The sequence below is a fragment of the Bos javanicus genome, chromosome 4 (assembly GCF_032452875.1).
Source record: "Bos javanicus breed banteng chromosome 4, ARS-OSU_banteng_1.0, whole genome shotgun sequence".
In the NCBI taxonomy this organism is placed as follows: Eukaryota; Metazoa; Chordata; class Mammalia; order Artiodactyla; family Bovidae; genus Bos; species Bos javanicus.
In genome coordinates, this window is record NC_083871.1 from 76,731,487 (window position 1) to 77,019,844 (window position 288,358).

General features: G+C 47.5%; 4 protein-coding genes across 4 annotated transcripts; 2 read left to right on the top strand and 2 right to left on the bottom strand.

The window, feature by feature from the left end:
• Positions 1 to 22,699: 22,699 nt before the first annotated feature.
• On the top strand, positions 22,700 to 31,153 carry IGFBP3 (insulin like growth factor binding protein 3). Its single transcript, XM_061414402.1, has 5 exons — positions 22,700 to 23,233; positions 26,186 to 26,412; positions 26,887 to 27,006; positions 28,054 to 28,190; positions 29,741 to 31,153. Exons 1-4 carry the CDS (start codon positions 22,831 to 22,833, stop codon positions 28,177 to 28,179), a joined length of 876 nt encoding a protein of 291 aa, XP_061270386.1. The 5' UTR covers positions 22,700 to 22,830; the 3' UTR covers positions 28,180 to 28,190; positions 29,741 to 31,153.
• Positions 31,154 to 37,553: 6,400 nt separating this feature from the next.
• On the bottom strand, positions 37,554 to 42,550 carry IGFBP1 (insulin like growth factor binding protein 1). Its single transcript, XM_061414403.1, has 4 exons — positions 42,082 to 42,550; positions 40,373 to 40,557; positions 39,126 to 39,254; positions 37,554 to 38,265 (listed from the first exon to the last, which is right to left on the bottom strand). Exons 1-4 carry the CDS (start codon positions 42,425 to 42,427, stop codon positions 38,134 to 38,136), a joined length of 792 nt encoding a protein of 263 aa, XP_061270387.1. The 5' UTR covers positions 42,428 to 42,550; the 3' UTR covers positions 37,554 to 38,133.
• Positions 42,551 to 54,491: 11,941 nt separating this feature from the next.
• Positions 54,492 to 64,616, top strand: CCDC201 (coiled-coil domain containing 201). Its single transcript, XM_061414404.1, has 3 exons — positions 54,492 to 55,353; positions 61,202 to 61,675; positions 62,704 to 64,616. Exons 1-3 carry the CDS (start codon positions 55,078 to 55,080, stop codon positions 62,788 to 62,790), a joined length of 837 nt encoding a protein of 278 aa, XP_061270388.1. The 5' UTR covers positions 54,492 to 55,077; the 3' UTR covers positions 62,791 to 64,616.
• An 8,543-nt stretch (positions 64,617 to 73,159) lies between these two features.
• On the bottom strand, positions 73,160 to 179,912 carry ADCY1 (adenylate cyclase 1). Its single transcript, XM_061414405.1, has 21 exons — positions 179,268 to 179,912; positions 165,076 to 165,225; positions 151,874 to 151,992; positions 145,767 to 145,878; positions 134,368 to 134,495; positions 125,847 to 126,005; positions 122,854 to 122,995; positions 121,056 to 121,211; positions 114,327 to 114,521; positions 114,073 to 114,170; positions 113,036 to 113,120; positions 109,446 to 109,535; positions 108,708 to 108,964; positions 108,302 to 108,428; positions 93,236 to 93,352; positions 92,276 to 92,422; positions 91,560 to 91,658; positions 85,243 to 85,357; positions 83,313 to 83,437; positions 75,045 to 81,365; positions 73,160 to 74,954 (listed from the first exon to the last, which is right to left on the bottom strand). The coding sequence occupies exons 1-20, from the start codon at positions 179,910 to 179,912 to the stop codon at positions 81,027 to 81,029; spliced, it is 3,405 nt and encodes a 1,134-aa protein (XP_061270389.1). The 3' UTR covers positions 73,160 to 74,954; positions 75,045 to 81,026.
• Between the last annotated feature and the right edge of the window lie 108,446 nt (positions 179,913 to 288,358).

The window sequence follows — 288,358 nt, forward strand, 5'->3', positions numbered from 1 at the left end:
TAACTGTATTTATTACCTTTTCCTAAATTTTCTTAAAGGTAAATCAGCATTTTAATTTCTTTGAGGTGATTACATAGTACTTAGTATTTCCAAATAACTGAGTTTCCACATCCTGTAGGATCATAGTAAAGTACTCATTTTTAAAAAAAGAATAGAAAAAAATCTTGTTCTGTTTAAGCCTGTCAATGCATCTGTACAGACCTTCACAATTCTTATTCTTCATTTCAAACTGGCAGCCATCAATGAAAATGGACAAAGAACTCCATTCATTCACCCGACGTTTTAAGAACCTCAGATCACAACCAAACACTTAACCAGTTTAGTTGGCCAGGCTGCAGCAGGCAGACTCCACTTAAGATATTTCTGTGGTTTCCTGCTCCAGATGAAGCTGAAAATCCCCTCACAGTGGATTTTCTGGTGGGTTTCTACCCAATGCTAATAGCACTCCTTGGAAACAGTTACTGCAGAAAACAAAGTTGTAACCACTCACTGGGAATTTAGTGGCATCTGGTCTGTGAGCAGAACTGTTTTCCAAGAGCCACAAACAGTCAAGACCACTGTAAGGGATCTCACAAAGGAATCAGGGGCCAAAAAGTGTGTCTCCAACCACTCCCCAGGGCAGAGAGAACCTGCTAGGTTCACATGATATTCTAAAACGGGCTGTATCATCAGCTTTTTTATGGATTTGATTAATATGTTAACATATTGGGCTAGTGTATTTTATTATAAAATATACATAATTTGATCTTCATCCCCTTTCTGGCACAGAGGTACTAAAACCCTTGGAATTTCTTGTGATATGAGTTATAAAGGTATCTCATTATGTTAATGAGGTGGTTTTGGAAAGTACCTAAGGATGGAGCCTGGTTGCCAGGAGAACAAACCACGTGATTAGAGGGTTAGAACTTTCTCCATCACTGACCTCCATTAAGGGAGAGGGGCTGAAGGTGAAATCAATCACCAATGGCCAATAATTTAATCAAATGTTCTTACGTAATAAAGCCTCCATAAAATCCCAAAGGACAGGGTTCAAAGGCTTTCTGGTTGGTGAACACACCAACCAGATTTTGGGAAGTGGTGCTCCTAGAGAGGACACAGAAGCTCCACACCCTTCCCCCTAGCTTGCCCTGTGTATCTCTTCCATCTGGCTGTGAAATAAAATTCATATCTTATGGCAAGACAAGAAAAATTTTAACATAAAAATTTTCTCTGCCCTTTGGCCTCCTTTCTCTCCCCACTGTGCATTGTGCATGGACTTAACCTCCCCATCCATATGAATACCTGCTCAACCATAAATGGCAACATTCTCCTAGCATCAACAAGACAACTCCTTAAAAGGTAGCCTTCCTTCTTGATCTTGTAAGGGGTCATAATGTTCTTGAACCAAACTTGGGTCCATTCTCCAACACACAGTGAAGCCAAGCTACTAAACACCCAGTTGTGGTTAAGGAAAGTGCAGCGTTTGTCATAAGGCACCACAGGAAGAGAATGGGTGGCTCAAAAACCCTGAACTCCCAGAAGGGCTTCTGAAAGGCATTTTTAAAGGCCAGGTTGGAGGGGAGGAGGGTGAGATTGGTAATCAGCCTGTGCACAATTCTCTGGTTGGCTGATGGCAAGATAACAGGGCAGTGTCACATGGGTCAACATTATTGACCCTTAGGCTCCGGTAAGCCTGGAGGGCTACATGCTCATGGTCATCAAGTGGTTAATTCTTCCATTTGGTGGAAGGTTTAGCATCTGTAAAACAACTCAGGAAAGGCACATCATATGCTATTATCTAGGTACTTCAGAGAGGAGCTACAGCAGAGGATATGGGGAAGGAGTCTGTCCCAGGAAGGCCCCATAGTATCCTGCTCCCTTACAATGATGATCCACCACTTTGTACTCGCAGATCTGGATTTTGTAAACTGTCAATAATACGTCATTTAACATACAGCCCTCAAAAAACTTATATAACCGTGCTTTGACTTCTAATGAGCTGAACAGTTCTTGGGGCTTTCTGAGATGCTCTTCCAGGGTTATAATCCTCAATTTGGCTTGAATAAAATTTTCCATTTCTTTCCTAGATCAACTGATTAATTCTTCATCAACAATGCCCTTTCACCATACCTAGCCATATGAATCTCTTCCATCTGGCTATTTCTGAGTTATATGCTTTTATAATAAACTGTTGCTCTCGTGAGTAAAATGTTTCTCTGAGTTCTAAGAGCCACTCCAGCAAATTAATTGAACCCACAGAGGGGGTCATTAGAACGTCCCATCTATAGCCAGTTGATCAGAAGCACAGATGACAACAGGAAACTGGTAACTGCCCTCTGAAGTTGGGGCTCCCAACTTCCTGGGGTATAGTCTTGTAGGAAAGAGCCCTTAACCTGTGAGGTCTGATATTCCTGAGGGTAGACAGTCAGAATTGAGCTGAATTGCAGGCTACTCAGTTTGGCGTCACAGAATTGCCTTTTTATGGGAAAAACTCTCAACATGGTAATTGGTGATCTGATACATAGCTGGTGTCAGAAGAGCACATACTGACTAAACATTAATTTGCATTAATGTATTAATTAACAAACTAATGACTTTTTGACTAAAAAAAAGATTTCAACAACCTGAGTTACCAATGATAGAATAACTTTTCCTTAGAGTACTATTTTCTTCAAACTGGTTAGCTGGATAAGTAACCAGTAGGGCTTCCAAGGTAAAGAATCTGCCTGCCAAACAGGATACACAAGAGACATGGGTTCCATCCCTGGGCTGGGAAAATCCCTGGAGGAGGAAATGGCAACACACTCCAGTATTCTTGCCTGGGAAATCCCATGGACAGAGGAGCCTGGCAGGCTACAGTCCATGGGGTTGCAAAGAGTCAGACATGACTTAGTGACTAAACCACCACCACAGGGTCACCATAGCATCCTTCATGATAATGTAAGTCTGAATCCATGGAAATCCAAAGGTTGTGAGCTGATAAGGGCTCTACCTGTCAGAACAGATCAGGATACAGACAGACAGGTCTGTTCTAAGGATCAGTCTGTGAAACGAAATCTTCCCGTAAGTGCTGTATGTGCCTGCGTGCTCAGTCATACCCAAGAGATGTCAACAAGGCCCACCGAGGCACACTCAGTCAGTTGATAAATTATGTCTGACTCTTTGTGACCTCATGGACTCTAGCCAGCCAGGCTCCTCTGTCCATGGAATTTTCCAGGCAAGAATACTGGGGTGGGTTGCCATTTCCTACTCCAGGGGATCTTCCTGACCCAGGAATCAAATCCACATCTCTTGCATCTCCTGCATTGGCAGGCAAATTTTTTACCACTGTGTCACCTGGGAAGCCTCTCAGGGCTATACGGACCATGATAAGAAAGAGAGTCAGTCCCAGGACTTGCAGGGGAACAATCTCCCCAAAGTCCTAAAGATTGGCGTCACTTCATAGCTCGAGGGAAAAGTCTTCCTCAGGAAAGAAACCACATCAGATCTTTCAGTATGAAAATGTCGACTGAAAAAATGCACAGCCTCAAAGTTGAGAATTATGTTTCATTCAAGGTCCTTGCTGAGGACTATAGTCCAGAAGAGAATCTCTCAGATAGCTCTGAGAAAACTATTCCAAAGAGGTAAGAGAGGAGCCAGGATATAAAGGAGTTTTTGCTGAAAAAAATACACTAGTGAAAAGGATCACCACTAAACATAAAAAACAGACAACTCAAGTTAATGACTTTAGTCATTAACCTTTAGTCATAAGCCTTTCTATGTATGGGGAACAGCAGGAGTCTGGACTTACTGAAGTTATTCCTTTGATATGTATCATAACTATGGTATTCAGTCACTCAGTTGTGTCCGACTCTTTGGGACCCCATGGACTATAGCCCACCAGGCTCCTTTGTCCATCAGATTTCCCAGGCAGGAATACTGGAGTGCGTTGCCATTTCATTCTCCACCTTAACTATATCCAGGGCCAGTTTCCTACTTTTCTCATCCTGAATTTCCTCAGGGCACATCGTGGTTGGGAAGAGGAGTGCAGTGGCCGATGGCCTGACAGCAGGCAACATTTGTTGCTCACCAAAATAAACCTGTGGGTGGTGTGATCTCACTGTGATGAGTTGTGCATGTTTATAACCCCGCCAAGTGGAGAAGGCTGTCATACCAGAGGCTCATGCAGAGGCTGTGTGAACTCAGCTACCCCAGAAATCAGATCCCATCAGACACTTTAAACAGGTCTGGACTCCTAATTACTCAACCTCCTCTAGGGGTTTTCCAAATAAGAATAACCCTCAGATAAGTGTGGCGATGGGTTTCCCTGGTGGCTCAGTGGTAAAGAATCTCCCTTCCTGTCTGCCTGTAGGAGACACAGTTTGATCCCTGGGTTGGGAAGATCCCCTGGAGGAGGGCATGGCAACCCAGTTCAGTATTCTTGCCTGGAGAATCCCCACAGACAGAGGAGCCTGGCGAGCTACAGTCCAGGGGACTGCAGAGTTGGACATGACTTAGCAACTAAACAAACAAAAACAAAGTGTGATAACGCATGAAGATGGTGTGATCATTTGAATGGGGACTCCCTTTGCCAAGAGAGCTCTATAGGAGGCTTTGGAGGTTTCTTGCTGGGAGCAACTTGCCTTGCTCCTTGAGACTAGGTGGGTCCAGGGTCATAGGTTGGGGTCTCATAAGCCAATCTCATGAGGCCTTCGTGACTGCCCTGCCTGTGCTAGGCCTGGACCCTGGAAGGGAAACTCCATAAGGGGAAACCCCTCCCCAGGAGGGAGCCCACCACTTTCTCCCAGGAGAGGCCATGTTCTGGGTCTAGCATAGACATTCAACCATTCATCTGAGAACACAACTTTGAGCTTCAAGACAGTAGGCATTTGGATTTGCCTCACTGCCTTTCCCTCATCACACAAAGTAGAACCCAATATGCTCTCAAGTTTAGGATTTAGGCAAGGTTTGGGAGCTTCTCCAAAGCCCTACCACTTCACTCTAATCAGGCAACATTCTGTAAATTTCACATAGAATATAGACCACAGGACCGCAGGAGTGGCCACAAGACTGGAAAAGGTCAGTTTTCACTCCAATCCCAAAGAAAGGCAATGCCAAAGAATGCTCAAACTATTGCACAATTGCACTCATCTCACACACTAGTAAAGTAATACTCTAAATTCTCCAAGCCAGGCTTCAGCAATACATGAACAGTTAACTTCCAGATGTTCAAGCTGGTTTTAGAAAAGGCAGAGGAACCAGAGATCAAATTGCCAATATCTAATGGATCATTGAAAAAGCAAGAGAGTTCCAGAAAAACATCTACTTCTGCTTTATTGACTATCTCAAAGTGTTTGACTGTGTGGATCACAACAAACTATGGAAAATTCTGAAAGAGATGGGAATACCAGACCACCTGACCTGCCTCCTGAGAAATCTGTATGTACGTCAAGAAGCAACAGTTAGAACTGGACATTTGGAACAACAGACTGGTTCCAAATAGGGAGAGGAGTACGTCAAGGCTGTATATTGTCACCCTGCTTATTTAACTTATATGCAGAGTACATCATGAGAAACGCTGGGCTGGATGGAACACAAGCTGGAATCAAGATTGCCAGAGAAATATCAATAACCTCAGATATGCAGATGATACCACTCTTATGGCAGAAAGTGAAGAAGAACTAAAGAGCCTCTTGATGAAAGTGAAAGAGGAGAGTGAAAAAGTTGGCTTAAAGCTCAACATTCAGAAAACTAAGATCATGGCATTCGGTCCCATCACTTCATGGCAAATAGATGGGGAAACAGTGGCTGACTTTATTTTGGGGGCTTCAAAATCACTGCAAATGGTGACTGCAGCCATGAAATTAAAAGACGCTTACTCCTTGGAAGGAAAGTTATGACCAACCTAGATAGCATATTATAAAGCAGAGACATTACTTTGTCAACAAAGGTCTGTCTAGTCAAGGCTATGGTTTTCCCAGTAGTCATGTATGGATGTAAGAGTTGGACTATAAAGAAAGCTGAGCACCAAAGAATTGATGCTTTTGAACTGTGGTGTTGGAGAAGACTCTTGAGAGTCCCTTGGACTGCAAGGAGGCCCAACCAGTTCATCCTAAAGGAGATCAGTCCTGAGTGTTCATTGGAAGGACTGATGTTGAAGCTAAAACTCTAATACTTTGGCCACCTGATGTGAAGAGCTGATTCATTTGAAAAGACCCTGATGCTGGGAAAGATTGAAGGCAGGAGGAGAAGGGGACAACAGAGGATGAGATGGTTGGATGGCATCACCAACTCAATGGACACGCGTTTGGGTAAACTCCAGGAGTTGGTGATAGACAGGGGGGCCTGGCATGCTGCGGTCCATGGGGTATCAGAGGTGGACATGACTGAGCGACTGAACTGACTGATAGACCACTACCTGGGGTTCACTTCTATCTGGTCTGCCTCTGTTGGGCTGCGAATTTGCCTATTTGTTTGTAGCTTGTTAGAGAAGATACTCTTATTCTTAATTTATTTCATATATCTCAATGTGTGTTTTTTGAGTGCTTAGTTGCTAATGAATTTTTGACCCTTACAAAGACCATATTTTAAATAAATCTCACATTATCCCAGGATTTTAGCAAAAGATGGAGGAGTAATCAGAAGACTTTACACGGGTTTTATTTTTTAACTCCCTCAACCTAAAATTAATGAAAATTACTCACTGCACTTCAACAAAATACAACCTATTTTGGCCATTAAAATTGTTTTCAACTTGATGCTTGCACTTTTGCCAATCTTGATAATTATTGCTTCATTATGGCTTCAGCTAATACTCTGTTAAACTAAAAACAAGTGATAAAATCAGAAAATGTGGATTTGTGTCCGCATTGCACAGGCACACACACAAAAACACACCCATAAACTCCCAATCACACACACTCGCACACTCATGTGTCTATCCACACACTCAAATGTGTGTATGCACAAACACACCCTTACAAGTTCACACACACATATAAAATCCTCAAGAAGGCTGTTTCACGTGGAAGGAGGAAAACATCTGAGATCAAAAATCTTTTCCATTGCCTCACTGAGAAATAGAATCTTGTCCAACAATAAATATTCCAGCAACTCTTTAAAAGCAGCTGATGTACCCATGCAACAGGGGAAGTTTTTAATTTTTTTTAAGTCCCTGGGATATTTAACCACGAAAGCCTCCTCTTATTCTCTTAGGCTTTCTCTAAACTCCAGGTTCTGGGTTCAGCCCAGGACTCCACACTTAGGAGGCTGTCTTTGCAGAACCCAGAATGACTAGATCCTCCCAACCGCACATGGCTGTAACCCCCAGTGCATTTCCTGTGGGGCATGGCACTCGAGAGAACCCTCTCATTGTTCTGCACGTGTACTTAGCTGAAAAACCTTCCAGATTAATACAAATTACTGAAATAATAATCAAGATAAAACAAATGAAAGACTTGCCACCATGTTGGGCACCTGTACATTTGCTCTCACTGTGCTGCTGGCTCCAGGTACCCACAGAATCTAGGCCAATGGCTCTGAGGTCTGGAACTGCTGCATCCCAGCTACCCTGTGCCCAGGCTGCAAGCAGGACCATAGGCCATTCCCACACAGGAAGTACTGGCAGGAAGAAACCACAAGGGTGGCACACAGTGGACTCAGGGGAGAACTCCTCCTCCACCCAGGGTCAGTCTGGCCATAAAGGGGCCCCTCCGCCTGCCCTGTCAGGGGCAGGCTGTGCAATTAAGAGACATATCACATTTTTTTAAATGGAGTGCAAAAAGCAGAACATGTACCTTCCTAAATAACCTACAAGGGGTAAAATCCCACCCATGCCATTGTATTGGTGGTGTCCCACTGCCTCAACCACTTGACTTCCAACACCTTCCTGGGTTTCACTCTGTGGATAACCGGCTTCTTTTTTTATCCTATGTCCTCAAATTCAAAAAGTAAGAACAAAGTTCATCTATTTGGTGAATAACAATGGCCTCTGCATAGAGAAGTCCTACTAGAAACTGCACTGGAAGACAATCATAAATGAAGGCATGATTCTACGGCTGAGAATGGCATGTACTTCAAGGTAGGAAAAAACAATGCACCCTTAGGGTCACCACTACCCACTTTAATGGCCTCTTCAGAGAGACTCTCTGAGTCTGATTCCTGGTCTGAAGAATTCTTACAAAATAATTACTGCAAGGATTGAACATTATAAACTGAGTGGTCTAGTACAGAGAATACCACAAACAGATGTCCAAGGAATGACTGATCTTGCCTTTATGTTCCATATCTGCACCTTCCTCTCCACCATGATTCAGCTGCAAGATTACCACAGCAGCAGCCCATCGTGATCCTGATCCCAAATCAAGGTTCCTGCCTTTCCTATAGTTACCTCTGACTTTTAAACACTCCTACCCCTGCTTCTAGTCACTGAGATACCTGATACTACTGTCATGGGTTAAAACCCCTGATATCCCAACTGCCCTGGAGACAGAGCCAAATGACAAGTCTTTTCCCCCCTCTTTAAAACATCCATCAAGCACCTCAGTGCAGAACCTGAGATTTGATTCAAGATATGAGTAAGAACTGGTCCCTGCCCTGAAGAAGAGAAACAGACATGTAGTCAGTACTCTGAAAGGCAGAATACAGGAATGATGGGAGCACAAGAGAATCACGAGGGCAGTAGTAAAAAATATCTAGAGGTGGTAACTACCCAGCCTTGTTTTGAAGCTCTCAGAAGGAAGGGAAAGCATTGAGGGCTTACCCAAAAGACAGGAAACAGCATGGTGTGTTCAAGGCATATTTAGTGTGGCCAAACAAATAAAGGGGATTACTGGAAGATAAAGCCGTGCCAAAGAAAATCATCTAGGATCCTGCATTAAGTCTGGAATTTACCTTATACATACCTTATAAGTAGAAAAAAGAAAAAAACTGATAAGTACAATTGTGTCCAAAGTGACTATTCATGTCTTCAAGAATCAGATTCTAGATAGATCTTCAAAAGTCTACACAGAACATTAAAAGAATAGGAAAAAAAATTAAAAGGTAAAATATTTGTAACCTATATTACAAGTGATATAAAAATATTAAGTTCCTTACTATAGAAAAGAGAGAAGAAAAAGAACAAGAAATCTATAGAAAAAAATGATTTAAGAGATATGAACAGACAGTTCACAAAAAAGAATTGAAAATGACCTTTAAAGTTTATGAAAACATGCTCAACTCACTCAGAATAAGAGGAAAGCAAATTCCAAATATACTGAGTTAACTGTTTCTCACCGGTCAGGTTGGCAAAAATTCAAAAGACTGACCACCTATAATGAGGCAAGACTAAAGAAATACACTCATATACCCAGGGGGAATGCCAAGGGCACATGCCTTGAGGCGGAAAATTTAGCTAACTCATACATGTATTTACCCTTTAACCCATCAACGTCATTTCTAGGAAAGCACAGGCAAGAATTTTAAAAGATATACGCATAGGGTTACTCACTGTAGCACTATTTTACAAAAAAGATAAAAAAAGAAACAAAAAAGGCTGTAAACAATAGGTCTTTAAAGGCACTGTGGCTCCTATCCAGTTGCTCTCTGTCTCAGACGACTTGATCTGGGAAAGCCAACTGCATGTCATGAGCAGCTTGATGACCCAGGTGGTAAGGAATTGAAGCCTCTGGCCAACAGCCATGTCACTAGCCATCTTGGAAGTGGGTCCCCATCCCCAAGAGGCACATGATTGAGAAGGACCCAAAGCAGCATCACAATGTTCTCAGAACTGAACTGAGATTTAGACCAGAGCTCATAGGGTGCTTCCTTGGTGGCTCAGATGGTAGATGGCTCAGATGCAGGCAGATGGCTGCCTGCAATACAGGAGACTCAGGTTCAATCCCTGGGTTGGGAAGATCCCCTGGAGAAGAGAATGCCTACCTACTCCTGTATTCTTGCCAAGAGAATTCCATGGACAACGGAGACTAGCAGGCTACAGTCCATGGGGTCACAAAGAGTTGGACACAAAGAGACTAACACACACACATCACATCACAGAATAACCCCTATATGATTCAGCCCTGACGCAGATCCAAAAGAGTATCAAAAATCTTTAAAGCAGAACTGAGATTAAAACCACTGGCCACAGACAGTGAAACAGAATTTATGGTTGAACCTAACCAAGGTGATACCCTGCTAAAGCAAGAAACGGATAAACAAAGCATCAACATTTAAGAGGACCCTGCAACTAGAGAGTCTAGAGAATATACATTCCTCATGTGCAAGACACAGCTATAAAGCCAGGAGAGTATGAATAACTCTTAAGAGAAAAAACAGTCGACAAAGGCCAACCTCCAGGCAACTCAGATGTAGAAATGATCAAAGACATAAAGTAGCTACTAGAACCATGCTCCATGAGGTGAAAGAAAATAAAATCTAAGGGAAAGAAAAGTGTTCAACGGAGAAAGGAAATGTAAAAATTACCCAACAAAAATTTTAAAAGACAGAAATGTAGTATGCAAAATAAAAACTCACCGGATCAGCTCAATAACAAAATGAATATCAGGAAGTAAAGAGTAAATGGACTTGAAAATAGATTAATAGAAATCCAATCTAAAACAATAGAGAGAAAAAAGATCAAAAAAAAAAAAAAAAGAAAATGTGATGTGAACAGAGAACCAGAGATGTATATAAGAATCTCAAGGTAACACAAAAGAAAACAGGAAAAGATTGGCATAGAAAAAAGAATTTGAAAAAATAATAGCTGAACACTACCCCCTCACAATGCAAATTTACAGATTCAAGAAGTGAGAAAAGGGGGAGGATAAACTCCAAGAAAACCACACCCAAATACTTCATGATCAAACTGCAGAGAGAAAAAGATAAAAACAAAAATTAAAAAGCCAGAGAATGTGATGTGTGTTTGTGCTCACTTGTTAAGTTGTTTCTGATTCTTTGTGACCCAATGGACTGTAGCCCACCAGGTTAATCTGTCCATGGGATTCTCCAGGCAAGAAGACTGGAGTGGGTTGCCATTTCCTCCTCCAGGGGATCTTCCCCACCCAGGGATCAAACCCACATCTCCTGCATCTCCTGCATTGTCAGGTTGAGTCTTTACCACTAAGCCACCTGGGAAGCCAAGAATCTGATGCATTACGTAAAAGAGAACGGAGATGTTCTCTAAGGATTTTCCTTCAGAAATAGGAAGCCAAAAACAGGTTAGGAAGATGGCCACGGATTAAAAGTAAAGGGAGGTTTGTCAAGTAACCACTTGGTTGTCCAGATGTTCCCATGAAGACTTGGAGACCTGTGGTTGGCTACTAGTTGGGAAAAGTGGAATATTAAGGTTCATCCTACCCTGAATGTGAGCACACAGACTTCTGATCACCACCAAGGTCTCTATCAGAGCTGAGAAACCAGTGTTTAAACAATGTTTGGAGAAGCTGCTTCTCCATCTGCTGACTCTAGATTTCCAGGGTGGGGATCTGCAGCCTAACTACAGCTCAAGGCTAAAAGCCACAGATAAATGCTCCTGACTTTTTATTATGAGGCAGTCATCCCAGCAGATCTCCTGCTTATGTCACTTTCTACCTGCTTTCAAGAAAGCCTGGGGCTTCCCTCGTGACTCAGTGGCAACTACTGAGCCCTCTCATGCAACTGCTGAGGCCTATGCACCTTAGAGCCGATGCTCAACAGGAGAAGCCACCAAAATGAGAAGCCCATGCGCTGCAGCAAAGAGTAGCCCCTGCTCACCGCAACTAGAGAAAAGCCCTCCCAGCAATGAAGACCCAGCCAAGCCAAAAAATTAATAAAATTATTTTTTTTAAAAGAAAACCTGTTGATTCTGCCCCAGTGGAAACAGGGAGCTCTGTCTATAGTATAAATGTTTATACTGTGTTTCTAAGACATTTTTTGAGGCAAATTATCTGTGAATATGTAGGTTCTCTTTTTAATAACTCTTCAGCACAAACTGCATATTCTTATTAAATGGACACAAATATTCAGGACAGTTTATACTTCATACAGAATTGAAAATCTTCCGGTGAACACTAAGTCATGATTTTAAAAGTTTGGTTGCTGATGGTAGAAACTACTTGACTGAATTAAGTATCTGGGATTAATCCTTGAAAAACAGATATCTCCACACTTTTTAAAAAAGAATGACTTCATTTTCTAATTCTCAAATTCTTCTAAAAACAACTGTCTAATTCTTAAGTGGGTCAATTTAAAAAAGAAGAATGGGGAAAGATACAGCATGCAGGCAATAATCAAAAGAAACTGGAGTGTCTAGATTAGCATCAAATAGGCAGACTTCAGAGCAAACAAAGACAAGAAGGAACACTGCGTGATGGAGAAGCATCAATTCACAGAAATCCTAAATGTATATGCAAAACTCAGAACCTCAAAATACTTGAGGCAAAAGCTGATCAAACTGAAAGAACTGATTTTTGAGCTTAAATTCTGTAGCCACTCACAGCCTGCCTGTCTCGATTTCTGTTCCACCTCCCCCCAGCTCAACCTCTTGGGAAAACCACTCCCAGTTAAATCCAACTGTCTGACAGCTCTTTGCACCTGTTGCTGAATGGAGCTGGAGAACAGGACACAGTCATGCTAATTAGGCTTACTTTAAATTCATGACATTCCAGTGGATCCTTAATGTTACCATTTTCCCAAGCCATTCCTCTATCCCCCTACCCCCTGCAATGAGATCTCTATTTTCCCTCCTCTCCTCCCACCTGTGTTGGTTTTTCTCTTTTCCCCACTGATAACTCAGCCTTTTTTTTTTTCTTTTTTAGTTTCTCATGACCTCACTCACCACTTCGGTAATTTCATCCAATCTCATTGTTTCAAATACAAAATATATTCCTTTCTTAAGGCTGTATTACCACAAATGAGGTGGCTTAAAATAACAGAAATTCATTATGTCTGAGTTCTGGGGGGCAGAAGTCTGAAAGAAGGGGTCAGCTGGGCCAGTTTCCTCCAAGACACTAAGTAGACTCCTTCCCCCTGCCCGCTAGCACACCGTGGTGCCAACAATCTTTAGTGTTCCTTGGCTTCCAACTACCTTTCTCCCATGTCTGCCTCTCTTGAGAGGCATTCTCCTCTCTGTTTGTATCTGTGTCTTTTCCCGTCCATGGACACCCCTCTCTGGATTTAAGACCTCCTCTCATCCTGTGTAAGCTCATTATATCTAATTACATCTGCTGCTGCTGCTAAGTTGCTTCAGTCGTATCCGACTCTGTGTGACCCCATAGACGGCAGCCCACCAGGCTCCCCCGTCCCTGGGATTCTCCAGGCAAGAACACTGGAGTGGGTTGCCATTTCCTTCTCCAATGCATGAAAGTGAAAAGTGAAAGTGAAGTCGCTCAGTCGTATCCGACTCTTCGCAACCCCATGGACTGCAGCCTACCAGACTCCTCTGCCCATGGGATTTTCAAGGCAAGAGTACTGGAGTGGGATGCCATTGCCTTCTCCGAATTACATCTGCAAAGATATTTAAAACTAAGTTCACCTGCCATGTGTACCTGAATTTTGAGGTATCACTATTTAATTCAGTATACTTCACTCTCTGTCCTCCAAAAGTTGACATCTGCCATGCATACAAAATACATTCACCTCATCTTAAAATCCTCCATTCCAGAATTAACTCAAAATTTCATCTAAATATGATCAACTCAAAAAGTTCCCAGTCCCATCATCTACTTACCTAAATGGCCCAGATGGTTGATACTGAGGGTGTGACCCATCCTGGGGCAAAATCCCTCTTCATGGGTAGACCTTTTAAACTAGAAAGAATGTTATCTGCTTCTGAAATGCAATGGTGAGACAGGCATAGGATAGGCATTTCCATTTCAAAAGGGAGAAACTGGAAGGAATGAAAGGGTCATGGGTCCCAAGCAAGTCCAAAACTCAGCAGGGAAAATTCCACCAGGTTTCAGGACCTGACAATAATCCACTGTTATTTGATTCTCTACCCTCTGGGCCTGCAGAGAAGAAAATCAAAACAATTAAAAAACTTCCTATAAAGAGAACTTCAGGCCCAGATGGTTTCACTGATAAACACTACCAAATATATAAAGTAATATCAAGATTCTATACAAACTCTCCCAGAAATAAGATATTACCAGGGAAAAAACTATAGATTAATAACATTCATGAACACAGATGCAAAAATTCTGAAAAAATATGTTAGTAAACCAGGTTCATAAATACATAAAATAATACACCATGACCAAAGGGCCGGGGGAAGAGATGGGGGGCAGGGGTGGTTGCTATCTCAGGAATGCAAGGCTGGTTTAACATTTGAAAATAATTCTATGTAATTTACCAGACTAATAAACTAAAAAAGAAAAGCTACAGATCACTTTAATAGATTCAGTAAGGCATTGGACAAAAGTCAATATCTATTCCTAAAAATTGCTCTCTGTGCAAAATAGGAAGAGAGAAGAACTTTGTCATCCTGCTAACTGTCATCCATGCAAAACCTATAGCTAATATCAAACTTGATTATGAAAGTCTGAATGTTTTTCCCCCAAAATCAGAAACAAAACAAGGAGGTCCTCTTTTACCATTCCAAATCAAGCATCATACTAGAAGTTCCAGCCAAGGTAACGAGGCAAGAGAAAGTAAAAGCATCAAAATTGGAAAAAAAAAAAAGAAAAGAAGTAAAACTTTTTTATTCACAGATGATATAATAAATAATAGAACTACTAGAACTAATAAGTAAGTTTTACATAGTTGCAGGATATAAAATCAATATACCCATATTAATTGTATACTAGCAATAAAAACTTAGAAATTTAAACTTTAAAAATATACCATTTACAACCACATCCAAAAAATATGATATAGTTAGGAATATGTCTGAAAAAACATATGAAAGACTTAAACACTGAAAAATACAAAGTATTGCTAAGAGAAAATAAAGAATTCCTAAATAAGTCTATACATATATACTGTGTTTATGAGTCTGAAGACTCAGTACTGTTAAGGGGTCAATTCTTCTCAAATTGATCTCTAGACTCAGAGAAGTCCTAACCAAAATTCTGGTAGCCATATTTATAAAGAGAAAAATTGAAAATTTGGTTCTAAAATGTATGTGAAAATTACAAGACTTGAAAAGCCAAAACAATTTTTTAATAAAAAAAAGACAAATTTGGAGGATTAGTACTATATGATTTTAAGATTATTATAGAGCTACAGTAAGTAAAAACAGTATGATACTGACATAAAGATAGACATATAGAGATGGCATAATGAACTGATAAATGGAACAGAACAAAGAATCTAAAAATACACTCATACATATACAGACAACTAATTTTCATCAAAGGCACAAAAGCAAGTCAGTGGAGAAGAATAGTCTTTTCAGAAAACGATGCTGGAAATAAAGATATACATATAACTTCAATTCAAACCTCACACCATATTTGAAGATTAACTCAAGTGGACCATAGGCCTAAACGTAAAAGCTAAAATTGTAAAACTTTTAGAAGAAAACAAGATAAACCCTTTGTGTGTGACCTTAAGTTGGCCAAAGATTTCTTAAATGCAACACTAAAAGCATAATTTATAAGAGAAAAAAGACAAACTGCACTTTATAAAATTAAAATCTTCACTCTCCATAAGACCTTGTTAAAACCTTGAATGACCAGCCACAGACTGGGAGAAAACAGTTGTTAATCATATATTCAGTAGAGAAGGAATTGTATCCAAAAATATATAAAGAAATCTCAAACTTCAATAAGAAAACAATCAGCCCAATTTTTTTAAATGGGTAACAATTTGAACAGACACTTCACAAGTGAGAAGATACACAGACAACAGATTAGCACAAAGCAAATGCTCAACATCCTTAGTCATTAAGGCAATGCAAATTAAAACCAAAACGAGATACCATTATTTAACTAATAGAATGGCTAAGATTAAAAAGACTGCCCATCCCAACTGTTGGCAACTGGAACTCCCACGCACTACCGGTGGGAATGAACATGATATAGTCATTCTGGAAAACAGTTTGACAGTTTGTTCACTTCACAAACATCAAAAATATATATATGTATATTCTATATATGAATATATATGAGTGGACATATATGACTATATATGTTACATATATATGATTATATATAATATAATCCAGGTATTTCATTACCAGTATTTACCTAGGAGAACTTAAAACTTGCATCCATACAAATATTTGTCCATGAATCTTCACAGCAGTTTCATGTTTAATAGCCAAAGAATGAAAACAACACAAATATACACCAACAGGTTAACAGACTTAAAAAACCAGGATTGTACCTATACAATGGGATTCAACTCCACAACAACAAAAATGAACTACTTATTTATCCCTGACTCAACAGGGATAAATCTCAAAATATTAATAATTATGCTGAGTAAAAGAAGCCAGACTAAAAACAGTCTATAATGTATAATTCCATTCACTGAAAATTCCAGAAAATGCCAACTAATCCAGAGTGACAGAAAGGAGATCACTGGCTGGGAGGTGACAGGATGTATGTTGGTGCCAACTGAATGAAAAATGCCCGCCAAATCTTCCTTGCTCCCTATTTGCCAGGGAAAGACTTTGTTATGTCCATGGACAATTTGAAGACTGCATACTATCCCCAAAGAGAGCAGAAACTAAAAACATGCAAACATTTGAACTAAGGAATCAGGCATCTGAGGGGAGCAGGTGCTCTGTGCTGCCATTCATTTGAGAATAAAACTTCTAATATAAGGTTTGTTCAGGTGGCTATGAGAATACAGGAATAAACTCTTAACTTCCCACAGAGTGGGCATGACTGTTTCCAAGAGTTAACCCTTCCATAGATGCCATGAGATCCACAGCAGCACCCTTTCAGAAACCTGTTCCAGGTCAGAAGCCAGTAAGGGGAGGAAAGAGTCAGCAGGTGGGCAAACATTCAGATTTCCTGTGATCAAGGTCCCAATCTCCTTTTTTGTTCCCGAAGTTTCAGCTTGAACAAAAGCTGGATTTGAAACACACATAGGAATTGCCCTACTGTGAATAACCAGAACAGAGAAACAGCCCTTGCCCTGTAAATGACTGTGTGGACATGGGTACTGGGCCCATGGGGAGAACAATGCTCTTGGGAGAGAAAAGGCTGTGGCACAGAATCACTGTGCTGGACAGAAACCTGCCTTTCCACCCCTAACCCCTGGAGAGCAGGGGTTGGGGGGCGGGGCAGTCCCAGAAGGCTTGTCTTCTGCTCAGAACATGCCCAAGCCCTTTCTCTGGAGGCCTTCCATTCATCTCCAAATTGTCAGCAAAGCAGGATGGCACTAACTTTGAAGTGCCCACTCTAATGCCACCAGTGCCACCTTCTCAATTCAGTTTATTGAACTTTTCTCTCTTCTCTTCCACACCTCAGAGGTCCACTTCCTCTGACACATGCCAACACCAGTGCTGTCCATTCCGAAGCCTCCCTCATCCCTCCAGGTACACAGAGCTGAGGTCCTTGCATGCTCATCAGTTCAGTTCAGTTCAGTCGCTCAGTTGTATCCGACTCTTTGCAACCCCATGAGTCGCAGCATGCCAGGCCTCCCTGTCCATCACCAACTCCCGGAGTTCACTCAGACTCACGTCCATCGAGTCAGTGATGCCATCCAGCCATCTCATCCTCTGTCGTCCCCTTTTCCTCCTGCCCCCAATCCCTCCCAGCATCAGAGTCTTTTCCAATGAGTCAACTCTTCCCATGAGGTGGCCAAAGTACTGGAGTTTCAGCTTTAGCATCATTCCTTCCAAAGAAATTCCAGGGCTGATCTCCTTCAGAATGGACTGGTTGGATCTCCTTGCAGTCCAAGGGACTCTCAAGAGTCTTCTCCAACACCACAGTTCAAAAGTATCAATTCTTCAGCACTTAGCTTTCTTCACAGTCCAACTCTCACATCCATACATGACCACTGGAAAAACCATAGCCTTGACTAGACAGACCTTTGTTGGCAAAGTAACGTCTCTGCTTTTGAATATGCTATCTAGGTTGGTCATAACTTTCCTTCCAAGGAGTAAGCGTCCTTTAATTTCATGGCTGCAGTCACCATCTGCAGTGATTTTGGAGCCCCCCAAAATAAAGTCTGACACTGTTTCCACTGTTTCTCCATCTATTTCCCATGAAGTGATGGGACCAGATGCCATGATCTTCATTTTCTGAATGTTGAGTTTTAAGCCAACTTTTTCACTCTCCGCTTTCACTTTCATCAAGAGGCTCTTTAGTTCCTCTTCACTTTCTGCCATAAGGGTGGTGTCATCTGCGTATCTGAGGTTATTGATATTTCTCCTGGCAATCTTGATTCCAGCTTGTGCTTCTTCCAGCCCAGCATTTCTCACGATGTACTCTGCATATAAGTTAAATAAGCAGGGTGACAATATACAGCCTTGACGTAGTCCTTTTCCTATTTGGAACCAGTCTGTTGTTCCATGTCCAGTTCTAACTGTTGCTTCCTGACCTGCATACAAATTTCTCAAGAGGCAGGTCAGGTGGTCTGGTATTCCCGTCTCTTTCAGAATTTTCCACAGTTTATTGTGATCCACACAGTCAAAGGCTTTGGCATGGTCAATAAAGCAGAAATAGATGTTTTTCTGGAACTCTCTTGCTTTTTCCATGATCCAGCAGATGTTGACAATTTGGTCTCTGGTTCCTCTGCCTTTTCTAAAACCAGCTTGAACAACTGGAAGTTCACGGTTCACATATTGCTGAAGCCTGGCTTGGAGAATTTTGAGCATTACTTTACTAGCGTGTGAGATGAGTGCAATTGTGCGGTAGTTTGAGCATTCTTTGGCATTGCCTTTCTTTGGGATTGGAATAAAAACTGACCTTTTCCAGTCTTGTGGCCACTGCTGAGTTTTCATGGGCATGCTCATACCCCTCTTTAAATTCAACTCCAATGCCACCACTTCTTGAAGCTCCTTCCATAGGAAAGTCTGTACCCCTCGTCCTCGGAGTCACAAATAGACTTAGTAAACTCTGCTGTATTTCCCAGGTCATACTGCCCACCACTGTCTGGTCCCCATCAGTCTTTCCAGCAGCCTGTGAGACCCTGTGGCCAGCACATGGAGGTGCTCAGTTCGAGGACAGATAAACTCTTAATGGTGTCATTTGTAGGTTATGGTGATTTCTAGTGTTCTTCCCAGCAGTAGTGTCCTCCATGCATGCGTGATCAGATAGCTTCAGTCATGTCCGACTCTTTGCCACCCTATGGACTGAACCCGCCAGGCTCCTCTGTCCATGGGATTCTAAAGCCAAGAAGACTGGAGTGGGTTTCCATGCCCTCCTCCAGTGGAATCTTCCCGACCCAGGGATCAAACCCACATCTCCTGTGTCTCCTGAATTGCAGGCAGATTCTGTACCTCGGAGCCACTGGGGAAGCCCAGTGCATCCCCAAATTCAGGGATGCATCCACAAATTCAGGAGGCTTACCTAGCAGACCATCTGATAGAGGAGAAATTAGGTTCCCTTTCCCTACCCCCACATCTCCTAGTGGGAAATGGCAAAGCTTTAGGCAGAATGGCACCCATCCCTGAAACAGGTCTGTAACATCACTCCCCTCTAGGAGTTAGAACGTTTCTGTTCAAAGCCTACTCTGGCAGGTAAACCTGACAGCTACACCTCTGGGATGTGGAAGAGAGAGCTCGCTGCTAGAGGCAGGGAGAGAGACGGTAGGGTGGCATGTCCAGCTAGGGCAGAAGAGAAGCAAGGGAGGCAGATGTCATATGGAGACAAGGTGTCTGTGAGCTGAGCAGTGGGCTCCAAGAAATGAGCAGCTTCTGTCATGAGGTGAAGATAATCAGGCTGACCCCAGCAATCACCAATCATAACCAGGCCAGCTGAACTCTGTTAGTGAAAAGGAAATGTCCCATCCTGTCTCCTGTCCTTCATGCCAATGGTTGTCTGCTACAATTCAGCAATATGCCAAGTACCTTCCCCAGGGGGAAAAGCCATCTTTCCTACTAACTGCTATAGTTTATGTTATAACCATAAACTCCAGATTAATTAAAGTTGAACAAAATTAGTATGCCATAAAATTAAGTTTTATCCCATTCAAGATCCCAAGTTTACCCTGCAACAATTACATTGGAGGGGGGGAAGGGGGGCCATGGGGAGGGGTGTGGTTCCCTGCAGTTGTGTCAAATAAAAATGACTAAAATTGAAATACAATCTTTCCCACATCACTGCCACAGATTTACTTACTTCCTGTTGCAAGATTTCAGAAAAAAAGGCCATGACAGTCTATAAAACGTGGTTGTGGAATGTTATTGAAAGTTAAAATATAACCTTTAGTTTTCTTGGTCTTTGGTTTGTTGGAGGACATCCTGGCGCTTAGGCGCCCCCTAGGGACTCCCTCGCAGAACACTCACCTTTTTTCCAAATGCAAGGCCAGGGTGACTTAGACATTCTCCCTGGGCGTCCCTTGTCCACTACTCAGATGATAATGCTGGTAAAAAGTGTCATACTGACCAAAGACCAGCTCATCCCATGTATAGCACAGTACTAAACAGAGGTGGACTTGCCACTCCAAGATTCTTTTGATGTAGAAACCATCTAAAATATCAGTCAAGTTATCCATGGTTAATTATTAAGGAGCAAGTTTTGTTTCCTTTAACTTTCCAATGAAATTGAAGACTCTGTTCTTGTTCTTGGCTGTCAAAGCAGATGACATACGGATGCAGAAGTAGTACAGGAGAAAGGGAATAAAGAGTAATGGTTATGGCACAGTTCACAATAAAGAGGGCAATCTAGTCTGAGTTCTGGGTGGGGTACGGTGGGTAACAGAAATGAGGGGCTGTGGCTTTGTGGACTGGGGGAGGCAAAATCCTCTGTTTGCCTTTGATCTCCTCTCCTTTGTAGAACCTCAATAATTGCGTGTGTGTGTGTGTGTGTGTGCGTGTTAGTCACTCAGGTGTCCAACTCTGTGCGATCCCATGGACTTTAGTCAGCCAGGCTTCTCTGTCCATGGAATTCTCCAGGCAAGAATACAAGCATGGGTTGCCAGCCCTTCTCCAGGGGATCTTCCTGACCCAGGGATCAAACCTGGGTCTCCTGCATTGCAGGCAGATTCTTTAACATATGAGCCACCAGGGAAGACTCTCAATTATTACTATTATTATTTATTTGGTATGAGTAAATTGGCCTTGCCAATTTCTAAAAGGAGGCTAGCTATGGTGATACACACACACACACACACACACACACACACACACTCAAAGAGGAGAGCTCTGGCCAGGGTGGAGGAAGAATATGGGAGGTTTCTGTCATGAGGTGAAGATAACCAGGCTGACCCCAGCTATCACCAATCATAATCAGGCCAACTGAATTCTGTTAGTGAAAAGGGATATGTCCCATCCTGTTTCCTGTCCTTTATGGACAAGAGGGAACGCAAGGAGGTCCTCATTTGATGTTTCTACTGCAAACTGAAAAAGGCTCCTCCTAGATGCCTATCCTCCTCCTAGCCGGGGAGTATCCGTTTTCCGCAGCGTCCAGGAGACTTCGCTCCCGTGGTGTTATCGCGGGTTGCCACTGCTGATCCACAGGCTCTTTTTAAGAACCTTGAAAGTGTATTGATAATTCCCAATTCAATCCTGGACCACTGGCGTCCTCTGTTGGTCACCTAAGGAAGGGGAGGGCAGACACCCTTGAAAAGACTCGCACGGAGCTGGCCCACTGGATTCGCGGAGACTTCGGGGAGCAATTGTGCCCTCCGGCTCACCACCCCCCGCCCCCCACCCTGCATAATGCGAAGTGTTCAGATTACACAGACGAGCGAGACTCCCCGAGTCTCCATTTAAACGCACCGCTGGGAACTTGAAAAAAAACTAGCCTGAAAAAAAAGTGAATATCACCAATTTTAAGGACTGTTCAGTTATTAATTACGCTTCAGCAATGCTCGTTTTATTGTTTTTTTTTTTTTATTCTTTTGTTGTGAATATAAGCTCTATTTGAAAACCTCATCAGGGAAAATACCTAAAACAAAGACAAGCGTGATGTCAAATCTCTGACAAACCCATTTGCCGCCGGTCCACTTTAGTAACCAGGGACTTGCAGACACCCGTAAAGTGCGAACCCTCATGGCATTGAGAAGTCTATCTGGAAAGAGGGAAGACAACGTGCGCACCTGCAGACGCGCATTTGTGGGGGGCGAGGTGCTTGTGGTAAAGCCCCAAGTCCTTGGCTCCCTGAGACCTAAATTCGAATCGGGCATCCTCATTCAGAAATGCATCCTCCACCCCCCGACCAGAGGAATTAAATTTTTCAAAGTTTTGCAAAGTACACACGGTGAGAAGCTGCGCTCACCAGTTTCCTTGACACCATTTCGACGCGGAGCGACCTCAGCCTGGGCCACAGAGAGAGAAGGGCGGTTGCAAGGGAGTGGCCCAGGTCAGGGTCGCTGGCGTGGCCTGGGGCGCAGGAGACCCCGGGACGACCAAGACGCCTGTGTGGCCGGAGGCACCTGGGACTGCAGACTGGTGGGGCTGCCAGGTTTCCGGGAATGGGGGGGGGGGGCGGCGGTGGTGGGGGCGCCGGGCTTGCAGTAGCGAAACAGGTGCCTGCCGGGGCGGCCGCGGGCTATGCGCCCCCGCACTCGACCCTGCAACACAGGGCTAGGCGCGGGTCGGCGGAGCCGGGTCTGCGCCGGCCCGCCCCCGCCCCCCGCCCCGCAGCCGGCGCGCCGTTCCGGGGCGTGTCCTCGGCCGCCCGGCTTCTATATAGCGGCCGGCTCGCCCCGGACCGCCCAGATGCGAGCGCAGCAGCTATTCCAAGCTGAGTGTCAGCCCTTGCCGGCCCCGCTCGTACAGCCTCGCTCAGCTCGCTGCCGCCCAGTCCCCGCGCCCCCCGGCAGGACGAGCATCCGGCCCCCGCGGCGGGCGCCATGCTGCGGGCACGCCCCGCGCTCTGGGCTGCGGCTTTGACCGCACTGACGTTGCTCCGCGGACCGCCGGCGGCACGAGCTGGGGCGGGCACGATGGGCGCCGGCCCAGTGGTGCGCTGCGAGCCGTGCGACGCGCGTGCCGTTGCCCAGTGCGCGCCGCCGCCCCCCTCGCCCCCGTGCGCCGAGCTGGTGCGCGAGCCGGGCTGCGGTTGCTGTCTCACGTGCGCGCTGCGCGAGGGTCAGCCTTGCGGCGTCTACACCGAGCGCTGTGGCTCCGGCCTCCGCTGCCAGCCGCCGTCTGGCGATCCGCGCCCGCTACAAGCGTTGTTGGACGGCCGCGGGCTCTGCGCCAACGCCAGCGCCGTCGGCCGCCTGCGCCCTTACCTGCTACCGTCCGCGTCAGGTGAGCTGCCCGCGCCATATGCGCTGCCGAAGCGCAGCCCTGGGCTAAGGTCAGAGGTGGTGCCACTTCGTAGCTCTTCCCGCCCCAAGGGTTGTACATGGGAAAGCTGAATCCTCAAGACTCGAGGGCGCTTGCCGGAGGTACCTTTCCGACCGGCCTTCTACTCTCTTCGTTCTTTGAGTTGCGAGTTCTTGTAAATTGTAAACCTCTTTCGGCGAAAACGGATTATAGATTCCCTGGGGAGGGAGGGAGCAGATTTGGAGGTTAGTGGTCAATGGGGAGGTCATGGACGGAGGAGACTCTCCGGCCATTCATGCAGGCGCCGCGCGGAAATGTGGGCGTGTACTGTGTGGCCCAATTCCGATTTGGGTTTCCCACGAGCTAAGAACGAATGTGTCCGCGCGGACGATTCTTGCGGACCTAGAGGCGCAGAGGACGGGACCGGGTGCATTTGGACCGGGAATGTGGGCAGGCACGTTGTAGAAAATGGTACCTGGCTTTAACAGTACTGATATATGCACAGATCACAGTTTGCAAAGCAGTGTCCCGTCCAGGGGTGTCCCAAAACCAGGGAGGTGGGAACCGGGTATATCTTCTGCAGTCGGACAACCTGACGTTCAGAAAAAAGTGACTCTGGAGGTGGCAGGTGTTCCTCTAACTTTGAAGCATGCTTAGCCAGCCTCAGTCCTGTGAGTGAAGAAGTTTCCACATCGCTGAAGGCGAGGAGAAAAAGCCCCCACCTCCAACCTCCAGCTGTACAGAGCACAGTAGGCTAGCCTCCACCCGCCCCAACATCCGTGGCTAGAAGGATGGAAGTCCCCTTCTAATTTCCCTCCGTGCAGGTTTCCTCTCCCAGGTGAGGCTATTTCCTCTCCAAGACTAGTGGAAAAGGTAAAATTACAACTGCCTAAAACTTACACTGGGTATAGTAGACTGTTAGAATTCCTGGGTGTGTTTGACACTCAGGGCAGTTGGGTCATTTGCTGTGTGTGTACTTCACTGCTACTGTGCATTTTTGGAAATTCAAAAGGTGATCTTAGAAGTTGTTACAGATATTATCATTTGGGCCCAGACTTTCATAGGCATTATGATTACTGTCATAGGATCTCTATAGTATAGGTTGATGTAGTTTATTATAAAATTACAAAAAGATCTAAGTGACTTCTCAAATTCGCTTGAGGGGGGAGAAGTAAATTTAAGTCAGTCAAAAGTTTAAGACCATTATCTGTGGCTTAAATGGAAGGGGTTGCTCTTTGTGCTTGTCAGCAGGCATTAGAAAGAAACCAAAAGAAATTACTCAAGAGTTCTTGAAAAAGAAATGCAAATACATTCATTTACATATTCTTAGCATTCCCCTTTGGCCCAGTACTTCCCTGAAAAGAGAAAACTAAGATGAAAGGAAATTGAAACCAAATTAAAAACTTACTGTATCAGATCTGAGCTGGTTGAATTTGTGCTTTCCCAGACACCAGACCCTTTGGGAACTTTGCCACTTCTCTTCAAGGAACTGTTTCTTTTCCTGGGTGAGGAAATCAGAACCAGAGGGAATGGGGACTTCTCCAAACTCCCCGGTGAGCACACCTGTCCAAAGAGCCTCCTGAAGAGAGAACAGTTTCTGCAACAGAGCAGAGTATCTTTCAACCTTACTCAACCCTCCAGAAGCATTCTCCAAGCTAAAGCGAGGCATTTGCTCCTCAGAGCCCGGAGCCAGAAGCCTTGGCGGGCTTCCAGGAGGGTGGGCAGGCTGCCATCTCGAGAGATGGATGTGTTCTCGGGAGGGTAGAGAACTGGTCAGCTGCAGCAGTACACTCGGCACCTCAGGTGTAGTAGACACGGGATCAGACAGTGAACTGAGCCCCACCTGGGAGGATGGCCTCAGGGCACTGCTTGTCAGAGTGAAGCCATCCTGTGACAGATACGTGGCTACACAGAACCAGGCAAAAGGAAGGGGCTCTCTACTGGCCCTTCTCCCTTAACATCCCAGGTTCATCCAGGAAAAGAAATGGGCAGAGCATCCTGGCTCCACATCAGCTGTACATTTAGTCAGAGTCCTTGACATTCCAGTGGCATTGTGGACATTCCAATGCCCATAGCAAGTGTGTCTGCATTAGATCTACAGTCAGAGATCTGCAGGAAGTGGCTTCCTTCCCAGAGTGAAGCTCTTTGGCACAGAGGATTGTAAGCCTTGAGAGATGGAGATGTCCTTGTCCCCTCTGCTCCTGTGCAAAGGGGGTAGGAAGGACTTATCCAGGACAGTGCCCCAGGATGCACGGGGTCTGTGTAGCTCTCCTGAGTGTTCCAGACCCTACCTGGACAGTGAGTAAGAGATGCAACAGTGAACACCATATAGAACACTACCAGACAGGCCTCCTGAGTCCAGGTGCCTGAGGTAAAGCTGCTTTGCAGAGAATTCAGTTTCTCCATCTGAGCCCTTTACCTGGTAGCACTTAGGACAGGCTGGAATCAGAATCCCTGGGGCTTGCTGACTCCCAGATGCTGCCATCACCCAAGTGCTTCTGATGCAGCAAGTCCAGGTGGGGCGAAGATATGCTTGTCCACAAGTCCCACACCCCCAGGAGGCCTGCTCTAAAGTAGCCCTACCAGAGTTCTGAATGGGCCTGAGCCTTCACTGACTCAGGTCTGGCCCCTCCTGGTGGAGGGTGAGAGATACGGAAAAGCTGAGAGCATGAAAAGCATTTTCTTCAGCAGCACATATGTTGTAGAAGCACACCACATTTAATTTTTAAAAGATGACTTCTTGAGGCCAAGGGAGTACCATTCACCACTAATATTATGGAATAATACTTTACCGCGGTGTTTTTTCTAAACTTATTTGGAATTGTTGAGTCACGTTTCTGTATGGATCAGACTTGATCAAAATGGTAAGATTTTGAAAAGACGGTCATTAAATATCAATGACCGTCAAGTCTGTGCCTCCTTGTGTCCTCCAAGGAAATGGCAGTGAGTCGGAAGAAGACCACAGCATGGGGAGCACAGAGAACCAGGCTGGCCCCAGCACACACCGGGTGCCCGTCTCCAAATTCCACCCCGTCCACACCAAGATGGATGTCATCAAGAAAGGTCATGCCAAGGACAGCCAGCGCTACAAGGTTGACTACGAGTCTCAGAGCACAGACACCCAGAACTTCTCCTCTGAGTCCAAGCGTGAGACAGAATACGTGAGAGCTTTTCCTCTTGCTGATGTGGGGGTGGGGCCACCTGGCCTGGGTATCCAGAGATCACAGGGTCACCATTACTCAAGAGCCCAGCAGTTACTCCAGTGGTCCTGCTGAGGCACCAAGCAGCTGCAAGCCCCTCCCTACAGAAGGGATATTGGCCCTCCCCTATGGCAGAGATCCCAGGAGAATCAGTGCAGTGCTGTCCAGGCCTCGGCTGGGCAGAGCAGTGTTCTCACAAAGCTGGCCTCTTTTTGTCACTTGGCCTCTGAGTGTCCTGGCCTGTGTGTCCCTGTCCCAGTCCTGTAGCTTGCCCTGGGGAATCACAAGAGAGACGGGGCTGTGGTTGGCATCTGCACAGGAACGGTGACAACTAAATCAGACAAAAGATACTCGAGGAGCACGTGGTCAGTTCCCTGGGCGTCACAGGGTTTTATCAGACACAGAGTTCCCAGGTAACCCGTGCCTCCTCCCCAGGGGCCCTGCCGCCGGGAAATGGAAGACACGCTGAACCACCTCAAGTTCCTGAACATGCTCAGCCCCAGGGGCATCCACATTCCCAACTGCGACAAGAAGGGCTTCTACAAGAAAAAGCAGGTGAGCACCATCCAAGCAACTTGCTCCTATCCCTCCTCCACTGACATGGACGAGGGAACAGGCTTCCACCTGAGTCGTCTGGATGCAGCCCCTGCTCCCGCTCCTATCCCCCCCCCCCACCACACCCAAGACCTGAGGAGCTTCACATGAGTGTCTTCTCACCGTCCATGACTCCTTCCCAACCCACAGAACAGTGTAAGGCCTCCTGGGACCCCTGTACTAGCCGTGGAGGGACCAGGACATGTTAGCATTGCACCATGGAGGGACATTTTTTATCAGCAATTGTAGAGAATTCCCAAGAAGCCTGATGTGATGTCCTATGGCAGGAAGCTTCTTCTGAGGTCCCATGTCGGACCCTTATACACCCGTGCCTTCCTGATGGTGCCCAGCTGTACAGGATCAGACACATGGGAGATGTGTTCATTTGAAGGCACAGGGAGTGCACCTGTGTAGATTTCAGATCATGTTCTAACAGCATCTCAACTGACGTTTTAGTGGGACAACTCCTACCACAGTACCTGCAGAATTAATCACAGAACAGCACAGCCATGTTCAAAGTGTTGGTAGTAGTGACCTCAATCAGAGGGCCCCATCCTGTTCAGTGATCACTGAACAGATCTCGTTGGCCTCTTTGTATATTTCTATTAATCACTTATTTAGCAGACTTACCCTGAGAAGGTAGCACGTACACAGCTCGGGGCGTACGCTGAAAGACCCAGATGTGACAAGCACAGGGAAGATGGGGCATTGTCATGCCTCCCCCATTCAGCAGATAGACTTTGCAGGGCCAACAGGGTCCAGTGTCCACCCCTGTGAGACCCTGAGGGACACAAAACCACCAGGTCCCCTCGTTTTGGGGGGCACTCACATCCACCCATCACAGCCCCAGACACATGCTGTGCACACAAGGCCTTAATCAGTTGTGCTTTCTGAGGGTAGCAGAGACCACACTGGGAAGCCATCCTGGGTGCTGACCACCTGCCCCATTGATAGGACCCTCAAGGCAGGGCCTCCTCAGGGCTCATTTAATCTGTGCTCTGCCTGCAGTGCCGCCCTTCCAAGGGCAGGAAGCGGGGTTTCTGCTGGTGTGTGGATAAGTACGGGCAGCCCCTCCCGGGCTTCGACGTGAAGGGGAAAGGGGACGTGCACTGCTACAGCATGGAGAGCAAGTAGACTGTGGCCACGTAAGTGCTGGGGACTGGCAGATCCACAGGGGCACAGGACCCGGCCCTGGTGGGAGGGGACACCTGTAGATCCCAGGGGGTGGTGGCCTACACACAAGACAGAGCTCTCAATCTGCCCGGATGAGAGCAGGAGGGAGGGTCTGTGGCCAGGTTGTCTGAGAGACACCTCACATGCATGCTCCCACTGGGCTCTTCTGTCCATGGAATTTTCCAGGCAAGAATACTGGAATGGGTTGCCATTTCCTTCTCCAGGGAATCTTCCTAACCCAGGGATCGAACCCACATCTCTTGCATTTCCTGCATTGCAGGTGGATTCTTTACCACTGCACTACCTGGGAAGAGACACTTTGCTTCATTTTATTTTATTTTTTTTTTTTTTCACTTTGCTTCATTTTAAAGAACTTACAACACTTAAACATTCTTACACATGCAGTGTAAGATTTCCAAAGTTAAGCTTTTCCCCCACGAGCCTCATGGTTCATTTAATTTCACATGTAAATTGTTTTCATTGTTGAAAGAATGAGTTTCTAAAAGATGGTAGCATTTTTTTTTCTGGTAAAATACATTACAGGTCTCCTGAGTCAATGACTAGTATCATTTTAATATAAAGTTTACTTAAATCTAATATGAATGGAGACGGGAATGGCAACCCACTCCAGTATTCTTGCCTGAGAAATCCCATGGATGGAAGAGCCTGGCGGGCTATACTCCACGGGGTCGCAAGAGTTGGACATGATTTAGTGACCAAACCACCAGCACCACCAAACATAAAATTGGCCTTGTCCTAATTATACTTTGTTTGGTGACACTCTTAAGAGCCACAGAAAAATCAGATCAGTAAGATGAAAGTGTATCTGATTGTAGTATAAAATACCGCTTTTAATGAAAGATCTTATCAAAAATTAGTATCACTTAAAGCCCATCAGTCATACTTAACACTGCACTATCGTAGAACAAAACTCCTCAAGCAACAGGTACCAGCCCCAGGTTTTAGCAATGATGGGAACAATGAACATGTTTTTGGTTGAACTTTTTGTTGAACTTTTGTTTTCAGGCTTTATGAAAGGTATTTCCTTTGCAAACTAGTGACTGGTTTTGACTTGTGATTTCCTTGATTTTTGAGCAAGCTCATTAATAAATGAATCATTTGCTAAAAAAAATAATATGAAAATGAAATTTCAAACCATCGTGTGAAAGAATAAAATCATATTTCATTTTGTTTTCTTTTCATAACTGAGAGTCATTGGGAGAAAAAAAGAAATATATTTCATGGTCTCAAGACAAATTTAAGTAAACAGAAGAAAATGTCATTTTTAGTGATCAGTTCTGTTTCCTTGCAAGTTAAAAAAAAATAATTGAATTTTAGGGTGACTATGTTAGTGGACATTGTGGGCATCTCATGGAGTCCTCTGCTTCATTAAAAAGTGCAGGGTGAGCCTCTGCCCTGCCAAATGTGTGGGTGTCATGCCTGTTATTCCCAGGGTGGGCGTTGAGCCCTTTTGATTTTGGGGAGATTTATTTCAACACATTCCTTTTTCTTTCTGTTTTAGTTAATGTGGAGCTCAAATATGCCTTATTTTGCACAAAAGACTGCCAAGGACATGATCAGCAGCTGGCTACAGCCTCAACTTCTATTTCTTTTTGTGGTGAATTGATTTTTTTTTTTTAAACCAAAGTTTAGAAAGAGATGTTTGAAATGCCTAGTTTTCTTCCACATGGTGAACCTGGCATCTTTCCACTTTCCAGTAGTCAGTGAAACGCAGTTTGATTTTTCTCGTTGCTTCCTATAAAAATACTTGTAAGCTCAAGCACGGTGCAACCGTAAGCTCATGCTGCCCTGGGACCCTCCCCACCCATTCACCGCAGCCAACCCTCCACTTCATGCCTTAGCAACGCGTGTGGCTCATGTAGACGCGCTTCGTCTGCACTTGTAAGACGAGACAAGGCCTCATCAAGAAGAGGAACGCCCTGTCCTTTAATGCCTGCACATCCCGACACACCCACCCGGGGCTACTGGGGCCAGGGTCCCTGGACCAAGAAGATATTTTGTATCTTCAAGGGGCCTGCACTGCTTGGAAACAAGTGGAGAGAATCAAGTGGAATCTTGTTTGGGAAAAAAAAAAAATGACAAGAATGTTCTAGGGAACTCTGGAAACCGACAAAGGCGGGGATTTCTGACCCTTCTTTGTCAGGCAGCTTTCTGAAGACACGGGCTTTGCTGAAGCCCCATAGGGCAAGGGGGCAGGGCGACTTGCCAGAGGCATCACAAGTAATAGCCTGGCTCTCCAGATGACTGCGGAAAACAGTGTTTTCCCACTCAGCCATTCAAGAGCAAGTTTATTCTTGAAGATAAGCTCCTTGAAGGCAAAAAAGGTTTCTTTTCATTTCTCCCCTTTTGTCCTCCTTGGCACAGTATAAAAAATAATCATCCTGTATAACCTGGAAGACGAGTGGCTTGTTGGGGAGCCGGTCAGGGACGCTGGGAGCACAGAAAATCGCCCTTGCTTGGTGCACTTGGACTTCCTCCTTTTCTTTCTAAGTCACAAGTACACACAGAGTACCCTCTTCCTGACTGTTCACAGTGTATACGTCATCGTCCAAATATGATAGCACCTATACTAGATAATCCTAGATGAGTTGTAAGCATTGCTAGAGAATATAAACACAGCCACGACCGAGGGAGGGGGCTTGTGCACGGGGCTCGGCCACTCTCCTGGCGGCGCCCTCCCAAGTCTGCAGGAGAGCAGGGAGGGGTCCCTGGCCACCCCCCTGCAGCCTCTGGTTGGATCCATGCTGCACACAGCCCTCCTGGAGAACACAAAGGGATCTCAAAGATGTTCCGCCTACCTATTAGCTTTCCTTTATTTTTTTAATTAAGTTTTTGAGAAAAAAAAAAGTATTTTTGAAAAGTTTGTCTTGCAATGTATTTATAAATAGTAAATAAAATTTTTACCATAAAGAAATCCCCCTTCCTCCAGTTTTTGTGTTACTAACTAACCAGAGGGCAGTGGGGTTCCGGCTGTAGTTGGAACTTTCCAGCTTTCCCTGCTTGCATCTCTGGCAAGAGAACCCAAGGAGCCACCCCAGGGCTTTGCTGCTTACCCGTGGGGGCACTGGGTATGTCTGCAGTGAGCTGCTGGTTCTAGGAGGCCAGATTGCTGACCTGAGTGACCACCTGGCCCTCGTGGCCTTATCCTGTTGTCCTGTCTGTCACCACTCCGGGCAGCCTTCCTGGCTGAGCAGAAGGCAGGGAACACTCTGGAGCGTTCAGCCACACATCCTGTCCTGTGATCCACTCAGCCAACCCCTCTCTAGTCTGCAGAAGGGAGGGGATGCAGCCAGAAAGGGATAGAAACCCCAGGAGACAGTGGGCGGGGTTCCAGGATCTCTGTCCCCTCTCTGCAGCCTTGGAACAGTTGCCCCTTGTCACAGTGCCTCTTCAGGCAAAGTTCTGAGCCTGTGACTTCAAGCAATCTCCTGACCTGTTAGTAGAACATCTAAGGTGGGCCCTTTATCGCAGAGCTGTATGTGCTGAGCAGAGAGCTCTGTGGGTGCTCTGGGAACTGGGGGTGTGGGAGGTGGTCCTGGGGACCTGGGCAGGAACCTGGCAGGCCCTTTGGAGCCACTATGAGCTGTGAGCTGCTCAGGATGCTGAGTCTATAAGCCCTCTGGGCTTGTCTTCCTGGAAGCCCCCAAATCACATGCCCTTTCTTATCCTCATTCTCCACCTCCTTCCACACCTGTGGTCACCTTTTCTTCCAAATGCTCTCCTGCCACGTCCAGTAAGCATGCGAATTGCACCCACCTGGTTCTTCCCCATACCTTCCCTTCCTCAGTCACCTAGGTAGACCTTCCACCCTTAGGCTTCAGCTTTTACCAGCCCTGAGTGCAGGTCCCCAGCCACCACCCCCAAGGGCACAAGGAAATGAGTGAGGGGGCTCTCTACTCACCGAGGCCAAGGCCAGGTGGTTGCTATGACAACACGTCACCATGTTTCAACCAGAAAATCAACACACTAGGAAAATCTCAATCACTGATGCTGACGTGGGTGTCGTGAAACGGGGCTTCTCTGATGAGGCAACTTGTCCAGAGTCATTTTCTCATGTGGTCGAAACTTGAACCAACCATACTTGTACAGAAACTTAGCAGAAAGGCCTAATTGGAATGTGCCCAGAGACCACAAGGACATTTTAAACTGAAATAACCTCTGTAGAAAGGAATATTATGCCACTACTAAAATGTTTTTTATGTTAACAAGACATAAAAATGCTCATGGTGAAGTAAAGAAAAAGCAGAATGCAATTATGTATACACACGCACACACACACACACAACTGAATGGAAATACACCCAGATGGTAACCTGGTTATTCTTTGAATGTAGATAACATCCTTATTTTATTTCTGCTGCTGCTGCTGCTAAGTCGCTTCAGTCGTGTCCGACTCTGTGCAACCCCATAGACAGCAGCCCACCAGGCTCCCCCGTCCTTGGGATTCTCCAGGCAAGAACACTGGAGTGGATTGCCATTTCCTTCTCCAATGCATGAAAGTGAAAAGTGAAAGTGAAGTCGCTCAATCATGTCCGATTCTTAGCAACCCCATGGACTGCAGCCTACCGGCTCCTCCATCCATGGGATTTTCCAGGCAAGAGTACTGGAGTGGGGTGCCAATTGCCTTCTCCTATTTTATTTCTATTTCATTACAATTTCAACAACTTCCATAGTGAACATGAATGAATTCCTTTTATTTACCGTAGTATCCTGCTGGGGTGTGGGGGAGGGGTGGCCCACTGCCCAAGAAGGCATCTGCTCCCAAAGTTGGGGGTGGGGTGTCTGCCCTGTGGCCATCTCAGGCTCCCACTCCCACAACTCCAGCCCAGCCATACCCCCAGCACTGAGAATGGCCTGGCCTCCTCTCCCAGCCCCACATTCCACCAGTAATGTTGTCCACGTTTTCTATCCTAGAACCGTCTGTATGCAGAGAACAAAACCCAGGATCACTGCTCTTGTAGAGAAACAGTAAACAAGACAAAGCAAGTGGGCCGTGCAGCTGGTGGGGAGTGAGTGCAGGGGGACACAGGGGGATGAATAAGGTCCAAGGCATCATTGATGCTGTTTTCCCTTCCCTTTGTTACAAGCTTGGGTCCTTGGACTCCTTAATCAAGAGAAATTGATGAGAGGCCTGATGAGAAATTCAGGCTGGGGCTCCTGCTGCAGCACCAGGGTGTGAGAACAAGTAACAAGTGTCCTTGCTGCCTTCCTGAGATGGGTCAGGAGAGTGGGGTGAGCCTGTCCCTTAAATGGAATAAGGTTAGGGGCCGATAGGTGGGCTGGAGGGGTGGCTTAGGTGGTCCGGCCACCCCCTTGGTGTGCAGGGATCATGCACAGTCCCCCACTTTTGCTCCCAGAACCTCAGAAATGGCAGCTGGGTTTTGGCCTTTTTGTATCTTGTTCAATCACTCAGTCATTTCTGACTCTTTGTGACCTCATGGACTGCAACACGCCAGGCTTACCTGTCCTTCACCATCTCCCGGAGCTTGCTCAAACTCATGTCCACTGAGTTGATGATGACATCCAACCATCTCATCCTCTGTCGTCCCCTTCTCCTCCTGCCTTCATGCTTTCTCAGCTTCAGGGTCTTTCCCAATGAGTCAGCTCTTCGCATTAGGTGGCCTAAGTATTGAAGCTTCGCTTCAGCATCGGTCCTTCCAATTCAGGATTGATCTCCTTTAGTATTGACTGGTTTGATCTCTTTGCAGTCCAAGGGACCCTCCAGTCTTCTCCAACACCACAGTTCAAAGGCATCAATTCTTCAACGCTCAGCCTTCTTTATGGTCCAACTCTCACACCCATACATGATTACTGGAAAAACCGTATCTTTGACTAGACAAGCCTTTGTTTTCAAAGTGATGTCTCTGCTTTTTAATACGCTAAGTTTGTCATAGCTTTTCTTCCACAGAGCAAGTGTCTTTTAATGTCATGGCTGCAGTCACCGTCCGCAGTGATTTGGAGCCCAGGAAAATAAAGTCTGTCCCTGTTTCCGTTTTTTTCCATCTATTTGCCATGGGGTGATGGAACTGGATGCCATGATCTTATTTTTTTGAAATGTTGAAATTTAAGCCAGCTTTTTCACTCTCCTCTTTCACCTTCATCAAGAGGCTCTTTCATTGCTCTTTGCTTTCTGCCCTTAGTGTGATATCATCTTCATATCTGAGGTTGTTGATATTTCCCTTGGCAATCTCGGTTCCAGCTTGTGATTCATCTTTAATTTCTTTCAAAGCTATTTTGTAGTTTTCAGAATACAAATTTTGTATTTCTCTTGTTAAATATACTACTAAGTATTTCATTCTTTTTGACACTATTGTGAGTGAAATTTTCTTAATTTCATTTTTTGATTGTTGCAAGCAATTAATTTTTATATATTGACTCTGTATCATTTATTAGTTCTAATAATCTTTTAGTGGATTTCTTAGAATTTTTTATGTATAAGATCATGTCATCTTCAAACAGATATAGCTCTACTTCTTCCTGTATCTAGATGCCTTATATTTCTTTCTCTTGCCTAACTGACCTGACTAGCACCTCCCACACAATGTAAGCAAAGTCATGAGAGCAGACATGCTTGTCTTGTTTCTGATTTTAGGGGAAAAGCATATAGACTTTCACCATTAAACATGATGTCAGCTGTGGTGTTTTCCAAGATGCCTTTTGTCTGCTTGAAGAAGTTTCCTTCTGTTCCTGGTTTGTCAGGTGTTTTTATCATGAAAGGATGTTGGATAGTATCAAATACTTTTTCTGAGCCTATTGAGATGATCTGTGGGGTTTTTTTTATTTTATTTGTATGGTTTATTATGTTAGTTGATTTTAGGATATTAAAACAACCATGCCTTCCTGAGGTAAATCCCACGTGATTACAGTGAATGATTATTCTAACACGTTGCTGGACTTAGTTTGCTAGTATTTTGTTGAGAATTTTTGTGCCCATAGTCACAGGAGGTTTGGGGCTGTAGTTTTCTTTTCTCATGATGTCTTTTGTCTAGTATGGAATCAAGGTAAAACTTTTATGCATGTAGGCTTTAAAATGAATTGAGAAGTGTTCTCCCATCTTCTAAATTTTGGAAGAGTTTGTAAAGAATTTGTAGTCTTTAAATGTTTGGTAGAATTCTTCAAAGAAGCCATCTGGGTCTGGGCTTTTATTAATGGGCAGTTTTTTCTTTTCCTAATTCAATCATTTCACTGGTTACAGGTCTAATCAGATAGTCTATTTCTTCTTGTGTCCATTTTGGTAGTTCATGTGGCTCTAAAATGTTTCCATTTCATCTCAGTAATCCAATTTGTTCGTGTACAGTTGTTCATAGTATTCCTTTATAATCCTTTTTATTTTTGTAAAATCAGGGGTAAGGCCACCTCTTTCATTTCTGATTCTACTTACTGGAGTCTTTTTTCTTGGTCAGAAGAGCTAAAGATTTGCCAATCATGTAGATCTTTTCAAAGAATAAGTTTTGATTTCACTGATTTTTCTCAATTGATTTTCTATTCTCTATTTATTCATTTATTTCCCTCTAATCTTTCTTATTTCCTTGCTTCTGCTAGATTTAGATTTGGTTTCACCTTCCTTTTCCAGTGTCCTAAAGTTTTTTGAGATTTTTTTTCTTAATAGGGGCATGTCCAGCTGTAAATTTCCTTCTAAGCACTGCTCTAGCTGCCTCAGATTTGAGGGAGTCCCAGGCTCAGGAAGTAGGGACATGTTATCCCACTTTAGACCCATAGAGTCAAAAGCATGAAAACCAGGGAGAGTTTCCATTGGTACCTTCTTCCTCTGCTGGCTGTGAGGACTAAGAGCAGCAGCGCTCCAGAACTGACGCAGCCACAGAAACCATCCTGTTAATAATGCTTATGGCCTGGATCAGACATGGAAGAGTTTCCAAACACATCTGGGGCAGAGGTCCTTCTGTCCCGCCAAGGAGCTGTCCCCAGAGCCAATGCCCCCAGACACCTGTGTGCACCCATGGGACTTGCTGTTGTGACTACGTTCTCCACACGTAGGTGCACAACTTCTACCAGTGAACAGAGAGAGCTGCCCTGTATATCAATAGGACTGACCCAAGGGAGCTGCTGAGAGGTTGCTGGAGAATCAGGTGGACACAACAAGAAAAGATGCGGTAGGGGCACTGAAATCGCGAAGGACCCTTAACTCAGATGCCCTCACAAATGCCCATCAGCTCCTGATTCGTTTGAGAGAAACTGGAGCTAGAAATATAAGACACGGTGGCCAGTTATGCCTGATCCATGAGAGCATGTTCAAAAGCCTTGGGACTGGACAGGGCTGGGCCCCGCATCTAAGACAATATTGATACTTCTATAGTTCAACTGATACTTTCAATTAAACACCTAAGCAAGGCGGATGAAAGCCCCCAACTTTGGCTGAGATGAGGACCTCTATAGGCCCTGCTGTGATGGTGCCTTCAAGTTTAGAGTTGAGTCCTTTCAGTTTTGCCCAGAAGATACCTCCCACACGTCATGGGAAGGGAAGTCCACCTTCCCCCAGCTCTGCTCCCAAGTCAGGCCCTCAAGCTGGGTCCTACAGGGGTTTCATGAGGGCTCAAGTGCTGAGAATGCTTCCACTGCCATCGTGGGATAATGGGGACCACGATGCTGTACACTTTTACCAGGGTGGGATGAGGCTATCTATGGTTGACTCACATCAGACTGACTGGTACAATTTAAATGATGAGTCTGAGAGCTGAGTTCACAGGGAGCCCTGGGGACCGGGCAGAGGGAGGGTAGCAGACATGGGGTCAGAGAGTGAAGGGGCAGACCCAAGATGGGGAGCCCAGACCAGGTAGGGACCTGGTGGGATCCACTAGGAGCGATGAGATGCCCATCCAGAGGAGACAAGGAAGGAGCAGTCAGCAGGGCAGGCAGGAATGAGGAAGGGGCGGTGTCAGGAAAAGCAAGCAGAGAATAGTTAAAGAAAGAAAGAAATCCACAAAACAGAGGACTCACGCTGTGAGCTCAGGGCTTAGTCAGGCAGACAGAGGGGCAAACGGTGCCATCATGGAGGACACCACTGGAGCCTGCAGGGGACAGGGTCTGGGCAGAGTCAGGGAACAGACAGGTGAGGGGGAGGTTAAGGAAGTGATTCTATCTTGCACCGAAGATGGGAGAAACCCTGGGCTGTTTTCAAGAGGAAGGGGAAGAGCTAGTGGAGAGGTTAGGGCTTGCAAAGGGAAGGGTGCCCGGGGTAGCGGGGTGGGCAGAGCAGACCTGCCAGCTGTGGGAGCAAGAAGCCTGCAGACTGTAATCACCAATGCTGCACAAGGAAGGGGCAGGCTGGAGGACGGAAGGGATTCAGGAAGGAAGAATTATGTTCAACCAAGGTCCACCACGGTAGCAATGTTCCAGGATGGGACATTTATTCCAATGTTTACACTGTGTTCCCATGTTTGACAATATACCCAATGCATATTTTAACATTTAATGACATCATCACATGTAACTTTGACTACATAATCAACATTTAAGTTTCCCTGCCAATTTACGCTAGACATGGTAAATAAAGTAAATCATTCTTACATGCAGCTTAAACATCCTCCATTGAACCACTTGAAAAAAAATCATTGCTACTTGCTAGGCAGTATTTTCCTATGCTCTTTAAGACAGAAGCATGAACCCCTGAAGAGCTAAAATACAAGTATTTACATACAACATGATGGGAAGTGTTTCATGATATATAAATTAATATAACACAAGTTACTGTGTAGAAAAAATAAATTTATGGTGAATAAATAAACTACAAGTAGTATGTGGAGTATAAAAAAGTAATTCCTACATATATATACATATACATCTCTCTATATAAAAGTGTGTGTGTATTTCAGAGTATAAATATACTATGTACTTAAATATTTCACGTGCCAGAATTCGATCATATTGCATCTGTTTTCAGTTCTGTAAGTTAAAATACTGTTGGCATTTGGGGTCCCCTCTGACGGCCACAGACCCCAAGATCCTCTTCCCACTCCAAGGGTAGACACACCAACAGAGCCCAGGCTCTCCCTCCAGCGACGTCTCACACTGCAAAGAGAAGGAGCAAGGTCAAGAGCAGGCCCAGGGAAGCTGAGGGGAGGGGGAGTTCCGTGCTGCCCAGCTGAGAACCAACCGTGAGCAACCCCGCCCCCACCAAACTGGCTGTGAGCATGACTGAGGGCAAATCCGACATCACAATGGAAGCAAAGATCAAGCGGCCAGTGCAATAAGGACGTCAGGTGTGTGTTGAATGGTATAGCACGTGTGCAGCTGTCTGCTTCACAGCCCATACGTCAGAGCTGCTGAGCCCAGAGGGAGCCCGTCCGTGCACGGCAGACCTTCCCTGACAAATTCCTCATCTGTTACAAAGCACTTCCTGGTCCTCAGTTTCCTCCAGAAATATTCACAGAATCTGGGCTTCACTGAGTCTGAAACTGCTCTTCAAAATTAGGTCTTGGTTTGTTAATCTCATTTATTATCCAAGAAACAATGCTATTGTATTGAATTAGAAAGTTCATTTATTTTCCTTTGTAGGGAGAAAAATGTGAGAGATGTCAAAGCAGATAATCATTTTCCTAAGTAGAATTGTCCCCTTCCTCTCTATTATGGTGAGAAACTGAGATCCTGAGGGGCCTGTGAAGGTCCCCACCTGCTCATACTTGCTGGATGACGGAATAATGCTCAGCCCAGGACCCCTGAGTCTCGTGTCCCCCACTGACTGTAAGCACCAAGCTGATCTTCAGGCTCCCAGGGGCTAGTGGCTCCTAGTCCCAGAGAAATCAGTCTTACATGATATGATCAGTTATGGGGCTTCACGGTGCTTACTTGGAGCTGGACACCCTGTTCACTGAAAGACTGGCTTAGCAGATGTGTGAGTAGCAGGGCCCATCCTATGAGGATGCACATACCTGTTTGCTGTGATAGAATCCATTCTTGTTGCAGTTTGGCAGATAAAATTTGTAAAGTTTGTCTCCTGCCTTCTGCTGCTCCCTGGCTAATCTGTCCAGCACTTTGTAGAGTTCTCGCTGGCAGGGCTCCTAAAAGGATAAATTGACATTGGGATAAAGGACAGTGTACTGTCAGCCTCAAGTGGAGGTGAGGAGTGAATGCAGAAGGTTTTGTGTGGGCTCTGAGCACAGGCCTGGACTCGCCTTCCCTGGACCTCACTCTCTCACCTGTAGAAGGAAGGTGGCTAATCTCTGTCCTGAATTGTTAACATAAAAGATGGGAACCCCATGCCCTCCCTCCTGAACATTTGCTAAGCACCTAAAGGAGTCAAGAGCATCACTAACCCCATGAGCTCTCCGACTCTCCTGCCTCCCCTCCCCACCATGGATAATTCTGCCACCAGTCATCTGGGCACAACTTTGTGAATGGAGAACTTAGTAGCAGAGGCTTCTAAATTTTGTACAACTTTCCTCTACCAGGTTAGTTCACGTAAGCCAAATTCATTGAGGATTAAGGTATTCATTTGAACAATCTGAAATAAGGATGAACTTTTCCCTATTGTTATCATTTCCAGATGAAACTCTGAAGTGCCTAGAAAACAGTTCAATCCTCACTTCTCTGAGGATGCCTGTTTACAGAAGAGATTTTTGGTTTCACAAATGAACCCTCACTCCAACTCTGATTCTTTGTCGCCCTCAAGTGGTAGAACTGAAAACAGACACCAATTAAGATGCCACCCGGAGTTTGTGTTTAATGGGGACAGAGTTTTCATTTGGGAAGATGAAAAGGTTCTCAAGATGGACAGTGGAGACAGTGGAAGAATAATGTGAATGTACTTAAAGCCAGTAGACTTTATACTTTAAGATGGTTAAAGGCCTAACTTTTGTGTTATGAATATTTTAACACAATTTCTTAAAAGTGGGGAAGAAGATGCGACCGGAGCGGAAGATAAGAACAGCTTAGTGCTCTTTAGACACTGCTAGTCTGACATCCTTATTTTAGAGATGACCTCAGAGACATGAAGTAATGCATCGAAAGTTGCACAGCATGGACTGCATTTTCTTTCTATCCAGAAGGTTCCTTTGTTGAAACTGAGAAATGTCTGCTAGGCTTTGGGGAAGTATGTGCTTCTCGCCAGGGCTCAGGACCAAACTGGCAGGGCCCAGCAGGTTCAAGCTAGAGGTTCCACCTGCTTCAAGGGTCTCACCTTCCACTTCTTGACGTCACTGATCTCAAGAGCCCTCAAGCTCTCATAATTACTGATGGCATTCCAGAGGATGGGCAGGTCCTCACTGGACTCGGCCATCAAGTGGAAATTGTCCAGAAGCTGCTCCTGAGTTATCTCTGAGCTCTCTGGGGACACATTCTCTGGGCTGGTGGTGTCTTTTGTATCTGAAAATGGAAAAACAAAAGCCCATGAGCCCCCCTCACCGAAGCATCTGCATTTGTGACCCCCTGAAGTTGCTTCCCTTTCCACAAAACCAAATGGGGACAGGATGGGCATACTGACCCAGAGTTTTGCCTACTTCATCTTTAAAGGAACTTTTAGTGGTTTTGGGGTAGAGGGGTAACCCAACAGTAATACCAAAGGCAAGAGTGCCCTGTGATTCTGCTTCTAATGTGGCCAAATGCACATTTGTCAAAGCCTGGGAAGAGCCCTGAGAAAGCCATGGGTTACAGTTCAAATAGAGAAGGAAATGGCAACCCACTCCAATACTGCCTGGACAATCCCATGGACAGAGGAGCCTGGTGGGCTACAGCCCATGGGGTTGCAAGAGTTGGACATGACTAGCGACTAAACCACAATTCAAAGCCTCACCCCATCCTCTTCTTTCCCATCCATAAAATGGACATTTTAGTAATTCCCTATGAACAGGTGGTAGGGTTCATTCAGAGGTGGGGTCTAGACTGCAGTTCTACCCTCTTCTTTTCCAGGGACTCTGCCTTCCCACAGTCAAAGTGACTTCTTTGCAACCCTGGAAAGAGGAGAGAGGGTCACCAGATTTCACACAGAGAGTCCTAAGGTTTGGGTTTGGTACATGGACAGAATGATGGAGAACTGGCTCTCCTGTGGGACTCCCCTGGAGTGGGGGTGCCCTATCCTTTGAGGGCCACGGAGATGACTCTATTTCATTGACTCTGAAGGCAGAGAACCAGAAGAAAAACCATCTCCCCTCCAGCAGATCCCCATCAGGACAAAGAGCCATAGAATGGCTCCAAGAATCACAGAACCACACTGGACACGCAGCTGCCGGGACAGGGAGGTAGGGAGAGAGGGTAGAGAAGGGGGTATTTCCTCTGCTTCCCACTACAAATAAATCACTGCTAAATTCAGGAAAGCTCTAACTGTCAAGTTCTGAGCAGGCGGCACACATATCAAACACCGTTTTTCTATGGCAATGAATGCAAGTGATGTTTTTAACCTAAACTTTCGCATTATGTTCTGTAAACATCTGGTAAGCACATAACGGTCTGCACAGGACGTATATTACAAAGGACATTCCAAACACTTCCCCGGAGGTCAGCAGGATGGGCTCCCACTGCACGCCTTCTGGAAAATGGCAAAGAGGAGAGCCAGGGGCACCTGGAGTGGCACCCACTGCCTGGGCATCCCCATGACCTCCCTCCTTTCTCCTGTCCAGGTTTCTATAGATCAGTGGGCTGCCAAGGGGGGTCTGGGCTCCCTCCCCACTCTCTCACCAAGCTGTGTGTGTCCTCCTAATCCTGAGCGCCCCTGCAGGACCACACAACAATAGAGTTCATCTGGGCGACTTAAAACCCTTTCCCCTTCCATGCTTTGGCTGTAAGCTCTGAGCTTGGCCGGGTTTGCTCTCTACTGGCTTTGGTGGAGCACCCTTCCCTGCCTTGCCCGAGCCTCCTACCCCATCTGTCCCAGGGGAGGAACCCAGGTAGTACCTGTAGCCTCATCGCTGGGCGTGGTCATGCAGGCGCCCTGGCCTCGGGTGAGGGCGTGCAGGGGCCTGGGCTCCCCCGGGAGGGCGCGGCAGCTGAGCCCGCGAGCGCAGCGAGCAGTGGCCACACCGCATGCGGCTCCGAGAGGCAGGGCGCACATCGGGCAGCAGCCGCAGCCCGCGGACCGGGTGAGTTCCGGGCAGGAGGCGGGCACGGGAGGGCAGAGCGCCATCCTCTCGGCGGAGCAGGGCGCACAGCGCCAGGGTTGGGGAGCTCCGACCGTCGCGCCGAGCTGAACGGCCAGCGATAGCAGCAGCGGCCAGGCTCGGACAGCAAGGACTTCGGGCATCGCCAGCGGTGGGTGGCAGACAGGAACCGGCGCTCACTGGGCGGTAGGGGCGGCTCGGTTGGCGGATGCTGCCTGAGTGGTGGCGGTGGCGCAGGAGCGGTGGCCGATGCTCGCTGAGCACCGCGTGCGCCTTTTGAAGGGCGCGGGCTGGGCCGCCTCAACCAGCGGTTAATGATTGGCAGCGCCGCGTGCTCTAGGGCAGTGTTCAAAACAAGTTTGTTTGTTTGTACGTGCACAGCCCTGCGCAAACCGTGGGTGGAAGGAGGGCAAACGGTGCACGTTTCAGACTGTTTGTCCTGTTGTTAAGGTTCAGACCCGGAGCCAAAGTGCAATTCCAGCCAGGAGCGCACAGCCACGTGATGGATGGCGCTTGCTTGTTTTGTTCAAGGGATGTCTTCAGATTGAGCCTGCCAGTGCTCCCTGGACGACCTAAGGAAAGCAGGAGAGATGAGTTGGACAAGGCCAGCCCACTGGCCAGTTTTCAAGTGGGGAAATCAAGGCCCGGGAATAGGAAGGAGCGCTTTGAACCTAAGTCTTTGAAAGCCTTGTTTCTCAGTAGCAAAGCCGGAACTGTTTCTGCTTCTGCAGGAAAAAGACGAACAGGCCCCTCAATTGCTGTCTTTAGAGCCTTTCTCAGGAGGAAAGAAGGAAGGAAAGGGACAGTACCTCCCAGGACTGATGCCAAGCTCCGCAGTCTCACCATAGCCCCCAAAGCCCAGTTAACAGAGCTTCCAGAGAGTAGGACTCAGAGCCATTAAGAGAAGGGCTGAGGACTCCCCTGGTGGTCCAGTGGTTAAGACTCTGCACTTCCATTGCAGAGGGCACCTGTTCTGTCCCTGTTTGGGGAACTAAATTCCCACACACCGCATGGTGTGGCCAAAAAAAGAAAATTAAGTTAAAAAAAAAAAAAGAGAGAGAGAGAGACAGGGCCGAGGCTAAGTAACTGAGCGCAGACCCCAGTTTCCTCTGCCTTTCAGCCTCAGATCAGATTTTTATCAGGAGTCGATGTTCATGGCTTTCTCTCTCGTTAAAATTCCTGTCTCTAGATATCCTTTTAGATGGAAAGAAAAATGTCACTGTAGCTTCCGAGACAGTGAGAAATGGCCCTGCTCCCATCCAGACACCAGGCACTCTCTCTGGCACCCAGTCCTTGGAAACCAGGTAGCTATTGAGAAGAAAAAGGCAGTTCTATATTTACTGAGAGAGAAAAATCTCCAAGGTCTGTAAGATTAGGCAAGTAAAATTTCCAAGGCAAGTAAAAATAGGAAGGCACAGAATATGCTATTGTTTGTGCACAAACAAGTAAAGTGAATGTGTGTGCCATTGTGATTTTAAATGTATGGACTATTTTAAGAAGAATGTGTAAGAAATTGGCCCGCCTTGCAGGGGAAGGTGCGAAATTAGGCGACTGAGGAAGAGACTGGTCTTCCCTTCACACTCTTTTTTTAGCCCTCTGGATTCACATTATCTAGTAAATACTACATTATTTGGTATAATCAGGTCCTTACATTATCAGTTATATTATCTATCTCAGGAATCTTGCGTGCTAAGACACTCCAGTCCTTGTTGGGGGCCAGCGTGAGGCACTCCGCCCGTGGCAAAGGTCATGAGGAAGGAGGCTCGACATATGCAAAGGTGGGATCGAGTCTCAGGAGTCCCCCTGGAAATCCTCGAGCATCTACCCCCATAACCAGAGCCTGCCTACTTTACTACTTTGTGCTCTCACCTACACCTCTGACTTTACGGGGGGGCTGTCCCCCACCACCTCTTTCAGAGAAGGAGTTAACTTAGAGCTCCAGTTAATAAAAACTCCTGGGCGTGACAAGAGTGTTTTAACCTACAAACTCCTCTGAAGGTTCTCTAGCCTGCCTGACAGGCTTGTCTGGCCACATGTGATTGCTCACAGCCTCCCAACCATGAGAGGCATAAGATGCTTTAAACCTTCTAAAAACAGGTTCCTTAGAAAAGTTAGAAAACCATTAGTATAAGTATAGTGGGCTGATTAGAAATTGTATTGGTGAAGGGTTTTTCATTTGTTGAGCCAATGTTTGTTGCTAAGTCTCCACATCCCCTGCCCTTATACACATTAATGAATATATAGAAGAAATAAGTATTAACCTTTGATATTAATCACGTTAGATCTTAGGCTAAGTAAATTCTTTCCTTAACTAAAACCCACTACACCCTCACCCTATAGGAATGTAACTTTATTTGGGTGGCGTCTGTTTTAAGAATAATCACCCCTGGAGAAATAAGTGTCCTGGTTGACTGACCGCTGTCACAAGGAGAGGGTCATAAATTGTCAGCAGGCCCCCCTGGCCAGAAGATGATGTAACACCCCTAAGACTTCTGTATACATTTGTATGAAGCACCTGACTTTGATAAGTCAGGACTGCTGACCCCGTGTGACTTTTGCATAACATCTCAGTGTATAAAAGTAGACCATGGAAAATAAAGAATTGGGATCAATTTCTGGAAATACTGGTCTCCCCATGTCGCTCTCTCTCTCAAACTCTGGTTGAGTCTCCATCTGGAGCACGGAACCCACCAAACTTACTAATTTTGCCTGGGCTTCTAAGACCCGACCGGGGAGGCCTCAGGGTCTCCTCTCCTTCGGGAGAACAGAAGGACGCCTGCGGCCTACATAAGTGGTGCAAACTTCTTGTCTTGAAGTTTTATTGGTCTCCTGCATAAACCAAGCTACTCAGCCTCTTTTCTCCACTGAATTTTCCTACTAAGCTATCCTCATTCTATTACTCTTTACCACTCTAATTAATATCTAATTGAAGCTATTGTATCCTGATCCTCGCTGACGCCATCCCCGCTTCTAACTCCCTGGATCAGCCGGGGCTGGACCCCGGCAAGTCCTGTCCAAATCTATGCAACCCCATGAACTATAGCCTGCCAGGCTCCTCTTTCCATTGGATTCTCCAGGCAAGAATACTTGAGTGGTTTGCTGTTTCCTTCTCTAAGGGAATCGTCCCGACCCAGGGATCGAATTCATACCTCTTATATATACCTGCATTGGCAAGCAGGTTCTTTACCACTAGTGCCACCAGGGAAGCCCCACCTCAAGAAGAACCAAGTTAAAATTAACTCACTAGATCTTTTTCCAGCCATTTCACTGGCTCTGTGGCCCTCACCAAGGTACTTGCCTTGTGTCTGCCACTACTGTATCAGGAAATTGTCACACACACACTTATCCTTGCCCCCAGCATCTCCTCAACAACAATAAAATTAAGGTTTGTGGGGAAAAAAATATTGCAATCGGAAGTTCACGGTCATTTTGGTCATATTTTTACAGTTTCTGGTTCAGGAGCTGACAACAGTTCTGAGTTTTATAACATTATTTTTGAGGTGAGTTCCTAAAGGATTTTATTTCCCCCAAAGAATCTGTGCTCTGAAGTTTCTCTCTGACCTCCTCAATGTAGAATTAGAGTACCCACTTGAAACCTATTTCCAAAGCAGGATTAGAAACACAGACATTGAGAATGGACATGTGGACACAGTGGGGAAGGTGGGATGAATTGGGAGGCTGGGATAATAGGACCCTGCTATAAAGCACAGGAAGCTCAGCTTGGGGCTCTGTGATGCCTAGAGGGGTAGGATGCTGGTAGGGTGGGAGGGAGGTCCAAAAGGGAGGGGATATATGTATGCATATGGCTGATTCACTTCATTGTACAACAGAAACTAACACAACATTGTAAAGCAATTATATTCCTTCTTTTTTAAAAGAAATGTCTTCTTAATGACACACATGAAAGAGAGAATCATACAGTAAATATCTGGGGCCTGCCTCCTGTGTGCCTGGCAGTTTGCCAGCCCTGGACAGTTCACCCAGTTGTGCGTTTGCCCAGTGAGATCCCTCCCTCCCTCTCTGAGGTCTCAGTCACCCTGCACGTAGTGGAAATTCACGGAAATTCCTCTCCTGGCTGATCGATTTCCCAAACATTTCCCCAGCTTGCCTCATAGCAGCAGTAAACCAAATGGCCATCAACCCAGAGAGAGAGGTCTCCCTGCTCCCGACCACATCAACACAAATGGACAGGGCCCTTCCTCGAGGCCTGTGCAGACCACTTGTCCCTCTGTCCTGTGAGGATGAGCTGCCCTCCCCTGGCAGGTCGAGAGGTGGCTGCTCCTGTGCTCATTTCTGGGTGCATCCTGGATGCCAGGTCCCGCTGCCCACTGGCCGACATCCACAGCCAGGACAGGCCTTCCATGCCCCCTGTGGTCTGACTCCCAGGGTCTGGCCTCTGTTAGCATGAGGAGGCACTCCTGACAGAGGCCCTGAGGTATAGAGTGGGCCAGAGAGGGAACCCCTCCTTAAGTGTTGTAGCCTTGGAACCTCAACCCACCTCCCGTCTTCTCAGCCCTGCAAACCCCTGCTCATTTTCCAGGCTTAAGATCTCCCCTCCCCACACCCATGGAAAAAAAAGAAAATTACTGTCATATCTTCATGACTTTCTTCTTGCTGTTCTCCGTGCTCAAATTTTCCTCATGCCCCCACCCACATCTCCCTATCACCCTAATCTTCATGGTATTAGTCCTGCTCTTCCTGACACCCAGAACTCCTTCCTGCTCCTTTTCCATCCTCCAGGGCCCACCTGAAGCTCCTCTCCCCTGAGACGCTTTCTGCCCCCCTCTGCACTTCCAAAGAGTGTGATAGTGGGTTACAGGGATACCAAAGAGCTACATAAACCTACATTTACCCGTGTGCCTCCTGACAGGCTGGGTGGGCAAGGGACAGGCTCCCAGAGGCCCCTGCCCCATCCATACCTGGGACACTAACAGATGGCCCAGCCCATCCTCCCAAGGACTGTAGAATCCAACAGCCAGGCTCAACTGGAGGCAGGGCATGGAGAGCAGAGAGTGGTGGGGGAATGGAGAGCTGTGACTTCCTATACGTGCACGGTGTGTACCTGGCACCAGGCTGTGCTTGCCAGAGTTGGCAGGGGTCCTCCCCAGGAGCCCTAGAAGTAGGGCTTATCACACCAGCAGGAGGGAAGCCCCCTTTGCCCAAATCAAAGCTGGCACCCTTCATGCCAAATCACATAGAGACATTTGATGTAAGGAAGGGTCAATACTGTCTGTGCCTACAAGGGCAACTGGGAGTGTATCTGGGGGCGGGGGACAGGGGTGAAAAGCAGCTTTAGGGATATATGTGGGAAGTTTTCAGAGCTGGCTGTGGAATTTGTATTTTATCAATTAGGCAAAATGCCAAAGATGCCTTGCAGTCCACTTCCCTACCCGCCATTGTAAATTTTCTGCCTGCAGAGGAAAGGAAACCACTGTTTCCATTGCAGAAAAGCAAAGGAGCCCACATAACCCGGGCAGTCTTTCCAAGTGGCCCCAGGAGATAGGACCTGAATGGGGCTGCACACAGCATCTTTGCTGATCATTTCATAACAATTTACAGCACACCATCTCTGGTTGCAGCTCCAAGAACCCATCTCTGAGAGTTTCATCAGCCCCTAACAGGCAGGCATGGGAGCCCCCCAGCAAGCCCACCTGTGCTGACACCTTGAATTTCATGTCCAGCATATTGTGTAACCTCCCTGGGCCTCAGTTTCCTTGTCTGCAAAATGGGGATAATGCAGAGGCTGGCAGAGTCAGCCCTAAACAAATGTAAGCTGTCACCACCATTCTCGGCCGCAGCGTGTATTCACAGAGCAGAGGTACTCCCTGGATGATGAAACTGTGTGGGGCCTTCCGTCACCCACTGTTTCCAATTCTGCCTTCACACCGCATGCTGCTTACTCACCAGCAGCCGGAAAATTGGGCAATCCCTGCTTTGAAAAACAATGCAAAGATCAAGGGCAAAACCAGGCTTTCAAAGGGAGAGTGCTGCAATCCAGGGGATCCTCGAAGGGAAGTTGTTTTTAACCTGGGGGAAAAAAAACAAAAAGATGTTCTGTTGTGTTCCCAATCGATCGACACACTGAATGATGTAAATCTTGCAAAGGCCTGGCCTGCTGGCCAGCTCCTAAGCAATGAAGGACACCGCTCCACAGACTGAGGACGAGTCTACTCCCCCAGCTAGTCAAAGTGGAAAAGTAAACCTTACTCTTGTCACGTCAACACAGCCCAGATCCCAAACACAGGAGCTCAAACAGAATGCCCAGGCAGGGCCAGTGCCCAAGGGCCCCAACGGAAAGACCAGGGTTTACTCTGCTTTGGCAGGCCACCCATCCTGCATTCCCATTTGGAGTGACATGGGGGCTTCAATACAAGTGCCAAGCACACGGGCGGTGTTCAAGGGTGATCATTCCCCACCCTCCTCCTGCACCAGGAGCCTCAGTCGTGGTCTAGACTAGTCTCACATCACCTGAGTCTGGATAAAAATGCTTATCCTCAGGCCTCACCCAGACACTAACTCAGAACCTCTGTGGTGGGGGCTGGTCCTGTTTTCACAAGCTCTCCAGAGGACCCTGAGGCTCACTAAAGTTTGATGGCACAGGTTTAGAAAACTCCCTGCATCCCACTCCCATTCAAAACCACCCCATGAGAAGCTGGGAATGGAAAGTTCTGGGGAAGAGGCAAAGGATAGAACGTTGCTGGAAGTGGGTGGGGTGGGCTGCATGGGGCTATGGAGAGATCTTGGAAGGACCCAAGAGACCTGGGCCCTCTGGTCTCAGTTCTACTGCTCAGCGCAGACAAGCTGTGTGAGTCATTTCCAGCAAGACTTCACTGCCCCGTGTACAAAGGAAGAGTCTTCCCCAGACCCCTGCATGAGCTGTGGGAAATCAGTAGCCTCTCTGCTACATTAGGCATCATACTGTGGGGTTAAGCGTTGATGGTCATTTCTTGGCAATGAGGCCTGTGGTTACATAGATGGATAAAGTGTCCATGACTTCTATGAGTAGGACAGACTGCTGCACCAGACTGGCCCCATGACATCCCTCAGTAGGTCTACCTCCCCACTTATCCACACAAAGACCTTATATGTCTATGGGCCCATCATATGGGCCCATCATATGGGCCCAAGACCTTATATACTTATCCACACAAAGACCTTAATATGTCTATGGGCCCATCAGTCAACCTCAAACATTCAGGATCCCCCTCACCAAACCCCATCCAACCAGCCCAACGGCAGCAGGACCTCTCCCACACACACAATGTGGCAACAATGTGCTGTTTTACTCACGCCTACCAGGCATGAGGTTGCTCAACTCTGCTAATTCTCTGACCTGGGCAAAGGGCAGGGACCCTGGGCACAAAAGTAGGCAACGGCCTCCTACATTACAATCTCTAGCAGTTACCCACATCAAGTGTGTACATCACAGGGGGAAGGGTCTCAGCCACATTAGAGAGTGAACATCTGTGGATGCCCTTACTAGGAGTAAACAAGCGTTCTTTTGCTCCACACATCTTCATCAGTTGGTATTGTCGATATGTGGATTTGGGTCATTCTAATAGTTGTGTGGTTGTATCTCTCTGTCGTTATTTTCATTTCCCAGATGAAATATGAAGTGTAGCATTTTTTCCATGTGCTCAGTTACCATCTGTTTATCCTCTTTGTGGATGTGTCTCGTAAGGCCTTTGACCGTTATTAATTAAGTTGTTTTCTTATTTTTAAGTTTTAAGGGTTCTTTTAGCATTTTATCTAACAGTCCTTTATTAGATTTGTCTTTTGCAAATATTTTCTCCCAGTCTGTGGGTTTTCTCCTCATTCTCTTGACATTTACTTTCTCAGATCCAAAGTTTTTAATTTTATTGAAGTAAAGCTTACGGATTTTTGTTTTCATGTATCATGTGTTTAGTGTTGTATCTGAAAAAGCCATCACCATATCCAAGGTCATCCAGGTTTTCTCCTAGATCATCTTCTAAGAATTTATAGTTTTGCATTTTACATTTAGTTCTGTGATCTATTTTGAGTTAATTTCTGCAAAGAATGTAAACCTGTGTCTAGATTTTTTATTTTTATTTTTTTGCTTGTAGATGTGTAGTTGTTCCAGCACCATGTGTTGAAAAAATTATCTTACTATATTGTATTAGCCTTGGTCTTTTGTACAAGACCAGTTGATGGTATTAATGGGGCTCTATTTTGGACTCCCTAAACTTCTGCATTGCCTTGTTTGTCTATTAATTCAAATACATTATAATCTATTTACTGTAGATTTATAATAAATCTTGAAGTCCTGTAATGTCAGTCTTCCAACTTTGTTCTTCATCAATATTGTGTTAGCTATTCTGAGTCTTTTTCCTGTCCATATAAAATTTAGAATCAGTTTGTCGACATCTACAAAGTAACTTAGTGATTTTATTGGTATTGTCTTGAGTCCATAGTTGAAGTAGGGAAGAACTGACATCTTGACAATATTGAGTCTTCCTATCCATGATTAAATTCCATTATTAATTTTATTAAATTATTTATTAAATTTTTCTTTAATCTCGTTCATCAGAGTTTTATCAGATCAGATCAGATCAGTCGCTCAGTCATGTCTGACTCTTTGCGACCCCATGAATCACAGCACACCAGGCCTCCCTGTCCCTCAGCAACTCCCGGAGTTCACTCAGACTCACGTCCATTGAGTCAGTGATGCCATCCAGCCATCTCATCCTCTGTCGTCCCCTTCTCCTCCTGCCTCCAATCCCTCCCAGCATCAGGGTCTTTTCCAATGAGTCAACTCTTCGCATGAGGTGGCCAAAGTACTGGAGTTTCAGCTTTAGCATCATTCTTTCCAAAGAAATCCCAGGGCTGATCTCCTTCAGAATGGACTGGTTGGCTCTCCTTGCAGTCCAAGGGACTCTCAAGAGTCTTCTCCAACACCACAGTTCAAAAGCATCAATTCTTCGGCTCTCAGTCTTCTTCACAGTCCAACTCTCACATCCATACATGACCACAGGAAAAACCATAGCCTTGACTAGACGGACCTTTGTTGGCAAAGTAATGTCTCTGCTTTTCAATATGCTATCTAGGTTGGTCATAACTTTCCTTCCAATGAGTAAGCATCTTTTAATTTCATGGCTGCAGTCACCATCTGCAGTGATTTTGGAGCCCAGAAAAATAAAGTCTGACACTGTTTCCACTGTTTCCCCATCTATTTCCCATGAAGTGGTGGGACCGGATGCCATGATCTTCATTTTCTGAATGTTGAGCTTTAAGCCAACTTTTTCACTCTCCTCTTTCACTTTCATCAAAAGGCTTTTGAGTTCCTCTTCACTTTCTGCCATAAGAGTGATGTCATCTGCATATCTGAGGTTATGGATATTTCTCCCGGCAATCTTGATTCCAGCTTGTGTTTCTTCCAGTCCAGCATTTCTCATGATGTACTCTGCATATAGGTTAAATAAGCAGGGTGACAATATACAGCCTTGACGAACTCCTTTTCCTATTTGGAACCAGTCTGTTGTTCCATGTCTAGTTCTAACTGTTGCTTCCTGACCTGCATACAAATTTCTCAAGAGGCAGGTCAGGTGGTCTGGTATTCCCATCTCTTTCAGAATTTTCCAGTTTATTGTGATCCACACAGTCAAAGGCTTTGGCATAGTCAATAAAGCAGAAATAGATGTTTTTCTGGAACTCTCTTGCTTTTTCTATGATCCAGCGGATGTTGGCAATTTGGTCTCTGGTTCCTCTTCCTTTTCTAAAACCAGCTTGAACGTCAGGAAGTTCACGGTTCACATATTGCTGAAGCCTGGCTTGGAGAATTTTGAGCGTTACTTTACTAGCATGTGAGATGAGTGCAATTGTGCGGTAGTTTGAGCATTCTTTGGCATTGCCTTTCTTTGGGATTGGAATGAAAACTGACCTTTTCCAGTCCTGTGGCCACTGCTGAGTTTTCCAAATTCGCTGGCATATTGAGTGCAGCACTTTCACAGCATCATTTTTCAGGATTTGAAATAGCTCAACTGGAATTCCATCACCTCCACTAGCTTTGTTCGTAGTGATGCTTTCTAAGGCCCACTTGACTTCACATTCCAGGATGTCTGGCTCTAGGTCAGTGATCACACCATCGTGATTATCTGGGTCGTGAAGATCTTTTTTGTACAGTTCTTCTGTGTATTCTTGCCATCTCTTCTTAATATCTTCTGCTTCTGTTAGGTCCATACCATTTCTGTCCTTTATCGAGGTCATCTTTGCATGAAATGTTCCTTTGGTATCTTTGATTTTCTTGAAGAAATCCCTAGTCTTTCAGTTTTCCTCATATAGATCTCATACATATCTTGTTAGATTTATACACAAGTATTTCATTTTGGGGGAATGCTAATGTTAATGGGTGTTGTTTTTAATTTCAAATTCCATTAATTTAATGCTGTTATTTTCAAAAGGGACTGACTTTTGTATGTTAACCTGTATACTTTTGTATATTAACCTGTATACAACTTTTGTATATTAACCTGTATACAACCTTGCTAAAATGACTAATTAGTTGCAGGAATCTTTTTGCTGATTCTTCCAGATTTCTTTTTTTCCTAGACGGCCATGTCAGTCTGCAAATAAACCCAATTTGAATTCTTCCTCCCCAATCTGTATGCTTTTATTTCCTTCTCCTGTCTTACTGCATTGTCTAGGACTTCGAGTACAATGTTGTCATGTAATGGTGAAAGAGGTCATCCTTTCCTGTGCCTACTGCTATTGAGAAAGCTTTGAGCTTCTCACTATTAAGCATGACTTAGCTGTAGTTTTCTTGTAGATAATCATCAACAAGTTGAGAAAGTTCCCTTCTATTTTTAGTCTACTGAGTTTTTATCATGAATTGGTGTTGAATTTGTCAAATGCTTTTTCTGTGTCTATTGGTATTATTGTGTGGTACTTCCTTAGCCTATTATGTGATAGAGTACATTAATTTTAGTGTTGTTTTTTTTGTTTTTTTTTTTTTAGTTCTACCAGTTTATTGCTACCAACCCGTGACCCTCCACCCTCATGCACACACACATGCTCAGTCATGTAACCCCATGGACTGCAGCCTGCCAGGCTCCTCTGTCCATGGACTTTTCCAGGCAAGAATACTGGAGTGGGTTGCCATTTCCTTCTCCATAATTTTAGTGTTGATCCAGCCTGTAAACCTGGGATAAATCCTATTTGGTCAAGTCATGTGATTCTTTTTAGTACACTATTGGATTCAATTTTCTAATATTTTGTTGAGAATTTTTGTTTCTATGTTAATGAGAGACATTGGTCTGTAGTCTTCTTTTATTGTAATGTCTTCATCCATTTTTGGTGTAATGGTAATACTGGTCTCATAGAATGGACTAGGAATTATCCCCTCTGCTTCAATATTCTGCAAGATTATTATAGAGAATTGGTATAACTTCTTCCTTAAATGTTCAGTAGGATTCTATGTGGGCCTGGTGCTTTCTGTTTTGAAGAAAATTCTGGCATTTTCTCTTTGAAAATTTGAATTATATTAAAGCAATATTTGTACTTATTTATTAACTTTATGGATGTTATTCTCCTCCTATTATTGTAAAGTGGTACCAACTATTAGCCTCTTATTTGTAACCTGGAGTCAAAGGCAACCCTGAGCATATTGGTTGTGTAGAAACAGTACTAAGATGTTATGTTTTGGGTATGGAATTTTAAAATTGATGGACCACAGGAGTAGATCTGAATAAATAAAATATGTATTTCGCTCCCAGGTCCTGGACACAGGAGGTCCAGTATGCCATGCAGAGCCACAGGAGAAGCACCAGAGTGGCCAAGAGAGAGAGAACAAGAGCAAGGGAGAGATCAAAGCCATGGCCTTTCCTGAGGTCTCCATGGGAAAGGCAGGGCAGAGCAGGGTGAACAGCTTAGGACTGGCTAGTTTGGATAATGCTAGTGGCTTTAAGGCATAGGGGTGGCCTCTGGTTGTCTGGTATCTAGCCCTGGGGTGACTAACACAGAAGAATTTTGCTTACAGGGAAGCACAGCCTAGATAGAATAGGCCTGGCTCTGGACTGATTGGTTCTTATATCAAAAACATGCTCCTGGATGAGCCCTTTTCTACCTAAGGAGAGCCAATATCTCCCCAGCCAGAAAGTTTCTAAGATGCCAAAACATCATCTGATGCAGAAAATAAAAATATATATTATACAATACAGAAACAAGAGGTAATTCATCATGCTGGAGTTCAGAAGAGGCAGCAATGTGAGGTGCAAATGGAAACCACCAATGGAGGATGACAATCGTAACAGCATGGGCAAGAGTCACACTGACTCATGCCCATCGCTGAGGACTTACCACACGCCAAGCGCTGTACTGAGGCTTTCCTACACATGACCAGAACACACCATGGCGTGACTCTCATCCTGGGCCCACACCTTCAAAATGCCCAGACCCAAGCTCTGAACGAGCTCTTCTACACCTAGAGCAGTATTTGTACCTATAATGCAGGTTTCTGTGTGGCAGACTAGCAGGCATGTGCATGCCTGAAACTTGTACTTGAATCACACTCGAGTTTAGCCTCTCCAGGTCCTCGCCTGCACAGTGAGGGGAATCCGGGTTCTGGGCTACTGAACCTCCGAGGGTCAACACAAGGAATGTACTGGGCTGTGGGCAAAGATGAGGACCTTGGAGACTGCGGGTCAGCTGCTGCCATGGGCCAGGCTTGGAGCCCCTGTGGGGCCTTTGCACATACCCACACCCCCATGTTTCTCCCCAGAGGGCTGCCCCATGTCATAGTGAAAGGCACCGCTCACAGGTGACCCTGTGTGCTAGACTAATGCGACTCTGGACACACACTGCAGATTTCACAATGTTTTTATTCACAAACACAAACAAAAGAGGCTTACATTATGCTCAAAGCAGTGTGCCTAAGTGCCATGAGGTCAGGAGGACCGTAGGGGTGTACCGATGCAGCAGCAAAACATTGACCCAGACCTCAGGACACTGGAGTGGTGTCCAGGAAGCCCCCACCTTATTCATCCAGGACTTTGGGCAAACCCTTCCCCTCTGCAGCCCTCAGTTTCCCCATCTGGAAAATGATCCACTGTACCAGGTGAGCTTTATTTTTTTAATTATTGTTTACTAATTTACATGTTCTTTTTAGAAAAATATAAAATGGATTTAAATGATATTAAAATTTACCTATTATGCTGACACCTAGATGTTACCAATGTTCCCATCTCCACGAATCTCTTTTTGGGTGTGTGTGTTTGTGTCTGTGTGTGTGTGTATGGCATGTACTGTGTAATTTTAAAATGGGATCATGTCGTACTATCTGTTCTACAGCATTTTTTCATTTCATATATTACGAACATTTTGTCTACAGTGTGTATTTACATCCACAGCATATGTGTGTGTACATACATGCACATGGACGCACATATGTTGAAACACAGACTTCTGGCTGCAGGGCATTCCGTGTCCTTGGATGTGTGTGCACTTCTGTCGGGGTTCTTAAAGACAGCACTCCACAGATATAACACAAAACGAGTGACTACTTGGTCTGATTGCTTCCTGGTGCTCCTATAAGGGCCTTCCCCTGTGGCTCAATGGTAAAGAATCCGCCTGCAATGAAGATGACTCAGGTTCGATCCCTGGGTCAGGAAGATCTCCTGGAGGAGGAGTGGCAACCCACTCCAGTATTCTTGCCTGGAGAACTGAGCCTGGCGGGCTACAGTCCATAGGGTTGCAAAGAGTCGGACACGACTGAGCAACTGAGGACACGGGTGTGCGTGCTCCTGTAAATGGAACTGCTCTGTCAAAGGCTGAGCACGCTCTCAAGCCTTGCACCTAGCTGACCTGCCCTCCAGAAGGGCTGTGTCCACTAAGAGCCCCAGCAGCGTGGTGAAGAGGGCTCCCTTCCACTGCCCAGCAGCACTTGAATCTGAAGCGCTTTCTCAGTTGTGATGGTCTCTGCTAACGTGTGGGGAAGGGTTCCCTGGAGAAGCCTCGTCTCTGACAATCGCCTTCAGTACTCTAGGGTGCCTCCAGGATTCAAAGATCTCAGAACATTAGGAAAACTATGACCTCAGACATTGCCTAAATTTATAGACAAAGGAAAAAACAGTGACGACATCCATCCACCCAAAATCACACAGTGACTTATGGGCAAAGCTCAGATGGATAACACTTTTTAAAAATAGAAGATTAGTAGCAAGGGCAAGAGGGTTGCCATGTCCTTGGTCTCAGCGCCTTAGGGGACTAAGTTGGAATGATGATCCCCACTCCTTTGAGGATGTTGATAAACCATTTGGCACGTGGTGAGAGTGCTATGCTTGGCCCATTGTTGGAGGCCGTCCCCAGGCACCCATGGGCCCTGACTCCCTGAGTTAGTACTCACAACCCAGGGACACAAAGGCAGTGAGCCAGGTGAAGACCCTCAAGGCTCGGTGCCCGGCCTCCACTCCTCCCCCGCTCCCCCCCTCCCCCTCCGCCCCAGCTGCCCTGCGCCTGCGCAGTCATCAACGGAAGACTGCGCACAGGTGGGCTCCTGCACACCTGCGTGGGCCTGCAGCACCGACACCGCAGGTACTTCAGGGCGCAGGGGCTCTCGGAGAGCGCTGCCGGCATCTGGTCCCCGCTGGGAGGCAGGATGGAGCATGGGGCGAAGGTAGGCCAGAGCATGATGTGGACCAGTTTGGAGTGAGGACTGGAAAGGGGCGGGGGAGGCGGGTGCCGGGAGGTAGGGTCAAGGTGGGGCAGTGGGGAGGGAGGCTTCCGAATGTGTCCAGGGGCAGGTAGGCCGGGACAGGATGGGGCTGGGGATGGGGGAGTGGAGGGATGCTTCAGGGGGCCGAGATAGAAATCCCCGGCTCCTGCCGCGCTGGAAACAGCCGCAGAGTCCTGCCTGAGCTCCAGGTTAGTCAGACAGGCCCTGAGCTAATAATATCAAGGGGCCTCCTGCTCCTTGTCCGAGGCGCTACACGACTTCCCTGGTCCAGAGACCCCTGTCCGCTTTTCTCCCCCCGCCAGCGACCTGTGCTCAGAACCCCGACTTGCCTGGGTACCACACCCAGGGCGCCATCCCAGAGACATCAGAGGGGATTCCCCTGTTCTGCCACACAGCCCCTTCTGCTGCCCCCTCCCCACTCCTGCGGGGGAGTCCAGGTGGCTCACTAGTGGTGAAGAATCCACCTGCCAATGCAGGAGAGGTGAAAGATGTGGGTTCCATCCCTGGGTTGGGAAGTTCCCCTGGAGAAGGAAATGACAACCCACTCCAATATTCTTGCCTGGAAATTTTCATGGACGGAGGAGCCTGGCGGGCTACAGTCCACAGGGCTGCAAAGAGTCGGACATGACCGAACGACTCCACCTCTCTGGGGAAAGCCTGGAGGCCAAGGGAATCGATGGGAGACAGAGGGGAACCCAGACGTTGCCTTGTCCCAGATGCAAAATGGAAAGCAGGGCTGCAGAATTAGGTAACAGGCCCCAGGTGAAGTTCAAAACCTGACCTTCATAACCTGTATTTTGGCTCCAGTGGCACCAGCTGACTAAGGAGCCCTCAATCACCGCACACCCCCTCCCCAAACCAGGGATTTTCTTGGGATTTCTTGAGTTTCTGTGTCTCCTCACCAGACAAGTAGGGGCTTCTTTTTCCTTTTTCATTTGTAAATAGGTAACACATGCCCCTGGTTTCAAAATAAAAAAAAAAACATAGACAAGTACACAGTGACTCCCATCACCCTCTGTCCACCTTTATGTTTATACTTTAAGTAAACATGTTTTTAGCCTCTTCTAGAACTTTCTTTAGATTCTTTTTTCCTCAGTTTGTACAAAAGAATTCTACCTAAAACAAAGAGATCTTTCCTTGTCAGTATATTTAAAACACTGTATATAAAACACTGTTAAAGGTCCTAGCATATTTATCCTTTAGTTTGTCAGCTTTCTCCTAGGTATTAGAAAGATTAAGCCCTTATTTATCTCTTCTGAAATGTGTGGTTTACCTATCCTACTTAGTGTATCATCTTTTTAAAAATTATATTTAGTTTAATTTTTTCTTTTTTATGGCTTCTGTATTATGAGATAGTTAGAAAACCTTACTTCTGACAAATTTACAGAGAAATTCACCACTATTTCCTTCCAATACTTTTATAGCTTTGTTTTTTTATATTTAAATCTTATATCCATTTGGAATTTATCATGATGAATGATGTGAATAAGAATCCAACTTTGTTTTAGATTTTTTTTTAATTATTGTTCTTTTTCTAATAATATATGAATTTTTAAAGAGTATAATATTCAATTCCTTGTAATTTATTTTATGTAAGGCATGAGGTAGGGGCATGATTTTACCATTCTTTTTTTTTTTTTTCCCAAATGGCCAACCAGGCCAAACAACATGTAATGAGAAAAAGATCTCTCTTCCCTACTCCTTTGAAATCCCAGTTTTTTCCCATTTCTCATGTGTATGACTAGGAGATTATTTATGTAAAACAGTACTTTTTTTTTATCTGTAAGCTTTGTGTATAAATATTTGAAAGCAATACTAAATCATTTTATCTGTAAACTTTCAATATGTTACAATATAATTGTATTCAAATTTCCAGAATTGAATTACTGGTTCTTTTTTCACTTTCATAAATGGGTTAGTTAAAGGTAGCTCTTTTTAATAAAAAATATCTCTCCTTGAAGTTTCTCTTTTGTGAAAGTCCCAGTTTTCCTCCTCACCCCACGTCTTTATTCTGAGATCTTGGTCCCTGTTTGAAGTAGAAGACTTAGTCTCCTTTCACAGGTGCTGATTATCTTCCAAGGCGTTTAGATCATTTCTTTTTCTCCTTGATCTGCTGCTGCTGCTGCTAAGTCGCTTCAGTCGTGTCCGACTCTATGCGACCCCAGAGATGGCAGCCCACCAGGCTCCCCCATCCCTGGGATTCTCCAGGCAAGAACACTGGAGTGGGTTGCCATTTCCTTCTCCAATGCATGAAGTGAAAAGTGAAAGTGAAGTCGCTCAGTCGTGTCTGACTCTTAGCGACCCCATGGACTGCAGCCTACCAGGCTCCTCTGTCCATGGGATTTTCCAGGCAAGAGGACTAGAGTAGGGTGCCATTGCCTTCTCCATCTCCTTAATCTAGCAGGGGCTAAAAAAATAAAAGTGAATTATCACTACTTCATTTCTGTTTCTCCTTATTTCTCGAATTTTGCTCTATGAATGTTGATGCTATACTATCTGGTGCAAAGATAATTATAATAGAAAATTTTTCACTTTTATTTTTTATTACACTGTACTTTTGTGGTCTTGATATATTAATGTATTCTGCTATGAATTCGGCCTTTTCTGATATAAATAGTGAAGTCCCTCCATTGTTTGATCCTACTTCGAAACTTTCTTGAGCTTCTGATCTTTAGTGCATCCTACTGTATACAGTGCGAAGTTGGATTTGTGTTCTAATCCAATCTGAGAGTCATTGAATAGGTGAGTTTATTCTAGATGTGGCAGCTGTTTGAACTTTACTCCACCAAACAAGATAGATAGTGAACATCGTTTCATTTATTTACCATCATTGGACATTATAGAAATTCAAATGAAGACTACTATGCAAATTAGATACCACTACTCATATATTAGAAATACTGAAATTTTTAAAAAAAATTAAAAACAGACAATACCAAATGTTGGTGAGGATATGCAGGAACCAGAATCCTCTTGTGCTGCCAGTGGGATGGAAGACAGTTTGGCAATTTCTGATGCCAACTCGATTCTCTGGAGTAAATCCTATCTTTCAGGTCAATAAGAGTTGCGGCTGCTGCTTAGTGACTTAAGTCATGACTGACTCTTTGTTATCCCCATGGACTGAGCCCGCCAGGCTCCTCTGTCCACGGGATTCTCCAGGCAAGAATACTGGAGTTTATTGCCACTTCCTTCTCCACGGAATCTTCCTGACCCAGTGATGAAACCCAGGTCTCCTACTTGGCAGGCAGATTCTTTGCCACAGAACCACCTGGGAAGCCCTTGTTAGAGTTACAGCAATCTATTTCCAAGGGTTTTTGCTAAATGAAACAGTGTTCAAAAGGACCCCAAGGGCTGCACAGTAGACCATGTGTAAGTGATTGCGATTAGCTCATCCTCCCAAGCGGAGGGAGCACTTTCTCCCTGCTTTCTGGCCCAGCTTGAGGCATCTTGATGGGTGTAACCAGGCATCCCCGAATGTGGGCATCACCAGCTCTGGTCCACAACTCAGCCCTGCTGCTTACCTGCTTCCAGTCACTCACCCCACCTGAACTTGACTTCCCCTCAGTTCCTGGGTGATGATTACACCCACCTCGATTTTGAAAGTTCCAACACACTCCATGAATTAAATGTTTCCATAGGAAACCCTCTCTAGACTGTACTTTCAGCACCTCTGATGGTTTAATCAAAGGTTTATTTTGGAAGAAGAAAAGTGGCCATGATGAAATCACTACCACCTATCAATATGTTTGGGATTGGGATATTATCAAGATTTTTGAGAAAACATCCTACCCCACTCTAAGCACCCATGCCCACCCAATGTGATTGCATTTACATACAAAAAAAACTGCAATTTTGCTTTTTCATACTGAGTTTCAAGGTTAAGGTGATTTCATTGACATTTCAAACTTTTTTAAAGAAACATTATCTAAAAGTCATCTGTTTTTCAGTCTATCCTTAAAAAAAGAAAAATCTTTTTGATGGATGCTTAACATTTTAACCAAAAAAAGAGAGAAAACTAGTAAAAAGGCAGACAGAGTATGAGGGTGGTCTTGTCCTAGGCCAGGCTTCAGCTTAGTGCTGGAGGCTCCCCTCACTGGGGAAGAACTGGAGGGCCTGCCTCATAGTGGTCACACCTCAGGAAAGTTCCCCGGAGGCTTGGTGTCCAGCCCAAGGCTCGCCCCGGCTGTGACTGACCTTCTGGGACACTGACCTCTGTGTTTTGTTTTGACAGGCTTCTGGGTTGAGCTCCCCTGAGGATGAGAGCCTTTCTTCCGTGACCAGACGGTCATCCCTGAGGTGGGCCCTGAAGCACAGCACCCCAGCTGGAGCTGCCCTCAGCTGGCACTCAGGGTTACAGGGTGATGTCCCCAGCCACCAGGAAAGGGGCCCTGCAGGCAGGTCCCCACGACCTGCACGCTCCTCCTGGGACCTCCTGTCATCCCCAGGAGGGGTCAGCCTCATGGCCTCCTTCAGAAAGAGGCGGCTTTCTACCATCAAGGCCTCTGAAGTGTCCAGTGAGCAGCTTGGATCCAACTCAGACCCCTTTGCTTTTGAGGAAGACCCGCCCGTGCCAGCCTCAGTCACCCAGCAGCAGCAGCGGGGCAAGTCCCCACCAGCAAGGAGATCGCCACCAAACTTGGGATTGCCCGGGATCCCAGACACCGCCAGGAGGAGGCCTCGGGACCTAAAGAGGCTGGCTGCTGTGGTAGGACGCAACCCGACCCCAGCCCATCCCCCAGAGCTTGGAGTCCCTGCCCAAGGCCCCCCATGGAAGGCAGCCTGGTGACAGTTGAGAGAGTAAATGCTGCTCTTTCCTCACTGATGGGTCATGTCCTGGGCATCATGAGGTCACCAGGACTGAAGGAGACCATCCAGCCCAGGGCCCTGCCTGTACCCGCCCTTCCCCGACTCTGAGGGGTCCCCGTGACCCCACAAGAAGGACTTTCACTTGTACCTCCCACAGTTCCCATGTACTCCTTGAACTCCATAGCACACCTATCAGCCTGTCCTGGGGCTGGGGGGATGGAGTGGAGTCCCTGGAAAGCCGCTGTCTCTGTCCTCCTCTGAGCTGTGACTTGTCCTCTGAGATCCAGCCCTCACACCACACACTACCAGATCAGGCTAAGGCATCTGAACTTTGCCCACTGTGTTTCTACGTGCCTGTACCTTGTTCAGCAGCCTGAGTCATCCCACCCCCGTCTTCTCTACCTTGTTCAGCAGCCTGAGTCATCCCACCCCCATCCCACTGTCCTAGGGGCCCTTCCTCCTTTACCTGCCCTCAGCTGCCCTAGAAGAGCCCCTAGAAGACATAGCAGGAAAATGGCCTGTCTAGACAGCCTCACACACTCATTTGCAAGTGCCCACCCCACCCCTCACACTCTCTGCCCATGCCTGGCGGATCCCTCCTTGTTCCTGTCTCCTCCCCTGCAACCCCTCTCTGCCCTTGTCAGATCCTGGGGTCCTAGCTCCCTCCATTCTCTCATGTACCTGCTTGTCCTCACACTGGGCTCAGTCCCCTGGGGTCTGACTGGCTCCATCATGAGGTCATAGTGCCTGGCATGCAAAGGCTGGCCAGGCTGGCTTTCACTTGTCAGTCCTGCATGGTGCCCAAGAGCAGGCCCATGTGAGGGCCTTGCAGTCCTGGATGGGCACCTGCTTTTCCTACCCAGCTTGTCTCTGGCAAAGATCAGTGTTCTTACAAGGTGGACCTCAGAGATGCCTTTCTGTTAACAGACAGAGCGAGTGAGGCAGTGGGAAATCCACCTGCTTCAGAACATCGAGGAGGCCACCCAGCACGAACTCACCATCGAGGACGACTGAGTGCTCAGCCCTGGGCCCAGGACGCAGCTGTGCTCAGGAGCTCCTGCCATGGCCTGACTTACTCATCTGTCCGTCCAACCATCTGTATGTCTGTAGACCTTCCTCAGGACTTGCCCTGGGTCTGACCTTGCTCTCCATTGTGCCTCTGGATGGGGTGGGAGGAACTGGCTGATGATCTTGTTACTCAGATTCCAAACATGGGGTCTTCATCCCCAGCAAAGATGAAGGGATGTAGGGGGCGGTGGGCAGGTGTGGACAGGGGAGATGGATGCCCCAGGGACACCCTGGAGTACCCGGAGATGAGATACGTCTTCTTCCCACCCACCCTGCCTCCTTCCCCAGCACAGCCAGGTGAGTCTGAGATACTAGGATGACACAGTGTAGGGAACAGGACCAAGTTTAAGGTGGGCTGCCTAGCAACCCACCTGGCTTCGGTGGACAAGCCTTCACACCTAGCAGGCTTTGAACACCATTCCAGGAAAGACCAGAGCAGTGGCTCTCATTTGGAAGATATTCTGACAGTTTGCGGGCACTGGTTTGTTTAGTGTTGTTGGGAGAGGAATTTAACCCCCTCTAGTAGCAGAGGCCTTCTCCCGTCCTTTTCTAGAGCTGAGCTCTCTGCCTCATTGCTTAGGATAAGGATCCCACCAAAGGGCTGGAGGTATCTATGACCCTCATGCTATAAGGAAAATGAAGCAGGGTGCCTGGGGCACTTCGATCAACACAAACCTCGCATTAGCCTCCCAGGTCCAGATGTCTCTGAGACTTGTCTGTTAGTGGACACATTGTGGTTACCAACATAGAGCTAGTTTTATTTTTGCAAATGCTTTCACGCCCCACTTTACCTTAAAAAAAATGTTTATTTTCTGCCTTCTAAAAAACAAAGATTGCTTATGTTTTCAGTACCATCCTGCACACCTCCACAGCCCCTCCTCCAGGCCAGTCCTAGGAGACCTGGCTCTTCTCAGGGACACAGATAAAGCCTATTGCTAGAGCAGACTCCAACAGGGCACCCTAAACAGAGTCTCAGGCTGGCCGGACATGACAGGAGACAGGACATGGCAGGTTCCAAGGGCAGGCACGGTCAAGGATGGCCTAAGAGAAAGAGGAAAGGCTTACTCTGGAGCTGCTGGGTGGGTGGAGGGCATTCCAGCTCAGGACATTGATTCCTGGAGAAGCCTCCGTTTTATGCAGAGGTTTTTGAATAAAGAAGGAATGATGGAATTCCTCATAAAGTATTAGATGCAGTTGGGGGCTGCAAGGATGAAATAGTTACTTCAAATGTGATTTGTGGGTGTTCATTTATATGTGGTAAGAACTTACTTACTGTGTAGTGCATTTAAACATTTAAGTTTTGTGAGCTAGTTCTTCCTTTATATGGCTATTCGATGTGTTCACTTTTTCCTTTTTTATAGCAATTATCAGATTATAGAAATAAGTTTATACTTTTGTAAAAATGTAAGAAGCAGAAAAACTGACTTTAATCAAATAACATGGAGATAAACACTGCAATGTAATTCTGCCCACCTTTATTATTAAAAATAAATTGTTTTCATGAGAACTGTTTCCAAAGCCTGTGTCTGATGCAAAGTGATTCTGATGTGTAACCAAATGACTTTTATCTCTCTTCGTCCTTTGAAAAATTCCTATTGAGAATGAGTCCAGGAAGGAAGGAAAAATAATGCAGGGACTGTGGGAAAACTTGTTTTTGAAAGATTGGGAATTACAGGTACTCGGGAGAAAGTTTTACCCATGAGATAAATTCCTAGATATTTTACATTGAGTTTTCTCTTGTTGACTGAAAAAAAGCACAACTTAAAAGTTGACAATTGTTTTATTCTGCAGATTTACTCAGAGCTTAAGCCCACTATACAGCCTCTCCAGTCACTCGGAGAGACTGTTTCGAAGAGGTAAAGGAGGAGCCAGAATATATTTGAGTCTAGGGGTGGCAAGGGGGAAGCGTGGTCGAACATAAGATTACTGCTAATTAAAGAAACAGACATCTCAAAGCTTTTAGTGCTTTTCTACGTATGAGAGATGCAAGAGTCTGGACTCGTTGAAGTCATTCCTTTGATCTGCACCTTAGCTAACAAAATCATTTGTTTACTGAAATGGCAGGCGACATTCTTAGTCCACACTCTCAAGTATTAAGAAAACAGATTCTTGACTTCCCTGGTGGTCCAGAGGTTAAGACTCTGTGCTCCAAATGCAGGGGGAGTGAGTTTGATTCCCGGTCGAAGAACTAAGATCTCACATGCTACACAGTGTGGCCAAAAACTAGATTAAAAAAAAATTTTTTTTTAAGCCAGGGACTTCCTTGGTGGTCCAGTGGTTAAGATCCGAGCTCCCAGTGCAGGGGGCACTGGTTTGATCCCTGGTTGGGGAGCTAAGATCCCACATGTCATGCAGTTTGACAAAAAAAAAATTCTTATATTTATACAATTGGAATATATGTAAGTATCTATAGGCCCACTCCTTAAAATGTTTAAAGTGCAATTCTTGTGACTTTCACAAATAAAACAGAGTGTGAGCATGTTCCGTCCACAGGAGGGCGCTGGTGGGAAGCAGACTGAAGAAGTTCCTTCTTCACACAAGCCAGTGCTGGCCAGTCAGCTGCCCGAGGGCAGTAAGGTGCGGTCAGAGTGGAGTCCCTCTGACCTCCAGCAGTCAGCTGTGTCCTCAAGAAGGGCTGGCCCTGGAAATGCTGGGAATGAACTGGAGGGGATATTCTCAGACCAAGTCACTCAGGACAATGGGTGCTGCCACTCAGGTGGCATAATGAGAAGCTGCAAGATCTCGAAATGAATGGTTGTCTGTGAGCAAAATGACAAACCTCTGATAATAGCCCCTGGGAATTACGCTAATCATAGTCGTTTAGAGGCCAGCATGGGTGTGACTTGGACCAGCACTGGATTTCCTTAATTCTTGTTTTGTTTGCAAACTCATATGTCCTGCAGAAAATACAATTTTAAAATACATGAGCAAAGGAAATACATGCTGTTTCCTGGTGCAGTTTCTATTTAAAATGAGAAGTTATCTCAAATATTTATTTAAATAATAAATTTTTCCCTAAAATCCTATTTATACACAATGTGTGTATTTGATGTCCACACACCCCAAGCATTCCCCCTTGTCATCAAGCATGGTTCAGAAAATTGCTCTGTGGAGACTGCATTTGTTGTATGAACACGCCCACCTCATGTGTTCCAATTTCCCTATTGCTGAATGTTTGGTTTGTATATTAGAGTACCTTACTTTCTGTTGTGTTTTAGTTTTCTATGACTTCACAACAAATGACCACAAATTTAGCAGCTCCATCCACCTATTAGCTCAGTTCTGGTGGCTCAGTTGGGCCTCTGCCTGGGATCACTCCAGGTGAGATCAAGGCAGGCTCTCACCTGGAATACCTGGGCAAGAACAGAACCCAGTTCCCTGTGGTCATGGGACTCAAGGTCCTCTTTCCTCGCTTGCTGTGGGCCAGGTGCTGCTCTTAGATCCCCAAGGCCACATGCATTTACCAACCAAAGAAAGTTCCCTGCTTTTAAGGGCCTTCATGAGGTCTGGTGTGCCTGGTGATATAAGCAATCGCACAGCTGGAGGTGGGGGTTATATCTCATCCCAGTCACAGGTCTGGAGATTAGAAGGCATGGAGTCTTTGGTGGGGGGCAGCTTTAGAATTCTGTCCACCAATGTGTTCCCAAGTTTTCATCATTAAAAATAACACTGTGATGACAACTTTGGTACAAAATGCTTTGTGCCCATGTCTACTGATTTTGTTAGGTAGAATCCTAGAAGTTTTTACCGGATTTAAGAATGTTAGCACTTTGTGGTCTGTTTTGTGTTACCAAGTGAGTTACAAATTCCCAAGAGCAGTGCCCAAGCAGGAGTTCACTGTGGTTTTGCCAGTGTTAAAAAGTCTTCTAGGAATTTTCCTGATGGTTCAGTGCTTAAGAATCCACCTTGCAATGAGAAGACATGGGTTCAATCCCTGACCAGGGAACTAAGAACCACATGCCACAGAGCAAGTAAGCCTGCATACACTGCAGTGAAAGATCCCTCGTGTTACAACAGAGACCCAGCAAAGCCAAATAAATACTTTTTAATCTTTTAAGACATTTACCAAATTGAAAGGTGATAGGAAAATTGTTTTCTATTTTCATTTCTTTCACTGGTATAGTTCTGTTGAGCATATTTCCTTGTTTTCTAGTCAGCTGTATTTTTTCTCTGAGAAGTCTGTAAATGTCCTTTTTTCTACTTTGGGGATATTGTGCTTCTCAGAATGATTTTAAAATCTCTTTCCTATGAGTTGATTTTATCTGAAATTAAAGACTCTATCAGAGAAAAACTGTACATCATAAGTGATGGTTAATTTTATGTGTCAACTTTGCTGGGATATGGTGCCCAGTAGTTCGGTCAAACATCAATCTAGATGTCACTGTGAAGGTTTTTTTTTTTTTAGATGAAATTAACATTTGTGTCAGTCGATTTTTGAGTAAAGCAGATGACCTTCCATATGTGGGTGGTCCTCATCCAATCAGTTGAAAGCCTTAAGAGAAAAGACTTGGGTCCCATGAAGAGGAGATTCTACCTCCAGAGGGCCTTCAGACTCAAGCTGCAGCCTCCACTCTTCCCTGGATTTTCAGCCTGCTGACCTGCCCTGCAGAATCTGGACTTGCCAGTCTCTACATCCTTGTGAACCAATTCCTTAAAATACATTTCTTTCTTCCCCTCCTTCCTTCTTACCCTCCCTCCCTTCCTCTCCCTCTGCCCCCCACCAACCCCAACCCCTGGACCACACACACACACACACACAGTTGGTTTAATTTCTCTGGGAACCCTAAGACAGCATAAAGGAAAAGCAATTTGACTGAAAGATTTCTCAGCAGCAGTCACAGAAGTCATCCCTCACTATAAACTAAATTTGAATGGGGTATCTCAGAGAAAATAACTGTCAACCGATAGCTGTGTCTTCAGGTGTTTTTTTTTAACCTTTTGAGAAAGGAGATGAAGAGATTTACAGATGAACATAAGGTTAATTTATCACGGAGGCCTGAGGTAAATGATCTCCTAAAAGATGAAAGAAATACTGTTCCATCAGGATAGTCTGAGATGCAAGAACTGGTGAAAAGTGGGGAGTACAAGTGAAATTTTCTAAATTATCAAAGTGAAATACAAGCATATGTCATTTTATTGTGCTCCACATCATTGCGTTTTACAGATCACACCTTTCCTACAAATTGAAGATTTGTGGAACCCTGCAATGAGTAAGTCCATCAGAGGCATTTTTCTAACATTTACTGACTTCATTTTGGTAATTCTCATATTATATCAAACTTTTCATTATATTTGTTATGGTGATCTGTGATCAGTGATCTTTATTACTACTATGACTTGCTAAATTCTCAAATTACAGCATTTTTTAGCAATATTTTTTAATTTTTATTTCTTTTAATATATATTTATTTATTTGACTGTGCTCTTAGTTGCGGCACACCAGAATCTTTAGTTTTGGCATACAAACTTAGTTGCAGAATGCAAACTCTTAATTCTCTGACTAGAGATTGAATCCAGGCCCCCTGCATTGGGAGCATGAAGTCTTAGCCACTAGATCAACAGGGAAGTTCCAATAAAGTATTTTTTAATTAATGTATGTGCATTTTTAGACATAATGCTTTTGTATACTTACTATAGAATAGTGTAAATATAACTTTTTTCTGTGCCAAAAAACATAACTAGGAGGCCAAAAATATTGTGCAACTTTGTTGTAATATTCACTTTACTGTGGTAATCTGAAGCAAAACTTGTAATATCTCCAAAAGCTATCTTTTTGTGAAATTTTAAAAAGCACAGGACTAAAATAATAGCTAATAATAGCATGTTATTAGGGTGGGGCAATGATGACAGTTCAAGTATCTATTTTTCAGTAACAACATCATCTTTTTACCTTTTGACCCTGAATTATTCAGAAGTGAATGCACTACTGCTTCAATGAAAACACTTTTTCTTTTCCCACTTGCCATTTTTCTTACTTTGTTTTCATGTTTATCAGAGCACCCAAAACATTCATTCTCTCTCTTATCAATAATTCAACTTTTTATAAATCATCCTCAAAGGCAGGGCAGAATAAGGCTGACTGGCATCTATCACTTGGAAGAACATGCAACAGGAAATAAGATTCCAGCCAAGCAAAAGGCTCTCGGTTGCTTTATTCTTCCATTTGACTGTTGGGTTAACTTTACCAATTATATTCTCCAGTGTTTAGAGATGAGAATAGAGGCAAAACATCATTGCCATCTTGGCACTCAGCATTGTTTATTGAGTGCGGGATAATGTAGCAATTAATACTGTGAATAATGAAATTTTCTTTTCCCTCTGGCAGTCTTAATACTCTGGGCTTCCCAGGTGGCACAGTGGTAAAGAATTCACCTGCCAATGCAGGAGACTTAAGAGATGTGGGTTTGATCCCTGGGTCGGGAAGATCCCCTGGAGAAGGAAATGGCAACCCACTCCCGTATTCTTACCTGCAGAATTCCATGGACAGAAGAGCCTGGCGGGCTACAGTCCATGGGGTTACAAAGAGTCAGACATGACTGAGCAACTGAGAACACATGCACATCTTAATACTTACAATAAAGTGAATCAATAAAAAGGGAAATGAAACAAGACTAGGGAAATTGAGAAGCAAGATTGTTCAAGTTCAAAGATAGCATAAACAAAATAAATGGGTTGAATTCCCTGGTTAGAAGACAGAGCCTCACACTGAATTTTTTTAATCAAGTCATGTGATACTTTGAAGATAGTGACGACCTTTGAGAAAGGTGGGAGGCATGGGGAGCTTTGGAGGCTAAGATGTTCTAACTATTGAAGTGTGTGCTGGGTACGGGGTGGTTTACATACTGGACACTGAGGGTCTAGGTGCCCCCCTAGAGTTCATGCATGCAGCCAGGCCCAGAGCCCCAGGAGAAGATGGAGCATCACCTCAAAGAAAAACACTGAGGCACACCATTAACACCCAGCCTGTCCCACAGGAGATGAACCCCACTCATATATGCAGAGCTTTTAAGATGATGGCAAATACTCATTTCAAATGACAAAGAGAGACTGAAGTACATAAAGAGCACAAGAAACAGGTTATGAAGGCAGAAGAAAACATCAGAGAACCTAAAGTTTGTCTTCAGGGAATAATGATGAAATAATACGATGCCACACAAAGACATACCCAGCTGATAAAAGATGCCTCAGAAATTTAAAATTTAACAGAATTAACTGCATAACAGCATTAGAAGATGAAACTGAGGAATTCTCCCATAAAGAGTCCAAAAATGCAAACTGAGGAAAAATAAGATTAGAGGAACAACATCGCCTATCCAATATCCAAATACTAGGAGATTAGGAAAGTGAAGACAGAGAAACGGAGAGGAGTTACTTATCAATAGAATCATTCAAGAGTATTTCCCAAAAAGGGAGAATGTGTTTTCCATATTAAAAGGCATGGGCATGCAGTGTACAGCGTACAGCGGGGTAAGCCTGATCCATTCACACAGCACAGAAATTTTCAGCACACTGGACAGAGACCTGACCCAAGAAACCTCCTGAGAGGAAAACCCTCCTACAAAGTTTCCCACTGAGGATCCTATGGGTCCCACTTCTCCAGGGCTCGCTGGGAACCAGGAGGTGGCAGTTAATGTCCTCAAACTTCTCAGGGGACTGACTTCCAGTCTAGCATTCCAGCCCCCGGACCCAGAAGAAGGGCTGCCTTCTGCACAAACACCACCCAAATCTGTGATCTGGACCCACCGAATAAGTGAAAGGGGAACATGTGGTTTGCTTTTCTTGAGCACTGAGTCATGTTGGTTTGCCTGTTTTTCTCTTGGACTGTTTCTTTTCTGACCCATTTGTCTTTGCTTTTCCTGTGCTAGTGTTGGGACATGACCCTGTGTCTGCTAAGGGAATAAACACTTTGGTTTTGTTAGTGGTGGTTTTTCAGTCCCCTTGGATCATTTGCCCAGTCATCAGATCCCCTCATTCCTGCCCCTTGGAAACCCTCGGTCGTATCTCTTCCTCTGCCCTCCCACTTGCCCCTATCTATATTCCTTCCCATTTCTTCTAGACCCGCCCCCACTCAGCACTGCTTATCTGACAGCTACACCAGCAGGGACTCCCAGCTGGGACAGGTTCATTGCTGGAATCTGTGAACACCTGCCTGGGGCATCCCTCTACTCTGGGCCCCTGGGATGCTGGGCAGGCAATGTCAGCCCAGGGAAACAGCAGCTGCTCAGGAAAAAGCTACTCACCTGTGTTTCCCTAAAAATCACTGTCTCTTCAGAGGCATAAATGCAGATTCCAATGTGACCACACCAGAGCATGGATGTGAGGAGGGTAAATGGGTTAATGCACATGGGTGCTCAGAGCTCTTCTGATGTTGCTGCTGGTGCTCCTCCTCCATCTCCACCTCCTCCTCCTTCCCCACCATCATCATCACCACTGTCATCACCACCACCATCACCACCATCATTATCCATGGGCTACTCAAGTTTTCTCTGCTGTGATCCTCATTCAACCTTGACGACTTCCATAAAGACCTCATTTTCAAGCACAGCCACAATGGAAGATAGACTTCAAAAATATGAATTTGGGGTGCACATAATTCAGTCCATAGAAAATCTTATTTGGAATAAGGGTCTTTGCAGATATAATAAAGGTACGGGTCTGGAGATGAGATTATCTGCACTAAGGTGGGCCCTTACTCCAGTGGCAGACAGCAAAGAAGACACAGACACCAAGGGAGAAGACCACATGAAGACAGTGGCAGAGACTGGAGTGATGGGACCACAAGCCCAGGACCCCCGAGGCCACCAGAAGACGGAAGAGGCTTGGGACAGGGTCTCCCTCAAGCCCCAGGAGGAATCAACCCCATGATACCTTGATCTCAGACTTCTAGCCTCCAGACTGTAAGAGAGTAAATTTCTATGGTTGTAAGTGCCCCCTAGTTTTTGGTAATTTGTTACAGGAGACTAATACAGCCACCTAAATAGTCACCCTGTTTATTCATTGATTCATGAGATAAATTTCTATTGAGTAGGTGAGTACAAAGGACAGAATCCCTACTCTCAGGGGCTTACCTTCCAGTGAGGAGTCAGGAAGTGGTTCAGAAAAAATCTATATACTGTACGTATATTCAGAGGTGATGATGGGCAGGAGAGAGTAAAGTGAGGCAAGGGGTGGGGAGGCTAGCTTTAACCACAGAAGTGAAGGGGCCCTTTGGGAAAGCTGACATTTAAGCAAAGACTTAGAGGAGCAAGGAGTCCAATGGGAACCAGGGAGAAGCATCCAGTCTCATATCCACATGACACAGAACCCATTAGATATTTGGGCGCTTCCAGAGCCCGCGAACCCCACCTCTCCTCCTGTCCCTTCTCCTGAGCCCACCCCTGCCACGGCTTCCTGGTAGTCCAGGCTCCCTACGGGTAGGTCTCGGCTGTCCATGGTGACTGTCACCCAGCCACTCTTCATACCACCCCACAGCCTCTTCCGGCAGGAAGCTTTGCTCATCCAGGGCAGAGATACAATTTAACCTGCTCTCAAGGAGGGCCATGATATGGGCAGGGTGTCCACTGACATTCTCTGAGGATGCCTGAGTTTCAGAATCAGCCACAACTAGGGACCACACTCCACTCAGGGCTGGAATAGAACTTTTTTCCTAAATCACAAGACAGTCATCATTCAGTCCGCTAAATGCTGTCCCCACAATCCCAGGGACAGGGGAGCCTGGTGGGCTGCCGTCCATGGGGTCGCACAGAGTCGGACACGACTGAAGCAACTTAGCAGCAGCAGCAGCGGAAGCCCTGAGATATGCTGCATCACTGTGGCCTCTGCCTGGAGGTGGTCATCCCCACCTGCTCAAATGGCCCAGGACCCCAGAGCCCCTCCACTGACTAGATCTGTAGGAGTGCACAGCAAGCCAATAGTAAGACTGAACCCCAACTTTCATATTTCATTCAAGACAGGCAAGATTTTTCCCTGTTCTTTTATAAAAGATTAAGCAAAAGGACACTCATTAGACAGAGAGAGACTAGTCAAGAGGAATTCCAAATAATACAAATTATCTTCCCTGGATTCTCATGTTTAGGTGAAGAAGTTAAAAAGAACTTAAGTGTGTCCATCCATTGCTCCCACTTGGGAGCAATTGCTCGTCACTCGAGGGGGCTGTTCATCAGAGGAGCAGAGCCCACACTGGGGGCCCAAGGAAGGAAGGGGTGACAGCATTTTAGAAAATTACACTCTCTCCCCGCAGGATAAGTTAAACAAATAGGGGCATCTTTAAAATATCCACACAACCGACTGCTTTTCTATTAAAACCGCCAAGGAGTTTAGTCAAGCAATTTTTTTTCCCTTTATTTTTGTTAAATAAGATTCCAGAAAGTATAGTGCAAACACTCAGTAGAAAAGTTGCAATTAAGAAATGTACATTCACATTTAACATTTCAGTCCATTCACTGTTTCAAATAAAAATAGGACAAATTATTCAATTACTTGTCTCAATTTAATAATCTTGGAAAAGACTGGAAGGTACTCTACAGTGTTCAGTGGACGTAAAAATAGACCCGTATTGATTATACAAATCTATCATGAGAAGTTACCCAGTGATATTGAGTTGTTGTCATTCGGGTACAGACATTTCGTTTCCGCGTCTAAAGAAGCATTTTCCGTGAGCTCTACCAGCAGGACAATGTGTCACCCCAGCCCACTCTGCGCTCCCTGGAGGGACACAGGAGGGCGAGGGGTTCACACAACCCTTCTCGATGAGTAAAGAAAATCCAAGAGTGAGCTTTGGGTTTACCTTAAATGGGAGTGGAATCTGCTGCTAAGAGATGGTCAGAATTGGTACATTAGCTCTGCTTGTGCAAGGTGGGGTGCAATTGGTGTGAACAGTGTGCACGAGAGACAAGGGGAGTGCACTGAGGCTGAGAGGAGACACTGCAGAAGAGGTGCAGGAGCTGCACAGGCTCAGGGTCCAGGATCCGCCGAGGTGGGACGCACTGCGGCCAGCCAGCAGACGACCCGTGGTGGCCTGGGCCTGTCCCTTTGCACATGCTGCGTGTTTTGGAATCCAAACTAAGTTTTACACGGTTAGGAATTTCACAGCATGCGATGTTGAGTGCAAACGGCTCACGCAGCCACAGTTTCAAAAGAGATGAAGGCAAAACCACGTGCCTCTCTGGGGCTAATGCCCAGGGAGCATCGGTGACCCTGGCCCGTGGAAGAGGCTGCAGCAGCGGCTTCATCAGGATTCCCGGAACATAGGAATGGTGCCCTGAGACATGTGCTGCGTGCCTGGGCCAGGAGTTGCGTGGGGGTTGCTGGTGGGAGGCAAAAATCAAGTTCTGGCTACTGGTGGGCCTGCTGCCCGTGGAGTGCCATCTGGAGCTTGAGCCCCAGACATGGCTCTCTGGCTGGCTGGTCCCGCATGCTGCCCTGCATGCACTTATGAAGCCCAAGGGTGGGCAGATCTCTGGGGGTTCGTCTAGGAATTCCTCTCTGCTTAAACATCAGTTCTCAATAAAGGACTGCCAGCTGTTTTTGGAATCCAATCCTGCTGAAGATGAGCAGCCAGCTCTGGGAGCCAGCCAGCCCTGGGGAAGTCAGGGACACCTGTGCTCCAGGGGCACCCAATCCTTCACCATACACCACGTCTCTGCCTCACCTTCTACACGTTCTCAGTGAAACCTGCTCTTGGACGCTTTCTAATCCCCAGGAAGGAACACTGACTGCCTCCTCCACGCCGTAGCGTGACAAGGACATAAGAGGATCCTGACCTGGTAGAGCCCCTGCTGGGGGCTGGGTTGGCTTCATGTAAGTGCGGAACTGTGTGCAGCTTGGGAGCGTCTGAGGGCCTGGTTCTCTCCCAGGCCGATGGCAGAGAGGCCTTATAGGAAGTGACAGGACAACAGTCCTCCTCACTGAGGGACAGTTCCTAAGACACAATGGCAGACGGTACTGCAGGATTCAGGTTTAGGACAGAAAGGATGACAAGACAGGGCAGGGATTGCAGCCCGATGCTGTAAGTCTTTGCTGGGGACCAGCTACTGGAGCAGGGGCAGCACTGAGAGGAGAGAACACACACTGTCTTCATCTCACAGTGTCAGGCCCAGCTGAGGATGGCTCTGTGCCTGGGGACACCCAAGGGATGGGCTGTGGGGCACACTCACTGCCTGGGGACCCGCCTGGCCGCTCAGAACCAGCCTGGCATGCACCCCCACCACTCATGTGCACACAGGCTAAGGGCGCCATTAAAACCAACACAACTTCCCCAATTTCACCGTGAGTCAAGAGGCGCTGAATAGAATTGGAAACCAGGAGCTCGGAACGGACAGGAACAGGGTGAATCCTCGTCCTGCCGCTCAGGACTGTGTGACTTTGTCCACGTCTGTAGCCTCTCTGAGCCTCAGATTCTTCACCAACAATGTGGGGAGCATGGCCACACCTCCCCCTGCCGACTGTTTGGAGGTGGGCAGGGTGAAGCCCAGGTAAGATGCTCCGTCACCTACCGAGCTAGACGTGGGTCTTAGTCATGATGGTTTCCTTAGTTTGTGGTCACATGAAAAGTCCACCGGAGATGTAGTTTAACTGCACAGAGGAGTGATCTACCATTTCCCTGTGGTTATTAGTGTAGAACAAACTGAATCTAGGGAAGTACAGGGATTTCACAAAGGAATGAAGGATTATATTAATAACTACATGGACAGTCATTATTTGTGGCTGAAGAATAGGAGCCATCTGTAATCACAAGAGATCCGGGGCTTCCCCAGCCAATTGTGGCCCATTCCCTAGAAGACCATCTGTCCATTGTTTTCTCCTTCAGCCCAGAGATTGAAGCCAGACCTCCAAGTGGCTCCCCAGGTACAGGGAGGTGGGGGTGCCCTGCCAGCTCCTTCCTCCAGAACTCCTGAACCAACAGCCACCCACCTGCAGCTCTCCCCACAGGCCTCCACATATACCAAAACCCAAACACAACAAAAATAAAACCACCACACAGATGACAGGAAGTGGAATCAGGCTGGGGTCTTGATGCCCTGAACTTTATACTGATACTGGAGAGAGATTCTTTTAGGAAAAAAAAAAAAAGAAGGGAGGGAGGGAGGAAGCCTCCTTACTCTCTAGTAGTTGCTGGAGATGGAGGCTTGGGTTCCACCTGGATGCCAGAGGGGGTCAAGGCCCCCTTTCTGTCCACTCCTCCCGGCCCCCTGCTTCCAGGCTCGGGACCTCTAGGGGCAAGCAGGGACGGCTTCACCTGATGCCCTGGGGGGCAGTCATCTGTCTGTATTCCTAGTTATTCCTGTATTCCTGTAGTCTGTATTCCTGTATTCCTAGTTTGTTTCTTATATGAATCCATCCTGATTCCAGGAACAAATAACTGATTCTAATTTTGCTTATGCCACGCCATGCAAACACACACGCGTGTGCACGCGCACACACACACACACACAGATTCAGATTAAGTTAGGCCTCTGGCAAAAAAGTTATCTTTGATCTTAGTGAACACATGTGTTATACTTTCAGGAAAATTAAGGAATATGAATGTCTGAGTTGTTACCATGAGGTCAAGCTGTTTAGGGAGGTCCAGCCCCAAATGGGGTACCTGAAATTGGGCTTGTTAATTTCATGAGCTGAACAAAGAAGACAGACTTCCTCTCACCATCACAGGACCTGCCTCCCACCCATGTGAGCACAGACGGAAGGACAGAGCACAGACCAAAGGAAAAACCGCTGAATCCTTTCCAAAGCTTCCCGGGGCTTCCTGGAAGTGAGAAGTCCCCAGGAGCTCCCCTGTATGCCCACAGTCTGGGGTGTGCCCCTGACCTGAGAGGGAAATATAGATTGGGTCCCAGCCTCTGGGGCTGAGCCCATGGTCCACAGCTGGTATGACTGACCACCCTGCGGGGCATGCCTGCCTGGCCCCAGCCACTCAGCTGTCCCCTGCATCCCACTCACCCTCCCACACTGTCTCCTTGGCACCAGGCTCCCAGCCATCAGTTCACAGAGAATCAAGGATGCCCTCCCTGCTTTTGAGGGTGGGAAACAGCTGCCTGGTAGCACTCCCCAGGTGCCACCTATGCAGGTACACTAGCCCCAATCTCCTGAAACCTCTGGGAAAAGTCACAATTCCACTCCCCCCACAGCACACAAGGCCAACCCTCGGGCACCTGGCCTGGTCTCTGCTCACAACAGACCAAGAGATGTCATCGGACCCTGGGCACTGTGTCAGCGAACTTCCTAGGGTAAAACCCATCTCTGTCTCCCAACTCAAGGTGGAGGCCTGAGCCATTACAGCTAGCCTCCAAACACCCAGGCCTAGGGCCCCCTGTCCGGCCTGCTGACCTCCAGACCTGGCAGCACAGCCCCCGGTGGACCTGGAATCTGACTTAGACCCACTCCCAGCCTAAGGTTCTGTGAAGGCAGATGCAAACCCAGGAGGCTGCATGAAGAGCTGTCACATCTTTCATCGTTCACAATGGAACCGGGAATGTTACATGATAATCTAGGAAGGCTAATGCACACTTGCAACTTTCAAAGCAAACTGCAGCTGGCGAGGGGGACATCCGGGCCCTTGGACACGGTCGTGTCCTCCAACTGCCACCAGCCACAGTCCACCTCTCATTTAAATATTTCACCAAAGCAAATATTTTGAAACCAATTGCCTCTACGAAGTTTAGATTTGGGGGTTTTGTTTTGTTTTGTTAATTGAAGCCATTACAAAACCAGGGCACGTCAGTTTTCTGGGTGGGGGCTAGTTATACACAATCGACGGGCCTGCACACTTCAGAATGACAAGTGTGACAGCAGGTCTGTGGTCCCCTGTAAGGGAACTGCTTGATGCAGGGCATATCATGGGAACACGCATTTCCTATGTGCGTGATGGATGTACACTTAGGCAGCGTTTGCCTTATGAGTCAGGCATTTTGTCCCCAGCAGGACCTGCCACATAGGGAGAAACCTCCAGGATCCCAGACTCAGGGAATCACAGACACGCCATGTGGAAGGGCGGACACACCCTGGAAATGAGACAGGTCCGCCTGCCAGGGAGAAAACCTAAACACAGCTGCCAGGCCAACCCAGCTCTTCCTTCCTGAGCGGCAGGCGAAAGCAAGGATTCAAATATTATATCCAGGTGGCTGCTGGGACAATGGTATCAGATGGAAAGCAAGGAAGGCTGGCTGGACCCTGCCCAAGCCTGCACATCGGCCAGGGATTGGGGGTATCAGCGCCCCACAGTGCCCTTCGGTTTGGGGAAACGTACACATGGCCTGTCTCTGACACCAATCTGCTTTGGACCAGACCTGTCTCTACAGTTTGGAGTTAGAGTTATTGCTTCGAGTGACAGAAAGGATCGGAAGCCCTGGTGGCTCTGGAGTCTGATAAACATGGCAGGCTCACGGCGGCTGGGTCTGGGGGCAGGCGTCCACCCTGTAGGACACAGACCTCCGAGTGGACCGGCCCAGGGTTGGGGGCCGTGGAAGCGTTCGGAAGTTCAGGGCTGTGTTCTAATCTACTGAGGTCAGGCACAAGAGGCATGCAAGGGTCTTGAAAGGACACAAGGACGGGGTCATTCCAAAGGGTAGCAGCCAGGCCAAGCAGGGGGATGCATTAGGGACCTCACGCATAGGCTAAAGTGTGCTGTTCACACCGGGAGTTGGGCTTGCCTTCATTTTGGTCAGAAGGGAGCAGGCAGCACCTTACCCAGTGCACTATTTACAGAGCATCTTAAAATAAATAATTTAGAGAGAATCCTACTCGGGAGGCTCTAACATTTGTACATGATTATTGTACAAGGTTGAAAATAAATAAGGCAATATCATACAGTCTTATCACAAATAAAAAGGAAATTGTTGACCAAACCCCAAGGAACGTTATGGCTGAACACGGCCCCTGTGCCCACAGGAAGCAGGTAGGGTTTGGAGCTGCTGATGATGAAGGTGGTTCTGCTCATCGAAGGGGAGACCTCGCCGTTTCAGAACAGCTGAGGCCCCGATGGCTTCCCGAGGTGGCGGTGACGGGGGGCCACGCGTTCCGTGGCTTTGCCAACCCACGTGGGGATCCCGCGGCTCTGTGGACCCAAGGTCCCAGCACAGCAAGGCTGGGATCTCACCCCAGGCTCAGCGTCCATTTCGCTCAAGTCGATGTGAATTCAGAGCCCGTGGCTGTGGGAGCAACGACTGCTTCCTCACTGGCTGATGGCTGGGCCATCCTCACCTTCGACCAACTGCAGCCCCTCATCTTTAAACAGAAACCTCATGCTCAGAATATTCCTGACTGCCTACCTGCCTCATCCACTTCTAAGGGGCCATGTGATCACATTGGTCACACTGAGTTAACTCACGTGGCCCAGGATCCTCTCTGCAGCTTACAGCCTGCACCCTGAATGGAGCGCCCCCTTTGCTGGGTGACAGAGCATATTCGCAGTGTCATGCTCCAACATGCCGTCCACCTCCTCCCACCATGCCCTGGGGTGGAAGCTCGGCCATGGTGAGCAGATGGGCAGCAGGACCCTGGACAGCATCTCAGCCCCACGGCTTGGCACAGATGTGCACACCTGCAGAAGCCATGTGCTCTGGAGACGACTTGGTTCTGCCCTGTCTGTAGGAGGCGGGTGACCACTCAGCCAGGGTGCATCTGAGGAAAGACTGTCCACCTGCCCACCTCTGTCACTGGCCCATCCACACTGGCTAAGTGGCCGACTCTGCTGGCTACTCGCCCCCACAGTCACAAGACACATGCCCAAAATGGGGGGAGCCCAGAGGACATGGGGTTCAGTCCAAAGTGAGCCCCTGTTCCAATATAGCAAAGTCAGAACCCCCAGGGAGGGAGTAGAGCCCTTGGAGACCAGAGAAGAGAGGGACACCCAGGCTGCTGACTCTGCCAAGCAGGGCTCCCCTGAAACCACAGGACCTCCCCCAGATGCTGTCAAAGCTCTAGGTCTCAGATGGACATCCCCCCCACATTGACTTGCCTGCCCAGAACCTTCCCTCCAGTTTCAAGCTGCCCTCCTCCCTGCGGTCAAAAGTCAAGGTCTCCACGTCCAGCTATTTCTAGACAGTTCCTTCCTACTGGCCCTCCTGCACCCCTGCCCCCTGTAACAGCATATTCCAGCATGGTCATGCTCCTCATCTCCATGGCAACCACAGAGATACACTGGTAGGAGATTCCCAGACTTGCACAGAATTATTTGCAGTCACTTTCCCCGCAAATTAGAGCAGGGACATCTAAACTGACAGCCATGAATGCCAAAACTCCACATCCAGGGGACCGGTTCTGCTGGAGGAACACCGTCCATCCAGGAAGAAGCTTTCTCATGCTTGTGAGGTTCACTTATCTTCAAAGTCAACAAAGCCTTGCACTGCTGTTCAGCATACAGGAACCCAAGGTGCCACGGTAGAGAGGTAAGAAATGACACCAACCACCTTCTCTCCTTTGAACAAACAGTGGCGTGGGCAGAAAAGGGAATGTCCAGGTTTCACAGGAGCTGATGCACTCAGGTGGGGCAGGTGGAGAACGCAGAGGCAGAACATGAACTATGCTGGTCACAGAGATGTGGCTGCAGGGCCCCCAGGAATTCCAGAAGACCCATCTCTGACTCTCAGCGAAAACTCAATCTGAAGAAAGCCAGTGGCCACCACCACACATGCAGTGGGACAGGGGCTTCTCAATTCTTCCCAAACCATCCCCTAAGGCCTGTACAGCTCTGCCCTGCTGAGAGAGTCCTGACTCCCACTCCGGGCTCTGCAGGCCACTGCCCAGGGCTGGAGCTGCCCCCATGGGACCCACACTGCTGGGCTGACGCTGATCCATCTCAGGGCACAAGGTGGGCGCCCCAGTCACTGTCAGCCAGACCTCTGAGGCTCTCACTGTAGCCTATGGCCCTGGAGAATGTCCTGAAGGTCCTGACACCTGGAGCTGACCCAGCCAACCTCCTTCTGCCACTGAGGTGAGGACAAAGCAAACACAGTCGCCGCTAAAACCTCGGTGTCCGTGCGGTCAGGGTTCGCCCCTCACCCGACTCACTGCTGGACTCACTGCCCAGCTGCTTCAAGTCATGCCTGGACTGTGCCCCTTCCCCAGCCCAGTCACCGGCTCCCAGCCCTGCTCTGCTGGCTGGGCTGGTCCCTGGGGGAGCCCCAAAGACCCCCAATACCTCAAGCATTTGTGCCCTGTGCCCCAAGCGGCTGGCATGGGCTCCACTAAGCCTCCTTCCCAGAGGCTCCAGGGGGCAGGTGTTGGCCTGGGGGGCCTGGGGCAAGCCCCGAGCCCTGCAGAGCCCCTGGCCCAGCTCCAACTGGGGGGCCGGCTGCAGGAGGTACCGGGGGGTGACCCGCAGCCAGTCTGGTCTGGAGGCCAGCTCTTCCGAAAGGATACATTTTCCGCTCTGAGTTCAGGGACCTGGTTTGGGAGCCATTTCCATCGGTCCTGCCTTCGAGGAAGTATGTCAGCATCTCACCCTTGCCCTTGACACTGACTTTGCCTCGGCACACGAAGCGGTAGGAACCCCGCCGCAGCAGCCGGTGAACTTCCTCTGTGACCTGCAGAGGGGAACGGCGGTCAACAGGGAGCCCACGGGAGGGTCCCTCCTCCCCCAGCACTGCCCACCCCAGCTCTGCCTGGAGGCTGAGTCATGCTCCTCCCATGGTCACTCTGGTCTCTCTGTGAGAAGGACGTGATCATGCAAAGAGCACGGGACTCAGAGGGGCCTTAACGGGGCCCTGGACAAACAGGAGATGACAGCACTCACCATGAGGAGTACCGAGAGTGGACGAGCAGACTGGACGGGCCCACAAGGACCCAGCCTCAAGGACTGGCATGTGAGCTCTGTGGTCACCCCCGAGCCAGATGCCTGGACACCAAGCTCCAACTGAGGGCCGGAGCTACATGGCCTTACGCGGTTCCCCAACAGGCTCAGTGCACCCCAAAGTCCTTCGTGGAACTGAGCCACAGACTAGCCGGTTACACAGGGCAGACGCTATTGTCAGAAAGGTCACCTCTCAGATGAGGCCTCTGAGATGCAAGGTGGCAAAACGTACGGTGATAAAAGTCTCTTTCCTTTCACACTGAACCCACCATTCATCCATTCAAAAAGATCTGCACTCCCTAGAACCCTGACGTCCAGCTCAAGCCCAAATATACACACTGACAAAACCCTCTGAGTCTTATCCTTATGGTGAGCTCCCTCCTTTCTTGCCTTATGAAGAATAGGAGGCAATGAAATTCCCAGATCATAGCACAAAGAATTGCTGGAGGTAAAGGTAATCCGCCACTACACACAGTAAAGTTAAAAATGAAGGTTTTAGGTTGGGATGGGCCTGGGTGTCCTTCCAGGTTGCCTGGGAGCTCCAGCCACCCCTGTCCTCTGCATCCCTCCACCTTGAGATTAGAGCCAGGAAGTCCCAGGCTGTGAGTCGGGGCTGTGCATGATGTTGCCGAAGTGGGTCCCAGAGAGGGTCCAGGTCAGGGGCTCAGAGACACAAGGTCCCCAAGAGGCTGAGAGGGCATCCGCAGGAAGTCTGATTTTTAACCATCATCAGGAGAATCCCTATATTTCCCAAGAGGCTGACTAGGAACTCTCCCTAGAGTTCTCTGTGAGGCCTGGCCAGCATCAGGGATGGGGGGACACCTGCTCTGCAGCCACGTCAACCTCACTCTGTCTAAGAGACAGTGCTGGACCCCATAGAGGAATTCCAGGGAAGTACCTGCTTGATCCCCAAGCAGATGGCTGAGGTGGAACCTGGGAATCGTCACAGGTGCCTGCCTGAGAGTTAGTGCCCAATGAACGGGGGCGGGGCCCCAGGAACTGAAGGTGCATGATGCGGGACAGCCCCAAGCCGCAATCTTCTCACTGAACTGCAGCCTGCAGGATCGCACCCCAGTGTCTCTCTCAAACCCTAGGGTGAATGCACGGGTCTCTGGAGGACCAAGTGAGAAGCTGTGATAAAGTTAAAGGACCAGCATTAACTGGCTGCAAGGTGGTGATTGCTGGGTGTGCAATGCTCAGAGGCCGCCTCGAGGCCCGACCACAGCAGGAGGGCTTGGCCCTGCTCACCCAGCACTACGTTCTCTGCCACTGTCTTTCAAATCTTCAGTGCCGGCTGGAGTCATGGCACCAAGTCTCGTCCCCCATGAGCCACCCACAGGTTCTCAGGTCAGGTGGCCCCACTGCACTCACCTTTCAAAAGGCAAGGAAGCCCCTTCTCAGTTCTAGGGAGCTGTCACTACTCCCAACTAACTGTCCCCTGCCACTCATCACCCCAACTCTGCTCCTGACCACAGAGGGGTCACCCCACCCCCCGCCGCCGAAGCCGCAGACACATTAAGCCACATGGTTCAGTGGCCCCACCCAGAAAAGGCAGACAGGGACAGGAGGACGCAGGCTGCTGGACTGGGTGGCCACCCCAACACGACCCTTGCTCCTCCCACAGCAGTCTCCCACCGCCAGGATGGACACCTGGGCCCTGGGGACTTCTGAGTGAACTGACCTGGATCCTGCCCTGGACGCCGGTACTGTCCATCCGACTGGCCACATTGACCGTGTTCCCCCAAATGTCATACTGCGGCCTGCGAGCCCCGATCACTCCAGCCACCACGGGGCCAACATTGATGCCTGGAAAACAGCCACGGCGTGGTGTCAGTGCAGAGGCTTCCCAGGGGAGGAGCTGCCCCTCATGAAGTCACGGCTTACGGGGTCATCGAGCAACACTCCTCCCCAAAGCAAGGACCCTACAGCATTGCCGAGGGGCAGCTCTCCACTTGCATCCCACACCATTAGCCAGCGGTCCCCACCACAAGAAGTCCCATTTCCTGGAAGCGCGACCTCATGCTGAGTCCTGCTGCTAAGAAAGCTAAGCTTTCAGTCTGCAGGTGTGTTCCCACACCCAGCTCCCTCTTCCAGAAAGGGCAGTAGCTCCTGTTTCCCCAGATGGGATCCCTCTGTTCTTTCTGGTGTGGGGCCCAGAACTAAGTATTTGAGGATGCTCTAAAGAGAGTGAGGCCCCTTTCTCTTTATGCGGTCAGGGTCTAACTGGCCTGGACAGTAACACAGGCCCATGTGCCCCAAATCTCCCCAGATCTGAGCTGATGGCACATCACTCCTTCTGACTCTGTAGTCTGCATCAATTTTTCTGAGCTTACCCAAGCATATTAATAGCCTTTCAGACACTGACCCAGTCAGGCCCCTGAAGCCTGGGTAGCAGGTGCTTGGCATCTTCAGGAGGAAGCGGAGGCAGAACAGGCTGAACTGAGCCGGGAGGCTCAGGCTCAGTGGATGTGGGGACCCAGGGAGAAGCCCCAAAAGGGACACTTCCAGATGGCTGGGGGAACCTGGGGAGCCCCCCTCTACCGCCCTGGAGGCCCTAATCCATGTGGGTGAGGCTGAGCCAGGATCCAGCCTCCTGTATGACCAGCCACCCAGGCACGGAGGTCCAACTGGCCTGTGGGTCCTCAATAGGAGAGTAAGAAACAGAATCTCCCTGATGGACCCTTGGATCTGTTTCCTGTCACATCCGTTCATCTACGCATCTGAGCCCGTGGCCCTGGACGAGAACTGAACCCTGCAGGTGAGGCACAGAGGGCGCCCTGCTCCCACCTCCAGCACATCCCGTGGGCCGGGCACCAGGCTAGGTCAGCTCTCGTGTTTAAGCTCATCAGAACTTCCCCCGCCCTGGTGGACACTGGCTACCACCCCTCAAAACCACTCAAACTCAGCTCTAAGTTCTGTTTTTAAGGTCACTAAACGTTTAAAATAAATGTCCAGTTTAACTGTATCATAGACTAAGGGGTAAGGGTGGGGAGAAAGAGGGGAGGGAGGAACAGACAGAGGAAGGAAGGGAGGGAGGGAGGGAGAAATCTCTAGTTTAACTATATCCTCAACTAATACAATTTTTTCTGCTAAACCTATCTACCCGGGGGGGAAAAAATTAATTTAAGACTAAAAAAAAAAAGAAACCCTATAGTTTGGAAAGAGCTAGAGAGGAGCTCAGATCCCAGCTGGTTTTCCTCCTCACTCACAGGCAAGGGACAGGAGCCCAGGAGGACCGAGGGCCCAGCCTGAGCCTACACCGCTGGGCTCCTGCACAGCGTATGAGATACCCAGGCCTGCCGACAGGAAGCGGGGCATCTTCCTCCAGGTAAGTGTGGGCTCAGAGATATATCTGAGAGTCTCTAGGACAATCAAGATTTCCCCTGTGTTGTGTGAGCTGGACAGTGATTCTTCCAGGCTCTAAGTCATGGATACCCAGTGTTCCCTGCATCCCTGGCACTCCTCTGGGTGGCGCCATCCTCCTTCCTGTGAGATAAGGGAGTCTGGACCAGTGACCCCTGCTCGTGAGGAAAGGCCCAAGCCACAGGCTCCCAGGGCAGTAGAGAAAGGGTGAGCTGGCCCAAGTGATGGGATAGCTTGCCGCCACATACCAACACGGAGCACAAAGTCGTTATAAGACTGGTAGTTGATCTCATCCAGGACATCAAACATCTCGATGGCAAAATCTGCCAACGTGCTGAGGTGGGAGGAGATGCACTTCTTAGCCTGGACGTGAGCACACACAGGTTATTACATTTGAGGGGTGTAAGGGCAAAGAGGACAGGGACACTCAGCCAGTGACCTGCAGAGGTGAGGGGACTACCCTGTACCCCCTCATGGGATGAGGGGCTTGATCCCCATGTCAATAGCTGGCTGGGGCTGGAGGCTGGCTGGGTGGTTCTCATCAGGGATTGAGTGGCACCCTACAGCTGCCCTAGTGTGTATTTATCATCCCATTCTACAGGTAGGAGACTGAAACAGAGGTAGAATAGTATTGCTCAAGGCTTACAGCTCCTGAGAGCAGAGGCTGATGCCACTGGAACCTAAGCAGAGCCCTTCTGCAGGAATGGGCTGGTGGGATGGGAGAGGACCCTGTTGTGGGAAACCAAGTGTCCCACTGCTCAGACAATGCTGCCACTGGCCCACTGTAAACAAACAAAGCAAGGTGAGCACAGTGGATGGTCAGCATTCACACAGCAGAGAGCAAATCCAACCCTCCTTCCTCACACTGAGACTCTCTTTCATTGTGTTGTATCTCCTTGGATACAAATCAGGTGGTTTGCAAAGATTTTCTCCAAGTCTATGGATTGTCTTTTCATTATAGTATTTTCCACAAGTTGAATTTTAAAATTTTAATCAAGTCCAACCTAACAGTGTTTTCTTTCACAGATCATGCTTTTTGTACCGCATCTAAAAACTCATCGCCAAACCCAAGGTTACCTAGGTTTTCTCCCATGTTATCTTCTAGATGTCTTATAGTGTTGCATTTTACATACAGGCCTATGATACATTTTGAGTTAGTTTTTGTGAAGAATATAAGGTCTGTGCCTGGATTCATTTTACAAATATAGATAGCCAGATATCCAATTTTTTATAGCACCATTTGTTGAAGACTATCTTTGATCCATTTGTCAAAGATCAGTTGATTATATTTATGCGGATCTATTCCTGGGCTCTCTATTCTGTTCCACTGGTTTATTTCACTACTCTTTTGCCAAAACCATACTGTATTGATTACTGCAGCTCTATAGAAATTTTTTAATATTACTTCTTTATCTGGCTGTGCTGACTCTTAGCTGCAGGATGCGAAATCTTTGATCTTTGTTGAATCATGCAGGATCTTTATTTTAGTTGGAGTATGTGAAATCTTAGTTGCAGCATGTGAGATGTAGTTCCCTGATCAGGGATCAAACCTGGGTCCCCTGCATTGGGAGCCAGGAGTGTTAGCCACTGGGCCACCAGGGAAATTCCATAAATCTTGGCGTCCGACAGTGTCAGTCCTCTAATTTCGTCCTGCTTCTGCTATGCTGTGTTGACTACCCTCAGTCTTTTGTCTTTCCATGCAAACTTAGGATCAGTTGGTCAATATCACAAAATAACCTCCTATACTTTGATCAGGATTGCACTGTCTACAGATCAAGTGAGAATAACTGACATCTTAATGATATTGAGTCTTTCTATGCAGAAACACTGAGTAGTTTTTGACTGATTTAGATCTTCAATCTCTTTAATCAGACTTTTATAGTTTTCCTCCTAGAGATATTATATATATATATTTAATTTCTACCTAATATTTAATTTTGGGGTGCTAATGTAAATGGCATTGTATTTGTTATTTTAAATTCCCCTTGTTCATTGTTGGTATAAAAGAAAGCAACTGACTTTTATACCCTCTTCCAACAACACAAGAGAAGACTCTACATATGGACATCACCAGATGGCCAACACCAAAATCAGACTGATTATATTCTTTGCAGCCAAAAATGGAGAAGCTCTATACAGTCAGCAAAAACAAGACCAGGAGCTGACTGTGGCTCAGATCATGAACTCCTTATTGCCAAATTCAGACTTAAATTGAAGAAAGTGGGGAAAACCACTAGACCATTCAGGTATGACCTAAATCAAATACCTTATGTTTATACAGCAGAAGTGACAAGTAGATTTAAGGGACTAGATCTGACAGACAGAGTCTCTGATGAACTATGGACAGAGGTTCATGACACTGTACAGGGGACAGGGATCAAGACCATCCCCAGGAAAAAGGAATGCAAAAAAGCAAAATGGCTGTCTAAGGAGGCTTTACAAATAGTTGTGAAAAGAAGAGAAGCCAAAATCAAAGGAGAAAAGGAAAGATATACCCATTTGAATGCAGAGTTCCAAAGAATAGCAAGGAGAGATAAGAAAGCCTTCCTCAGTGATCAGTGAAAAGAAATAGTGGAAAATAATAGAATGGGGAAGACTAGAATCTCTTCAAAAAAAAATTAGAGATACCAAGGGAACATTTCATGCAAAGATGGGCTCAATAAGGGATAGAAATGGTATGGATCTAACAGAAGCAGAAGATATTAAGAAGAGGTGGCAAGAATACAAAGAAGAACTGTACAAAAAAAGATCTTCAAGATCCAAATAATCACGATGGTGTGATCACTCACCTAGAGCAAGACATCCTGGAATGTGAAGTCAAGTGGGCCTTAGGAAGCATCACTACGAACAAAGCTAGTGGAGGTGATGGGATTCCTGCTGAGCTATTTCAATCCTAACAGACAATGCTGTGAAAGTGCTGCACTCAACATGCCAGCAAATTTGGAAAATTCAGCAGTGGCCACAGGACTGGAAAAGGTCAGTTTTCATTCCAATCCCAAAGAAAGGCAATGCCAAAGAGTGCTCAAACTACCACACAATTGCACTCATCTCACACGCTAGAGTAAAGTAATGCTCAAAATTCTCCAAGCCAGGCTTCAGCAATACATGAACCGTGAACTTCCAGATGTTCAAGCTGGTTTTAGAAAAAGCAGAGGAACCAGAGATCAAATTGCCAACATCAACCAGACCATTGAAAAAGCAAGAGAGTTCCAGAAAAACATCTATTTCTGCTGTATGGAGTATGCCAAAGCCTTTGACTGTGTGGATCACAATAAACTGTGGAAAATTCTGATAGAGATGGGAATATCAGACCACCTGACCTGCCTCTTGAGAAATGTGTATGCAGGTCAGGAAGTAACAGTTAGAACGGGACATGGAAGAACAGACTGATTCCAAATAGGATAAGGACTACGTCAAGGCTGTATACTGTCACCCTGCTTATTTAACTTATATGCAGAGTTCAGTTCAGTTCAGTTCAGTCACTCAGTCATGTCCGACTCTTTGCGACCCCATGAATCGCAGCATGCCAGGCCTCCCTGTCCATCACCAACTCCTGGAGTTCACTCAGACTCACGTCCATCGAGTCAGTGATGCCATCCTGCCATCTCATCCTTGTCGTCCCCTTCTCGTCATGCCCCCAATCCCTCCCAGCATCAGAGTCTTTTACAATGAGTCAACTCTTCGCATGAGGTGGCCAAAGTACTGGAGTTTCAGCTTTAGCATCATTCCTTCCAAAGAAATCCCAGGGCTGATCTCCTTCAGAATGGACTGGTTGGATCTCCTTGCAGTCCAAGGGACTCTCAAGAGTCTTCTCCAACACCACAGTTGAAAAGCATCAATTCTTCGGCACTCAGGCTTCTTCACAGTCCAACTCTCACATCCATACATGACCACAGGAAAAACCATAGCCTTGACTAGACAGACCCTTTGTTGGCAAAGTAATGTCTCTGCTTTTGAATATGCTATCTAGGTTGGTCATAACTTTCCTTCCAAGGAGTAAGCATCTTTTAATTTCATGGCTGCAGTCACCATCTGCAGTGATTTTGGAGCCCCCAAAAAGTCTGACACTGTTTCCACTGTTTCCCCATCTATTTCCCATGAAGTGATGGGACTGGATGCCATGATCTTCGTTTTCTGAATGTTGAGCTTTAAGCCAACTTTTTCACTCTCCTCTTTCACTTTCATCAAGAGGCTTTTTAGTTCCTCTTCACTCTCTGCCATAAGGGTGGTGTTATCTGCATATCTGAGGTTATTGATATTTCTGCCGGCAATCTTGATTCCAGCTTGTGCAGAGTACATCATGAGAAATGCTGGGCTGGAAGAAGCAGAAGCTGGAATCAAGATTGCCGGGAGAAATATCAATAACCTCTGATATGCAGATAACACCACCCTTATGGAAGAAGAACTAAAGAGCCTCTTGATGAAAGTGAAAGAGGAGAGTGAAAAGTTGGCTTAAAGCTCAACATTCAGAAAACGAAGATCATGGCATCCAGTCCCATCACTTCATGGGAAATAGATGGGGAAACAGTGGAAACAGTGGCTGACTTTATTTTGGGGGGCTCCAAAGTCACTGCTGATGGTGACTGCAGCCATGAAATTAAGAGACGCTTACTCCTTGGAAGGAAAATTATGACCAACCTAGACAGCATATTAAAAAGCAGAGACATTACTTTGTCAACAAAGGTCCATCTAGTCAAGGCTATGGTTTTTTCAGTAGTCATGTATGGATCTGAGTGTTGGACTATAAGAAAGCTGAGCACCAAAGAATTGATGCTTTTGAACTGTGGTGTTGGAGAAGACTCTTGAGAGTCCCTTGGACTGCAAGGAGATCCAACCAGTCCATCCTAAAGGAGATCAGTCTGAGTGTTCACTGGAAGGACTGATATTGAAGCTGAAACTCCAATACTTTGGCCACCTCAAGCAAAGAGCTGACTCATTTGAAAAGACCCTGATGCTGGGAAAGATTGAGGGCAGGAGGAGAAGGGGACAACAGGATGAGATGGTTGGATGGCATCACCGACTCAATGGACATGAGTTTGTGTAAACCCCGGGAGTTTGTGATGGACAGGGAGACCTGGCGTGCTGTGGTCTATGGGGTCATAAAGAGTAGGACACGACTGAGCAACTGAACTGAACTGATTTTCATTTTTATTTAGTTCGAAATATTTTCAACTTCTCTTGAGATTTCTCATGTGTCCTTTGTATCATTTACAAGTGTATTGTTTCATCTCCAAATATTTTGTAATGTTCCAGTTATTTCCTGGTAATTGATTCTCCTAGCAAAGGTTTCCTTGGTAGCCCAGTGGTAAAGAATCTGCCTGCCAATGCAGGAGACACAAGGGATGTGGGTTCAACATATGGGTTGGGAAGATCCCCTGAAGAAGGAAATGTCAACCCACCCTAGTATTCTTGCCTGGGAAATCCCATGGAGAAACGATCCTGGCAGGCTACAGTCCATGGGGTCACAAAAGAGTTGGGCAAGACTTAGCGACTAAACAACAACAGTAGATTTCTACTTTAATCACATTCTAGTCTGAGAATATAGTGTACATTATTTCAATTCTTTAAAAATTTTTAAGCTTGTTTAATGGCCTAGAATGTGATCTATCTTGGTAAATGTCCCATGTGAGCTTTAAAATAAGTATATTCTGCTGTTTTTCAATAAAGTAGTCTATAGATAGCAATTACATCCAGGTGACTGATGATGTTGTTCAGTTCAGTTCTCTTTACAGATTTCCAGCCAACTGGATCTACCAATTAGCAACAGCATGGGACTGAAGTCTCCAACTATAATAATGAGTTCATCTACTTCTCCTTGCAGTTCTATCAGTTTTTGCCTCCTGTTGTTAAGTACATAAATATCAAAGATTTCTATGTATGCTTGGAGAATTAACTTCTTTATCATTCTGTAATGTACCCCTTCATCCTTGATAGTTTTCCTTGATCTGAAATTTGCTTTGTCTAAAATTAAGACAGTTACTTGAAATTTTAACAGGGCTAGCATGGTATCTCTTTCTACATCCTTTTATTTTCAATGTATCTGTGGCTTTATATTTAAAGTGTACTTCTTGCAGAAAACCTAGTTGGGTCTGAATTTTAGCAACTCTGTCAGTTTCTGCTTTTTAATTGATGTATTTAGACCTCTCACGTTAAAGGTGACTGCTGATTCAGTTAGCATCTACCATATGTATAATTGCTTTCTATTCATGGATTTTTCTCTTTTTTTACATCTTCCTCTCTTTTTCCTGTCTTTTTATAGGGTCAGTCTGGGGAGATGAACACTCAGTAGTGCCATTTGCCAGGATAGCAGTGGGGGGATGGTGGGGGGTGAGGAGGCAGGGCCGGAGGAAGTTTCTTTGTTCAGCCTTCTGCACTGATTTTTCACAGAAGGCTGTGACTACAGAGAACTGGCCACTGACAAAACAGCCTTCAGGCTGCTCCCTAATCCAATGCAGAGGAAAAACTGAGGCCCACAGCAGGGAGCCTGCCCATGGAAACCTGGGCAGCTGGGGACAGAGCCAGGACCCAGTCCCTGAACAGGGCACACCTCTCAGTCCACACTCACCTTGGTCCCAGCAGTGGGCGCCAGCCCCACAGCAGCCATGTACGTGCTCCCAATGGTCTTGATCTTCTCTAGGTCCTTGTAAAAGTCTTTGTCCATGAGCTTTGTTTGAAACACAAAACTGTTAAATGTGACATAACATTTTAGACAAGTCACAGCAGTGTACAGCCGCCGGAAGCAAGCACAGAGCAGATAGGTGCATTCTGGAAAGCAATGTGTCTTCTTCATACAGGCACAAGACAAGTTCTGGGATTGAACTGAGAAATGCAGGCCTCAGGGCCTCTAACAAAGGCATTTAAAAGAGGCACCAAGGAAGAACCATGCAGAACACACCCCCATCCTCCAGCAGCTGACCTCACGACCACCCAGGAGGAGGACAGGCCCCAGGGAGGGAAGCAGGCACAGACTGGAGGCCTGCTGTGGACAGTGCAAAGATACCTGCCCGCCCATCCTGCAGGTGAGGCTGCCCACCTGAGCTTGGCATTCACAAGGAAGAGCACAGGTACCACCACTCACCCTCCCCGTCTTAAGGCAAAGTTTCTTCCTCAAATGTCACGATCAGCTGGCATTCCCAAGGAGACAAAATACATGTCTCCCCCTGGTCCCATGCCATCCGCAGAGCACATACTACATCAGTGGACACAATTCAGGACTCTGTTGGAGGGGGCACCCCAGGACACCCAGGCCCCAGGGTGTCAGGACTGCAGGGCAGCCCTTACCTCATCAAAGTCAGCGATGATCTCATTCAGAAGGCGTAGACATTCCACCCCCATGTTGTTGCCATCCAGCTCGATGTAGAAGTCATTGAAGTTGGGGATGGATGCAAACATGACCCCCACCTGCGAGTATGACTGGTAATACAGGTCCTGGGGGGTGGGGTGGTCAAAGGTTGGGTCAGGCAATGAATGGGCAGCCAGAGCAGCATTCAGGGCTGGTACTGGGGGCAGGCCCTGGAGACCAGGTCCTGAGATGTGGCTGCCAGGATGTGCTGGGACTCCCAAGCCACACCAGGAGGGGGCTCAGAGGATCTAGGATGATGGGTGGTCATTCAGCTCACAGATGGGTGCAGAGCCCCCTCAAGGAGAGGCGGATGCACCAAGGAAGGACACACTGTTTGGGGAAACAACTGGCCCTGGATGCCCCAAGTCCCAGCAAGACAAAAAGATGAGCCCCAGATCTATTTTAGGTCAAAGCTGGTCAAGCTGAGCCTGGGGGCTTGTGCCTTTAGGGCCTAAAAACCTAGCCTGAGCCTCTTTATTCTTGAGTCCGCTTTTGTAAGCCCTGCTCTGTGCTGTCCAGGTGGTTTCAGAGTTTTACTGCAGCAGGTTGTGGCCATTAGGATGTTCAGACCAACCCAGACAGCACTGAGCACAGAGCAGGGAGTGAATAGCCAGGCAGGCGGGGTGTGGTTTTGAAGGCACCTGCTGCCCAAATTCAGCCAAGAGGGGGCCACCCAGGCCTTGAGGCAGCGTTCTGCAACCTCATGTGTGACTTACTGCAGCATCCTGCCTTCCTTGTGGGGACAGTGGATGCTATGCTCTCTCCCAGGATCAAAGGGGAGGACATGCTAATTCTGAGCACCTGTCAACCCCACGTCCCAGGAGTCTTGGATCTGGCCCTGCCCTGGAGGGTGGGCAGAGGGGCCACTGCACCTCAGGGCATGCAGGCCCTAGGCTCACCATGTTGCGAGGGTTGGACATTAGGAAGTGCTGGGCAACGTGGGCTGGCAGGAGGTTGAAGAGAATCCTCTTGTTGTCCAGCTTCACTTTCTCCATGTCATCCCGCTCCTCCTCTGCCTGGGAAGGGGGTCCTCCATTAAGTCACCCAGCCACCCATTCATGCCTCCTTCCCTCACTTGACAGCCCGCCATATGACACTCCCTTACTTGACACCCCACCATGTGACAAGTTCTCACCTGGATCAGACTCTGAACCCTCTTCCAACAGGGTCTTGACTTTGGGGTGTTCATGTGTCTAGTTTTAGCAAGAACCCTGCTACGTCAGTTTAACCAGAGACCCCATCCTTGACATCTCATCACCCCAGATATCTGATCAGGTTCCTCATCTCCAACCCTCCCCAGGTGATGTTAGATCACCTTGACCTACCCTCAGCATGAATCCTGTTAGGTCAGTTCGGCCAGAACATACCTCACCCCAGATGTCTCCTCTTAATAATTTTCCATCCACCATCCGCCACCCTGCTCCTTGACTATAAACCCCCACTTGCCCATGCTATATTTAAGGTGAAGCTTCATCTCTCTCCCCCACTGCAGTGGTTCCTACACCTAACACAATGCTCCTGAATAATGTCTGCCCTACCGTCTTTAACAAGAGTTCTGAATCTACACCTTTAACACATTCTTCTCTGTAATCATCCAAACTAAACACCAAGTGCACCGATGGTCTATACCAGGTTCATCTCCATGGTCCCACCAAGAAGAGGAACTAAATCAACATCAGGGGCCCCGAGGATCCATGAAATTCTGGACCAGTCATCACCCAGATAAGCTGGAACTTTCAAAGGCCAGTGAGGGGCTCAGCCCCCATTTCCAGGCTGAGAAGCCCCACCATCTGCCATCCGCAAACTGGAGGCCCAGGAGATCTGGTGCTGTAACTCCTGGAGGTCTGAGACCTAGGAGGGCTGAGGGTGGAGATGTCCCAGATGGTGCAGTCAGGAAAGAGGGGCCCCATTTCTCTCTTCCTCGACCTTTCTGTTCTATTCAGGCCTCCTTCAATGGATGGATGAAGCTCACCCACATTAGGAAGGAGAATCTGTTCTACTGAGCCCAGATTCAAATGCTAATCTTATCTAGAAATACCCTCCCAGACCAACCCAGAATAATATATGGGCAAATAACTGGACACCTCATGATCCAGCCAAGCTGACACATAAATTAACCATCATGATGTCCTCTTCCAAAACCCTCCTGTGCTGTCTCACTTGCCTTCTGGGGTGTACAGGCCCCTCTTTGGGGCACCAAGGCTCTGAGAACCACCTTCTCCTGGAGAAGCACAGAGAGGGAAAGGACCTTTCCAAAGCACACAAAGTGAGAAGAACTTAATCTCTAACTCCGGGGCAGTCTCACTTGAGGAAAAGGCCCTTTGTGAGACGTCTGCACGGACAATCATCAGCTAGGCAGGGGATCAATGCTGGTGCTTGTCTCCACAGAGAGCAGGTACACTGCAGAGGGGAAGAGTGTGGAGATTCAGAGGGGACCAGGCTCGTCAGACCACATGGGGGACAGAGGAGCCCCCACCCCACTGTCAAGAGGGTGAAACACGAGAGGAGATGGGGTCAGAGGAACATCGATAAAGATGATAGCAATATCGTAAAAAGCAATGCCAGACAAAAGACAGTGGAACTGTATCTTTAACACATGGAAAATTAAAAAAAAAAAAACATCAAAAACCCATAATCCTAAACCCAGCAAAAGTATCTTTCAATCATGAAGGCAAAATGAAGAGTTTTTCAAACATACAAAAGCTGAAAGTATTCATCACCAACAGACTTGAGAGAACCATATGCCCTTGAGGCAGAAGGAAGATAACACCGGACAGAAACCTGGAAGTCCACAAAGAATGAAAAGTACCAGAAATCATAACTAAGTGGGTAAACAAAAAATATTCTTTTTCATTATAATATATCTTTAAAGTAGACTTTAATGTTTATGATGGAAATAATAATATATTTGGGGAGTTATAATATATGTACAAATAAAGTCTATGATGATGTCAATGCAAAATCCCTAGGATGGAAAAAATTGAGGTATATATTGTTATTAATATTAAGGTTCTTATATGTAAGGTAGTATAACACCACTTGAAGACAGAAAATGCTAAGTATCTATTAAAATAACACAACAAACAGTTGGAGCTAATAAAAATACAGATCAAGTAGAATAATAAAAATATTTAATTAACCCAAATAGGTAGAAAAAGAGGAAAAAGAAAACAAATAGATGGGCAGGTGTGACAAATAGGAAACAGCAACATGGAAGATTAAAATACAATTGCATCAATAATCACACTAATTGTAAATTATCTGAAGACCTCAATTGAAAGGCAGAGATTTAGGAATTAGATTAAAAGGCAAGATCCAATTGTATGTTGCTTACAAGAAATCCACTTTAAATAAAAAGATACAATAAGGGGGCACTCTCCGTCCCCCTTCTGATGTCTATGTCAGAAGCTTTCTCTTCTCACTTTAATAAAATTCTGCTATACAAAAGTTCTTGAGTGATCAAGCCTGGTCCCTGGTCCCTGGTCCCGAAGCTAAATCTTCTTATTCGGAGATCACAAATCTGACATCATTCACCATAAGCTATCTCGGGGTCTTGTCTGGGATCTTCAGGACAAAGTAAAAACACTCAGAGCTCTAGCCTCTCTGCTTTCTCAGTATGCACGTTTTCTGTTTTACTTTACTAAATCTACGGTGTGTTTGTGTGAATGAATGACACGCCCTGCACGAAGCAAGTCATGAGCCTTCCTCTGCAGTTTCCCAGTGCCTCATAATGACTAAAGGCAGCCCCAAAAAGGGGAGCCTTGTCCAGAATTTATACCAACCTGCCAATGCCGAGAGTCACCCAAGGTCCCTGCTAGGGGAGAGGCCAGAGATGGGCAAAGCATGTGGACTGAACTTTCCTTTCTCAGTCACCTTTTCCTGGTCTCTTTGACCATTTCATAATTTCGTGGGGAATCAGAACTACTAACATAATCTGTTGGATCATAGATTATGTGGACTTGTGATTCATGCCGTTACTATGTACTTTTACTCAGACCCCAAACTTGGTAGTCACGGAAGCGCCTAGCCTTGCTAGGAGCCAAAAGTTACAAAAGCATGTTTGGGAGCGAAGCGGAGCTCTAGCTCCAGCAATGTCTCTCAGGCTAGAGGTCACTCTCTTCGCTGCCTGCCTCAGGGGCAAGCGATCTGACAAAGAGTCGTCATGACTGTGTCTCCTATCTATGTGGATAGAAGCACTGCTGGTCACCACGAGGTTTGAGGACACAGATCAGGAGTTGCAGGATCTGGTCAAATTGGAAGTGCAATGGGCTTCTTCCTTTGGTAGCACTAGCTCTTAGTGGACCAGAGGAGGCTTCCTGGTGGCTTTTGTCTCAACTCCTTAGATATTCCTTTTGTGGAATCTGTGGAAATGAACTGGAAGGACTGGCCCTAATAGCTCAGGAACAAAAATCACTTTTTCCTTGCTAGCCAATCCTCCACCACCTCTTTTGCTATCATATATACTGACATGGTGACACTCAGAAAGGACATCGTGGTTGCTGTTCATCCCTTTATGACTCACCGCTTCTACTTCGGTCAGGACTGTATTCAGGAATGTGCATAGGCACATCCTTCCCCTAGGAGTCCTAGCTTGGGAAACATTCTGGGAAAACTACTCTGCTCCACCTCAGGTGGCATCAGAGAAAAGGGCAAATCAAACAAAGGTCTTGGTGGTATGAAACTAAATCAGCTTGGGATGCTATCTGGAATGCACCCCTGGTGCATCTCCACCCGGCCTCGGTGGTAGAACCAGGAGGAACAAGTAAAATGCCTGCGTTGGTAAGGGACAGACTAAGCCCGACCAGGGAAGAAAAGCTTTGGTGGAGAGTCTGTCTACACCCCCATCTAGAAAAGCGAAGGACACTTCCAGTTGAAAAAAGCCACAGCTGTGGATGCTGCTTTTTTCTCTCTTACAGATGGGAGCAAGCAGTTCCAGAACCACTCCTTTAAAATGTATTTTTTACCCAATTCTCAAGGCAGTTACACAGGATGAGTTTTCAAATTATTGGATTCTCATAATCTCCACTTAATGATTTGTCAATTACTAGTTTTTCTTCTCAATTTTAAAATTTTTACTAAACAATAAAGACAAGTGAACCCACTTATGAAACATGCAAGTAATTTTCACTGGCAAATGTGTATCTCTCACAAATACATTACAGATGGTTCCACTAAAAAAATAAATAAATAAATAAAATGTATTTTTTAAAAGCTGGGACAAGTTTGATCTCCAGAGTTTAAAAAGACATGCCTGTTCTTCTGTGATATTGAATGGCCACAGTATCCTTTAGAAGACAGGGAATGCTGGCCTGTTGAAAGGTCTCTTAATTATGATACTATTTTATAACTAGACCGGTTCCGTAGAAAACAAGAGAAATGGGTAGAAATGCCATAGTGTTGCTCTTTGTCTCTGCAAGACATGCCAGACCTATGTCCTAAGGGTGCAGATTTGGGTGTGAAACCTTCAGCTCCTTCCTGTCCTCTTACTTTGCCCCTGTATCTGGGGCTCCCAACTGAACAGGCTGAGCATCAAAGGCTCCCTTTCAGGAGGGGTTTCCTCAGTCTCAACAGAAATTCAAACCATACCAATTGTGGCCCAGACTTTCTAGAGGATCCAGAAAAGTTCACAGAAGCCTTTATAGGGCTAACTTTGTGACCTTACTTGGAGAGATGTTATGTATGTCTTGGGACAGACAGGCTAACTCCTGACTCGAGAACTCGAGTTTTGGGGAAAGCTACTACTTTTGGAGATGAATGGCTTGAACGTAAGACAAGGGAAAATAAGGATCATGAAATAGCCCTCCTTCCTACTGGGAGCCAAGCAGTTCCCATAACAGAGCTGCTTTGCTGGATGTATTCTTGAAGGACTCAAGCGAGCACAAGCTAAGACTTTAGACTATGCTAAGTTGACTGACAGAACAGGAAGAGAAGGAAACTCCTGATAAACTCCTACTAAATTCCTAGACAGACCACGGGAGGCTCTCCGCAAGTTTACTGACGTTGATCCTAAAAGCACAAAGGGAGAAATGGTCTTAGAAGATAAATTTCTCTCTCACTAAGCTCCAGACATCTGCTGTAAGTTACAAAAACAGGTGTTCGAACCAAATCAGTCTTTAGGAAAACTGTTGTAGCTGGCTCAGGCAGTATATTATGGTAGAGAATATGAGGAGGAAAATAGCAGGCAAAAAAGAACCAGGCAATAGACTGAAGCCCCAACAGTGGCAGTTAGACCTGCTCTGAAACAGGCTGAGGAAAAATTCCCAGAGGGACCCAGATGAAAAGGGAGGGGTATCTCAAGTGGGATTGCCATCAGGCATCTAAGCCACCCCCAGCTCCACGTCCTGTCTGCAAAGGACTATACTAGAGAAGAGACTGCCCTCCGAGGTGTAGGCCCCAGAGGTTAGGCTCTCAGGACAATCAGGACCAAAGGTGCCCAGGGGTCCCCACACAAGCTCCCATCCTAATGATACCTGAGGAACCCCGGGTTTTAACAATTGTGGAGGGTCAATCAGTCAATTTTCTTTTGGACACTGGGGCAACTTTCTTTGTGCTCACTGAAGCCCCTGGCCCACTTTCCTCCTGACCCACTACCATAATGGGACTGTCTGGACGAGTCAAATGTTATTATTTCAGTCATCCTTTAAGCTGCAGCTTGGACTCTGTACTATTTTCTCGAGTTTCTGATCATGCCAGAATCTCCCTCACTCCTTCTGGTGAGGGATATATTGAACAAGGTCCAAGCCTCCATTTTCATAAATATGAAGCCTGCTTTCTCTCCCATTAATTGAACAAAATGCAAATCCTAGAGTGTGGGCTGATGGAAAAACTATGGGTTGAGCACAAAATGCTGTTTCTATCACTGTCAAGCTCAATGACCCTCACCTACTTTCACATCAAAAGCAGTATTCACTAAAGCCCGAGGTTAATGAATGGGCAAAATCTTACTGTACTGACTTCTCATGATGTAAGTGGGATCTTAAACTCTAAAGTTCAGAGTGACAATGGCTCTGTCTTTAAAGCTGCTGTAACTCAAGAGGTGTCAAATGTTCTAGGAATTGAATATCACTTACACTGTTTCTGGAGACCCCCATCTTCAGAAAAAGTTGAAAAGGCTAATGACATTATTAAAAGACACCCATGTAAGCTAACTCAAGAAACACAAGACAGTGGGCTTAAAGTCCTACCTGTAGCTTTAATGAGGGCTCAAACTGCCCCTAAGAAGAAGGGACTGTCTCTATGACAGACTGTTTTTGCACACAGATATTGTCATAGATCCTAAAGCCTTAGATTTGACTCAGCTTTCAGCTTTTCAACCTCATCATCAATTGAAGGCTTCCCATGGTGAGTTACTCCACTTCAAAGAAAGGAGTTTCTTCAAGTCTGCGAATACCTTCACCACCAACAACCATATCTGATGCCTCTTCTTGATCTGATGACATCTAACAATCCTAATCATGAGAAACGCTGGGCTGGAAGAAGCACAAGCTGGAATCAAGATTGCCGGGAGAAATATCAAGAACCTCAGATATGCAAATGACACCACCCTTATGGCAGAAAGTGAAGAGGAACTAAAAAGCCTCTTAATGAAAGTGAAAATGGAGAGTGAAAAAGTTGGCTTAAAGCTCAACATTCAGAGAACGAAGATCATGACATCTGGTCCCATCACTTCATGGGAAATAGATGGGGAAACAGTGGAAATAGTGTCAGACTTTATTTTTTAGGCCTCCAAAATCAATGCAGATGGTGACTGCAGCCATGAAATTAAAGGACGCTTACTCCTTTGAAGAAAAGTTATGTCCAACCTAGATAGCATATTGAAAAGCAGAGACATTGTTTTGCCAACGAAGGTCCGTCTAGTCAAGGCTATGGTTTTTCCAGTGGTCATGTATGGATGTGAGAGTTGGACTGTGAAGAAGGCTGAGCGCCGAAGAATTGATGCTTTTGAACTGTGGTGTTGGAGAAGACTCTTGAGAGTCCCTTGGACTGCAAGGAGATCCAACCAGTCCATTCTGAAGGAGATCAGTCCTGGGTGCTCTTTGGAAGGAATGATGCTAAAGCTGAAACTCCAGTACTTTGGCCACCTCATGTGAAGAGTTGACTCATTGGAAAAGACCCTGATGCTGGGAGGGATTGGGGGCAGGAGGAGAAGGGGATAACAGAGGATGAGATGGCTGGATGGCATCACTGAGTCGATGGACATGAGTCTAAGTGAACTCCGGGAGTTGGTGATGGACAGGGAGGCTTGGCATGCTGCGATTCATGGGGTCGCAAAAAGTTGGACACAATTGAGCGACTGAACTGAACTGAACTGGACAATCCTAAGATGGACTGGTATAACATATTGTACCTTAAATATAGACACAATGTGACTTTTAATTTTGACTCGGTTTTAACTTGGTTTAATGACTATTTTGCCTCACATCTCTAAGTGTAAAATGGGGTTTCTTCCTAACCATCTAAAAGATTTTAAGTTATAATAAGTTGTCCAGGCTCCTATGAGTGCCACAGCTTCCTCCAACTATTACTTGGGGCCCCTGGATGAGAGACTACATATGAGGGTCAGGAGAATATGTTGCCTCAACAATTTAGGGACCATGCCCTTCAATAGCAGGAAGTAGTTATGAAATGAACACGATGCCCCTTTCCCTAGGCAACACAATTGTCCTAAAAGAAAAGGGGGGAATGAGAGGGTAACAGGCAGAAAAGCTAGGGGTCTCCAAACGGAGGAAATAGGCTGCAAGTGTTAGACATTTTTTATCTCTCCCTTAAGCAGCAGGAGGAAAAAAAACTTCAAGTGTCAGACTTTTTTCTATTAAAATTCTGTGTTGCCATGATGACACCTGGTTCCACCTGAACTTACCTTTTCTTGAACCTTGGGCTAATCAATGCATTTTTCTTACGGAAATGTTTTTCTTAATCTACATTAATAGATTTGTGTATTTGCTTTGTATTTGCAAAATCTATGTATTTGCTTTGGAATTTGCCTTTCTTCAAAATGATTCCACCTAAGACTAATTTTTGGCTCAACAAACAAGTATTCATATCAATTGTTTTATGGCTGGGGGATGATACACCTCATGCCATCCTATCTCAAAAATGCATATTGTGGGAGAGGGGACTGGTAAAACTCCGTCAGCCTTGAGGTGTCTCTCTTATCTGATTAATAGCTTCTAACAGACATAAAACATCTGGCTAAAGACTAGCAGGAGGGTACTCTCTGACCCTCTTCTGATGTCTATGTCAGAAGCTTTCTCTGTCCCTTTTTACACTTTAATAAAACTCTGCTATACCAAAAAAAAAAAAAATACAATAAGGTTACAAGTAAAATGAGGAGAAAGACTTAACAAGAGAGCTGGATTACCTATATTAATATCAGACAAAACAGACTGCTGAGTGAAGCGCATTACTCAGGAAAAGGTCTCTTTTTTTTAAGGTTCAGTATTTATTTAGAGTTTTTGTTTTAGCCTGAAAATATGTTGAACTGTAGTGTTGGAGAAGACTCCTGAGAGTCCCTTGGACTGCAAGGAGATCAAACCAGTCAATCCTAAAGGAAATCAGACATGAATATTCATTGGAAGAACTGATGCTGAAGCTGAAGCACCAATACTTTGGCCACCTGATGCAAAGCACTGACTCTTTATAAAGAAAAGACCCTGAAGCTGGGAAAGATTGAAGGCAGGAGAAGGGGACAACAGAGGATGAGATGGTTGGATGGCATCACCAACTCAATGGACATGAATTTGAGCAAGCTCCAGGAGCCGGTGATGGACAGGGAAGACTGGTGTGCTGCAGTCCATGAGGTCACAAAGAGTCGGACAAGACTGAGCGACTGAACTGAACTGAAGATATATGAAAGGGTCTTTTTTGATAAGAGGGACAAAGGTTTCAATTTATCAAGAGGACATAATCCTAAACATTTATGCATGTATTAACAGGTCATCAAACTACATAAGACAAAAACTGATAGAACTTTAAGAAGTTAGAGAGAGTGCTGTTGGAATCTCTGTCTATAGGTATAGCTGGATATTCCCAACACCACTGTCTCTAAACTTGACAGAATGACTAGAGAGAAAATCAGTAAGGGTACAGAAGACCTGAAGGACGCTGTCAGCAACCTGATTTAACTGACATTTATAAAACACCATCCAACAGCCATAGAACCTCTCCCTGGCTAATTCCTCCAAAATCTCTAGGTATTCTCTCTAGAGGCTGATGTCACTGACTTGAGGGCTGGGTGAGGCTATGGGCTGTTTTATCAATACAATGGCACTTCTATCACTGTTCTGGAATCATCTATGACTGACACATTTATTCCTTTATCAGCCTCTGGGCATTCAGAGCAGGGTTATGAATGCTCACACTCATGTAGTGTCCCCATACAAGGAGGCCTGGTGTAGACCAGGCGCTCAATAAACAGCTACTGGATGGAGCCAGGCAGGACAACAGGTACAGAGAGAGGGCCACCCCAGGCTGTCTGTGCACTTCCCAACATGGTGACAGGTCTGATTTCCCTTGAGTGGGGGACATTCCTGGACTCAGAGCCCAAGGTTCAGCACCAGTGTTTGATTCTGCGGGCATTTCCTTGGCACTGGTTTCAGAACACAGCCATGATACACCCAGAAGCACTGTCCTCAGTGAGGGATGTTCTCAACCCAAGTCCCAGTGGTGACACCAGGGGCCAAGAACAGAGAACAGGATGAACAACACACATGGCATTTCAGATGTGAAATAAGGGTCATGAACCAGGTAGCATGAACTTCCTATAATCCCAAGGACCAGGTTACTGTCCCACCTGTGGAGAAAGGAGGCCTGGGAAGGGAAGTGACTGAAGGAGGAGGTGCAGCTGGCCTCAGCTCAGCCCAACGACCAAAAGCTCCATGTCTGAGCCAGCCCCTGCTCTGAGTGCTGAGAACAGCAGCTGCACAAATGGAAATTACCCTCAGAATAGGTATTCATTGTAGATAAATTGTTTTATTATAATTGTCATCATGATTACCCACTGAGTTCAAAGAAAAAAAATCACTGGAGCAAAAGCATTCTGATAGTTACAGATTAAGAGTTTGAGAAGTCATCAGGAAGGAAAAGCCCATCTGTTTGTTTAGGTTTATAGAACCAATTGGGTCTCAATAAATAATTAACCAATGAGTCTTTGGTCTGGCAGTTTTGCAAGAGTTTGAGGCGCTCTGATACGTGCATGACAGACTTAAATATCCACAGGGCAAACGGGCAAAGTCTAGAAATGGTTTTGTTTTGTTGTTTACAGGAAAGTGGGGTGTTTCACGTTACACATTCTTAGAAAAATATGTCAGTGTGTTCCATACAGGCAAGCCTTCCCTCTATGACACAAAGGTTCTCTCTTGCACCAAACTGCCTGGAAAGTTCATTTCACGGTGGGTCTGGGTGTACAAGGGGTATTGCTGAAGGAGAATCTCAGGACAGGGTCAACCACTGGACTTAATAACATTTAAAGGGACACCAGAGATTTCCTTGGAGGTTCAGTGGTAGACCTCCCCTTCTAACACAGGGGGTGCACGTTCAATCCGTGGTCCAGGAACTAAGATCCCACATGCTATGCAGTCAAAATACTAAAACATAAAACAGAAACAATACTGTAACAAATTCTGTAAAGACTTTAAAAATGGTCCACATCAAAAAAAAAAAAAAATCTTAAAAAATAAAGGGACACCAATGCCTAGAATGGCCCTTGCTAACCCATTTGAGAGAACTGCTTGCCCTAGGTGAGGGAGTCCCCAGTTGGGAGAGCCAACAGCAAGGGCCTCAATCCCACTGAGAGTGAGATCCAGAGCAAGCATCTAGTCAGTGAGTGGGAACCATCTCACACACCCCCAGGCCGATCCAGCGCTTCCCGGCTCATCCTAAGTCCGTTCTTCTCTAGCTCCGAGTGTCTATTCCTAACTGAAAGACCTTAAACCAGAGGGGCCAGCTGATGGCGGGGAAGACACATCTCAGAGACCAGCCAGTCTGGTCAGCCTGGAGAGCCAGCCAGAGCCAGACAAGACCAAGTTCAGCAGCGCAGTCTACCACAGAGAGGCTGTCCTCCATTACCTGGCAAGGTTTTGGCAAGCTGCAGTGGCCTGATGGCCTTTCCAGGAATGGTGTGCACTGCTCTCTTCCCCTGACATCTGCGCTGACCCAGGGCCAGCCCAGAGGACTCTACCTACCGGTCCCCTCACAGTTTCTGGTTGGACTCTGCCGCTGGAAGCACAGGCAGGAGCTGGGAGGGAGGGAGCAGACTGTGATGAGGTCCCTCCCAGCACGGTCACTGCAGGCTGGCCATGTCCCTTGGACGAAGGTGGTGAGTCCTGTCTGGTGGCCCGCCTTGTCCTGGCTCTGGGGACCACTCCTTCGCCCCCGAGGTCTGGGATGGGGACACTCTACTGTGCGGCCCTGGCCACTGTACCAGTCTAGGGTTGCCCTACCCTGACCCACCTTTCAGATAGTCCAGTGCCATCAGCTCTCTTGACATTGTCAGTCAGAAATGTGCCCTCTGCCCAGACTGAGTGATATGTGCCTGAGACCACGCCCACCTCCATCTTAGCCCCTTTTCCAATGGTCAACCCTGTCCAGGCTCCACCCAACCACTTCAGAAGTGCCCTTCTGGTGGCCCCTGTGATGGTGGAGTCTCCCCCAGGGTGCCTCCCCAGGCCCCCTGCTCCATCGCACTCCACCACCAGGCCACATTCCAGAGTCAGGGATGGGACCCTGCCACCCTGGCTGCCCACAGAGAAGGTGGAGTTCTGGATGGCCTCCCCACCACCCCGCCCCCATGAGGTCTCTGTGAAGGTACCCCTCCTGTCACACGCCTTGTCTCCTTTCCTCCACACCAGCCCCTCCCACCCTCCCACGACCAACTCTCAAGCATCCAAGAGGCCCAGAGAAGCCCAGGCACTTCCGGAAGCCTGGCTGGGTATCACATGGACATGCCTGGGAGTGGCAGCCTGGCTTTGGCACTTGTGAAGGCAGTAGCCGGAGCCCCTCGAGGAGGAGTGCAAGCCAGAATCGGGTGCACCACTTGCATGCCCTCACCACCACCACCCCTGCCACGCTGCCTAAGAACTGGGGCCAATTCTGTACAGACAGCCCATGTGGGAATTTCTGCCCATGGAGAGGGAATGCGGGGTTCAGATCTCAGCAGCTCCCTGCCCACCTGGAATCCAGAAGCCAGGTATGGAGTGAAGACAGGGCTGGGCCACAGCCCCTTAGAATCAGAGAATTAGGGGGTCTCTCCCTCCAAGGCCTGGTTCAGGGCTCCCACTGGCCACACACAGGGAGTTAGTCTGTCCAGAACAGGCACTGACTTAAAAGTACACACAGGCTGAAGAGTGGAAGAAGCAGGCTAATCCACGGAGGCAGAGAGCAGACGGTGGCTCAGGGCTGGGGGTGGTTAGAATTGGGGAGTGACTGCTGATGGTTACAGGAGTCCCCTGGGGGGCACAAAACTGTACTAAAATTGACTGTGGTGACGGCTGCACAATTGTGTGAATATATTGAAAACTACTGAATTGTATACTTTGTATAGTGAGTAAATCTTGTGGGAAGTGAATTACAACTCAGTAAAGCTGCTACATAAAAAGGAATAAATAACCAAGTTTTTCACCTACTATATCTATGTGTGCACAGATATACATACATACAGAATACACGTGCACACACACACATTTTCTTTCGTTTGCCCCGAGTAATGGAGTAATTCCTCATGATCTTGAAGATATAACCTGGCCTGATGTGCAGACAGAAACCTGCTTAACTCGCATCTTATCTTTTCCAGGTTAACTAAAGGGTAGACAATAGTTTCATCAGAGTGGTCACTACCTTCTGCCCCCATCACAGGCAGCCTACCCCTCCGTCCGCCACCCCTCCTTCCCATAGTGAGAACACTCCACAGCGGCTGTCCTGAGGGAGTCCACGGAAACTTACGGCCTGTCAGATGCCGGGAGCAGGGTGTCTGCACCCACTATGTGCCAGGGCCCCAGCCAAGCCCATTGGGAAGGAAACTGTAATTATCCCTCAGTGCAATGGCTAATTTTATGTGTCAACTTGATGGGCCACAGAGCACCCAGATGGCTGGTGAGCATCATTTCTGGTGTGTCTGTGTAAGGACACATAAGAGAGATTAGCTCTGAGAAGCTGGACCATGGGAAGATGCTCTCTACTCCAGCCAAGGGGGTGGGCATCACCCAGTCCTTCTGAATAGAAGGAAAAGGCAGAGAAGGGGCAACTCCACTCTTGGCCTGAGCTGGGCGTCTGTCTTCACTACCCTCAAACACCAGTGCTCCTATTCTCTCACAGCAAGTGCTGATGGACAGGGAGGCCTGGCGTGCTGCGGTTCATGGGGTCGCAAAGAGTCGGACATGACTGAGCGACTGAACTGAACTGAACTGAACTGAAGTGGCACTTGGTTCTAGGACTTCTCAGCCTCCGTAACTCGCAGGCCAGTCCCTGGAATAAACCTCCTCTCTGTAGAACCCAACCAACACACTTCCACATAGGATTTGAATCATCACCCCATCGGACTAAGGACCAGGGAAGAGAGTCACAAAGACCCCAGGGGGAGTTGTGGGGGTTGGGATGAAGACCACCTAACTCCAGGCCCACCCGACACAGCTGACCAGGGCCTCAGTCACTGACCACCCACCTCCTGCCTATTCTACCACAGGATGTGGACAGGAGTCATACATCTTCCTGAAGAAAGGATGTGGGCAGGCAGCACAGGAGGAGCCTGGGCCCCCAGTAGGCATGTCTGAGCCTGTCCCTCTGCACAGAACATGGGGCGACAGCAGGGTGCACCCAGCCACCTGTGCACCCACAGCCACCGCCTTCTCTCTGTGGCCCTCTGGGCCGCACCTGTTTGGGGTCCAGTGGTGGATGCCCCTGTGCTGCAGCTCTGGGCTGGACCCCTGGCTACACTCTGCTTCCTGGTATGCAGACGCTCCCACCCACCTCAGCCCTGCCGGGACCCCTGGACATTCCAGTTCTAGCCCTGGGCATGTTAATCTATATCTGATCCCCATCTGTGATCCCACCTCCCAGGCAGGGCTGCTGTAGGGATTGAACAGAGTGAATTCCCTCTGACAGAAAAGGGCTGCTTCTTCATGTGTCAAAATGACAAGACCCTCCTGCAGCCTCGGTTCTACTGCACACCTGCCTCCCCACTTTCAGTCAAGGAAACAAGGGGAGGCAATCTGTTCAGAGCCAAGAAGTGAGCAAGTTGCATCAATGGGGTCTGAACTCTGGACCAGAAAGAAGGCCTCAGTTCCCAGGGCCAGGGACGCAGAGCAGGTGACAAGGAGTGGGTGTAGAGGAGCAAGTGACAAGGACGCATGGAGAGGGTGACAGGGACACAGAGTGGGCAAGGAGGGGGACGCAGAGACACACCACACCACATGTGACCTGGGCTGAGCTGAGCCCCTATGCACTGGCTCCAGGCAGGCGAGCAGGGTGAACTCCGGGGGTCACCACCTGTCACCGGCCTCAGGGCCTAGGCCAAACCCCAGGTCTGCCATTCCTCCATCTCCCCCAGGCCTCTAGTGTCAGAATTCCCCCGTGTGCACTGTAAAAATACGGGTTCCTGGCCCCCAGAGCAGACCTACTCAATCTGGAATAGGCCATGTGAGATGAGACAACCTCAGGGGTTTCCCAGGACCCTGATGAGACCCGTGGTCATGTCTAGCCTACTGAGGCTGAATCCCTCTGCCAGAACGCCTGTGGGGACAGGAAGCTCACGGCCAGCAAAACAGCCAAACTCTGACCATCAGACAGGGTTCATTAGACTGTCCCCCTTCTGCCTTCCTGCCATCTTGCTCCTTGGCCCCACCACAGCCTCCTCCACCCGACAGTGATGCCCACATGGCCACTGGCATCCAGCCAGGAGCCCCCACCTGAAACTCCTCCCAAGGGATCCCCTGATCACCACCCCCCACAGGAAGCAGAGGGTCTCCTCTTGCCTGGGCCGCCCAGAGGTAGTCCAGCCGCAGCTTGACATCCACCTGCCGGGCGTGCAGGGCCAGCGTGCACGAGAATAGCAGGATGGCCACGATCGGCTCGAAGCTGCGCCCTGAGATGGCACCGGCCCTGGGGGAAGAGAAGGAAGGAAGCCAATCTCAGTCCCAAGAACACGAGGCCCATCCCCAGGGGGCTCTCAGATGCGACACCCCCAGGGGTGCCCAGGAATGACTCAGGCTGAGAGCCTCGTCCACAGAGAAACCCAGGAACTCACTAGTGTACGGGCCCAGGTGAAGACAGGGAGCAACCCCAGCTCAACGAGTTTCTAGTCAGCAGACTGGAACACAGGGCCCCAGGCAGACGCTGGCAACGCCTGGCCAGCGGCTCTGGCGGGAGCAGCGTACCTACCCCATGGCCTTCGTGTACCCGCTGAGCTCCAGGACGAGGATGTAGGAGGTGGTGAGCACGGCGAGCAGGATCATTTTTGGCAAGGAGGAGACCCGCAGGAATATGGCCAGCGGGAGGGTGCCCACGAGGCCGCACAGCAGGGCGTGGGGCGCAGACTCGCAGGGCGGGACAGGCAGCACTGGGTCCCGGCCCCCAGAAGACAGGACCACCAGGGACCCGTTGGGACTGGAGCTCCAGGACCAAGGCAGGCAGCCCACCTGGAGGAGGACGGAGGGACCAGGAATGGGAGGGACCCCACTCAGGACACAGGGCGCACCCTCCTCCTAGCCCGCTATGGCCTCCGGCTCCAACCCACTCCCCTGGTGCCAACAGCCAAGTTTCGGACACTCCTGCCTGCTCATGGCCCTTCTGGGCTCCTCACTACTAGAGGGAGAGCCCCAGGATCTGGGCCAGGGGGACACAAGGCCCCTACCATCCTCCCAAACCACTCAACTCCGTTCTGTTCCTCCCCATACCACCTCCTCCTGTTTCTCTGCCTCAGCTTCGTCCTCTGCACACAATGAAAGGCAGAGGCCCCAGTTACCAGGAGGACGTCACATTTCCTCCACAGGGAGATGTTGCCTTTCCCCCGCTTCCTTGGGCACCCCAGGATGATCTCTGACCCCTCTTGTTTCACAGGACGTCCAGGGTGGTCCCTGCAGGGGAGCCCCCATCCCTGCACCCACCAGAGATGCTCACCACACAGCCTTGGGCCACAGAGTAGATTAAGACCACGATGAAGATGCACAAGACGGTGCGGATCTGGATGGTCAGGCACCCTGGAAAACACTGAATGACAAAATGCTACTTTAAAACCTGCTTCTTATCGCAAAGCCAATCATGTCCACAGTAAATTAATCATGATACACAACATCCGCACCATCTGTATGTGGCTAGATTCTCACCCACTATTCATCCTCCACACACATTTCTTGGCTGTTTTCATATAATTCATCTCCCAGGTGAAAACGCTGCCCAAACTAAACAATGAAAACTGACATCCTTAAATTTAAAAGGGCCACACCGCCCACCACTCTATGACACTGATTGGCACTGAAATTCATCAAAGAGATTAAGCTGACATTTTCATAATGTTGCATCCCTCTATCTCAGAAATGGTAAAGACTTCCCATTTATTTGTGGCTTCCTTTATAGACTTTAACTTTTATCATTTTCTTCACACAGGCTTTATATAATTTTTGTCCAGTTATTATGTTTTAAGTCTATTTAAACATTGTGCAATATTCAACAAATGATTTCATGGACAGAAGTTCTTTTTAGACTCACACTTCTTTTCTTTTAATTTTATTTTATTTAACTTTACAATATTGTATTGGTTTTGCCATATATCAAAATGAATCTGCCACAGGTATACATGTGTTCCCCATCCTGAACCCTCCTCCCTCCCCCTCCCCATACCATCCCTCACACTTCTGAAATTAGAAATGAAACCAAAAATAGAGACCACAGTGACCTTACAGAAAACACTGACCCGTCAGGGAGCCTGGGGCCATCTAGAGAGTTATCCCCCTAACTCCCTGCTCTGAGGTCAGGGTCATTACCATCCCTGCCCTACAGGTGGGAAAAAACGCAGCCCAGACACCACCAGCCAACTTCACTCATCCTACAACCCAGCACAGACAGTGGGTGCTCCAGCTCACATGGCGGTGGGTATGGATCCGGGTCCCAGTTCTAGGCTCCTACATGGTTGTATTTTCCTTGAAACATGGGTCTCTTCTGAGCTTCTCAGAAAGATGAGCTGTTCTGCGGTGGCGCCAGCCCTGCTTGTTTACTGACCTGAATCACACCCTCCCTGTCTTCTCTCCCACAGAGCCCTGGGCAAGACCACAGATGGGCAGGGGATTCAAGCCCTCAGCCCCATGAAGCACGGGCTGCACACACTTTCACTCAGCAAACCCTGAGGTGCTCCTTCTGGTCCAGTGGACTTCAGAGGCCCCCAGGGCGCCACCGGGAGTGAGGCCTGGCTCCAGTGCTGCAAAAGGCGGGACAAGAGTCTCTCGGGAGGCGAGGAGAAGAGGGCCACTGGCCAAGGCTGGGCAAGCCCTGCCCAGGGTGTGTCCCCCTCCCCCTCTGAGCATGGTGGGTGGATGTGGACACACAGCAGGACTACTGAGGCCTCTAGGCCACCCTAAGGAAGGGAAGCTTTGGGGCAGTGAGAAGACCCAGAGAAAACTGGTCTCCAGTAGCAAAAAGGAGTTACTGGATAAAACCAGCCTTGGGCCCACCCTCCCCCCCTCCCTCCCTCCCTCTGGTTTTTCCTGAATATATGGGCCAATAAATTCCTGTTATCATTTAAGGCCATTTGAGCCCCTGGATCACACAATGGTGAACAGCTGTGACTCCCAGCCTCAGGGTACTGAGATTCTTCATTCAATACTAAATGCATGATCCTACAACTGTGTTTGATTAAACACACGAGAGTTTAAATACCTCTCTAGTAATGACAATCACAGGGACCCAAGTAGAGCTTGGACTTGTTTGCTGGGAGCAACGAGAGGCGTCGGAGCACATACACACGGAATAAGGAGGGCTCTCTGTTCATCTTAAGACTAATAGCCTCCTTTTTCACAGTTAATTTGGTCAATTTATCATTTCTTTTTCATGAGCAAATATATATATATATATATATATAGACACACACAAACCAATACAATTCATATATATACATATGTATATACATAGATAGATAGATACACATATAAAATATACACACAGACCTAACAACAGCATGAAAAATAGTCTATCATGATACAGAAAAAAGGTAGCTGAACTGACATGAACAATGAAAAGTTCCCCCCAGAACATGATCCACAGTTAGTCCCTAGTGATGGGGGCGCCAACTGTGTGGGTGAAGGTCCCAGGTGGCCCCGGCTGCCCTCAGCCAGAAGCCCTGGCTGTCGCCACTTCTATGTCACAGGTGACTCGAGGCTTTTTTGGTGATATCTGGCTACAGTGGACCATCCCACCTGCGTCTCCCCATGTCCACACATGCTGGCCTCCGCAGGAAGGCTTGTTCCCAGCCCCACTGCCCACAAGTCAGAGCCTGCAATCTGACCCCTCCCTGTCACCCAGAGCCCCACAGGCCTCTGCACAAGCCTGGCAGTGAACTTAGAGCCCAGCGCAGGGTCAACAGAGCGGATGTGGGATAGGTAACACTCGCTGGCCAGGTGACCTGCAGCCACCAGCTGTTAGGACCATGGGCTGCAGCACTGAGTGAAAAATCACACACTTAGAAAAAATGCTCAGGCCCACAGGCGAGGGCGGAGGCGGGTGATAGTGGGAGATGGAAAGAGAGGGGCTGGTGGAGTCAGGGCCACCTCTGCCAGGAGAACAGTTGGTCCACCAGGAACAGACTCCAAACACTGGGGACGAATGCAACAGGCCATAGAAATTAACATGAACTTGCTTTCACTTGAAATTAGGTGAATAAAGCAATCTTATTTGAAGTGGGAAATTTCAATTTACCGAACCAGACGCCACTCCATCTATGAAATCAAGGATCTGGGAATGTGGTTTGAGTACGTAGAATTTTTTTTTCTTAACTCAAGAAGTTACCTATGAATAATAAAGAATTTAAATAAAACTGATTCAATCTTCTCCCAAAGTAGCTGTTTTCAACAGTTGTGGGAAAATAACCCTGGGTCTGGCAGAGGTGACAAGTGGGGGTCTGGTGAGGACATGAGATGTTTGATGATGAAGGCTCAGGACGTGAGAAAGGCATGTGAGACAAGACAGAGTCCTCTCCCAGCAGCCTCACATGACACAGGACCACAAGCTCAATCCGTAAAGGAAGCATCCTCGAGAGAATGGACGCCCCAGTCAAGGACATGAACACACGACAAGCCGCAGGACTCTCCACCAGCACGGAACAGTGTCACACCACGCGTTCATTCGCTCCATCACTGTCAACCACCACCCTTGTGTCCACGGGGCACACCGCTGAAACTCCATGACAGCACCGGCACGCGACAGGCTGATACGTTCCTGCCACACAGACAACTCTTCATCTGCCAGGGAGGCGAGGGGACAAACTGCCTCCACTGCCCCGACCTGTCCTGCCAAGAGGGCAGCCAGAGGCCATCACTTACCTGTCCAGGTGATGCGTAGGTACAAGACACACACGGACTCGTACCTGGACCAGATAACATGCAGGTACAGAGCACACACACACATGTACCTGGACCCGGGTGACATGTAGGTACAAGGCACACACAGACTCGTACCTGGACCAGATAACATGCAGGTACGGAGCACACACGCACATGTACCTGGACCCGGGTGATGTGTAGGTACAGGACACAGGCCACCAGGAAGCAGATGCAGAACACCAGCAGGAGCAGGACAGCCACACTCCTACAACAGAAGACATACAGTCACTGCAGGTCGGGGCAGGCGACAGGCTCCTGAGAGATGCCATCTTTCCTCCCCTCCCCCAGCAGGTCCCAGCCCCCAGGAAGACACAGTGGTCTCTGGGGACTAGCCCATGCCAGTCCTCTTCTAGGAGACAGGCTCTTCCTGTGTCCACTCCAACTTCTAAGTGCCCCCGCTCCAGGGTCTCTCTAGTCCTAGGAATGCTCGAGAGATGCCCTCCACATGCAGGAAGGGCTAGGGTTGCACAGACTTGGCTGCTGAGCACTGCCCTCTTCCTGGCTTCATCTGAGAAGAGTTTTATTAAGAAAGCTGAATCTCCTAGTAGGCCATCCAGGTGGCCACTGTGTGTCCACAGGGTCTTGGAGTGGGGCTGGCTTCCAGTGTCTTCTGGAAACTCACAGTTGAATTGCTCCACTTGGGAGGTTTATGAAGAAAGTGGTACATCTAGAAGAAAAGCGGGGTCTTTCCTGCCAAGAAACCAGCACTGTCACTCACTTTGATTTAGGATGATTCAGTGTTATTAAAATCTTATGTTTTTGTTCCTTTCCAGAGGCTACTTGTCCTCATTTGAATGTTTCTGAAAATGACAAGCACCCAGAAGCCAGGGTGCCCCACTGGCGGTCCTGTGTTATCTCCTGCAGTCAGCGCCACGAAGTCAACAGTGCGTGTGCTGTGGACAGAGTACACTGAAAATACGTGGTGTCTGAGGACTGAGCACATTTAAAATTAACAACCGAGAGTGAGCAGTCCCATGCATTTGCCATCAGGCATGCTTAGCTAGGTCCTCCAGGTAATGGAGAACTGGCGTGTGGCTCAGGCGGTCTCCAAAAGCCAGGGCACCGTGGGAGAGTGACCACAGGAATCAAACCTGAACTTGAAAAGAAAGGGATTCCTGGCAACCTCCTATGACTGACGGACCCAGAATGGCACTTACTGTGGGATTATTAGAAGGTAGACAAGGCCGAACAAGGCGGCCAGAATGAGAGCCAGAACCACGGCGCTGGTGAAATACTCGTCCTGAAGCTGGTGGTACTAGAAGACACAGAAATAGACCATCAGCCGCCAGCTTCCAGGAGAAAGGGCGCCAAGGACGCCTAGGACCACCACAGTGAGCAAGAGCTGCACCCACATCCCCAGGACGCCCCGGGGCCTCTGACTCCCGGCCACCCTGAGCCCCCCGGCACCCACCTTTCGCTCTCGCTCAGCTTGCTTGTACTTCAGGGTGAAGAAGTTCAGGTCTGCCATCTCCAGCTCCATCTGGCGGGCTTCCAGGAGGCGGCCGATGTACCTGTTGACACGTGTGCCGGGGGTGGTTTGGACAACGTTTGTAGAGAAAGACGAGCGGTTTCTGAGTTTTTCCGAGGCTGTTCTCAGTGCCCTCCGCTGACCATTACAGAAAGAAAGGCAGGGATATGGTCAGAGTCTCTACTGAGCAAAGAAAAGAGCTCTTACGCCCCATCCTCCTGGGTCCTTGCCGAGGATCTGGCAGAGTCTGGGGCAGGGGCGGGTTTGGGGATCTGAGATGCATTCTTGGCTCCTCCACCTGCTAGTGAGGAGACCCCAGGTGAGTTATCACATCCTTGGGTTGGCTTTCTGTGTTTGTAAGTGGGGTCACGTGGCAGTTGTATAGCGGCACCACATGGAGGGTTATGGGACCCCACTCGTGTGCAGTGGACACAGAGCACAGAGCAATGAAACCTGTTCTTTGAAAATATCAATAAAATCAACAGATCTCTAGCAAGCACGACAAAGAAAAAGAGAGAAATACATAAACAAATTCAGGAAAGAAGCAAATTTACTACAGACACTGCAGACATCAAGAGGATAATAAGGAAATATTATGAACAATAGTTCACATATAAATTTGACAACTCAGTGACTTCTCTGATGGTCCAGTGTTTAAGACTCTGTGCTTCCACTTCAGGGGGCACAAGCTCAACCCCAGGTTGGGGAACCCCAATATGCCACGTACAGCCAAAAAAATTTAAGAAAAAAAATAATTTTTAATTATAAATAAATTTGACAACTTAGATCAATCACCCACTTCTTAAACCATACAAACTACCACAACTCACCCAACAGGAAAGATAATAAATAGAAAAGCTCTATAATGGCTAAATAAATTTAATTCATAATTTAAAAATTCATAAAAAAGTAATCTTCAGGCTGAGACGGTTTCATTGTGAATTCTATCAAATATTTGAATGAGAATTAACATCAATTTTATAGAGTCTCTTTCAGAAAATAAGAGTCAACACTTCCCAACTCACTTTATAAAGTATTATCCTGATACCAAAACCGGACTAAGAGAGTATTAAAGAAAACTACTTTTGAGGGCACGTCCCTCATGAATATTGATGCAAAAATCCTTAGCAAAACATTAACAAATAGGATTCAGCAATATATAAATAGAAGTCTATACCATGAACTTTTCTAGATACGTAAGGTTTAAATATTTGAACACTCCACACAAGCTATCATATTAACACCATATTAGCCACCACATGGAAAAACCCACGGTCACATCAACTAAAAAATCTTTTGACAAAATTCAATACCCACTCATGATAAAAATCATCACAAATCAAGGAACGGTGGGGAACTTCCCCAACTTGATGAAGAACATCTACAGGATGCCTACAACTAGGTGGATAAACCTAAAGCCTGTTACATAGAGTGAAGTAAGTCAGAAAGAGAAAAACAAATGTCATGTATTAACACATATGTACGGGGGAGCCTGGTGGGCTGCCGTCTATGGGGTCGCACAGAGTCGGACACTACTGAAGCGACTTAGCCGCAGCAGCAGCAGCGTGGAACCTAGAAAGATGGTACAGATGAGCCTGTTTTCAAGGCAGGAAGAGAGATGCAGACATGAGAATGGACACGTGGACATGGGAGGGAAGGAGAGGGTCAGACAAATAAAAAGAACAGCACTGACATAAACACACGACCATGCGTGACGCAGATAGCTAGAGGAAGCCACTGTAAAACACGGGAAGCTCAGGTCAGCGCTGGGACGGCCTAGAGAGGTGGCAGGGCGGTTCAGGGGGAGGGCATGTTTGTACACGTGTATCTGATTCACCCCGTCATACAGCAGCAACTAACACAACACCATGTAGCAACTATACTCCAATAAAATAAATAAATTAAAATTAAAAGGGAGCGAGAATTTGGGAGGCTCCTGGTGTACATTCCAGAAGGGACAAATGTACTGGCAGTTTTAGGGAGAGCATCTCGCCACACTGGCCGGGGCTGGGGAGACACGTCTCCCACCTGCTGCCATGGGTGACACTGGCACCACCACCTCTAATCAGCTACACACCCAGTCTCAAACAGACACTTGAGGCAGAGAAATTCATCCTACAAGTGATCAGAAATGTAAATGCACATTCGTGAGCAAAAAGGCTGTGAATTACTTACTTTGATTAAAAGAAAACACACACAAAAAGCGGAAATGACCTAAATATCAACAGAAGTGGAGTAAGTAAATGCTCTCTCCTTAGGCTGGAGATTTACTCAATGACTTAAGAATCCTATTTTTGAGGAACAGTCAACAATATAAGGGAATGCTTATGATACACTGGCAAGTGAAAGAAAGCAGCAAACGCTGTATATCATCCCATCAATTTTATTTTTTAAGATGTGTAAATATAGACACATCTAAGAAGCTAGAAGAACCAAAATATTAATAATAGGTTGGCTGTGGGTGGTCAGATTATAGATGAATGGTTTTCATTTTCTTCTTTGTGAATTTTTGTATTTTTCTATATTTTCCACAATAGAGTTCTTTTATAATCGGGAATACTGAAGGAAGAAATAGAACAAGTGTAAGCACATGGGGGTCGGGTTTTACTGCAGGTGCTTGTCTCTGTGTATTAAGGAGAGCAGCCCCTTGGGCGTGGTCCGAAACTGGGGTGCAACTGGGCTGTTCAGGAGCTCTAAAACCAAGCCTGGAAGCCCAGGCCGCCCTGCAGGCACCTGCATGGTATCGCCACCTAGTGGCCGACCTACCCTGGGCTCCCACACTTCTGATCCAGGAGAGGCCAGGAACAGGGGAACCCAAGACAGGCTGTGTTCTGAGGCTGACCACATACACCTGAGCCACACTCCCCAGACCCTGGGACACAGTTTCTCACAAATGCAGCACAAAGGCACAGACAGTGGTGGACCCCACTGTCCTAATCCCGCCAGCCTTCCCAGCTCCATCTGCAAGAACACCTCCATCAGGCTGTCAGGCCTGGAGGTGCAGATAAAGTGAACAGAAGACAGCAACAGAAAAGATGAGGCAACCTCATCCTAAAGCAGATGTAGGACTTGGGACCCGGTGGGGAAAATAGCCCCAGAGAAGGGGCTGCTCTGCTCGAGGTCATTGGACGGGTCACTCACGTCATCCTTCCCAAATACCCCCACTGGTGGCCAGCCCTGCCCATGCACGGCCTCTCCACTCCATCCTTTCAAGACCACCATGGACTCCCCAGCCCGGGCCACCTGCCTGTCACTGCCCTGTCTTCGCCCACTGACGCCCTCCCACAGTGCCGACACTGCGCCCTCCACCTCCTGGACTCGTTTCCACTATCACAGGGCAAAAGTGATGAAGGGCACAGAGCAGAGCAGCAGAAGTCCGGGCTCCCAGCTGGGCCCCCAGCCCCTGGCACCTGCCCATGGGGGCTGCGCTATCTCTCTGCCTCCCCAGCAGGGGAGCTGCCTGGGCCCACAGAGGCTGTCCAGGGGGAAAAGAGGTGAGAATTGGGTGTGCTGGGGGCGAGGGATCAGAGTCTGGAGGAGACAGCGAGATGGAGGGAGAAGAAGGCTGGATGCAAGAGGGCGTCTGAGAGCAGAGCACAGGACTGGGCTGTGGGATCCTCAGTCTGGGGCCAGCCAGGCAGCAGCGGAGGTGTCCCAAGCACCAGAGATGTCGGGAATGTTGGAGCGGGGGTCTAAGGACCCTGAACCCCCAGGGGAGACCCATGGGAGACTGTGGGGACAGAGGGGCTGAGGATGAAACCTGGGATACCACCCCTCATGCTCCCAGGGGAGACAGAAGGACCACAGAGCCATGGAAGTGACAGGCTTGGGGAAGAATCCAGGAATCTGAACTCTGGTGTGAAAGGAAGGAGAGAAGGGGCCCTGAGCACGGCTGGTCTCCCCAGAGCAGGGATGGGAAGGGTGGAGCTGCAGGGCTCCCTGGGTTCCTGGGCCATGGGGCCAGGAGGATGGGCTGCAGACACCAGCCAGAGAAGGTGGCCAGCGAGCCCAGCATGTGATTCCTCCTCAACTAAGGAGCCGTGGTCTGGGTAGGGTCTGCTGCTGGCACTCTCAGGTCCGAGCGGGGACACTGAGGGGCTGCTCAGTCCCTGAGAACGAGAGACTGACGCTAACTGTGTGGGCTCATCAGACACAGTCTGAATCCAAAGGTCACAGGCTCCTTTCACAGGTCAGCAGGCTCTGCCCAGGAAAAGCTTCAGCTCCTCAGTCTTATGAACCCCACCCTCCCAGGCAACCCAACAGGAATGATTCACTCTCTCCCCTCTCCCCACCCCAACTTCTCTGAAGAGTCCTGGGGACACCAGCCCTTGCCTCAGGCTCCAGGTCAATGACTCTGCACTGCCCTGGCTTCATCTAAAATTTGATTTTTTGTTCATTGTGGGTTCTTTTGGATTACACTTGATTTTTTAAAAATACTGCACTATTATTTATCCTGATGCTTCCCAGATGGCTCAGCAGTAAAGACTCCACCTGCAGTGCAGGAGATAAGGGAGACCCAAGTTCAGTCCCTGGGTCAGGAAGATCTCCTGGAGGAGGAAATGACAACCCGCTCCTGGAGATCAGGAGCCCCCGTTCCTTGGTTAAGTCCCTCTAGTTGATGGCACACGGCCTCCAGACTTGAAAGAGGTTCCTTTTGGAGGTGTTCCTGCAGGACAATCTGGGTGCAGGATTTTCCATTTTTCTTCTTGGGTGGTCAGATTCACCTTCCGACCGTCTTTAGTCTTCTGCTGGAGTTGGGTGGGGCCTGGGGTGAAAGCATGGAGCTGAGTGGGAAATCAACCTCTATTCTTGCCTGGAGAATCCCATGGACAGAGGAGCCTGGCGGGCTACAGTCCATGGGATTGCAAACAGCTGGACACAACTGAGCACGCATGTAGGAAATTTATCCTGACACTGAGTTTTGGACATGTATTTAAATTGTACACCTCACTCCCCTCCCCCAGTCCCATCTCTGGAGGGTTAAGTTGAGTCAAGGGGGTTGAGGGGGTGGGGGCGCTGCAGGAAGAAGACAGCAATTAAGTCAGTATTTCTACTCTGGCAAGCTGGCAAACAGGAAAGCCTGAGAGTGCTCCTGTTACATGTTCTGGGTAAATATATCAACCCACTCATACTGTGAAATGAACAACTGAACTGACAAAAAAGTAAGGGAAATGACCAGAGGCCAGAAACAATAGGACAATAGGAATTCAGGCCAGGGAATGGTGCCATCATGCTCTCACGGGACTCACAGAAAACCCAGGGCCCAAGCAAGATGGGCAGTGAAGTCACAGACATCTGGCTGAACCCCAGACCCTGAGAGGCTCCATGACCAGGAGAGACTAAGCAGTGGGGTCAGTGAAGACGCTGGCCTGTCTTAGACCTGACTCTCCACCAAAGGCATGTGCACGCATGCGCCTGCCTCCTGGGACATCTAGAAACCACAGGTCGGGCATTTAGTTTAAAGACTCCCTCGTGGCAGGCAGAGGAAAGACCAATTTCCTTGGGAGAATTCTCCATCAACAGAGCTCTTACTGCGTTTCCAGATAAAGTCTTCCCAAATAGAAGCCCGTAATCAAACCACAAAAACTCCCTCTAGAATAAGGCACCACAAGTGAGAGTCAGCAGGATTTTGCTTCTTCCTAAAAAGCCATTGAAACTGTGGTGAAGGGATTCCTTTTAAAGGCATAAAACCCACAAGGCAGAGAAAACCAGAGTGCAGAAGGCAGCAATGCAATCTCAGGAAACAGGCAATCAGTCACTGACAGATTCAAGAACACAGACGATGATGAAAGTGAGAATATTCAGAAGGTGCAGCCGTTGGTGCAGGACAGGGGCTGGAGGGCCAATGACAAGAGGACTTGGGAAGAGTATGCTCAGAGCTACTGATGAAGTGATGGAGCACAAGGCTTCACCCCAGGCTCCCAGAGGACCAGGGTCTTCCCTACAGGGGAAGGGATCATGGGGGTTACGGATACAAGGGCCGCGTAGTTGAGGCAGACACCGAGGACCACCCCTAGCCACAGTGGTGCCTCCCCATTCAGCTCCATGCTTTCACCCCAGGCCCCAGCCAACTCCAGCAGAAGACTAAAGATGATCGGAAGGTGACTCAAGAAGAAACCAACCCAGGAAGAAAAATGGAAAGTCCTGCACCCAGGCTGCCCTGCAGGAACACCTCCAAAAGGAACCTCTGTCAAGTCTGGAGGCCGTGTACCATCAACTAGAGGGACTTAACCGAGGAAGGGGAGTCTCTGATATGAGAGCCAGAGAGGGAGGGAGCAGATGGTCAGAGATGCTCCCCACGGAGGTGAAGGACAGTGTTGTGGTGACACCACGCTGAGGCTCTTGGGGTGCAGACAGAGGGGGAAGGAGTCCCCAGAAGCAACAATACAACATCTGACGTGTGAATATCCAGAGGACAGATTTAAACATCTGGGGGATCTGAGCTCGAATTCACCGATAAATCCATGGAATGTCAACTTGTGGGGGAAAAAAAATACAAGATAATAAAAAGGTTTCTGCAGGAAAGCAAAGCAGCCTAGCTCCAAAGAGCATTTACAAGACTATGAAACATGAGGGGCGGGGCTGATGGAGCTGACCACGGCAGGACTGCACTAGGAGGACAGACAGGTGGGGATTCGGCAGGGCCGGCACGCGGGAGCAGGGCCAGCCTACCTTGTCGTCGTCCTCACAGGTCATGACGTTGGAGAAAGGGATCTCGGCCTTGAACATCTTCCGGCAGTGCATGAGCTGCACCAGCAGGTAGCACACGGTCTTGAACTTCATCCTCTTGGCCGGTTTTATGTCTGAGAGAATCAGCCCTGGAAATATCTGTGCAGACATGCAGCACAGAGATATGCTGTGAGTAACAGGCACAGCCTGCCTCTCGGGCAGGGAGCGCAAATGTGATGGGGCAGAGGGGTCACAGGCAGCTAGCTCAAGGCCTGCTGCTCGCCAGGGAACAGAACCACAACCCAGTCCCCAAACATGCAGCTCTCAACTCTACCCAATGCCTCTGAAACCAGAGCAATGCCTGAATCCCGGGGTGGATGTGTGGACATCACCCAGCTAGGTCTGCACCACGCTGGTGAGTGTCACCCACCGGCCCACCAGGGTCACTCCTGTAGACCTCCCCTTCTGCCTTTTGCCTTTTTCTCTCCCTTTTTCACCCCAAATTTCTCCAAAGGGGCTGCTCATTGTACAAACCACATCATCCTGCTCATCCTCAAAGCACAGCCCTGACTGATGCTGTAGTTTAATTCTGCATGACAGGGCGGCATCCACGTGGGGCCCCAAGGCTCCCTGCTACAGCTCAGAACCTCCTGCATCCAAGCAGCCGCTCCCAGGCCTCCCTCCTTGGGCCCCGTCCTCTGCTCCTCTGTTCCCAGGCTCACCCGAGCTGGCCAACCAAACCTCTCACCCGGCCCTCCTCCAGTCCACCTCACACCTGCCCTTCTCATGCACACTCACTCGCCTTCTCCAGGAATCAGCTCACCTCACCCTACCTGTCCTTCCCTGAGCCCCACTTCTCTCGCCTTGCCAGTGCTACACCATCCAAGGTCCCCATGCCACATGGGTGCGTTGCATCCCAGCCTGGAGAGGGCTAGACCAGGGAAGCACCAGAACAGCGAAACCCAAAGCTCTCCCTCACATCTGACCTGCTTGTGTCCAGAAGGAGTACCACAGCCTCTTGTGTCCAGCGCCCCTCACCTTAGCCCTGCACCCTCACCTGAGCCCTGCACCCTTGCATAAGCCCTGCACCCTCGCCAGAGCCCTGCACTCTCGCCTGAGCCCTGCGCCCTCGCATAAGCCCTGCACTCTCGCCTGAGCCCTGCACCCTCGCATAAGCCCTGCGCCCTCGCCTGAGCCCTGCACCCTCGCCTGAGCCCTGCACCCTCGCCAGAACCCTGCACGCTCGCCTGAGCCCTGCACCCTCACCTGAGCCCTGCGCCCTCACCTGAGCCCTGCGCCCTTGCCAGAGCCCTGCACACTCGCCTGAGCCCTGCACCCTCGCCTGAGCCCTGTGCCCTCGCCTGAGCCCTGCGCCCTCGCCTGAGCCTGGAAGTGGCTCAGTCACCCTTGACCATGTCCAGATCACTTCCCCAGGGTGGAGTGGCCTTTAGTGCCCACACGGGATGGTCACAAACCTTCCTTTGTGCACAGCACCCCTTGATCCACAATACAATCCATCACTGACTTCCTGCAGAAGGTTCTCAAACCTAATTTGCAGGAGAGACAGCAAAGGCCCAGGGAGGTGCGGGAGGACTCAGATGGCCCAGCCCTTAAGGACCCCAGGGCCCCAACTCCAACTTCCCTCCCCGCCCCTCCCCCTCAGCCCTCCCCACACGTGCAGCAGGCCAGGCCCAGCACACAAGGTCAGTGGGAACACCCTCGAGTCCGCAGAGCTCAGGGCCTGAGAAGCAGCGATCTGAGGAGAATGAAGGCTCTGCACAGGAGGCGCTCTGAAGCCTACCTTTCGCCGATGCGAGGGCACAATAAAAAAGGTCTCAATGTTATGAGTTTTCAGAAAACTGTTCCTCTCGTGTCCGTGTCCCGGCTCCACCTCATAGTCACCGTTCAGGCACGCCAGGGTGGTCTTTGTGATGTGAACCTTCCTGTGGAAAAGGGCGTGGACATCCCTGCTCAGAGTCAAAGCGGGGCCTCCCCCACAGGGCTGACACTCTGCAGGGTCCTGGCAGGGATGTCCCCTCCCCACGGGCAAGCTCTGGAAGGACCACTTAGGTTCCCTGGGGCACAAGCACAGAGGGCTGGAAGGTGGGGAGGAGCATTAGGGGGACCCAGAGGGAGGGGAACATGTGCAAAGAAGGGTTGAGAGCAGAGAGAGCTGCAGGCAGAGGGGAAAAGGGGCCAGAGGGGAATTGAAGGGGAGGAGGGAAGCAAGTGTCAGGATGCAGAAGGGATGACGAAGGATGCAGAGGGCGGCAAAGTGACGGAGAAGGAGGCCTCTCCCCAGGCCGTGGTCTGTCCCCAAAATCCCCAGGGCGGGAGGACTCAGCCCAGTGTCAGGCCCTGCAGGGGGAATGGCAATGCTCTGCCTCCTCTGTACCCCCAACCCCGCAGTGCACGGAACCCTCTGCTGAGGCCACTTCTGGCCACACACAGCTGATCTGATGTCTGGTCCTCATTGTGCAGCACTGAACACAGCTGAGGGCTCTCCTCCTCCCCAGGCCCTCCTCCTGACGCCTGCATTCCCTGCATTCCTTCTCACCACCCTGCCCCTCCCCTGCTCCTCTTTCTGCCTCTTGGCTCCCCTTCTCTCAGGGACTCTCACTCTCCCTCCTCCTTGTGCTCAGTGTGGAGTTCCAGAGTTTCAGTGCCCCCGAGGGCCTGTGAGTCCCTAACTGACCTCGGTGCCTGGGAAGACCCAGTCTGACTGATGAAAAAGGGCCCCCCAGCCCTGTGTCATGCTCCCCTCTTGTGCACTCCCCAGAGTGCTCCCTGTGGCCCCCAAGTATGTGAACCCCACTGGGGCCAGGGCCTCTGTCTTTGCTGCCGACACTCCCCTCCAGGAACAGCGCTGTACCCGTCAGGCGCTCTGTAATCACCATGCTCCTGGCTGGTGGTTCTTCTTTGGTGGGGGGCAGGGAGAGGAGTGTCTCCGAAAGGTGGGGTGGAGAAGAAGAGGAAAGAAGGAAGCCAAGTAGAGAGCGGGCACGGGGGATGAGGCCCCTCCTGGGGGTCTGGTAGATGGAGTCAGGGGAGCAGAGCTACAGGTCAGCCCCAACTTGAAAGAGGCCCTGGCCAGGTGAGGGGGGCCTGTGAAGAGCTCCCTAACGGTGGGAAGTCCCTGTGCTTGTCCTAAACCTGGAGCTGCAGAGCAGGTAGGACCCGTGGGATCTCAGCAGGCAGGGGAGGATGGAGGTGGGCAGCTCCTATCACCTCCTTGCTGGCTGATGGTCTGGACTTTGTGCCAGACAAGCAGCTGTGAGCACAGCTGCCAGAGAGGGAGGGGGCAGACACAGTGAGAAGGTGTTTACAGTGACCCCCTGAGACCCTGCTCTGAAGGGCAGAGAACAGAATGGGGGGAGCACTGAAGGACAGAGTGCGGGAGGGAGGAGTCAGTGCCTTCCAGGGTCCCCCCGGGGGATGCTCAAAGGCAGCCTGGTTGAAGACAACAATGCCAGGGTTTTTGAGCTCACTTAGAAATGCCCTAGGCTTCCCAGGTGGCACTATTGGTACAGAACCCACCTGCCAATGCAGGAGACATAAGAGACGTGGGTTTGATCCCTGGGTTGGAAAGATCCCCTGGAGAAGGGCGTGGCAACCCACTCCAGTATTCTTGCCCGGAGAATCTCATGAACAGAGGAGCCTGGAGGGCTACAGTCCATGGAGTCAAAAAGAGTCAGACACAATTGAAGCAACTGAGCATGCAGAAATGCTGTGGCCATTCCTGGGACAGATGCAGTGAGGCTTTGAGGAAGATTTTCTCTTTTTCTGCTGTTGGATTCTAATCTCCAGGCTCGCTACTTCCTCAAGAACCATAAGCCTCCCTTTCCTGATTTCAAAGCCACTCTCCAGAGCGCGCTGAGCAGCCTTGGATACCACCTGGCCCTCAGCCACGCTCAGGGCCTCAACACACAGAAAGGGGACCCCTGTTTCTACACTCCCCACTGAGGTCAGGCCAGGAGGGAGGAGGAAAGATGTGGCCCAGAGGACAGCAGGCCTCTAGGGTGAGAACAGGATGCCTGGGGGCAGGCAGAGGACAGGCAGCCAGGGCCAGAGGGGCCACAGAAGAGGGCACAGAGCTTTGCCCTGAAGTTCGGAGGAAGTGTGCAAAAGCAGACACACATGTGCAAGTGTCTAACACTCAGCTCTAGCCCCTGGGAACCACAGCTGGGCCCGGTAGCAGGTGCGAGCACAGCCCACGAACCCCTTAAGGGGAGGAAAGCAGGAGGGTGTGACTGAGAGATGAGTGTCCCTCAGAGCCCCCTTCCTGCAATCACATCATCCCCCTGCTGCCCACCGCTCATGGAAGGAGGGGAGCACCCGCTCAGCTCTCAGATTAATGTTTTTACAGCAATACAATGCCTTGGCTCTGTGGAATGGTTTGAATAAAATGAGACAAAGGCAGGCAACTGTAATTAGGAGGCATTAGAAGTGCACGGACCAATAAGAAACACATCCTCATTCTAGAAGAAAATCTGTTAATTTCCCTAGTGGGGCGCTAAACCACAATGCTTTCCGCTGTGTAAGTCTGAGAAAGAAAGTGAAGTGAGAAGCAGCAGTCAGCACTCTGGACAGCTCCCAGCCAGGCAGACACGGGGCTTTCAGTCACCACCGCCTCCTGTCAGCTTGCCTGCTCTCCGTGAAGCCCAGGAGTCTCAGTCAGCCCAGCACACGCCCCTCCAATTGTCGATGGGGGCTAGGATGGCCAGGCTTCCAGGCCCTCCAAGCAGAAGGGCCATGTACTATCCCCTACCCCTGCCCTCAGGATCCCGGACTTACCCAGGCAGGCCGGCGGCCTCCATGACGTTGGCCAGGGTCACGTCGTTGGACCACACATCATACTGCCACTTACGCAGGCCCAGGACCCCGCAGAGGACCCTGCCGGTGTGCAGCCCCACACGCATGTTCAAGTCCACCTCAGTGGCCTCAGCCACGGACCTGCAACAAACATAGACACAGGGCGGAAGCTGGGACCCTGCAGTCTGCTCCCATAGTGCCATGAGCACAGGACAGCAGGAGCCTGGATGAGACGGTGGTCTCCTGACCTAATTAGCCTGACCCCTGAGCTGTGGCCTCTGGTGGGCAGGGTCCCTCCAGGCTGGCTCCCCCAAACTCCAGGGCCACTGCTCAGCTCACGAGGCACCGCACCTCCCCTCCCCGCTCCTTACCCAGGGCAGCCACAGAAGGGAAACAAGCCCAAGGTCCCAGTCCCAGGACCCTGATCCTGCTCTGTGTACCACCAACCTGATCAGGGGTGCTCATGCCTGCTGCCTACCCGGGGGCCAGCGTAAGAGCCATGGGGAACATCTGACGTGGTCCCGGGAGCCCCAGGAATGGTCAAGGTTTGACCCCAAGTTCCCTGACTGAGAAGGCAGGCTAATCCTGTGGGGAGGCCCAGGACTCTGCAAACCCGTCCGAACAACAGGCGGACTTTGTGGGACGTAAATTGTGCCACAGTCAACTCACGGGAGAAAACAAGACGCAACGGGTAGATGCTGAAGTCAGACTGCAGGGCCAGTGTGCGCTCCACCCGCCCAGCCGCTCATGTCCCTGGGCTCTAGCTTCCAGCAGAGGGTGGCTTGAAGCCCTGAGGCCCCCAGAAGAGACCACCCTTGGAAGTGAGGGCAGTGTCAGAGGAGGCATTTGGGCAAGGAAACGGGAGATGGTTTTTAAAGCTCTTGGAAAGAGAAATCAAGGCAACCTGTAGGTGGGCAGGGCTCAGAAATCCCCTGTGGGCCATGAAGATGCCTGCAGGGCCTCTCCAGGCCCACAGTGGAGTGAGATGCGGGAGGTACATGATGGGCTGTGATCACAAGTCAGAGCACAGCAGACGCAGCGCTGCCACGGGGAGACCCTCTGATGCCACGTTTCTTTTTTTTTTTTTTCCACTTTTCCCCAAAAGGCAGAACAGTCTTAGAGCATATTGTTGAGGAAGCAGTATCAAGCCTGCTTGGAGTGCTCCAAGTGACAGAACTGCAAGGAAGCGTGAGGGTGGGCAGGGGGTCAGTCACGGCTCCCCTGGCCCCTCCACCCTGGGTGGGTGCAAAGGTGGCCCTGCACAGCAGGTGTGTTAGAAGTTCCAGAGCAAGAAGGGAGGGAGGCCGAGCCACACTGGGGGACACAGCGGGCCCGTGATGAGGACAGTTCCGTTCCCCTCACCCACCCACAGCTCCTGAGAACTGCCAGCTCACTGTTCTCCAAAGAAAAACCCTGAAGGACTTAAAAAAAAAAAAAAATTAAAGAATGAGGAGCTTTGAGTGATGTTGGAATAAAGAGACTGGGAATCTTCATCTGGAACAAAATGAATGTGACCAGGACACAACTTAAGTCCACAACATCACAAGGAGAGTGAAAAAGAAGGAAGGTCCCAAAGCTTTGGCTCACCAGGCCTCTGACAGCGAAAGGAGCCAGTTCTGTGCAGAAAGGAAGACAGAGCTGGCCACCAACAGGAATGCCAGATGGAAATGGCTAAAAATCCCCAAAGACTCTGAAACCCATCATCTCTTTATAGCAGGTTATTGATAAATGATGCCCCTACTAACGATTCACAATTTATTGATCATCAGAACAAGAGTAGCAGTGTTAAAGAAGGGAACACTTATCCACCCAGGGGGCCCCACCGGCCGAGCCCTCAGAGCTCCGCCTCCCCAGCCCAGCTCTTGCACACTCAGCTGCTTCAATGCCAGTGTCCTGTCTTCAGACCAAGGACTAGAGGCTGCAGCCAGGAAGGGACAGGATGAGGGGGCGTGGTCGAGGCACAGTAGAGGGAGGACAGAGCGTGGGGGGAGCACGGGCCAGGGGAGGTGGTTTAAGAGAAATGAAGGCCTCTGGGGAAACCCCATCTGACCTGGCGACTGACCACACTGACCTCTGCCCTCTTCTGGCCTCGGTTTCACTGTGTGCAACACAGCGTGGGGCTGAATGAGCCCCCGCAGGCTCTGAAAGCATTCAAACTCAACTCTAGTGCCCCTCAGCACCCACATCCCGCTGCTCCTATTGCATGGGCTGTGGAGATACTAACAGGCTCCACGGGGCACTCCAGCAAGAGGGGACAACGATGGCAAACCTGCTCGGCCCTGAGCTGCCGCCACTCTGCTCCACAGAGGCCAGGATTTGTCAGCATTACTGACGAAGTCCCATTTGTCAGTAATAACACAAGAAGAACCAGGCTTGCTGGACCCAGCCCACCTGCCAGGTCAGCATCCCCCTCACCTGCCCTCACCCTAACTTCCACTTATGCACTGCTCATTTACCCACTGCCTGGCTACAGGCGCCCCCACTGGCCACAGCCCCCCGCCCAAGCAGCCTCCACTCAAACCTTCCCCTCAATCTGGCCTCTAACCAGGAGCAGCTCTGCCCATTACTGGTCACTTCATCCACCAAGGGCCTGTCCCCCAAAACCATAGCACCCAGGGGCTCCAAAGGTGAGCTAAGACGCCACCTTCGTGGCTGGCCCTCCAGCCTAGCTCACCATCCTCTGCATTCAGGAGGCCAGACCACAGAATCAGATACATCTATGCAGGGTCCAGGGCAGCCTGGTGTTCACCTCTGAGAATCTTAGAAGTATGCATGTCACCAACTTACAATAAAGGTTTCTTGAAAGTCTGGCTGTCCAAGTATCTTTAATACCTAATTAGCTGAATATATTTTGAATGTGTATTTTTTTTCAGTTTTAACTTTTTTTCATTCATTTGCCAATCTCCAGTTAAAGGTACCGAAATAAGAAAACTAAAATTTTTTTTTAATTTTTAATTCACAAAAATAAATCAATTTGGGAAATGTAAATAAGTAAACTTGCAAAAGGTGTTTTTGTGCATTTTAGGCATTTCTACTGTTGCAGCAATCGAAGGAGGGCAGGGGGACTTCTGGGACCCACGTCCACCTCCCTCAAGCAGGCCTGCAGGGGTCCCTGGTATGTAGGACCTTCGCAAGCTTCCAACCAACCAGGCAGCCCAGGACACCCTACCAACTCACTCCATCTGTCATCCCTTCCAGCAGGTTCTCAATTGCACTAACAGATGTGCAGTTAACTGGACAATCACTTAAGATAAATCTTTCCTCAAGAACTGTCTCACTCTAGGGACTTCCCTGGTGGTCCACTGGCTAAGGCGCCTTGCTTCCAATGCAGGAGGCCTGGGTTTGATCCCTGGTCAGGGAACTCGATCCCACACGCTGCAACTAAGACCTGGTACAGTCAAATAAATAAATTAAAAAAAAAAAAAAACTGTCTCACTCTAGATCACCAACAAGGACCTACTGTGTAACACAGGGAACCATACTCAATATCTTGTAATAACCTATAAGGGAAAAGAACCTGAAAAAGAATATACACATATGTATAACTGAATCACTTCACTGTACATCTGAAACTAACACAATAGTAAACAACTATACTGTAATTTTTTAATTGTATAAAAAAAATTTAAAAAAAAAAAAAACTGTCTCACTGAGGAACATTTACCAAGAACTGAGAAAATTGAGGAGGGGGAATGGGGCCTCCAGAACCATCAGAAATGACTTTTGCCACTTGAGCATCCTTCTCATTCGACCTCCACTCCAGCTGGGTATGTCAGGTCTACCCATGACCTGAGCACAGGCAAGCTGGCCCTTACCAGTTCAAAGATGGGTCGGGGAAAGAAGAGCACACGCCATTTACTTCTACTTGTTATAGTGAACTAAAAATACCCAGACTGCAAGCAAAGCCATGTTTGGATTAAGAATTTAGCAAAACGGCACTTGTATGTTTGGAGGTCTGACTTGTGATTGGCTAACTCCTGTGATGGTCGAAGCGCTCCCGGTGAGGTGGACAAACCCTGTCCTGCAAGTGCACAGAATCAAGATGCTCCAGAGCCCCAGGGACAGAAGCCACCCCGCTGGCTCACCCTGAGCCACTCCTTTCTGGGAAGGGGAGACTTGATGAATTGATGTCTGCAGTGCCTGGGGATCCAGCATCTTCCCTGCCAGCCCATTTAACCTGGGATCCCATTTAATTCTCACAACAGCTCGTTTCACAGCAGAGAAAATCAGGGATGCGAGGAAACTGAAGCACCAGCTTAAGGATGGGACAGGGGGCCCATCTGTTTCCTTGGGCAGGAAGCCCCAACCCACTCAGGAACACCTGAATCTGGAGACTGATGGCTTGAACCCTAGGAAGTGTTCATGTACCAGACGCGGCTGCAGAGGAGCAGTTCCTCAGGACTGACGTAATAATATTCAAGGCCTGATGAAGGAAAGCTGGTGCTGGGGTGTGGGAAAGAGTGGCGGCACAGATCTCACGTGGGCAGCACACCCTCTGGTGGGGGGCAGGGGAGGGCAGGCTCAAGCCTGGGTACCCTGGAGATGGGACACAGGACTTAGGGTCAAGGACATAGGTCCAAGCAGCATGATGCCACCAGGAGTCCTAGAGAGAGAGAGAAAAGGAGTCCTGGAGAAATCTCCCCGGAACCTTCAAGGTCTAGCCCGACCATCGGGCCGCAGAGCCCAGAAGTAGAGGCCAAGAGTGGGTTCCACTGCCCTGGATTTCTGCCAGTCCAGCCTCACTCAGAGCCCTGGATGTCATGAAGCCGACACTCCCATTTTACAGATGGGGAAATATGGCCGGGGTCACAGCTCTGCAGGGGCAAACCCAAGCCAGTCATCACACTCACTGGGCACATAAAGCACTTCCCACTCTACCTCCATTCCTCCCATGGGCAGGTGCCATCTGGCCAAAACCAACAATATATATAACTTTAAATTATTATTAAAAATCACACCAACAAAATTAATCTGTGGTGTTTCTTTTAAGAGTGTATTGCAACCAGTCAGAATGGCTGTGATCCAAAAGTCTACAAATAATAAATGCTGGAGAGGGTGTGGAGAAAAGGGAACCCTCTTACACTGTTGGTGGGAATGCAAACTAGTACAGCCACTATGGAGAACAGTGTGGAGATTCCTTAAAAAACTGGAAATAGAACTGCCTTATGATCCAGCAATCCCACTGCTGGGCATACACACTGAGGAAACCAGAAGGGAAAGAGACATGTATACCCCAATGTTCATCGCAGCACTGTTTATAATAGCCAGGACATGGAAGCAACCTAGATGTCCATCAGCAGATGAATGGATAAGAAAGCTGTGGTACATATACACAATGGAGTATTACTCAGCCATTAAAAAGAATACATTTGAATCAGTTCTAATGAGGTGGATGAAACTGGAGCCTATTATACAGAGTGAAGTAAGCCAGAAAGAAAAACACCAATACAGTATACTAACGCATATATATGGAATTTAGAAAGATGCTAACAATAACCCTGTGTACGAGACAGCAAAAGAGACACTGATGTATAGAACAGTCTTATGGACTCTGTTGCAGAGGGAGAGGGTGGGAAGATTTGGGAGAATGGCATTGAAACATGTATAATATCATGTATGAAACGAATTGCCAGTCCAGGTTCGATGCACGATACTGGATGCTTGGGGCTAGTGCACTGGGACGACCCAGAGGGATGGTATGGGGAGAGAGGAGGGAGGAGGGTTCAGGATGAGGAACACATGTATACCTGTGGCAGATTCATTTTGATATTTGGCAAAACTAATACAATTTGTAAAGTTTAAAAATAAAATGAAATTAAAAAAAAATAAATTCTCCCTATTTTATTGGAAAAAAAAAAAAAAGAATGTATTGCACACCTTAATTAGGTCCACAAGTCTGAGAGAAGGATCTGATTTGGTTATTGAGAGCAGACAGGGTCCAGATGCCCCAAAGCAGGAGCCCAAGGGCCCTCAGAGCACCAGTCTTAGGCACTGCCACTCTCCTGGGAGGGTAAGAGTCCTCTCTGCTCAGTTGCTCAGTCATGTCCAATTCTTTGTGAACTCATGGACTGCAGCCCATCAGGCTCCTCTGTCCCTGGAAGCCCTGTGTCTCCACATTCAAGGCAGTACTTTTTGCTTTGTCTTTTACACGGAACATGAAAAATCTTTTCATCTGTTTTCCCCATAGAAATGAACTTTCTACCAAGCGGAAAACAATATCATTCCCCACTTGCCGTCCAAGGAGACCCTCGACCCCTCCATTCTCACACAAGTCAGAGCTGGTCAGGCTGCTCACCTACCCTGGCAGAGATTTCTTCCTCGGTTTTTATGAATTTCTTACTACACTCCTCTCTATCCTGCGATATCAAATGCTTGACCCACATAAGTTGGTCCTGTGCTCACAAGGGTCAGAATAGACTGCCCTGTTTCGAGATGATCCTGGTGGATACACCGCCAGCAGAGCATCAGCCTGAAAAGGGAGCTGACGACAGTGGTCCAACATACCACAGGAGGACAAGAACATTCCGGATCCTGAGTATCCGTATCACCACACACGGGATCTGTAGGAGGTGCTTTAGGAATTTCATAACCATGCAAACCATCCCTCCTGCTTTTGGACTTCCTCTGTCCACTCAAAGGTCCCCAGGCCTGCAGTAGACCTCTCTGTGGCCTCAGCCAGGGACATCTCAGCACTGCCGCCTCTGCTGCTTCCTGGTCACTCACGGTGCCATGCCCACCACACAGGGGCACCTGTGGCCTCCCCAAAGAGCACAACGGTCAACAACCAGCCTCTCCCCCAGTTCAGCTTCTTTTTCCAGAGCAAGGGCTACATACTGAAATCACCTGAGGTCTGCCATGGGCTCTCTGGGCAGAGCAGCCCTTGAGGGTTCAATTCGCCCAGGCAATGCTAACACGCAGGTCCTGTCTCCCGAGAAGTGGGCTCAGACCAAGCATGCAGTCTGAGCATGCTGAGCACCCTGTTTTTACACACAGTGTGTGGACCCTGCAATCCGCCTCACAGGGATGGTGCAGCAAGCCTGCCGTTCACCCCTGTCTCATTCCACTCTTGTGCTATTAAGTCTCTTTTCCCAAGTGTGAGACCACACCAGGCCCTGGTAACCCCATGCACTGAGCCAAAGCCATCTCTCCATGCTGCTGAGAAGCTGAAATGTGAATCTATGCGCCACCCACCATCTCACCCTCCCAGCTCAACACCTTCCTTAGCCAGACAGAAGGTCCCGTACCGCCTCATCCCAGGCCCTGACGAGGACTGTGAGGAGACAGAGTGGCTTAGAAACCAGCAGGCAAACCTCCCAGTGTTCCAGAAAGACCAGCTCCATCTAAGCCTCTCTCCCCAGAGGACACCTGACGCCTGGATATCTGGCCTCATGGGCTAGCGCACGCGATTCCTTTTCAACTGGGATTCAGCCAGATTTGCGCCAAAGCTTTCCCACAACCAGGGCTTCCCTGGTCACTCAGACAGTAAAGAATTCACCTGCAAAGCAGGAGACTCGGTTCAATCCCTGGGTGGGGAAGATGCCCTGGAGAAGGGAATGGGTACCCACTCCAGCATTCTTGCCTAGAGAATTCCATGGACAGAGAAGCCTGGTGGGCTACAGTCCATAGGGTCACAAAGAGTCAGACACGACTGAGGGACTAACACTTTCCCACAATCAACTCCCTGAGCATCTCATCTAGCTAAGCTAGGAAGGTTCTTTCTTTTGACCAGATTAACGCACAGTTCCTTGGAAGAAAAACTATGACAAACCAAGTAAGTGTATTAAAAAGCAGAGACATCATTTTGCCAACAAAGGGCCATATAGTCAAAGCTATAGTTTTTCCAGTAGTCATATACAGATGTGAGAGTTGGACCATAAAGAAGGCTGAATGCCAAAGAATTGATGCTTTTGAACTGTGGTGTTAGAGAAGACTCTTGAGAGTCCCTTGGACTGCAAGGAGATCAAACCAGTCAATCCTAAAGGAAATCAACCCTGAATATTGACTGGATGGACTGATGCTGAAGCTGAAACTCCAATACTTTGGCCACCTGATGGGAAGAGCCAACTCATTGGAAAAGACCCAGATGCTGGAAAAGATTGAGGGCAGGAGGAGAAGGGGATGACAGAGGATGAGATGGTTGGACAGCATCAACTCAATGGACATGAGTCTGAGTACACTCAGGGAGATAGTGAAAGACAAGGAAGCCTGGCATGCTGCAGTTCGTGGGGACATAATGAGTTGGACATGACTGAGCTACAACAACAGCAACAACACACAGCTGACAACACCTGGGATCACCACGGACAAAAAGACGCAGCCCCAACAAAATACACAGTAGGGACTCCCAGAGGCAGAGCTCCGCAGTGCAGGCAGGGCGCCTCACCCAGCACCTCGCCAAGAAGCACTGGTTCCCTGCAGCCACGACACAGATGACCCACCTTGGACACACTGGCCAGGACAAGGCAGGCCACACGGTGGGGCGGGGTAAGCACAGGGCACTCACGTGATGGTGTCGATCATGTCCAGGCCCATCTCCACACAGCAGTGGGCGTGGTCAGTCTTGGGCTGAGTGAGGCCAGACACGCAGTAGTAGCAATCTCCCAGGATCTTGATGCGGCGGCAGTGGTTCTCCTTCAGACGAGAGGGCAAAGGGTAAGTTAGCAATATACCCGGGGCCACCAGAGCACCTGCTCCTCTGCCACCAGAGGCTGAGCTGGAGGCACAACCTAGACCAGGGTCCAGGCAAACCCCCCCCCCCACAGTCAGGGCACCTATAGAGTGCAGGCATTCCCCATGGCTGGGACTAGGGTCACTTTGGGGCACCCCACACTGCCCCACACCCCTCCACCGTTCCCGCCCTTCAGTTCACCAGGGCCAAACCCACAGACCCTTCAAGGTCAGGAGGCCACCCCACGCCCGGGAGCCAGCTCCTCTCCCCAGGGAGGGGTCCTCTCTCCCAAGAGGGGATGGGACAGTCTGACCACCAACTCAAATCATCATGTGATGGCTCTTCTGGAACATGCTAGACCCCTGCCCACCCCAGGAAGGGCCAGGCCACACGCCTGTGAGTGCCCCATAGCTTAACCCAGAGTCGAGGTCCACAGGTCATGTGAGCAGCTCTCCCCAAAGGATCACCAGCCAGGGTCTGCACCCCGACCTCACCACTCCCAGGAACACCTCAGAAAGGCATCCTATACCACACAAGGTCTCCTCAGACATTTACACAACAGGAAGAATGCTGGCCCCACCTCGCCCTCCAGTTGAGGACAGAGAGACACAGGAGACGCTTGCTACCATCCATCCTGCACCAACCCATCGGGGCCGGCTATGATAATGATGGTGACTGTCAGCTTTATACAAGGAGAGCCTTAAAACAGCATTTCTGGGACATTTTGTTTTCAACACCCCTTTATACCCCGTAAATAACTGAGGACCTCAACAAGTTTTCGTGTAAGTAGGTTAGAGCTATGGATATTGCCACATAAGAAGCTACGACTGCCAGGTTCGATGCACAATACTGGATGCTTGGGGCTAGTGCACTGGGATGACCTAGAGGGATGGTATGGGGAGGGAGGAGGGAGGAGGATTCAGGATGGGGAACACACGTATACCTGTGGCGGATTCATTTTGATATTTGGCAAAACTAATACAATTATGTAAAGTTTAAAAATAAAATTAAAAAAAAAAAAAGAAGCTACGACTGAAAAGCCTTTTTAAAAATGTATTAATGCATCTAAAGTAATACACGACCCTCTTCCCTTCCTCCTCCCTCCATGGAACATGTTGCTGTTCACTAGGACCCCAAAGTGGGGAGAGTTGGAAGAAAAAAGGAAGTGAAACAGATTAGTGCTGCTTCAGATGATACAAATTCTGAAGACAGCATCGTCCGTGGGGAGGGTAAAACTGTTGATTCAAGTTAGAGTGTTGGATTATTTATGGATTTTATTTATGTGTTTTTCCACTAACCTTGAAGAACTTTAATAAAGAAAACAAAAACCATTAAAAATAAATAAAGTTCTATACATCAGTGTCTCTTTTGCTGTCTCGTATACAGGGTTATTGTTACCATCTTTCTAAATTCCATACATATGCGTTAGTATACTGTATTGGTGTTTTTCTTTTTGGTCTTTTGGACTCTGTGGGAGAGGGAGAGGGTGGGATGATTTGGGAGAATGGTGTTGAAATAAGTATAATATCATATATGAAACGAGTCGCCAGTCCAGGTTCCATGCACGATACTGGATGCTTGGGGCTGGTGCACTGGGACGACCCAGAGGGATGGTATGGGGAGGGAGGAGGAAGGAGGGTTCAGGATGCGGAACACGTGTATACCTGTGGCAGATTCATGTTGATATATGGCAAAACCAATACAATATTGTAAAGTTAAATAAAATAAAATTTAAAAAAATAAATAAATAAAGTAACAGTAGCCAATCCATTATGTATTAACAAGAGTATGTAACAAATTTTATGAAAAATGATGACACTTTCCAAAACAGCCACTGTGAGAAGCAAGGCTTTGTTCTCCCTTTTGCCAGTCTCGGCATCTGTCTTCAGAAGACAGCTGTTTACTGTGTTCCATGTTCTGATTCTATTCTGTTCTGTCTGTTCCAGCTGATTCTATGTTCCACCATTCACTCCATGGTCTCTCCTGGAGGACGTCTGTGAAGGAGACGGGCCTCACACCACTGTCCTTGGATGAGACACATCTCACAGCCCCCAGATGGTCTGGAAGCCCAGAGCTACACTGAGCCCACTCTGAGAACACACTCTATAAATTATATTTAGTTCTGCTCTTCATTTTCTTACAAACAAGTTGCCTCCTGCAGGTTTTCTCAAATGCTATGAATTCTCAGCGCCCTGGGATAGGAATTCTCAGCCTTCCCCACCCATGCACTGCCGCAGGACACTCTCCACCAGGCAGAGGGGTGGGGGACAGGCCAGGGCCAGCATCCCGATACTCTCCAGAGCGGTGATCCAGGCATCAGTGGAGGGGGCGTCCTCTGTGCAGATGACTCAGTGCCCTACTCCTCCCACGGGGACATTCGGTCAAAGATGAGGAGGAGAGGGGACGCTGCCTCTGTTGGGAGGGCTCTGGGAAAGCCCAGTGACTGGGTCTGCCTCAGCCTGAACCCTGAAGGTACCTGCTGTGATCAGGGAGCTGGCCTCAGGGAGGTCCAGGATCTGGCCACTCAGCCTTCAAGTGACCAGGGGCAGTCACTCATCCATCAGACACCTGCCTCCTCATCTGCAGAAGGGATTTCCCAGTGTCCCACGGGCAGACTACGCTGCGGCTAACAGAGTCGGGGAGCCCAGGGCCAGCCAGGTGCAGATGTCCACATCATGGAGCCAAGGGCCAGGCTTCTGGCAGGCAGCCTTCTCCAAGCCAGCAGGCAGCACTGGGCTCTGTTCCGGAATCTCTAGCATGTCCGCCCCCACCTGTCTCTTCACTGCCAGGACACGTGGTGTAGACCACTGAGGCACAGCTCCCTCCCCCATCCCCTCCCCACCTCCACATTCAGGCTACCTTCACTGGACCCAAGGGCCCAGGATGAGACGAAGGTCCACTGCCAGGTTCCACCGTTCCCTGGGCACAGAGACCCTTAGTGGAAAGCTCATGAATCCCAAACTCGTCCAGCCTTCCTCCCAGCTGTCCATCTGGGGAGCTAAACCCCTCCCTCTGAGGAGCCCACAGAAGTGACAGAACCTACTCCACTTAGGCACCGCTCCTGCAGAAGATTCCTCAAGGTCACCAAGCCCCGATTCTGGGGACCTCAGGTATGACAGGCATCCCTATCCATCAGCATCCCCCTGGGGCATGAGTGTGGGTGACCGTGGACGTCCCTGCATCCCCCAGCTCGTGTTCCTGGCCGTCTCCAGGCCCCATGATCCCAGCCTCCGGTTTATCTCTGTGTGTCCCTGACAGAACTGTCCCCAGACTGGAAGGTGTGGACAGGTGTGCGTGTGTGTGTGTGTAAGTGAATGGACCATAAATTCGATAGGCTGGTCAGAAGAGGCAGCTGTACCATCAGATTCGAAGGAAAATCAGAGGCCATGGGTGGGGCTGCCCCAAACGGCCACCATGTGAGCCTGATTGTCCCCTGTGACACAGATGCTCAGAGTGGCCGCCACGGAAAGAGGAGTCTCTGTGGGGCTGGGGAGGCTCTCTGATGGCCTGACCCTCAGGACAGGAGGCGTTGGAATAACAAGGTGTAAATGAAGATGAAGGCAAGTGGTGCCGCAGCAAGCCTCAGGAGTGACCCTCCCTGCCCAGCGTGGGGGCTCTCCAAGGGAGGACGAGAGCATCTAGCAGGTGACATCCAGGCCACAGGCTCACAGGTCCACCGTGTTCTGGGGAGAGCTTCCTAGAGAAGAGCCATCCTCAGCTGGACCCGTCGACACAGTCAGGACTGGGAGGATAATTACAGTCAGTCAGTGACACACGTGTTCTTGGTGACCATCCTGAGGTGGTCCCTTCCAGGCTGGCTCCGCCGCAGGGCAGCCAACACAGCCCAGAACAGACTAGGGAAGTGAAATGCTAACCCATCGCCTTGGTTTTTTTTTTATCTCAACTGTACCGGCTTTGGTTAACAAACTTAAGAGACAAAAAAGGTTTTTTCCGTTGCTTTGGGTGTTTTAGATTACAACACCTTCCCTGTAACTAATGAAACCGGCTCCTGGAGTTCCCCAGCAGGAGCGTGACAGCTGAACAGCTGTTTCCCAGCCAAAGCAAGAAAGAAAAGGGAGGGGGAGGGCCGGAGGAGCTGGCTCAGAAGGGACAGGAGTGACAGGGACATGACAGAGCCCCCTCAGAGCAGCAGAGGAGCTGCAGGGGGATCCAGGGAGGAGGGTCTCACGCTTTGGTTTCCAGACATGTTCTGCAGGCTCGCAGGTCAACTCTGGACCTGATTGGCCCTGCCAGAAAGGACGGCAGAGATCCTCAAGCTCAAAGGCTCTGTGAGCCTGCCCCACTGGCCCCAGGCCTGGGAAGAAGCAGAAAATTCAGTGGGATCAGGAAGACCCACTGCAATTTCAGAACCCAAAGATGTCCAAACCTCTCTGGGGCTGAGGGTGACTCTGAAACGGAAGTTCAGAGAGGCCAGAGGCCATCAGGTGGACCCCATGCTGCACCTGGATTCTAGGAAGGCAAGGAAGCTCCCAGGACCTGGTGGCACCCCCAGGGGAAAGGGAGGTGCGGACGGAGAGCTGGAAACAACCCAGCGACTGCACCTGATCCCCAGGTGACTGCATCCAAAACCCAACTGGCTGAGTCATACTAACTTTGCACAGTATCTGGCAATCAGTGGGAAAACAACGGGTCCCAGAGAGGCTGGCTCAGTCAGTCAGTTAATAAGTTGTGCCCAACTCTTTGTGTCCCCGTGGACTGTAGCCTCCCAGACACCTCTGTCCATGGGATTTCCCAGGCAAGAGTACTGGGAAATGACAGGTTGTCATTTCCTTTTCCAAGGGATCTTCCTGACCCAGGGACCGAACCTGCTGTCTCCTGCCTGCATCTCCTACAACGGAAAGCACATCCTTTACCACTTGAGCCACATGGGAAGCCCCCACTGAGGCATACTCTTCAATAATAAACAGTCACATGTACATATCTGCTCCTGGTCTCCAAAAGGAACAATGGAGGGGCAACCCCAGACACAGCACAGATGCCTAAATGCATGGGGTGGGAGAGATGGTGGGGCAGGGCAGTATGTTGGCCCTGCAGATACTTGGCAGTATCCAAGTATCTTGTCTCAGAGTCTCCACTGTGGGATGGAACCATGCCAATATTTTATGTACTTAAAAAGAAAAATTAACTTAACACAGCGATGCCTAAAAATCAAAACCAAACTAAATTAAACCTAATTATAACCTCGCTGGTAGCATGATCACACAGCAAAGAACTATTCCAGGTGAGGAGAAAACACATATTTGACTATATATCAGTGCTGTGTGCTATGCTTAGTCACTCAGTCATGCCCAACTCTTTGCGACCCAATGGACTGCACCCATCAGACTCCTCTGCCCATGAGATTCTCCAGGCAAGAATACTGGAGTGGGTTGCCATGCCCTCCTCCAAGGGGTCTTCCCAACCCAGGGATGGAATTCAGGTTTCCCATATGGCAGGTGGATTCTGTATCCTCTGAGCCACCAGGATATACAGCTTCTCTGGTAGTTCAGTGGTGAAGTATCCGCCTGCAATGCAGGAGACACAAGTTCAATCCCTGGGTCAGGAGGAGGGCATTGCAACCCACTCCAGTATTCTTGTCTGGAGAATCCCATGGACAGAGGATCCTGGCAGGCTGCAGTCCATAGGGTCGCAAAGAGTTAAACACAACTGAAGTGACTGAGTACGCATGCACACACACACTAGTGGGATGTAATCCAAGGACAAGATCACCACAGAAACCGCTAAAGGAACCTTAGATTGTATTCAGTGGTCTTATTGAGGGTAATAATATTGTTGATGCTATTTTGAATCAATTGTACATAAAAGAATGAAACAAAAAATTATACTACTGTCATTAGAGTTTCCAAAATCAAAGGAAAAGAGACACAAATGTAAAAATCAAAGGACTAAGTGAATTGGAAATATCCATATGAAGTCAGAATTTGTTTCCATTTTTCTAAAAAATATCTTCCACCTCTGTCTTTTGGAAAGTCACAGGGCCAGAGACAACCCGGATTACAGGCTGGAAAACCCACTTCCTGCTGAGAGAAACTAGAGCTTCTGAAAAATGCCACATCTGTGTATGAGGCAGGAATATGCTAGGAGGGTGTGGGCCAAGTCACCAGGAAGCAGGAGGTAACCTCAGGCTCATCCCCTTGGTGGATCCAGTCCTGAAACTTGATAAAGAAATGAAAAGAATCAAGCGTTCACTGATGATAATCAAACAGCTCATGAGTAAATGTTCTTCATTTTTAAAGAATCACGTGCTAATAAATGCAGAAGAGACAACAGGATCAGAAAACTGACCCTGAGTGTGTAAACCCTAGTGAATACAGATCAGCCAAGCTTTTGTGGCAACTGCTGTGACCCTCGGGCACATCATCTTGGGAAGCCCATAACAACACAGGAACCTCAGATCCACACGTCCCGATGAGAAGAGGCCAGCAGAGGAGCAAGCACAGGGGAGAAGCAAAGTGATCAGGGAAGTGTCGTTAACACAGATGAGAGCTCAGGCAGGCACAGAAGGTCAGCTCGTTCAGGTGCCTGGACAGGTCGCGAGAAGTACAGAGCACACCCACTCCTGGGGCTGAGCTGCCCCCAAGGGCAGCAACGTCAGCAAGGAAAAACCAAAACCAAGACGCATGTGGCACATCCAGTATATGTGGCACAGTAGTATAATTTTTTGTTTCATTCTTTGATGTACAATTGATTCAAAATAGCATCAACAATATTATTACCCTCAATAAGACCATTGAATACAATGTGTGTATCCATCTGGTTTTTTGGTTTTTGTATGCTATGAAGGTCTGATATCTCAGGGGCCTTGCTGGTAGGAAAGGATGCCTCCTGCTTACCAGGGCTGGCTAATTCCTGGAGACAGTAGATAGCTTGTTCCTGTCCCACTGGCAGATCAGAGCCCACACTTTTTCTGTGGACTCTCATACTCCTGCCACTGTTCCCGCCCTAATCACCAGGGTAGGGACCAGGGGGCAGGAGACACCGACAGCGCAGAGCCCTCACCATCCACACTGTCCAGCCCTGTGTCTGCTCATCGCCATGGAAACACCCATAAAGCTCCGTCCCCCTCTCCTAGCCTTTCTGCCTCCTGGGCACCCAGTGGTCCCTCCTCTGGGGGACTGTGATTGATAGAGCATCCTTCTCTGGCCTTAGCTCCCCTGCCATCACTGTCACCTCTGAAAGATGGAGCATTTTCTGCCATATCAGTAAACAAGGATGTCACAGCCATCAGAGATTGCAGCCCTCCGTGTGTGAGCCCTGAGGGAATTCAGGAAGGAAAAGAATACCTGCCATCTAGCAGCCATCAGACTGCAGCCACTTACTACCACTGAGCCCAGAGGAAACTCAGGACATGAAAAACCCAGGAAGCGGCCCCAGATAGCTGAGGGCATATCAAAGGGATGATTCCACTGAGCCCAGACTTGCATCTTCCCATACACAGAAAAGCACTAAGTTCCTTAACTTGGGTTATCTGTTTTTAATTAAAAATAATTTTTTAATGACCAGACTATCTGCCCTTTGTTGCAAAACCTCTATATAACCTGGCTCTCTCCTTGCCTCCTTGGAGCAGTTCTCTCGGGGTCACTTGAGATACTGTCTCCTGGGCTTGAAGTCCTAAAAATTCCCACCAAATTAAACGTAACTCTCAGCTTCTGGGTTGTGAACATTTTTTAAGTCAACACCTCCATAAATTAAAATCCACAGGCACCACCCAGACATACATCCATCTCACGTGAATCCTGACTGAAACAAATGAGCTCTGAAGAAGAGACGCGTTTGAGACAAGCAGGGTGACCACACCCAGAGGAGGACTCAAACTGGCACCAGCCACAGCATGCCAGACAGAGGAGCCACTCTCCAAGGCTGCAAGGATGTGGCATGGTGGTGGGCAGGATCTGGGGGGAGGCTGCAGACCCACAAGACTGGCCGGATGTTAGTTCTATCAAAGAGGATTGTGAGTGCCTGGGGACGGTTGCTATGTTACTGTCTCTAACTTTGTGCATGTGTGAGTTTCCTAAAACCTTCAAGGGCAGGGTTTACATCTGACTTGTTCCCGCTGCATCCCCATTACCCAGGACAATTCGGGCACACAGTAGAGACCTGGCTGCTGTTTTCTGAACCCAACTAAGGACACGTGCTTTCTCAGTGACACACAGAGGCACCACATCCTCTTCTGCACGGCACTCCAGGCCCCTTCCAGGCCACCCTGCCTCTCCCTTCACTGCTCCTCCGCACCGAGGCCTCAAGTCAGCCTTGCTCCCCACATCTCACTCCTCCCTCTGCCTGGAGCACGCCTCCCCACAAAGGGACCTGAGCCACTGCAGCTGCTGATCACAAAGTTTCCTCCAGCAAACGGGGTGGGTGAGTTTCCACAGGTGGCCTAATACAAATGACAGACGCATCAGAGTTCCAAACATCTACTGGTTTTTCAACAAACAATATTTATTCCCTGCTAATCAAAGGATAATTAAAGAAATCCACGTTCATTATCCAGGATGCAGAAAGTTCAGAAAATTAACTATTATATCTTACAGCTTAGCAATAACCATGGTTACTCCGGGATATTTCCTTCCAGACTTCCTTTTTCTCTCTGGCACTCATGTGAGTGTGTGTATAGTATGTGCATGCAGTGTGAAATTCTATTCTATTGTCTTCTATATGCAACTTTACATTCTACTTTGATCACTTGAAATCGTACCCTTGGGTCGGTTTTCCAAGCTGAGCTCAGGTGATGGTCCCATGGCCGCCCCCTCCAGGCTGTGCTCACGATATCGCTTTACATCCTGACCATTTTTCAGTCAGCAAAATCCGGGTTTCACAAAACTGGCTCAAGGTCTCCCTGGCTGGGTTGTAATCTCCCTGGCCAAGGCTCTCTGACTCCATTCTGGGGCTCCAGTCCGCCCCTCACCCCCACCAACAGCAGGTGCACAGGCAGCTTTGCTGAAGGAACACTGTCGAGCAGAGGCACAGCTGGACTCAGCACGTGTCAGGCCTGGACATGGCCAGCTCCATGCGGCCATGGGACCAGCTGTCAGAACAGGAAGGCATGACCCCCTGAAATGACCCAAGGACAGTTTCCTGAGGGGGAGAAAGAAAGATAGGGATAGGAAGGATGGACAGGAACATACAGCCAAGCAGCTTAGAACTGGGTGGGGAGCTCCGCCCTCCGACAGGCTTCCATGGGCCCCTTTCAGAATCATCCAGAGTAACACAAGTAACTGGGAAATAATGCCCTCACTAACACAAGTCATCACAGTCATCCATCAGGCACTGGACCCCTTACACTCCTGGCCAAGTGCTCCTGTGTCGGGTCCTCATGGTCTGGGAAGGCTCCCAAAGCGTCTGAGTTCAGGGACAACAAGGACTGGCCAAGCCCAAGGGCTGATGTCCCCAGGGAGAGCCCCCTGGCAGACCCCGCATACCCCAGGAATGCTTGGACCTAAACAGGGGAAGCCTCTGCACTCGTCCGAGCTCTCTAACCACCCATGGTGTGTGCGGGTCAGCTGCCTGGCCCTGGGCACCAGCCTGAATCCAACGCATCCCCTTCGCATGCCTGACAATGGCCACGCCAGGGTCGAGAACAAGCTCTTGCTGGAAACAGTCCCTGAAGGATTCCTGGTGTTATGACCAGAGCTGAAGACCATGCTCTCACCTGCCCGTCACCCCTGAGGACCAGTCCGCCTGGCCCAGCCGACATGAGGCCAACATGGACCCAGGCTCATCTCCGTGGCTGGCACACCAGGAATCTTCCCCACCTCCCCCATGCCTCCTGGAAGCTGCCAGAGGGGCAACTGCTTTGTCCGGGAAGACCACTTTCCCATGGGAAAAACTGACATCCAGAGATGGGCCCACCCCCAACAGGTGGTGGCGGAGCAAGGCTAAACCCAGGACAGGTGTTTCTCCGTAAATCCAGAGGGTGTGGCCAGTTTCCGAGATAGACACAGACATCAGAGCAAACACAGATCTAAAATAGACCCGATAAATGGAGGAAAGGTCAAAAACACAGTGCACATCTGCGGTCGTCAGCCGTGGATCAGGGTAAACAAACCGTCAGCGCCTACGGAGATGCAGACAAGCACACTGTGAGTCTAACCACCCACCAGGGCCCTTCATAAAGGAGGATGTGTTTGCTTCCCCGGGGTCGCCACAGCTTCCACACAGGGCGCTCGGACATAAAACAAGCATATACACAAGGAAAACACGCCCGGTGCTCCTCAGAACAGGACACAAGCAGATAAGGGTGAAAATATACTGAAGACACAAAATGTCAATGCACGAACAGAGAAAGAAAGCAATAAATAAGAAGCAAACGAGGCCATTTTAATTTTGGGCTTCCTCACGGTCAGTCACCTCAATAAGGACAAAAGATAGAAATTGCTTCTAGAGAAGAAACAATTTCTAGAGAAGTCAGAAGCTGCACTGGAAGATACATGGCAGGTTAGACGCGTAGATGCAAAGATCAGCGAACCTGAAGGCGCAGCAGTATAAACTGTCCAAAATGAAATAGAAAAAAAAAAAATTTTTATAAAGATCATCATCTTGGATTTCCCTGATGGCACAGTGGATAGGAATCCACCTGTCAATGCAGGGGAGATGGTTCAATCTCTGGTCCAGGAAGATTCCATATGCCACAGCGCAACCAAGCCCACGCACCACAGCTACTGAGCCTGTGCTCTAGAGCCCAGGAGCCACAACAGCTGAGCCCACGTGCCACGGCTACTGAAGCCCACAGACCTTAGATGTGACCTGTCCCAGGAAAATCTCAAAACCCCAGTGCTCAACCCACAGCACAGAAAAGGGGACAGGCATCCTGAGATGTCACCAAGTGACCCCCAGCAGTCACGTTTCAAGTCCAGGTAGTCGTCCCGGAAAAGGGCAGTGCAGGCCTGCTCCAAAGAACCCTCCCTCCACCAAGGTCAGCCCAAGCGACATCTGCCAAGGAACAGGAGGTGCAGGGTGGCCCCGCAGGCAGTCCACACACACACAGGGCCCCACAACCCAGCCAGTGCCTCCACCTGCCCAGGGCCCTTCACTGGAGGTGTGACTGGGTTCATGCAGCCTCTTGCCATCTGCAAAGGCAGCAAGCACTCTGGTCCCAGGGGAGGAACCAGTGAGGCTGAAACAACAGCCAAGACCACATCTCCACCAGAGGATCCACCAGGCATGTCCTGGCCCCAGGAGCAACTTCATCAGACGAAGGGGGTGGCTATACTTACTGTGGCCAGCTCATCAAACTTCCCGAAGAGCTCGTTGAGGAGTTTCACCAGCTCCTGGGCCGTGCACTGTGACGCCAAGCCTGTGAAGCCCACGATGTCTGCAAAGAGGATGCTGCAAGACAGAGAGGTACCAGCTGCCCTCTTCCATGGGCTCAGACAGACGTCACCTGAAACCACAGCCCTCTGCGTATCCCTGCTGGATCCAGGACAAGACTGAGGTTGGGAGAAGCCGGGGGACTCCTCGGTCACAGATGGAGGAAATGCTGGAGCCACTCAGAGTTCCTGCTGACTCCTCCCAGGACACAGGGAGCAGCTCAACGTCCACCAAGCCTGCTCCACTTTCTGGGGTGGCCTGGTGATGGGGTCATGGCTGGTGGCAGGTGAGCAAAAGTGACATGTTCTCAAGGAATGAGCAACCCTCACACCATCTCCCCACCCCTCCCCCACAACTGATGCCAGTGACTGAGCCCAGGCCTGGTCCAAACCCCCCAGGGGTGCTGTGCTGTGTGCAGGGTGCCCTTCGGTCAGCTACAAGGGTGAAAGCAGCATCTCTCTTAGATGCTGGGCATCCGTTTACTACAGTACCCGTGTCAGGGTAAACAACACCGTGTCTACCCACAGTACACAACCAGCAACCTGGATGCTGCAAAGACTTTAAAAGTCTTAAGTAACGAATCAACATAGAGGATCCAGGCAGGACGGAGAACTTGTAAGGCAACAGAGAGCTTCCCCTAGCCATACATTTGGAAGAGGTGGGGTTCCTGCTGATCCCCCAAGCACCTTGATCCCCCACAGGTGTGGGGATGGTGAAGAACTGACCAGGGGCCTAGCTCAGAACAAGCTGCTCCACGGGAACCATGAGGCCTGATCACAGAGTTCCTGGACCAGTACCAGGTGTCACCTCCAAAGCACTCACCCCAGGGGAACACCCCTCACTCCTGAAGACACTGTAAGGCCAACCTTTGTCACCTTCAGCCAAAAGCACTGTCAGCTATGAGACCTGGGAGGTCACTCACATGGTACTGGAGAGACTGACGAGACATAAACGTGCATCTCCAGTTTAAACGAAGAAAGTGATGTGTACAGGAATTTGTCCTTTTGACACAGTTGTGTTCATATCTTAATTCCTGATGCCAGATCTTAACTCAGGGTTGAATTTTCAATAATACCTCATGTCAGAAAGTGGGGACCCACACCTCAGAGAGGCTTCTGTGAGCAAGCCAAGTGCAGAGAGCAGCTGTGTTCACCCCAGGCCAAGTCTCATATACCGTTATAATCCTCTAACTGCAGAAGAGCATCCCCCACTGAGACTGAGAGGAGCTTAAGGAGGCAGACCTGACTTGTACATCCCACTGTACCAAACACAGAGCAACAGGAGACACATATCTGTGTTAGGAATGAATGAACGGGTAAAAACTGCGTCTAGGCTACAGGTGTGGCACTGATACTGAGAAGCTGAGCAAAGGGACTGCAAGAGTGGGCGGAGACAAACAACAGTTTTCTCCCCTCTGTTTAGTATAAAATTCAGGCTTCTTCACACCTCTGAGGGTCCAGCGTGTTTTATTCCTTCTCTATAACCAACCATGCATTCTCACGCCCTCCTCTACCCTCTGGTTTCTCAGCTTCTGCTCATTCATTTAGTTCCATAAACAGTGACTGAGCACTGCCCACCTCCACGCTTGGAAAGCCCCCAGCGTTTCCCTGCCTGTCCACCTCCACAACCCACGGCAAACCTCACCCCTAAAGCACCCAGGTAGTGGATCTCTTACACCCCAGGCCCCTGTCCTCAGGAGCTCAACATCTGGGAAAGAAGGCTCAGAGCAGGGAGGGACAAAGCACAGGGAAGCAATGATATGGTAAGGCTGGAATTCACCCACTTCAAGGACGCAGCCAGGCTGGAGCAGGGTCTGGAGCCTATCCAGGGATTTTCCAGACAAACAAGAAAGGAAGGAAGGAGGAAAGGAGGAAGAAAAAAAGGAAGAGGGGATTGATTCAGAAGTGCAAATAGTATGTGGAAACTAAGAATGGGTGAGAAACCATATAATAACTTATCAAAAGCTGAGAGAGGCAGACTGGCTGGGACATGGACACAACAGTAAGCAGTGGGACACAAGTATCCAAGAGGAGAGGCTCCTGAGTGTGGTAAGAAGTGGCGGGGAGAAGTGGTGAGACCTTGGATTCCAGAAGGACTGTCCAGCTCCGCTAGTTATGGCAATGTGCTGGGACCTCAGGCAACCTACCCAATACTTTCACATGTCAGTCTTTCCATCTTTAATGTGGGAATAAGACCAGAGTCCAGATGATAGGTTGTGAGGGTTACATGGATTAACAAAGCACTTAGAATAACACCTTGCACCTACTAAGAGCTCACCAATTGCTTAGTTGCAATAATTTGTGAGTGTTACAATGCAATAAATACTTACTGAAGGATCTACATGTTAGGCAGTGTTCTGGATATATGCTTGGGACTTCGCAGTGAGCAAAAAGATCCACACATCACTGCCCTCCAGAAGTTTCCATCCTAGTCGGAGGAGGTGGATGCTCACAGTGTGTCAAAGGTGACAAGCGTAACTACGGAGGAACATGAAGCAGGGAAGGCTGGTGTGGAGCTCTGAGTAAGTCAGGTGACATTCGAGTCCTGAAGGGAGGAGAAGGGGAGCCAGGAAGACACCAGACAGGGTTCCCCAGGCAGAGAGAACAGCAGCTGGTACTGCTGTGATTTTCGCTGGGTACAGAATTCTTCTCTTTCTAGTTCAGCTTTTGAATAAGCCATGCCACTGCCTGGTGGCCTCCACGGTTTCTGATGAGAAATCTGCTAGAAACTTTATTAAAGTTCTATTTTTTATTATTAAATTATTTATCTTTATTATTAATCTGATGAGAAACTTTATTAAAGTGCTTCTCTCCTCCTGCTTTCAAGATTCTGTCCATGTCTTTGGCTTTTGACAGTTGGATTATGATGCATGCAGCTGCGGTTCTCTTTGAGTTTATCTTATTTGAGCTTCTCTGATGTAGTTAAGTGTTCTTCACCAAATTTGGGACATTTGGGGCCATTGTTTTTTTCAATTTTTCTTCCCCTTTTTCTCTTTGCTCAGACTCTCATCATGAGTGTGTTGCTACGTTTGATGGTGTCCCTCGGTTCTCTGTTCATTTTTCCTCATCCTTTTCTTCATTCTGTTCTTCAGACTGGATAATTTCAAATGACTTATCTTGAAATTCACTGATTCTTTCTTCAGTCTGCTCAAATCTGCTGTTAAGCCCCAGATGAATTTTTCATTTTATTTTTCACTTTTGAAATTTCTATTCAGTTGTTCATTTACATAATTTTTATTTTTTTATTGGTATTCTTTATTTGATGAGAAATCACTCTCATATTTTCTTTTAGTTTCTTAGACATGGTTTGTTCTTTGAACACATCTAAGATAGCTGATTTTAAAGGTACTGCCAAATAAGTTCAATGTCTGGCCTTCCTCTGGGATAGTTTCTATTGACCTCTTTTTAAATATACTCTTATGTAAGCCATGCATTCCTGTTTTTAGCTTGTTTCATATGTTTTTATTGAAAACTGGGTAATATAACACGGCAACTCTGAAAAACATATCCCCCTCAGGGTTTGTTGCTGTTACTGTTTATACTATTGCTTCTTTAGTGACTTTTCTGAACTAATTCTATAAAGTCTGTATTCTTTGTTACGTGACGCTACTAAAGACTTCGCTTCATTAACTTGGTATAGTGTTCAGCTAATGACTAGACAGAAATTTTCTTAGATGTTCGGAGCAAATAAATTTCTCAATCTTTGACAGTGGTGTGTATGTGAATGTTGGGACATGCTTTCAACACTCAGCCAGGCCATACTGGGCTTGGACATAACAGGACTGTAGACAGCCCAATGAGATATCCATATTTGGGCTGTAGAAAGATGTCGCTGAATCCTGATGGAGGGTAGCCAGGAGGGCTATGGTGTAGCTGGCACTATCTGTGACAGCGAGCCTCAGCTTCCTCTCCTGTCTCAGGGCTGTCCTGCCTGCACCAAGCACACTGGCCCACCACAGGACACGTGCTTAGTCGCTCAGTCGTGTCCAACCCTTTGCGACCCCATGGACTGTAGCCCACCAGGCACCTCTGTCCATGGGGATTCTCCAGGCAGGAATTCTGGAGTGGGTTGCCATGCCCTCCTCCAGGGGATCTTCCCAAAACAGAGATCGAACCCAAGTCTCCCACATTGCAGGCGGATTCTTTACCAGCTGAGCCACAAGGGAAGCCCAAGAATACTGGAGTGGGTAGCTTATCCCTTCTCCAGCGGATCTTCCTCACCCAGGAATCGAACTGGGGTCTCCTGCATTGCAGGCAGATTCTTTACCAGCTGAGCTATCAGGGAAGCCCATCATAAGACTTGGACAGAGATTTTTCAGCAGCAAAGGGGAACAGTAACTTGTCACATCTGTATTACCATTATAGGAGAGGAGAGGAAGAGAAAGGCACTTGGGTGCTCCATGCACGTGCCCACCTCTACCTGCAGCCCCAGAAGACCCCTGCTGTCTGATGCTTTCCTTGATGTATGCAGATGCTCTGCCCTGGCAAGGTGTGCCCTGGATTATTGTGGTAGTCTGGTCTTCTCAGCAGGGCATTTGGTCACTAAATCGAGTCCTTACCCAGTAACAAAAGGTAGTGTGCAAAGTGGAAAGGTCTAGGCAGACATCAGCATCAGCCAATCCTAGACTAGCTTCAGCCCTATCACTCACTGGCCAGGGAGTCCTGCACACTCACCTCACTTTGCTGAAGCTCAAGTTCCTCATCTATAAAGTAGAGGTGACAGTGCTCATGGATATCAAGGGTGTGATGATATTAAACAGAACCAAGTGACCTTTCCTGACTGGGCTTGAACGTTGGCCTCACATATCAGGCCTTAATCCCATTTGGCTTCACCGTCTTCTGTAGGAAGACAAAACTGGTCCTTATCAAGAGACATAACAGTGGGAGTGAGTGCACTCACCAGACAGCTGTTAGCCACACCAGCCCACACACAGGGGCCGCTTGGACCCTGACAAGGATGGGCTGGCAGCAGTGGGCCTTGGCTCATTCAGACAAACAAGCACCAGCTCGTGGGGACCCAGTCTGCAGCACTCGACACAGACAGAAAGAGGAATTTCTTATCCTTTTGTGTCCACAGGGGCTCAGTGGGCAGGGAGGCCTGACACCAACACCCAAGAAAACCAGCAAAGACCAGAAGGAGAGAGAGTGCGTGGGTCCTTCAAATCATCATTTCCTACCTGACACTTTTGTCAAGTATTACCCCAGACAGGCAACACTGCTATTCTAAGTACCTTTAAAGGCAATGCATGATTTAATATAATAAATTACATTTTAACAGAATCTTTAAAAACAAATTAGCAAACTTTAGAGTGTCCAGGGAAAGTTGGTTCATTCCAAGGGCTCGGTTTCCTCACCTATAAAATGGGAATAACCATCTCTACCTCCTGGGGCTGCCAAGAGATAAACAGAGTAAAAGAAACACCTACCCCAGAGCCCAGCATGAACTAGAACAATGCTCAGTTATTAACCTGATACAGGCAAATTCCCAGTTCAACGGCCACTGCCCAAGTCTGGCTAAGGGACAGAGTTCCCATGCTCTCCAGACAATACAGGAAACAGAAGGTGAAGAAATGAGAAATAGCTACTGTGAAATGCATCACCCGAGAAGCCCACCCACACCGCTTGTGGGAACTGCTTCCCTGCTGGGCAAGTGCTCACCTGGGCTCCTGACCCACACCTGCTCCCTCCTTCCCTAAAATCAGGGTCCTCTGCTCACCTCTGCCATCACCGCTTCCCCCTCCATCACCTCCACCTTCACCATCACCTCCCACCTCTACCACTACATCCACCATCTTTTCCACCTCCACCATCATCACCCTCCTCTGCCATTACCTCCTTCTCCTCCACCTTCTCGCACCTCCTCCATCACTCCCCACCTACAACATTATCTCCACTTCCACCATCTCCCACCTCCTCCATCACTTCCCCCTCCCCGATCACCCCTCCCACACCTCCATCACCTCCCACCTCAGCTCCCCAGGCCCATCACAGGGCCAAACTAGTGCCAGCTCTACCTCACGTTGTCATGCCGCTGGATGTAAATCTTGTGGAAAATCCTCTCAGGGGGCTTCAGGAAGTCCTCCTTCATCTCCATGGCAACATTCCGAGGCAGGAGGCTCATGAGCAGCCGCTCCTGGACAGAAGAGACAGGCTCCTGTGACACAGCAGCTCCTCCCTGTGATTCCTGGACATGCCCAATCCAGTGACCTTGGTGCCAAGGAGCTGCCCTCCACGAGGGGCCCCAGAGCCTCCTCACACACAGCCAGCATGTGGTTCAGCCACATGGTCCCTGCCCAGCCCCAGAGCCTTGGTGGGTTGTGCCCAGGCCTGGACTGTCACCACACAGGTAACTCGTTCCCAGAGCACTGGGCAAGCTTGCTGGGGAGAGCTCACCATGTGCCCCAGCTCCAATGAGTGGGGGTCACAGGGAGGAGACACCGCTGCCTCCAACCAGGCCTGTCCAGCCTCACTCCCCACACCATCACCCAACACAGCCTCAAGAGGGACCTCAAGGTGGGCTGCCCATGCCCATCGACAGACAGGAGCCCATGTTCCACAGAGATAAGTGACTTTGGATACAATGTGGCATATTCTCCTGGTCTTGTCTTCTGATCACTCCCAGACCTGCAGGAGTCAAAGGTTCTCCACCCCCAAGAGTATGGACCGAATGCCTGGGCTAATAAGCCACAGGAGCCACGCTGCCCCCGGGGGCTCTGTCACCCTTTCTGGACCTTGGTTTCCTTCTCCAGTCCCCATCTCTCCTCCTCATGACGGATCCTTCCCTGGCCTCAACCCCACCGGTCACACCGTGTCTGAGAAACCATGTTCTAGAAACCTGGGGTGAGACCCCCACTCCTCCCTTTGTCCCTTTCAGAGCCCCTCGCCAACCACACACACTCTGCTTTGGAAAGAAAATAAAAGTGCAGAATTTAGATCCTGCCTGCAATCAAGTAAGACTTCCTACTTACAGGGGTGGACGTGGGGCAGGGAGGGGACAGTAGTCCCTCCCTCACTCTCTCTCCAGTAGCACCCCCCAACCCGGCTGGGCCCACAGCCCCTGGGCCCTCAGTCTGCTCAATGGAGGAGGCTCAGAAGGGGCCACGTGGATTTCTGGCATCTCCCACTTAGACCAGGTGGCCAGGTGCAGTCCCCAGGACCTGAGACCCTCGTAGACCCCAGGTCTACCCCGCAGTATGAGACCACATCTCTGCCTGGGAGCAGGCGCTCCCCCACGTGACATTCTCTGGAGGGCAATCACAGCAGCAGCAGTGACAAGAGTCACCAAAAGCACTCCCACCTCCAGGAAATGGCCTCAGGGGCCTGGGGTAGGGGTGTGAGGGCTTCACCCCCTTGGCTCCAGATCATAAAGTTATTTTAAGATGGGAGAATGTATCTGATGCATAGGAAGAGTCTCCCCAGGTGACACATCCCCACATACACTTCGGATGGAGGCCAGGCCCAGCCCCACCCGGCACCAGGTGGAGCTCAGTATGTGCACCCAGGAGAACCAGGCCTGGTCTATGTGGGATGGCGGGACCCACTGTGGCCCCCACATGGCTCGAGGCTGGACAGACCCCCACACTCAGGAGGAACATCGCAAGAGCACAGCACAGGGGGAGAGGCCCCTCCAAGATGGAAGTACCAGTCTAAGTGAGCATGTGAGAGCAGCCTCGGGCACAGAAAGTCCCAGTGCCCAGGGCGTGGGAGCTGGTGTGTGAACTGAGTGTAGACAGGACCTGATCATCCCTTCCTTAGCAGCGGGGCCTCTGGGGACAACCCCGAGCACCACCCGTGGACAGGAGCCTCTGCAGGCGAGCCCGCGGTCCCAGAGAGTACTCGGCAGGGGGCTCACTTGGGCCACCATCAAAGGACCACCTGGAAGCTTCCAGAGATTGTCACTGCCCTGCCCTGAGGTGCAAGGTCGGAAAACATAAGCAGCTCGATGACAAGGCAGGCCACCCTGGAAGGGCCCTGGGAACACGCAGAGCCCTCTCTGCTGCCCCACATCAGGAGCGTCTACAAGCCCAGGCCCCTCAGGCCACCTGCCAGTCTAGGGGCTCAGGGTACACCCCAGAGCCCCATGCAGGGGGGTCTCAGGGAGAAGAGTCCCAGGGCCTGCAGGACAGCTGCCTGGCCTCCCATCCCGACTCTGCCTCCTCCAGGGCCATTAGTTAAGCTCTGTCTCAATCCCACCCTGTCTATCAGGGTGATAACCACACCAACCTCCTCAGCAGGGTGTTCTGAGAAGGGGACAAACACCTCAGGCCCTCGCTGACCCACAGGGGTCCCTATCTTGTATCACACCTCCCAGCACTTCCGATGACAGCTCTTCACGGCTTCGCTCTTCTGTCTCCTGCGTCTTTTAAATCTGTCACCTGCTCTTGGAAAAGCACTCGGGTGTCGCCCAAGTCAAATCAAGCAAGGGAAATTGTCCTCCCCAGTGCCCGCCTCACGCCTTCCTTCACCGTCTCACAGCCCCAGAACCGACCGCTCTCCCTGAGCCTCCCCATCGGGGTCCTGCTGAGGAGAGCCCTCCCCTCTCTCGGTCTCTCCATCACCTCAGCTGTCCTGCACGACTTGGAGTTAGAACAAGGAAACCAGGGCAGCCACCAGGAGGGAAGGACTGAAAAAGCAGAGGGACGCTGACTAGGCCGGGACTTCAAGAGGAAATCAGGGGGCAGGTACAGAGGGTTAGGCCAGGTGCTACTGCAGCCCAGGGGCGCACACCCAGTGCAGCGTGGAGTGCCGAGACAGATGGCTGGGTTAGCACTGTCCCAGGATCCCTTCTCCACCACCAGCACCACAATCTAGCCCCTCATTCTCATCAGGGGACTTGAAAACCTGGAATGAAAGCTGTATTGTCCAGCCTCCTGTTCAACTAGATGTGGCCAAGGAGATAGGAGCTGAAGAATCAAGTGGAAATTTCTGGAATATTCCCTAAAGGCAGTTTGTTCTTCTTCCCTCCTTCTGTTGCTGGGGATACAGTCATGATGGCTGGATCTGTACCGACCATCTTAGTTCAGGAGGAGGAAAGCTACACACTACCAATGGCAGACCATTTAACTAGATGGAGACTGGGTTGTGAGGATTGCATGGGTCAGATCTGCATCACTGGCCATAAAGTGCCGGGCCTGCAATACATATGTAAGAGAAAGAGTTATCTCACTGCATAAGCCACTGTCATATGAAGTTCCTAATAGCAGGCTATATTTCTGACCAAGGGCTGAGCATTAACTCCATCCACAAGATTAGTGATAGTGCCTGAAGCCAACACACATTAATAATCAAGACTTGAAAGTACACAACCTCGCCCACAGGGAGCAAAGCAGCCAGCCATCTGAAAAGATCAAGCGCCCGTCCCTGATTAAAAACAAAAAGCAGCAAACAACTTAGCTGGCTGACATCATAAAGATTATACCTGAAATCCACATCCAATTCCAAACCCAGCCCTCAAGCCTCAGGCAGCAATAAACATTACATTAGAAGCAGACAGCTACATGATGAGTTCTAACTAGTGAAATAAGACACAAAGCCAGCAATCAAAGGGACAAATTTATAAATATGAATCATACAAAATATCCCAGCATTCTATGAAGGCTATATAAAAACCTCAATTTTATCTTGATTATCAAAATGTGACTTAATATATTAACCTTAATAAACATTAGATATTTAAACAACAATTATGAAGACTGTTTCTGAAAAGATGGAAAAGCACTTTTCCCTATTCCCCCACTAAGTACACAAAAAGTCCTGGACATTACATATAAAACAGTCATCTGAAGGCTCTGAAAGGCAGAGGGAAGGAGGCAGAAACCTCTGTGCAAGGGATGGCCTGCAGGTGAGGGCCTGGACTTTCTTTTTGCCTTACATACCCCAGACTGGGTGCTGGAAGGTGGGTGCCCCAGAAATGTCAACAGGCACAGCAGTAAGCTCCAACAAATTCGACCCTCTCTGACTAAAAGATCAGAACAGGGGTAGCCTCAGGAGATGGAAACTGCTATACAATAATTGTCCCACTCCAGGCAAACCACTCCAAAAAATCAGCAAAGCTCCATCCTCCCCAGGCTGGGGTGCCAGAGAAGCCATGCAGGGAACTCTGCCTGTGCTCGCCACCAGCTGGTAACACCCAGTGCACCCCACCAACCCTGCTCCACTGCATCAGCAGAGCCAAGGGCTTTCCTGCTCCTCCCTCCAAGTCAGAAGCCAGAACTCCCTCCTGCACAGCAGTAAGGAGGTACCCCCACCACCATAAGTCCCAACAGAGGCTCAGTATGGAACCTCGACTTGTACCTCAAGAAGGAAGTATTGAGGTGGTGGTCTCCACTTTCCCCTACCAAATGAAGTCATAGAAATAAGTTCAAATAAGACACAGAGTCCCACACACAATACCCCAGTTGTCCAGGTTCCAATCAGAAATCACTCATCATACAAAGAACCAAAACAATCTCAACAAATGAACAAAGGTTATCAACAGACTCCAACACCAAATGACAATAATCAGAATAACTAACAAGATTTTAAAGCCGTTTTCCTAAGAATGATTCAATGAACAACTACAAATATGCTTGCAAAAGTGAAAAAACAGAAACTCTCAGCAAAGAAATAAAAGATACAAAATAATAAAATAAACAAACAAAACAAAAAATAAAATAAAATAAAATAAAAAAAGAATCAAATGGAAATTTTAAAACTAAAAAAAAAAAAAAAAAAAAAACCTGAAATAAGAAGCTCAACAAATGGGAACATCAGAATGGAGGGGACCAAGGAAAGTTTAGTGAACTTGAAGACAGAACAGTAGAAATTGACCAAACTGAAAAACAGAGAAAATAGACTGGAAAAATAACAGAAGAGTAGAAACAACCCAGACATTCATCAATAGACAAATGGATAAACAGTGCGGTCCATCCACACAGTAGAATACTGTTCAGCCATAACAAGGCATGAAGCACTGACCAACGCTACAACACAGATACACCTTGAGAACAGTATGCAAAGTGAAAGAAGCCAGACACAAAAGGCCACATACATATGATTCCATTTATAAGAAACTTCCTGAGCAGGCAAAACCATAGAGACAGAACACAGATTAACAGTGTCTAGAATAAGAAGTGACCACTAATGAGTACAGCTTTCTTTCTGGGGTGATTGAAAATTTTCAAAAAACAGATTATTATAATGGTTACACACCCAAAATATCAGAAAAGTCATTTAGCTGTTTTGAACTTTAAATTGAACTTAATAGTATGTAAACTGGAGAAGGCAATGGCAACCCACTCCAGTACTCTTGCCTGGAAAATCCCATGGATGGAGGGTCCTGGTGGGCTGCAGTCCATGGGGTCACTAGGAGTCGGACACGACTGAGCGACTTCACTTTCACTTTTCACTGTCATGCATTGGAGAAGGAAATGGCAACCCACTCCAGTGTTCTTGCCTGGAGAATCCCAGGGACGGCGGAGCCTGGTGGGCTGCCGTCTATGGGGTCGCACAGAGTCGGACACGACTGAAGCGACTTAGCAGCAATAGCAGCAGTATGTAAACTATAGATCAATAGGTTTTTTTAATTAAAAATAAATAACATCTATGGTAGTTTCTAAAGGTGCTGTGAATGAGCCAGATCTGTTTAAAAATCCATCCTATATCACTTTAAAAGAAATTTGCTTTCTCTTGATAGATTTCTTCACACAATGGGAAATCAAAATTGTCAAAGTTTCATTTATCTTGTTAGAATGACAAACTGAGTACACATTGCAGACAATTGCATGCAATTCTGGAATTATGACCTAACAATGGCATTTGAGGCATGTTAGGGACTTTGGAGTGGTGGCCGCTGCAGTCAGGGCAAGGACACTGATCTCAGGGGTCAGACCTTGCAAGCCCAGGCTTCTTGGCCAGGCTGTAGGGAGCAGTAGGGAGGAGGCCCCAAGGAGCTAAGGGGTGACCTTCAGAGGTCTCTCACTCCCTTCCCTATGCTCCCCAGCTCTGACAGGCTCAGACCTCAGGGTTAGACCCCAGTGGGGAGCTGTGATCACATGAGGCCCCCAAGTGGTCTCTGTCTGCTCCCTACCCCCACTCAGTGAAGCAGGTTGTCCAACTCTGCCCCAGCTCTCTCCAAGCTGAAGGACGACAAAGCTGCAGCTTACCAATCTGCCTGCCCTGACTGGAATACCCCACTGGGTGCCCCACCCCACCCCCCATTTACTGAGTGAAAGCCACCTACTGCTCCCCATCTCCCAGCCTCTACCTGGCAAACTCCTACATAACCTTCAAAGCCCCAATCAAATATTCCTATATTTCTTCCATGGCACACCCCTCCCCCATGTAGCATGCTTCTCAGACCCCCCCCATCCTCCAGTTGGGCCTCCCCACAGGAGCCAACTGCTGCTGTCTCCCATGCAGTCCCACATTTGGCTGAGACCAGGTGCCCTCCATCCCAGGGTCCCTGGAGCCATAGGCCAAGCATTCAGATGTGCTGGGTCAAGGATGACCACCCCCCACAGAAATTCCAGCTGGGCCTCTCCCAACCCAGTTGGCACCAAGAGGCAAAGGGCCTCAGGGCAGATACCAGTCATGAATGCAGGACTAGGGGGGCAGAAGCTGCTCCCCTGTGCATCTGTCTGACCTGCATTTCTGAGATTCTGCAATTCTGGCTCCATCCTCCAAAATCATGAGCAAGGTTACCCTGCACTCTCACAAGGAGTTTCTATCCTATGGATGATCAGCTTGGAACAACGTTTTCCTCAGAAGTTTCTATGACTCAGCTGTAGAACCACTGGGGTCTGATGATGACTTTGGGGCAAGCTTTTCAGTACTGAGTCAATCGTTTTAATGATCATAGGATGTTTCAGGCTTTCTTTTTCTTCTAGAATCAATTTTAGTAACTAACACCTTTCTGGGAATTTGTCCATTTTGTCTAAGTTTTCAAATATTCTGGCAAAAAAAAATTTAAAAACCTCTAAGTATTTCCCTCTTATCTATCTTTAACCCAGCTTTATCTCTGTGGCTTGTGTATTCCCGTCCCTAATCATCTTGTGTCTGCTCTTTCTTCTTGGTCAGTCTCTCTAAGGCTTTTCTGTTTCAAAGAACCAACTTTTGTCTGAAACTGAAAGAGACCTATTAAAAAGGCCCTTTCACAGCCCTTTGGAATATTTTAACCCAAAACCTCTGTGTGAGCCTTTTCAATGGCTGAGGAGACATGGGCTATAAAAGGAGAAAGTGGGCCACGGCTGGTTTGGGGGGATTCTGGGCTGTGGCCTCTGCTGTTCTCACTTAGTCACTAGCTACTTTGTGACTCGCCTTATTATCCTTCCCACATCATTTAAATTCTTCAAGCCAGCCCCAGTTCTCAGATTTATAAAACAGAACAAGGTTCTCACATGGTCAGCTACGGACACAGAGGCCTAAAATTAAAGATCTAAGAACCTAGAGGAAAGAACCCTTTCAGATCAAGCTCATTCATCTGTTCTGCCAAGACTAGGACAGGACAGAGTTGGGCAGCTCTGTGCAGGGGCCACTGTCTGTTCTGATTCTGGGGGCAGGGGGGTCACTTAAGCATATACAAGTCTCTCTTATAGGAGTCAGCCTCGGGGACACTGACAACTCAGGTAGCTACTTCAAAGCACAGCAGAGAACCTTCCAGAACGAGAGTGTGCCCAGTGAAGCAGATGGGCCCCGTGCCCATCCTCTCCAGCCCCTCTGCTCCTGCGGGCTGCATTGAGGGGAACCGACCACTTCAAACATTCCCACTGGTGAAAATGTCAGAGGAGGCCTTGCTCTGGGAGACTCGTCTGGGAGACTCGTCTGGGAGACCATGCCTGCCCACATGTGCAGGGAGGAGGGCAGGAGATAAATACAAACTCAGATTTTGTAGACAAAGCAGATGGATTTCCTTTCAAAACAGCAACCGCAGGGCTAATTAGTTCTAAACAGTGTAGGAGGTGAGGGGATGTTCCTGATTACTGGAGCAATTATCACCTTCTTCTCAGGGTTGTCTTAAAAATCAGTGATTACAGGCATGGAATGCCCACGGGTCCTTCCGGGTTGAGAGCAGGTGAGTGGTGAGAGCTCACGGTGGCATCCTTCCCTACGACAGTCAGAGGCTCTCCCCAAGGGCTGTGATGAAGTGCACCCTGAAACCTGCACAACTAAATCACTTTGCTGAAACTATTTATAACACAGTATTGTAAACCAGTATGTGCACTTAGTCGCTAAGTCGTGTCCAACTCTTTGCGACCCTATGGACTGTAGCCTGCCAGGTTCCTGTGTCCACAGAATTCTCCAGGCAAGAATACTGCAGTGGGTTGCCATTTCCTTCTCCAGTGGATCTTCCTAGACCAGGGATCAAACCCATGTCTCTTGAATTAGCTGGCAATTCTTCATCACTGAGCCAACCAGGGAAGCCCCTATAAACCAACTACACTTCAATAAAAAGTAACCAATCAACATAGGCAAGAACAATGTTGGTGGCAGATTTATGCAGAGTGGGCACATCCCAGGGAGAAGACATCTCCTGGGGCTCAGGAGAAACATCTGCTTCAAGCCACGAAGCACAACCTTCTCCTGCCTACCTCTCAAAGCCTCCAACTGCGATAGCTCCAGGAGGATACTCACCCTGGAAGAAAGGAAAGAACAACCCACCAACATCTAGAGTATCTGCCCCTGACCTGCCTCCAAGTCCTGCCTCCACACCGACCCCCCCAAACCTGCATCTGACCCACTGTCTGACCTGCTCGAACACATCAGAGGCCCCACGTCACATGCACATGGTCACATGTACATGCACGTCCTTCCACAAAGTGCAAAGCCCAGCCTCCCTCTCCAGCTCGGCCTCTGCGCTCAAGCTCCTCCCCAACTCAGCCTCATTCAAGGACCCCACTCCCACCCCTCCAGCCCCAGCGCAGAGTCACCCCACCTCCTGCAGAGGCTGATAGGGGCATACCTGCCGTCACACGGGGGTCACTCTGGAGCCAGATACCCCAGTAACCCCTCCAGAACTGGCGTGCACCCCCAGCATCGCCTTCACAAAACTAGGCTGCACCCACCAACGTCCCCCCACATCACCCTGGGTGCCGCCTGATGGGGTCAGGGCCTGGAGAAGACTCTAGAAGCAGCTATGGAACTGGAATGCTCTGCGACTCGAGCTGAGATATGAAAACACAGACGGATGACAAGCCCGTATGGTTGGGGCACCCCTCACCTGCAACTCAGAGGGCTGCGGTTTTCACACTGACACAGAGGCATGAGTTGAGCAGAGGTGGCTGGCCACATGCAGGCTCCCCTGGCTCAGCCAGGCGGTCCCCAGGCAGACTTTGATGTATCGAGTGCCTACGGGTGCTTGAGAGCCCCGAAGGGGTGCCTGAGCCCCATGTGAGCTCGAGGGTTTCCCTTCTGCCACCCAAAGAGACAAGGCTCCCTGAGCTAAAAACAGTCAGGCAAACCAGAGGCAGGGAGTAACCTGAGTGCTGGGTACAAGGCTGCCCAGGGAGACAGCTGTCCTGTGATACCACCTGCCGGTGCAATCCCGTCCTCACTCACTTCCACATTCCGTGTGCTCAGCTCTGCAGCAATAGATGAAACCACCAAGGAAGATGACTGATACATTGGAAAACATGAAAGATTGAGTTTTTACACAAAGAAAAGCAGAGCTAGAGGAACAGGCTTGGGCAACACGGGGATCCCTTCAGATGAAGCACCAGCCTTTCTCTAGTGAGAGGCTCGTTCAAACCCACAGGAAAGTCAGAGCATGAGCAGGCAAAGGATTAGAACACACACTCCACACAGAAATACAAATGGTAAGCACACGTGGAGAAGCGGCCACGGCTAGTAACCAGCATCTGAATAAATGGGAGGAACCACGTTCTAACAGGAAGCAGGGAAAAGGGGAGGGAGGGAAAAAGTGCGTCACGAGCAACAGTGGGAATACACACCAGAACCCCGAACGCTGGGCCCACCCCACCCACGGGACTGGGTAGGCCTGAGAATCTCTATTTCTGACAGGCTCCCTGTGAAGCTGGCTCTGTTGGCCCCAGGACCCCACTCAACCACTGCTCCCCAGAGCCCAGTGTAACTAATTATTACTTATAAAGATAAAATGAAGCACAACATGTTTTGGAAAATGCCCAGGACCCAGAGAGAGAAAGAACATCCCATTTGCACTCCTGAGGATATAACCAAAGATATTTCAAGTCTATATGAATAAAGATGCTTATGAAAAAGAAACATTTTTAAGTATCCAAATGTCAGATGCCAGACACGCACACAGGAAGCAGCAGCTGTTTTCCATTACCTTTAGAGCACCGGCTGGATACAGCTATGGGAAATAAGTCAAAATGCAGAAATAAAATTGTGTATACACCAAAATGACAATGACATGGGGAGAGAATGTGCATAAGGACAAAGACTTGAAAATACGGAGCGTTTAGCTGGGTTGACAGGACTGGGTGACATTTACCATTTTGTAGATTTCCTGCTTAAGAACATCAGGCCTGCTATTAGAACTCAGACGTGTCTCTGAGCCTCCACTAATCTGGGTTTCCTCAGCTGTAGGACTGAGAAAATAAACCCTTGCTCTCAGAGCTGCAGAGAAGTCACATATGAACAGCAGCAGAGGCTGGGCTCGCAACTGCTCCATGAGAGCAAGAGAGGTTGCTCAGCCACTGTGTTCCCAGGGCAGGAATGTGGGCATAGGGGGAGAAACACATCTGCAGAACCCACATGTGCGGCCAGCATCCTCACCATTGACAGGCAGGACCCACCCGAGAGACAGAGGGCACATCAAGCATTTAAACACGTTTTAAGGGTGGAAGCTAGGTAATCTGTAGGAAAGGTGGCAAGAGTAAGAAAAGAAATGAAGACAAAATCAGAGAAAGTAAGTCCAGAAAAAACCATAATTCTAAAAAATACATGCACCCCAGCGTTCACTGCAACACTGTTTCCAACAGCCAAGACAAGGAAGCAACCTAAGTGTCCACAGACAGATGAATGGATAAAGAGGATGTGCTATACTTACACAGTGGAATATTACTCAGCAATAAAAAGAGAATGAAATAATACCATATGTAGCAACATCGACAGACCTAGAGATTATCATCCTAAGCAAAGTAAGTCAGACACAGAAAGGCAAATATCAAATGATAAAGCTTATATGTGGAATCTTAAAAAAAATGATACAAATGAACTTAAAAACAGACTCACAGACACAGAAAACAAGCTTATGGTTACCAAAGGGGAAAGGTTGCTGCTACTGTTAAGTCACTTCAGTCGTGTCCGACTCTGTGTGACCCCATAGATGGCAGCCCACCAGGCTTCCCAGTCCCTGGGATTCCCCAGGTAAGAATACTGGAATGGGTTGCCATTTCCTTCTCCAATGCACGAAAGTGAAAAGTGAAAGTGAAGTCACTCAGTCGTGTCCGACCCTCAGCGATTCCATGGACTGCAGCCTACAAGGCTCCCCCATCCATAGGATTTTCCAGGCAGGAGTACTGGAGTGGGGTGCCATTGGGGGGATGCATAAATTAGGAGTCTGGGATTAACATATACACACTACTGTATATAAAATAGATAACCAACAAGGACCTACTATACAGCACAGGGAACTCTATTCTGTAATAATCTCTAAGTGAAAAGAATTTTTTGAAAAAAAAATATATATAACTGAATCACTCTGCTATACACCTTAAACTAACAGAACATTATAAATCAATTGTACTGCAATAAAGCCAAATAACTTTTTAAAATTAGAAAATGTGGGAAAGGAAAACATTTGAAAGGAGATGGAGCAGAGGGAAAACAGAGGGGATACAAAGGAAGATTCAGATTCATCCACACAAGAGTGGCCCCCACATCAATCTTTCCAGCACTTCAGCAGATGTATTTAAGGGGAGAGAACTCTGAAGACTCACTTTTGGGATCTCTTGGACGTGATGAAGGTAAGGACACAAAGTTCAAGGCCCTCTAAGCAACAAAGACTCCTCATTGGTGCTAATGATGCTGATCTGGAAAAATACACTCCTTATACTCAAGCATGCACAAGTATACACATGTGTGCACACATATACACACATCTACATGCGCACATACACACAAATGCACACACATCCACAACCATACACACATGGACACGTGAACACAGACATACAGGCATGCACACAAGATCCACATGAATGCAAATCCACATACGTGGATATACCCACACACTAACATGAGCACATATGCACCTATATACATTTGCACACAGGCCCCACATATCTAATACACATGTGTACAGAAATACAAATCCACACATGTGCACACAAAACACACACGTGCACACGTGCACATCACATGTGTGCACATTTCCTCACAGACAAGTAGCTCCCACACCCATACACCATTCACAGACAAAGCCACCCACGGATCTACACATGATCTAAATATACATAAGCCATCTACTTCTTTTACTGTAAATACTAGGCATCATTACAATACCTATAAATGGAAATATGTACATTTTAAAATGTACAGTCAGTACTTCATGCCTTATATTTACCACAATAATAGCATCACATTTATAAACCCATCCCATCCACCCCACCCCAGGAAAATAAGCCTCTGCACTTTCATAAAGCTTAGGAGTCTGGGGGCTCCTAGCTGAAGGCCTCATCTAGGGTGCTCAGAGCAGCCTGGTAGTCCCAGGACAGCAGCAGAGGAAACATCACTGCGGGAGTGAGCCCAGGACATGCAGCTGACAGTGGCTGGGGCGGGGGGAACCCAGCCCGGCTTCCTCCAAGCCTTCAGATCACAGGGTACAGTGCTCTGCGGCCTCAGCCAAGCTCAGCTGTGGGGCTGCCATGGTGACCCCCACTTCCTAACAACTCAGCCCTTCCAGAGGCACCAAGTCCAGCTCTCCTCTACCTCCACTTAAGGCATGCAAATGCCCCAGGGCATCTCCTCCATAGCCCTGTACCACATATCACCAGCAGGTAAACTGAGGCCACAGATGGCAGTTCTTCTGCCTTCACTCCCACAGTGCCCCCAACAACTGTCCACTCTTCCCCAACAGGCCGAGGGAGCTGGCCCACAGAGGCACAGGGGCCAGTGGGGGCCTGAGACCCCTATCTGACTCTCAGATGAGTCAGGCTGGCCCCACCCCCAGAGCCCTCGGTGTAGAAGGCTGTGAGGTTCCATCCCCCGACCCCAGGCCCCCCATGCCCCTCTGGGTGAGGCCCTGGGCACTGACCTGCTTCTCATTCTCGTCCTCCAGCCTCAGCCGGTCCTCAATGCAGTTCCGGGCCTGCAGGAAGGCCTTCCTCTGGGCGCGCTCAGCCAGGATCCTCACGAAGACGCCATACACGTTCACACCGAGGAAGAGCAGAGCGTTGGCACCCAGCTGGGGGGAGAGAACAATGCAGAGGACTGCACCAGGGGCCTGGCTCGGCAGAGGCTCCTCCACGCCCCCCAACCACCAGCCCATGAAATGACCACGCCAGCCAGACCCACGCTCCAAGCCAGCCTCATGTGGCCACAAGCCAGGCCTCATCCCGCACCCTCTGAGGGGTCATCTGTGCTATAAGCTTCATGTCATTGAATAGTGGGCAAGGATGCAAGGTGCGTCCCCCAAAATTCACGTGGAAGTCCTGACCCCCAATCCCCCAGAGAGGGGCTATACTTGGAGACAGGGTCTTCCAAGAGGTAATCAAGAGAAAGTGAAGCTATTGGGGCAGCCCTAATCCAACACGAGGGGCCTCCCTGATGGCTCAGTGGTAAAGAATCCACCTTCAACGCAGGAGACACGCATTCGATTCCTGGGTCGGGAAGATCCCCTAGAGGAGGGAATGGCAGCCCACTCCAGTATTCTTGTCTGAGAATCCCATGGACGGAGGAGCCTGGCAGGCTACAGTTCATGGGGTCACAAAGAGTTGGACACAACTTAGTGACTAAACAATATCCAGAACAATCCCACATGACTGGTGTCCCTGTAAGAGGAGATGAGGACACAGACACACACAGAGGGACGGCTGCCCGAAGACACGGAGAAAACGGCCATCAGCAAGCCAAGGAGGGGCCGCGCGAAAGACCAGTCTCCAGAACGCCGAGAAGTGGCGTCTGCTGTCTGAGCCGCCCAGTCTGGACACTTCATTACAACAGCCCAAGGAAACACTACACCTAGAAGTGTCGAAGGTGCAGACAGAGTGGTTATTCCCATAAAGGCAGCATGGAAGGCTCTGGAGAAAAGCAGCGAAGGCGAGCGGATTAAAAACAAAGAAGAAAGAATGGCAATTGGGTATGAAGTGGACTTTTGCACGTATGAAGATGAAGAAAATGCAGCGTCCAGAGCCTCTGATGGCTCCAGTTCTCACTCTGCGTCAGCAGACAAGAAGCCAGAAAGGGACCTGGCCAGGAAGGACCCTTCCAGGGCAGCTTCTGCCCAGCCTGGGAGTTAAGGCAGGAAGTCTGAGGAGCGCAGTGTGTGACCACTTCCTGCTTTCACCTGCCTAATCGCAAGTCCAGGCCAGACTGCCCAGGACTGAGCTCGGGGGACTTCACAGGAACCCACGACAGATGATGGTCACACCTCGCAGAGTGGCAGGGCTGGGGAAGGATCAAACCCCACGTCCCCTGCTCAGCCTCCTCAGCTGACCTGTACCTACCTCTCATGGCCACAGGGCCCAGGGCCAGACAGAGGCGCCTCCATGGACCAGCAGAACCCCAGCACATCCCCCTGGAGCCCCCAGGCCACTGAGAGAGAAAGGGCGCCCATCTATCTCCCTGTGAGGCTGCAGTGTTCATAAAACCACTGCACCCACCCACCCCCGTCACAGTCACTGTAAAAATGGATGATTTTGTTTGATTAAACTCCAGCATTTCCTGCAAGTTCTGAGTGTCACCGCTCCTCATGGATTAACCCGAAATACTCCCCACCCAGGACTGATATCACACACGACTACACAGGACAAATAAACACAGTGGCAGATGGGACAGCAGTCCACAATTAGAGGACACCTGCCAGAGTCCAGGCAGTGACGGGCAAGGTGGCCCGAACAGGGAGAGTTGAGGGACAAGGACAGGGAGCCCAGGGAGGTCGCAGTCAGCAGTAACATCCATCTAGAGACATGGAAACTGTTCACAGGAGGACACAGGGAGACAGGCCAAGCAACTGGAATCCACAGGACCCCAGCACCCAATGGTCATCTCCCTAAACCCCCAGCAGGGGAGTGAGCCCCCAGCAAACCCAACAGGGACAACTCGCCCACTTACAGTTGGCAGAGGATGGACACACGCTTACACCTAACACGGACTGCGTACAAAATACTCTCCTGCAAATCACCTCCTGGATCCTACCTCTGCCCCCCAGAGAGAGGGACGGCCATCCTGAGAGGGGTCTAGGAGAACAGCCGAAAGTCCAATAAAAATGGTGCCTGCCGTTACCTGGAAGGTCGCATTGTGACCTGACCATCTCCATGTGACCCTGATTATCTCCCTGTGACCCTGATTATCTCCACACGATCTCATCATCTCCACATGACCCTGAGTATCTCCATGTGACCTGACCATCTCCAAGTCAGGTCCTGACATCTCCATGACCTCATCATCTCCCTGTGACCCTGCATGTGACCCTTCACCCTCACTGTGACCCTGAACACCTCCAAATCTGAGCGCCCCCCTAGCTGGAGCATCCATGCTTTCTCCAGGTGCAGGACTGGAACACACATGCTTCTCCGAGGCCAGTCCAGTCAGTCTCAGTGCTGGTCCTGGCGGCCAGCACTGTGCTCCCAGGGCAGCTGCACTGGGCCCCCGTACCAGACAGTGTCTTCTGTGTCTAAAGGACCACCTGCTGTATTCTGGGACCAGTTCATGCCAGTCTGTTGATGAAGGCGCTTTTCTGGTGGCACCAGGAAGACCAGCGTATATGAAACAACACACTGCACATTGGTGGAATCAATACTTGGTCTTCCCAGATGGTGCTAGTGGTAAAGAATCTGCCTGCCAGTGCAGGAGACATAAGAGACATAGGTTCGATCCCTGGGTCAGGAAGATCCCCTGAAGGGGACAGCCTTCAGGGTTGTGCATGGCACAAGTGCATGGAAACCCACTCCAGTACTCTTGCCGGAGAATCCAATGGACAGAGAAGCCTGGTGGGCTACAGTCCATAGGGTCGCAAAGAGTCGGACACCACTGAAGTGACTTAGCAGGCAGGCAGGCAGAATCAATATTTAAAAGCATACTAAGTGTGTTTAAAACACCCACAGGTACAGGGCTGGACAGGTTTCTAAAAATTTAAATAACAGTGAGTCTTTGCACAAAACACTCATCTCCCAGTAGAACCTTAATCATTCATGGCTTCTGCATGCCGTCCTAGCCTCAATTTAAGGTTCTGAACATGGAGACAAGATAACACACAGGATGCCTCTTCTGAGATGCTGTCCAGCCTGGCACCCCTGCGGTGAAGCCCTCAGCTGTCACTGTCAGGACAAGGACAAAGAGTCCAACTGAGGGGCCAGGCACCCAAGGTCAGCTGAGCACAGGGTACACGAAGCCACAGGTCACACTTGAGCCTGGAAGCCAGGGCTTTTCAGGTGGCCTGTGGCAGAAACAGGGGAAAGTGGAGGTCCCCAGTGAGGTCTGGGCGGAGAGGCGCGGGCCAACAGGCAGAAGGGCTGGCAGAGGCTGGGCAATCTGGTCAAGAGAAAAATCAGTAGCAGAGTGGGGGTGAGCTGGGTCCCCTTGTCACCCCCTCTACACCCACCTTCCTCATACCTTCCCTTTACTCTGTGGCCACAGTGATCCCCAGGGATACCAAGGCCCAGCTGGATGCATAGCTGGCTGCCTTGTCAACACCATCTGAGACACTCACACAAAGAAGAGCCCGATGGCCTGCCCCACAGCTGGAGTCTAGCAGGCAGAGTGGAACAGAGATAGGGGGTCTTCCCTGCCCAATGCTCTGAATTCACATTCACAAACCTGCCAATCTTCCCCCAGGAAATCAAAGGAGGAGGCCATCCACATGATGCTAAAGCCCCCAGCACACCTGCCTCCCTGCCTCCACTCAATTCCCACACACTCCACGATCAGGAACCAAGGTGACAGGCACAGCAGTGACAAGAGGCCCAGGTCCTGCCCCACAGGGCACAGAGAAGATTCAAGACTGGCTACCTAATCAGTGACCAGGGAGGAGGGTGACAAGGCAGAGAGAAGCCCAGACGTCACCTGCTGGCAGGTGTGGCCTGAAGAGGGCGCTGGTTCACACTGGCTGCAGTAGAAGCGGTGACGGGGGAGCCAGGCTGAGGCTTCTGAGCTTGGGGAAGGGTCCGTGCTGGGGTGGAGGCTGAGTACCACACAGCCCGGAACACGCCTCCCGGGACTGACAGGTCCTTGCCACCCCCACCAGCATCCTCAATCTACAGACACAGGGGTCCTGAGGAAGGGCAGGGCCCCCAGCTGCAGAGGGCAGGGCACACCCAGCAGCCCCACCTCCCGGGCTCCCTGTAACTGCCCTCACTCCTGGCCTCAGGGCACCTCCCCCACATACCTGGCCTCAGCATCCAGACCCCCCAGGACCCCCTGCAGCCTACGCCCCCCTGGATGCCTGGGCCCTGCCAGGAACCCCATCTGCACCTTTCTCACCCCTGGAAGGCTTGCCCTTAGAGCTCTCTTCTTCTCCAGCTGAAACTCTACGGCCCAGCAGGACACTCTCCTGCCACTCCCACTCTGGAAACGCCAGGCTGGTAAAATCCAGCTCCACACACACCGCTGGAGGAAACGCCAGGGCCTGCCCACCCGGGCGTCTCCTAGGAGTGAGTGCACCACCCCACACCCGTAGCCCGGAGAGCTTCTCCATCCCAATCCTCACCTGTCCCTCCACCCCTCTCTCTGCCTGGCCCAGCCACTCCCACTGCCCATGCCCCAGGGTTCCCTGAACCCTCCAGCTGGGACCTACTGCTCTCTTTCTCCTGAAAATGAGACTCCTTTTCTTCTCCTGGGCCTGCCCAGTTTTCTCCTCTTTCAGCAAAACTCTTGGAAAGGCCCCGTGGAGTTCCAACCTCCGTCCCCTCTGCAGCTATGCTGGGTGGTCTGTGACCAGGTCAGGACCACCTTCATATCCTGAACCCAGGCTCAGGTCCCAGTGTCCAGCCCACCCTGCTCAGGCCATGAGCTCCCCTCCATGGGCACCCTCCCCAGCATCCTCTGGTCCAAGCCTCGCATCTGAACCCCTCTCTACCCCAAACTCCACCCTTTGTGGTATCTCAGCCACACTCCACTTGGGAGCCCATCCCTGTGCCAAAGACCCCCAAACCAACACCTTCAGCTTGGCCTAGCCAGTCGTCCCCCTCCCCCGTCCATGCATGTCTCCTGTTGGGTGTCTGTTCAAGCCTGCTTGGGACAGGCCCTGGTGGGACCCCTGGTGGCACCCAGCACTCACCCCAGCAGCCTCTCCCACCTCAGTTGATCCAGGCCCCTGGAAACCTCTCAGGCCACGGCCCTTTTCCACCACCAGCAAATCCTACCGGCTCTGTCTCCAACACAGGGCCCCCTGACTGCCCTCCCTGCCATCCGCTGCTTGGTTGCCAAGCTGCCTCCTAACCCAAGCCTGTGCCCCTCCTGGCCCTTGAGGCTCCTGGACGGTCCTCTGCTCTAAATCCCTAGTCCTGAGTCTCCCTGGGCCCAAAACTCTCTGTGGCTCATGCCCTACAGCCTGTCCTGTTCGTGTACCCCTGGCCTGGCCCACTTTGCTTGGGGCCTCTGTCCTGCATTCCTGGGAAGGAACCCCCTTCCTACACAGTGCCTGATGCACTCCTGACCTGCAGGGGCTCCACTCAAATGTCACCTTATCAAAACCACTTACCTGACCCCTGGCGAAAAGTGCACACACTTCCACCTCAGCTTCTGGATTCTCCTGCTGGCTGTTTCTATTTCTTTCCTTCTGTTGCTTTTAGAAGTTACTATCTTCCAATACTATTAACTCATCTGTCACCTCCCCTACCTGCTGCTGCCTCTCAAGGGGCCTCAGTCTGTCAGGTCGGCGATAGATCCGGGAACCTCTCATAATATAGCAGGTGCTCTGGTGTTTGTTGAATGAGTAACTGAGGGCATGTGGGTGGGGAGGTGGCCTGGCCCTGGCACAGCCCTGGAAAGGGGCGGAGGGAGGTGCAGGGAGACGCCTGCACTGCCAGGGGCACTGCCCAACCTCTCTCCAGGTTGTCTCAGACAAGACCTGATAAGACTGCAGCTCAACTCTCGCGTCTGTCATCAGCCGGGCAGTGGGGAGGGGTCCCAGCGTTTCCACGACCGACAGAGGCACATAAGAGGCGAGGCATCAGCGTGCCCTAGTGTCTGCAGTGACACGGCTTCTGGGGCATGCTGAGCGGGTGGGAGCCGGGCATGGCGGGGCGGGGCACAGTGCACAAACGTGTGCACACAGGGACTGGTCACACACCGACTCTAGCCCCACAGAGGCTCTCACCTCACCGATCATTTCGGACCCTTGAACACACTGGACTTCAGGAATGGATCCCACTGCACAGGGTCCTCCAGGGCCATGGTGAGGGCCCAGGAACCACTTGTGATTCCTGCAGATAAAGACCTGCTTTACAATAAAGTAGCAGAGATATTCCCAAATCCTTAGGCTACACCAGTGACTCCCCAAATGTGCTCACTGAGCTTTTCGTCCATAGAGCAGGGTGAGTGTGTTTGGAAAAGCAGCCATCTTGCAAAACAAGTTCAAAGAGCACACATTTCAGATCCCTTTGGCCACGGATGATTCAGAAGGCAACACACTCCAACAACATGACAGCGTTTCTCACATAAGGAAACTAGGCAAAGGCACCAAGAAAAACACACTCTTTCAGAGAAGGCCAGCACTCAGCACAGCAGTCCAGCACGAGGCTCTCAGTGAGCACCCTCCGCCCTGACCACCAGTGCTCACAACCCAGTTCTCCCAGCAGCAGTGGACAGAGAGTCCCAGAGCAGACACCTCGCTCAGATGCTCAGATGCGGCATGGAGCTGCCAGTGCAGATGCGGGAGGCACCCAGGCTGCAGTCTCCCAGGAGCTCATGGGGCAGCTGCCGAGAAGGGCGGTGGGGGGACACTGCATGTGATGACAGGTCACGCAGGAGGGCGGACCACGGGGCCAGGGTCCCAGGCCCGGCCCGGGTTGGAGCAGCCAGGCCCTTCTGCAGCTGGCCATTCTCCTTATCCAGAGTGTGGCATCTGACGTCCAGCCCGGGCACATGGTGCCTTGGGCCCCAGATGAGCTGCTTCGTGAGCTATAAGGCCCATTCACCCACTGAAGGAAGCTGTGCTCCCAAAGGCCAGGGTCTACTTCAGCACAGGGAAAACTGAGCTCTGGTAGAGCTACTCTGTACTTCAGAGTCAAAACACAAATCCGCCCTCAGATTGGGAATGTGGCCCTGGGGAGGACTTCCCCTCCGAGAGTGGGGACGGCAAGAGGGACACCCAGCTTTCCAGAGCTCCTGAGGCATCATAGGTGGGAGTCCCATCCCCAGGGTCCCTAATTGGCATCCTATCCCCTTGCACCTAGGTTACTCATTGGGGCAGACGACCTGTTCCCCTACACTCTAGTCCCTCAATGGGCATCCTGGATCCCTCACCTGGGCACCGCCTCACCTTGGGCACCCCTCACCTGGGCACCCCTCACCTGGGCACCCCTCAGGAGCATAGCAGGACACCCTGGTCTGGGCCTGCAGCAGCCCCACTGCCCACAGGATCACTATGGACCATGACTCCTGGCCTGCCCCCTCTTAGCTACACTGCCCATTTCAGCAAGTGCCCCTGACTCCAGACCTACACACACAATGGCCCTGCTCTCCATCCCTGTGTGCAGACTGTGGGCCCTCAGACCACACACCCCACACCAAGCCTGGCACAAGGCGGGTGCTTGATTCTGGAAGAACAGTGGGTGGCCTCAAACCCAGGGACCCAGACTCTGTAGGTCTGGGGTGGGACTTGGGCCTCTGGATGCTACCAATACGTGCACACACACACATGAACACACTCACATTCCTGTACAGGAGGACGCATGCACAGGTATACACACAAGCAACTACATGCCCACACAGATGCACACACATTACACATGTGCACTCACTTGTGCCCACATTCATGCACACATGTACACACACGAGCCCCATCCCCAGAGCTGCGTCCATGCTCTGCACAGCCCCACCCAGAGACCCAGGAGTCGAGAAGCTCTCCCTCGGCTGGAGGCAATGTGAACATCGGCAGCTCGGGTACAAAGCAGATCCCGCCACCCTCCAATGCAGGAAGGCAGGGTCGGGAGCTGCAGGAGAAAAAGCAGGATCTAGGAAGGACGAGGACAGGAGGGACACAGACGCAGCACTGAGGGGCAGCCTGCACTGGGGCAGTGAAGACAGTGAGTGTCATTCTCACGCCACGCCCCACACACGGACGTGTGCACAAGGAAGCCCAGCCTGCCCTGCCGAGACTCACACAGAGCAGACAGAGGGGAGAGGGCCCCAGACAGTCAGGGATCCTGGTCCTTGTCACCCCATGGCTCTCAGGCCTACATGCATGGCCCCCCTCACCCAGCCTCCCCATCTGGGTGCAGTCTGGGGCCTGGTCTCATTCCAAGGGCTGGCCTCTGAGGTCGCTGGGCTGGAGGGCCCCAGACCCCATTTTCCTCAGGGAAAACACATCTACCCAGGAAATGGGAAAAATAATCAGTGCAGTGTGTGAGCGTGTGCCTGTATGTGAGTCTGCATGTGGGTGCATGCATTCCTGTGTGCGTGTGCAAGGGTATGCATCTGTATGTGTGTGAGTGCTCGTGTATGAGTGCATGACAGGAGACGGCTTCCACTTCACTGAGTGCCAGCCCCACTCCTGGGGGCCACCTGTGCCTACACAACCACAGACATGACCTCGAAGGAAAGGGAGGCACAGGGTAAGGGCCCTGCCCTCAGCTACAAAGCTTGGAGCGGAGCCCCTGCTGTGCAGGGAGTTCCCACCCCACCCACTCTGCAAGCCCACCCACCACCATCTGAGTCAGGAAATGGCCCAGGGACATTTCTGGGCTCCAAGTTTGCAACACAGAGCCAGTTGGCCTATCAACCTGGCCCTCTGGACATCAGAGATGTGAGGGGAAAAGGGCAGCACCCCAGAACCACTGGGAGGGAGCCCGTGGAAAGGGCAGTGGGTGGGGACGTTTCCCCACAGGACCCGCTTAAGGAAGGCCTCAAAACATTCTGTGCAGCCCAAACCCCAGGGCCTCCCACACCTGCCCCTTCCTCCACACCCACCTCACCGGCCCCACGGTGACCAGCTAGTTCCCTCAGCCAGCTGCCTGCAGCCCCAGAATCCAGCAGCCTCTTGGCCTCATCTGTCCAGGACCTTGGAGTGTTCTGTCCCCAGGAGGCAGGCCTGAGCCCTCCCTCTGCCTTGTCCTCTTTATTCTTCTCCGAAGGTCACACACACTCCCCCCAACACAGATTGCAGTTCCAGTAGTTGATCAGGGTCCCTGAAGACTAACTTCCTGGAGGGCAGGCGGTCCTGTCCCCTGGCTCAGCATCTGGCACCCAAGTGTGGACCCAGAACCATCTAAAGAAAGTGCCACAGCCTGAGAAGCTGCAGAGGCTTCACAGCTGTGTCTGCTCCAATGGTCCCTACCCCCCGCCCCCGCTGAATCTACCCAGGGGGCCAGACTCCAGCACATGGACAGTCTGGGGATCCAAGGCAGCAGAGGAAAGCCTGGGACCCCCAGGACTGCCCGGAGGGGGAGCAGGTGGGAACCCTCATTCTGATGCAGGATGGTCTCCCCACCCAGGCCCTACCTCCCTAATTCCTGCTGCCCTGGTGTCGGCAACTCTAGGTGCTTCTTACTGTGGGAGCTGGCTGCCGAGCGAGAGGATGACACAGCTGTGGTGGAAACAGACCAGGTTTAGGGAGGGACCCGCCCATCAGACAAGAGGGCTGGGAGCCCAGGTTCCAAGGACTCAGGAGTTTCTGATGGGATGCCCACGGACATGAACCTGCAGGCCTAGAAGATGCCCTGGAAACTGCCCAGGCTGAGAGGTGCAGAGGATGGGAAGCCGGTGCTGTGCCCTGCCCAGCAACCGGAGGCCTGGGGGAGGAGCGGCCAGCCCAGGACAAACCTGTGCTGGGGAGCCGCCTCCTCCTCCCTGCTCGGCTCAGCCAAGGCAGGTGAACAAACAGGTGACAGAACCAGTCAGGGTGGGGGTTGGGGGGCAGGGAGGTACTGGTGGCAGTGGCCAGGAGGCTGGTTAGGAGAGCAGGAAGAGGACCCCACCTGGGAAAGAGTCCAGCCCGAGGAGAAGGGGCGACGCTGGGTGAGGGGCCAGCTGTGGGGCAGGGCTGCACAGGCGGTCAGGAGAGGGTCCGGTGCAGGGAGTGCGGAGAGTCTGCAGAGGACCAGAGGGAAGAGGGATTTCCTGGTGGCTCAGTGGTAAAGAATCTGCCTGCCAGTGCAGGAGACATGAGTTCGATCCTTGGATTGGGAAGATCCCCCGGAGAAGAAAATGACAACCCACTCCAGTATTCTTGCCTGGGAAATCCCATGGACAGAGGAGCCTGGTGGGCTACAGTCCATGGGGTCGCAAAGAGTCAGACACAACTTAGTAACTAAACAAAGAGGGGAAGAGGGCCAGCCAGTGGGGCAGGGCAGAATTGGGGTGGGGGGCGCCTGAGGAGGGGCTAGGCTGAGGGAGGGACACAGGTCCTGACAGACGCCCCAGAGGCCTGCCTTGAAGGAGGAGTAGGAGACACAGGGGCAAGAGGCATGGGTTGCCAAAGCCCGTGTGGCAGCCAGCACCGCCAGCACGCGCGGAGGTTCTGAGATCGGTCACATGGCTCCACCTGCCAGCACTCTGAGCTCCTCAAGAGCTCAGACCACACTACAAGGTGGGGAGTGGAGGGGGTGGGCTGGGGATGGAAATCTGGCCAGCTCCCACTTCCCAGGGCAGCCATGATTTCTGTTACCGTTCCGTGGTTCAGGCACTAAACATATTTCCTTTATATTGACAGGACGCCACACTGCACTGCAAATTGCACGCTGCAGTGGACCCTCACTGTCCCCCTTCTGAAAACTACAGCAGCCCTGCCCCACCTGGCTGAGAAGCAGGCCTCTGGGAGCTGTGAGCAGAGGGGCAGCACAGGGAGGAAGCTGGCAAGGCACCTGGGGGGTAGGGCAGGCAGCATGAGCCAGCGAGCCTTCTCCAGAGACACCCATCCTCCCCCACCACCACTCCCCGGCAATGACCTTCGGCAGTGACCTTCACAAGCACTCCCCTGACTCTACTTCCCCGCCCTGTACCTGAGCACAGCCACCTCCAGTATGCAAGTCAGCAAGGGACAAGTCTGACGTTGCCAGCTTCCCTCCTTCCCCCACCCTTGAAAGCCCAGGACTCTGCAGCCTGCCCACCGCTGCTGGCTCTGAGCAGGCTTCTGGTGTTCTTGCATGGGATGCCTTCAGTTCTGACATGTCACCCAGTTAAATAAAAGTAACTGTGCTGAGGTACAACCACTGGGCCCTGAAAGCAAGGGACACAGAAGGGACTCCGTTCGATCTATATTGATGGGGCCCAGCCTTGGTCCTGGGCCACAGGGGAGTAAGGCCATTTCCCTTAAACTCTTTCTGCCCCAGGGGAAAGCAGTAGCAGACACACCTTCCCGGGAAAGGGAGGAGCACCAGCCCCCCAAATTTCAGCTGTGCAGTCACATGTCTGGCTTTCTGCGTGTTCTCCTCTGCCTCCCAGCATCTGGGCTAGCCTGAGCCTTACAGAGCCCCAAAGCACACCAGGGCAGCCCAGCACTGCTGCAGAAAACCCCTGGAATCCCTCTATGGAGGGCCAGAGGAGCCCACACTTTAACCCAGATCTCAGGCCCCAGCACAGGCTTTCTCCAGCAAGCATACGACATGCTGCGTATCTGCAGCAAAGACAGCACCCCAGCACAGACTGGCTCATCCATCCAGCCCTTCTGCCTCCTTTTGGCCTCTACCCTGTGTCCTGCAGGGCTTCTGCCTGTCCTGGGTTGCATCCTGCAGGAGTGGAACTGTCAGCAGGTGAGTGCACTGCAGGAGGGCAGGTAGGCATAAGCATGACTAGCAACCAACACGCTTCAGAAATGTGGGTGCCATCTTCTCCACCAGTCTCAAGTACCAAGTTGCAGAGCTAAGGACAGATTTCACAGACTCCCAGAATTTTCTCATTGGAAGGGAGAATCCCTGGAGCACCATGCGGTCCGATCACCGCATGTTTCTCCGCATCCATCTCCATCTGTCCGTCAATATCACCACCACCTGTGCAGACTGGTGGACTTGAATAACAACATTCTAAAGAAGCCACAACAATTCAAAAGTGGCACAAGATTCTGAATATGTGTTTTTCCAATGTGGACTTTTTTCACTTTCACCACAGCCCTGAAGGTGAGCTGTGATGCCCTGTAAGACAGGATGGGAAACTGAGGCTCAGTGAGGGAAGGGTCTGCTTAGCCCATGGAGTCACAGCCATTAGCCAACTGAAACCCAGGTGTGTGCTCCCGAAGACTTCACCTAAGTCCAGGATGGGCTCCCCTCCTCCCTAGAATACTGGAGCCCATCTTATCCGGGGGGAAGGGTGGAGTTCTGAATGCCTGGGGCACCTTTACAGACTCTCCCTGCCCTGCCCCCCTCCCTTAATCTTTTAATTCTCTAAAAGGAATGTCTACAGGCTACCTAGAACATTGGTGATTATAAAAGGAGACAATAGTACAGCCTTTCATTGAAGCAGTTGCCTGAACCCCTGGGGCCACCAGAACTCAGCCGGGGCCTGCCCAGGTAGCTTAGGGCCCCTCTCACCTGAAGCTGACCTGGCCACTGAGCCACCCTCCCTGTCCAGATAGAGAGGTGGTCCTTGCTGGGGGGAGCTGGCTGGGAGGAGGGGGGAGCAAACACAACACATAGTAGGGCTGTGGGGGGGAAAGATACAGGAGTGCCCCCTGAGAAGGTCAAATAAGCCCCACTCAAAGCCTAAGGATGCAAGGCGGGAGGCCAGCTGGAGAATGGAGCCCTCCCCTCTCCACTCCTTCCTTCCTCTCCCTGGGGGCAATCAGCCCCCTGGCCCTTTTCCCTTTTTTTCTGCCTTTATCTCTGCCTCCTCTCAGTCTCTGGCCTTCACCCCTATTTCTCCTCCTCTGTTCCCCCCATCCCACCAGCCCCTCTCAGCCCGCTCCCTCCCACATACTCCCTCCTCCTCCCCCTGCCCCTCCACAGCCCCTACCACACACTGGCCTCACTGGGCCCTGAAACGTGTGTCACTCCTGGGTGTCCCATGGCCCCTCTGACCCTGTGCATTCCGGGCATCACCGTCTGGGGGCACCTCCTTTGGTCCTTGGGTGGAGGGGCCTTGGTGGGACCCTGGAACCAGCTATCTGACTCTCATCACTGCCCCCACCCCCAGTTGTTCTTCCCAAAGCCAGCTCTGTCCAGCTGCCCTTCCTCACCCCTGTCTCCTCACATCCCCCTTTTTCTCTTTAGATGGGCTCCCCCAACCCATCAGATTCCCACCACCCTCCAGCCAAAATAAAGCCAGAGGGAGAAACAAAACCCTCCCTCCGGGCCCTCCAAGACTAGGTGGGATGGGCTGGGCTGCACGGAAAAGCACCAGGCTGGAAGACACCTGCCTAAAACCCCTGGGGTCCTCGGGCTGGGGAGGAGCCCCTAGGAAGCAGTCAGCATGGGGTCCTCACCAGGATCTTGCCCCTGGGGAAAAACAGTGACAAAGTTGAGGCGCTGCGAGCCTGGATGCCGGCTGAGGCAGAGCAGGTTGAGAAGGACCAGAGAGAGCCCTGTGCGACCTTGGCAAACCCTGTCTTTCAGGACCCCAAACGGATCCGCAAATGGGAGCCAGGGTGGCTGGAGGGGGCCAAAGTCTTTACCCGCTTCCCACATCCCCCATGATGGCAGGGTTGGGAGGGGGACTCTGCGAGGTTAGCACGCGCTCCGCGCTCCAGGCGCAAGAGAGAGGAGCCCTGGGTTGAGCGCACAGCCCGCAGCAATCCTGCTTGCCGAGGCCGGCTCCTCGTACCTACTTTTTGTCCATCCTTTGGGGATGGGTGCAGCCAGACAGCATCGGACCAGAGCTCTGGCCTCACCGGCCGCTCACCAGCTGTGTGACCTTGGGCCAATCCTTGCCCTCTCCACGCCCGCTAGTTTCGGGTCTCCACACTCCACACCCAGGAGCGCTTGTGGACTGTAACTCGGGAAAGAGTCCGGTCCCAGGGTGCCAGCCCTCAATGTGTCCCCAATTCCCTGAGTGACCTTGAACGTCCCCCTTCCAATTCGGGGCCTCAGTTTCTCCACCTGCCGAGTCGGTAGATTCGCACCCTTCTCCCCGCGTTCCCAGTCCCTCCTGAGAGCAGGTGTGTCCCAGACCGGATCGAGGGCGCGCGGCGACACTTACCGTTCTCCAGAGACGTGGGCGCTTGGCGGGGACCAACGTAGCCGTGACCAGCAAGTGCGAGGCGGCCACCACGAGCCCGAAGCCGATGGCCAGCAGGCTGCGCACGGGCAGCAGGGCATAGGACACGAAGGTGACCAAAAGGAGCTGCCAGACTCCCTGATCGGCTGTCGCCGGCACCGCTGCCGCCCCGGCGTGGGCACCGGCGGGGCCGCCGAGCGCGAAGGGACAGCACAGCAGAGCGAAGGTGAGGCTGAAGAGCAGCGCGAGCTGGCCGACCTGCTGCAGCTGGGGCACCTGCAGCGAGCGGACGTTGGTGACCACGAGCAGCGCCAGGAAGAGCACGCAGTGCACGGGGTGCGAGCCCTTAGCCAGGCCGGGCGCGGGCCCCGGCGCGCCCAGCAGCTCGGCCAGGGCCAGCGCGCCCGCCAGCAGGCTGAGCACGGCCAGCGCCTTCAGCGTCGCCGCCTGCTCCAGCCGCAGCGTGTAGCCGCGGAACAGCGCCTCCAGCTCGGGGCACGCGAACTCCTCATCGCACGCCCGCAGCCCGCGCCGGCCGCCCGGCCCCGCCGCCCGCTCGGCGCCCCCAGACTCGCCCGCGCCGCCTCCGCCTCCGCCGCCGCCTCGGCCGCGCGGCGCCCCCGCCATCCCAGCGCCATGCAGCGGGCGCGCCCCTCGCCGGCCGGGGCGCCGGGCGGGCGGGCGGGCGGCGAGGCGCCGGGGCGCGGCGGGCCGAGTTGGGGCGCCGGCTGCCCCGCGCGCGCGCCCCGAGCGCGTCCCCTCCCGCCCGCCGCGCCTGCGCACTGGCGCCGCCCGCGCCCCGGCCTCGGTCCTCCCGCGACCGCGCTGCGACAGCCGAGCTCTGAGCCGCGGGCCTGGCGCGCGAGGCCCACGCGCGTGCGCGAGGCCCGCACCCCAACTCCACAATCTGTACACCCCGCCGCCCGAGGAGTCGCGTGACCTTGGGCGCCCAGCCTACTCCTCCCGGCCTCAGTTTCCCCACTGGTGCGCAACGCCTCGCACTATGCTGTCTCTTGGGGCGTTAAAAGTGCTGGAATTCTGCACCGTTCCTCCCGAGGGGGGCAGCTTACCTTGTCTAATGTAACCCCCCAATAAAAGCGGGTCACTCTATTCTAGAATAACCCAAAATGGGGCCCATGCTTGACCACAGACCCATACCCAGAGCCCTGAGAGGTGAGGGGATGCCCTAGGACCCCGGGGGCAGGGAGGAAGGTGGTGGCCTGCGACATCTCCCTCCGCCCAGCCTCTCTACACCCAGAACCCGCCACACGACAGGCTGTGGACAAGTCCTGTCCTGGTTCCTACAACCCCTGTCATCGGGTGCAGGGGTGGAAGCAATGACCAGGTGGTGAGATCCAACAAGCAGAAACCCCAGTCGCCTGGATGTAGTGTGGCCAGTGCCACCTGAGTGCTGGAGGAGCCAGGTTAGAGTCACAGCAATAGAGGCTAGGGAAGTGGGTGTGAGGCTGTTGGTGCAGGTATAGAGTGGGAGAGGGAAAGGAAAGGGGAAGCTGCAGTTTGCCCTAAGTGGAAGCTGGAAACCGGAGTGATGAGATGTTTTCTTCAGCAGGACAAATGTAGGGACCGTTGCCGTGGCACGTGTGTGGGAACCACTGCTTACACTCACTCTAAAGGAAAAGGCTTTGTGCCAGCCTTTACCTGCATTATGCTCATAGTAGCCCCTGCGTGGAGGGTGGCGGGGTGGGGTGGGGGGGTCTTATGTCTTATGTCTCCCTTAACACACAAGGATCTCAGAGTAAGCAGCTGACTCCAGGAGATGTGGAAAGGTGTCCGGACTCCCAGCAGAACCAGTGTCTGCTCCATCATCCCCTGCTGCTTCTCATATGAGTGGACGTGGGTGGACTGGGAACCGGAGATCCCAGGGAGTCACAGAGACCAGGAGGCTAGCCCCTGGCAAGGGATTTTCCCTGAGCCCAGTTCCAGACAAACAGGTTAAACTACTGTGGCTCAGGCATGGGTCTGTTTTAGAGGGGCTCTAGGGCTGAGAACCCCTGCACCATATACTGTTATATGGACACAAGAATTAAATTTGAGGTGCATGTCACATCTTTCTGGAATCAGTATTAGTTGAGCCAGGTGAAGTTGCCATTGTTATAAAAGGTCCAAAGTAATCTGGTATCAGCTGTGATAGTTGTAAAGACAGCACCTCACAGTCTCTGCCTAGGCCAGGAAAACCTCCACCCCTTGTTCATATCAGCAAATTTTGTGTGGCCATCTGGTCCCTCCTCCTGAAATGGCCTCCCCACACAGGACACCTCCTCTGTGAAGCCTTCCTGACTCCCCCTGCCCCAGCCAATTGCTTCCTCATCCTGGTTTCTACTCTCCCTAGTACCCACCACTCTGTTTGGTCATCAGTTCATTTGTCTCCAACCCCAATGGATCTGGCAGCTCCGGAAGGGCAGCAACTGAACCAGGAAGATCTCCTGCCTCCCCCTCACTTGGCAAAGTGCTCATCTTCCATCATCTGGTTTTCTGCCCGTCCCCAAAAGGTAGCAAAGTCTGCAAGGTTTTTCTATTTAAGTACTGAGTGTCAAGAGTAGATTCTCTTGTTAAATGATGCAGTATATTTCTATATCTTAATGACTTTGTGAAAGGCAAGCTGAATAATATCCGAAAATGGATCAAACTACAGTAAGAAGGCAAGAAGTATGATAAAGTGATCTGGGTACAAAGTTCACAAATCAGTAACACACTCTTCCTTCACCCAACAACTTTAACGGGCAAGATCAACTCTTTTTCTACAGAGCCTGTGTATCGCAGGGTCAACAGAAAGAGATTCAGCCACGGCACCACGCCTTTTGTTCGCTGCTACACACAAAGCATCTCCTGACAAAGCACACTGCTCCTCCTGACAAAGCATCCAGGGCCATGGGGCATGGTTCACAGGTCATTGTCACGTCCATCATGTCCTTTGTGCCTCGTGGCATCCTGGTGAAAAGGTTTATCACCCTTGTCTTGTTGACCAGGAAGCAGAGGCCTGGAAATGTTCCTGCAGGGCCAGAGATGGGGATGCACCAGAGCCTCGTGGGAGCTGTGGAAGCTATGGCTCCCTAACTCCAGCTGGTGGGAGAGATTGTTACCATCACAGTGCAGACGTGCACTGCTCATAGGTTCCTCTTGTCTCATCCCGTTGGCTGGAAGGAAAGGAGAAGACCTCACATGGACAATTTGCAGCCAGGGCTATGGGGAAAATTATCTGAGAGTCAAGTGCACACATCCAGTACACTCACTGGGTGTCATGGCTTGAATTGTGTCCACCTCAGATTTATACTCTGAAGTCCTAACCTGCAGTACCTCTGAACATGACCTTATTTGGAAATGAGGTTATTACAGATGCAATTAAGTTGACGCCATTCTGGAGTAGGGTGAGTCCTAACCCAATATGACCGGTGTCCTTATACAAGGGGGCATTTGGAGACAGATTTACATGCAGAGAACACCACGTGAAGACTGGAGTGATGCTGCCACAAGCCAAGGCAGCACCTGAAGTCTGGAGAGAGGCCCAGGAATGGATCCTCCCCCAGTGTCTTCAGAGGACGCATGGCCCTCCCCAATGACCTTGATCTTGGACTTCAGGCCTCCCACTTCTGTGAGAGAATTGTTTGAAAATCTCTTTTCTGTTGTTTAAGCCCCCAGGGTGCAATACTTTATTACAGGGGCCCTAGCAGACTAATACCTCTAGCATATGGTTTATCTTGGGTAATGTTCCATGTTACAGAGAGTAAATATTGACAGATAGCAAAGGGGTTGCAAAGATCACCAGGGGAAATTTTGTTCTGGGGAGCACGTCCTCCTCAGCGGAGGTGAGCAGATAGAGGGCACCATCGTGGGCCACATTGAGTCCTGCTGGCCTGGGAGGACAGACATTCGGTTACCTTCTTGTCACCAAACACATGTTTTCCTCTCCCCTGTGGAGGGCTGCTCACAGTCCTCTCCCCACTTTCCTAAGGAGAGCTGGCACATCTCTTGGGGCAGGCAGGCAGTGTTTCTTGCACCAGTAATGCCACCAGGCCTCTGTCTGACTTTTGATTATTTACAAATCTCATGTGTTCGTTTGCATTTGAGCATCACAACTGCCAACGGCCCTGAACTTCGCAGAAACTAATCCAGTTTCAGATCATGAGTGAGTATGGTTCAGGGTGGACCCAGCTTGAAGCCGGATTCAGCATCACAGACACCACAGAGATGGTGGACCCTGAGTCACATAGCCGGGCTGGTGTCCCAGCACCACGCTTCCCAGCTGTGTGACTTTGGGCAGGTTACTCAGCCTCTCTGTGCCTCGTGTCCTCCTTAAACTGAGTAGGTAACAACCCCTGGCTCACAGGGTTATGGTAGGAAGAGAGGCACAAATGCCCAGAGAACCTGCACTTACTTCATAAGCACAAAATAAATGGGTTTTACCTCTCATGGGTCAGTGATCCCTGCATACAGGAATGGGGCAAAGGCCATTCAAACACTTTGAGGTAAATGTATAAGTTTCAGGCATTCTGAACAGAGACCATGATACCAGGGTAGTTGCTCTAAACCAGCCCATGGACTCAAGTGTTTGCAGACAAGTGTTTCTTATTCCACATGCCACCACTCTGTATTTGGAACAAAGTTCTGCCTGTGGGTCTGTGGGGAAGAGACCTACCTCTAGTGGACTGATTCTGGGCCACTGTGGAAATGCAAGTTGATTGGGACAGAGATAGGAAAGTTCAACAGGAAACTACATTCTACAAAGTTAATTTTGTCAGAGCCATTGCTTCTTAAGCAAATGACCCACATGACAGGTCCAAAAGAGAGCCATTAAAGTGGAATAGCCCTGAAGCCAGGTGACTTGGGGGTGCTCAACCTCCAGGGACGCTGGGATGCACGTTCCTGACACCCGGGGCAGGCACACTTCCCAGGCCTTCCTCAGATCGCTCCTGGTGGACTTGTTGTCTGGGGCTTGAGAGGCCCACGAACATGATTTGTGGACAGTGATTAGAAAAGTTCAGGGAGTCTGTTCAAGAACCCTCCAGTCAAAAGGGGGCAGGAGAACTCCAACCCCAGCTACCTTAATCTGAACACTTGAGTCAGTTCTAGTGAGGGGAATGAACCTAAAGCCTATTATACAGAGTGAAGTAAGTCAGAAAGAGAAAAACAAATATCGTATATTAACGCATATATTTGACATCTAGAAAGATGGTACTGTTGAACCTATTTGCAGGGCAGCAATGGAGATGCAGGCATAGAAAATAGTCTTGTGGACAAGGGCATGGAGAGGGTGAGATGAATGGAGAGAGCAGCATGGAAGCGTATACACTACCATAGGCAAAATAGATAGCCAGTGGGAATTTGCCATATGACTCTGGGAACTCAAACTAGGGTAACAACCTAGAGGGTTGTTACTTCTGTAACAACCTAGAGGGGTGGGAATGGGTGGGAGGCCGGAGGGAGGTACAAAAGGGAGGGGACATATGTACACCTGTGGCTCATTCATGTTGATGTATGGCACAAATCAAACCAATATTATAAAGCAATTATCCCTCAATTAAAAATAATTTCTTTTTTTTAATCTGAAAACTAAGAGGCCCCTTTACTCTCCCAACTGAAAGCCTGGATGGCTGACCCAGGACCACAGCTTGGAGACCCGGGAAGACCACCAAGGGAGGTGCTCCCCTCCTGAAGCCCTCGAGCCCAAGCAGGGGCTGCCCCTGGACAAGTGGACGGATGACAGTAGGCAGACGACCAGCCTCCCCTTCACATGTCACTGTCCCCTGCAGTGCCAGCAGGAAGAGGGCTAACTGCAGCTTCAAAGTGGCTCTACCACTTTCCTCCCCAGGGTGGTGGGCTCACAGATCCTGGGGGACTCAGCGTCCTCACTTCTGCGCTGGCGTCTCTGGCCAGCCTAGGGGCAAAGGCGTCAGATAACATCTGAGTGTCCACCGCTTCTGCAGGGAGACCCGGCTGGCGGGAGGAGGTTGGTGTGACAGGCACTTTCGCCGATTGCCCTTGTCACTTAGGATTTGGCATCAAGCAGAGCAGGACTCCGGGCTGGTGGGAGAGGCGGGTGCCGGCCGAGCAATCACACAGGTAGATACGTGATCGCACCTGTGGCGATCATCTCCCAGGAAAGCAGGATACATCCTCGGAGGAGCCCTGTGGTGGGAGAGAGGGGTCAGGCTATACTGGGCTCTGTGAACCGCACCCATGCACCAGAAGGGTGGGCTACTGTTCTTGATGCCCAGAGCACACTGTGGGGCCTAGACGATTAATCCAGACTTGGTGGTGGTGGGCGGTGGTGGGCGTGGGGGTTGCTGACCTCCTCTACTGCCCAGAGCCAAGGTTCCTGTGAGGTTTCTGTGTCATCTTGGTGAGACAACAAGTGGCCTCTTGAGGAGTGAACATCAGCCACAAGCAGTGTGGAAGGGCCCAGATGACTCTGGGAGGGTTGACATCAGCACAGATAGGATGAAAAGGTCCATTGACCGGCCCTGGGATGGAGGCCATGGTGGCCACTCTCAGGTGCAGACAGCAATTCATTCAAGCCCCATCCATGCCCACTCAGGTGCTCCAGGGAAAAACCGTCTGCCCTAATTTAACACACCTCCCTCCATGAGCCAAAGCAAGTGCATCCCCTTCCTGTGTTCTCTATATTGCATTTTTTTTTTTTCCAAAAGAAATTAGATTCTAGGCAGGTATGCAGTGGTGTTTTCTGAGAAGGAGGGGAGCTCTCCATTTAGATGGTAACTGTCCAGGGGCCAAGTGTTCTCACAGGAGTGTGGTTCTGTCCAGCAGGAGGAAGGAGGGGACACAGTGTCCTGATGGTCACCTCTGCTGTTAGTGAGGACAGGGTGGTCAGTGCAGACAAGGACCACCTGCCCCCGAGGCAGTGCCTGGCATACACCCTGACACCAAGCGGTGTGCCCTGGGTGATGAGAACAAAGCTGGGATTCCCTATGGATTCCCTGGTGACATCTGGGGTCCTTACAGCTCCTGAAACAATGCTCTTAGTACCAGCTCTCCTGGCAGACCATCCACCACAGGGACAGAAGGCGACAGGAGAGGTGCCCGCTCAGCGCTGCCCCAAAGCCGCCTGCCGACAGTTATTTGTAGTGACCCAGGGGACCTAAGCTGACCGGCACTAAATGGATTTGTATAAACCCTCCCTAGGGGGTCGAGCTGAAGACAGGGGGAGGCAGGGGAGGGGAGCTAAAGGCTCACCCTGAAACGTGCCGGGCGGTGGGAGAGAGGGTGGGTAGGGGTGGGAAATAAGCTGTGCAAGGCAGAGAGTTGGCTCTGACAGCTGCGCCCGAAAGGCAGGGAAGCTTCAGCCTGAGGATTTGCACTAAAAATAGAATCGCTGGCTTGTGGGTAGAGAATTTGACCCAATTAGAGATTACCAGTTTCAGGAATTACTGGAAAAGAAATCTCATTAAATAGGTTAAATATAGGCGCCAGAGGCTGAAAAGGCCATCTGGGACTAAAAGGAAAACCAAAACTCCAGAAGGATTTTTAAATGCATTTTGCATCCCCTGTAAAGGGAAGGGAATTAGAGTGCTGTAAATGCAGCCCAAGGCACCTGGATGATGAGCTCCCAGCCCTGTGTTTTGCATTTTGCAGTGGGTGGAGGCTGGTGCAGAGCCACGCTGCCCACTGGCCCCCTGCTCACCACTGTGGGGTCTGCCTAAGCGGACCCTTCCCTGTGTTAAAGAGCTGCAGGTCTGAGTCACACTCAGTGTTGGTAACAGCACTCAGGTCAGCCCCCGGGAAATGTGAGTGGGACCACACCCCAACCCACTCTGGATTCCCTGAGTCTCCAGGCACCGCCTTATCCCCATCAGGAGCCCTGCAGCCTCTCCCTCCAAGCCTGCCTTCCTCGCCTCATGTCCAATCTGCCTCCAAGTCCTATGAATCCGACTCCTGAAATAGCTTCCTCCCGTGCATCTCCTCTCTCGCCCGCTGCAGCTTGCCTTCATCCGGGTCTTCACCGCTTCTTGCCAAGACCACTGGAACCACCCTCCCTCCCGTCACTCAGACGCTGGCACATTTTCCCTAAAATGTAGAAAGCATCTTATCCATTCCATGCTCTAAAAAAAGATGCTTCCTACAGCCTCAGAGCATCCCCCAAGCGTGTTTTTTTACAGCACACATGTCCTGAGGAAAACCCTAAGAAAAGAAATGCTGTGTCTGAAAGCTCTCAAGAGATGCTGCAGACAGGAGCCCCACTTACCTTGGCTGAATGCTGCCTTTCAACTAACTTGACCACGGAACACCTAGGGGCACCGTGTAGCATGAGTGCTGCCCTGGGCAAGGCTGGGCAGACTGGCACCCAACCCGTCCCCTCTCCTACACAACTGAACACTGGTTGCCCCCAGTTCAGACTGGAATTCTTTAACTGTTCCCTGCCATCCCCCGTGTTGTCAGGTCCTCTCTGAACCTCTCCTCTCTGAAACTCTGCCTTGCAGAGTCTCATCCACTATATCAGCCAGAAACCTTCCAGGTCAATCAAGAGGAATGGAAATCACAGTGGCAGGTCGGTTCACAGTCATCTCTGATGGGTCCTGAAGCCCAAATCGTGTTTTCCTGATACCAATGGGAGCAACACAAGGAAGGGCAGGTGCCTCCTGTGCCTTGGGTCATTCCAGGTTAGCTCATGTCCTCCACGTGCCAGCAGAGGCAGCCCAGTGGCCCCCATGTGCTCACTGCTGGGACCATTACTGTGCTAGGAGCCCAGGGTCTCCAACAGCCAGCCCGAGTCTGGGTCCTGTTCCTCCCTAGGCAAGAGGGCATAAAGAAAACACGCAGTTTGGCAGCCCATTGGAACCATGTCAACTGGGGAAGGTTGGGACGCTAGTAGGATAAAACACCATCAGCACACCCCCATTCATGGGCCAGCTCAGTTCCCTCTTCATCTAAGGAGCCCCACACCAATTCCCTCCACACTCCCCTGCCTTCCCACACTCATCAACTTCTATCTCTGTAGCAGGTTGAATGGAGTCCCCCCAGAACTCATCCTCAGAATGGGACTTTAGAAATACATTCTTTGCAGATGCAATTAATTAAAGGTCTCAAGATGTCATCATCCTACATTTAGGTGTCTAAGTGGAAACACTTATTTTCTTGGATTCTAAGTCACTCCAGACAGTGACTGCAGCCACCAAACTAAAAGATGCTTGCTCCTTGGAAGGAAAGCTATGACAAACCTAAACAGCATATTAAAAAGCAGAGGCATCACTTTGCTGACAAAGGTCCATATAGTAAAAGCTATGGTTTTTCCAGTAGTCATGTATGGATGTGAGAGTTGGGCTATAAAGAAAGCTGAGGGCCGAAGAATTGATGCTTTTGAACTGTGGTGTTGGAGAAGACTCTTGAGAGTCCCTTGAACTGCAAGGAGATCCAACCAGTCCATCCTAAGGGAGATCAGTCCTGTGTGTTCACTGGAAGGACTGATGCTGAAGCTGAAACTCCGATACTTTGGCCACCTGATGCGAAGAACCTACTCATTGGAAAAGACCCTGATGCTGGGAATGATTGAAGGTGGGAGGAGAAGGGGACGACATCACTGACTCAATGGACATGAGTTTGAGCAAACTCTGGGAGATAGTGAAGGACAGGGAAGACTGGTGTGCTGCAGTCCATGAGGGTCGCAAAGAGTCAGACACAACTTGGCGACTGAATAATAACAAATGAGAAGAAAAGATGGCCGTGTGAGGATGGAGGCAGAGCTTGGAATGATGCTGCCACAAGCCAAGGATGCCAAGGCTGGCCAGCCACCACCTCAGCTGGAAGCTGAAAGGCAGGATTCCTCTACAGGTTTCAGAGAAAGCACAGCCCTGCCAATACCTTGATTTTGAACTCCTGGCATCCACACCGGGAAAGGATAAATTTCTACCATAAAGCAACCACCCAGTTTGTGAATTTTTTTTTTTTTTTACAGCAGCCCTAGGAAACTTTTACAGTCTTAAAAGACAATTATTTAGCTTCCTCCATCTCCCTCCCTTGTGAACTCCTGGAGCACACGGTCACTTCTTCTCATTGTCATGTCCCTCTCCTCTACCCTCAGGGCTTAGCTCCCCTCAGCAGGTTCCCAGAGAATATGGATGTTTGTTTTTTCTCCTATGTATGTATGTTTCTATGGCTTATAAAATTTTTATGAAAAATTTTTATAATCATAAAAATGTAATTTAATATCATGAGGTTGGAAATCTAACACATTACAGGTTTGCTATGAGGACTAATAAATAAGTCAGAATAGATAAATTACAATTCAGCCATTGTAAAGCATAAGCAAAATATACATTATTATTGTAATATGTCTTTTTCAGGTCAAGACAAATTGTTATCAGTGAGAGGAAAGCAGGCCAGTTTATAAGTGCTTTCAGTTCACAGTTACCAAGTCCCTGTTCTTGGCCTGCAGGGGAAAGATGCGCTTGCCTCCAGGACCTGGCCGGAGGTGATGGCAAACCAAGTCTTGGACTGCCCTGAAGTCTGATCAACGCACTTTTTCTTTGGTCAGATGTTGTTTTAAAAGACAGCTGGAACACTACAGGTGGGCATCCTTCTCCCAACAGACGGTTACAAGCAGGGAATAAATGCTTATTTATCATGTATTAATTAAAGTTCCCAGGAAGAAACAGAGAGTTAGGATGCTAAGAAGTCCTGCAAGAATCCAAACTCGAAGGAGGTGCCAATGCACCTGGGGGGATGGGCAGTCCTGGATGCTGGTGAGGAGGTCACAGTGTAACAGCCCACTGTGCAAGGCTCGTGGGGCACAAAGTGGTGTAGCCCAGGTCCCCCTTGCGGCAGAGTGCAGCCTCAGCCCTGAGCACACCAGTGTGCACACCTGCACCCCTGAGCACAGCAGGCAGGCTGGGCGCTTCCCTGGAATTTGGTGGAAGTTATGGGAGTGGGGGCAAGGTTCATTTTGCAGAAACACTCAGAGCTCAGCTGTGGCCTTGCACAGCCACGGGTTTGCTGCTACCACTGACCATCTTCCAGAGCCAACCTCCATCAGCCTCGCTTCTCTCAACTTTGACATTTTCATCTATTAGAAGGAGGGTAACGGATGATCCCTCCTTGCTGTGAACATGAGGTGATCTGCCCGCTCTGGAGGTGTTGGGGAAAGCCCCTGACAAATCCCCTGAAAGAGATTGTAGGGAGGGGGAGCCAGTCACCTCACCTACAGAGGAGAGGGTCAGCACCCCGGTGAGGGTGATTGAGGAGTGTGGGAATGAGAAAAGGGGTGGCTCAGGGGCTGGGGGGCAGGCTGTCTTCCACTCCTTCTTTCCCGATGGCAAGGAGAAAGGGACAACCTGGAGCAGTCACCTTGGGCACCCGCTGAAGCTCATTGGTGTAGGTTCAGCCAGTCCCAGACTCCTCTTTGAGAAATTACATGTTAGGTGAAAACCACTTTTATATATTAAAAAAACCAGGGCTCGGGGGGAGACTGTTCTAGAATAAAAGAGACATAATAACCAATAATAATATATGAACCTTGATTGAATCCTAGTTTTTGATTATTTTTTAATTGGACTACCATTGATTTATAATATTGTGTTTGTTTTAGGTGTACAAACTGATTCAGTTACACATATATAGGTTTATCTATCTATTCTTTTTCATATTTACTTCTATTATAGGCTTTTTCATGATATTGAATATAGTTCCCTATGCTATATTGTAAATCTGTATTTATTTCTTTTATATACAGTGGTATATGTTAAACCCATATCCCTAATTTATCCCCTCACCTTTCCCTTTTAGTAACCATAAATTCATCTTCTATGTCTGTGAGTCTGTTTCTGTTTTGTAAATAAGTTCATTTGTAATATTTTTTAGATTCTATGTATAAGCAATATTGTATAATATTTGTCTTTCTCTGTCTGACTTACTTCATTTAATATGATAACCTCTGGAATCCTAGTTTTTAACCATAAGCTAGCCTTTGGGGACAATGAGGGAAATGTGAAAATGCACTGGGTCTGAGATGATATCAGGGAATTAGTAAGTGGCCAGGTGACTTGGTTTTCTTAAGCATGATAATTATGTTGCAGTTACAGAGCGTCTTGTTTCTTAGGACATGGATGCTGAGATATTCAGGGATGAAATTTCACAATGTCTATCAGTTCAGTTCAGTTCAATTACTCAGTAACGTCCAACTCTTTGCGACCCCATGGACTGCAGTATGCTGGGCTTCTCTGTCCATTACCAACTCCCAGAGCCTACTCAAGCTCATGTCCATAGAGTTGGTGATACCATCCAACCATCTCATCCTCTGTCATCCCCTTCTCCTCTTGCCTTCAATCTTTCCCAGCATCAGGGTCTTTTCCAATGAGTAGGTTCTTCTCATCAGGCGGCCAAAGTATTGGGAGTTTCAGCTTCAGCATCAGTCCTTCCAATGAACACCCAGGACTGATCTCCCTTAGGATGGACTGGTTGGATCTCCTTGCAGTCCAAGGGAGTCTCTAGAGTCTTCTCCAACACCACAGTTCAAAAGCATCAATTCTTCAGCCCTCAGCTTTCTTTATAGTCCAACTATCACATCCATACATGATCACTGGAAAAACCATAGCCTTGACTAGACAGACGTTTGTTGGCAAAGTAATGTCTCTGCTTTTGAATATGCTGTCTATGTTGGTTATAACTTTCCTTCCAAGGAGTAAGCGTCTTTTAATTTCATGGCTGCAGTCACCATCTGCAGTGATTTTGGAGCCCAAGAAAATAAAGTCTCTCACTGTTTCCATTGTTTTCCCATCTATTTGCCATGAAGTGATGGGACTGAATGCCATGATCTTAGTTTTCTGAATGTTGAGTTTTAAACCAACTTAACTCTCCTCTTTCACTTTCATCAAGAGGCTGTTTAGCTCCTCTTTGTTTTCTACCGTAAGGGGGGTGTCATCTGCATATCTGAGGTTATTGATATTTCTCCCAGTGATCTTGATTCCAGTTTGTACTTCATCCAGCCCAGCATTTCACATGATGTACTCTGAATATAAGTTAAATAAGAAGGTGACAATATACAGCCTTGACGTACTCCTTTCCCAATTTGGAACCAGTCTGTTATTCCATGTCCGGTTCTAACTGTTTCTTCTTGACCTGCATACAAATTTCTCAGGAGGCAGATCAGTTGTCTATAACTTTCATCAAATTGGTTCAGTCAAAGAAAACTCCCTGTCCATTTTCCCTTATGTTTGAATGTTTTATATTGAAAGTTAGAAAGGGGAAAAGGGAGGGAAGGAAGAAGGGAACCCACAGGAAATTCAACCCAGAAGTGCCCCTTGGCTACCAACAGAATCACAAGTGCTACCCGTCAGAAAGCACCTTGGTCTGAGTACCTGATTCTCCTCAGACTAAGATAAACAACCTGAGTTCATACTCAAAGATCATCAAAGACATAAGAAAGCAAACTACTGAGAGTGATGGTCAACAGAAAACAAACAACCATGGATTTAGACCCTCAAAGACCTGAGATAGTGTAATGATCATATACAGAGTATCAACTAATGATGAATATATTTCCTAAGGAATTAAAGGTGTAGTTACAGAAATGAGTGAGCAACAGACTATAATAAACAGTGTCTTAAAAGCAGCCAGAAAGGAAGGATCTGCTACTTACAAAAGAACAACAGGTGGCCTGAGAACAGACTTTTCAGACAGCAACAAAGAGCTCTCAAAACAGAAGAATTACAATTTTTAAGGACTGAGTAAAAATACCTCTCAACTGAGAATGGTGTAATTTGCAGAATAAACTTTCCTGAATGGAGACGAAATATATTTTCAGAAAATCAAAGATCAAGAGAATTGCACCAATATAAGGACAATAATGAAATTTCTAAAAGAGTGCTCCAGGAGGAAAAGAAAATGAACCCAGAAAAATGATCTGAACTGTGTGGGGAGTAGAAAGACAAATATTGGGCATACGAACAAAATTGAGTAATTTCTTGATTACAAGAGTTAATAGGTAACAACACCCAAAGATGAAAAATCAAGAAAAAATAAACAAATGGAAACACTGGGCAAAGGACAACTGGTTAATGAGGCTAACACCAGGCAGGATAAGCTTTATACAGAAAATGTTCCTGCGGACAGAGAAGATCACAGCATAATGACAATAGCTCCACAGGAAGACACAGTTGTGGTCAGCTCAGCCTGCTATAAACACCACAATAGCAGACATTTCTTTTCACACAGCTCTGAAAGCTGAAAGTCCAAGGTCAAGGTACCAGCATGGTAAAGTTCTAGTGAGAACCCCCTTCCAGGTTGCAAACAGCTGACTTCTCTTCTACTTCGATGGTGGGAGTAGGTCAAACTGGCTCTGTGGGGCCTATTATTATTATTATTGGCCTTGCAACTTGCAGGATCTCAGTTCCCCAACCAGGGATTGAACCCCAAGCCATGGCAGTGAAAGCCCAGAGTCCTAACCATGAGGCTACCAGGGAACTCCCTGAACCTCTTCTTGCTGCTAAGTTGCTTCAGTTGTGTCTGACTCTGTGCGACCCCACAGACGGCAGCCCACCAGGCTCCCCTGTCCCTGGGACTCTCCAGGCAAGAACACTGGAGTGGGTTGCCATTTCCCTCTCCAATGCATGAAAGTGAAAAGTGAAAGTGAAGTCGCTCAGTCGTGTCCGACTCTTCGCAACCCCTTGGACTGCAGCCCACCAGGCTCCTCCAACCATGGGATTCTCCAGAAGGGCACTAATCCCATTCATGGGGGCTCAACACTTATGACCTAACTACCTCCCAAATGATCTACCTTCTAATGCGATTGCATTAGAGATTGGATTTCAACATATGAATTTGGGGGAAGGAGATAAATATTCAATCCATACATTATAATAATTCTGAACTTGCATGAAAAAAGTCAACTCCAAATATATAAATTAAGAATTGGCTTGGGACTTCCCCAGTGGCCCAATGCAGGAAGCATGGGTTCAGTCTGTGGTCAGAGAAGTAAAATCCCACATGCCTCAAGATACGGCCAAAAAAAAAGGGAAATTGGTAGCACTAAGAGAAATTGACAAGTATATTATCAGAGTAGTTGATATCAATCCTCCTTTTTCAATTATCAATAATTTAAGCTGACAAAAAATGATTAAAGGTAAATTAGGTTTGAACATTATTAAACTTGATTTATTCAATAATACACTCTTCTAGGTACATATGCAACATTTACAAAAGTTAAACACTAGGTCACAAAGTAAATCTCAAAAATCTGAGTCAAAGACTCAGATATTTACAAACCAGTCATCCAGCCACAACAAAAGTAAAAGATGTGTAAACATAAAATGATTACTAAATGTTCCTGTATGTCAAAATAACTCATGACTCAAAGTGAAATAATACCAGAAAAATTCAAAATACTTAAAACTGAGCAATAAAAGATACTGCATACCAAACCTTGAGATACAATGAACACAGTATTTAATGGGAAGTTTATAGCCTCAAAGACTTTAATAAGAAAGAAGAGAGGCTAAAAATAAAAAACTAAGAACCCAACCTAAGAGGCTATATAAAGAACTATAGAATATCATGTGAAATATAAATTTAAATTTATATTAAATTCTAAATTAAATTAAATTCTAAAATTAAATAGAAAACAAATATTCAATCTTCAAAATCAACAAAGCCAAATAAGTTCTTTAAAATGACCAAGAAAATTGGCAGTTCTTTGTAGAAGTTGATTGGTTTAAAGGAGGGAAAGTATAAGAAAATATTAGGGGGACTTCCGTGGTGGTCCAATGGTGTGGATGCAATGGTAGGCCTTGCATTGCAGGGGGTACCAGCTCAATCCTTGGTCCAGGAAGATCCCACATGCAGCAGAGGAACTAATGCTGTGTGCCAGTTCCTGAAGCCCTTGTGCCTAGAGCCCGTGCTTCACAACACGAGAAGCCGCCACAGTGAGAACTCATCACACAACTGGGGAATGGCCCCTGCTTGCTGCAACTAGAGAAAGCCCAAGGGCAGCAGCAAAGACCCAGGGCAGCCAAAAATAACTGAAATAAATAAATAGAAATCATAAGGAAAAAAAGAAAATATTATGAATATGAAAGAGGACTTAATTACTGAAACTACAGTTTAAAGAAATTAAGATGATGCCATTTACAAATCTGTGGCAACATATTTGAGAGCGTATATAATCTGAATCCTGCAAAAAATATAACTTATGAATAACATCTTGAGGAAATGAAACATTTCAGTAGTGGTATAATCATTAAAAGAACTGAGTCAGTAGTTAATAGCAAGCCTGGGAGATTTTAGTGATCAGTTCTGCCAAACTTTTGAGGAATCCATCGCTCCAGAATCAGAGACAATTCCCGAGAATAGAAAAAGAGGGTACACTCCACTTTGTTTTATGAACTACTAGGCCTTGTTAGCTGAGAAGGCAATGGCACCCCACTTCAGTACTCTTGCCTAGAAAATCCCATGGACGGAGGAGCCTGGTAGGCTGCAGTCCATGGGGTCGCTAAGAGTCAGACACAACTGAGTGACTTCACTTTGACTTTTCACTTTCATGCATTGAAGAAGGAAATGCCAACCCACTCCAGTGTTCTTGCCTGGAGAATCCCAGGGACCAGGGAGCCTGGTGGGCTGCCGTCTATGGGGTCGCACAGAGTCGGACTCAACTGAAGCGACTTAGCAGCAGCAGCAGCAGCAGCAGGCCTTGTTAGCATTAGAAAAAAAATCTATAAATATCATTCTCCAAATTAATAGATTAATAAGGGAGAAACCATACCATCATCTCAACTGATGCCACAAAAGCATTTGATAAAATCCTTCACACATTCTTCATCAGTCTAATTGAATAAAAATGGAAGCAGACTTCTTAATAAAAATCTTCAAAAACATTATCCTTTGTGATGAAATCTTAGAATCATTTTCTTTAAAAATCAAGAATAAGACAAAGACTCCCATTCTCATAATTTATATGCACTATTTATTTGAGATCATGGCGAAGTATAATAAATAGTATTAAATCAATGTAAATGGTATTAAAGAGTTTCTAAAGATCTAAAAGCTTTAAGCATTGGAAAATCATAAGGAACCAAGCTATTATTATTTAAATATTATGTGATATTCTATTGGATTGGCCAAAAAGTTTGTTTAAGTTTTTCCATAAGATGCAATGGAAAAACATGAACAAGCTTTTTGGTCAAACAAATACATCAAAAATTCAGGAAAATCCATGCCTAAATCATCAGAAATGATATGTGTTTAACAATATAATTGGCTAGAAGATCAGCAGCAAAATTTAAGAATGTATTTATATCTCTGAAACAGGAACAGAGTTTTCCAAATGATCCCATTTATAATGATAGTCAAAACTGTAAGGTACTTAAGAATACATGTAACAAAAGAGGTGCAAGTCCTATAGAGATAGAATTATGAAACTTTAGGAAGGCACACACATATTTTAAAAGCCTATTTCACAAGATCAGGAAAAAGCTGAACTATAGAGACATTCAAGTTATCTGTCATTCAAACAGAACCCCCTCACTGCTAGCTCACTGTTTTTTCCTATGAAAGTAAGAGAGAAACTTAAACTGTTTTTGTATGTGTGTGTGTGTGTGTGTTTTGCTGAACTATGTAGTCGAGAATATTACCCCAAATCCCATGCTGTGAACCGTGCTCTCGCAGTCTTTGCAACTCCAAAGACTGGACTGGACTGCAGCCTGGGCTTCCCAGGTAAAGAACCTGACTGCCAATGCAAGAGCTGGTAAAAGATGTGGGTTCAATTCCTGGCTTCGGACGATCCCCTGGAGGAGGACATGGCAACCCACTCCAGTATTCTTGCCTGGAAAATTCTGTGAACAGAGGAGCCTGGAAGGCTGCAGTCCATAGGGACACACAAAGTCAGACACGGCTGAAGCAACTTAGCATGAAGCATGCACGGACCGCAGTCCACCAGGCTCCTCTGTCCATGGAATTCTCCAGGCAAGAGTGGGCTGCCATTTCCTCCTCCAGGGGATCTTCCCCCTCCAGGTATTGAACCCGAGTCACCTGCATTGTCAGGTGGACTCTGCCACCGAGCCACCAGTGGTTCTCAAATTTGAGTCTGCATCAGCATCCCCTGGAGGATTGCCCTCCCCTCTCCCAGCTTCCAGTTTCGTAGGTATGGGCTGGGGCCAAAGGATGAGCATTTTAAACAATTTCCCAGGTGATGTGAGGCCACTGGTCCAGGGACCCTACTGTATTTATTATGAAGTCCTACCAATAAATATTTCTTTCTGCCTAAAGAGCCTGTGTTGGTCTATTTTCTCAATCAGTTTATAAGATAAAAGCACCAAAATCTGATTGAAAACTTGGGGAAATGCTTTTACATTATTAAAATTTGCATTTCCCATTATCTGAACAGGAATAGAAATTAACAGTTTTATTTGACAGACATAATGTGTTCTATATATAACTACATAATTATAGAAGCAGTGACTCTTCCCATTAAACTGTCAAGGTGGTCACTGTGCTGTCTCTCACTCAGAGTGGGTCAGCAGGCAAAGCAAAGGGGGAAGGCTCTACCACTCCCACCCACCAAGGGGAGGAAACCACCACGGGACCAGAACTGTAATTTACATCGCTAAACCCAGCACAGCAGGATTTGAAAGCTAAAGGAAGAATTTTCACATTCACCTAAATGTTTTTCCATCACTTTAAAGATTAACGTTGATGACTTCAGTGAGTTTTATTCTGACTAGATCCAGACTGAGTAGTTTCAGTGGGGAAGCACTAGAAACTCCCCCACAGTTTCTAGTTCATATATTCACACAAACAAAAATAGAAAGCTCTCAGTGCATCTAGAGACCTAAAATTATTAATGAGACAATGGGCTTTCATGAACTCATGCTGAATGGAAAAAGTGAAAGTCAACATTATGCATTCATATGATTCCAAGCAGGTTAAAATGTTCAATGTACAGAAGACACAGCTTCCTAAATATATTTTCCTATTTTCTACAATGATTATAAATAATCAGTTCAGTTCAGTCATTCAGTCTTGTCCAACTCTTTGTAACCCCATGGACTACAGCATGCCAGGCTTCCTTGTCCATCATCAACTCCTGGAGCTTGCTCAAATTCATGTTCATTGTATCAGTGATGCCATCCAACCATCTCATCCTCTGTCCCCGCATGAGTCAGCTCTTCACATCAGGTGGCCAAAGTATTGGAGTTTCAGCTTCAGCATCAGTCCTTCCAATGAATATTCAGGACTGATTTCCTTTAGGATGGACTGGTTGGATCTCCTTGCAGTCCCAGGGACTCTCAAAGAGTTCAACACCACAGTTCAAAAGCATCAATTCTTCAGCCCTCAGCTTTCTTTATAGTCCAACTCTCACATCCATTTATGACTACTAGAAAAACCAAAGCTTTGTTGGCAAAGTAACGTCTCTGCTTTTTAATAAGCTGTCTGAAAGTGAAAGTGCAATAGCTCAGTTGTGTCCGACTCTTTGCAACCCCATAGACTGTAGCCTATAGGCTTTTCTGTCCATGGGATTTCCCAGGCTAGAGTACTGGAGTGGGTTGCCATTTTCTTCTCCAGGGGATCTTCCCAACCCAGGGATTGAATCCGAGTCTCCCGCATTGCAAGCAGATGCTTTACCCTCTGAACCACCAGGAAAGTCAATAAGCTGTCTAGGTTGGTCATAACTTTTCTTCCAAGGAGCAAGCGTTTTTTTAATTTAATGGCTGCAGTCACCATCTGCAGTGCTTTTGGAGCCACAAAAATACAAAATCTATCACTATTTCCACTGTTTCCCCATCTATTTGCCATGACATGATGAGACCAGATGCCATGATCTTAGTTTTCTGAATGTTGAGTTTTAAGCCAGTTTTTCACTCTCCTCTTTCACTTTAATAAAGAGGATTTTAGTTCTTCTTCACTTTCTGCCATAAGGCTGGTGTCATCTGTGTATCTGAGGTTATTGATAATTCTCCCGGGAATCTTGATTCCAGCTTGTGCTTCATCCGGTTCAGCGTTTCTCGTGTATTCTGCATGTAAGTTAAACAAGCAGGGTGACAATGTACAGCCTTGATGTACTCCTTTCCCAATTTGAAACTAGTCTGTTGTTCCATGTGCATTTCTAACTGTTGCTTCTTGACCTGCATACAGATTTCTCAGGAGGCAGGTCAGGTGGTCTGGTATGCCCATCTCTTTTAGAATTTCCCACAGTTTGTTGTGATCCACACAGTCAAAGGTTTTGAGATAGTCAATAAAACAGAAGTAGATGTTTTTCTGGAACTCTCTTGCTTTTTCGATGATCCAACAGATGTTGGCAATTTGATCTCTGGTCCCTATAAATAATGTTGTTGTTGTTTAGTGGCTAAGTCGTGTCTGACCTTCTGTCCATGTGATTTCCCAGGCAAGAATACTGGAGTGGGTTGCCATTTCCTTCTCCAGGGGATCTTCCAATCCCAGGAAACAAACCCAGGTCTCCTGCACTGCAGGCAGATTCTTTACTGATTGAGCTATGAGGGATGCCTCTATAAATAATAGGGATTAGTATTTAGAGCCCTCACTGTGTGCCAGGCCCTGCTGTAAAGATACACTTTATGTATCTTGACTCCTGCAGTCCGAATCTGGACATGGGGACAGGTGGGGACACTGAGGCGCAGAGCTGCAGGTGGCTTGCCCATGCAATCCCACAGCAGTAATCTGGGACTCCATCAGGTAGCTCTCACTCCTGTACTGAGTTACTGCTGTTATTACTTTAGTTCTATAGTAAGTTTTTTTTGAGTGAAATATAAGCTCTCCAACTTTGAAAGTTTATTCTTCTTTTTCAAGATTGGTTGAATATTTGGGACCTTTGAATTTCCATGTAGGTTTCTGAATAAGTTTATTGCTTTGGTGGGGAATGGGGAAGGCCTTTGAAGTTTATGAGGGATAGCATTGAATCTGCAGATATTAATAATCTAGGGAGTATTGCTATCTAAATAGTATGACTTCAAATCCATGAATATGGGATATCTCTTCATTTATCCATTTATTTAAACTGGTTTGTACACTGATCTTGTATCCTACAAACTGGTTCAATTTATTAGCTCTGCTGATTTATTTTGTAAATTTCTTCCTTGTGATTGTCTTTTACAAGATCATGTCATCTTCAAATACAGTTTCACTTCTTCCTTTCCAATCTGGGTGCCTTTTATTTCTTTTTCTTTTCTTTCTTTATCTTGCTCTCTCTCTCTCTCTTTTTTTTTTTTTTTTTTTTTTGGCCTAATTGTCCTGGCTAGAACCTGAAGTACAGTGTTGAATAGAGGGTATGAGAGCAGACATCCTTGCTTTATTCCTGATATTAAAAAAAACATTCAACTTTTCACCATTAAGTATAATGCTAGCTGTGAGTTTTACACAGATACCCTTAACATATTGAGGAAGTTTCCTTCTAGTTTTGATTTGTTGAGTGTTTTTATTGTGAAAGGGTGTTGGATTTTGTCAAATGCTTTTCCTGTGTCCTTTGAAATGATTATTTTCTCCTTTTTCCTATTAATGCTGTGTATTTGTTTTTTTACTATTTATTTGACTGCACCGGGTCTATTTGCAGCACGTGGAATTGTTAATCTTCTTTGTGATATGCAGCATTTTTGGTTGCAGCCTGGGAATTCTTAGTTGCAGTGTGTGGGATCTATTTCCCTAACCAGAGACTGAACCCAGGTCCCCTGTATTGGGATCATGGAATCTTAGCCACTGGTAATGTTATGTATTCTTTATTAGTGTCCTTGAGCTGCCATAACAAAGTACACAGGCCAGGCAGCATAAACAGCAGACATCCATTCTCTCACAGTTATGGAAGCTGTAAGTCCAAGATTAAGGTGTCAGGAGGGTCTTTTCCAGGCCTCTCTCCAGTTGCTGGTGGTTCCTTGGCTTGTGGCAGAATAATTCAGTCTTCATATGGCACTCATATATGTGTGTGTGTCCAAGTCAAAATTTTCCCTTTTAATATGGAGACCAGTCATATTGGATTAAACGTCTACCCTATTCCAGGATGACATCATCTTAACTAGCTACATCGTCAATGATGTAGCTGTTTCCAAATAAAGTCATATTATGAGGTTCTAAGGATTAAGACTTCAATGTGTAAATTTTGGGGAGACACAATTCAGCTGAAATACAATAACATGTATAGATGTTAAGAATACGGATTAAATTTTACTTATTCATAAACCCACAGATGTACCACTCAAATTAAGATATTAAATATTTCCAGCACCCCAACAGGGTCCCTTCACCCCCACTCAGGTAATAATTTCCCTAAAAGCAATGACTATTTTAGCAAGACTCTATTTTGAAACCAAAGATCTGTTTTGATTTTCCAACATCCGTTTGAAACTACATTATTTCAGCAGAACGCTGATATCCTCCCCTCTCTGGGTTCTGACCTTTTCCAAGGAAAAGGGCCCGTCTAAGCCTGTTGGTTCTGTGGCGAAAACCAGAGGAGACACCTGCTAACAGCTTCAGATCAATCGGGGTCAATCCTGTCTGGATTCACTCCTGGCACCAATGCACAGCTCAGTCGTCACCGTTCATCTGGTGAGTGTCTGGGTTAATAAAGGAGCCAGGTTAACTCATTCTGTCTTCCAGGACTAATGTCTCTGTTAGATTCCCCTGCACATCCCAGACCAGCTCCTCGCTGTAAAATGACAGAGGTGGCAGGTACTTCCCGCACCGCCCACGGCCGGCTTCTGAGTGGCCAGATAATGATGTGAGAGAATTCCTCCCATTTGTCCTGAAGGCTCACATACTGCACTTGCACTGCCTCTTCAGTCACTTTTCCCCAGTGGTCTGTTCATCCTTATGTTTGTCTTACAGACTCTCAGAGCCGAACCACCGGAAACACAGAGCAAAATTCAGCAACTGCAGTGACGGTTTATTCTCAGTCTCCTCTCATAGAAGCCTGTGGCCTGCAATATGCCCACCAGGGCCTCTCTAAAGACCCTTCCTCTGCTTACTGAACAAACACTGCAAGCTCAGTCTGTGAAAAACTGAAATCTCCTCCCCCTGGTTTCTCCTTAAAATCAAACTGGTTTGCCCTTGTTAGTTTTTTCTCTTGTCATTATTTCTCTTGTTTTGTTTTGATCTTTGGTTTATTTTTGTTTAATAAATCACTGTTTCATCTACTCATCATCCATGAAAAACTCCTGGGGATTATGCTAAATGCTTCTATTTTCCTGTCTCCAATCACATGCCTATCTCTCGGACATGTGAGTACCTCTGCATCTCTTTCTCCCCATCCCTGCTGTTTGAGAGGCACCAGCCTTTCAGCTGTTTTCCCACCACGGTGGTTTCTCCGCTCTCTTACCCACCCCCACCTGCCCACTGTCATAAAGCTGAATTCTCTAAAGGGAAATATGGGTGTGTCTCTTTGTGCTAACACTGTCCAGAGCCTCCTACTCACCTCTGGTTCAGATTGTAAAGGTCACACGTGCTCTGGGCTCCCCCTGCCTTTCTGTCTGACCTCCCAGCTGTCCCCATACCCCAGGCCCCAACCAACTCGAGGGGCTTGTAGTTTCTGGAAATCACCTGGCTCACCATGGCCTCCAAGCCCATTTTGCCTCACTGCCCTTGCCCATCTTCTCTACCTGGGAATCCTCGCTCCGCCTTCCTGCTTCATCTCTCAACTTCCACCTTTGGAGTCCTAGCCCCACGACTCTCCTCCCCCTGGTAGAGTGAGCCCTGTCCTCTGCACCCCAACTTCAGGCCACAAAACTCTGCTCCCAGATTAGTTATAAGTTCAGCAGTCAAGAGTACCACTTGAGTTCAAGACCCTCTTTCAACACTTCTAGCCGAATAACCTTGAACAAGTTGGTTGACCTCTCTGGGCCTTGACTTTCATCTGTATAATGGGAGTCATAATAGCATAACTTCCAGGCCATTGCAAGGAAGGATATTTTAATATTGCTACCCAGGAAATGGTCAGTGCTCAATAAATATTACTCGTTAATATTGCCTTCTCCCTTTTTTCCATTAAACTGTTCCCAGAATAGAATAATATCTGAATTCATGAGGTTGAATTCATGAGCTTCCTGAGAGGGAGAACCATTGTTGACCATCCCTCTCCAGGCTCAGGTGAGGCTCAATGCCCCCAAACAGGACAGAAGAAATCATGGCAGAGATCTTCACTGTGTTTATTCCATCACTCCCCTGGTGGCTCCGATGGTAAAGAATCTGCCTGCAATGCAGGAGACCTGGTTTGATCCCTTGGTTGGGAAGATCCCCTGGAGGAGGCATGGCAACCCACTGCAGTATTCTTATCTGGAGAATCTCCGTGGACAGAGGAGCCTGGTGGGCTACAGTCCATGGGGTTGCAAAGAGTTGGACAGGACTGAGCAACTGACACTTTCACTTTCCCCTGGGATGGAGGAGGAGGCGCCCCCTAGTTTGCATCATGTGTGTTGCAGATTCTAATGAAATACAGCACTTCATTCACTTCTCCCCAGGACATTGCCTCAGAGATGATCAACCAGTCACCCTTGTTTACTGAATGACTTGGTCGATTCCAGGGGCTCTCAGGCCCATGGTTGCATCAAGGAATCAGGTAGAATCATCTGGAGTTCAGGAATTGCTGCTTTGAGCTGAAACTATGTGAATTCCAGTGGTGATAATTGACTGAACCTCTTGGTTAGAACCTAGATGCCAGTTCTGTTCATGGCCTAGGAAGCCAGGCTGACCTGCTAAGCCCCAGATACTGACTGGATTTGATTGGGACCCTTCACAGCTCTTCTCCCTCAGCTGGAAAATGGGGAAATAGTTAAACCAGCCTCACCAAGGCTTTGTAAATATCACATAAATATAAAGAATGAAATTAAATGAAATGTAAATATCACACAAATATAGAGAATGAAATTCTTATTCATAATAAAGGGAAAACCACAGACAGCACAAAATGTGGTCCTGAGCAAGTCTGCTCATGAAATGTTCTCTAAAGGTTACAATGAAGAGGGGGTTTGTCCTGACAGCTGGCCCCAAATATCCTGGGGAGGGCTGTTGAGGTTTCCAAGAATCCAAGAAGAGCAGCCTCATGGAGCCCAGACTCCTCATGACTAGAGTCCTGGCAGGCCCCCACAGTCTGCCTTCCCTGGGTGGCAGTAGCTCAGCCAAGCAATTTTTGAGAAAGATGTAAAAGCAATCCAGTGGAGGGAAGAGAGTGCTTTCAACAAACACTACTGAAGTGTTTGTACATCCATAGACAGGAAAATGAACCATAGCTTCAATTTCACACCTCACACCTTATAAAAATTAATTCAACAAAGATCACAGACCTGCACATAAAAGGTAAAACTATAGCACTTCTAGAAGAAAGCAGAGTAGAAAATTCCCAGGATCTAGAGTGTGTTACAAAGCTTTTAGAGTTGACATCAAAACAGAATTCATAACAGAAAACAAATGATAAATTGAACTTAAAATTTAAAATCTTAGCTCTCTCTGCAAAAGATGCCATCAAAAGGATTTAAAAAACAAGCTACAAACTGGGGGGGTGGGGAATTTTTGCAACTGCATAGCTGGCAAACACTAATATCTGGAATATATAAAGAACTCCCAAAACTCAACAGCAAAAAAACAAGTATTTCAATCTGAAAATGGGCAAAGATTAAGATACACAAATTGTGGAAGGGGATATTCAAGGGACAAATAAGCGCATGGGAAGATGTTTAATATCTGTGGCCATTAGAATAAAGGCAAATAAAAAACACTCCTCATCTATTAAATATTAGTATAGCTAAAATAGACATAAAATTGGGTACTCATGTTGGCAGGCATGCAGGAAAGTTGGCTTTATAATGGTGTTGATGCAAATGTAAAACGTATAGCCACTCTGAAAAATAGTATAATGGTTTCTCAAAGAACTAAACATACACTGATAATACACAGCCCAACAATCTCACTCCTGGCTGTTTATCCCAGAGAAATGAAAGCTTACGCCTGCACAAAAACCTGTACGCGAATATCAGCTTTGTTTGTAATAATAACTCAAAACTGAAACAACCAAAATGTCCTTTAGTGGACGAATGGTGAAGCAAACTAGTCTTCTCCCGCTGAGCCTCAGAGCTGGCCGTCCCAACATGTGCCACAGTGGCATATTTGAAAATGTTGAATTAAGTTGAGAAACAGCCTGTGAAAGAAAAAGATATAAAAACACTCTGACTTCCTTCCACTCTTTTCCTCTGAAATCAGGAAATACATCTCCCACATCTTCCCATACCGGGAGGACAGAAAGCATCTTTATCACCAGAGTTGGGGGATTCAAGACTAAGAAAGCTGTATAAACAAATCTTAATTCTTTATTAGTTTGCTATCTCAAGCATAAGCCCCTTCGTTTTGTTAAATCTTCACAGATTATTGTTTCTTTGTCTAAAAAATGATGCATAAATAGTCTGCTTTGGTCACTTCGGAGGTCCCACTTCTATGAAACCTCTATGAACACAAATTAATTCTTTTTCCTCTCCTTAACCTGTTCTGTGTCAATTTAATCATTAGACTAGCCAAAAGAACTCAAGAGGGGTTGGGGTGGAACCTCTCCCTTTCCAACCATCCAACCAGAGGAATATTACTCGGCAGAGAAAAGGAAAGAAGTGTTGATACACACAGTGATTTTCAAGATTTCAAGAACATTGTACCGAGTGAAAAAGGGTGGTTCCATACTGCATTGTTCAGTTATATAATCTATAATTATAGCATATGATTAAAACTCTTGAAATGACAAAATCATAGGGGTGGAGAAGAGACAGGCGGTTACCATGCAACAGGGATGGTCATGGGAGAACAAAGACAGGGTGACTGTTGAGCAGATAGACCAGGGGATGCCCAGAGGAAGAACCAGGCCCTTGGACAGGCCTCAGTAATTAATAATCTTAAGGGAACAAAAGAAGGCAAGAACAAACAACTGCTAGGAGGAAGAAAAGTAATAATAGCAAAGATAACATATCAGTTGTAAGGATCTCCAGTTCTCTTTCAGTAGTAAAGATTAGCCTGAAGCTCAACTATCAGGTCAGCTAGAACCTAAGGGATGATGACGATGGCCTTTTCTGACCCTCGTGACTTCAGTCAACTAAGGCTGGGTCTCTGTCCACCACCCAAGCGCCATCATGAATATGCATGTACCCTTAGCTTAGAACTTCCCCAGTTTTGCTGTTGGGAGAGACACTGCTTTGGGAAACATCTCTGGTGTTCTCTTTACTCGCTACAAGTAATAAATCCTTCCTTTTCCTGATCTTTGGCTTGGTTGTGTCTTTTGGCTCCATACCTACCAAGAGGTGAACAGGCCTACAAAAGGGTAGCACAGGGAGGTCTTTGCCATAGTTCAGTAATTTGATTGCAGTGGTGTTTATAGGCATCAGCACATGTAACAAATGACATAGGACTATAACCACACACACAGTCTACCTGTGTCAACTTCCCGGTGTGGACAGTCTTCCACTGTTAGGCTACAACCAGGGAAACCAGCTGCAGGGAACAGGAGACCACTCTATTTTACAACTTCTTATCAGATTGTAATTATTTCAAAGTGATAAGTGTTTTAAAGGCCAAGCCTGCACACCTTTAAGAAAACTGAACTGCTGTTATAGGCAACACCTGGATGAATCTCAGAGGATTTTGAAGTCATAACTGAGAGGGCCTGCTGTCTGCTTTCATTCCTGTGAAGTTCAGCAGTGACCACACTAATGATGTTGCTTTCAATCAGCCAGCAGTTACTTCAGTTATGGAGGGACGGACTGGGAAAGAACGAGACAGACAGGACATATGAGGCCCTGAGAATGTTCTATGGCTCTTCGTTCAGAGGGTATCAGGGGATTCACAGGTTTAAAACAAATCAGCAAGCTGCAGACTTGAGAAAAGTGTGTATGTTTATTATATTTAAACAAAAAAGGGAGAAGCCTTGTCTAATCTTGTTTTATGAACTTGTAACTGCCAGAAGTGTCACTGGCAGAATGGCAATTTCCTCCGTTCTTGCCCTTCTCGGGGGAAAGAATTCAGTAGAGGGGCATAAAGCGGTTTAAATTAGCAAGACTTTTATTAAGCAGAAAGAAAGTCACACTCAAGAAAGGATGACAGCGGGCTGTTTGGAAACCAGAAGCAGCCCCGTGGTGGGGTTGGTTGTTTCGGAGAGGTGGCAAGTCCCCCCTGTGTCCTGTGTCACTTGACTGACAAGTTGATTGACAGCTTTAGGTCACATAACTTTTCTCCTAGTGCACAGGCACACATAAGCACCCAAGCAAAAGGAGGTGAGGGCAAAACCCACAATGCTAATTTAGTACGAATACAGTGTAATGAACCCTGGGTTACCTTGATTCACTTTTTAGATCTTGATGCACCTGTGCCAACCTATGGCTGGAAACCTAGCAGTGGTCCTTGACCACGAGAGCAAGGATCTCAGGTAATGCTCCAACCACCACTGTTCAAGTGGGAGAGGGAAAGCTGAACCATCTCAGATGTGGGAGCATGCTGCAGGGCAGCTATGTCTGGCTAGCTTCCTAACAGAAGCAGCCTACCTGAGGGCAGGTTTACCAGGTGGAACTAGAAAAAGAACCCGCCTGCCAATCCAGGAGACATAAAAGATGTGAGTTCGATCCCTGGGTTGGGAAGAACCCCTGGAGGAGGGCATGGCAGCCCACTCCAGTATTCTTGCCTGGAGAATCCCATGGACAGAGGAGCCTGGTGGACTACAGTCCATGGGGTCGCAGAGTCAGATACAACTGAGCACGCATGCATACACCCTACCTGAGGGGAGCTCATTCTGACACTCACTCCGGGGTCTCCTCTACTTTAAGTTATTAACCTCAAGCTGGGTACAGGGTAGAGGAATGACTTTCTTCCCTATTTTTTCTTAGAATGTCCTATGCTCCAGCCTGTATTTCTGTGTGAATCTCATTTACAACTATAGAGCAGACCCTGAACAACCCAAATTTGAACTGTACAGGTCCACTTAGAGTAAATATTGTAGTTCAACACGATCCAATCAGCAGTTGGTTGAATCCAAAGATGCAGAACAACTAATATGGAGGAAACCCGGACACAAAGGAACCATGACTAAGGAGGGTTCACTGTAAGTTACACTCAGATTTTTATTGTGCAGACGGTGGGTGCCCCTGACCCCCAAGTTGTTCTAGGATCCACTGTATTTGAATGGGAAGCATCATCATATTTGTCTAGAGCGGTGGATCTCAAATGTGGTTCCCAGGCCAGAAGCATCAGCATCATACAAGAACTTCCTAGACATGCAAATTCTGGGGCCCCACTTGCCCTGCTGAATCAGAAGCTGTTGCTGGGGCTCAGCAACACACCCTCTGGGTCATTCTGTGTTGCATCTTGCTGTTTAGCTGCTAAGTCATGTCCGACTCTTTGCGACCTCACAGACTATAGCCCGCCAGGCTCCTTTGTCCATGGGATTTCCCAGGCAGGAATACTGGAATGGGTTGCCATTTCCTTCTCCAGGGGATCTTCCCAGCTCAGAGATCGAACCCTGCATTGCAGGTGGACTCTTTACCGCTGAGCCACCATGGTAGCCCATGATGCATCTGAGGAGCCCTAACCCAGAATTGCTGTTTCTTGGGATGCCCGGGGGTGCTGGGGAGGACCACTTAGCCCAGAATATACATCTCCTTTATCCAAGATCACTGTCTGGCCGCTGTGGTCTCTTCCTCCCTCCTCTCTCTACACCCAGTGGAGAAGGCCAGATTTCACTTCTGTCAGGTAATGCTCTGGAGTCCAACCAACTGCAGCCAGCCTAGGGACCAGGAAGAAGGTCTCGGAGGACAACTTTGGAGAAAAAGAAGGCAATTCTTGGAGAAGAAGCTGGGTTAGGCCTCCCCACATTTACTGCAATATGCTGGAAAACATGTTTGTAAACGTGTCTTGAAAACTCTATGACTCTCAAGTGCAATGTTTTCTCCTCATTAGAAATGATAGAATCAATTTTATTCACTGGCTTTCTATGATGCCTAATCTATTTTGAAAGGAGAAAGAAAATGATTTAATTTCCTGGGGTTTCAGTGTGAAGGGTAAATTAAATAATGACATGGAGCATGTCAGCTGCAGTTTTCCTTCACCCCACGCCCAGAAACCACATTTTCTTTCTCAGTCATTACAGATTACTTTAAATTACTTTGAAAAGAAAAATGCTGCCCTAACAACTATGAATGGCTTATATTGTAGCTCTCAACCTTTTAAAAGATGTTCTATTTTGCAAAAATTAAGTGGCATCAAACTCAGAATCTTGGGAAACGGAGCATGCAGACTCCTCCAATTAAACCTCCCTCCAGCATCTGCTGCAATATTTTGCCAATAAGCCCTTCCAGTCCAAATATAGTTCTGATGCTCGCAGCACTTTCTGGAGCAATTAAGTGTGTAGTTTTTAAAATCTCCACGTTGCCGTTGGCGCTCGTTTTCCCAAGGCCTCCAGATCCGTGACCACCTGCAGTCTAATTCTGGTCTCTCCTGCAAACTCAGCCTGTCCTGCCTCCCTGTTGCAAGTCCACGGAGAACAAAAGAATATGGTGGCCATTTTCTTTGCAACCAGGTCGGTGAAGCCCGCTGATCCACAGCATTCCCCATCAGCTAATGAGGAGGGCATCTCTCCCTCACTCTGAGTCCCCACCCTAACTATCCGCTGCCTCCCCTGGAGCACTGTCTGGAAGGTGACATACCCTGGTTAGCTCCCACCTGCCAAGGGCCCCTCATATCCCACCAATGGCATCTCTTTAGCCCGAAGGACCTCCCCAGGAGGTGTGATGATCGCCAGGCCCTGCTGCAGACTGGGTGGCCCCAGAGACTGTCTCTGAGATGGGGGTCCATGTGCAGGAAGTTTGCTAGGTGTCCCCTCAGGATGAGCATCTGTGGGTGGGAGAGGCAGGCTGAGCAGCAGACACACAGAGCTCAGTCCCACCACGGGGAGCTCCGACCTGTCAGGCCCACAGGTGTCTCTGCTAGGAAAGGCAGCGGGTCCTCATACCCACCCCCCCGTCAATATGGGGGGCACCGCTATCACCCACAGGTGCTGAGGAGATGGATCAATGCCGTGAATTACCTGTCTGAGTGAGCATGTGAGAGTGAAGAAGCAAGCGGGACACACCCCCAGCACAGACTCCCAGTGCAGCGTCTCACACAGTTACAGTGAAGCTAGAGTTGTTTAGTTTCAGGTGTACAGCAGAGTGATTCAGTTACAGCTATATTTTTAAGATTCTCTTCCATTATAGGTTATTATACGATACTGAATAAATTTGTGCCATACAGTAAGTCTCTGTGATTTATATAGTAGTATGTATCTGATACGGAGAAGGAGAAAGCAATGGCACCCCACTCCAGTACTCTTGCCTGGAAAATCCCATGGACGGAGGAGCCTGGTAGGCTGCAGTCCATGGAGTTGCGAAGAGTCGGACACGACTGAGCGACTTCACTTTCACTCTTCACTTTCATGCATTGGAGAAGGAAACGGCAACCCACTCCAGTGTTCTTACCTGGAGAATCCCAGGGACGGGGGAGCCTGGTGGGCTGCTGTCTATGGGGTTGCACAGAGTCAGACACGACTGAAACGACTTAGCAGCAGCAGCAGCATGTATCTGATAATCGCATACTCCTATTTATCCCTCTTCTTTCCCCTTTAGTAACCATAAATTTGTTTTCTATGTCTTGTGAGTCTGTTTCTGACTTATAAGTAAATTCATTTGTGTTATTTTTTAGATTCCACATATAAATGAAAACATACAGTCTTTGTCTTTCTCTGACTTATTTCACTAGGCATGATATTCTCTAGGCCCAACCGTGTTACTGCAAATGGCAATATGTCCTTCTTTTTGTGGTTGAGTAATATTCCACTGTATTCATCTGTTGATGGACACTTAGGTTGCTTCTAGGTATTGGCTATTGTAAATAGTCTGTCGCTCTCATTTCTTGTTCTACGGTCACTGCCTTATTCTGCATGGTCCCTGGCTATTGTCCAGACTGAGAAAATCCTCTCTGGATGCTGGCAGTGCTTCCAGGCCCTCTTGTCCCCTCTTGCTATTAACATACCAGTGACCATGGACCACAACTCCATTAGACTTCTTTCTCAGAAAGATCCAATCATTTCCCACACCTGGTTGAGTGAGTCCAACCCTACCTGCTAGTCTGCTTTAAGGCTGTCAGTGCTCCAGGTCACCCTCCACCAACACATCCCTGAGCCCTGGGTGGTAGCCACATGGCCACGTGGAGTCCTCTTAAAAGTGGTTTACCCACTCCATGTTGAGCCCTGCAGACCATCCCTCCCTCCTGGTGCCTAAGATTGATTCCCCTTGCCTCTTCCCAAGAAATCACTCAGAGGCAACAAAACCAGGGTAAGAAATGGCAGTGGTGGCTCAGGCCTTGGAAAATTCTGCAATACTTCCTGACATAGCTTGAGCAGGAAAAAAGAAAGGCTGTTGAGGAAAACTGAGTAGAGTATTATTCAGAAATGAGAAGAAAGAAAGACTCTAGCATTGATACATGATTTTAAGAACTTACCTTTTATTACCTTGCAATGCTTATTCTACTTGTAGGTTAGGGAGTCTAAGAACAAATGTACAATATTCCTCACTCTGGCACAGGTTGGAGAGTGTTCCCCAGATTCGTGTCCACCCAGAACCTCAGAATAAGACTGTATTTGGAAATAGGGTCTTTGCAGCTATAATTCAGTTAAGGATCTAAAGATGAGATCATCCTGGATTTAGGGTGATGATCCGAGGATGAGTGTCCTGATAAGAAGAGGAGAGGACACGCAGGAATACACAGAGCAAAGGCCACATGAAGGTGAAGACAGAGACTGGAGTGATGTGGCCACAAGCCCAGGAACACAGGAGCCATCAGTAGCTGGAAGAGGCAGGAAGAATTCTTTCCTGGAGCCTCTGGAGGGCACACAGGCCTGCCCATGCCTTGACTTCTCCAGTAAGTTTCTATCATTTTAAGCCACAAAATCTGTGGTCATTTTCTCTAGCAGCCTAAGAAACAAATAGCTCTGTATACTAAGAATTTTCTTAAAACAAGTTACTCATGTCCATATAGCATGATCACTGACTTGAAATCAGCTGATCCCAGGCCTGGATTTGACAGAATGCCTCACAAGACACAACACAGCCTCCATGCTGAACGTCGTAGGCGTAAAGGAGGCCCAGCAGATATACAGAGGCCAGCACTCAAACAAGCGAGTGGTGAATGACCAGAGCACGAAGCCTCTAGGGCAGACGTCCAGGCTCCTCCAGTGCTTGGGGCTCAGCCAGTGCAAGGCATGTAGAAGCGGGTGTCGGCCACACTCTGAGTTCCTGGTGGACCTTGATTCTGACTGGCACCATGTTATGGGCAAAATTCATATGTTAAACCCTAACACCTCATATGATGGTTTAGGAAGCCAGAACTTTGGGAGGTGATTAGGGTTAGAAGTGGGCATGAGGGTGGGCCCTGTGATGGGATTAGTGTCCTTCTAAGAAGAGGAAGAGACACCAGAGCTCGCCGCTCGCTCTCTCTTTCTGTTGGGCGAGGACACAGTGAGCTTGCTGCTGTCTGCAAACCCTGGAATCCGGTTGGCCAGCACCTCAATCTTGGGTTTCCAGTGTGCAGAGATAAATGTCCGTGGTTTAAATCCCCAATCTGTAGTGTTTTGTTATGGCCACCAGAACTGACTAAGACACATCACATCCTCTTTGAGGTCACAGCCAAGTGGCTGCAACTCATGGGTCAGGCTGCCCCAAGGAGCCGTGTGACAGATAAGCCTTGTCCACATGAGTCAGCACTCTGCCACGTTTATCTTACCTTCTACGTTATGGACAACAGAGGAAAGGAAATGGAAGCACCCCTGGTCTGGAGCAGTCGGCCTTCTTTATTTATACCATATACCTAACTCCCTGAAGTAATTTTTTTCTTTTGGGATTATTTTTAAAACTTGCCTAACTTGTTTGTATCTGCTGTAAAAATACTTAACAGAGAAATAACGTGAGATGATGGCTAGTATAGTTTATTACCCTTTGAAATATTAAGACTATGCAGGCTATAATATGTAGATTATGCAATTGCAATAGTTTTTATGACTGGATTCTCAATTAGTTTTGCTAGAGATTTTTATATAAATTGTTCTTTTGGTTTAAAATTTTCTTTAAAGGAAATTGTACATTCCTTATATTTTTATATATTCTTTTAGCAACGAATGGACTTTACCAAACTTGCCTACAAAGTTTGTCATAATGATTTTTTAAAAATCACTACTGAAAATATAATCATCCCTTCTCTATTCCTATCTACTTTTTATTTCTTATTTCCTCCCCCTTCCCCTAAGGTAAAAAAAAAAAGCACTCTGTCTTTTGAAGATGAAGGCCATTGGAATTGTGTTCCCTTTACCTGTGTCCATTCAAAATAAATAATACACAAATAAAATTAAATTCAATACCAATTTTTAATTTTAAAACATTTTATTGAACTAGTAATAGAAGAAACACACTGCTTGACATAATAAAGAATAATCTATTTCAAATGCTCATCTATCATTTTAATACTGCATGGTGACACAATGGAGACAGTCCTATTAGTATCTGGAATAAAATGAGAATATTTTGCTATCACCATAAATTTTGCATTTTTTCCTGGGCATTCTAACCAACGCAATATGAAAAGAGTTGGGGAGAAAGTACACAAGTACAAACATTGTAAAGGAAACACCAAAGTTTTTGCCAATGACATAAATATCTATTTAGAACATGTTTTCTTTGGTTTTATTTTGCTCTTTCCTAATATGAAAACTCAGATTACTGATTCAAGACCTTCTTCTCTTTTTTTTAAATATGAGCATTTAATGGTATAAATTTCCTTCCAAATTCTAGTTTAGCTGCATCCTAGAAATTCTGGTACAATTTCAATTTTGTTCAGTGTAAAACATTTTCCTATTTCCTTTGACTCATGTATGATTTTAAAATATGCTGCTTTATTGCCTAGTGTTTGGAGATGTTCCTCTTTTCTGTTTTCTGATTTCTACTTTAATTCTGTTATAAAGAGAAAATCTGTTTCATATTTTTCAGTTCCTTTTTATTTGTTAAGGTTTAATTATGACGCAGGAGATGGTTGATTGTGATGGATGGTCCATGCTCACTTGAAAAATTGTGTTCATATATTCTGTTGCGGTAGAGTGTTTTATTCAAGTCAATTAGATCCAGTTGGCTGATTGCACTGTTCAGTTGTTCTACATTCTTGCTGACTTTCTGTCTACATGTTTTATAAATTACAGAGATAGGAGTATTGAAATCTCTAATTGTAATCCTGGGCCTATTCCTCCTCTCAGTTCTGTTGGCTTTTGATTTCTCTCTCTATTCTGAACAGGGAAAGTTTAATATTAATATTAAAAATTATTAGCTATAACAAGGGGTAGGAGTTTCATTTCATGTATTTTGAATCTTTGTTTTAGGTACACGGATATTTAGGATTTCTATGACTTCTTGGTAAACTGACTCTTTTTTTATCCTTAGGAAAACCATTCTTTTCCTGGGTAAGGTTTTTTGCTCTGAAGTCTACTTTGAAAAGAATGTAGCTATTTCATCTTTCCTACTCAGTGCCCGTAAGCTATATCCTTTTCCAGCCCTTCACTTTAAACCTAACTATATCATGATATTTGAAGTGAGTTTCTTCTAGGTAGCATAGTGTTGGGTCGTATTTTGTACCCATTCTGACATCGCTTTTAACTGGTTTGCTTAGACCACTTCCATGTGTTAAAATTGTCGCTACTTTTGGATTTAGTCTACCTCTTGATTACTTGTTTCCTGTTTGTTTCCTCTCCTTTTTATCCTTCTGCCCCCACCCCTTTTCTCCTTATGTTGATTATTTGAACATTTTTAGTAATCCATTTTAATGTTTCTGTTGGGGGTTTGACTATGTCTATCTTTTTACCTACTTGGTGTATTGACTGCTGTCTGGGTTACAGCACACACACTTTAACTTTTCCCAGTCCACTTAGAATTGGCGTTTTATCACTTCCAGGGCAATAGAGAATTTTTACCGCCATAGAAAATCCTTTATCCTTCCCCTCTATACCACTTTCTATGAATTGCATTTATATAAATTGACAACCCTTTCAATCAATGTTATATATTTTGCTTTCAGTTGTCACAGAATTTAATGCATTCAAGAGAATTGTAGGTTACTACATTTGCCCAGATATTTCCCATTTCTGCTCCTCTCCTGTCATTCCTGATGTTCCATATCCATCTAGTAAAAACTCCCCTCCTATCTGAGTAACTTTCTTTAGCAATTCTTTTGGGAGAAGTTGCCTGGCACTCAGGACTCTTCGTTTTCCATCATTTGAGAATATCTTTATTTTACTTTCCTTCCTAAAGTATATTCTCTGCCTGAACTTAGAACTATGGATTGATATTTCTTTTCTTTCAAAACTGTTTTTCCACTTTTACCACAATCATTTCCATCATTTTTCTCTTATCGATAGGCACTGCATCATTTTTCAGTGACTGCTTTCAAGATTTTTTCTTTGGTTTAGTGTGTCCTTATAATATGGTTTCATTGTATTTCTGTGAGTTTACCCTTCTTGAAGTTTGCTTTGCTTCTTAAATTTGTAGGTTCAGGCCAAATTTTGGGAGCTTTCAGCCATTATGTCTTCAGATACATTTTCTGCACCACTTCCTTTCTCCTTCTCTCTGAAAATCTCTGTACACAACTGTTAGCCCTTCCAGCCTGTGCCCCACAAGTCACTAAGGCTTGGGTACTGCTTTCTGTTTTCAGCCATTTTCTTCTGCAGTGTTAAAATCTGGCTACTCTCTCATCTCCATTATGCATTTTTAAAATGTTTGGCTATTGTATTCTTGAAGTTTATACTAAATGGAACTTTCCCTTTAGTTTTCCTTCCATTTTTCCATTGCTTTTCTGAGACTATCTATCCTTCCATTTACTTCAAGATTATTTGCTATTACTTCTTAAAGTAACTTCATAGTAACAGGTTTAAAGCCTTTGATAATTTAGTCATCTCTGTAATCTTGGGTCTTCCCCAGTGGCTCAGATGGTAAAGAATCCACCTACAATGCAAGAGACCTGGGTTCAATCCCTGAATTAGGAAGATCCTCTGAAGAAGGGAATGGCTGCCCACTCCAGTATTTTTGCCTGGAGAATTCCATGGCCATCTTGGGTTGGCAATCAACTTGGCATTGACTTCTGTTGATAGTTTTTTCCTGTGCAAAACTGATATTTTTCTGGTTCTTTGTATGCTAAGAAATTTGGGAGTGTATCCTGAACTCATGGCATTAGGCCAGGTTCAGACCACAAGCTCAACCTACCTTCTGTGGGTTATGAGGCCAGTTCCTATTCTATTGTCAAAAGCTCTACAGCACTACCCAGACCTGCCCACCCGCACACTACCTTTCAGCCAGCCTGGGGCCTTGAGGTGGTGTTTGCCCTGGCTCAGGTCTCAAAGTCATTGGTAGGTGTTTGGAGTCCGGATTTTAAAAAGCTCACCAGCAACCACATGGCTTCCTCCCTCTTTCCTGAGATTTCCTTGGTACTTTCTGATCCCTGTGGATCTGAATGTTAGTGCTGGTGCTATAGTTACCCTTCTCCACCTAGACTTCCCATGTCAGCACCTGCCTCCTGGGCCAAGTGATTGGAGACCAAGGAGAAATCAGCAGCAGGAGGAGCTCGTCCTGCCTTCCTGGAACAACAGTTCCTCTGACTGGGGAGAAGGTTCCTTTCTCTAGCACTTCGAGAACCTGGGGACCCTGCTGCTGCTGCCACTGCCACCACCTGAGCTGGTAGGGTCTGCCTGGGGGCTGGAGGGTGGACAACCCAAATAAAAGGGGAAAGGAGGAATATCTTACCCCTCTCTGTCTTTTCCCACTCTCAGAGCCCTTGCTGGAGGGTTCTTCCTGAGGTTCTGGTCACATCAGTGCTCACTCCTCCTTGGGCAGTTTAAGTTCAGCCCAGTGGACACTGAAGAAGAAAAGAGACCAGGAAGCGAGTGCTGGTTTAATGGTCCCTCAAAATCTTGTCCACCTCCCCAATCCATCCATCATTAATGACTTGTCAGGATCTCACGTCCCTGCTTCAGGTCCTGTGTCCATGATCCATAACCTCATTCCATGGGCGAGACACACAGAGTGTCCTAGCTCCATCTTACCCAGAACCAGAACTCCACCTAATTTTTACATTTGAATCTTTATCCTTTATAAATGTGTTTTGATGTCATGAGAAGACATAGATTCCAGTTTTATGATGTGGTTAATCAGTTGTCCCCACATAGCTGAATGTGCAATCCACCTTTCCCACAGGCTGTGCTACGGATGTGTTTCATTTGAAAGTCTAATGAATTTGCAAAGAAAATTGTGATGAGATCATTTTTCTTAAATTGTTGGCAACTTCCTTTTAATGTTTATTTGGAAAAATAAGTCATTAAAATAGCCAAAAAAAATTTCTTAGAAAGAAGAGTGGAATATGTGGACTAATTTTCAGGATTATATAGATATAATCATTTCATCAATAAATTGATGATTTTCTGGTTTAATAATCGATCAGTGAATGGGATAGAGGAAATAGAAAAGAGAGGATGTAAATGTATACCCACCTTCCTAAATATAGAAGGAAAAGTAGCATGTGTGTGTAGAGTGGAGAAGGTTGGTGGTACTAAAAAGATTTTATTGATATTTTTGGCAAGGAAGGTCTGAAAATAACAAGAGAAGTGACCTAGTAGCCAAATATGCCAGTATACACTCAGGATTAAAACTCATTGATATGGAGACACAAGATTAATAATCAGCAATATATAATTGGGCTGGCTTCCCAGGTGGCTCAGATGGTAAAGAATCTGCCTGCAATGTAGGAGACTCGGGTTCAATTCCTGAGTTGGGAAGATCCACTGGAGAAGGGAAAGGGCACCCACCCCAGTATTCTTGCCTGGAAAACCCCATGGACAGACGAGCCTGGAGGGCTACGGTCCATGGGTCGCGTAGAGTCTGATGTGACTGAGCGACTCATACTTCCACTAATTAGGCTAGAAAAGAAAGAGATTGGGCAGGGTGGAGCTAGTCTGGTCACTTACTGCTAAAGCCAGCAAGTCATCCTTCAGACCCAAAACATCTGCCGCAGATTGAGGGTAGATTGAGCGTGGCCTTGCTCAGATGAGAAGAAATTTAAGGTAAAATTTATAACCAGGGACAGGAGTCTAGTTTCCACATCAAGTTGTTAAGAGCGGGGTGGGCATGTTTAGTAGTAACATGTGAAGGCACAGAAAATGAATAAACTAGTTAATCACTAACCAAGAATCAAAATGCAAAATCCTCGCTGGAATCAACTTGTCATGGAGACGTCCATTTAGACTTGACTTCAGTGATAATTACCTCCAAAAAACCACCAGCTGCCTTCTGGTGCTTTAATCACATTAAAATGTAATCTCACATATTCTTCCTTAGGGATTGTGAAAAAAAGAGGAAGAGGCCAGAGAACAAAGGAAATCTTTGAACAGGGAGAATTGAGGATAAGTTCTTCAGTGTTAATGGAATTCAGGTGGTTTGTTGGATGTCAGAAAAACTTTAAAGTTACAAGTGTGTATAATATGGAATCTTAAGAAACTCAAGGATAAAATGAGATAACAAAAGTAAGTTGAAAGCATACAGAAATACAACAGATCCTCAACATTATACAACCTCTGAATGACGTGAGCTGCTGTGAACCACATCTCCAAGTCCACTCAGACCAAAGGGATGTCTGTGAACGTCACGTCATGGGAGCTCAAATGAGGATGACCACAATGAATGCACAGCCCTTCCCTACAGCCTGCTGGCCAGATGGTCCCTGAAATTCCTGAGTTCTCTGTCCTGGGAAACACCTCATTACCGAGGTCCATTCTGCCATAGAGCAGCTCTATTAGCAAGCATTAGTGTTCCTGCAGTTGGGCCAAAGCCTGCCTCCCTGTGGCTTCCACCCTCCGATCCTACTGGAGGCTGCTGAAATGTCTCTATTCCCATTTCTGGTATAGAACCTGATGTGTGAGGAATCTCCAGGGTCAGTGTTCCCAGTTCCTCCAACCTTTCCCAATGTGGCAAGACTTATCAATCAGTCAGGATCTCAGCCGTGCTGCGGTGGCCACTGTCTCTTAAAGAAGGGCATGTGGCGCTGCCAGCAGCAGTGGTGGCCATACACAGCATGTAGTGAGAGCAAACTCTACTACGCAATCCACACAGCTGCACACAGGTCACACAAGTTTATGAGCGGGCTGGACTGCTTGTGTGGTGCACAGGAAACCCTACTGGGTTGGGCTTGAGCACACCGACGTGCCAGGAGGGCAGTGCACTCTCGTCTCAGGGGACAGAGGATCCCTTACCCGGGAACCCTCCCACATTGCTCTATGGTGCTCTTCCTCTGGCTATTCCTCCATATCCCTCTGGATAAATCAGTGATCACCAAGTACAGCGCCTTCCTGAGTTCTGTGTGTTGTGTCAGCAAATCATCTGACCTGAGGGGCTCGTGACCCCTAAATCAGTAGTCAGTGGGCAGAAGTGGGGACCCCATTGGTGGTTGGTGTCTGAGGTGGAGCAGTCTCTTTGGGAAACTTGCCCCTAACCTAAGGGTCTTCTCTAACTCCAGGGAGTTGCTGTCAGATTTGAACTGAAGCATGGGACACCCTGCACCAGCCTTCCCTGGTGGTGTAGATGGTAAAGAATCTGGCTGCAATGCAGGAGACCTGGGTTCGATCCCTGGGTTGGGCAGATCCCCTGAAGGAGGGCATGGCAACCCATTCCAGTATTCTTGCCTGGAGAAGGCCTTGGACAGGGGAGTCTGGCAGGCTATAGTTCACAGAGTCTCAAAGAGTTAGATACCACTGAGCTACTTTCACTTTTCTATGGGACACCCAACTGGGGTCAGAGAATTGTGTCAGAACTCTCAAGCTTCCTATCCTTGTGAGCAAAGAGGCATCTTTGCATTTGCTTGGAGTATAAAGCTTCTCTTCCACTGGCTGTTAGGAAGAACCAAAACCGGATAGTAGTAAAAGAAGTAAAAATGGATTTTACCCAGGAACTGTTGCATTAGGGAAAGGAGACCTCAGTACAGAACTGGGCCCAACCCCCAATATAGCATAGGCAAATGTGGGTTTACAACCAAGGAGCAGGTTGGGCAGTGGATGGGAAATCACTATGAGGAGATGTTAGGGGTTTGGGGGATGATTCAGGCTAAACCAACTTCCCAGGATTCTTGCTGAGGGCAGACCAGGATGATCAGACATCACGCAGGCAGACCAGGATGATCAGACATCACGTAGGGAGGGTGGGAGATAAGGAATTTAATCAGATGTAAAGTAGCCTCTCTCCACACAGGGTTAGCAGAGTTCCTGCTATGAACACCTCTGCCAGAAAGAACAGAAAGCCCGAGGTTGAGATCTGGTGGAGAAGTGGCTCAGAGGAGCCTGGTTAGGGTCAATCAGGGAGAGGAACTGTCCCAGCAGGCATTTCTCAGATGAACCATGGTGTCGGGAACATTAAATGATGCAAGATAGCACACTGCAAACGCCTCTGTCTTCGTGGGTCTGCAGATAATCTCTGTAACTCAGTAGACCATACATTTGTGAAAATGTGTAAAATCTGTGGCCTGAGTGAGTGGATGTCTGGAGGCCCTTCAGGGCCAGGACTCTCTGAAGGGTTTATTTAAAGGTGGACAAGCACAAGGCAGGACCGTGGTGCTAAGTGGGCGGTGCCTTCAAGGGGGAGACCAGCGCCCTGGCCGAGGCTTCCTGCCACATGTCTGCTTTCTCCAGGGGGTAGGGGGAGTGGGTTGAGCAGAAGGAGCTGGCAGGCATCCCTCCCCAAATAGACGGGGTGAGTTACATAGATTAGAAGGAGCACTTCCAAGTATATCTTGACTAGACAGACTCCCACTTGGCTTTCACATTTATTCATCTTAGGAAACAAAAGACTCACTAAAAACAGTTCTCTCCTAGGATCCCAGAGGCAGAGGAGATTTGGAGACAGGGTTTCTGGGGGATTCCGTGACAGTGCTGTGGAGCTCAGCCCAACTTGATGAAACCTTGCTGCGTTCCTCACTTTGAGCAGGGCACTCTGTGAGGCCATGGGAGGTGGGAGGGGACCCCGTGAAGGCCTCTGTGGAAGCAGGTCCCAGGTAATAGGAGGGGAAGCAGACACATGGAACAGGGGCTTCCTGAAGGAGGGAAGTGGCCTAGCACAGACGTCCACCCAGGGAAGGTGAGCAGCCACCACCAACAGGCCGGCTCCTCCCCACTCCCGTCAGGCACTGAACTACCCTTGCCTCTTGCCGATGCCTGACATACAGGGGGTTTTCCACTTTGCTTAAACAGGGTGCATCATCCTCCAGGCCTCTCTGGACAGAGATGGGTGGGCCTGTCTCACTTTTGTGTAAAGAACCATGGGGAAGCCCAGGACAGTGAGCACTTGAGTCAAAGTTCAGTGTTCCCATGGAGAACTCGTTTCATCAACCCTTGAAGGGCATCACAAGACCTGGTTTTTACACTGGAGCACCCACTCATCACATCCAACAATGCTTGCTCCCCTCCCTCATCCCCACCATGCCTGCGTCCAGCCAGGTTTCCAACGCTATCTTATCCAGAGGATCTTCCTTAAAAAATAAGAAGTGATGATGTCTCTTCCTGCTTCACAGCTCCTGGTGGCTTCCCATCCCCCTTCGATGACACATCTCAGTCTGGAAATGAAGCCATCTCATGTTGGCCACCCCTCTCCCCCAACTGGTACAGGATTCAATGAGTTCCCTCTCCTGGGTTCTGGGGTGCTGGTCCCCTCAGAAAGCCTAGGTTCCCTGCAGACACCCTCTCCCTCTTGGAGGGGAGTCCCATGAGAGCTGGAATGGTCTGCCAAGTTCAGAATTTCAGGCCCAGTGTTGACAACACAGCTTGTGGCCATGGGCAGGCTGGGCCACCCTCTGTTCTACTGAAGTTTGGCAAATGCAGTTGAGAATGTTCTCATACAACCCAATAGCAGAACGCTGCATTGAAGGGGTGAGGGGCAGGTTGCCTTTGCTCTCACAAGAGAACCCAGATTCTGGTGTGCCTGCAGGTCCTGACAAGGGGAGTCTAAGCTCTGGTGGCAGTGACCATCTTCGGCAAGATGGACTCCCAGAGGGCCCTGCTGCCTGGCCAGCTTCTCTCTCTGTGGTCCCAGCCCCACTCTGAGGGCATCAAAGGTGCAGCTCCTGGGAAAGGGCCAGCCACGGAGATGACATCTTACCCTCAGGATATATATACTCCAGTGTTTTCATGGGAGGGCTTGTGCCGAGAGAGGATGGAACATAGTTATTACACAGCATGCGAGTTTGAAGGACACACTGGGACAGCTAGACACAGGTGAGCGCTTCCTGGTTGTGCACTTGGTGGGGGCTGCTGTATCGGGTGGGCTTGCAACAGGGGCATGAGCTATGGCCCTGGTCCCATTGGCCTGATTGAACATCCTGCTGGGGCTAAAGCCATGAGACCCCCAGGAGCTCAGAGTAAATGCCATTTTGGGTGTTTATCCCTAGAAACTCACTGACATGTCATATACACCAACAAAAGGCTGGAGTCAGCCTCCATGGTCTACATGAAGGTAAAGTAGGGCTAACAACCGAGTGTGCTATTCATTCATTCATTCAAATACTCCCTCCTTCCTTGTCTACACTGGCACAGATAAGCACTGTCTTCACAGAGCTTAGTTTTCTAGGGAAAGAGATAAGTTAATATGGGCTCAGTGTATGGGACTCATGGCTGCATCCTGAGGGGCTACCCTGCCTGTGCACAAGGGCAGGCACCCACTTTCTGCTTCTTGAAATGACTTATTTAAATCAATAATATGTATTTGCAGCTAAGGGAGCTAGGTGAAGGAAAGAGTGAGAAAACATTGAGAAGGATAAGAACGAGAGCAGTGGACAGAGCAGCATCTGCACAGTTGACACCCGCTAGCGAGATGAGCGCTAAGAACCCTCACCTTCTACTACATCTGGATTGTATCCCCTCCAGAGGTGGAGCTGCTCCCCACTTACCAGAGGAGTCGGCAGAGATCCAGGAAGCTGGGAAAGGGGAACAGCAGCCCCTTCCCCAGGAAAGAGGAGCTGGGTGGCACCTGATGAGACAGAAAGAAATATGAGCAAGTAAATGTGCTGGTCCTGGGCATGTCCCAGGTCTGCAGAATCTGCACATGTCCACACTCTGGGCCCTGCTGCGCCTGCCCCAGCATCGTTGTATTTTTAGGGATCACTCACCAATCAGGAATGACTTCCCCTGTGGCTCAGACAGTAAAGTGTCTGTCTACAATGCCGGAGGCCCGGGTTCGATCTCTGGGTAGGGAAGATCCCCTGGAGAAGGAAATGGCAATCCACTCCAGTCCTATTGCCTGGAAAATCCCATGGACAGAGGAGCCCGATAGGCTACAGTCCATGGGGTCGCAAAGAGTTGGACACAACTGAGCGACTTCACTTTCACTTTCACTTTTCTTTCACCAATCAGGAAGGGCCTGGTTGCCTTACCCTGGGAAAAGCGGGTGCTCCCGAGGACTACCTGTTACAGGTGTGCATGGCTGTGGGTGCAGGTGGGGGCAGGTGAGGCCCTGGAGCAGCAAGGAGACCTGGACAAACAAATGTTAATTATCTCATAGTGCTTCTTTTACCTTTTGTCCCTGTTGTCATCTCAAAAGTCTTTATTATCCCGTTTTTATCCCTTTGCCCCTAATTTCCCTAAAAGCACTGGGCACAGACTACTGTTTCCTTCTCACAAAGATGCTGCACTTTTATCTCTTATAAGCTATGATTGCTGCAGTCTTTTATTTGAAAAGCCTCCTTCAGTGGACTCCATATTATTTTTCCAGCAGTCTGGGCAGATGCATCCTCTACCAAATGCTGTTTGGCTTCACAGCTCTGTTCCCATGGCCCATCCAGGCCCCCCCCCAGCCCTCCACCCTGACCCCCCCATGACACTGCCATCAGACCCCCCATCACTCACTTCCCAGGACACAGGCCCCAGCCCTTGGTCTGGTCCCACACATGTAGCAGAAATCCCATGCCACATGTGACTCATAACACTTTTCTCTAATTTGGGAGCTGCAAAGGTTTCCTGGCTTTGGTTTCACTTGGGTCATTTGTGAAGCTTCAGGAATGAGAATCCAGGAGCTGGCCTGAAGTCCACCCTTAGATGTCATCACAGAGGGAGGAATTGCTTTCAGGCACTGAACCCTGGCCTTCACGTTTTCGATGCTGATGGATTGGTGAGAAATAGTTCAGATGACAGAAGGCTGAGTTCTGGGTCATAACCAGACGCCACCAGGGCTCTGAAAATCTGGTCCCACCAACCTCCCTCACATTTCATGAGGCCTAGAAATTTGTGAGTCAATGAGCCCAGAAATTTGAACTTAGGTTTCAATGTTTCTGAACTAAGATTTCTAAATGTGCAAAATGAGCATTCAAATGTTCAAAGAGCAAAGTTTCTTTGGACAATAAAATGCTAGCCAATTAGGCCAGGCTGGGGTGCTGGGAGGATGCTCTAGTTCTTCAGATCCCCCTTGAAGGCTGAGGTCAGCACAGTCAGAACCTCTCATCACTGCAGTGTTCATCCAGGCACCTCTTCTGCTTGCTTCCTATTTCTTTACTTCTACACCAGGCTGGAAGGGACAGGAACACCAGAGCCCTGAGCATAGACTGAGCCTCTAGATTTTACATATAGTATTTAATTCTCACAATAACACCTAGACCTTCACTGACTAGGCACCAGGAGGGTTTGGTCACCAGTGAGGTCGTCCACCTGTGCCCAGCATTTTGCAGCCATGGTCCCCCCCAACACCACTGCAAGCTGTTGGGAAAATGTGATTGCAAACGAAAAGCTTCTCCCAATCCAGGAAACCTCTTCAGAAAGGGAGCAGAGAAAACAGTAGTATTATTGAGGAAGCAATAAAACAGAAGGTGACATGTATCCCAGGCAACCTGCTAAGACACTGCAGAGACAGGAAGATACTTCTTATTTCGGACGCTAAGCAGACACAACCCGCGCCCCACTGTTTCCAAGATAAACAGAACCAGTTCTCAGGTAAGAGACTTGACAGCACCATTTGTCACACAGAGTTCATCCTACATTCGCCTGGTAATTGGGGTGACCACCTGCGCTTGTTGATCGATTTTAAACAAAAGAAGAACAAACATCTCTCCTTATGACAGGAGTGGTTTTTCAACCTGGGACCAGGCACTCACCAAGGTTATTGGAACACTAACACCCACACGTACACTGGGAGACGGGGCACCATCTCTCCGAAGATTGTCTTTCCAAAGAGATGGCTCCAGATCCTTGAGAAAGACCCTTCTGGGTATGAAACTGGAGACCTACTTATTTTGCTTGTAAACAGATATCCATACATTTTCAAGGGGCAGAGAGGAATTTAGAATTGCAAGTTTCCTAAAGTAGGTGCTCTAAGGAAAGAGAGCGGGTATTTCCTCCTTATTTTTACCAAATGGATTAAGCCTCCTTGTTAACATGGTATTTGCCTTTGTTGGACTCACCAGGCAGCAAGCCCTGCAGGGTCGGGACGACACATCCTTGTGCCCAAAGCACGACGCTATCCTTGGGGATTTCTAGGCACTGCGTCCAGCTGTGGATGCCCTATCCCTTCTTGTGATGGTTCACATGAAGGGATGATGGAATGGCCATTTCAGTGTCTTCTATGTAAACACTGCGTATTTACCTGTTTGATCCTCTATACTTCTTTAAAATTTTTGAATTGGATTAAAGGAATCAAAGATGCTTTAATTTGGACATTCAGAAATCCTAAAGGAGTCAATTATCTGATGATTGTCCACTATTTGTATTCTTCTTTTTTAAACAGATGAAGGAGTAAGAATTTAAATAGAGGTATAAATAGGGAAAGGGTAACATTGTCTCCTCAAATTCTTTCTCTAGCTATCTGTGGGGTTATCGTTTCTTTTGTAAAAGTGTTGGTGGAGGCTTTATGTATCAGACACTCTGTGTCTATGTAGTAACAGTGAGAGTTATCACTTTTAGCATCTCTATGCCAGATGCTCTACATCCTTTATCAGTGACCATTTCTTCTATGATTCTAAGAAAGCAGGATTATTATTCCTCTGAAAGTGGTGGAGAAACTCAGCCTCAGGAAATTCCCTGGGGAAAGATTCCAAACCAACCCTACCTGACCCGACCTCCCAAGTTCCTAGCTCTCGCTGCAGGAAATCTGTAGGCTGTGCATATTTTCAACAATCAGCTTCTGTCCCTTTGACTTTGGGTATTTTTCTTCAATGACATCATAGTTTAACATTTTTGTATTAAGAATCTAATTTTTCCTCTGTGATTTCTCCTACTGCATTAAAACTGAAAAAAGATCGTCTTCCATGATAATATAATTTTATGTTTTCTGCTAGTTTTACAAATCTGATTTTTTCCATGAAATGCTTTAATTTAGTTTTTAATTTTAGCACACAATGGAAGGTATGGATCCAATATGTTCCCCCTGAAGATTGCTATCCACTTGGTTTAAGGGTGTGCATTCATGCTCAGTCGCTAAGTCATGTCTGACTCTTTGCCACCCCATGGACTATAGCCCACCAGGTTCCTTTTGGACATTTATTAACAAATCCTTCCATCTATCCCTTCCTTAGAAACATCTCCTATCTTTTGCATTTCAAGCATTGGTGTGTTTTCATTCTCCTTTGATCTATGTGTCTATACTTTTGCTTGTATATTGTTTTATGGATTTTAGCTTATCAGAGCTATCTTAAACAGCTTCAATTCTGTTTTGTTTCAGAAGCTTTGATAATCTTGCACATATGTTTTCCCTTTATCTTTAGGATTTTTTTCTCAAATGTTTCATTCATTCCCAAATCCTTTAAGATGTTTAAAGGGTTGGATTTGCATTAAATCCACAGATTAATTCAGAGAGAACAATCACATTTTGCAATATTCTGCCTGCTTGCCCTCGAACATATGACACATCCCTTCCACGCGGCTTTCTTCCCTTCTGACACCTTGCAGGAGGTCCCTAGTAGCTGGTGCAGCTCTAATTAATCTCATTCTTCCATGCATTGTATGCTTTTTGTTTCTATTCCCAAGTGAATGCCTTTCTCATCACATTCTGACAGATCTTCCTGGAGAAGTGAATGCTTTTTATTTAGCATATTTGCTATGAAGCCACTCTTGTCACCAAACTCTTTTGCAAAGTCTGATGGGTTTTGTAGAAACTCTGGGAAACATCTGCCCATCACCACCTGCCACACAGCATCTTCTGGCTGAGACTTCCAGGGCAAAGACGAGAGTCCAGAGGGGCGCTGGCGACCCTGGCCACATCTGCAGGGACCTGGGGCTGTGGTTGAGACCTGATGGCTTGTGACTGGCAAAAAGGAGCCCTCAAGCCAGGCTTTTTGGCCTCATTCCTTTTCCCCCACTGCAACTGCTTCAACAAAGTCCCCACCATGCAGTCAGTGACACGGAGCCCTCCCATTAGGTCTGACAAGGGTCAGGATCTGAAGCAGAGCCTGTCTCACTGTCAGACCTCACATTTATCTTAAAATAGTGAGGGAGGGGAAAAAAGCTATGACCCACTTTCTCTCCAGAGAATCTTAAATTAGGGTAGCCAGACATTCTGCATCTACAAGATATGACCTGTATTTCATGGTTTTCCCTGCTTCCTATTCTACCTTTGTCAGGATGCCCTAAATGGTCCATATTCAGTTTTTATCAATAAATTAACCCAAAAATTGGCAGTTAGAGCTAATTTGCCATCACAGTAATTGAGGCCAGAATCACATATGGGCTCAGAAAGCAGAAAGCCAGACCTCTACAGATGAAGGTCTGGGGATCCCCAAGGGCCTCTCCCATGGATGGGATGGGGTTGGAAGGAGGGGCAGTGCTGAAAATGGAAAGCATTTATTTTTCACACAAGTCAGTGATATTGGAGCCACTGAGACGCACCCAGGACAAAGCCCTGCCCTGACAGTCAGCCCCCAGCCCCCAGCCAGGGACCAGTCCTGAGCACTGGGGCTTCTCAAGGCCACCAATCCTGAGCACCAGGCCCCTGAAACTTTCAGTCAGGTGAACTGAACTTTGATGGGGGGAACCTGAGCCCTATAAATCCAGCTCTCCTGGCAGGCAAATCGAAAGTTCCATTTTTTTGCAATAGGTTTCATTTCTTTCCAATTCACAAGTTCAGAATCAATTCCATTGGTTCTATCCTCGCTATGGTCAGTTATAGGTTTGGACTTGGTAGGGGCAGGTGTGTCCTGGCAGCTGTGAAATTATCTAACTCAGTCTTTTTCTTACTTAATTTAAGCTATAATTTGAGAAAGATCTTTATTTGCTTTACACAGCAGTAAAAGTTATATATTATACATTGTGTGTGTGTGTGTGCATGCTTAGCTGTGTTCAACTCTGTGACCCCATGAACTGTAGCCCAGCAGGCTCCTTCGTCCATGTAATTTTCCAGGCAAGAATATTGAAGTGGGTTGCCATTTCCTGCTTCCTAACTCAATCTTTTTGATTCTTGCCATGGTTCCTATTATTTATACTTTATTTGTGTAGGTGAGCCCCAAATGTCAAAATGCAAGTGCGAATTTCCTGATCAGCTTTTTGAACATTGGCCATTTACTAAGCAGAAATAAAAGTTCTCTTGAAGCTCTTTGTTCAGGACACAAGTCAGACATAAACCCAGCAGGGGCTAGCAGTTAAGGATAGAGATGTATGGTTTCCTCAACGAGCACCAAAGAATGTAATAACATAACTTTTTTTTGCTTAACAGAATTTCATATGAAGAAGCTCAGATGATGGCAGCAGAAGCTGTAATGACTCCCACTCTGCACACAGCCATCAGTCCTTCAGCTTAGATGACTGTCTCCCCGAGCTGCTGCCAGAAGTATTTTCTGATTTCAACATTGAAGCAAATTCTCAAGTGCCGGCACACAATCTCCTGCGCTGACAAAAATGTAACCACTCCATTGACATTGCATAGATGATCAAAGATCTCAGTGCATCAGCTTTTTACAGCACAGCTATAGACACAAGTCATCGCAATGAAGAAAAAAATTTCCCTTGGCTTGTGCAATATTTTTCTCCTGAAAAATCTTGCTTCTGAGTCTATTGTGTGTAAAAGCTCTTCCAGTGGAGTCTTGAATAATGATAGTGAATTTATGCAGAGTTTCTCTTATTGAGTTAAGAGTTAATGAATAAAATTGCACTGCTTTTAGATCATACACAAACACATTCGGGAAATATTTGCATAAAGATGCAACATTTATTCAAAGTTGAAGCAGGGCATGAAGGATTCCATGGAGGGTGTGGGCTTTCCTTCCCAGATCCTACATTATGCTGCTCAGACAGCATCTGAGGTCCTTTCTATGGACATCAAAGCCACTGGCATGAAACGGTTCTCTAATTTCAGCATTTGTATGGTTCAAACTGAGCAATTGAAGGACTTGGGTGATTTTCTGGTCACTAAGTTGTGTTCCACTCTCTCACGTTCTTTAGCAGATACAGTAGAGAATTGAAGTGAAGTCGTTCAGTCGTGTCCAACTCTTTGCGACCCCATGGACTATAGCCTATCAGGCTCCTCCGCCCATGGGATTTTCCAAGCAACAGTACCGGAGTGGGTTGCCATTTCCTTTTCCAGGATATCTTCCCTACCCAGGGATGGAACCCAAGTCTCCCCAGTTCTGCATTGTGGGCAGATGCTTTATCCTCTAAGCCACCAGGGAAGCCCAGTTTACTTGAAGCATTAAAATCATACTTTTAGCTTTTGCGGAGTAAAAGAAACTATGAACAAGATGAAAAGACAGCCCTCAGAATGGGAGCAAATAATAGCAAATGAAAGAACTGACAAAGGATTAATCTCCAAAATAAGCAAGCATCTCATTCAGCTCAATACCAGAAAAACAAACAACCCAATCAAAAAGTAAGCAGAAGACCTAAACAGATATTTCTCCAAAGGAGACACACAGATGGCTAATAAACCATGAAAAGATGCTTAACATCACTCATTATTAGAGAAATGCAAATCCAAACTACAATGAGATATCACCTCACACCAGCCAGAATGGCCATCATCTACAAACAATAAATGCTGGAGAGAGCATGGAGAAAAAGAAACCCACTTGCACTGTTGGTGGGAATGCAAACTGATACAGCCACTATGAAGAACAGTATGGAGATTCCTTGAAAAAAATAATTAGGTATAAAACTATCATGTGACCCAACAATCCCGTGCATTGAAGCAAACTAGATATCCATCAACAAATGAATGGATGAAAAGACTGTGGTACATATATACAATGGAATATCACTCAGCCATAAAGAGGAACACATCTGACTCAGTTCTAATGAGGTAGATGAACCTAGAGCCTATTATACAGCAAAGGAAGTCAGAAAAACAAATATCGCATATTGACGCGTACATATGAAATCCAGAAAGACGGTAGTAATGAACCTATTTGCAGCACAGGAGACGGAGATGCAGACTTAGAGAACAGACTTCTGGACACAGCAGAGGAAGGAGAGGGTGGGACGAATTGAGAGAGGAGCATTGAAACATATACATTTAAGCATATATGTAAAATTAGATAGCCAGTGGGAATGTACTGTATGATGCAGGGAGCTCAAATCCAGTGCTCTGTGACAACCTAGAGGGGTGGGATAGGGTGGGAGGTGTAAGGGAAATTCAAAAGGGAGGGGACAGACATACATCTACCTATGGCCGCTTCATGTTGATACATGGCAGAAACCAATACAATATTGTAAAGCAATTATCCCTCAATTAAAAATAAATAATTTTTTTTAAAGAAATCATACTTCAATTCTGAAGAAAGACCCCAAAATTCATGTTGGTTTTGTAAATAATTTACTGAATGAAGCCTACTTATTTGCTGTTCAGAGTTTTGAACATCCCTTTAGCAACAGGATTATGCAAATTGACAGAGAAGCCAGCAGTGCTGCAGAAGCACTCCTTTAATAAGAAACTTGTTGAATTTGCTAAAACAAATTGAAGAACTATTTATTCCTTCAAGTGTCAATGCCCTTCTTCAAAGGGATGCTAATTATGAACAAGAAAAAAAAGGAAATTCTGACTTAAAATAGATCATTACTATGGCACTTGCCGTGACCATGTTTGAAATGGATTTCACCCTTTGAGCATTCTTTTATGTGGATGTTGGCAAACACCCTTCCCCATGTAGGGAGAAGTAGAACATCACTCTAGTGTCAGAGAGGAAGGGAACAAAAATGGACTGTAGTGCTCATGTGGGGTGTGTGTGTGTGTGTGTGTGTGTGAACAACATTTTAAAAAGTTGAATGAGAGAGGTAGTGGAATCCGAAGGATGGAAAAGTAAATTCCAACAGCGAAGGTGGTACGATGCATTTACAGAATTCATATTCACTGCACAGTTCTCAGAGCTGCTGACTTCCTGACAGTACATGCTCGGCAGAGCCGCTCACAGGGCTGACATTGAGCACGTCTTCTCAGTAATAAATATTCAAGGGACATGTGGCTGCTGTAGAAGGTGTATCACAATGGAAGTGGAAAACAGCAATAACTGCTGTTAAATGGATTTTATAAGTAAATTCTGCAAAACAATTAACTGATAAGGGAAGTCAAATCATGAGGGAAATTAAAGAGGTATGTAACTTAGAGACTTATAATTTATTTCAGATAAACAATGAATAATTTTATTTTTTAAGTTTCTTTTTCAATGTAGACCATTTTTAAAGTCTTTATTGAATTTGTTACAATATTGTTTCTGTTTTTTGTTTTGGTGTTTTTGCAGGAAGACATTTGGAACCATAGCTCCCTGACCATGGATCGAAACACACCCCCTGCATTGGAAGGTGAAGTCTTAACCACCAGACCACGAGGGAAGTCCCAACAATGAACAATTTTAGTATGAGATATTCCCACATGACAGTTTTCTTTGATCTCAATGACCCCACGCAGGAATAATTAGAAATGACTTAAATACACATCAGGGCTTCCCCAGTGGCTCAGCCAGTAAAGAATTTGCCTGCAATGCAGGAGACCCAAGTTCGATCCCTGGGTGGGAAGGGCATAGCTACCCACTCGAGTATTCTTGCCTGGAGAATCCCATGGACAAAGTAGCCTGACAGGTTACAGTCCATGGGGTCGCAAAGAGTTGGACACAACTGAGCAACCAAAGCACGCACACTAACGGACATCAGTGTTCCTGTGCCCCTCTGCTGCCCCACTTCCCTCCCGTCAACCATGGACTGTGCTGTTTCCTTGGCCTCAGCCTCAAGTCTGGGGAAAGACAGACGTGCAGGCAGCCTCTTGTGAAAAGAGCCTGAGAGTCCTATCTGCAGTCCTCCCAGAATGCTGCATGAGGGGTCACCATCCAGGCTAGGCGAGGTCCAGCGGCAGGCTTGGTGGCCACGATAGAGGGTAGAATTGAAGACTCCTCTCTTCAAACTTCCAGAGAGAGCACTGCTCCCCGCACCGGCACCAATGGGTGCTGGTGGATGCCTGTGGGAGATGGCAAAGCAGAACACCAAGCGCCTCAGAATCAGGCCTGGCTATGTTTCTTGCTCTTCCTTTTTTAATTTTGCTTTTATTGTGGCAAGGAAACTTAAAATGAGTTCTCCTCTCTGAACAAATGTTTATGTGTACAATCAGTATCATAGACTGCAGGCAACAATGGTGTCCAGCAGATCTCGGGAGTTCATTCATTTTGTTCAACTGAAACTTTATGTTCCCGTGATGAGTAACTCCCTGTCCTCCCGCCACCTCTAATCTACTTTCTGTCTCCATGAGTTTGACTCTGTGCTATGCTTAGTCGTTCAGTCATGTTTGACTCTGTGCAACACCGTGGACTCTAGCCTGCCAGGCTCCTCTGTCCATGGGGATTCTAAAGGCAGGAATACTGGAGAGGGTTGCTATGCCCTTCCCCAGGGGAACTTCCCAACCCAGGGATCAAACTCAGGTCTCCCACATTGCAGGTGGATTCTTTACTGTCTGAGCCACCAGGGAAGCCCCTCATATAAGTGGAATCATGCAGTACTATCTTTCTGAGTCTGGGTTATTTCACTTAATGTAATGTTCTCAAGGCTCATGGACGGTGTTAGAACTGCCTTCTTTTTTAAAGTTTGAATAATGTTCCATTGTATGGATGGACCACATTGTCTAGTCCGTAGACGTGGCCTTGGGCACCTACCTGGCCTGTGTGAGCAGAGATTCTTGTCCTGACAGTGGCGCCCTGCCCCTGATCTAAAGGTGGTGCTGCCACTTGACATATCAAAGCACTTATTTAGTGAAATCATGGTCTATTATTTCCAAGATTAGACTCAAAAAAATAATCTCTTTCCTGGGATTTATGTATTATTCAAGAACCATGGCTTCACTGAAATCTTCAGGATGTGTGCAAGGAAGAGCAAAGGCTCCAGGCCTTTGCTCTAGGGTTAGTGATATTTATTAGAGGTCCTTCACCTGGAGGGCTCTGAGCATAGGCTTCTCCATCATGCTTTCACCTCTCTCCCAGTACTACATTTTCTAGAGAATGTATCCATATCAAGAATGGCCTTGATAGCGAAAAAAAAAAAAAAAAATAGTAGCCCAAATCTGTTCATAAGCATAACTGGTAATCAAATGTTTTTACCAACTTTCAAAAGTGTGAACAGAAAGTATTCCAAAAGTCAGAAAAAAATTAATAAAAAAATCTGACAGTCTGTTTCCCAAGATTCATATGCAAAGGATTTTCCTTTTCCACTTAAGAGATTTGAAAATATTTTATATATTTTTTTTCAAAACAGTTGAAAAGTTGAAGGGCTCAGCTGCCCTTTCCTAATGGCTTCCTTCTGTGAAGATCACTTGACAGAGTCTGAGAACACTGAAAAGTGAGCAGATTTATCTGTGTGTTCCTGCCTGAAGGGTGATGTGATGGCTAGAGCCACAGCAGCTATGCTGCTGGATGAGGACCAGGCAAGGACTCTTATTAAAATGACTGCCCTGATACTTTTGAGCTGCTAAGCCAAGGTCTGATTTTTTCTGTTTTATTTGAGCCACTAAGCTCCTCTTGTATTACTTACAGATGAAAATACTCCAGAGTCTAACAACAGGTCACAGACATTGCCGGTACACACAACAACAGTGCCTGACAAACGTTGTCCCCTGTGTAGGGACATAGACTAGGGTGGGACACAGTGGCCAGACAGTGAAAATCCTAACAAACTCAGGCTAAATTCTGCAGGGTACTGGAATCCTGGAAAGCACACACCCTTTTTATTTTAAAAAGCATGTGTGAAAGTATTAGTCACTCAGTCATGTCTGACTCTTTGCAACCCCATGGACTGTAGCCCACAAGGCTCCTCTGTCCATGGAATTCTCCAGGCAAGAATATTGGAGTGGGTAGCTATTCCCATATCCAAGGGAACTTCCCGACCCAGGGATCAAACCCAGGTCTCCAGCATTGCATGAAGATTCTTTACTGTCTGAGCCACCAAGGAAGCCCATATTCAATCTTACAAGGAAACTAAGCCTATATTTTAAAATATACTTAAAAGCATGATATGCTCAATTTTCAAAATCTTAAACTAATCTGGAAAGGCAAATATGGAGAATGTATTCAAGGCTACACTTCAGAATGGAAACATTTTAATGCTCATAAATGCAGCCCAGAGGTCAGTGTTTGTTTTCCCCTCTCAATTTGCTGAAATTAATGGGCATATTTTGGCACATGAAGCAAAATAACAAACTTCCTAATTCTCTTTGTGAGAGCCATTCAGACTGTTAACAGGGAAAATGCTATTTTACAACCTGTAATTAGAGGAACTTCTCCCAGTCTGCACCAGCAGTACGGGGACCAATCACTATTGTTCCTTTGCAATAAGAAGAAAGAATCTTCTGAACCCCTCCAAACATACTCCAAATAAACACTGAGTCATCAGCAGAAGTCATGCTTCAGAATTCCTGCAGGTGGGTGGCAGGCAGTTGGTTGATGTCAGTTTCTTGTGAAATAATTGGGTGTGTGAGCTATTAGATGGCAGTGTAGGCTGATAGACTTTGATGCATTACGGTGTAACTGGCAGAAATCCTGTTTTCCTTTGGTGATAGTCCTGAGAAGTAAGTGACTGCAGAGTCATCCTGAGTGTTGTCTTCCTACTGCCTGCCGGTCCCGTCTGTCAGAGAGCTGGCTCCGGCTGGATGGGGGCCACCTCGGACTGTAGGAGCCACAGAGCAGGTCTGCATGCTTCATGCCTCAGTTTCCTCCCTTGTAAGTCACAAGGTAGCCCCTGGAGCGAACTCAGTGCCTCCTGTCACAGGCCATGTGTCAACTTCTCAACAGCCCAAGAGGTGTGCTCTGTATCCACCCAATCCATTGGCTTCCTTGTTATTTCTGCTTCTGCGCTCGTCCTCGTCTCATGGAATCACATCTACTCCCGCACATCTCACTGCAGGGAAGTTCTCAGATGTGAGGGGTCATCCAAGCTGTGCCTCTGACTTCACTGATCATAGGCAGGCCCTTCTGCCAGTCAATCTCTTGGGAGTTAACAGACCACACATTTAACCTGTCATTCCTCAGGGGACACTAGAGTGACTCTCATGTGACAATCAGGCTGTGTAATTTCATTGGTTAGGACCCACCCTTAAACCACTCATGGTAGCTTGTCCTCTAGTCAGGAGGTAAATCCTCCAGACCCTCAGGGAAATTTCACAGTTCTCATGAGGCTGAAGGCAAAGCATGATGCAAAATTTGGACAAACCTGCATGTATTTTCTTGTACTCATGAAATTATATTCAAATAGCTTATCATGTTTGCAGATGAAATAAGCTGCACTGGTACAGGGGAGAGGGCCAGATGGCCGGGGAGGACAGGTGCCAGCCCATGACCTAAAAAATGATACCTTAACTGTCATTGAAAAAACAAGAGAGTTCCAAAAAAACATCTATTTCTGCTTTATTGACTATGCCAAAGCTTTTGACTGTGTGGATCACAACAAACTGTGGAAAATTATGAAAGAGATAGGCATACCAGACGACCTGACCTGCCTCTTGAGAAACCTGTATGTAGGTCAGGAAGCAACAGTTAGAACTGGACATGGAACAACAGACTCATTCCAAATAGGAAAGGGAGTGTGTCAAGGCTGTATATTGTCACCCTGCTTATTTAACTTATATCATGAGAAACGCTGGGCTGGAGGAAGCACAAGTGGAATCAAAATTGCCGGGAGAAATATCAATAACCTCAGATATGCAGATGACACCACCCTTATGGCAGAAAGTGAAGAGGAACTAAAGAGCCTCTTGATGAAAGTGAAAGAGGAGACTGAAAAAGTTGGCTTAAAGCTCAACATTCAGAAAACTAAGATCATGGCATCTGATCCCATCACTTCATGGCAGATAGATGGGAAAACAGTGGAAACAGTGGCTGACTTTATTTTTCTGGGCTCCAAAATCACTGCAGATGATGATTACAGCCATGAAATTAAAAGATGCTTACTCCTTGGAAGGAAAGTTATGACCCAACCTAGAGAGCATATTAAAAAGCAGAGACATCACTTTGTCAACAAAGGTCCATCTAGTCAAGGCTATGGTTTTTCCAGTGGTCATGTATGGATGTGAGAGTTGGACTATAAAGAAAGCTGAGCGCAGAAGAATTGATGCTTTTAACTGTGGTGTTGGAGAAGACTCTTGCGAGTCCCTTGGACTGCAAGGAGATCCAACCAGTCCATCCTAAAGGAGATCAGTCCTGGGTGTTCATTGGAAGGACTGATGTTGAAGCTGAAACTCCAATACTTTGGCCACCTGATGCAAAGAGCTGACTCATTGAAAAAGACCCTGGTGCTGGGAAAGATTGAGGTCAGGAGGAGAAGGGGACGACAGAGGATGAGATGGTTGGATGGCATCATTGACTCGATGGACATGGGTTTGTATGGACTCCGGGCATTGGTGATGGACAGGGAGGCCTGGCATGCTGTGGTTCATGGAGTCGCAAAGAGTCAGACACAACTGAGCGACTGAACTGAACTGAACTAACTGTCTTGAACAAGGTATCATGTCTAACTGGGACGAAGGCAAACGCTTGAGATTTGTTCCCCCGAAAGTGCCCAGTGTGACAAATCCTGAAGAGGAGAAATGATGCTGGAGCAGCGTAACAGGGCTCTCCCTGACCAAAGTGGAGACAAGCAAGGCATAGGAAAGGATAATCACCATGGTTGCCTGAAGCACAGTCAATCTATAAAAACCCATGAGCTCATAATAATTCTCAAAGAGAGTAAAGAAGCAAACAAAAATCCTGCCCTAAATCACCTCCCTTGGAACCAAGAGTTATAGCAAGCCTTTCCTCTGAAAATTCAGTTAGGTGGGGTGCGGGGAGGGGAATGAAGTCCTCATGCACCTTTCCTATAGAATACGTATTTTGGGTTACTAAATATCTCCAGCTGATAAGAAAAAAAAATACTTCTGTACAGAATAAGGCCAGCCAATAAACCAGAGGTGATAGGAAGAGAAAATCCCCTTTCACAGCCCCTGATGAATTAATTCAGGGTGCTTAGGTAGACCAGGCTGGATACTCTCACGGTTCCAGATATGCACCCCAACAGATTTCAGCTCCTAAACCAGAGAGTTAGGCAGCCCGAGGAACCCTAATGTGTCTCTGGGCTTAAATTACTCATCCAGAACCATCTCAGGGCTTTGGAGCCTCGTTTCCAGGAGACAGGAGATAGGGCGCCATTAAGCACCACAGGACAGTTAGTCCCAAGAGAGGGCAGGCGCTCTACAAGACCACTGACCTGACTGACCTCTTCAACAATATAATGAGAAAGGGAGGTGTGGGAAAGGTCAAGTTAGCTTAAAATCAATAAAAGAAATCAAAAAGAAAAATCAGATCAGATCAGAAAGTCACATCAGATCTGACTCTGATCTGCATGAACCATATTTTAAAAACATCTTGGACACAATTGGAGACACTTAACTTTCCAATAGGTACAAGATAATGACAAAGAATGCTTGTCAATTTTCTTACATGTCGAAAAATAGAATTGGTATTATATAGGAAAAAGCCCTTAATTTTTAGAGGAGAACATTAATTAAAGTTAAATGCCACAATATGTGTTATTTATTCTAAAATACCTCAGCTAAAAACAGCAGTTGTAGCAACATAACAAAATGTTAACTATGAAAGCTAGGCAATGTGTATATGAATATCCATTTTAATATCTGCTGTATATTTGAGACATTTCAAAATAAAAAAAAAAAAAGAAAAAGATACATAACTCCTTAAGCCAGAGATGTGGTGGTTCTGTGCAGGGCAAGAGCTTAGAGCTGGTATATCACCAACAGGACAACAACAGCACCTGGGCACATCCCTGGAAATAGGGTGTGCAGACCTAGGACAGTGGTCATCCTGCAGGTAGAGAACTGGAGAGGTCATTTGAGGAAGGTACCTGGAACCATGCCCTACAGTAGAAGTGACAAATAGATCTTGGGTGGTGGCTGCCATGCTGAGCCGCTTCCAGACCATCCTTCAGGGCAATGGGAAAAGTACTCTGAGCAATGGGTGATGGATGATCCTTTTGCCTTTCTGAAATCCTGAACTTTATGGACCCACATCTTTGAGGAAAGAAGTTAGAGAGGCAAGAATCTATACCAAGAGAGTTTAAAAAGAAAGAAGGTTTGGGTTTGATATGCAGAGGAGTGTTGGTGACATGCAAATAGCCCGAGGGGAGGTACCCAGGTTGCTCAGGAACTTTCTGCACACCAACCGCCCAGCCTGGAAGACACAGCCCCACCTAGTTCCTGGAGGAACTGGAAGAACATTATCCAAGCAGAATCTCTCCATTCTGGGAAGGGGAGATGCCAGAGGAAATAGAGAAACTTAGCTCGTTCTTGAAGAAAAGGTGAGAGGAGGATATTCAGGCATGTATGTGTATGGGCATGTGTGTGGGGGGCGGGGTGTGTGTGTGCCTTCTTATTGCTTTTGTGTTTTTAATTCCTTGATTTCTACTCTCACCTTTTTATCTTCTTACTTCTGCTTGCTCCATGTTTATTCTGCATCTTTCAAGGTTCTTGAGGTGGTAGCTCAAAATAATGATCTGAGACTTCTAATGAGAAATTTCCCTGTATGTGCTTTTTTAGCTACCCCTAACAGCTAAATATCAAAATGAAAATTTTGATAATTTTCATTTTCATTTGGTCCAAAATATTCTGGAAGTTAGACGTTTCTCTGGAGCAAAGTCCAATCAAAATTCATGGGTTATTTAGAAGTGTGTCATTTATTCTCCATCTATTTGAGGATTTTTCATCCCTCTTTCTGCTATTCATTTCTAGTTTACTTCCTTTGCTGTGTGAGAATATGCTTTGTGTGACTTATATTCTTTAAAATTCTTTTAAATTTTAATTAAGCCTTCTTTTAAATTTAAGGCTGAGAATGTGCTCTATCTTCATGAATGCTTCATGTGAGCTTGAGAGGAGTGTGTATTCTACTGTTGAGTGGGGAACTCTAAATTTCAATTAGACTAAGTTGGTTGATAGTGTTTTACAAATATTACATTACAGAGCGTTGGTTACCTTACTCCACAACTGAGCAGAGTCTGAGTAACTGATTTAAATTTTAATCACATCTGATATGTATCTTCACAGCAATGTTTAGACTAGCGTTTGGCCAATAAACTGGGCACCATAGCCTAGACAGGGTGACATGAACTAAGCATCACAAATCTACCTCTTGTCAATCTGGTACCCTTACACGTCTCCTTAAACCATACTTACTGCTACACCCAAATACCACAGACTAGGTGACTTATAAACAACAGAAATATATTTCTCACAATTATGGGGGCTGGAAGTCCTAGATCAAAGCTGCAGCACAGTCATGTTCTCGTGAAGGCCCTCTCCTGGTCCACAGCCAGCACCTCCTCACCATGTCCTGTTGTGGTGGAAAAGACAAGGACCCCCCGTGGTCTCTTTTATACGGGCACTCATCCCATTCATGAGGACTCCAGCCTCATGACCTAATCACCTTCCAAAGGCCCCACCTCCAAGTGTCCTCACCTTGGGGATTGAGATTTCAGTATATGAATTTTGGGGGGTCACAAACATTCAGTTCATAGTAGGTAAATATCCATAAGTGTGGTTTCTAGCTTGCTTGGTGCTTGTATATTCAATTTTAAAACACACAAAAAACCCTGCCAAAGGAATTTCCAGGGTGGCTATAAAATTTACATTTCCAGCAATGAGGTGTGAGAGATCCATAGTCAAGTATTCCTTTCCTACTAAGTAAAACTGGAAAAGTAGTCAAATAATTTATTCAAAAGGTATTTTCCCAGTGATTTCAATGCTTTGACCCCTTAGTCACCTGTCAACCTTCTAATAGGAAGGAAACACAGGTGAACTCCCTGTTGTGAAGCCAGGGCATCACCTCCTTGCCCCACTTATGCCTGATGGGCTGTGACATGGATGCAGGTGGGATTGACAGATGAGCAAGATTGCCATCACCCAAGACCTCAGCAGCTGGTCCTTTCTCCTCACACAGGAAGTTCAAGAGCCCTTAGAAGCCAAATACATGCACGTTGAATTACACGGCACACCATCAAGTGGCTTCTTCCCCACTTTTCAGATGGGAAAAGTGGGGAAGAAGGGGGTGGTAAGGGGATGTCAGCCACAAGTTGGCATTGCCATGGTTGTTTGCCATCTGCCTCTATAAAGATTAAGTCATGTGCTACTGAAGCTGCTGACCTTCAACACCCCCTGAAGGAGTTCAGAGTGGAGAGCAGAAGTGAGGCACTCTGTGTTCCCAGAAAACTGGCAGGACATGTCTCCAGATAGATATTCTTAGGAGCTGATTTATGAGCCCAGTTCTTATATCTTCTCATATCTGGAGAAGCACTAAAATCCTTAACATGACAACTAATCCTTGTCACTAGCAGAAACTTCATGAGACCAACAGAAACTTTCTAAAAAATAAATGTGCTTGATTCCATGTGCTCCCCCTTTACCAAAATCACATATATACTATCCTCCCCCATTATCTCCTGGAACAGTTTCTCAGAGCTATCTGAGGTGCTGTCTCCCAGGCTACTGTCTTCATATTGGCCCAAATAAAACTTAACTTGCAACTCTCATGTCGTGCATTTTTTTTTTTTTTAATCAACAGGGACTTCCATAAGATCACACAGCAACTTAGTGGAAGAATCAAGACCAAAATTCCTTATTGAGCACTGCCATGTACGGATGGCAATTTTGGCCAATTCAGCAAGAATTTCTGGTGATGAAGACAGACTAAATGTGCAAGACTGGGGAAATGGAGACAAGGAGTCAGGTAAGTCAAGTGCCACACTCCATCTACATTTCCTAGATGTGTTTATTCAGTCAACATGTGTGGATTCCCTTCTATCTTAAGCATAATCCTACCACTGAAGAACATTCTGTCCTGCAAATTTTAAGTGAAGTGAAATTGTTCAGTCGTGTCCAACTCTTTGCAACCCCATGGGCTGTAGCTTACCAGGCCCCTCTGTCTGTGGGATTTTCCAGGCAAGAGTACTGGAGTGGGGTGCCATTTCCTTCTCCACAAGTCAATGATATCTTCTGCTGTGGTCACCAGCCTGCTGCTGTTTTAGGGAAGGTTGGAGGTTTCTGCTTTAAAGACACCATAGCTGTCATGATGATTAATCATTAGCAAATGTTTATGCCAAGCATTACAAGGGGGAAGTCATGTCCCCAAACACCACAGGTGTAGGTCCTCTGCAGCGAGTGAACCGAGACAACAACCATTGCTCTGCAGGATGCAATCAGCTAGTTCTTGAGAGGGGGACCCACTGGATAATCTGTGTCCCTCACATCATCCCTTCTAGGGAGACTGTCTAAATATTTGCAGACATTTAGGATACACATTAGGCATTTACACAGGTGTTATGAGCTGAAATGTGTCTTTAAAATTCATATGTTGGAGTCCCAACTCCCAGGACCTCAGAATGTGATCATATTGGGAGGGAGACTTTGAAGAAGTAATTAGGGTAGAATGAGGTCATATAGCCCTAGTCCATTATGACTGATGTTCTTATCAAAAGAAATGATTAGGACACAGACACACACAGAGGGAAGACCATCTGGGGACACAGGGGAAAGACAGCCATCTACACACCACAGAGAGATGCCTCCTCGGAAGAATCAGCTGTGCCAGCACCTTGAGCTGAGACTTCCAGCCTGCAGGATTGTGAGAAGATAAATCTCTGTTTTTAGGCCACTTTTTTACAGTGGCCTAAGCAGACTAAGAGCTTCCCAGGTGGCTCAGTGGGTAAAGAATCTGCCTGCAATGCAGGAAACGCTGGAGACATTGGTTTGATCCCTGGGTCAGGAAGATCCTCTGGAGGAAGAAATGGCAACCCACTCCAGTATTCTTGCCTGGAGAATCCATGGACAGAGGAGCTTGGCAGGCTACAGTTCATGGGGTCACAAAGAGTCAGACACGACTGAAGGGACTGAGCAGACACTCACACAAGCAGATTAATGCAAAGGATCCCTCATTCAATCCACGCTGGTGCTCAGGGGTGGACCCTTAGGGCAGAAAGACAGGCTGTCATGATATGGTGACCTCTTGAATATTCTAAGCAGTTTGGCCTTCTGGGCATAATTCTATTTGCTTGTGGGGAACAACTGAAAGAGTTAGAACAGCTTTCAAAGCTCAGTTTGGAACACAAATAGCTGATTTATATAATTAGCCTTTGTTCAATTACATGGCACACCATGTAGTGGCTTCTTCATGAGCCAGATTGGTGCCACCTGATTCTTATAAACATAAATAGATCAAGTTGTTAAATAACAAGTAATTGCAGAGAGCACATAATATTCTCTCTGGGCAATTCAGACTACCCACGTTTAATCCGGCTTCTGTACTGCTTGGCAGAATCAGAAAAAGGTGTAGTGAGGCTATCAAAATGATGTGCTGAGTAGCTTGGGTTAAATTCAAGGGGATATACGAACAGCTTTGTGGTCGAGTTAAAATGCAGATGCAGCAGTGAATAATAAGAATGCATTTTCACCATGGTGTTACTCTCCTTCAGAGGAATCCATTATTCTTAAATTACACACTGAAAACTATTTGCAGCAGATATTATAACAACCATGAACAATTTATTATATAAAGAGCTCATGCAAAATTAACAAAAATATGAAAACTCAAATATTTAAGTTGTCAAAGAATGTGAAAAGTCATGTCCCAAGGAAAATACAAATGACTGATGCATATGTGACAAAAATCAAATTTCACTAGTAAGCAAAGAAATGGAAAATAAAGCCAGGAAGAGATGTCTTTTTGTCACCCATATGTTTGCTCTTACCCCTCTGGAAACCCCACTGAATGGCCTCCTAGAAGCCTAGAAAATACACCCATGGGAGCAAAGGAAAGAGGAAAGTTGTCCCGTCTATGGATGACTTGAGACAGGCTGAGGATGGAGATGGGCATGTGTGGATGGATGAACAGAGCAAGGGTGGTCACAGTCCAGAACATCCCAGAAATCTGCACTGATGCCCAGAGCTCACGATCATCAGGAGTAGTGGAGACTGGGAGTGGGAGTGACACGGACAGCCAGCACTGAAGCTGTGCTGGAGCAGCTGCAGTTCTGGCCCCTGGACATTCCCCTCACCCTGTCCGGACACAGGCACTTGTACAGGCTGCTTGCCTGAAAGGCAAAACCAAAGAGTTCTTCCCTGGAGAAACAGAGATTTCCAGAGTGGTGCTGCTACCCAGAATCGGCCCCATCCCTCCTGGAATGTGGGCTCATAACATGTCCTGCCTGCTGGCCTGAGCCCACATCATCACGATGTGTTCAGGGAGAGGGCACTGCCAAAGGGACCAAGTGAGGCCACTCCAGGCTCGATGGAGGGAGGAATCGGAATGTCCACAGCAGGGAGAATGAAGAGAAGGGAGAATCCACAGAAAAGCTGACCCAGAATAGCGGATCATTCTGCAACAGAAGAGCTCCTTTATAAAGGTTTTGAGTTTGTATTTTCAGAGTTATTCGGGAAGATGTGACAAACATATAAAAAGAGAATACTGCAACAAAGGAAACTTTTAGAAATGAAATCAATTGTTTCAATAAAATACGAACGTAAAAGACCAAACAGAAAATGTGAATGAAAAGTTAAAAAGAGACAGAAGATCAATGCAGGATGGCCATAATTGGACTAAAAGGGAGGGTCTGGTTGATCAATGAAACAACACAAAGTCTTCAGTTTCAGAAGCCACCAAGAGTTCACAGTGATTGAAACAGATCACATATCCAGCCCCTTTAAAAAAAAAGACTGTGAGAATGTCAAGGATAAAGAAAAGATTCTAGAAGCTTCCATAGGAAAAAGCAGCTCACCTACAAAGGAACCAGAGCCCAAGGCCATCAGAGTGTTGACAATTTATTCCAGATTCCAAGTAAGTTACAACCTGGAACTTTGTAGCCACACCACTCATCAAGTCTGAGGACCCACTGCAGGGTTTCAAGACATGTAGAAGCTTCAGAAATGCACTTGTTTTTATCTTTTATGGGAAGTTGTTTGAAAAATGTGCTGTAGCAATAGAAGAAAAGCCCAGGGATCTCAGTTGCTCCTGGCTGTGTCCCTATGTCTGTAAGAGGAGAGGGGTTCGGGAGAGCTGGTGCTGATTCTGGGGGAGGGGTTGTGTGGGGAAAGCTAGCTGAGGGTGACATGTACGTGACCTGCTTTGGGAAAGCATACTACTCCTTATCCAGTGTGAAAAAAAAAAAAATCTCCAGGGGTGTGGAAAAAGCCAGACTGCATTAGTTTGTCAGGGCTGCTGTAACAAAGAAGCTGCTGGGCTCCTTAAACAGAAGTTTATTCTCTCACAGTGCTGGAAGCTGGAAGTCTGAGATCAAGGTGTCGGCAGGGCTGGTTTCTCCCAAGGTGTCTCTCCTTGGCGTGCAAATGGCTGTCTTCTCTCTGTGTCCTCGCTTGGTAGTTTATCTGCATGTTCCTGGGTCCTAATCTCCTCTTCTCATAAAGACACCAGTCATATGGGATTAGGGCCCAGCCATATGACTTCATTTTATTCCAGCCACCTCTTTAAAGACCCTCTCTCCAAATATAATCACATTCTGAGGTTCTGGGGGTCAGGACTTCAACATATGGATTTGGGGGAACACAGTGCAACCCATAACATGCACCAAAATGTTACCACAGGAAAGAACAGAACGTACAAAGCACACTGAAACACGGCCTGACTTCACAGGGCAGATGGAGTGAGGGAAATGAGAGCTCATTTGGCCGCTGAATACCCGAATGGCTGTATTTTAGAGCACGTGCCCACCATGTTTGTGAGCTTCACGGGGTTTGGAATTTGGGTTTGCAGCTCAGTTGGTGAAGGCAGGGTCTTGTCTCTCCTTCCATGAACGCCTGCCCCCGGCTGCCTCCACCAGCCCCCACAGGGATCTTACAGATCTGGCCACCATCTGCTTTCCCCGCGGCCCACAGTTTCTGATAACAGCATTCCTTCCTAGCTGGCAGGCAGCACACGCTGCCCCCCTCACCCAACACACACACACACAGCCCCTGGGAGCTTGGTGCAGCCCTTCTCATCCAGAGCATGACCAGAGGGCAGCCAACCAGGCCTGTGCTACTCCTGGCCTGGCTGGAACCCAGTGACTTACAGATTCAGCAGCTGCTAGAAATCACTCTGTGTTCATATCTCCCAGTGCCTGGGAGTTTGCATGGCTACCTCCCAAGTCCCACAGTGGCAGAAGGGGAGACTGTGACAATTGGCATTCCTCCCACAGCTGGCGGGTGAGGAATTTAATAAGGGACCACCTTAGGCTCTCACTGCCTCGAGCAGCCAGGTTTTCCCACTGCAGTGCGGCAAGAGGATTCTAGAACATAAGCTCTGTGAGGGCAGATTTTTGTTTGATTCACCAGTATACGACCATAGAATGGGCCAGTGCCTGGCACACAGTAGGTGCCCAATAAATGTTTTGATGAATAAATTGATAAATCGACCTTTGGAATTAGGTCCCACTGTCAGCAGTTTCCTTTTGGTAACATGTGAAAAAGCTTGGAGCAGGCTGGGAGTAAGCCAGCATTTGGAAGGAATTATCCACATCTGGCCCATACGTTTTGGCTCATGAGTAAAATTCGGTTTCCCGTGATTTTGTGAACTTCCACTTGAGGTGTGGATGGCTTGGTGGTCTAAAAAGAAGCTTATTTGTAGCACAGGAGGGGAACTGACTCTCTCTTCCTCTCACCAGCACCCCACCCCCAAGCTGTCTCTGAGTTTGGATGTTTGACCTGAAAAATACCACCACACCCCCACACCCCTCTGAGAACCCAGGTTTTCTGCTTCCTTTCCCACTTGGGATGGAGGGAAGGCCACAGCAGGAGAAAGAAAAGAAAGAGAGGGTCTGGAGGGAGAGGCTTGCTGGAGGCCCTGACCTCTGGGCACCACAGAATGCTGGAGAAGGCCTTTGTCTCACCACGCCCCAGCCAGCTCTGCATGAAAGTTTATATTGTGTTTTCAGTGCGGTGGCTTGTTTGAATCAACCCATTGGCTTGGAAGGTCAAAGACGTGGTGAGTTTCATGTCCTGGTCAATATGACCAGCACAAGGGTGCCCAGGACAGGACCCCAGGAGAAGCAGGAGACCAAGACAAGGCCCATCCGGAGCCCTGTCAGCTGCCACTGGGGGCTCCCTCTCATGTCCGCCATGCTCCCCTAGGAGCCCAAGAGCTGAGCAACCTGTTTGCCTGAAGCCACCAGGTGCCCCCCACCAGAGCAGGCAGGCAGAGCCGGTCACTTGACACAAGCTATTTCATTTTAAGTCTTGCCCGACGCCCATGTGGGAAGCCCAGGCCTGACCTGGAGAGGAACCTTGGGGCTTCCACAGGCCGTGGAATTAGTGGTTTTGTTAAATAAAAAACAAAACCCAACTTAATAAGGGGAGACTTTATTCCACAGTTATCACAATAGGAGAGATGCTCCGATCACAAGGTCTGCAACAACTCAGCGGGGTGAGCAGCAAGGGTTTCTTGCCCAGAAAGAGGGAAACAGGCTGGAAGAATGGGGGTGTGATGGGAGGGGCAGGTCAGAGGATGTTTTCCTGAGGCCATCCTGTGTGCCATGGGAGCCCCTCTGGCTCCTGGGTTACACATGAACATATATTTTTTTTTTGGTCATTTATTAACTTGTTCTTCTGCATTTAAGAAATACCTACCTGGATCATTTTTCTTTTAATTAAGAAAATCAAGGTAATTTCTCTTAAAAGGAGTCCAACCTCGTAGGTGAATGCGTGGCAAGCTTCCTGCAGCCTCCACTGTACTGGAAAGAATTAAGCGAAGTGACAAGCTCAGTGCGAGTTTCAGTTCATTAGCCATTTCTGCACATTCTTTTCATGTGAGCAAAATTCCGGATAAAAGTAACGCAGTGGTAGCTCTGGAGCCTGCTGTTGCTGGGGATACAACAGCACCATGGGCTCCTCCTGCCAGCACTCCCTGATGGTTGCATGTGTTATGGGGAGCCCCATCTCCAGCCCCGCTGGAAAGAATGCCACCTGGAGCCAGGGTTAGTCCTGCTTCTCCCTCCTCCTCTCAGTGACTGCAGAAGGGAGGGGGCCCAGGCCCCCTGAGGGTTCTGCAGGCTCCTGTCAGCTCAGGCTTCACAGACAGTGAACTGTATGCCATCATTTCCAAAAGTTCACTCAGATATGTTTCCTTTTCTATCACAAAGCAAATTAGTAATCTCATTCATATCCTCTTGGAAGATACAAGATTCCATCCATTTGGTTCCAGCTCTCCTATTCCCTCTCCAGGCCACTATTGTCAGAAACAGGACTCCTCATCACACCTCCTCATGAGAACATCCATCCCCCTGACGCATCTCAGAGCCGGCTGCCCCGTACATGATGCCGTAACGTGGTCCAGAAGACGTTCCGTCTGTGAGGAGGTCCCCGTTAGCGTCCTCACCTTCACCCTACCTGGGCAGTTAGGAGCTGGTGGAGAGGCCTCAGGGCTAAATGGAGGATCCTCAAAATTAAGAACTAATCACTGACCAGTCTGGACCAGCATCTGTAACTGGGCAGTAGGGAGGCCCTGGGTTAAGTCTCATTTGGGGGGACCTCTGGGTCCCATCCGTCCAGTGCATGACTAATTGATGTCTGGATATCTCACAAGAGATTTATGACAGTTGTGTGCCTGTTAATGCTGTAGTTCAAGTGCTAAGATTTGATTTTTTGTGTGATTGAATTACTGCATTCAGTTTCTCTTACAGCAATGAAGATGATAATTAATGAATCTGAATTTTTGAAATCTGGTTTTTATATTATTACCTCTTTCCTATGAAAATACAAGACAGAATATTTATTGCCAATGATACAGTAAAACCTTAACTATGTGCACTATATTGATTGTCTAATTCTATTCTATTGTGATGCTTATCATCTCTTATGTTTTATCAGCTAGATGACTGAGGCAATTTTCTTCTCATTTCTGTGATGAGATTTTTATTATTCAGAATTACAACACAGAAATTGGAATGTTTATTTTGAATGAGATGCAATTTTTTCTTCCAGAATTTATTTAGAATGTTTCATAACACATTTTAAACTCTAATTTGAAAAGAAATTTCTGTCGGCAACTACCCTGTAGAGACACCCAAATTGGTATTGACAGAAAAAGAAAAAACAGATATAACTTTATCAGTTAGAAAAAAATGTGAATGATAAAATTCACATTTGTCATTCTTTTCCAGAAAGCAACACATGTAAATTTTTTAAAAATAAAAGTAGTCATACTTATGTAATGAATCTTGAAATATATGGGGAAAAGATGAAGGAAAATAAATTATCTCAAATTCTACCAGCCAGAGAGAATCAATCTTAACATACTGGTGTATTTCCTTCCAGTCTTTCTTCTAGGAAATAAACTTATAATATTAGCTGTGCAGTCTACTACACAAGATTATGTCATAGTTCAGCAACTTTCCCCCAGAGGTGAAAATTTAGGTTGTTTCAAGTATTTTGCTATTAAAAGATGACACACCTTCTGGTAGGTATGCTGTGGTATACCCACCAGTGGGTATAACACTGTGATTTTAATTTGCTTTTCCCAGATGTCTAGGGAAACAGATATATGTCACACATCTATTGGACATTTTGATGGCCTCCTTTGTAAAGTATCTGCTCAAATGACTCACTATTTTTCTGTTATGCTGTTTGTTTTATTAGTTTATAGTATTTCTAAGTATATTTGTGTGTGTTTCACAATAGTTTCTCTGGACATTACATTGTGTGTATATTACTTATCACAGCATACTGTCATTGATATCATTTCTTTGCACCAGATCTTTGTTGCAGCATGAGAGATACTTCGTTGCAGCATGAGAACCCTTAGTTGGCAGCACTTGGGAACTAGTTTCCTGAACAGGGATCAAACCCAAGTCTCCTGCATTGCAGGTGCAGAGTCTTAGCCCACTAGACCACCAGGGAAGTCTCCATCTTTTTTTTAAATTGTTGTAAAAGACACATAACATAAAATTTACTATCATCATGACTTTCCAGTGTACAATAATGTTAACTATATACATAATATCATTGTTGTGCAATAGATTGCTAGAACATTTTCATCTTGTAAAGCCCACTCTATACCCACCTAACAACTCTCTTTCCCCTCAACTCCACCAGCCCTTGGGAATCACCATTCTACTCTCTGTTTCTATGAGTTTGACTATTTTAGATTCTGCATGTGAGATCGTGCAGTATTTATCTTCCTGTGTCTGGCTTATTTCAGTCAACATAATGTCCTCAAGGTTCATTCATGGTGCAGCTTGTGTCAAATTTTCCTTCTTTTTAAAAGCTAAATAATAGTCCATCAAATTATATATATATATATATAGTATTTTCCTAATCAATTTATTGATCAATAGATATTTAGGTTGCTTCCACTTCTTGGCTATTGTGAACAACGTCAGAAAGACATGGGTGTACAAACATCTTTTCCAGTTGTCATTGTTCGGTTGCTCAGTCGTGTCCCGTTCTTTGCAACCCCATGGACTGCAGCACGTCAGGCTTCCCTATCCTCCACTATCTCCTGGAGTTTACTCAAGTTCATGTCCATTGAGTCAGTGATGCTATCTAACCATCTCACCCTCAGCCACCCTTGTCTACTTTTGCCTTCAATCTTTCCCTACATCAGAATCTTTTCAAATGAGTTAGCTCTTTGCATCAGGTTCCAAAGGATTGTAGCTTCAGCATTAGAGCTTTCAATGAATATCCAGGGTTGATTTCCTTTAGGATTGACTGATTTGATCTCCTTGCTGTCCAAGGGACTCTCAAGAGACTTCTCCAGCACCACAATTCAAAAGCATCGATTCTTCAGCATTCAGCCTCATTTATTGTACAATTCTCACATCCATACATGACTACTGGAAAAACCATAGCTTTGATCAAGAACCTTTGTTGGCAAAGTGATGTCTTTGCTTTTTAATATGCTGTCTAGGTTAGTCACTTTTCCTTCCAAGAAGCAAGCATCTTCTAATTTCATGGCTGCAGTCACTATCCACAGTGATTTTGGAGCCCAAGAAAATAAAGTCTGTCCCTGTTTCTGTGTTTTCTCCATTTGCCATGAAGTGATGGGACCGGACACCATGATCTTCATTTTTTGAATATTGAGTTTTAAGCCTGTTTTCACCTCTCCTCTTTCACCCTCATCTGCTGCTGCTGCTGCTAAGTCACTTCAGTCGTGTCCGACTCTGTGTGACCCCATAGACAGCAGCCCACCAGGTTCCCCCATCCCTGAGATTCTCCAGGCAGGAACACTGGAATTGGTTGCCATTTCCTTCACCCTCATCAAGAGGTTCTTTTTCCCTCTTCACTTTCTGCCATTAGATTGGTATCATCTGCATATCTGAGGTTGTTGATATTTCTCCCAGCAATCTTGATTCCAGCTTATGATTCATCCAGCCCAGCATTTCTCATGATGTACTCTGCATATAAGTTAAATAAACAGAGTGACAATATACAGCCTTGTCTTACTGCTTTCCCAATTTTGAACCAGTCAGTTGTTCAATGTAAGGTTCTAATTGTTGCTTCTTGACCTGCATACATCTCTTCCAGATCCTACTTAAATTCTTTTGAATATATACTACAACTTTGAATTATTGCATTATATGGTAATTCTATTTTAATTTTTGTGAGGCATCTTCATATTCTTTTCTATAGATGTTGTGTCATTTTACATTTCCACTAACAGTGGTCTAAGTGTAATTCAAATCCAGTATGTCCTTATTGATTTTCTGTCTGGATGATCTATAAATTGTTGAAAGTGGGGGATTGAAGTCCTCCACTATTATTGTGTTGCTGTTTATTTCTGCCTTCAGATCTGTTAATATTTGCTTAATAAATTTAGGTGCTCTGATATTATATGTACATATATTTACAATCTATATGAACATTGCAATTTACAATTAGAATGAACACTTTACAGTGTTTTATTTTCTCGATAAATTTACCCCTTTATTATAATATAGTGAGCTTCTTTGTTTCTTTTTATACACTTAAAGTCTATTTTGTCTGATATAAGTATAGCTTCCCCTGCTCTCTTTTAGTTTACATTTGCATGAAAATCTTTCTCCATCCCTTCACTTTGAATCTATGTGTGTCCTTGAAACTGAAATGAATCCCTTGTAGGCAGCATAGATTTAGGTCTTGCTAGTTAATCCATTCAACCACCTTCTGTCTTTTGATTGGAGAATTTAATCTATTAAGACATTTAGAGTAATTATTGTTAGGGAAGGACTTGTCCCATCTTTTTGTTGCTTTCTGGCTTATCTGCAGTTACTTTGTTCCTTTCTTCCTCTCTTGCTGTTCTTTGTGAATTGATACTTTTTATAGTGGAATAATCTGATTCTTCCTCTATATCTTTTGTGCATCTCCTACACATCTTCACCTGCTTCCTGGTCACCACAAGGCTTACCTAAACATTTTATAGTTTTCACAATCAGTTTTAAATGAGCAGCAACTTAGACTCCATTGCATACAAACTCTCTACACTTTCATTTCTCCTATTCACATTTTATGTTTTTAATGGCAAAATTTACATCTTTTTATATTGTGTATCCATTAACAAATTATTGTAGCTATAGCTATTTTTAATACTTATGTCTCTTTCTCTCCTGGACTGCAAACTTTCTTTTGAAAATTTTGCTGATAGACTTACAGGGGTTTCCCCATATGAGTCTTTTTGTTTGTTTGTTTGTTTGTTTCTCTTGCTGCTTTCAAAATTCTTTCTGTCTTTGACTTTTAGCAATTTTATTATAATGTGTCTAAGTTCAGATATGCAGATGACACCACCCTTATGGCAGAAAGCGAAGAGGAACTAAAAAGCCTCTTGATGAAAGTGAAAGAGGAGAGTGAAAAAGTTGGCTTAAGGCTCAACATTCAGAAAACAAAGATCATGGCATCTGGTCCCATCACTTCATGGGAAATAGATGGGGAAACAGTGGAAACAGTGTCAGACTTTATTTTTGGGGGCTCCAAAATCACTGCAGATGGTGACTGCAGCCATGAAATTAAAAGACGCTTACTCCTTGGAAGGAAAGTTATGACCAACCTAGATAGCTGATTCAAAAGCAGAGACATTACTTTGCCAACAAAGGTCCGTCTAGTCAAGGCTATGGTTTTTCCAGTGGTCATGTTTGGATGTGAGAGTTGGACTGTGAAGAAAGCTGAGCGCCGAAGAATTGACGCTTTGAACTGTGGTGTTGGAGAAGACTCTTGAGAATCCCTTGGACTGCAAGGAGATCCAACCAGTCCATTCTGAAGGAGATCAGCCCTGGGATTTCTCTGGAGGGAATGATGCTGAAGCTGAAACTCCAGTACTTTGGCCACCTCATGCGAAGAGTTGACTCATTGGAAAAGACTCTGATGCTGGGAGGGATTGGGGGCAGGAGGAGAAGGGGACGACAGAGGATGAGATGGCTGGATGGCATCACTGACTCGATGGACGTGAGTCTGAGTGAACTCCAGGAGTTGGTGATGGACAGGGAGGCCCGGTGTGCTGCGATTCATGGGGTCGCAAAGAGTCGGACACGACTGAGCGACTGAACTGAACTGAACTGAACTGAAGTTAAGTTTGAGTTAAATTTGTATGGAGCCTATGAATTTCATGAACCTGGATATCTATACCTCTCCCAGATTTGGAATTCTTGGATATTATTTCTTTAAGTTTCATACCTCTCACTCTCTTCTTCCTCTCCTGGAATTCCCATAATGTGAATATTTTTTCACTTGATGGTATTTCATAATTCACATAGACTTTCTTCACTCTTCTTCAATTTTTTTTCTTTTTCTTTTCCCTCTGAATAATTTCAAATGACTTATCTTCAAGTTTACAGATTTTTCTTCTATTTCATCAACTCTAATGTTGATGCTCTATACTGCATATTATTTCATTCATTGTGTTCTTTAGCTTCAGAATTTCTGTTCAGTTCTTTTCTTATTATTTCTATCTTTCCTTGAACTTCTCATTTTGTGTATATATTGCTTTCTTGGTTGCATTACATTGTTTATCTGTGTTCTCTTCTAGCTTACTGAGCTTCCCTAAAACACTTGATTCATAGATTTCTTCAGGATCAAGACTGGAAAAATGTTGTATTCCTTCATTAATGTCAAGCTTCATTAATTTTTTTCATGTTTCTTGTGCTCTTGTATTGATGTCTGAGTATGGATGGCACAGTTACCTCTTCTGGATTTTATGGACTGGTTTAGGGGGGAAGGATCCTTGCCTGTGAGTAGGTGTGAGGTCACTAGCTGGGTGGGCTGTGGTGCTTCCAGCTCTGGGGAGCACCTGTCAGTGTCACCTCTGCAGCTGTCAGCTGAGGTCAGTGTCAGTGAGGACCGCAGCAATCCTCAGCAGTCAAGATGGCAGGTGTCTGCAGCAGCAAGAAGGCTGTTGGAGTCTTTAGTAGCAATGGCTAATCTCTTTTTGTCCCATAGGGTATGTTGTTACTAGCCTATTGTGGCAATCATGTGTGAGGCAGGGAGGCTCATGAAGCAGCCATAGAGCTAGGGACTGGAGTGAAAGAGCTCGCAGAGCACCAGTGGCTCTGGGGTCCAGGATATTTAAAGCCTTGGAGGGTGGCAGCCCAAACCCATGATGGCACAAGAGAAGCTGCCTCTGGGCAGGGGGATGCAGCAGCATACATGTGGCTGATACTGCTCTTTAATGATTCCTAGCCATCTCCAGGCATCTTAGTCCATCTTCCCAGTGATCCCCTCTGTGCAATCACTCTCCTTTTTTGTTCCACTGTTTTTTTGTTTGTTTGCTTGTTTGTTTATGTTAGGTTCTTAATGAGACTCTTGAGCCCCACCCAGAAGTCTCTTTTCACTTGTGGTTATCTGTCTAATTATTGTGTTTTGGGGCAGGGGACAAAGGTTGGTATCTCCTACTTTGCCATCACGCTCCTCTGTAATTGCTTCTTAAAGTATATTTGATGGCAGCTTTAAATCATTGTTGGCTAATTTTAACAACTCATTCATCTTTGTGTTGCCATCAGTTGGTATCTTTTCTCACTCAAGTTGTGATTTTTCTGGCTCTTGTTCTGATGAGTGATTTTTTTTTTTTTTTTTGGTATCCTGGACATTTTGGAGATTATATGGTCCTACATAAATCTTCTATTTTTGCAGGCAGTCATCCTGTCCAGGTTTAGTATGTAGGCTCTGACCTACTTGTGTGGGCTTTAGTTTCAGAGCCCTTGCCAGGCTATTAAGAACTCCTTTGTTCTTCTGATTCTTCTTGAGCTTCTGCTGGCTCCCTGATAATGCTGCTGACTGGGGTGGAAGGGAGTGCCTCCTTGGACCACTCATGTCCTTGGGTATAGGTAGGATAAAGAGTTTCTATTGGCCTGTTCTCTGGTCATCCAGTTTTAGTGGGCCCTTAACTCCATCTCTCCCAATGGCATTGGGTGAAGGAAGCATTTCCCTGGACCACTTTCTTTACCTAGGATAAGGTTCAGGAGACCCTGGGCATGGCCCAACATCTGCCACCACTGGACAGAGGACCTAGAGAAGCCTGGATCTTCTGTTGCCAGGCAGAGGGCCAGGAGCCACTGGATCTGGGCAGATAATAGAGAGACACCAGGCCTCCTGGCATCACAGTACCAGCAGAGGGGACAGACTGCTACAGTCAGACCCACCCATATTCTGGAGCTGCCACTGCTATAAACAAACCAGGCCACAGCTTTCAGCCAGTGTGGGATGGGGATGGGCTGCACCCCCCCCTCCCCCATCTCCCCAGTTCTGGTGAAGCTGTTAAGAGGTACAGAAGCAACCACTTTAAGAACTTTTAATTTTCCTCGGTACATTGAAGGACTTTGCAAACCCCATGGACTGTAGCCCACCAAGCTTCTCTGTCCATGGGATTCTCCAGGCAAGGATACTGAAATGGATTGCCATTCCCTTCTCCAGAGGATCTTCCTGACCCAGGAATCAAACCCTGGTCTCCTACATTGCAGGCAGATTCTTTACCATTTGAGCTACAGGGAAGTCCCCTATAGACAGAAGAATAACATAATTGAACTTATATTTTATAAGGAACTTGTGGTAATAAAAATCTCTTGAAAAACAGAAATGCATGAATCCCTCCTTAAAATGGTAAAATACAAACTTCAATTTTAAAGCTATTATTTTACTTTCAGATATATTAGACATCCCCACTAAGGTCAGGATCAGTGCAAGTGTGATCAATTTCCCCACATTTTTTAACATTGTTCTGGAGGTATTGGTCAATACAATTGGATAAGAAAATACAGCTAGAGGCATAAGAATTGAAAATGAAGAAATAAACTTTATTTGCAAGTGTTATATTAGTTTAAATGAGAATATCCTACATAATCAATGATAATAAAAGAATTCAGCAAGGTAGCAGGATATAAAGTGAAATTGAAAAATAGTATCTAAACCTTTTAAAAATTAATTCAAATAAATTAACCCAAAATAGATTCTAGAATTAAATGTCTTATAACACCATAAAATTTAAACAGTAGAAACATGGTGATCTAGGATCAGGAGAAGATGAAGTTTTTTTATATACCATCAAAAGCAGGATTCATGAAAGAAAGCAAAACAATCACTAAACTTCATCAAAATTAAAAAATACTTGCTCTGCAAATTACCCTGTTAAGAAGATATGCATAAGCTACAAATTTGGAGAAAATAACACAAACTGTATATCTGAAAATGGACTCATATCTAGAACATATAAAGAACTTTTCAAAATGAAACAGTAAAAGAAATGGGCAAACATCACCAAAAAGGGTATCAGATGACAAAAATGCACATGAAAATATATTCAATATTATTAGCCAATAGCGTAGGGAAAATTAAAACCATGATGAGATGGTTCACCACACACCTATTAGAACAGCTAAAAATAAAAATAATAATAACAATATCAAATGCTGGTGAGGATTCAGAGTAACTGGATTTCTCACACACCACTGGTAGGATGATAAATAGTGTATCCACTCTGGAAATAGATAGGCAGATGACACCACCCTTATGGCAGAAAGTGAAGAGGAACTCAAAAGCCTCTTGATGAAAGTGAAAGAGGAGAGTGAAAAAGTTGGCTTAAAGCTCAACATTCAGAAAACGAAGATCATGGCATCTGGTCCCACCACTTCATGGGAAATAGATGGGGAAACAATGGAAACAGTGTCAGACTTTATTTTTGGGGGCTCCAAAATCACTGCAGATGGTGACTGCAGCCATGAAATTAAAAGACGCTTACTCCTTGGAAGGAAAGTTATGACCAACCTAGATAGCATATTCAAAAGCAGAGACATTACTTTGCCAACAAAGGTTCGTCTAGTCAAGGCTATGGTTTTTCCAGTGGTCATGTATGGATGTGAGAGTTGGACTATGAAGAAGGCTGAGTGCTGAAGAACTGATGCTTTTGAACTGTTGTGTTGGAGAAGACTCTTGAGAATCCCTTGGACTGCAAGGAGATCCAACCAGTCCATTCTGAAGGAGATCAGCCCTGGGATTTCTTTGGAGGGAATGATGCTAAAGCTGAAACTCCAGTACTTTGGCCGCCTCATGTGAACAGTTGACTCATTGGAAAAGACTCTGATGCTGGGAGGGATTGGGGGCAGGAGGAGAAGGGGACGACAGAGGATGAGATGGCTGGATGGCATCACCGACTCGGTGGACGTGAGTCTGAGTGAACTCCGGGAGTTGGTGAGGGACAGGGAGGCCTGGCGTGCTGCGATTTATGGGGTCGCAAAGAGTCGGACACGACTGAGTGACTGATCTGATCTGATCTGATTGCTCGTTTCAAAATTAAAAGTACACTTACCATGCAAGCCAGTACTCCCTTTAGGGTATTCATCTGCTATGTATTGAATGTTTGTGCTCCCCCAGAATTCATATGCTGAGATCCTAATCCCCAAGGAGATGATGCTGGGAGGAGGGCCTTTGGGAGCCTTAGGTGAGGAGGCTGGAGTCCTTATGGATGGGATGAGTACCCTTATTAAAGAGAACCCAGAGGGGCCCTTGCCCCTTCCACCCCATCAGGACACAGTGAGAAGATGCTGGCTATGGACCAGGAGAGGGCCTTCATGAGAACATGATTGTGCTGGCACTTTGATCTTGCACTTCCAGCCTCCATAACTGTGAGAAATATATTTCTGTTGTTTATAAGCCATCCAGTCTGTGGCATTTGGTTATAGCAGCCTGAGCAGACTAAGACATTATCCCAAAGAAATGAAAACATGTCCACACAAAATTCTGTACACAGATGTTCATAGCAGCTCTTTTTGTCATACCCCAAATGGAAAACAACATAACTGTTTTTCAAAGGATGAGTGGTTAAACAAACTATGATACATCTATGCCACAGAATGTTCCTTCACAGTGTAGCCAGTGAAGGATTGTTAAGCCCAGCAGCTTGTATGGATCTCAAGGGAATATGCTGAGTGAGAAAAGCCAATCTCAAAAAGTCACATATGGTATGATTCCATTTATGGAACAGTCTCTAAAGGACAAAAGCATGGAGATTAGTGGTTTCCAAGGAAGCAGGGTGGTGATCAGGAGATGAGTGTTACTATAAAAGGGATCACAGGAATCTTTGTGTGGATGAATCTTTGTGTCTTGATTGTGATGGTGGTTTCACAAATCTGCACATGACAAAATTGCTTAGAACTATACACGCACGCATACGCATACACACACACAATGAGTGCACACAAAACGAAAATCTAAGTCAGGTCTATGGATTGTAATAACGTCAGTCACCCAATTTTGATACTGTGCTGTACTTAGGTCAGATGTGACCACTGGCCAAAAAATTCAAAATCTTTACATGTCCATATTCTTCAACTCAGAATTTCCTTGGGGCATATTCCAAGAAAATTATGAAAAAGGTAAGCAAATCTTTGGGCTTCCCAAGTTGCTCAGTGGTAAAGAATCTGCCTGCTAATGCAGGAGATAAAAGAGACATGGGTTCAATCCCTGGGTCAGGAAGATCCACTGGACAGAGAAGGAAATGGCAACTCACTCCAGTATTCTTGCCTGGGAAATTCTGTGGACAGAAGAGCCTGGAGGGTTACAGCCCATGGGGAGGCAAAGAGTTGGATACAACCTAGCTACTGAGCAAGCACACAAGCAAATCTTTACACACATGAATACTCATTACTGCTTTCTTTTCATATATATGTATCATACACCATTATAATTTATATGTCAATCCAGGAAACCCTTAAGAATGACAGGAAGATGTTAACCTAATTGAAATTATATAATTTCTTAAAATAATTCTTTTTTGACTGACTCATTGGTTTAATGTGGATTCGTAAAAGAATTCTAATCATGAAACACTGTAAAAGAACAAAATTAGATAGACATTCTAGCTATATCTTTTTTATTATGTTTTAAGGGTTACTCTACAGAATACAATATACATCCACAACTTATCCCAATATACCTTGAATTACTTGTAGACCATGCATAATGTAACAACCTTACAACAGCAAAATCTTACTTAAAACCCTTCTGTCCTTTCTGCTACTATGGGTGTATGTTTTACTTTTAAAACACTATAATCCCTAAACATGTTATTATTTGTTTTTCCTTAAATAGTAAATTGATTTTAAACTTTTTAAAAGAAAGAAAACAGTCTTTTATATTTATCAACCTATTTACCATTTACATCTATCTTCCTTCCTGTTGATCTGAATTTCCACCCTGTATTTATTCTTTTCAGCCTGAAAGTCTTTTATCATTTCTTCTAGTGCAGATCTGATGATGGAAAATTCTCTCGACTTTGGTATACTGAAAGTGACTTTATTTTGTTTTCATTTCTGAAAATCTCTGCATATAGAATTCTGGGTTGTCATATTTTCTTTCAGCCCTTTAAAGATGTTCCATTTTTTTCTTGCCACTGTATTTCTGATGAGAAGTGAATTGTTCTTGTCATTACCCCCCTCCCAATAGGTAAAGTGTCTTTTTCCTCTGGCTGTTTTTAAGATTTTTATCTTAAGGTTCAGGAGTTCGTATTTGGTGTGTTTTGGTGTGAATTTGGCAAAGAGGAAGAGGGAAGTTTTTATACTGCTTGAGATTGTAGTGATTCTTGAATGAGTGGGCTGATGAACTTATTAGATTTGCTAAATTTTGTTGAATATATGCGTATTTTTTGCATGTATAGACTCCGTTTCCTCCCTCTTCTTCTGCCTCTGAGACATCACTTCTGCATATGGTAGACCCCTCGGCACAGTTCAACAAGTCACTGAAACTCATTCATTTTGCAGTCTTCTTCATCAGTGTGCTCCATCTTTCTTCAAGGTCACTGATCCTTTCTTCTGTTAAGCCTATCAAGTAAATTTTTGACTTGAGATATGGTATTTTTCAATTCTAGGATTTCCAATGGATTCTTTTCTAGTTTTCAAACCTGTCCTGAAATCCCACTGTCTTCATTCATTACACTCATATTGTCCCATGGACTTTGTAAGCAAAGTTACTGTAGGCATTTCGAATCCTTGATGCTGATCCCAGCATCAGCATCCCTTGTGGGTCTACACCTAATGACTTAGTTTTCTTGACTATCCATCACCTTTTCTTGTTTCTTCACATACCTAGTATGCACCTCCTGTGCCACCATCTCTTAATTTAGTGAGAACACTGGTTTCCTCTGAGTGGTACTCCACTAAAATGAGTTCATATTAGTGTTACAGAAAATTTATTTTATCTTCAACATCAACTTTTAAACTAAATTTACAATAGTATGCACTATTATGTCAGATATTATATTTTCTATGAAATAAACTTTTTAAATCTTTGTGTTGATTCCATGAAGTCCATGAAAAAAAGAAACAGTTCATATTAACTAATTTTCTATTTAAAGAATCTAACGCCTACAAGAAAAATTGACATTGTTTAACTGATTATAAAGTTCTTTTTCTGAAAAGGGAGGCTACATATAACAGATATAGCTTTACTTTTGATATATGCAAAAAATCCAGAAATAGAAGTGAAAAAATAATTTAGAATGACAGTCATTTGATCTAAAAAGGCATGCTTCTCAAAGTGATTTCTAAGTGCAGCTTCTGTCTTTGTACATCTTAATTGTTCACCTTTGAGCACTATGTTCCTAAAATAACTACTAACTTTTGAAGCAAAAGCTAATATTTTCTCAGCAGATTTTCTTCTTCTGGAGATTGGTGGTCTGGTGCCTTTGTGCATGTCAGAAGCCAGGCCCAGCTATTCACCTTTCAGATTTAATCAGGAGTTTAAGTCAGAACTCTGCTTACCATACAGTCATCTCACAGTGGCAGCCACTGGAGGTACACAGTGGTGGTCTACCTGGGTCATCTATTTTAATGGAGTACATATAGTCACTCGGTTTATTGAGTTTTTTTAAGAGATAGAGAAAACCAAATTTATTGTTGAATAAGCATTAGAAGATAACAGTGCATCACAAACAATCCACTAGGAAATTACAAAGACAGGAAAAAACCTAACTCCCCTATCTATATGTCCAACCAGATACACCCATTGCATATTCAAGATCAACAATAACTAGTCCTCAGTGAGAGGAGTTGACAATACCATTTCATTCGGAGTCCTAATTTTACCTGGTAGATGGAGTGACTATCTGTGTTAACTTATTGGTTTTATTCAGAGGAAACGCAAACTTCTCATCTTTGTAACAAGAATGATTTTTTAAGTGGAGCACAGTGTCCACCGAGATGAGATTCCTATCCTCCCACAAGAACTGATAGGTGAGCTATCTCCCTGATGTCTGCAGTTTGAGGAGACTGGTTCTAGGTTCTGAGAAAGACATCTCTGAGTCCTAAAACTGGAAAGAAAAAAAAAAAAAAAAAAAAAAAAACGCCAGCTGAAAAAAAGGCCTCTCTAGTCTTCAAAGACAGGCATTTTAAAGAGATGAGACAGTTCCTGCAAGTTTTCTAGGGTAAATGTTCTGAGGGAAAAGAAGGAAATCTCTTTCCCTATTTTCAACAGGGAGAAGTAGATCTCTTGTTTTCTAAGTGTGTATCTGCCAAATGAAATAATTTGTAGGTGACACAGCTAGAAACACATGTGACTGTGTTTTGCTACCAGACCCTGACACCACCTGGAAACAAGCACTTCGGGAGTTGGGTATGACCTGCCTCCACATATCTAGGGTACGGACGCAGTGTGGCAAGCGTGGGACATGGTCATCCTATTACATGTGAAAGGCGCAGGATTCACGAGATGGGCCATTCAGGGAACGGTGGTCAAGTTCAGCTCCTTAGGAGAAGTTTGGTGGTCAGGCTTAGTTGACCACCTAAGTTTAGTTCTTCCACCCTCCTTTAGGAGGAGATAGGAATGTCCCCAAGGATTAACAGTCATTGTCAGTCATTGTTTTCTTTTTAACCTAGAGGGGTTGTTGTTTAGTCTCTAAGTTGTGTCTGACTCTTTTGTGACCTCATGGACTGTAGCCCACCAGGCCCCTCTGTCCTTGGAATTTCCCAGGCAAGAATATTGGAGTGGGCTTCCATTTCCTTTTCCAGAGATTTTTTTTTTTTTTTTTGGCCCCACCTGCTTGGCAGGGCATGTGGCATCTTTGTTCCTGACCAGGAATTGAACTCTTGCCCCCTGCACTGGAAACATGAGTCTTAACCACTGGACACCAGGGAAGTCCCAGTCGCTGAGTTTATACATACACTTTGCAGTTATTCTGGAGGTGATCTGGTATTTTTGCTCATCACAATTCCATCCCTGTACCATTTGCTGGGGTCTGCAGTTCCATCACCATTTAAGGTTCAGGCCTCGAGTGACGACTCACCCAGTGCCCACAGTCATGGATCCAGCCATTCTTTTCTGTGGCGCTAACCAGATTGAGAGGACAGGTCCACATAGGTTTCCCCAGGCGTGTGGGGCTGTCTCAGCATTAACTAAGTTTATAAAGGCCCATTCTGTAATTCTCAGGTGCACTTCCACTTCCATTTGCTCCCTTCTCTCTCTTCTGTCACAACGGATCACGCCCACAGAACTAGAGTTGTTCCATAATTGATTGTGTTCACTGCTGTTCATAACAGGCCACAAGCTTGTCATCTGGCATTAGTGCCAGCAGGGCTGGGGCGGCTCCCAAATGTGAGTCAGGCACCACCCACGCGTGCGCACGCCCAACAGACCTCACCCCCGTGGCGGCCGATGTCACCTTGCTCAGCAGGAACCTCCATCTCCAAGAGATTTTTAAAAGTAGATATGCATCTTTAATGGGGACATTAATACTTCATGAGCATGCAACATTGCTGGAGAGCAGGGTTTTAGTCACTTTCCAAGACCAATTAAAATTCACGTGCAATTTATTGGGGGAAGTTTTCCTGGCTCATCATCCGTTAATAAGTAGTGGGACAGCTGTTTCACATGTGTGTGGTGGAGGAAAAGTGCTGCGTAATCAACCAATCAGACCTGATGTTTATCACACTGTTTGGTTTTCAGGTTTGGGAGTAGTTGCTGCTGCTGCTGCTGCTGCTGCTAAGTCGCTCCAGTCGTGTCGGACTCTGTGCGACCCCACAGATGGCAGCCCACCAGGCTCCCCCGTCCCTGGGACTCTCTAGGCAAGAACACTGGAGTGGGTTGCCATTTCCTTCTCCAATGCGTGAAAGTGAAAAGTGAAAGTGAAGTCGCTCAGTCGTGTCCAACTCTTAGCGACCCCATGGGCTGCAGCCTACCAGGCTCCTCCGCTCATGGGATTTTCCAGGCAAGAGGACTGGAGTGGGGTGCCATTGCCTTCTCTGGAGTAGTTGTTAATTATCACAAATTTGGTAAAATCTGAAATGAGCATATTGGTTGTACAGGAAGTACAAATATAACCAATAAGTGGTTCTCTGCTTTAGGAGGGTTCAGACTGATGCTTTTGAGACCATTCTGACAGCTGAGCAGTATGAGAAGAGGCTGCTATTGACACCTGCATTAGGAATTCACATCCTCTTAAACAGAATGCACGAACTCCAACCCTGCCTAAAGGTGCTCCTTGGAATAGAAATGTCAGAATTATCTACGCATGTCACAGGAGCAATAACTCAAATTCATGTAAACTAAACAAACATTATCGAGCATTTACCGTGACAGACCCAGTGCTGGCCTTGGGGATTCATGACGATCAGGTATGATGCTGGACTTGGCTCACAATCTTGTTGGATCCAAGGAAGCACAAGGCTACACCATAGTGGTGTGTGTGAGGAGGGGGTGGGGAAGGCATGAGTAAGGGAAGCTTCTAGAAAATAGGAGGGGGCACCACAAATGGAAGAATGAGGAGGAGGCCTGCAGGCACACAGGTGGGTGGGCAGTCCAGACAGTGAGAGAAGTATTTGCAAACTTAGCTATCTTAAACCTGTCTGAAATGGGTAGGTCCTGTTCCCCAACAAAGCTGGGCTCTCCTCTTGGTGGGTGTTGAAGCAAAAGACACAACCAAGTCAAAGATCGGGAGAAGGAAGGATAGATTACTTGCAGCAAGTAAGGAATCTTTCACAAAGTAGCATCTCCCAAATAACAAAATTGAGGAAGTTATAAGCTAAGGGTTCGTGCATATTCTTGAAAGGGCTTGAGAAGAAAATTCAGCATAGAATTGGGGCAAAGGGCAACAGGGTGCAAGCTTCAGTTGACTGAAATCACAAGGGTCAGAAAAGGTCAACACCATCATTCCCCACCAGTATGGGGGTCTCGGCATGAAGTTATCACCCTCCACCTGAGGAGGGTCCTAAGTTCCTGCAAAACTCAAAGATACATGTCAGATTGTCAGGTGTATCCCTTGAGGAGAACCTGGGACTCTGTTTCATCACTGAACTATTGTTTCTTGACTGCTTTTCCTTTGTTCCTGCATTCCCTCACTTCCCTTAAGATCATTAATTACTGAGCCCTGTTAAGGTCACCCACTGTGCTCAGGCTTAGATCACAGAATGGCTTAGGTCAAAATGACTTTTTTTATGTTAAAAAATCCATGATGGCTTCTCTTTTCCTAGGGACACTCCACCCTATCTGCTTACAGCCCCAGGTGGGTGTAGGAAGGAATGAAGAGGGCAGAAACACAGCATGACCTGATCAAGGAAAGATAGGTTATAGGGAAACAAATGGAGGGCCATTCTCAGGTCATTCAGGCATTTGGGCTTCAGCCTGAGAGAAGGAGGTGAACGGTCAGCTGGAATGACATTTGCAGTGAAGCCTTTTCTTACAGATAAGCAAGCAGGGCCATATTAGCAGGGCCATAAACAGGATCCCTGGAGGAGGAAATGGCAACCCACTCCAATATTCTTGCCTGGAAAATTCCATGGACAGAGGAGCCTTGCAGGCTATAGTCCATGGGGTGGAAAAGAGTAGGACATGACTGAGCAACTGAGCACACACCCAGGAAGGACTTAGTGGGGAGGAAAGAGCCTCTTGCCTCCTGCTGCTCTTCTGACCCCTCCATCCAGGCTGCCTTGCAATTTGGTCAGCAGCCCGCCCATCCCTCCCCACCTGGCCCTCTATATGACAGTAAACTTTCTTTTCCTGGTGTTTAGAAAAATGATCCAAAACTTAGAACTAGCCAAGAGCTGTAACAGGTGTCTTTTCAGCATCGTTTTGGACATTGCCTGTGAAGCCTGCCAGTGCTGGGGATTTTCTGATTCTTCTAGGTATGTGACCCTTTGTCTGACTGCCTCTCCTCTTTCATTTAGGGCAGTCTATGAGAGTTGGATTGCAAAGAAAGCTGACTGCCGAAGAACTGATGATTTTGAACTGTGGTGTTGGAGAAGACTTTTGAGAGTCCCTTGGACTACAAGGAGATCCAACCAGTCCATTCTAAAGGAGATCAGTCCTGGGTGTTCATTGGAAGGACTGATGCTGAGGCTGAAACACCAATACTTTGGCCACCTCATGCAAAGAGTTGACTCATTGGAAAAGACCCTGATGCTAGGAGGGATTGGGGGCAGGAGAAGAAGGAGACCACAGAGGATGAGATGGCTGGATGGCATCACCGACTCGATGGACGTGAGTTTGAGTGAACTCCGGGAGTTGGTGATGGACAGGGAGGCCTGGCGTGATGCGATTCATGGGGTCACAAAGAGCCGGACACGACTGAGAGACTGAACTGAACTGAACTGATGACTCTTTAAGGGTAGAGTCACATTACAGAGAACTGATGGAATGCAAATGACCCCTGCCCAATAGCAGAGTGAGCCACTTTCTCTGGAAAGAAAGGTAATTCCTAGCACCGTTTATTACCTTATAGCATTATATTAAGCAGTTGTATCTCTTGGGAAATCCATTTCAGCATGTGTTTGGCTGAAAAACTCTCTAAGTGTCTTCTTCAAATTCTCTTTTGAGTCAGTATTAACATCTCATTAGTTCTTTCATCATTCAATGACTTAAATAAAATTGTTGACTCAAGTTCATTTTGTATCTGTATAAGAATTGTGGGTTTGGGTTTCTTTAATTAAGCTTGTACACTATCTGCTTGAAGCCAAAGAAGGGAAACATTAAATTCCTTTATTTATTATTAAATTTCTGTTGCTGTTACACACCTGCTGTGTTTATCAATAGCCGCCTCTGTTTTAGTGACATTCATTAGCATGATGGACTCAGCTATGACTCGGCTGGGAACCAGCTCCTAAGTCAGCAGGAAGAGTTAAAAAACCCCCATGATCTGACTTTGCCAGGACCCTGTGAGTTCTGCCCCTGAGAGTGTCAGCGAAGGGTACTCTTTTCCTTGAACACACTTGATCCAGGCTTAACTAGTATCTCTCTCTCACTAAAAATGTTGCTGCAGGAAACTTTCTCCCATTTTTCTCCCTGTACACATGTATGAGAGTTTCTCTAACAAAGTAACTAGGTTTGAAAGTATTAGTGGTGTGGACATCATCAGTGTTATTTTATATTGCCAACTTTACTATGCAAAATAGCAAGTGTTAAATCATTAGAAGTGCCTTAAAGTACCACAGATCTCCCACAGGGTCACTCCCTTCAGCTTTCTCCCCAAATGTAACAATTATCCTAACTTCTAATACAATAGATTAGTTGTACCTTTTTGTGAACTTTATAAAAATATTACTGTGCATATGTACTCTTCTGTACTATGTCTTTCTCTCAACATTATGTTTATATGACACATTCTTGTGGATTGTAGCTGTAGTTTATTCATGCTTTATAGACTAATGTTAGTTAGAATAGGAAACAGGAATCCAGAATGGTGGTGGCTAAAAGACAAGGAAGGGAAAAGCCCGCGAAAATAAAACAAAGGAAGTTCCAAGGACCTGAGTGAGAACCTCAGATAGAATAAACAGCACTCCTGGCTAGCCCAATTTACATAAGGCAGGCCCAGGGGGAGGAAAAAACATATAAAAAAAGGAACCAAAAGGTTCTCTCTCTCTCCCGCTGGTTCACGTCTTTGGGTCGGCATACCCTTATGCCTGGAGGATGGATTCTCCTGCTATTTTCTAAACAAAATAGAGCTGTAACACTGATTTGTCTAAGAGCTATAACACAGTCTGTCCAAGACCCGAGAGCTGTGATGCGCTGAGGGCTTTAATGTCTGTCACTTCAAATCTTTGCTGTGACAAGACAGAACCGAGAAGCATACACTCTCCTGACACTACTATATACTAGCAGCATACACGCTTTATATACTACTATTCAACACCCTCTTCCAACAACACAAGAGAAGACTCCACACATGGACATCACCAGATGGCCAACACCGAAATCAGATTGATTATATTCTTTGCAGCCAAAGATGGAGAAGCTCTATACAGTCAGCAAAAACAAGACCAAGAGGTGACTGTTGCTCAGATCATGAACTCCTTATTGCCAAATTCAGACTTAAATTGAAGAAAGTGGGGAAAACCACTAGCCCATTCAGGTATGACCTAAATCAAATCCCTTATGATTACACAATGGAAGTGAGAAATAGATTTAAGGGACTAGATCTGATAGACAAAGTGCCTGATGAACTATGGACAGAGGTTCATGACAGGAGACAGGGACCAAGACCATCCCCAAGAAAAAGGAATGCAAAAAAGCAAAATGGCTGTCTGAGGATGCCTTACAAATAGCTGTGAAGAGAAGTGAAAAGCAAAGAAGAAAAGGGAAGATATACCTATTTGAATGCAGACTTCCAGAGAATAGCAAGGAGAGATAAGAAAGCCTTCCTCAGTGATCAATGCAAAGAAATAGAGGAAAACAACAGAATGGGAAAGACTAGAGATCTCTTCAAGAAAATTAGAGATACCAAGGGAACACTTCATGCAAAGACAGGCTCGATAAAGGACAGAAATGGTATGGACCTAACAGAAGCAGAAGATATTAAGAAGAGGTGACAAGAATATACAGAAGAACTGTACAAAAAAGATCTTCCTGACCTAGATAATCATGATGGTGTGATCACTCACCTAGAGCAAGACATCCTGGAATGTGAAGTCAAGTGCGCCTTAGGAAGCATCACTACGAACAAAGCTAGTGGAGGTGATGGAATCCCAGTTGAGCTATTTCAAATCCTAAATGATGATGCTGTGAAAGTGCTGCACTCAATTCAGTTCCGTTCAGTCACTCAGTCATGTCCAACTCTTTGCGACCCCATGAACCACAGCATGCCAGGCCTCCCTGTCCATCACCAACTCCCAGAGTCCACCCAAAGCCATGTCCATTGAGTCGGTGATACCATCCAACCATCTCATCTTCTGTCGTCCCCTTCTCCTTCTGCGCTCAATCTTTCCCAGTATCAGCGTCTTTCAAATGAGTCAACTCTTCACATCAGGTGGCCAAAGTATTGGAATTTCAGCTTCAACATAAGTCCTTCCAATGAACACCCAGGATTGATCTGCTTTAGAATGGACTGGTTGGATCTCCTTGCAGTCCAAGGGACTCTCAAGAGTCTTCTCCAACACCAAAGTTCAAAAGCATCAATTCTTCAGTGCTCAGCTTTCTTCACAGTCCAACTCTCACATCCATACATGACCACTAGAAAAACCATAGCCTTGATTAGATGGACATTTGTTGACAAAATGATGTCTCTGCTTTTGAATATGCTATCTAGGTTGGTCATAACTTTCCTTTCAAGGAGTAAGCATCTTTTAATTTCATGGCTGCAATCACCATCTGCAGTGATTTTGGAGCCCAGAAAAATAAAGTCAGCCACTGTTTCCACTGTTTCCCATCTATTTGCCATGAAATGGTGGGACCAGATGTCATGATCTTAGTTTTCTGAATGTTGAGCCTTAAACCAACTTTTTCACTCTCTTCTTTCACCTTCATCAAGAGGCTCTAGTTCTTCTTCACTTTCTGCCATAAGGGTGGTGTCATCTGCATATCTGAAGTTATTGATATTCCTCCTGGCAATCTTGATTCCAGTTGTGCTTTCTCCAGCCCAGAGTTTCTCATGGTGTAATCTGCATAGAAGTTAAATAAGCGGAGTGACGATATACAGCCTTGACACACCCCCTTTCCTATTTGGAACCAGTCTGTTGTTCCATGTCCAGTTCTAACCGTTGCTTCCTGACCTGCATACAGGTTTCTCAAGAGGCAGGTCAGGTTGTCTGGTATTCCTATCTCTTTCTGAATTTTCCACAGTTTATTGTGATCCACACAGTCTTGCCTGGAGAATCCCATGGATGGAGGAGCCTGGTAGGCTGCAGTCCATGGGGTCGCTAAGAGTCAGACATGACTGAGCGACTTCACTTTCCCTTTTCACTTTCACGCATTGGAGAAGGAAATGACAACCTACTCCAGTGTTCTTGCCTGGAGAATCCCAGGGATGGGGGAGCCTGGTGGGCTGCCATCTATGGGGTCACACAGAGTCAGAAATGACTGAAGTGACTTAGCAGCAGACACAGTCAAAGGCTTTGGCATAGTCAATAAAGCAGAAATAGATGTTTTTCTGGAACTCTCTTGCTTTTTCAATGATCCAGCGGATGTTGGCAATTTGGTCTCTGGTTCCTCTGCCTTTTCTAAAACCAGCTTGAACATCTGGAAGTTCACGGTTCACGTATTGCTGAAGCCTGGCTTGGAGAATTTTGAGCATTACTTTACTAGTATGTGAGATGAGTGCAATTGTGCGGTAGTTTGAGCATTCTTTGGTGTCAGCAAATTTGGAAAACTCAGCAGCGGCCACAGGACTAGAAAAGGTCAGTTTTCATTCCAATTCCAAAGAAAGGCAATGCCGAAGAATGATTTAATTTGCCAAGCAAATTTAAACAAATTATATTAATAATCATGTAGCAATATCTTCAGGAATTTAAGTGTAAAAAATAAGAACATCAGTGAGTGAAATTTGTTCAACTTAAAATGACAGATACCATAAAACATTCCTTCCTCAACTTTAAGTAATTCAACTATGTGTAAACATAGGAGATTTTTTGCTTCTGTTCATGAGATTTCTAGTAAACGTCTACTACTGTTAGCTGCTGCTGCTAATTCGCTTCAGTCATGTCCGACTCTGTGCGACCCCATAGATGGCAGCCCACCAGGCTCCCTCGTCCCTGGGATTCTCCAGGCAAGAACACTGGAGTGGGTTGCCATTTCCTTCTCCAATGCATGAAAGTGAAAAGTGAAAGTGAAGTCGCTCAGTCGTGTCTGACTCTTAGCGACCCCATGAACTGTAGCCTGCCAGGCTCTTCTGTCCATGGGATTTTCCAGGCAAGAGTACTGGAGTGGGTTAGAGACATACAAATATGGAGAGCTTCATGTGATTCCCCCATAAAAACCAAAGAAAGGCCTTGAATGTTGAGATTAAAAAGGAATTTGAACTTTGATTCTGGTGGTGTGGTGGATTAACTACCCCAATGGACCTGCTTAACTGAATCATCTAAAATGCTGGTTAAAATATAAAGATGAAAAATAAAAATTACAAACAACAATTGCATGTGAATAAAGTAGAATTCTAAAGTCATTGAATTATTGAGGTAAAGATATAGATATTGACTAATGTTCTGTAAAATTAAGTACACATTTTTAAATTTTATATTGGAGCATAGTTGATTTACAATGTTGTGTTAGTTTCAGGTACACAGCAAAGTGATTCAGCTATAGATATACATGTATCTATTCTTTTTCAAATTCTTTTCCCATTTAGGTTATTATAGAATACTTAGCCGGAGAAGGTAATGGCACCCTACTCCAGTACTCTTGCCTGGAAAATCCCATGGATGGAGGACCCTGGTGGGCCGCAGTCCATGGGGTCGCTAAGAGTCGGGCATGACTGAGCGACTTCACTTTCACTTTTCACTTTCATGCATTGGAGAAGGAAATGGCAACCCACTCCAGTGTTCTTGCCTGGAGAATCCCAGGGACGGGGGAGCCTGGTGGGCTGCCGTCTATGGGGTCTCACAGAGTCGGACATGACTGAAGTGACTTAGCAGCAGCAGCAGCAGCAGCAGAATACTTAGCAGAGCTCCCTGGGCTATACAGTAGGTCCCTGTTGGTTACAAGTACACTAGGAAATGAGGCACAGAGCATTTTACTTGAAAACAAGTTTAAAAAATAGAACCAGATAAAGACAGAAGAAATTCAATAAAAAAAAGGTGGCAGGAGAGAAGGAAATAGAAAACCGAACAAACAAAGCAGACCATAAAACATACCTAATATGATAACAAAATTATATACAAATATAGTCTTAATCAGAATAAATGCAACTGGATATGCTATGCAGTTACAAGACAGAAATATCAGACTGTGTCTTTTAAAATTCAGCCTACCAGTTCTCAACTTTATAGAGACACAACAAAAACTTCCAGACACAAAGATAGTCCTTGACTTGATGGATGGAAAAAATGTGCACCAGACAAATACTAACCAGAAGCTAATGTAGCCATTTAAATACCAGGCAGATTAGCTTTTGATAAAAGGTTCATATTAGCAAAAAGATATAACCTCTCTAAGCTTGTAAGTGCCTGACAAAATAGCCACAAATTGTACAAGGCAAAAATCATCAGAAAACTAAGAACATTTGACAAATGCACTATCATAACGGAGAATTTAAACCACTTCTGTCAACAATAATAGGTAGATCAAGCAGACCAAAATGTTAGTAGGAACACAGAAGGTTTAAACAACAAAATGAAAAACTGAATCTAATGAACAGTGATAAAGCACTGCAACCAACAATTAGACAACACATTCTTGTTAAGTACTTAGTAACGTCAATGAATTTCAAATGATCAACATCACTCTCTGACCACGGTTCAATTAAGTTAAAAACCAACATCAAAGGGAAGATGAGGAAAACACCACACATTTGGAAATAAAACCTCACACACAGTTAAAGTTTTCATGGATAAAAGCAGAAATCATCATGGAAATGAGATAATACCTAGAACTGAAGGCCAGTGAGATTACCACTTACAATAATCTGTGGGCTGCAGTGAAAATATTACTGAAGTGGATATTTATAGCCACAAGTTCTGACTTGGTATAGTTGAAAATGCACACATCCTAAAACAGTCATTTCATCGCAGATCTAGACACACACATACTGCACCAGAAATCATGTGTAAGAAGCTTTAAGGAGACCAGGTTTCTCTCAGAAACTCATGGTAGGTAACTGTGGTACATGCACAATGACAGGCAGAATGCTTACCAATTTGCATGGTATATTTTGTTCATTCAGTTCAGTTCAGTTCAGTCACTCAGTCGTGTCCGACTCTTTGTGACCCCATGAACCGCAGCACGCCAGGCCTCCCTGTCCATCACCAACTCCCAGAGTTCACTCAAACTCATGTCCATCAAGTCAGTGATGCCATCCAGGCATCTCATCCTATGTCGTCAAATTCCCTTATATTCTTTAGATAAAACAATATTCTTTTATATAAGTCCCTACCAAGCAATGTAAATTGGAGTGCAAATTTTTTATCAACTCACTTTAATAATTTCTCATTTTTAAAATGCTTAATTGTGATAAAATACATATAAAATTTACCATCTTAACCATTTTGAAACATACAGTTTGGTGGTGTTAAATTCATTCACATTGTTGTACAGCCATCACCATCATCCATCTCCAGAACACTTTTCATCTTCCCAAACTGAAACCCTGTCCCCACTGAACATTAACTCTTCATCCCACCTCCCCCATCCCCTGGCATCTGCCTTCTGCTTTCTGTCTCTATGAATCTGACTAAACTAAAGATCTCATACAAAAAAGATCTTAATGACATGGATAATCATGATGACGTGATCACTCACCTAGAGCCTGACATCCTGGAGTGCAAAGTCAAGTGGGCCTTAGGAAACATCACTATGAACAAAGCTAGTGGAAGTGATGGAATTCAAGCTGAGCTACTTCAAATCCTAAAAGATGATGCTGTTAAAGCACTGCACTCTATATGCCAGAAAATTTGGAAAACACAGCAGTGGCCACAGGACTGGAAAAGGTCAGTTTTCATTCCAATCCCAAAGAAGGGCAATACCAAAGAATGTTCAAACTACCAAACAATTGCACTCATTTCACATGCTAGCAAGGTCATGCTCAAAATCCTCCAAACTAGGCTTCAACAGTACGTGAACTAAGAACTTGAGATGTACAAGCTGGATTTAGAAAGGGCAGAGAAACATTTTGCAGAGATGTTTTGTGCAAAATAAGACATGCAAAATAAAACAAGGGCAGACATCATATTGCAACATCCCCTGAATCATATAAAAAGCCAGAGAGTTCCAGAAAAACATCAACTTCTGCTTCATTGACTACGCTAAAGGCCTTGACTGTGTGGCTCACAGCAAACTATGGAAAATTCTTAAAGAGATGGGAATACCAGATAACATTACCTGCCTCCTGAGAAACCTGTATACAGGTCAAGAAGCAACAGTTAGAACTGGACATGGAACAATGGACTGGTTTCAAATTGGGAAAGGAGTATGTCAAGGTTATATATTGTCACTCTACTTATTTAACTTATATGCAGAGTACATCATGCGAAATGCCAGGCTGGATAAAGCACAAGCTGGAATCAAGATTGCTGGGAGAAACATTAATAACTTTACATATGCCGATGACACCATCCTTACGGCAGAAAGCAAAGAGGAACTAAAGAGCCTCTTGATAAAAGTGAAAGAGGAGAGTGAAAAAGTTGGCTTAAAACCCAACATTCAAAAAACTAAGATCATCACATCTAGTCCCATCACTTCATGGCAAATAGATGGGGAAACAATGGAAACAGTGACAGACTTTATTTTTGTGGGGCTCCAAAATCACTGAAAATGGTGATTGCATTCATGAAATTAAAAAATGCTTGCTCCTTGGAAGAAAAGCTATGACAAACCTAGACAGTGTATTAAAAACAGAGACATTTCTTTGCCAAAAAAGGTCCGTCTAGTCAAAGCTATGATTTTTCCAGTAGCCATGTGCATGGATGTAAGAGTTGGATCATAAAGAAGGTTGAGTGCCAAAGAATTGATGGTTTTGAACTGTGGTGTTAGAGAAGACTCTTGAGAGTCCCTTGGACTGCAAGGAGATCAAACCAAACTAAAGGAAATCAACCCTGAATATTCCTTGGATGGACTGATGCTGAAGCTGACACTCCGATACTTTGGCCATCTGATGAGAAGAGCCAACTCATTGGAAAAGACCCTGATGCTGGGAAAGATTAAAGCAGGAGGAGAAGGAAAAAACAGAGAACAAAATGATTGAATGGCTTCACAGACTTGATGGACATGAGTTTGAGCACGCTCCGGGAGTTGGTGAAGGACAGGGAAGCCTGGCATACTGCAGTCCATGGGATCACAAAGAGTCGGACATGACTGAGCAACTGAACTGAACTGAACTGAAGGATTTCGTAAGAGTTAAATCATACACTATTTGTCCTTTAATGACTCACTTTGCTTTCTTGGTGGCTCAAACAATAAAGAATCCACCTGCACTGCAGGAGACCTGGGTTTGATCCCTGGATCGGAAAGATCCCCTGGAGAAGTGAATGAATACCCATTCCAGTATTCTTGCCTGGGAGATCCCATAGACAGAGGAGCCTAGCAGGCTACAGTCCATGGGGTCACAAAGAGTCAGACACAACTGAGCAACTACCATTTCACTTTCACTTCACTTTTTTCACTTAGTATAATGTAATCCATGTTGTAGCATATGTCAAAATGTCCTTTCTTCTTATGGTTGAATAATACTGCACAGTATAGACAGACCACATTTTATTTATCCATTTATCCTTTGATGGACACTTGGATTACTACATCTTTTGGCTATTAAAAATACTCTTCAAGACTATGCTTCCATTTCTTTTGGTTGTTGTTGCTGTGTTTCAGTTGCTCAGTCGTGTCCAACTCTTTGCGACCCCGTGGACTGCAGCATGCCAGGCTTCCCTGTCCTTCACCATCTCCAGGAGCTTGCTCAAGCTCATGTCCATTGAGTTGGTGATACCATCCAACCATCTCATCCTCTGCTGTCCCCTTCTCTTCCTGCCTTCAATCTTTCCCAGCATCAGGGTCTTTTCTAATGAGTCAACTCTTTTCATCAGGTGACCAAAGTATTGGAGCTTCAGCTTCAGCATCAGTCCTTAATTCCAGTTTGTGCTTCATCCAGCCCAATATTTTGCATGCTGTACTCTGCATATAAGTTAAATAAGCAGGGTGTAGACCCAGAAGTGAGATGACTGGATTATATATATTCTATTTTTTTTTTTTTTGGCTGCGCCCCACAGCATGTGGTATCTTAGTTCCTTGATCAGGGATCAAACCTGCGCCTTCTACAGTAGAAACACAGAGTCTTAGCCACTCCCTGCCTAGAAGTCCTAGGTGACTCTGTTTTTAATTTTTTGAGGAACCACTACAGTGCTTCCATTCCCAGTGACTGCCCCATTTCACGTTTCTACCAATGGTGCACAATTTTTGATAGTAGCCATTCCAACAGTATGAGGTGGTATCTAAAGGCACAATTTGACATGGGAACTTCTATCCAGTGTTCACTAACTTCCTCATTAATTTGATGCTCGTTGACTTATACTCACAAACAGAAGAAAATTTGTCATAATGAAATTTTTCATGGTGCTGCATCTTTTACTTCTGTTGCAAAATAACTATTTTTAAAAATGTTCTAGCCCTTATAAAGTTGTGTGTGATTTTTGTATATCAATATACATTTAAATAGCTAAGTCTTGAATATCATTATTGAAACATCATATTTAATTAGCTTACTTTTGTTAGCTTTTATTAACTTCCAAACTCCAGATTTTGACAAATATCATGTAGACAAATCTTTGAATTCATTAAATGTAAATATCTTAAATATTTATTGTATTTTTTCCTTTTTTTTTCATTAAACAGAAAAGTATTTTCCTATAACTTATGAGATACTCATAAGTTCTTTTGAATTTGATTTTTGTTTGTTTTCAACTGTTTTTTGATATGTAATCAAGTTGGCTTAAGCTAGTTATGATACACAGCAGTAAAAGAAAATCTCCCTGGCCTTGGACAAGGTTGCTTCTCACACATTTGGTCCTCTGTGGGTTGAGGGCAGCTGGCTTCAGGTCTTAGCCTGGGAACAAGGGCCCATCTTCATGCTGGATAACTGTCCTGCAGGGAACTGAGTCAGCAGCTGCTACCATGTCAGCTTGGAGGGTCCAAGAGCAGGAAGTGTGTGCAAGAAGCAAGTCTCCTGGTAAGTACAGAAGGAGACCATCCACTCCAGGTTACAAACACACAACTGCACAACCTGCTGCCCAGAGAATCAAATACAAGCAATAAACAATACAGCACAGAAAGGGCTAAGACAAAATCCAGGATACTGGTGAGCTTGGAGTGGGCAGGGAGTGGCGGAACAGGTGAGCCTGGAGAGGCACAGGGCAGCTCACACACCACAGAATGAGAGAAGGCCCATCCTCCAGTGTTCCCCACCCTCCTGTTTCAGAGTTGGCCCCGAAGGAGACTCATTTTATTACTAGGGAATCTGGGCTTCTCTTGCCCACATCCAGTGAAAGGAGGGGTTAATTAGATTACTGGGGATTCTGTGGATTCTCTTAGCTGTTGTCAGCAGCCCAGGGTAACCAAGTACCTACAGGAATAATAAACAAAAAGAAACTAAAAATTTCCTGAAGCCATGGCTTCACCAGTTAGGTTGGATTATGTTTAATTTTTTTTGGAGCTGTCTCTGTTGCTATAGACATAAACAAGGAAGTCAAGACACATGACCGTGGTCTTTTGAAGCAGTCCAGCCCGTAGCCCACTCTGCAGCCATCATCTCTGTCGGGTCTCCAGGGCACCGGTGCCCAGAACCACCCATGGGACCTAAAGGGGCCTGGGTCCTTTGGTCTGTCTCCACGCTACAGGGCAGTGCCAGCTGCACACGTGGTGGTCAGGAGCACCAGCCTGCACCCAGTTTAGGATGGTGACCAGGAGCTAATCCACCTCTTTCTCTCCCTGTGTGGCCTGGGCAGGACCTCAGTTCTCTATTTCTGCAATGCAGCTGTGATGTCATCCTTGCCTGGAGGTGAGGCCTGGATGAAGGGTGGACAGGAAGCCCACCTGAAGTCTTTGTGGGCTTCTTCCCATAGCTCATGACACCCCATGTCCCCACACTCAGTGAGGACATCCCCCACATTCCTGGCATCCACACCCCAGCCAAGAGCACCATGCCCTGTCCTGGGCCCTGGATGGACCTCACACCTACACACCTGCCCGAAATGCGTGTGCCCAAGCCCATACCATCAGTACCCACCTCTATTCCATCAGGCACTAACAGCCAGGATCTGCTGGGGAGAGGTTGGAAGTGGTTTGCATGTATGTCAAGAGATATAAAGGAGGGTATGTGGGCAAAGCAGGGTCAGCTGAACTCAACTCCCAGGGCCAGGTCTCCCAGGACAGCACCATCTCAGCCGTCACCAGCCTTCCCCGTGGAGACACTTGGACCACACGGATAGGGAGCTGCCCCGTCCTGAAATACAGTGATGTGTACGGGGTCTGTGGGGTGGCAGGGGCGGCAGGCAAAGGGGCGCACACTTGTTTGCAAAGGAGTGCAGGGAGGAGCCTTCAAGGTGGTGAGGGTGGAGGAGGCTGTGTGCACAGGGCTGAGTGGGCAGACTAAAGGCCCCGTGGAGTCCCAGGCTCCAGAGCCAGAAACTGTAGCCCCTGAGCTGGTCGGGCCTCGTGCAACCTCTGAGGAGCTGAGAGCCCTCTGCGTCCAGAGTCTCCTGTAGAGGTCAAGACCCTGTCCATTTTGAAATCTCAAAATGTGCTTAAAATGGGATGTCAAACAAGTCAGCATGAGGAAATGCGAGGAGGGTGCTTTAGGAAACCACCTCTTCCCCAGAGGTTGTAGGTGCAGCCCCTCAGCAGAAGGTCCCCACCCGTGGGCCATCGGGGAATCTGAAGTGTATGGGCACGCGGCGTGTTCACGTACGTATATGTGTGTCATGGATGCGTGTGTCTACACCCACATGTGCACTCGGGGACAGGATGCCCCGTTCCAACTCACTGCCTCATCAGCACCCACAGACGTGCCTGCTAAGACCGGCGTCCGCTCCCCCGAGTGTCCCTGCTCTGACACCCAAAGCCACCCACTCTGCTTTCTCCACGGCTTCCAAGACCAGAAATGAAAGGACCCCTTGCTTCTCGGTTGGAAGTTCGCTGAGGCGAGAAAGACCGAGCCAAAAGATATTTTAAACATCGGAGACACACGCTGAGACGCCCCCGTGCCCCTCCCATGCCTAGAAACGCACGAGCCGCGTGGTGGGAATTCATCCATTACCAAACCTACACGAAATACACATGCCAAACTTTGTGAATTTCTCCAAAATCTGAAAAAGAGGGAATGATTCAATGGCTTGATTTCTTTTCTTTTCTCTGGTACATCAGTACAGTGTCTGCTTCCAGGCCTGGCAAGTGCCGGCCAGACTCCACTCTGTGAAACGAGTGTGAGTGGCCATGTGTCGCTTGGCTGGGGGAGGGGGGAGGGGAGGGGGAGGGGGAGTGTGGGCCCCGCTGGTACCCCTGGGCCACAACTCCCACATGTGCTATTCTCCGGGATGCCTTGCATCTGACCCAGCTTTCCCTGTCCCCACAACTGGTCCCTCTGATGTGTCCCTCCACCCCCAGGGCTCTCAGACCCCTGCCCAGCTCTCAAGCCCTGGATGCCGCCTCTACCTGCCCCACACTCCCCCCAGCCCTCTCTGCACCCCCACAGTCAGGATCCACTCCTGGCCATGGTCTCCCTGTTTCCATTCCTGCCCACAAGGTGACCAGAGGGGTGGTCTCAATCCCCTGCCTCTTGTCTGTGTGGCAGAGCTGCCAGGACTATTGCAGCTGCAAACTACACAACCCACCCCAACAGGCTGAAACCCTGAGGACCAGGTCGGGCCCCAGGCTAGAATTCACAGCCCCAGGGTGGGATCCACTGAGGCCGCTTCACAGCAAGGCTGCCAGCAGCACAGCAGGGCCCTGCCCTTGTCCTGCAGAGGACACACAGGCTATTTCTGCTGTCCCTTCAAAACAGGGAAATGCCCTCACACTCTTTGGCCCCAACCAGGTCATGAGGCCATTGCTGACCCATCACTGTCCCTGGAAGGCTGAGCGTTGACAGTCTGGGGCTGGGATTCCTGAGTACCGCCCCGGGGGGTATGGGTGTGGGCTGATGTGAGAGCTGAACAATCATGACTCTCACCCCTGAGGGGTGATCCCCAGGAGTGGGGCAGCAGGGGCGATGGGCAGAATGGGCAGGAGAGGGCCCTGTGGCCACAGGATGGCTCACCGTAGCCTCCTCTTACTCAGTTCTCCCTAAGAGCCTAAGGACCGTACATGTGTGCCCAGTTCACATTGTGTTAACAAAAGCCCAGGGAGGCAGGACTGCTATCGTGGTAGCCCCAAGGGGTCACAGCTCCTGGCTGTGCCTTTGTGTGAGCCCCGCCAGTGGTGACTCTGGGCACCGCTGTATGCCTTCGCTCCACCTTCATAAACAAGACACCCTCAGCTGGGAGACCAAACGCTTATTCTCTCAGTCCCAGAGGCTGGACATCCTGGCTGCAGCACGGTCAGGGTCTGGTGGCAGCTCTCTTCCTGAGTGCAGACAGCCGCCTTCTCCCTGTATCTTCACATGGCAGAGAGAGAGCTCTGGTCTCTGCCTCTTTGTCTTCTTTTTTTTTTTTTTAATAATTTTATTTACTTATTTATTTATTTTTGGCTGTGCTGTGTCTTCACTGCTACACAGGCTTTCTCTACTTGCAGTGAGCGGGGGCTCCTCTTCATTATGATACTCGGTCTTCTCATTACAGTGGCTTCTCCTGTTGCAGAGCACAGGCTCTAGGCACGTGGGCTCAGTAGTTGGGGCATGTGGACTCAGTAGTTGGGGTACATGGGCTCAGTAGTTGGGGCACTTGGGTTCAGGAGTTGGGGCACATGGGCTCAGGAGTTGGGGCACGTGGGTTCAGGAGTTGGGGCATGTGGGTTCAGTAGTTGGGGCACGTGGGCTCAGGAGTTACAGTTCCTAGGCTCTAGAACACAGGCTCAATAGTTGAGGCTCACAGGCTTAGTTGCTCCAAGGCATGTGGGATCTTCACAGAGCAGGGATCAAATCCTGCATTGGCAGGAGGATTCTTTACCACTGAGCCACCAGGGAAGCCCTCTTCCTCTTCTTATAAGGACTAATCCTATCCTGGGGGCCCCACACTCAAGACCTCACCAAACCTGACCTGCCCCCCAAAGACCCCCACCTCCAAATATCATCATAATGTGGGGGTTTCAGGTGTCAACATTTGAATTTTGAAGGGACACTTTTCAGTCCATGACACCATATGATCACTTTGGCCAGTGGGACATTGTGGGTGTGAGGCAGGCAAGTCTTTGATAGGCGCCTGCTTGCCTGGAATCCTAGGATCCCTGTGCCATGAAGAAGCCCAGTGTACCAGTCAGCTAGGGCTGCCATAACAAACCACATCCTAGGCCACTTAGACAACAGAGCTTTGTCCTTACAGTCCTGGAGCCTGGAAGTCCAAGACCAAGATGTAGACAGGACCAGTTTCTCCTGAGGCCTCTCTCCTGGGCTTGGCCATCTTCCCTTTATGTTCTCCATGGTCAACTCTCTGTGCATTTCTATGTTGTAATCTCTTCTTATAAAGATACCAGTCCTATTGGATTAGGGTCCACTCAAATGACCACATTTTACCTAAATTGTATTTTGAAAGACCCTATCTCCATATACAGTTACTTTCTGAGGTCCTGCAGGTTGTGGCTTCAACACGTACATTTGAGAGATTTAATTCAGCTGCAACACCCAGTCGAAGCCGTATCTCCTGGAATACCATGTGGAGAGAAAGGCTCAGCCCTCCCAACTGCTCTTGGCCCCCAACTGACCTGTAGTCACAGGAATGCCCTCCTATTGTTGTTCTTCAGTCACTTAGTCATGTCCGACTCTTTGCAACCCCATGGATTGCAGCACACCAGGCTCCTCTGTTCATGGGATTCTCCAGGCAAGAATACCAGAGTGGGTTGCAAGGCCTCCTCCAGGGGATCACTGTGGGTGAGGCTGCCCAGAGTCTCTGAATAGCATCTGGAATTGTACACGGGCCACCTTGGCCACTGGCGTGGTGGGCAGTCAAGGTGCAGCCCGAATACTTACCTGCCTGGCTAGGTGTGGTACAGGAGTCCTTGTGGCCCTCTGTCCACCTTGGAGTGGCTTTGGGTCTTGGCTAGGAGCCTTGCTTGCTTGGTCAATCTGCTAATGGACCACAGTTCAAGGAGTATACACAACAGATATTTACCATCTCGTAGTTCTGTACACAGCAAATCCAGCAAAGGCATTGGCAGGGCTGGTTTCTCCTGAGGCCTCTCTCCTTGGTATGTAGATGACAGTCCTCTCCTTGTATCCTCTCAGCAGTGTCCCTCTGTGCATGTCTGCGTCCTGATCTCTTCTTATGAGGACACCAGTCATATTCAATTAGGGCCCACCTTAATAACTCCCCTCTAACTTAATTATGTTTTTAAAGTCTGATCTTTGAAGAGTCCCATTCTGAGGTCTGGGGGGTTAGACTTCAGCATGTGAACCTGGGGGGCACAGTTTGACCCATAACATTTCCGTGAGTCTCTCTGACCCCCACAAGAAGTCAGGGCACATGTGGGATGGGCACTATTCCCCATTTTATAGATGAAGTGACTAGGATGAGAGACAGTGAAGTCTTCCTACCAGCACAGAGGCGGGAGGATCAGGGAGGGGCCATCCAGCCCTCCATCAACTTTCTTGCTTGTTGCCCAAAAATCAGGGCTGAGAAGAGCACAGAGGAAACACCTTGACAACACACACAAAGCACAGCTGTCTGTGACCCTCCCTCGAAGGGGCTGTCGGGCAGGAAGCAGGGTGGGAGGGCATGGAGAGGCACGGGAAGAGTGTGGCTGGACAGTCCCGGAGAGATGAAGCCTTACTTAGTGACCACGGCTCTGCATATCCCCATTTCTGCACATCTAAAATCACAATGATCTGAATGTCAACATTCCTCTTCTCTCACTATTTACATTTTCAAAAATTAAGCCAAATCACAACTGGCAGTCATTCTCTGAGGGTATGTACCCACCCACACAGGTCCTGTGAGCTTTGACAAACATGCAAGCCGCAGTCTGAGTTTGTAAGCAACTGAACAAAGTCACTTACAAATAAAAATAGGGACCCACTTGGATTAAGCAGCCATATTAAAGAAAGTGCAAGAGGTAACAGAGTATGCTATTAACAGAAAATCACTCTCGGACAGCACCAGACAGGTGATGTTCCAGACTTGGCCCACATGGCTTGGCAGGTGCCCTGGGCAATCACCACTACCTGCCTGGTCCTCCAGGCTGCCCCTTCCTCTGCCACCTGCCCCCGCTTCTGCCAGACTACCGCACTTTTCTGAGAGGTCCACCCTCAATCACAGGCATCTATCTGGACTTACCCTGTTTTCTAACCCTCCTGACAATTCTACCCAGTGAAGATGACAGAAGAAGAGATGACAATCAATGAGACAGGGTGGCCAAGTAGGATCCCACATCAGAGGTACTAAATCAAAAGCAAATTGAGACATATCTTTGCATTTAGTGAGTCTTAAAATTTTTGTGTGCCAAGTTGAAGGCGCAATCTCTGATGCTAACATCTCACAAGAATCCATCTGTGTGCTCAACTGATCTTGGAGGAAAAGCTGGTCTTTTTCTGGGGTTGCTTTATATGGACCATGCTGTTCCTTGGCGAGGCAGCACCCACCTCTGCAGGCTCATGCTGAGTAATGTGTGGTTGTGATCCTTCTAGAACCTTTTACCCAAGAGCAAAATGGCCTTGCCTATTTGTTGTCTTTTCAAGTTATTTCTGTCTCTTCCCTGTATGGACTTCCCCAGTGGCTCAGCAGTAAAGAATCCGCCTGCAATGCAGGAGACACAGGAGACATGAGTTCGATCCCTGGGTCAGGAAGATTCCCTGGAGAAGGCAATGGCAACCCACACCAGTATTCTTGCCTGGAAAAAGTCCCATGGACAGAGAAGCCTGGCAGGCTACAGTCCATGGGGTTGCAGAATTGGACATAACTGAATGACTAAGCACATCTATGTCACGTCCTTCCCTGTACGGTTTCTTTTGTTCCAAAAATGGGTCTGCACACAGACCAGAAAAGTACAAACCCTGGCAATGAGTTCAAGTTCCAGGGCAGTGTTCAGATTCTCTGAGCTTCAGTTATTTCATCTCTGAAAAGCGACAGGGATAATGGTGCCCATTTTGATAAATTGAAGAAACATAGCCCAGCACACCCATGCCTGAAGACTTCCCATCCCATTCTTCTTGCCTTATCATTTACCGTTTTTTAAAGAGGTGGTGGCTACCCTCATCTTCTCTCACCCCACAGTGAGCAAAACGGTGATGGGGGCCCAATAAGGAGCAAAGAACTAACAAAAGAACGAGGACTGGCAGGGGCGCCCTCGGCGCTGAGCTCCAGGAAGCCCCTCTGGCCGCAGCACAAAGGGCTGGGAGGCAGAGATGCTGAGACACGCTGGTTTTGCTGAAGGCAGAGCCCGGGGTGGGATGGGAGGGCTAGGAAGGCAGGACGGCTCCCAGCCTGCTGGCTGGCTGTATGAGACTGCATCTCCGTGAACTGGGAAGGAAGGAAGGTTTGGAGGAGAAGATGGAGGGATGCCGAGCCAAATGCACCCACCATCTGGAGCCGCAGCTATTCTGGGCCCCGAGCTTCAGAGTGGAGCAGGGTGTTCCCAGAGCCAGGGGAGAGAAGGTGCTGGAGGAGAGGAAGGGAGGGGGTGGAGGGCAGGGGCTTCCCAGGGCTGGAAGTAGATTCAGGTGATGGAAAGATAAGCAGCATTTGTCCCCTCCTGCCAGGTGTCCTGGGGACAGAGGAGCCTGGTAGGCTGCCGCCTATGGGGTCGCACAGAGTTGAACATGACTGAAGCGACTTAGCAGCAGCTGCAGCGGCCAGGTTTCCTGGTGTAACCACCAGCCAAGCCACCCAGAGCTGAGTGGGATCCACAGCCACTGAACCCAGAATCCCAGAGTCCCCACGGGGTCAGAGAGCAGACTGTAGCCTCTTCACATGTCCCTATGGGAGGGGGTGCCCACTCCACCTCCTCCTTTGGTGGGTGGAGTTTTGCTCTTCAGATGGAAACTGGCAATGCTGCTCTGCCTTTTCAGTCTGTGGAGGTTGCATCACATGGCCCTCGCCAGGGCCACCCCTTGAAGACAGAGGGGATGCCATGTCTGCATTTCTCAACCACACCCCTACGCCCCAGCCTCCCAGGTGCCCCTGCCACATTCACAGTCCAGGTGATGAGTGCTGACCCTCAGACTCACTACCATGTCCCAGGTCCCAGGGCTGCAGCTATGTCTCCAACCCCAGACCCTGCCCTTGTGCGTTTTGGGAGCTTTAACCCAAAAGTGAAAGTCTCTCGGTCATGTCTTGACTCTTTGTGACCCCATGTATTATACAGTCCATGGAATTCTCCAGGCCAGAATAATCGAGTGGGTAGCTGTTCCCTTCTCCAGGGGATCTTCCCAACCCAGGGATAGAACCCAGGTCTCCTGCATTGCAGGCAGATTCTTTACCAACCGAGCCACCAGGGAAGCCCAGAAACAGAGCCTAATAGGTGTCCTCCTTGTCCCACCTCAATGCCTGCCTTCTAATCACCACAAATCATAAAAGCGACTAAAATGGAGCTGACACCTTCTAAGAAATGGCAGATTCCAAAGAGCTTTTTAAAAGCTTTAAATAAATGACAAAAGCAAGAACAACCTAAAAACTCATCATGAATGATGTAAGAAGTTTGAATTCCATCTCTATTGAGAATAAAATACAGAAAATTATTGCTTTCAGTAATGAAACATCGGTCTCTCACTTTCAAATCTTCATTAAAGTCTCAAAAATCCCCCAAATACTTTATTTCAGCACTGTGTCAAGGGTTTTCTCTGGATAAGAAAACTTCCAGAAAGATGCCCACTCTGCCTAAACCAATGTAGAGTTTTAGTGCAATGCCATCCCAATGGCATTTATTTCTACTAAACAAGAGATTCTAAAATTTATCTGAAAAAATAATGACATGGTAAGAAACCTTTTAACATGAAAATTAATGAGGGAACTACTCTTTTGAGATAACTAAATGATTCAGGTTGGGGGGGGGGAGAACATTATTTTAAAAAGAAAATGCACATGAAGATTCTCAGTGATCTCAAGAGGCATGTCCAGCCCCCGACAGCCGGTCAGTGACATGGGTGTGCAGTCCATCCACCAGCCTTGCCACTGACTGCGTCCATCATGGGAAGTGTCCTTCAAGAAGCACTTCCTCTGAGTGACACAGATGTTGGAGGTGCAGATGTGGCTGACAAGCAAGATGCAGCTGCTGTTTCTGATTTAATGTAAATGCACCCATGCAGCAACCCACTCCCCCCCATACACACAGGGCCTGATTTTAGGTGGGAGGTTCTATCCTATGGACACAACAGACAGACAGCAGCCTAACTCCCTAGATGGTAACCAGCTCATCTGAGTACTTGTGCTTTGGGAACAAGGCTCATCCCACCCCTGCCTCGTAGGCTGATCTCTCCACCACGTGAGCAAGGCTTAGGGAGAAGCCTCCCTGAGTCATATTCCCGCCTCCATTCTGAGGTGGGAGGACACTGGTCACTGGTGCACTGGTTGCATCGATCAGTCTGTCATTTCAATGGTATTCAAGTGCGTTTCCACAGGCTCTCAGACCACGTCGGACACCGGGTAGCCGGCCTCACGGGGCTGGGCTGCAGGGGAGCATGGGGGAGGGCTGGAGTTCAGGTTCGGACATGCCCTGTGTTTTGGCCCTGCTTCCACCACAGCCTTAGGTTAACTACGAATTGGTACTTGCCATGGGTGCTTGCCATCTATCTCTACAAGGATTAAATCATGTGCTGCTGCAGCTACTGACTTTCAATACCCCCTGAAAGGAGCTCAGGGTGAAGAGCAGAAGGAGGCACTCTGGGCTCTGGGAAAACTGGCAGAACAGGTTCTTCAGATAGCTAGATATTTTCAGGAACTGATTTTATGAGCCCAATTCTTGTATCTCCTCATATCTAGAAAAGCACCAAAATCCTTTGTGGTGACAACTGCTCCTTGTGACAAGCAGAAACCTTCTAGAAAAATATGTGCCTGATTGCATGTACTCCCCCTTCACAAAAATCACAGACATACTGACCTCCCCACTACCTCTCTGCAGCAGTTTCTCAGAGCTATCTGAGATGCTGTCTCCCGGGCTATAGTCCTTATCTTGCCCCAAATAAAACTTGGCACAACTCTCTCATTGCCCTTATTTTTTCAAGTTGACACCTACCTGAAACTGGGTTTACTCTGCTCTACAGTGGAGACTATAACAGCACCTGCCTCAGGCTGAGGGAATTAAACCTCACAAGAATCTTATAGATGAGGCTGGTGCATAGCCTGTTGGGGGGTGCAGGTAAAGTTCCCAGATCAGTCACATTGGCTAGGGGCTCTCAGTATGGAAAAAGCAAACTATGTCACTACCACCAGCAGCATTTTTCATTAGGCACACCTTATCATACGTGAGTCTGTTTTCTGTGTTAAAGCAAATAACACCCACATACACTTAGAACATTCTGAGCCCATTAGAGGGCTGAAGTTCACCAGGCAACCAAGTGACTTGAGCAGGGTTTCACCAAACTATTTCGCCTTTGGTGGCATCACTCAGTCATGTCCAACTCTTTGCGATCCCATGGACAGTAGCCCACCAGGCTCCTCTGTCCATGGGGTTCTCCAGGTAAGAATACTGGAGAGGGTTGCCATTCCCTTCTCCAGGGCATCTTCCTGACCCAGGGATCAAACCCAGGTCTCCTGCACTGCAGACAGGTTCTTTACCAGCTGAGCCACCAGAGAAGCCCAGGGTGGCTGCCAAAACACAGGGAAGAAGAGCACAGCTGAAATTTTAATGAGTCCTTCAGGCTGAGTGTGGGAAGGTGGGTCAGAATCCCTGGAGGGAGGGTCATCCCTGGATGACCCACATGTCATCCAATTCAAGGGCCCCATTGGGTGATCCTGAGAAAAGCAGAGGGCAGGCAATGCACCCAAGGGAGCCCCTGCTGGGGCACAGGTGTGCGGAGCCGGCTGGGCTTACAGGTGCTCTGGGAGCCTGAGGAGACCGTCTAGGACTCCAGGCCCTGCAGGAGGACCAGATGGTGGTTAACTGCCAGTGGAGACAGAAAGAAATCTGATCCCTTCTCCGATGCCAGAAAAGGTTTAGCTGGGGGAGAGGAAAGAAACCCACCCGTGCCCCTGCACCTGCAGTGAGGCCAGGTTAAACCACCTGCCCGTGGCGTGCCAGGGTGCTGCGTTGGTACAAGACAGCATCCGGACACAGGGGAGGAGGCAGGAGTCATGCCTGCTCTCCAGACCCTCTCATGAGAGAGACAACCCCTGCCACAAGGGGTGCTGGCCAGGCCCACTCAGAGGCTCAGGGTTCCAGAAACCCTCACATCACGACCCCCCAGCACCGGCAACAGCAGCTGTGCACTGAGGAAACGCAGCAGTGCCTGCTTGCGTGGCTGGTTTGGACAGAGCAGAGCAGCCCCTCCCGTGATGCTAGCCAAGCGAGTTTCCCACAGGCCAGGCCGGTGAGACATCGGGCACAGGGAACCACAGGCTTGCCTGAGGCCACCATTTCCTGGCATTCAGGGGACAAGGTGGCTCATTGGCTGGAGGGAAAGTGGAATGAGGAGAGGGTCACAGAGGTGGGCAAGGCAGAGCAAGCATCTCATGGCACCCAAGGACACATGGGCAGTTCACCTGCTGTCTGAAGCAATGGGTACATATAGCTTTGCACCTGGATGATTTTCTGGGCAGCTCCTGCCCGGTGTAGCTGGTGAGCAGAAGGGAATGGTGGGTCACCAGGCACCGAGTGCCCCCCGCCCACCTCGTGAGGACCAGCCGGCCAGGCCCAGCCCACCGCCTTCACCAGAGGATCAGCAGGGCCATGTCGTCCCGCCTCTTCACCCAATGCCACCTCCTTTCATGTTGGTTCATTCACAGTCCAGCTCCAAGGCTCCTCCCCACTCCCACCCTTAAAACAAACTCCTCCACATATCTGAGCTCCGCCTGCCCAGCAGGTTTGCACATCCCTCCATCACCACTACGTGTGCATACATCCAACCTCCTACATTAAATATGATGCCTCCAGTAAGCTCAGGTGAGGGCAGCACCAGGCAGAGAGCCAGCCCCTCTGACCCAGATGCTGCTGGGTTGAGAGGTGGCCCAGGTGAACGGCATGACTAAGGCC

Coding starts and splice junctions, on each gene's coding strand:
- IGFBP1 (XM_061414403.1), bottom strand. CDS start 42,427: ATGCCCGAAGTCCTTGCTGTCCGAGCCTGGCCGCTGCTGCTATCGCTG. Junction 40,558..42,081: donor GCCCAGCGATGAGGCTACAG/GTACTACCTGGG, acceptor TTCCATTTTCAG/ATACAAAAGACACCACCAGC. Junction 39,255..40,372: donor GTGACGTCAAGAAGTGGAAG/GTGAGACCCTTG, acceptor TTATCCTTTTAG/GAGCCCTGCCAGCGAGAACT.
- IGFBP3 (XM_061414402.1), top strand. CDS start 22,831: ATGCTGCGGGCACGCCCCGCGCTCTGGGCTGCGGCTTTGACCGCACTG. Junction 26,413..26,886: donor CCAAGCGTGAGACAGAATAC/GTGAGAGCTTTT, acceptor CCTCCTCCCCAG/GGGCCCTGCCGCCGGGAAAT. Junction 27,007..28,053: donor GCTTCTACAAGAAAAAGCAG/GTGAGCACCATC, acceptor CTCTGCCTGCAG/TGCCGCCCTTCCAAGGGCAG.
- CCDC201 (XM_061414404.1), top strand. CDS start 55,078: ATGCGACTCTGGACACACACTGCAGATTTCACAATGTTTTTATTCACA. Junction 55,354..61,201: donor AAAATGATCCACTGTACCAG/GTGAGCTTTATT, acceptor TTGTTTTGACAG/GCTTCTGGGTTGAGCTCCCC. Junction 61,676..62,703: donor TAAAGAGGCTGGCTGCTGTG/GTAGGACGCAAC, acceptor TTCTGTTAACAG/ACAGAGCGAGTGAGGCAGTG.
- ADCY1 (XM_061414405.1), bottom strand. CDS start 179,912: ATGGCGGGGGCGCCGCGCGGCCGAGGCGGCGGCGGAGGCGGAGGCGGC. Junction 151,993..165,075: donor AGGACGAGAATGAGAAGCAG/GTCAGTGCCCAG, acceptor TCTTCTGTCCAG/GAGCGGCTGCTCATGAGCCT. Junction 126,006..134,367: donor GACATGATCGACACCATCAC/GTGAGTGCCCTG, acceptor TGTTTGTTGCAG/GTCCGTGGCTGAGGCCACTG.